Here is a 288358-nt window from a genome sequence, read left to right on the forward strand (position 1 = left end):
TGTGGGTGTGTGGGTGTGTGTGGGTGTGTGTGTGTATGTGTGTGTGTGTGTGGGTGTGGGTGGGTGTGGGTGTGTTAATACGTTTGGCCTAGTTTTAAGTGTAGCCAAAAAAAAAATATCAAGAGGGGCATATTTTTAACAAATTTATGGACAACAATCTCACAGAAGTGCCTTTTATAAGTATAGGCAAATCAATCTGAGGGGGGTTATACTTTCACGGGAAATTCCCGAGGGCATTTTTACAAAAATCTTGGATTAGACGGGGTGCCACACTTGAGCAAAAAACTCATATGGGCATGTTGAGCAAGTTTTAAGTGTAGGCAAATCTGCCTGAGGGGGGTTCATACTTTCTCGTCCTGGTTGTAGCACAAATCATACTACTATAGCACAATAAATCATTACCAGAATATTAAGTTTATTCCTGCATAAATTAGTCAATTTTTGCTTCTCAAATATTTACAGCTGAATAAATCAATTTTCCATGAATTGCATAACTCACAGGATACTTCAGACTTCAGAAAGTGTTGCGTAGGTATATAGACGGTAAATTTCATCTTTAAGAGTCTATTTCGCATTTTGCAGTTTGTTTCGCATAATTTTGTGACAAAATAGGGTAGGAAAATGCACCTCACACCTTTCAGAAACATGAAAAATTAACATTAGAATGTGTTATTTCACATTTCATGTTTTCGTCAAAAACGAAATATGCATGCCTCTACGAATGAGGTATGTACATTTCTTAGATAGTGAATTTACAGTGATTTATCGACATAACAAAGGGGAGTATGAACTGCTTTTGTCCATAGACTTACATTTGTTTTTGAGGGTCGAAAAGCATGAGTGGCTGAGTCACTTGTTTAATTTCTGCAAGTACAAGTTGATACTTCCATATTCAACACAGGGAATGAACAGTTGTGGATGCTTCTCCCCCCCATCGACAATTGTGTTTTTATCACGTTGAAGTTAGATTGTCCTTGCGAACATTGGATTGCATTCATGAACGACTGAAGGTAAAAATGGTTGCCGTTGTTAAAAATTGCAACTAGCATAAACATCAATCTCACCCCCATAGACAAACCACTAAAGGAGAAATGTTAACTCAATGTTAAATTCTGTGGCTTTCGTCACTCCATGACGTCACTGGTGACACTAGTGACATCTAGCAAAGATTTTAAGGAACTACTTGTTTCTCAATGCTTACGCTAGATGGCAGGCCTCAGGTCTGACAAAGGGGGGTGACGTGGAGGGGTAGGCTAGAAAGAAACTTTGTTTATTTGAAATTCAAATGTTTGTGTACTTCTGCTATACAGCTTTTAAATAACCTACTGTGACTATGATCTTCCCTTCAATGCAAACATAGGAATAAACTTCTTTGCAGGTGTAGATTACAATAACAAGTGTGGACTAAACACGAAACAGCACACACTCATTGCAATTGTTTACGGGTACCAAAACAAAGCAGACTCTGTGCAACACGAGTCACCATCCTTGTCGAACTGACTGAGCGAGCCTGTCTGGGATGGTCATTTCAAATTCAAACCCGTGTGTTGACCCAGTGTTGCAATCTTTCCCCACAGAAAATGAGCTAAGCACTGGATGGTAAATCCGTTATATAATAAATATCCATGTCAAGTGCTACGTAATGTAAGTTTTACATTATGTCCCATAAGCAAATATAAATGATTGGAATGATGCCCCTCCCTGATGGCATAGTGGTGATGTAATGTAATGAACGTGTGTCGGGTTCGATACCTGTTGGCAGCACGAAGTGTACATTTCTAGATGTACCGAGCTAGCGAGCCTGTCCGGGATGGTCATTTCAAATTCAAACCCATATGTTGACCCACTGTTGCAATCTCTCCCCACAGGAAATGAGCTAAGTAGTGGATGGTAAATCTGTTATATAATAAATGAAGTTCTACGTAATAAAAGTTTTACATTATATCCAATAAGGAGTCTGGTGAAACCTGCATTTTTCGCCAACTCCAAGGCTTGACCAAACATCCCCTAGCTAACATTTTCTACTTTTGCTATGGGTGTCTGACCGAGATATCTGTGGAATGTACATATGTATTAAAATAGTGACAGGTGATGGATACTTTGCATAAATATTCCTAGCCAGGGTTATCTCCACCTCCACACCCGCCCCGACACCCACACACATATCGCTCTCAACTTCGAGCACATACTGATTCAGATCCTACTTTAGCCTACAGGGCCAGTCCCGATTAGCCTATCTGTGCATGTGGGTTTAAACCCAAAACTCGTGAAACATTTTGTTGCACTGGAACGAAAACACATGTTGTTAATTGTGAAAATTTCTGGAGACCTTCCTAAAAACATTCCATTTAACTAGAATCAGGAATTGTATGTTGTGGTTGGAGTCACTGCCTGTTGCCTAGGAGTGCCATCTAGTTTAGAAAATTGAAACAGAAGGCAAATAGTTCCTCAAAATCTTCCATAGATGTCACTAGCATTGAAAAGCATATGAAGGGAACAAAATACGTCATGAAGTTTCACCCACATCCTCTCCCCCTTATTCTTTCCATAGAAGAGCACGAGTTATATCAATAATTAAAGTTTGCCAAAATATCTGAATGTCAAGAAACTATTAAAATGAGATCAATCAAGTAAATTTTGGCAAGGTTTGTTAACTGTATTTTGAAGTTGTAATAATTGACACTGGGTCGTCTGACTAATTTAATATTGTTCTTGTTTCTTGTACTGTTGATAATAGCCATTACTTCGTTGCGTCAGCTATTATAATAAAACTATTATCTAGTTAAACTAAAAATCCGTTGTTGTTCGTTATCCTACAATAACATTTTGTTTCTTTACGCTAACAAGATTCTATGATTATTGAATGGGTTCATTTCAGGCGCTAATTATGAGGCATTTTTAAGTCAAGTCACTAGAAGGGGTGATTTTGTGTTTCTCTTTCACTTAGTGTTTATGCAGAGGATTGTGCATGATTGGTGAATGGATGATTTCTACATGATTGATAATTGACAAGCTGCATTAGAGATTTTGTTCTTGCGGGTACAGCAGTGGCGTACAGGTTCAATTGCCCCTATAGATTGTTTCCGGATCTTGGTTCTCGTTAGAGACTGAAGCATTGTGCGAAAATGCGTCATTAGCTTCCTACTTAGTGGCTTTTGTGATTACTACGATCAGGTACCTTTTGTCTATGGCCTTAAGCATGTCTTCCCATTATAAATTTATGTTGGCCACCTAGCACATTACAATTTGCTTTTTTCAGTCATAAAGATATTGTGTGTACCCTGTAGTATCACATAATAATTTACTACACACAATATTTATGATCTGCTACAAATGGCCATGATTGGCTGCTGCTACATGTTCATATGATGTATGATTTATTTCATTCCGTTGACCATTGTACAGTGGTTGTTTTCCACACATGGTATGGAACATGTCAGTACATAATTACAGTTAATAATTATGTTCAAATAGGTACAAGCACATATGTGTGTGAAGATATTATACTACATTACTATATAATTGTTTGGTAGGTAGATCAGTGTCACCCATTGCTTGATTACTTACTTAATCCACCCACTACCCTAGATAAACCTGCACTGTGGCCACTGAAATCCTACTGGGCCCCATTCCAGTCAGAAACATCAAACTAGAGATGAAAGATCAACATTACAACACCTAAAAAAACAGACTAAAATGAGCATGACGGTAAAAAATTAGGTTTGCTTTTATATTCAAGAGAGCTCTTCTAGCGTGCATGGAGTGTTACGAAAATCTCACTAAATGCTGTCTTCCTGGTTTGTTTATGATGAAAGGATAATACCAAATGCTTCTCAGTAATTATAACTGAGCCAGGCTTGGCAAAATTTGTTGAGGTTAAACAAGAATGCCAGCAAGGAGAGGAGAGGAAGGGGGGTTGAGTTTTGATGCACAATCCATGCAGGTCACTCATAAAAATAATATCACTGAGGCAATTATTGAAAAAAAATGTTTAAACATTTCCCGGGCATGTCCTACATTTAAGCCTTATGTTCTGCATCTGGGAGGAATTTGAAAAATATCGTAAATGTCGTACTAACTAACTCTCTAGCCTTCTTAAACCTGAAGGCTCATGGCTGCAGCAACACAGGCCTTCCATCTGTCCCTATCTTGAGCAAGATCTATATACCTTTTTCCATCCCTACCGATTTCCTTTAGGTCCATCTCAACGTTGACCCTCCATCTTCGTCTTGGCCTTCCTACAGGTCTCTTACCATCAGGTTTTGAGCATCACACAATATTATTTAGGGAAATAGGTGTTTGAGTTAAACAAAGAAAAATCATGCAAGTTGCAAGTCTATGGACTGCACCAAAGAGCGCATATAACAAGAGGCCTCAATTGAGTTAGAGAAGCATCGTATGTAAATGCCTAGTAGTTTGGCCATGTAAATTTATTTATTTCAAACTAAGAAACATGTAAATTTGTGTGTTCGTGTGTAATACTAATCTCAATTACATGTTAGTGTTTGTGTTTCATCAGCGCGAAGTACGAGACTTTGCAAACTCAGCTGATTTGTAATGTTGCTTATGTGGATGGTATATATTTTAACCTGCAAAAAATTGTTAATTGTGTAAGAATTTCAAACTCAAATCTACCTAATGATCTTCAAGAAATCTTAACTTGCAATAATCATCTGTCTCTCAGATTCCTCTACAAAGGAACAAAGCAAACAGATCGAGAGAATTCTGTTTTATTTTTCACACAACATTATTTTCCTTCCTCGATAAAAATGAAAACTCAATTGTGAAAATCTCGCCTCAGGGCATTTATCAATATCTATAAATTCAATAAGATTTGGATTAATAAAAGTTGCAATTTTTCACGTCTATAGAGAAAAATTCAAGCAGAATTCACGCAGAATTCCCGGAGCAAATAATTCATGCAGAATTCCTGGAATTCAAGGAATTCCCAGTGAGTATCCACCCTGAACTAATATTACCCAAACCCTCCTTGAGTTGAAAACAACGCTTACTTCGTGGCAGTTGGTAGTGCTTTATTGTTAACATATTATAATTGGGAATGCAAGGTCAAGAGAAAGATGAAAAGACAAGACAAACAGCTTTTTATTCAAGAAAATAATGAATGGGTAAATATACCAACAAGCTATAAAGAATTTTTAGTAAATGTTTCACATGAGAAATACGGCAATAATTTTTACTTATTTCTGGCTCCGTTATACTTTGAAACCTCCTGCCTGTATGTCATGCCCAGTGGCGGCAATTGGGTTCCAAAACGTGAAGGGGGGGCATGGTGCGGGACCAAAAATGGCAAAAAAAGGGGTGCCCCCTTAATCAACATCACTAGTTACTCCTATATTGACGTATTCATTCAAATTATAATGTTTAACTAGAATTTAAAGCCAGACAAAAACAAAATGTTTTAATATTATTGCACTCAGTTTTATTTCGTTTTCCATCTTTTTTTCCCACTTCCATTTATTAAATTTTTCACATAAGCTTCATGGGATGCGAGGCCCCTTCAGGCACGAGGGCCTGGGCGGTCACCCACTTCGCCAACCCCTTGCTATGCCACTGGCTGTGAATGGCTCTAAAGTCAGTTGCAAAAAATCCGGATTTTTTGAATGTATGGTTTTCTTTTCTTCCCCCTACAGTATTTCACATCCAGCTTTAGTTGTGAGTTTAGAGCTATGTAATGACAAATTTTGCAAAAGAAGTCTAAAGAAAACCAACAAACAGCCATGGAAAAAACAGTTTCCCCCCATTTCCCAAAAAGCCTTTTTTCCAGATAATTTTCAACTGTACCTAGAGGAACGATATTCCTGTGACATTTACACATTAAAATCCGTAGCGGTGATTGGGTGCCAAACTGAGGGAAGGGGGAGGGGGAAGCAAAAGGAGTTTAATTTTTCCTTGTAAACAAGGCTTAGCATTAAGAGGTCATAATGCAGATCAAAAAGTGCTCCCCTAGTTGCCCCCTCCCTACTGATCAGTAGTTCTGAAGTATTCCACCTCTCTGCATTTTCTTCAATTTGAACACTGCATTTCAATGAAAAACCACAAATCCTGTATTTTGCACCAAAATTGGGAATCCTGAGTGGATCGAATGCAACCCTTGCTACACTACTGGACCAGTAACACATGACTACATTTAGCACACCATATTTTCAAAACTGTTAATGATACTTCTAGATCTGTTTCTATTTCATTAATATACTATTGATTTTATGACATGCTCGAATAATGAAATACATTGTAAAAATGATTTTTCTGAAAGGTTTGTCTTATAGAAGTCAGGCTCTGGCATCGGCTTTGTGAATGCAAATAGTTTGAAATTTGCAGGTAATCATGACAAAATACCACTTTTGAACATGTCACCATCATCATCAAAAAGTGCCTGCCTGGAATGCCCAGTTCTCAAAATGTTCATTGGAAAAGCACGTGTGCATTCTTAGAGCATTTTCTGTACTACTTGTCCTTAAACTTGTATGCAAGATTTCGTTTGAGTTTTTTTGTTTTAAATCCACTTTATGCATATTTGGGCTAATTGAGATTGGACCTACACAACCCGGGTGCCAAATGGAAAAGCTTGACTTGAGGTATGAATAAAATGTTTTGACTGATTTTGAAAGCTTATGTTATGTACATCGGTGGCCGCGGTGGCTCAGTCGGTAACGTGTCTGACTACCATACTAAAGGTCCCAGGTTCAATCCCCGGCCGGTTCAAATCCGGGAACTTTTCTAACGATGGAAGGGCCCCCGGCGCCCACCCAGTGTCGAATAACATGGGTACCTGGGGGAAACCCTGGGGGGTAAAGGAGGTCAGGGGCATGATGCTGATCACATCACCCCCACTCACGACCGGATCAAGAAAGTGTGGGGCGTTACCCCCACACCCCCTATACGCCTTCATGGCGTGGTGCTATGCACAGGGGAGCACTTTCATGTTATGTACATCTCAGATCCGATTGATGCCACACTTTCAACCTTGAGCGATTTGAGTAATTCAAGATGGCATCCAATATCTCAGTAACCAATGGTCGTAAACAGAAAATCTCTTTGTAGTTTTGATCCTCATTAGATGCACTAAAAAAAGATTGTGTGTAGTTTCTCACTAATGTTAGTCCTTCTACCGTAATTTAAAAACTAATCCTTAAAATATGTAATTTTTCTAGCACCTTTTGAAGTTTTAGCCTTGTAACTTTTGTATAAATTAAATTACAGGAAATTGTTTTGAATATATGTGTTAGCCCAATTCATAACATTTACAACAATACAAGACTTAATGCATTTGAATGAAATATGTGCTATAAAATATGTCCCAAAATGGAGGATAGTGCCAAAAATGTGCTTCACTGTTATATTCAAATCCACCTATGATAAAGATGCACTTTTTTGGCACTATCCTCCATTTTTGGACATATTTTAAAATGTATATTTCAATCAAGTGCATTAAGTCTTATATTGTTTTAAAAGTTATGAATTGGGCTACCACTTTTATTAAAAAAAAATTCCTGTCATTTAATTTATTCAAAAGTCACAAGGCAAAAACTTCAAAAGGTGCGAGAAAAATTATATATTTTAAGGATTATTTTTTAAATTACAGTAAAACTACTGACATTAGCGAAAAACTACACAGAATCTTTTTCGTAGTCCATCTAATGAGGATCAAGAATAAAAAAAAAAATTCTCTTTACAACCATTGGTTACTGAGATATAGGTCATTAACTGTATAGTCTGCCATATTGGATGCCATCTTGAATTACTCAAATTGCTAAAGGTTGACAGACTGGCATCAATCGGATCTGAAATGTACGTAACAAAAGCTTTCAAAAACAGTCAAAACATTTTATTTATACCTCAAAACAAGGTTATGCCACTTTTTGGCATTTGGCACCCAGACTAACAGTTTGGAGTGGAATCCAAAATGCTGTGTGCCTCCACAAGGTATTGAACCTAGGACCCCTTTATTACAAGGTGACATGTAACCACTGGGCAGGTCCTTGCATGCAAGTGTGTTCCAAGAATACGTACAACTGTACAAATTTATTCACTTAATCATAGCGTCATAGATCAAATACTTAATTGGCACATTTAATGGCCAAAATGTACGTTTTTAAAAAAGGAAGTCATAGAGATAAAAATGAATATCAGTTTGGAATTTTGAAACAAGCTACGTCATCTGGCATGTAGCGATAGCAATGCCACATGAATTGAATTTTACACTGGAAGTGAAATTTTGGTGGGAAATTATAATTTATGATTTTCCTTGTAAATATATGGTCCCTCACCATGGCTGTGCAGTCTAAGGTACCATGTTTTGTGCTCAGGCTACGAGATGTGCACAGGTTTGAGTCTCCTAGGGAAAACCCAACAAGAGATTTCGGCCTATGTGTGGGACCGGTGGCCATGCACCATTGTGAAAAAATTGGGGAGTTACAAATGAGTAGCGTAACCTGAACCTACAGCTAAGACTGGTGGTTTGTCATGCTGACCACAGATACCCTGTAACTGGTTGGATGATCTTTCACCTCGGAAGCAGGTACTCAGTAGGATCAGGTGGAAGTGAGGCCAACAGTTGGTGGTAGACCTGGGCCTTCAATGGGCTGTTGCGCCATGTTTTATATAAATATATGGTCAATATTAGGCACATGATGTTTGTGTATGTTGACAAAACTTCGGCTAAGTAGTGTTGTCTATAAGCTCTAATACTGAGTCTTGATTCCCCAATTGGTCAAAGAAACATTTTTCCTCCCTGCCGACTTGGTGTATTGTCAATTATTTCACAGTCATCTCAATACTCTGGCCTTATGCATTGTTTGTGTTCATTATCAATGTAAATACACATTCATTGCTTGTAACAGTTACTCAATTTACAATTTTGAGTCTCGACAGTATGTTTCTTTATTGTGTTACTGCTAAAATTCAGTGGTTACAACAATCAGTGCTATAAGAACATGGCAATAAAATGTACTGGAAGATTAAATATTAATATTATTAAAAATAGCCACTGAAGTGTGAAAACGAAAATTGTGGATGATATTGGTCAGTGTGCTCTGTCATTCATGCAGTACTTCCCTTGTTTAACACACACACATATGTAAATGACTGGATCCATACCTGCTTCAGTAATTTTTGGATGGAGGGGAAAATACTGGTCAAAATTGTAAAGTCAAGTTATATGCTTCAGTCTGGTTGCAGAAGTTACTACTAAAAACAAGTTTCATATTTCATTTGCACAAATGCAAAATTTCAGTTTGTATAAATAAATCAAAATGAAGTGCACAAATTGTGAGTCCTATAGTTAAGGTAGTTTGAGTTATCTGATGAGATTTTGGTTGTAACCATCACATGAAGAGAGAAGAAAACAGGTTAGTTTCATGAGGTGAAATTATAATCTAGAAAGTACAGTGGGATCCATGAGTATTACCGAGCAAATTGTCCATGACTTATTTTCACTAATATTTCTCTTTCAGCCTGTGTGATTTTAAGCGATGGATTTTTATGTATGCTGGTGCAGAAGTTGTCAGCAGCTTGTTTTGAGTTTTCATTTAATTCTTGAAGCTATTGGGTCAAATAGAATGCACGAACATGGTAAAACGCTCTGTGCGTGCTGTGAACTCCAAAATAAATCCACAACTCCAGGGGAAGCCCTGTATATGATAGGAATCCCTAAAGACTAAGCGTTTTGCCTCGTAAGATGGGTATATTAAATTGGAGCAAGTACATTCACGAATAATACCAATTTAATTTAAACGCTGAAACCGCATCCAATTATTCGCTGAGTTTCAGAGCCACCCACCTGATTGGTAGCGCTGGTTGCGATGACGTTAGAACTACAGTGACCAAATAAGACAAGACAGATCAAACTAAAGTAAAAATAATCCTGCAACAATGACTTCCCAATTATTTATGAGTTAATTGACACTTATCATCCCAGAGCGACTAGTGCGAATGGTACCCCCCCCCCCCCTTTTCTGAAAAGGAACACTGTCATTAATACATACATAACAATACATTTAACACTGGGATTTCTTTGTGGTGAAATGTTAAAGCTACGAAGTACAATTAATATATATTTATTTTGTTAAACACAGACAAAGATTAATCCAACTGATCAAGCGTTTTTTGTTTTCTATACACAATTATTAACGAGAAAGTTACATGCCATAATATCCAAGTAGCATTTTGTGTCCGTTGACTCCGATAAACAAACAGTGCAGTTATTTATAGAACTCAGCTGTTCAAGCTAACATGACGTGACGTCATCCCCAGCTAGAATCTATTCGACGAATTACTGGTGTTCACTCGTGAAATTACAATGTAAACACCCCTAAAACAAGCAGTTTGTAGGTGACTTGTATTATCAAGAGTTTATCTTTCAATAAAAATTTGAACGATTACGGTAACAACTTGGCAACGTAAAAGTCAATCATTCACTCTATGAGAGGCAGTTACGTATTACCATACGTCACCTACCCGATGCTTAAACATAAAACATTACTCACACCACATGTTCAAGGGAAGTTCCGAGTACACAGAATAAGAGCATCAAAGAATATTTACAATAATTGATATATACATTACAGTTTTTTGACCGATTGTTTATACTCGCCAAGATGGCTACCTGACGCTCTCCTTTCTCGCCTAAATTAACGATGCGACGCGTCGACGAAAATGGCCAAATTCGATGCACATGAAAGCTAGCTTTTATAATTTGAGGCACGTAGATTCCGCCGTACCACGAAATATCCTGCAGACTTCCGATGACACTTAGATAAGTAAAGATACTGTACTTACGACCATCCAGCTACCTCATAACGAAGCTCACCATAGCCAAATAAAATTTCAATTATCTGTCCACACTATATATTGCACGCATGGGTTTTTGGCAAAACATGTTACACAGTCCTTTGTGTTTCATTGGATCCAATCAAATTCCATCGCAATCCTTTGTGCGTGGGATGATCACCGATATCTTTGATCGGCGAAAACTCAATCGACCTTTCTGTTTTCTTCCTCTCGAACCAGATCCTGAATCGCTCCTTTGACCTGCTCATCAGAAAACGAATCCGTTCTTCGGTTCCTTGATGAAGTTCAATCTTCCGTGCACAGCTGCATCCATAACCAATTTAAGTTGTGTCTTCTTCACAAAACAAATTATTAGACCATGGCATTGCTTTCATGATAAATCATTTACATAAATTAAAGAGAAAACAGTCATTGTTCTGTATGCAAACACCAGTTCGGCTGAGAACACGTATTGTTTACGAACTGTTCAAATGATCAGCTGATTCATCTGTCCTGTACACTGCTGTCACCAGGTGTACAAACATTGATCTGAATCGCCCACAAATATCTATAACGAGTGTGGCGTGGCATTTAACATAAAATTTACTCATTGTATACATGAATTAACATGTTGGACCGAATGATTACATTAAAAAAAAACTCCTATGACCACATACGTCATAATGGTGATGAACAATTTGCACGGTAATACTCATGGATCCTACTCTACATATAGGCATAATGTCCACAAAATGAAACTTGCTAGAATGCACAAGACTACACCAGCAATGCCGTTTCTGCATTCAAAACTAAGCATGTAATGTCACAATGTGGTATCTCATCTCGAGTGTGCACAGTTTTGCTTAAAACATTGATAAAAACATTTATGTTGTTTGGCATGGTGTTATGCATGCTGTGTCAAACTTAATTTTTAACAAATTTAAATAATATAAGGGGAAATGCCACATCACATCTCATCTTGCAAGTGTATAATTCCACTGTCAGGCAACCAAAATATGGTAAAGGTTCCAACTGTTTCATGATTTTTTTCAAAATTCTCCAAGCAGAAAGACTAATTATCGTAGAATTTTGGAAATCATTGTCACACAAAATTTGAAACTTTCTTAAAGAAGCATGCTTTGATTCTAAAAAAAAAAGTTACTTATGCTGATTGATTGAATTGTTGTTTTAAATTCACTTTATGCACAGTAAGCTAATCGGAACTGAACCTACAGTTTAAAGTGGGATCTGGACCACTATGTGTCTCCACCGGGTATTGAACCCAGGACACCTTGATTACAAGTTGATGATTTTACCACTACGCCACAGGGGAGGTGCTTTATTTATGTTGAAAAATAAAAACATAAAAATTACCTTATGGAAGCATGCATGCTTCCCATGGAGAAGGTATTCTTCGACAAGCGACAGTTACTATGGTAGACTAGTGGGAATGAATGTAGAACAGCCATTCCAGGTAAAGAGGGAATTATACCAAAAAAAAAATAATAATCAAAAATATGTTCTATTTGCATGCACTGAATAGATAAAACTTGTCATTTAAGCATTCTGCTGAGATATTTTGAAAAATAATATAATTGATATGTTTTATTGTTACAAGAAATAGCTGCTGTTAGTTGGCAATACATGGCCAGTTTCATTCACTAAAGTTGGCAGCTCCCTTGACATTCAGTTCAACTGTTAACTCCATTCTCAGGAAGTTTACTGCTGAGTTTATGTTTTGAGAGTCTACACACTGAATTTCAGAGACCAAGGTGAGTAAATTTATGAATTAATTGTAAAACAGTAATCAGATGTACATGGTGTAACATCCGTGACAAAAAAGAAGATACTTTTTAAAAATACAGAATTGAACTAAATTTGTTTTTGTCAAAAGTAGATAATGTTGACATTCTAGTAAAATACTTGCAAGTATACAGCTTTCAATATGTGCCACTTGCCTGATGATCTCAGTGTGGAAACTGTAGAGTGGAACTATTTTGCAGCTGGCCATGGTAAAGGAGCAGTTGATGCCATTGGCGGGCAAGTTAAACGAATGGTCTGGACAGCAGTAAAATCACGACATTGTACTGTTCAAAATGCTGAAGAATTCTTCAAAGTTGCTGAAGCTCAATGTAAGTCAACTGAGGTTCTTTTTGTAACCAAGAAAGAGACAGAAGAAACTTCAGTATTTTTGAACAAACGATGGGAGTACGTGCGAACGGCACCAGGAATACGAGAAATACATCACATCAAGAAAATTGATGATGTACATGTAGTTGTTGGATTGACTTCAAAATCTGTCAAACAGAAAGTACAAGTTGCCTTTCCAGAAATAGTGCCACACAGTATGAACAGTAAATTGCGGTGGTGTGATGTGTATTCATCTGATTCTGGCAGTGAATCTGAATCATATTCTGATGACGATTGAAAACAACATAAATGAACTTGGACATACCTCGAAAACAGAAGAATTAGACCTATCTGAACTCAATGTGAATATTGTACCTGGAGTATACGTTGAAGTCTGCATCACTGGTCATGGAAAGACTCAGGTTAGCCATAACTATGTTGCAGTGTGTCAGACAAGTGTTTTGCAAAACAGTGGTGATTTACGTGTGATCTTCTTGAAGCAGTATGGAAAAACTGGCAATTTATTCGTACCTAATGAAGAGGATGAAAAAGAAATAAACATTAAGCAGGTGGTCCGCATTCTACCTAATCCAACTATAACGAAAATTGGAAGTAGAGTTATCTATGACTTCAAAAACAAAATCTGCTTGTAGGAGTTTTATTTTTAAGAAAAGTCTTTAAAATCCTATTTATGTTATAATAATTACAAATTGGATAATGACCACACAGACTTTTCTTCAATCCATGGTTTCTTCCAAATAAAATTATTTGCTCTGATTTCTAATTAAGAGACCTAATTATGAATCACTGCATAATTGTGTTAATTATACCATGTAATCTTATTAATTTAAGAAAGGTAGAACAGTACAAATCTACTGTTTGTCATACATCATGTCAGATGTAACATCCGTGACAAATTCCATGTAACATCTGTGACATGAATAAAGCAATTATAAAATAAATTCCTTTTTGTTTTTGTGAATTAATATATCAGAACTAGAACCTGTAAAGCTTGCAGATCAACACAATGAGTATAAAATGAATTTTGTCTCAGGCACTAACCTGAATTTTTAAATTTTAGTTCACAAATTGTGTGACATCCGTGACTGAACATTTTTTTTCAGTTTCCGGAATAGTAATACATTTTACTCAACATAGTTTCTTCTGTAGGGAGGTCATCACCATTTACTCTTTTTCATGTTAAAAAAGTTTACAAAATACATTTAAATTTTAATGTTAAGAGTTTTAAATTAGTAAAACTGTAACGTCCGTGACAACTGGAATGGCTGAGAAGCAAATCAGAACCTTAGTAGAATGCATTTGGGGACTTTATTTTAATGCTAAAACTTCCCAGTATGTGTTAACAAACATAAATCGAAAACGAACAAGTAAATATTGCATTCGTAGCATGATGAAATCACAATAAAAGAAAAGGAACTTGGGCTCAAAATATGCTCATGCTGTGTAACCTCAAGGGGATGGCGAAAGGCAGGGGACATTACTCCCGTTTGGCCCTTTATTCCTAAAAAAAAATAAAGGCAGGAAAGGATGACAAAATGAGGGCTGACTATCAAAAAAGTATATCCAAAAATTCTGGATATACAACTCTACACATGGTTTGATCCCATAAAAAAAAGAGGGCATGAAATGGCAGGAAATTTCAGAGGACTGTAAATTCCAAACTAGAATTGATATTAAAAAAGCAAAAATAAATCCTATGGGTTCTTATATATGTCTAAGGATATAATGTAACAAATTTTATCACAATCTGACATGGTGGGGTGGACACTTCTGGAGAATCTTGTATTGAATGACCAGTAACCCTGCAGCACTGGTGGCACAATAGAGAAATTACATGAATCATAATCTACAAGAAAAAAGGTCCCATTTTGAACCTTAGTACTGCCATGCTCATTTTCAATCCTTGTACTAAAATTTTCTTCACCTACCTTTCTGCCATTTCGCCTTCCACCTCATCAGGATTCTCTACAGAATACTTCATGTCTTTATCTTCACTTAAAATTAATTCACCATTGTCACTGTCCTCAGATGGCATTTTTGTAACAAGTTGTCCATGATAACATGGATAAAATCCTTCACTTTTATGTACATTTTGCCCACTAGGAACTTCCCGATTTCTGCCTTCAAATTGAATCCAACTATCACCACTTACACTTTCCACTTTACAATCTGAAGTTTCTTTCATGTACTTACTTAATAGTTTGATGTCAACACAAGCATCCTGTATGCACTGATTAGATGGTTTGATATCAACAGAAACATCCTGTATGCACTGATTAGATGGTTTGATATCAACGGAAGCATCCTGTATGCACTGATTAGATGCTTTGATGTCAACAGAAGCATCCTGTATGCATTGCTTAGATTGTTTGATATCGATAGAAACATCCTGTATGCACTTATCAGATGGTTTGATGTCAACAGACAAATCAACATTAGGAGGCTCCTTGAATGATTCAGTTTCAGTCTTGACACATGACTCATCCGGAAGCCACACATTCTCCAGAGATGTTTGTTCACAATTTAATGGATCGGCACTTTCTGATTCAGACTTTATGAGCACTTCCACAGGAGAGAAACCTGTGTCAGCCACTTGAACAGCCAAATTTTCTTTACAATCATCAGACCAGGATGCAGAAGCCTTCTGAAAGACAATCACAAACAGTGTGGATTAAAAATTATGATCTTTAATTTAAATGTCTTTTTTACTTCTTATAAAAAAAAATAATCAGATTCTTTTATTTATGAGGCTCAGTCCATAAATAACGAGGCAGAGGATATTTCACAGTACTTATGTAACGTCCCTCAGAAGTATTGTCTGCCACTGTTAGGCATTTATCCCATTGTGACACAAATCGCAAAATGGCATGCTCGTAGAACTCCTTTGGCTGCTGTTGGAAACAACTGGACATGTACTCCTTGACGTCGTCGTCCAATTTAAACTGTTGTCTCCGCAGTGTTTTTTTGAGCTCACTGAAGATGTGGAAGTCACACGGGGACAGATCTGGACTATAGAGAGAGGACTTCCCACTTGAATGTTTTCACATTCCTTTGTTGTGTTGGCTGTGTGTGGTTTAGCATTGTCGTGCAATAGGCAGGGTTGGCAACCCAGGTAGGTTTCTTTTTCAGATAAAACCTGATAAAACCTGGGTTTTATTGGGATTTTCAAGGTTATATTTAAAAATATATATATCTTAAGAATGAAATACATTATTCCTCTAGTAGTAATGTCTCATAACATTTAATTTGTATTGCTTTATAACCTGTCCCAACTCTCTCTGGAGCAAGCAAACAACAACAAGTCTCTGCACAAGTAGTAAAGTTAGATGGCTCCATCAATGAACATGGGAGAGAGAGAAATGGATTGCCTGGAAAGGAGTAAGCGACTGCATTTACCAACCTTCACAGCAGCATGTACTGCTTTGCTCTGCCCACTCTATTTCCTTCCCTTTTCTGATGCTAATCACACCCTTGCTCCAGAGATATTTGCCACAGGGAATAGTTATTTAATATTTCTGATCTAAAATATCTGTCCAACAACTTGATTCAACTCTTCCTGGATGGTGTAATAGTTAATGCTGTTGCTTTGTGTGATCAGTTTCCAGGGTTGCATTCCCTGAGGAGGCACATGCTTTGGTGTATCCAATAATCAAATTAATGGGGGGAGTACAGAATATGTCAATACCAGTAGTTTTTTCTTTCTGGTAGTCAACAACGGTACTCTACACTGCCACCTGATTATAGGGGAGGACTAATAACATTTTATTCTAACAAGAGAAATGCCTATAATGCCAGAGGTAATGGGTTTGAATCCCAGCCTGGGCATGGATGTTTGTGAGTGTCCATTCATCAATTTCATCACATCATCACTCATCCCCATCTTCACAAATTAGCCAAAAGTGGCACAAAAAGAAAAGTAAAATAAAGTAAATCAATCAATCAAATCAATTCTGAACTTCAGTTTATGAAACAAATTATTTTGTGAATGCAGTGCTGTACATATGTTGGAATGAATTATGCTACAAACACATTTTTTTCTAATTTATTCATATGAATAGACCATTCAATAATCCAAAAATACTATGTAACACAATGTTTAAATCTGCTTCAATGGTTTGTTCACAGTTGTTTTTTCCCATTATTTTTCTGGACTTTTCAAGCATAAATACCTCCCCCATGTATTAACCATGCCAAATTATAAGTTTGTCAATTTTAATTGTCTGGCTGATTTCATCCAAATGGAATACCTTATACATCTTCCAAAATATCTGGCTAGCATTAACCTTATGCTGCCCAAGGCCTTTTTCACATGTAAGCCTCTCTGGCCCAAGCCGATTTTGAGCAAAATGCAGAGTTTCAATTAAATGAGTGTAGATCGGAGGCTAATTGCCCTAGTGAGATGAGTGATATACCGTTGTACGCGGAATGAACCAGAGATTCAGACTATTTGAAATTTAAGCAAATTCGGCGTATATGTGGCGGGGGGGAAGGGGCTAACTCCCAAAATTCCAAAATTTCGGAAAAAAACATTTGGTTCCCCCACCCTCCCCCCAAGAAAAAGTACATGACAGTGTCAACATGCACATGGAAATGATCGCTGACATGCAAGGAACACAAAAATATTTGCATTATTATCATATGACCAATGTAACTTGAGTTGTACCCCCAAAAGGAATGGTCAGCACGCCACTGATTCAAGCTTCAAAATGCAGCGGTAACTTGAAATGACTATAGCTCAGAAACTAAATGCCCTAGAGATATAAAAGATATACCGTTGTACGCAGAATGAATCACAGATTTAGACGATATATAATTTATGCACATTCTGCGTATATATGGAGGGGGAAAGGGGGAATCCCCTGAAAATACTTTTTTTAAAAAAAATGGGGTTTCGCCCCCCCCGAAAAAAGTATATGAAAAGTTCAAAATGCACATAGAAATTATCGCTGGCATGTAAGAAACAGAAAAATATTTGCATCATTGTTGTATGACCAATGTAACTTGAGTTTTACCCCCAAAAGGAATGGCCACTGATTCAAGCTTCAAAATGCAGCGGTACCTTGAAATGACTATAGCTCAGAAACTAAATGCCCTAGAGATATGAAAGATATACCGTTGTACGCAGAATGAATCACAGATTCAAACGATATATAACGTATGCACATTCAGCGTACATATAGAGGGGGAAAGGGGGGAAATCTCCTCAAAAACACTTTTCTTAAAAAAAAATAGTGTCCCCCCCGAAAAAAATGTCAAAATGCACATAATGCAAAATTTATGCAAATTTGGTGTATATGTGGAGGGGGAAGGGAGAAAAACCCCAAAAATTATTTTAAAAAATTGTCACTTCACCCAAAAAATGTCCTCGCACTTGGGCACAAAACAACACCTATGCACAACATTCACGGACGAAAAGCTAGAACATAGTGAAAAATCAGCGCCAATTCTTGCAGCTGCTTGAAATTCTATTTTTTGACAATGCTGGGTAACCCCTGTTGCCACTTGTGGACACTTGTGCTAAAAAAAACAAAGGTTTCCTTCAGCGCGCTTCGAAATTCTATTCTCACAATGGAGATTCAACAACCAGTCTTCCCCCTCCCCCTCCCCCTGCTTGCGCCTTCACGGAAAACTTTCATTTTGACATCGGATACTGATAAACAAGCTTCCTTCGAATGCACTTAGCAGGAGGGAGTGAAAAGCATTGCTTTAGAACAACAAAGCCTGTCTTCCTTTGTCCGCAAAAATTTGACCTTTCAAAGAGACGCAAAAGAGAAGTCCATTTTCCCACCTTTCACCCTCCATTTTCATGAAGACAAAAAAAAATGCAAAAAACCATTTCTGTTAAATACATGTGTTAGGAACAATATAAAAAAATAAAATCGAAATTCTAGCCAAAAATAGAAAAGTTATAATGTAAAAACTACGACCTTGACACAGAATCTCGATCGAGACGCTTGGGCCCGTGACGGTTACATTTGGGTATCTCGTTCGAGACGCTTGGGCAGCAAAAGGTTAATGCTGAATCAGAAACGGAATGAGTAATTACTCCTGCTTGATCAAGAAAACTTGCAAATGCAATCATACCAAAAGGCGAACACCTTCCACAAGTTGGCATTATTCTAACTACTCCACAATAACTTTCAAATGCTATGAGAATGGCAATTCTCATGGTCAAAACATTGGTGACCTCCAATTTGGTCACAACAATCCCAAAACATGCATTATATTTCAAAACATTTATTGTCAAGTTATAGCTTAATAAAAGCCCTAAAATTCTTAAGACTTTTCTTAATCTCCAAAAATGTAGTTTAGGCTGAGATTTGAAAGTGTCATCAGAATTTGGAATCTACCTCACCATAAGAAAAATCCATTTTTTTCTACACTCTTGAAATACTTTGAACAAATGCAAATGCAAAACAGAGTCATTCCCTAGGTGTATGTAGTTGGACTAATTTAAACTAAGAACCTCTAAATTTGCTGCAGTTATTGTGGTCTCAAAATTGGTGACTTAACCCTACCTTCCTAAAACACACACACTACATGACACAGTTTTTATTAAAAACTTAAAACTCAAGTGATGCTGTAAACAAGGCTCGAAATATCCCAGTCGCCAGGCCGACTAAAAATTTCAGGATGGCGACTGTGATCTTTGCTGTAATATTGCCATTCTTTTAAGTTTGCAAGTAGTGGTATTGGTGGTACGGACAGCTCAACTTTTAAGTGTAGAAAAGGCGAGGCTATTTGATTGAACAATCTGATTTGCTTACACTTAAAACAAAGCCAAAAGGGGCCTATACCCCAATTTTTCAGGTGTGATATGCTCTGATTTTTAAGAAATTCTGAATTTCTAGTGTAGAAAAGGCGAGGGCTCAACAGATAGATTTACCCATACTTAAAACAATGGCAAGAGGGGCTTAAACCCCAATTCTTCAGGTGTGGAGGTTCGGGTTTAAGTCCTCATAAAATGTGAAGCCTCCCCTGATGGCAAAATGATAATATTGCTGTCTTGTAAACAAGGGGTTCTGGGTTCGAGTCCTGATAAAATATTTAAGATTGAAAACGTGTGGCAAAATAATATGTCCACAAGTGAGATTTTGAGAATAATTACTGCTAGTTGATAGCCCCCAGATCTTAAACCTGGTAAAAAGTGTTTTACAACAATATACTGCTAGCTGATAATACAGTTGAGGTTTCAAAGCTGGTAGAGTGTCTGGGACCTCTCTGACAGCAAAGTGTTGGTATTATTGCTTTGTAATCAAGGGGTTTCTGTGTTTGAATCGGGTCTCTAGAACTGCTCTGTGACCCTTTCATTTCTTACATCATAAACATATGATTTTTCCCCTATGAGAATGACACTACAAATGGTGTCATCGGGTAATGCCTCGTGGAATTCACAGATAATTTTAATGTTTGTCCTGTCATTAACCACAACCTGTTTCCTTTTTGAAGCGTTGATGACAAACATGGGTCTCCGTGCTTTGAATTCATCTGGTGTGTAATACATGTCAGTACTGCCAGTAGTGACCCTCTTGAAAGCCGAAAAAGCTTCATATAATTTGAGGAAATCATCCTTGGACATGTCTAAATTGTAATTTTCTCTAGGGAATACCTCATTTCTGCCATTTTTAAGATATATGTTCTTGATGTTGCAGCTATCAAATTTACTCGAATTTTTTTCCTGATTATTGTGTCTTCCAGTCTGAAACAATACCACCACAAAATCGGGCATGTCGTATTGAATACTGGAGAATGAATTTGTAGCATCAAACTCATAATAGGTACCAGATGCGGGCTTCTGTACGCATTGATATGTGTAAAATTGCAGAGGAATCTGTGGATTTTTTAGGATATCAGCTTTGTATTTAAGAGCGTAACTGGCCTCATACTCAACAACAGGGATTCTTAACTCCATTGTCTGAATAATGCATTTGCCCTCATCAGGTAGGGTATTGGGCAAAGCTTCTCCTGTAGGGTTTAATGTGCTGTACCTCATCAATGCATTGTTATCATTTGCAGCTCTCCTAAATGTAATTCTTAAACCACCCTTCCACATAATATCTTTGTAATCTGAGAAGAATCCTGGCAACAGGCGCATGGGGAACAGTACTGTGTGATTTTTAGATAATATCTTATCACCAGCCTCAAATCCCCCTATTTTGTAGTATGATGCCTCGGTTTTGGATAATTTTAGAGTGGCCAAAGCTGTGGAGGTAATGCCGGGATAATCTATTCTGTTTATAACAACGCCATGCTTTCTGATCTCAATTTCAGAGAACAGATGCGGCACAAAATTGTCCACCAGTCTTATATTTGAATTTGCAGGGTAATCTGTACCATCGAGCTTTACAACATCAAATTTGATGTATAGATCTGCTCTGTGGGGGTGTATAAAGCCGTCCCCTACATCAAGATCAACCTCTATTTCTGTGTTGGGTTGATTTAAATTTGCAAATGTCCTCCTGTTTGGAGGGAATGATTGTAGCTCATAACTCTCGATATTTTCCATTGTATGTATTTTTATTTAAATATTAATCTCTATGATTGCAGTTGTTGTGGCTCCAGCAAAATCAACTAATTCTTCTTTTTCATTAGTGACCATCAACTCGATGTAATCTATTCTATTGTGGCACACAGGAAAATATAATGTTGGGGATGGATTGTAGATGATTGGCTCCATGAATTCAGAATTAGGTTTGAATGTTGCAATGATGCCAGTTTGTTTGTGAGTGCCTATGCCATTTGATTTGGTGATCATACCCTCGGCCACATTACAGTGAATATTCAGAGTCTCTATGGCTAAGAATTTAGGTATATTCATAGCAGTGTGTTTGATGCCTGCTTCAAGTTTTGTGTTGTTCTCAAAGCCTAACAGCTCTCCTATAGTACCCAGATCCACTGTCTCTGTGGCAGATACAATCTCTACTCTGTGAGTGACAGAATTTTGACTTAACACTACACCTCTGGGTAATTGAGCATTTAGAGTGGATAGATTATACTGCCCTGGAGTGATGACAATTTTTTGATCCCCTACTGCAATTTTGTTGTTGTGGTGTGTAATATTAGGGATTAGGTACATGCCGTAAAATGCTCTGAGAGCTATTGTTTTGGGATACACTATGTCATCATGCAATTTGAGTTTCAATATTGAATTTTGGCTGGTGAGATGGAATACCCCCATGATGTTTCAAATACCACAAGGCCTTTTGAAAATTTTCAATTGATGGTTTATTTATTTGAGACATATATCTGAGAACAGATAAACACAAATGTCCGCAATTAACATCTTTGAAGTTTTGAACACGGGCATTATTGTAATAAAGATTAGCTGATTTTAGATATTTTACTAAATTTTCAGGTGGAACACCTCCAAATGAATCAAACACAAATGCCTCATCTTTTAAATATTTAAGATAACAGATCCAGTGAGTACCCTGATTTTTGTACTCATCCAAATTAACAATGCCACACTCTTTGTTGAGTGGTTGTTCCGGTAAAGAATCAGACATGTACACACCCCTAAAATTTTTGATGCCCAGTGGCTTGATCAAAGCTTCAATATCTTGGTTTGTAAGCGGCTCTTGTTTTTTTTAAACTTATTCATGGCTCTCTTAACACCTTTGCCTTTTTTCTCCATTGCCAGGTTATGGCGCCTCTGCTCATCTAATTCTGCCCTATTCTTCTTGGCATCTATTACTGTTTTTGCTATGGCGGCTGATCCCCCAGCCAAGCTCCCAACAGCCCCGAGAGCAGCTAAGATGGCAGGGATGGTAAATATGAATCCCCCCACATGTGATTTTTTTCTTGATTGCTGTAATTTTTTTAATTGGGGGGTACTAAGCAACAATTTCATACCATGTCCCTTTGCAATACAAGAGCTTTTTTTCTTGCGCTGCTTTTTGGTCAAGAGACTGTCAATAGTTTTAAGAGATTTGAGACCTGCATAAGGTATTTGATACATAACACCCTTGGCATTCATTGTAGGTTTATTATATACATATTCACAACCCCCACCCCAGTTTTTGTTTGGTGCTCATAGCTATGGTCGTTCCCAATGCTGCTATTTTTTCACTTAAAGAAGCATCTTTGCTTACAAATCTACCAAATGCAGCCTCTTCTAATTTTTTGTCTGCAACATGTCTCTTGTCAAGATCAGAATGTGTGTTGTATGCTATGTCATGGTCTCTACAAGCAGCATCTAAAGGATTAACACCAGGATCACCTCTGTTTAATCTATGATCCAATTTTGTGCCTGGACCACAATACTGATAGCCTGGAATGTGTAGTTCAAATGGCAGCTTGTTTATAATGTCATTAACCAGGCCCCGACCCTCAGAAATATTCCAAAATTTGGGTGGTAGAGTATTAATAATTTTTATGAGATATCCAATCCCCTTAGGGTCATTCACTATAAAATTAGACAATTTTGTGCTTATCATGTCCATAATTCCAACCTTTTCATTGTAAAAATTGTGGTTGCCAGCATTTTCCTCCCCAGCTATCACCAGCAACCTATCTACAAGTTTCCTGACATCATCAACCCACACAAATTCTTTAGGCAGGGTGTTGTATTGTTTGATTCCACTGCCAGTCTTGATCTGTGACCATATGGGCTTGATTAAATTATTGTATTTTGCCCCACTGCTAGACTTGACTCTTTTTTGTGTGGGATCATTGTTCTGGTATAGAGCATCTGATTTTATTAATATTTCTTTGTAATATTCATAATCTTGATCTGTATAGCTGCCAGGCCTTTTCCTAGTCATCAGTTCCCACAACCCAGGTGTTCCGGGGTACTTAACAAAAGCACCTTTTTCTCCGAGACGAGATTCTGAATAAACAATCAGATCATCCCCCATAAATGTTACTCTGAAATTGCCAATTCTATGTATGATGCTGCCATCAAGCTCTGTGTCAGCATATAAGCCAAACACCTCATCTTTGTTGTCTTTAGGTGTGGTTAAATATTTTTGAGCAAGAAGACCCAATTCAATAGGATCCTGAGTAGCTTCAATTCTTCTAGGAGCAACAGGACTAGGTGTATGAATACTGGAAAGTGGGGTGAATGGATAATCTAATATGTTTCTTGCAGCTACAGGTACAAGCTCTGTGATCAAATCTTGATTTTGCTCTGTAACAGTTTTGATATTCTTGCCTAAATTATTAATAGCATCAATTACAGGCTGTTCTGTTTGCTTGTGTTTTTCATAAATTCCTCGGTTCTCTGATTTCCATCTCTTAAATCTTTTTACAAGATAATCTCTTAACTTAAGATCGTCAATGACTGGTCGTTTCATGGTTATTTATATATGTTTCAACGTCTAGAAAATCGTTGATTTTATTTCTGTATTTGCCACTATTGGGTGTTCTTGTCATATCAATTGTGACAAACCCATAACTGTCCTGGTTCCAGCACCTGCTGCAAAACTTGGAAAAATCATTGTAGCTCAAGTCCCCACCTACATATTCATCATGTATGTGTTTGAGGTTGGTATGATCTTGATGAAACACACATATAAAATTGCTGTTGTCTCGGATCAGCTGCTTCGGAATTTTAGAAAAAGTCTGTGCCAGGTAGAAGCAATCAATGTTTTTGTGCCGCCCCTGTGTAAAGAAATTTCTAACCTTGTTTTGATTATCCAGTATAACGTCATCAAACACAACAACAGAATTATCGAGACATTCATCAAGTGGCTTAACATCTGGTTCAAAAGTAGCAATATCCAATCCATCATATAGCTTCATCAGCTGCTGATATTTTAATTGTTCCAAGCTCTTAGAGAAGACATACAAGTGCCTGTTTTTCCAGTCTAACCAGTTGGGGGCCAATAAAAAATTATCAACTACTAGTGTAGTTTTACCACAAGCAGATGGCCCAACAATAAGACACCTAATATTATCAGGCAGCAAGTTGCCATTTCTCTTAATCTGCTGTTCAGGTTCTGGCAGCCTTTTTATAACATCCCAGGTGCTCATATTATTATTTTGTTTGCATCGATCCAGCTGTTTTCCGGATGACCCAGCCATTTGACAAGTAACTTGTTGCCTTTTCTGCGGATGATTTTTTCTATGAGATATGTGTCAGGCTGTTTAGTTTTGCTGAGCTCTTGTTCATAGAATCTGCCTTTGAGAATTTCTCCTCGGTGGTCTTTTATTATATATGTGTTAAGGGTCCCGGGTTTAACTTGAACCACTGTAAATAATTCGGTACTCCAGTTTCTGGTAAAGCCTCTCTTGAATAAGTGCTTATATTTGCTGATTCTTACTTGATCACCCACCCTGTATTTGGCCTTTCTTGTTGTTGCCTGGTATCTAGGATAATAAACAGTCCTGATCAATTTTTGCTCATCAGATGAAGTTACTTCAGAGGGTTTCATGTTGATTGTGGAATGGACCGAGTTGTTATATTTATGTAGAAGTTCTGGAAGAATATTAAGCCATTTATAATTACCTTGAAGTGTAAATTGTTTATACATAAGATTTTTTAAGGTTCTGTTGAATCTCTCTACAATTGAGGCTTTGAGATCACTGTAACTCGAGTAATGTTTTATTGCCTGGCTTTTAATAAATTGTTGAAACACTGAATTATAAAATTCTTTGCCATTATCTGTTTGCAAATAGCGCGGTGATCTTCCACTCTGATTGATGATTGTCCTGATGGCTTCTGTAACACATTTTCCAGTCTTGGATTTGAGTGGCAGAGCCCAGGCAAATTTTGAAAATGTGTCTATCACAGTGAGTAGATACTTGTAGCCCTTGTTGATTTTGTCTAAGTTTTTCAACTGCCCACTTGCCATTTCAATCAAGTCGCTTTGCCATAAATCATCTATGCCCTTTGTGACTACTGGCAGTCTCTTAAAATTATGTCGGGCCTGTCTGTGTAATTCATCAACAATAATTTCTCTAGACATAATATGTAAACAAGAATATTGCAACTATGGGGTGTTCAGCAGCTGAGACTGCAGGATTTTCTAAATATAATTTGTCCCCTATTTGTATTTTAAATTCCAGAGAGCAATCATCTTCAGTATAGGCTGTTTCTAATGTATTGGGGTCTGTAAAATCCTCTAACTCTACACTGGTGATTTTCACTTTGTTCTCAGCATTTGTTATTGATAAGGTGGGGTAGTGGTGTGCCTGTGGCTGATGCCAATATCTGATCTTGATTGGTCTCAATGTGCCCCCAACAAAAAACTGGTAATAAAATTGTGCAGGGGACAGCATATATATTTTGCCACCTGGTGTAAATGGTGAATCATATTCTTTGTTGGGGATGCTGTACAATTCAAGAATTACTGAATGTTTTGGATTCTCGATTATGCCTGTTATTTCCTTTTCTGCTGTAAGCAATCTGCTTGTTACAGATTCAAGGTGCTCATTGATGGTCCTAACAACATCATCATGGCCTGGCTTAATTTTTATGTCCACAATGAGTTTCTTGTATTGTTGCACAATCTCTTGTAGCTGGGTGGCAAAAACAGACAGAGCATTTGCTTGATTGGATTCCATGGTTCCTAGCTGTTGCTTGATATTAGCTACAATTTGTTGCAAATTTTCAACAACTGCCAATTTTGAATTTTGAGCAGTAAGATCATGGACCTGTCTTCTGATGTCCTCAAACAGGGCATGCAGTTCATTAATATGTTGATTGGTTGGTAGAGTGGCCACTGTCTGAGTGAGATGTTTGATCTCTGTCTGGATATTCTTGATATCTTCTGATTTCAATATTCTATTCACAGCTCTCTTAATATTTTTAAGTTCCTGTGATGTGGGAAGATTTGATACTGTATTTTGCAAAGATTCAAGTGCCAATTTCACATTGTTTAATTCAGAAGCATCAGCCACATTTTGCATAGCATTTTGGAGCAGGGCTATATCTGCCTGAGTGGGTGTGGATTGTTGTAAAATTTCAAGCTTTGTTTGGATATCATCTATCAAGTGATGAAAATGAGATAGCTCAGATTCAGTGTTGAGGTTTTCAAGTTTTGTGATTTGTTGCTGGACACTAACAAGAGTATCTACAATACCGGGCAGGCGAGTTTCTTGTACATTTGCCAAATCACTTTGCACTGCTGCTATTGTACCTTCAAGATGGGTTATGGTACTTTGAATTTTTCCAAAATCTTCATATGTTTCAAGTTGCAGCTTAATGTTGGCAACACTCCGAGTTATTGCATTCAAAGCATCAGAAGATGGCAAGTTGTTCATAAAATTTTCAAGTGTCTCAATTTTTTCTTTAACCTCGGCTATGGCATTGTGCAGAGGATCCAGATTAGGTATCTCCAGTGACTGAATCTGTTCTTTTAGAGTGGAAATGACTAGATCAAAATCTTCTTGTGATTTTATGCTTTTGACAATTGTTTGGAGTTGTGCCTGGACATTATTTATCTGCTCTTCCAATTGCTGTTTCAATTGCTCGGAGTTGTTAGCCTGGGTCTTAAATTTGGCTTGAAGAGCTGCTACAGCTTCTTCTAAACTTTGAAAATTATCCAATGTCGCCAAGTCAGTATATTTCTGAAGCAGCACTTTGAGTTCGGAATCAATTTTAAGAAGAGGGTCCATGCATTGTGATTGCAAATTTGTAATTTCTAGTTGAAGACTGGCATTGAGTGTGGTTTGTAAAGCTTGTAAATCACTTCTTAATTTCTTGACTCTGACATCAAGCATCAGAATCTCATCACTGTGATCTTCATGTCTTGTATGGCCAAATATATCATTAGGCATTTTCTTTTACTGGTTATTTATTATAGAGTATCTGATTCTTAATTCTATAAAAAAGGGTATAAGCTTGTCATATGATCCAGGGACCTCAATATATAAGCAGTCACCAGCAGAAACAGTATATACGGTGCCAGAAATCATGTTTGAGTGCTTAATTCTGTAAATATTTCTCCCTACTGAAATCTTGACATCACCCTCAGGGGTTGTAATAAATTGCAATTGACCACCTACAGGTAATTGGTAATGATTTAAATTATTGTTAAATATGTACAATATTTTCCCTGTTTCATCATCATTATCTGTAAGTATGCTGTTCAGATGAATAATTAACAAGCCACTCAGTTTAGACAGCATATCAGGAGAGGGTTGTGGTGTAGGCAGGTCCATAATAGCTTGTTTCTTGAACCCAAATAAGTTCATAGGCATGTTTATTTATTTCAAATCATGCTCTGTAATTGGGCATTGAATCCCATTTTTCAAATCACAATGCCCCCAAGGTAAAGTATGTATGCCACATGATAAAATGCATCTCTTGTCATCATGTGGGTCCAGGGCCACTTTTCTTACAATATTGCTAGTCAGCAAGTGATTCTCACTCTGAATTCTATTTTCTGATGTTCTGATTGAACTCTGGGATTTGATGCAATTTTTATAATCTTCAAATTGAAGATCTTTTTCAACAGTCACTCTGCCAATGCCCTTGGCTTTTTTGACAACAGCACTACATGTTTTAAAACTATACATCTTGGCACTTAACCCAGCAAATTCCACAATAACATCACCAAGTGTCTCATCTTTTAACTTGCCAGGCACCTTTTTGTTGTGGGGTTGAACTAATGTATGTTCACTGGTATCAAAGTATTGAAACAATTCAGACTGTGACATATCTTGATAAACATCTTCTGTTTGAATATCAAGAATAAAACTATCCGTATCCATGTACAATAATTTTACACGATCACCATAAAAAGGTTTCAGCACATCATAATACAATGTTAACATATGTAATTTGGATAATTCCAATATCGCAGCCCCTTCATAAATAGGTTTATCAAATTTGATCTTTGTTTTCATCATGTTGAAAAGTGCCATGTGCTCATCATAAATTCTTCTATAATTGAAGTTGGGCTTTGCAACCAATTTTTTGCTCCGGCTGGGGTCAGTAATTATTTTAACATCGGTATGTTTCCTGACATTTTCAATTGTTTTGCCATACACTGAATTCACCATCAATTTAAACAAGCCCTTATCAAATTGACTCTTTGCAGATGTTCGAAGCTCTGTATTTGTATCAATGTATGGTTTCAACCATTCTGAGTGCCTGAACCTCAAAACTTTTCTAACTTTGGTCACTTGAACACCATGTTTCATCAGGAACTGGAGGTTTTTGTAATATGTAACATAACCCTGTTTCGGCTCCAGAGTCATCATGAGCTTCTTCTGTTTAGAACCAGGTGAACACTGAACCTCGGGAATTGGGGGCAGATCAGAAAATTTCTTGTGCAAATCATCAGGAATTATCAGATCAACCTCTAAGAAGAGGCCATAGTCACTGTCATCAAAGTCCTGAAGATCCTCAATATTGTAATTTTCAACCCACTCAAGCCCTGCATATGGCAGTTTTTGCATCATGGCGTGACCATAGAGGTTGTATGCATCCACATAAAGTATATAATTTGATGGCCGTGCTGGATCATAATCAGGCATATGCTTGTTATTTGCTCTGGCATATCTCTGGGAACATTGCACCATCCCTCCTCTTATACATTTCTCCATAAACAGATACATATCTTGATCGTGGATTAGATCCAATTGCATTTTGGTGTTCAAAAACGTTGCGGCCCATGCTAGACCCGGAGCACTGTAAAAATACACTGGGTCCAGTCCATAATTTTGCATGGAAGATTTTCTGAATGCCTGCAGTATATCAGCTAAGAGGGTGACATCAAGTTTCAAATATGCCATGTGATAATCACCAAATGTCTTGCATTTTAAATTGTTCCACATCAACTGAGCATGGTGATAATCTTCATCAGTGATTCCAGATCCTCTGATTCTGCTGTAAAACTCTTGTTGTGGTGGCAGAGAACACTCATCAAATTTAGAAAAATCTGTAACATAGTCATATGGATATACACCCTTCCGCCTAATTAATTTCAGGTCCTGATTCGGAAACAATGCACGTGTGATTTTCAAGTCATCATCAGATAATTGAGTGGTCAGTGTGGCCAGGCTAGCAGATAAAAATCTGTAAGAATCAAGAAATCTTAATTGAATAGGAACACCATCAACTTTAATTATCTTGCTAATAGATATATATTTTTCATCATTTTCAGCTAAAATATTTAAATTCTGCTTCTCAAACCCCTCGTATCTGATCAGATGATGGAAATCATAATTGGATGCTCCATGGCAAAATATGGGGATAAATCTTGGTCTCTTGATCTTAATATTACAGCTATTACACAGGGCCTGTTTATATCGACCATCTGTATGAGAATGGTGATGAACCTTGATATTTGTATCTGAAAATTCAGAATCACATACCGGGCATTTTTCTGCATTGTTGAAATCCTCAATCTGTTCCTCTGTTAAAGGCAACATAGGCTTTGATTTTAATAAGATGTTAGATGCTATGTCACGGCACACATTTTCTATTCTATGTGCAAATATTTTGATGGCATTTGGTCCCTTGTATGAATATTCTTTAATAACAATACCATCCCGTACAACTACATAACAAAAGCTGGAAGGTTCATGTTGCTGGTACGGTGTAATTGATGATTCTTCTGGATCTGGATTGCAGAATGCAAGAGATTTGAGATTCGATTCAGAATCCCAGACAATATATACAGGGTGTTCCAACAAGGCTTCATACTTTTTGAATTTGCAATTTTCACTTGGATTGGGCATCACCATATGAACAGGTTTATGGTTGCCACAGTATTTCAGATGCTCAATTAACTTGTTTTTAGCAATTTCTGCACTCTCTTCCCGAACCCCCTTCACCATTTTTCTACCATCAAATACAGTTAAGCATCTTCTGCACAACTTGAATATTGTATGAGTTTTGTCTAGTTGTGTTCTCACTAAAGCTTCAAGATTATGTATCAGAGTATAATGATAAGTGCCATCCCCTTCAATTAAGAGCAGATCAATCGGAATTGCAGCTTCATCATCAAGTGTACTGATTCTGAGAGGTGCTATCGGGCAATTGCCAGTGGAACAAATAAATACATTAATAGATAATTGTTTGCCATTGATGTGCCTGGCCTTTTTTTCAAATTTATCAATATTCTGAACTGACATTGGATATTCCAAACCCTCCATTACTTCGTCAAAATCGTGCTCATGTTGCTTGTAATAAGTTATTCTCTCAGGATTTCTTGAAACTGGATACAAAGCAGCTAATATACACCACAAAAAGCATTTCTGGTCGGTGTTTTTTATATTGACCACGGCTCTTTTGTTTTTGATATTGGCAGGTAATGGCAGATATGTAGATCCTTGCAATGGGCTGAATTCAGAAATATTAACATATAACTTGTGTGATGAACCGCATAGGCTTCATCCTGACTCTTTTGCTGCAAATTCAGAGTGTTTGATATTCAGTTGATTTATCAAGCTGCTTATTATTGTGTCTGAATTTGCATTTGAATATACCGGCACAGTTTCTGTTAAGTGGGGATGTGTAAATTTTGTGCCATTTGGCTTCTTATATTGTACAAACAATTTGAGGGAGAGCTTATAAGAGCCATTTTGTGCATTGAGAATTGCCTGCAGATTAGAATTTATACTGTTCAAGAAATTCTCAATGCCACATCTTGGCTCTGATACAAACCGGTGATCCCTTAATTGGCCGTTAAAACTGCTACGGATAGGTGCATGGCGTAGCTGTTTTGCTGCTCTGGCATTAAGAGGTGCTTCGTGCTTTCTTTTCAGACCAGATGTAGATGGTTGTGAGGGCAATGTTGATGACTGTACATAAGAATTACACTTGTGCCATTTGTAATATGCCTTGCTTAATATTTTGTGGCATCTTGGACACATTTTCATGGCCTTTCTGCATTTCCTAGGCTTACAAATATGCCGGTGCCTAGCCCAATGAGAACTAGATATATTTTTATTACACTGATTGCAATATTTTTGTTTTGGCATTTTTTTCTTGTTGTTTATTATATAAGATTTTCTGGGCTTCAATTCAAAACTTTATACTTAATAAAAATATCAGTTGGGTTCAGCAGTTAATGGCTGAGCTGGTGCTTTTATACCCAAACAACAGCAGTAACTAGGTTTTGGTGATAGTTTTGCTGATGTACAACACACTTCACCAGGTTTAAAACCTCATCTCTATATCAACTAAATACAATTCAAAATTGGATTTTGAACTGTGCAATAAATATTCTGTAAGTCTCACTTGTGTTTATATTAACAGAACAAGACAAAACCAGAATTGTATTCAGGATTGCATGTTTTCATACAAAAAAGCCATATTTTTGACAAGTTTATAAACAACAATCATACAGATATAACTTTTACACACATGGCCGAATCTGTCTGAGCAGAGGAGAAAGAAGTGTCATTCTCATAGGTGAAAAATCATATGTTTATGATGTAAGAAATGAAAGGGTCACAGAGCAGTTCTAGAGACCCGATTCAAACACAGAAACCCCTTGATTACAAAGCAATAATACCAACACTTTGCTGTCAGAGAGGTCCCAGACACTCTACCAGCTTTGAAACCTCAACTGTATTATCAGCTAGCAGTGAATATCTCATGTGTGGACAGTTGTACATATTTCAATCTTTTATCAGGACTTAAACCCAAAGCCCCTTACAATGCAACAATATTAACACTTCTCAATATGGAATATGCCCACATTTTACTGGGTTCTGAGACCTTAATGCAGACAAAATTGGATTTTGAACTGCCGTAATATTTTCTAAGTCTTTGCATAGGCTCATATTATCAGAATAGAATTGCTTTCAGCACGAGGGGGGTGCAGTTCATTGCCACTGTGTGAAAATATGTATCTTTATCTCAATAATCTTTGTTACACTTTTACATGTTGTCTTGCATGACTAGGAATTTGTTACACTTTTTCCCCTGTCGCACAGAAAGATTAATGGCCCCTTCAGTGAATCGTACAGAAAAATCATTAATGTTCCCTTCTAGCATGTAGATTTTATCTCTTGCCGGCACGCAAGACATGAAGGCAATTAATTATGCTTACCCGCTCTTCTCATATTGTATTGAGCAAGTGGTTATAAAACATGAGAAAATAAGAAAACTGAGAAATTCAGTATATTGTTGTAAAACACTTTTTACCAGGTTTAAGATCTGGGGGCTATCAACTAGCAGTAATTATTCTCAAAATCTCACTTGTGGACATATTATTTTGCCACACGTTTTCAATCTTAAATATTTTATCAGGACTCGAACCCAGAACCCCTTGTTTACAAGACAGCAATATTATCATTTTGCCATCAGGGGAGGCTTCACATTTTATGAGGACTTAAACCCGAACCTCCACACCTGAAGAATTGGGGTTTAAGCCCCTCTTGCCATTGTTTTAAGTATGGGTAAATCTATCTGTTGAGCCCTCGCCTTTTCTACACTAGAAATTCAGAATTTCTTAAAAATCAGAGCATATCACACCTGAAAAATTGGGGTATAGGCCCCTTTTGGCTTTGTTTTAAGTGTAAGCAAATCAGATTGTTCAATCAAATAGCCTCGCCTTTTCTACACTTAAAAGTTGAGCTGTCCGTACCACCAATACCACTACTTTTGCATGTACGAAATTTTGAAGATTCTAAGTTCAAATTGCAGTACAGTGTCAGTTAACAAATGAGTTTTGTTAAAAAACTCAATATGCTGACCAAGGCAGAAATTTATTTTATTTTAAAACATAAACTAAACTTAACGTTTCAACCTTCTAGCAAGGTCTTCTTCAGACCCTGTACTCTTGCTAGAAGGTTGAAACGTTAAGTTTAGTCTTTTTTTTAAATAAAATAAATTTCTGCCTTGGTCAGCATATTGAGTTTTTCACATATCATGGAAACAAGGCTTAATGGTGTTGTGATTTTTTTATCAATGTTGTGAACATTTCATAGAATCAGTAACTATTATTTACTCTTTGTCCCCCAACCCCTCATTTTCTGCTTTCTCACATGATTTAGCAATGTTTTCCATACAGTGATGCTCAACTTCTTATAGTATGCACAATTGCCAGCAGGTGGTTTCCTGGCGCCTGAATTTCAGAGCTGGCACCTAGCTCTGATGAAGATGTTTCGAGCACTGGCTGTAACATTGATGAGACTTGTGTTTCTTAATGTACGAAAATATAAAATAGTCAAATATGAGCATTATTTAAAGTTCTCGCAAGACATGTTAAACCAGTCTGTCGTCTACTATCTTTAAACATGGTGACCAATTTTTCTCAGATACAATGTGAGACCAATCCTTTAAGTTATATTGCAACTATAAACAGTTCAACTCAAAAGCTTTGCATTTATGGCGGTCATCAAAAATAGCATGTGTGTGATCTTACATTTTACCGCCATTCCTCTCATAAGCTAAGAAATATTATTTTAAAAGTTTTACTGCAAAATTGCAGACCAATGAAATCTCTAAAATTACTCAGTTAAATTCCTTACACTCTGAAAATGTATTCTAGAAAGCTTTGAAAAAAAAATTAAAAAAATAAAAAACATTGTAGAGCATAGCATAGCAACATGCAGAAAATAAGTTTTTCATCCACCATCTTGAAACAAATTGTTGAATTTGGTTCACAAGTTTCCTAGCTGCAGAAATAACTTCACCTAAATTATTCTAAATTTACAGCAGCTATCATGGTCATTAAATAGATGACTTATCCCTTTCTGCCCATCCACCCTAACTCATGCTCCTCCTAAATCATGCACCATATTTTGGTAATTTTATTGTTAAATAATTGTGCAAGTGCATAATATTCCTTAAGTTTCATGCACAAAGCTGATATTGTGGTAATTATGAAGATGCATGACTTACATGGGTACAGAGCTTCTAATCAGACATAAATAACATTTTACTGCATAGGCAAGCAACCCATTAGGATGAGAAATGACAAAAATCATTTAAGGTGTGTTCCAATTTAATTATGCCACAATTAACGACATTTCAATAAAATGTACTCAATTCTCCCTTGAAATGTTTAAACATGCAAAAATTTATTGTATCAATTGAAACTATGATCTGCCACTATCGTTTCCCCTCACATAAGGAAGTAACAGATAACCAAAGTGCTCCCACATTTCAAAATTATAAGCTTTGTTAAACTATGCTGCATCAATAAATGCAAAGGTTTTATCTAAAAATTTCTGGCACTTTTACTATTTTGTTTCTTAGATGTATAATATTTTTATTTGTGTTAAAAGTCCATTTCAAGCATGATTTGAGGATAAAAGCCTGAAAAAAACAACTGTGACTTGTACTACAGTACTACATTAATTATTTTTAGTATTTAAAGCACTGCTAAGCTTTTTCTTTACAAGTTTTCCAAAAAAAATTCACAATCGTAGAATATCACAAATATTTAAAGCAATAATTTACATTTTCTGAAAAAACAAACAAAAATAAAACACTTTTTGTCTGGTTTTTGGTGCGTTTTTTCAAGGTGTTTTTTTTTCTAAAAACAAACGCATGGGGAAAACTGGGATGGGCCCACCCAGGCCAACCCTGGCAATAGGACGACATTGCAGGACTCATTGAGCACACACTTTATGGAACATCAACGTGTCCTTGATGATTGTGTGGGCCCTACCATGACTAAGCCCCACTGATGCTGAAATGTCATCCACTGATATATGACAGTCTGTCTGCATGAGCTCATCCACCTGCATAACATGCTGGTCTGTGACACACTTTGGTGCCCCACTCTTCGTGTCCTTTGCGAAAGTGTTTGTTTCACTCCTGCACCCTTGACTGGGACGTACAGTGCACCCCATATATCCTTTCCATTTGTCAATGGATTTTACCACCGCCTACACTTTCCGCTGTCAAGAAGCGCACAACTCCCCGCTGCTCCTCTTTGGATGTCTCCATTATGCGTGGCAGTCAAACACGGAATGACTGGACATGGCCACTACTCATTTAGCAGCATACCTTGGCAGACACATAACGCCATCTAGTGGGAAAACATGCGTGAATCAGTTTTGCCACACCTGCACCCCCATTTCGGGCCCATCGACCCATTTCTAACTACCATAGTTTTGGTGTAATGTCCTCTGCCTCATTATTTATTGACTGAGCCTAATAAATCACAGGTCGTTAAAGAAAAACACCACACAAACTTCTGCACACTGCATGCCTTAGACTTTCTAAAAGAAAGGGGATGTGAGGTTTGATACACCCTAGTGGATTGGCTATAACCACATGTAGCACCTCTTTTGAATGTCAATTGTGGCGTGCACTATAGTAAAGTCCCCCATGCATATTGCATGCAATTAAGGCACATTTAGGGGAAGAAGATGTGGGGGATAGAGCTACACATTCTCGATCTTGGTTCATTATGGAGGTGATGTGATCAGTACCATTCTCCAGCTGCCTTTACCCCCAGGTACCTATCCAGGGTGGCTACAAACAAGCAGAAATTAAATTCCCTGACTCTTCCAGGTTTTCCAGGACAAAATTTACATTTTTCCCTGACAATTATAAACCAAATCCATGTTTTTGCAAATGGAAATTAGAAATTCATACAGATCCAGGTATGTATTGTATTAAGTACCCATATTAGCTTTCAAGAAATTGACTTCATTTCTCTATAATTTGCATTCAAACTGCAAAATAGTGAGTTTGGAAAATTATTACAATTCACAAGCTAGGGAGGGATTATGTGATTTTTTTTTATATGCAGAGAGTTTTCAATAAAATATTTGATTATTTTTAAAGTTACGGCTAAATGAGATTAGAGTGAATAGCAATGGATGAAACAAGAAATTTTGTAATGTTGATATCTCCACTGAGATTTGGAAATCTCTGATTGACTTATTCTTTGATGCATACACCTACTTCTCTTTTATTTATAAAGTAAACAACTTAACTCTTGCACATAAGATAAACAACTGAATCGCACAAAATGAAGTGTCATATTTCCTTCATTATCAATGGGATGTCTCCTTCAGTACAAAAATTCACAGTATATCCAAGTGAAATACTGTGAAACTGGCTACACGCAGTTATCCCATTATTGCCGGCGAAAATAGTATATAGGAACGTATTAAAAATTTAACACAAGCAATTTATAGAAGGGGAATCTACTGCACTGTACAGGTGCCTGATTTAGCTAATCAAATATTAAAACAGGAACATGCTATTGATAACAACTTCCAAAAGTTTATACATCAGGGCATCCAGGAAAAGTTCCAATGGCGTTTTTAAGTGACGCTAGTGGTTGGAGTGCGACCTGCATATGTAGGCAGGAAAAGTGGTTGTAATCTGGTGGAGTCGCAGCACAGCATTTTAGGACAGTTCTAGGTTAAAGCTGACAACTCTCATACAATCTCCCACCGACTGCGAGGTACATGTGGCAATCAGATTGTTGCATGCTCAGAATCCGTCATATAGCCACCAGCAATTGTGTGAGGTGTACAGGCCGGTCATCGTGAGCGAAGTATGGTCAGACGATGGTGCAGACAATTCACGTAAGGCCAATCCAATGTGCACAACCCCATACAGCTGAGTACAGAGTACATTTGGGGTCTTTTGCATCACATCATGAGAGATCTTGGACCACAGTTCCAGCTTTGAATGTACCGACTTTCATCTTTTTGTTCAGCTGAAGAGGCTTCTGGCAGGACAAGGTTTTGACAGTTACACTACTGTAGTACAAATAGTCTTTGCTGTGAGAGACACATATAAAATTTAGTGCCATGCTACAACAAATGCCAGAACAAGGGTAGTGATTATGCCGAAATTAGGTTAGGAGTCACTAAATAATACAATAAATTACTACTGATATTCTTCCTTATTTATGCCTAAACAGTATGGACCTTGATTTTTTGTTATCTTTGGTGTTATTATTATTATTATTTGTTTACTATTTGATGTTATTTTTCCCAAATTCACATTTTCATTTTATCGCATTTTCTGGAAATATACCTAAAATTATACCTTCATGGTGTTTTAACCTATTGTTTTCAATTGTAAGTCACATGGCCTATGCCTGTTTGTGAGAGTTTGATTCCTTGGAAGTTATTTTCCATACCTCCCTCTTTCATTTTAAGGTAAAGGGATTTTTTTCCTCGTATATACTAAAGAGTGCAAAATGGCCACATACGGCGACGCACCCAAAAATTTTAAATCAATCTCATGTGACAGATACCAATATATTATGGCACCAAAAATTGGCATTATCTTCTTTTGACTTTCTTAGTGTTAAGTTTCCAAAATTTGCGTTTTTATAATAGAACATTTTTCTGCCAAATATACCAAAACTTATAAAGGTTTTTCCAATAATGATTGATTTTGATTGATTTGGTGTTTTAAGTACACTTTATGCAGAGTAAGGCTAATCGGGACTGGACCTACAGTTTATAGTGGGATCCGGAACATGGACCACTATGTGCCTCCACCGGGTATCAAACCTGGGACCTCTGTGTTACAAGGCAACAACGCTAACACTGCGCCACCAGGGAGGCTGGTTTTCCAATACGAATGATATGATTTTGAAATAAACTGGCAACTATGCTTCAAATATTATAACTGTCACTAGTTGTCATTTGTGTTTAGTATACTGTGACAATTCATCATTGCTAAATACACGCTTCAAGAATGTTTGGTTATTATCCAAAAAGGACCATCTTAAGTGCTGTGACTTTGCTGCTTGGGCTTTAGAGCAACTTGAAACGGATCATAATTTTGGACAAAAAATTATATTAGATGAAGCTCATTTATGGTTAAGTGGATACATTAACAAACAAAATTGTCATTTTTGGTGTGAAAACAATCCACAAGAGATTCACGAGTCACCCCTGCATCCGCAAAAGGTCACATTATGGTGTGTTTTATGGCATGCTGTTTTCATCGGACCATATTTTCTTCCAGAACGAGGTAGGATATGTAGTTACAGTGACTAGTGAGAAGTACCGATTGATGTTAACAGATTTTTTGTGGCCTAATTTATATGAAATTGATTTGGAGGACATGTGGTTTCAACAAGACAGTGCCACATGTCAAACTGCTAATGCCACTATCAATGTATTGCAAGAACAGTTTGGTGAAAGGATAATTTCAAGGAATGCAATTGTTAGTTGGCCTCCAAGAAGTTGTGATTTAACTCCTTTAGATTGCTTTTTGTGGGGATATTTGAAATCTATAGTCTATGCAAACAGACCACGGACCCTTGATGCATTAAGATTGATAACACTGTTAAGCCTTGTTTCCATGTTAATAAAACATTAAAATGCTGACCAAGGCAAACTTTTATAGTATAAAAATATACATAAAAATGTAACGTTGTTCACAACAAACTGTTGTGAAGTTTCGTCTGAAGAAGACCATGTTAGAGGGTGGAAACGTTAAGCTTTTATGTATATTTTTATACTATAAAAGTTTGCCTTCGTCAGCATTTTAATGTTTTTTAAGATTGAACATCGAACATTGCATTCGTGACATTAGGCTGGAGTTATTGCACAAAGTCATCGAAAACTGGGTTCATCGAATTCACTCATGTGCACGAAGTCGAGGTGCACACTCAAAAGATGTGTTTTTCAAAACATAATGTAATAAACTATGCTTCAAAATAATATAAAAGATTTGGTTGTATCTGAAATAGTTTTTATTTTATTTCATTGTAAAATCATATCGTTCTTATTAAAGAACCCTATACTTCCATTCTGCTTTTAAACTATCACTTTAAATTGTAGGTCACATGGTCTGCATATTTTTGTGATAGTTTGATATGTTGTAACCGATTTTTGAGGAAGTTCTTTCCATTATTTCTCGCTCAACAAATACCGATGTTATGACTCCCCTGTGGCTGTAGGTGAGCACTCTATCTCTGCCAAAATCACACCACTTATCGCGACAAATACTGATGATGCGGCTCCCATGTTCCGGTAGATACAAATATCGTGGGAAATATGTGATTTAATGTGGCTGTCGAAATTATTCCATGTATAACATGCATTACAGTTTTCTCTTGGCTAAAATGTTGGAAAACTTGTGTGTTCTATATACACACATGGCAAATTTTGTTTCTTTAAGCCTAAAAAAGTAAAAATGTTGGCTTTCACTGTATTTTTCGTCATTGAAGCACATTTTTTAAAATTCGTGAGAAATGCCAACAATTCACATTTTATGGCAAATTTGCACTATTTCGCAAATTTGAACAGGTGAAAAATGTGTCCAGACATCACTGCACATTCATAAACACTACTTTGCAGCAAATAATATTTTTCACTGTTATCATGTTTGCGAAAAATCAAGGTCATTACTAAGTGGAACTTACTTTCTGGATGCCCCTCGTATAAATCAGTAGATGAAAAGTGAAAGTTCAGCAGGGCTGGCAGAGAAAAATCGGTTACTAAAGATAGTGATACGCTTTTAGGATTTAATGATTAGAGTAATTATGATATTAAAATATTTACGAATTTATTATTAGTATTTTATTTCATAACATTGGACATAAACATCATTCAGTGACAGATTAATAACCATCTCTCACAACAGGACAAAGTGGGTCATGATAGCACTTGTCAATTTTTCGTAACATTTACCAATGCATATTTCTGTTTCACTTTTTCGTGATATTGTTCAACATATATGTCCCGATTTGCTGGTTTCTTTTTGACATCAAAGAATAGTGCAATGCCATTGTAAACGTACTTGTGTAAACCCAGTATTACACCTGGATGATGAAACAAAGCCTTCGTATGCATTGTTACACTAAATAAGGTTAAATGAGCCAGAAGAGTAATAAAATTCCAGCAGCATATTTGCAGTGGTGAAGCAGACGAAGGCTTCCATTTATACATGAAAATTTTGTTGGATGCCCTGATACTAACATATCCCTTTCACAGTGGTTCTTCAAGAAAGTATACATGATTCCATTATTAGTAACAGCAGGTGTAAAAATAATACTTTTAATTTCTTAGAAATACATATATTACCACCCCACAAGCAAATAAGGGTTGGCTGTATTTTTTAGTACATCACAACTCCTTCAAGAAAAAAATAGCTTTACCTCAAAGCCCATCTCTCTTCTCTGCTTCTCTTCTGCAGATGATGGGTTTTCCAATTCAGAAGACATGTTATGGAAGTCCTGCAAGATTATCTGGTTTGTCTATGCATGGATAGCACACAAACTTTGGAAAAACTGTCATCCTCTGAAACCTAGAACGAAGAAAACTGAAGTCATAAGCAGGGTAGGGTTGGGACATGGGTGTTTAAACACTGGGTAGCTAAATAAAATTTGGGTAAATACAGGGTATTTATGAAAATTATAGTCATCTACCAAGAACAGCCATAGCTCAGTTCGAAGAGCATCTGACTATCACTCGGAAGACCTAAGCTCATCCTGGGGCAGGTGATCTGCACAAGGGAAAATTTTCCCTGTTTCTGCATGGCTCTGAGATTCACCCAGACTCATATAAATCAGTACCTAAAGGGTAAAGGGAGGATGATAATCAACATCACAACTATGGCTATGATCAAGAATATGTGGAGCTCTATACCTCCACAGCATGTGCACAACAAAGAGAAAGGGGGATACATTTGCCTTTCTTTTTTTTTAGTTATCTACCTCAAAAGTAGATATTCATTACAAATTAAATGTTCCCTTTATATTTTGTCTTGAGACAAAAATATAAACATTCCTCTTTGCAATTGCTACAGTTGAACATCTGGATTCCCTACCAAACTTGTAAAATTTATTGTAAACTGCATTTTTAAATTATACAAAGCTTTCTATATTTCTATTCCTATTATATTTTGGTCATTCCAGTTGAATGGCTTATTGCAGAAAGGGACCTGAGTCACATTTTTCAGGTATCGGAGTTAATGGTATTTTTGATTTACCTAGTTACAGACACATCTTTTAGTGCAAAAAGGACATCAGTCACACGAGGCTATAGCCAAGAAAATGCACAGTGAAAAGTGTACTTTAATGCAGAAAGGTACCTGAGTCACTGACTCGGGTCCTTTTCTGCAATAAACTTAGCCGTATTTATACGTTGTGCAAACTGTGTACGCTAATCTGTAATGCAGCTCGGGGCGGTAAAAATACTGTCAAACTTATCGACACCAGTAACATTAATGGTTTCACAACATGGTGGCCTCATGTCTACAAAAAAAAATGTAGCATCTGTGAAAACTACCATGTGTTCCTACAAGAATAGGCAGTATTTTCAGATTTCCAAGTACCATTACTTTGAATTCTGTGTTGAACATAAGGGTACTGTCAAAGTTTCCGAATTCATCAAAGGTTTGACGTCTTACACCTTCTATCTGTCCAAAGGTGCAAGAATTGTAATTCCTACCCCACGTATGTTCCCAGTTGCACTAAATTGAAGGACATACGAACTGCCTTGTTGTATGTAGCAGACGACATCAAAGGATTTTAGGAAGATATTCTTCAGTGGCCCAGTACACGCGGCAATGAAACAGACTCAGATGTAGAATAACACATGCGTGTATGAGCTTGTACATTATTGTACTAAAACCACCGACAAAAAGTCCAGAAAGTGCAGTGCACTGTCATGTATTGATGAATCTATAATTTTCTGTGGCATATATAACACAACCTAACCTAACCTAGCTTATGTGGCAATGACAAACGGGCGTTTGTAGGATATTTCTCATCTTTAGGCAGCGGTACATTTCTTTCTTACACTATCAATATTATATCGTATCAATCCATAAGATTGTATGTTTATTTTATTAAGTCTCTCTGAACGCTTCATGTTGACCAGGGCATTCACTTGTTTTTCTCAGCTGTCTCAAGCCTCTTAGGCATGTTTACAATGCATTGTGTTGTGCCATGCAAACCTCCTGAGCATTCAGGAACAGGTAACACTTCTGGTTTTAGAGTCAGCGGTTTGCATGGTAGCAATTATGATAATCACACGATTCGGCGATTCGGCATCGAGGAAGAGCTCGATGGCCAGGGAATATAGAGGTGAGACAAGCTGGGAGGTGACTGGACTTTTGGGCATTGAGTTGGTAGAGAAAGGTGGTCAGCAAGGCAGGAGGTCGATAGTGGAAGCACGCTTTGGTCAGCATAAGAGAGAAGCTTACAGAGGACTTCGCTATTTTCATTCAGCTAAAGACTTCAGATAGACAGGTAATTATCCTACACCCAGCCATGATGCAGGTTCAACGGTTCGCAAAACCCAACGAGTAACCATTGTCTTTTCAGCAGTTTAATTCCTTTGTGTAATTTGTACCTTTCGCATGCCAAGCGATAACTCGTCATGTCAATGACGAATGGTCTCATCAAGAGGATGAATGATGAGTAGTTTACATCACCCCATCAATTAACTGGTTAACCTGCTAGATACTCTTAAGATCCCGCGAACTTTAAGGTTCGTTACGTGGTGGATTTGCTGGGGTTTCTCATGCATTTTTTCGGAAATGCAATGAGAAAAGAGTTTGTTAGCCAGTTTAAAAATTCAACCCCACCCCAACTTTCGTTACGTGGTGGAGATTAGCGGGTCTTTTCATTTTTTCAGAAATGAAAAGAAATTTTTAACCAGTTTAAATTCAACCCCACGCCAAATATTGACACATGGTCAAATCCCACCCCAAAATTTTGCTCATTTATTTAGTTTCTTTAGTATGTCCTTGCCAAAATTAATTTTGAAAATACATAGGGCTTAAAGGTTTTAAAATTAATGGGGGGAGAAGAATTTATATATGCCATGATAGATGTTTAGTCTAACATGAGGATGAATTCGATTAAATTTATCAACTTCAAGTTTGGGTCGATAATCAGCAAAATGTAAGAATGCGGAGGAACTGCGCCCTAGCTTCGTCGCGGTTACCCGCATCGGGCTGGCGCTATGGTATCAGGAGCGTCCGGCAGTCCGCGTGGCGGAAGGTTCGATGTCGGATTTTAGGGAGGCCCATTTCATCAAAAATGTGGCCGGCCCAGGGACATCCGTGGACGATTCCCTATCAATCTGCTCCTGGTATCTCTGTGGTTTACTCATGAACCCGGTACCATGGCTACGACAAATTCCCACCTGGGAAATTTTTACCATCCAGAATTTTAAATAAGGAAGAAGGGAAAGGCATTTAGATTTGATGATTTCTTGCATTGACAGTGATTTTAGAACGTAAAAGGTAGGAACATTTTTTTATATGAACTTGAATACGAAAATTATTACAACGTTGGTTATGAGGATGCAGTAAGCTACAGTAAACAGTAAACGAATTTTTATCCTTAACATTTTAATTAATTAATAACGTGGATTACAAGTGGATTTTAAAGTTATATTATGAATGAGGAAAATAAATTAGTGCCACCGAGTCAGAGTCAATCGGCACTATGGTGCATTTTAACAAGTCATGGCACAGAGTATGCTTGTTTGAGTCAATATTTTGTTATTGTTATTATTATTAATTGAGATTTCTTAAAAGTTTAATTTAAATTTTGTTTAAAACTGACCGTAACTTGTAAAGGATTTAGAATGCTTGAACTATAACTGCTAAGACTATTGCAAAGAGGATATTACATTTTATACATATATAGTTTTGGGAACGAATAAGACCCCGAGGACCACTCATTTATATTCTTAATGACTGAAGTCTCCTAGCACCTCTTGAAGGGAGCTTGGATTAAGGAGATAGTCAAGTTTATACGAGATAGTCACTTGCCTTATGTTACCTTAACTTCCGCATACATTGCCTGAAAATTTTAATCCATGTTAATATGTAAAGATACGAAACGCTAATTATATTCCTCGACACGCTGTACAATTATGTCCGCTATTACGCCAGGCGTATATAGTTAGAGTGGCGTACCGTGATTTAGGGTATAAACCGCCCGATTAATTAAAAGTTCTAGTTGAGAAGTAATAGATGTGACGAGAGATGTCCGTACACAGGTAAGCAGTTGTGACGAGAATGAATCCGTACACAGATATACATATACTTATATGCTTTAAGCAAAGTTAGGCACAGCCAACTTATTTTGAATAACTAGAAGAGAATTAGGAGAGCATCACACGGCGTGGACGTTTCTCACATATTAACGAGATATTTTTTGTTAGTATATATTTATATTTTTTTTCCTGTCCGAAACATTGTTTCGTTTGACAGTTGAATATTTATCCTTAGCACGTTGTAGCTTCGAATGTTAAAAACTTTAAAATGCAGATTGTTTTAAAATCTTAAATATAAATATTGCAAGTTTGCTCCAAGTTACGGCATTTATTAAAGTGAAACAGGTCTAATATTTTAAATCCACTCGCGTGACATAATAATAATTTATAATAAAATAGCACTAATAATATTAACAATTAAAAGCAGACTTATTATTTAATAATGTGCTTTAGGCACAAAAGTTTTTTTGCAGTATGTAATAATACTCGCTCAGCGAATACATCACTAGAATTTTATAGTTACTCTTCAGAAGAAGGTATATGATTATATTAGCAAAGTTTATTTTTAAGCGCCAGTTATGAGAATATTTATATTATATGAATATGTAGACGTCGACGTCAAGATTTTATTGCGCTCCACTAACAAGTGTTTTCCTTCGGATATTGGATAGCTACCGATAATCCTGGAAATCCATTCTGCCATCGCAGAATGATAATGATTAAACCACAACGGTTTTAGTTTAAAGCTTTGCCACAATAATATGCTAAGCATATTTTAGAATGAGTAGAGAGAATTAAAGATTCTTCAAGTTTTAGTGATGTTAGTATTTTAATGCATTTAAAGATCGCATAAATAATAATTATTATTTTATTTCAGGTAGTCAGGAGTAAATCAGTCTCAATTTTTTTTTCTTACCTTGTACCTTAGTACGGTTCGATTGATTTCAAAGAATTTAAACGTAAAGTTAACACCTGAAATTAAATAAGATAAGTTTGCAGTAAAATTCAAAATAAGATAAGTTAAACAGTGCTAATAAATTTAGAGAATAAATAAATTATATTAAATAAATAAATTACGCAGATAAATTGAGCCTAGAGTCAGAAATAATTAAAAGTTGAGTTAAAATATTTACTACTTAGACTAGGCAGGCTTAAAGTACGTATTAGCTTTGAAGAACTGTTTGTTTTGATTGCCTAAGCAACATGAAAATCATTGCGATTTTTGTTATTTTAAACGGATTTCTTCCATACGTAAAAGCTTCTAATTTTATTTATCTGTTGAACAAGTCCTTTGACTATCCTTATAAAATAATTACAATTTTAATATTAACAACATTTATTATTAGTATTTTTATAATTTTCGTAATCTGTTATTTTCAATGTCAACGCAAGAATTCTATTACTTATGACCATGAGTGTACCAACGAGTTACAGTTAAGCAAACTTAATAATGATTCACCGCCCATTGACCAGATTTACGACGATGTTGCACCGATTGTTGAAGTGGTACCATTTAAAACGAGTCACCCGCCAATTCCCCCACCCCTGCCTCAGTCCATTATTATTCAACCTAGGGTACAACAAGAAGTTCAAGATGTATCCAGAAATAGTTTAGTCACTAAAGACGACAGTATAGATTTGCCGAAGAATATTTTATCCGTTAAAGATAGAGTTCAGAAATTTGCCGTAAGCAAGGGTCCTAATTTTGTTCAAAACAGTTGCCAAATGGAAAGTGAATTGCCTATTTCACACTGTGTTCAGCCAGTTGTAAAAGTTAGAGTCATTTGCGAATCAGTCACCAGTAAAAGTCGAGGAAGTTTCAAGTGTTACTTTAAAAGCAGAAAGTAAGCCAAATTCTCAGGTTTCCGAACCTGTTGTATCGTTCACAGACCATATTTTTTACGACTTCACGTTCGCCTAGAATTTCTATATTCATTACGATTCAAATTTTAAGTATAATTCATTTTTTACGTTTGATTGTACCTTATGCAAGGTTTATTAGTCATTTAGTTTGCTAGCAGCTTTCCAAGTTTTGTTATTGTACGAGCACGGAAGTGTTCAAGTAAACACACTGTCGCAAGCGCGACGATATTTTTTCCTTTCCATCCTGCCTATGATGTAATTTTCAAAAGTCCTTGACTTTATTTCGATTCTCGCAGCGCTTACTAGACTTTGTTTGTAGTAATTTAAAGTTTTGTAAACTTTAACGCCTCATGCTGGTGGTCAGCGAATCATCGCGTTGCATTTTCTTCCTCCGTTCCTTTGCCCGCTGCCCGAAGCAGCGATTTTCCCCCTCCACCTATCCCGAACGGAACCCGAACTTCCCCGAAATCGCCGATCACGCTTGTCGCTGTAGAGAACTCGGCTCAGTTAAGTACAAGCAACGACGGAATGCAACGATAAGCAGAAATACATTGCAGCTGAATTTACAAATTCCTTTCTCCGCACTGTAGCTCTCTCCCGAGTACTTTGAACACGCTGGAAGCTCAGAAAACACATAGCATAGATTTTCTCGAATCAGTGGCGTTCGTTCATTAAAATTTTATGGGAACAGTTTAGTTACGCATATAGCCATCAGAATTTGATTTTCACGATAGAACTTCATGTCAACAATGTTAGGGATAATTTTTGATATATAGATAAATTTTGCCATAAAACGTCGCATTTATGCACTTCAGACTAATCACGACCAATAATTTTACAAAGGAACAACAAGACGATTTTTTTTTGCGTTTTTCTCGCAAAATTTTCCCGTTTTTCATAGAGATATTTATAGTACGTAAATTTTTTGGGAAATCGACGTACATTTGGTTTAAATCAGGATAAAGTCAAACGAAATTTCGATAAAATCAGGGAAATTTTACAAAAGGGCAATTTTAGCACTTTATGCACTTAGAGTAATCGAAATTGTTAGCAACATGCCAAGGCTAAGCCTCGGTGATTGGCACAGGCATGTGCAGCAAAAGTCGCCACGGCATCGTTAGCCTTTCCAAATTTAAACAGAGTGGTTTACCACAAATGTTATAATTTGAGAATAATTATTATTATTAATATTTATTATTAGGAAGTTTAGTTTATCTACCCAATTTGCACCTTATTTGACACTGCAGCAATAAATTCATTACTTCTTACTGATTAACTTAGTGTTAATTTTAGTACAGTAGGTAATAATTAGTAATTTGTATTTGTATTTTAATATAGTGCATAACTATTCTCTATCTATTTTGTTTGGACATACCTAAGGAATTCACACACCATTCTTATATGAGTCAAGTATACCTTTCCGCGGCGGGTCTGTTTACACGACCAAGTGATTTGAGGTATACGGCGGACTCAAGAAGTCTTGAGTGGTTAAATTTCTTTTGTTTAAAGGAAATTTGAAATTGAGAAAGTTTTTCATTATTTTTATTGTGTTTCAAATTTGAATTTCACTTTTTAATTCCCTGATGCTATATTTTGTTACCACCTGGAGTTTCAACGAAACTCAGAAGTAGCATTTACTAAATTTTGTCTTACATTGTATATTTATGAACCACGGCAAATTGCACCGGCCTATTGTTTATTAGGAGGCCATTAGAGGCTTGTCAAAGCAACCTCTTAGAACACTAATAGCTTGCTTTGCGCAACTCAAATTTTATATATTTATTTTAAGGGTTCACAACATAATATATTTTATAATTTTCAACAGAATTCAGAACATGCTTGCAACACTTATTTTTGTTTATTAATTCTACATTTTATAATTTTGAAGTGAAGTCTATTACTGACAATAAATTATTTCAGTTTATTAGAACACGTAATGGTATTTTAATATCAGGCTTAGGTCAATTTATTGTTATTCAGAATTTGAATAATAATATTGAACATGCACAGATCAATTCAGCTTAACGAAGGGCAATCTATATTTTTTAATTATCAGGATTTTTCGCAGATTATTGTGGATCAACAAATTTTACATACAAGAATTTTAGCTTTCGAACAGGTAAAAATGAAGGAAATTGAGTTACTACCTAATATTCCCAAGAATTTATCTGATTTCACTATTCCCCAATGGACTCCGCTTGAACTTGCTTTAAAGCAACTTAATCAATCAATTAGTAAGGGCATCTCATTTCAGGAATTAGTTTTAAACCCTTTGCCCATGTCTATATTAGTTTTTGTTATTTGGAATGTGTTATTAACCACAACCCATCAGCATCAGCAATATCATGCGAAACAGATTCATTTAGAGCAGCGCAGTAATAATTAATAGGTTAAGGCAACACATTAATCATGGACATTAATATTTTAATTACGGTTGGATATTTTATTTAAATTTTCCTTATTTATTTTCAAAGAGTTATGGCAATTGTTTTATTTATTTATTTAATTTATTTTATTTTGATGAGACAATTTAATTTGATTTTAAAGAAAAGGCAATGGAAATAAGTTGGTATTGGGTACTTGCATGAACATGAATTATACATTTCCTATCCTTCATTATTCCCTTTCTTTGTCATAATTTTCCCTTTATTCAACCTAACCTGTCTATACGGAACGCCATGGACAAGCAATGCCTACACCATCCATGGGCATTTTTCATGACGGACATCCGCAGGCAGTCTACTATTACCAGGCAGAAAGACTTATTACCATTCTACGAGGGAGACATGCAGACATTTTTAAGTACTATTTCAAGGAGAGACTCGTCACCACCAATTTGAGGGAGACATGCAGACATTTCTAATTATTACTACACGGAGACTACCTTTTACAGGAAGGATGTAGTCAACCATACATTTCCCAGTATAGCGGACTATACACTATCAACGACACCTAGTGATGGAGCTAGATAAAATTTCCCTCCACACTGTTTGCAGTTCAAACAACAACTTTTCCCCATCTCCCAAGTTCTACGGGTAATTTACCACATTTTTTACATTGCCCCAATGCAGTCAAGACGACAAGCAATCCAGAAAGAAGAAGCATAGAAAACATACATTTTACAAACAGCAGTTCCGGTCAGGTAAAAATTTACTATCCTTCGGACACCTCTATTTTTTTGGTTTCGTCAATTTTTGACATTGATACTTACGTATCTGCTTCGCGGAACATTCCTGAAGGTGTATTAACGTTGTTTTGATGAAATTAATTGCAATTTTTCACATTACCAGAACGTCTCTCTGGTAGGTGTTTTCCCTTGCCTGAGACACAATATCGCGAGTACACCTTCCTACATAATTGCGCGTCCAGCTTCTCTTTTGCCAAATTTTTGACATTCAAACTTACGTATCTGCTTCGCGGAACACTCCTGAACGTGTATTGACGTTGGTTTGATGAAAGTAAGAGTAATTTTTCACCTTACGACTACTTCTTCCTCCTACCGTTCCGTTTGCCTCACACACAACATGGCGCGCACACCTTCGTAAATAATAACGCGTAGGAATGACGCATCGGCCTTGTTTTTTCTCGATTTTCAATTGTTATGCAGTGTTTCAACCTTCGGAACCCAAGAAAAGCCCGTCGACAAACTTAATCAAATCTATTTCTTTTTAACTTTATTTTTCGCGTTCTCACACCAAATTTTAACTATGTATCCCAACCTAATCAACTAACCTATCCACGCACCAATGGTTCGTGGGGCTAGCGCCAATGGTTTGTGGGGCTAGCGCCAATGGTTCGTGGGGCTATCTTTTTCACTATTGAAACCTTTGCGTGGCCTACTAACCTATCCACGCGCCAATGGTTCGTGGGGCTAGCGCCAATGGTTCGTAGGGCTATCTTTTTCACTATTGAAACCTTTGCATGGCCTACTAACCTATCCACGCGCCAATGGTTTGTGGGGCTAGCGCCAATGGTTCGTGGGGCTAGCGCCAATGGTTCGTGGGGCTAGCGCCAATGGTTCGTGGGGCTATCTTTTTCACTATTGAAACCTTTGCGTGGCCTACTAACCTATCCACGCGCCAATGGTTTGTGGGGCTAGCGCCAATGGTTCGTGGGGCTAGCGCCAATGGTTCGTGGGGCTATCTTTTTCACTATTGAAACCTTTGCGTGGCCTACTAACCTATCCACGCGCCAATGGTTTGTGGGGCTAGCGCCAATGGTCCGTGGGGCTATCTTTTTCACTATTGAAACCTTTGCGTGGCCTACTAACCTATCCACGCGCCAATGGTTGGTGGAGCTAGCGCCAATGGTTCGTGGGGCTAGCGCCAATGGTTCGTGGGGCTATCTTTTTCACTATTGAAACCTTTGCGTGGCCTACTAACCTATCCACGCGCCAATGGTTCGTGGGGCTAGCGCCAATGGTTAGTGGGGCTATCTTTTACACTATTGAAACCTTTGCGTGGCCTACTAACCTATCCACGCGCCAATGGTTTGTGGGGCTAGCGCCAATGGTTCGTGGGGCTATCTTTTTCACTATTGAAACCTTTGCGTGGCCTACTAACCTATCCACGCGCCAATGGTTTGTGGGGCTAGCGCCAATGGTTCGTGGGGCTATCTTTTTAACTATTGAAACCTTTGCGTGGCCCTACTAACCTATCCACGCGCCAATGGTTCGTGCGGCTAGCGCCAATGGTTTGTCCACACCCGGCACAAACTTTACAACACACCCACCACACGTCATTCTCCAAACCCTCGATCCACAGTTCTAACTCTCGTCGCAAACGCAGGGAGTTCGAAACACTGGATACCAACAAAACACAATCACGACACGTCATGATAGTCACGACGGTGTATGAAGGTGATGGTGTATGAAGGTGTACGAACTTCATGGTATACGCAGATGTACGCGCCAAGCGCTATCTCCGTCGGAGAATTAATTTTCAACGAACAACATGAATTTCAGCTCTGAAACATTCCCAAATCACACAAAACACCTTCCTGATGTTCGACAATGCTACAGGAACTAATTACGGTAAGTAGTTTCTTCTGTAAAAATAAATAAATGTGTCCGAAGGATAGTAAATTAGTACCCATATTTTTTTTTTAAGAAGAAGCTTTTACAATGGATATCCAATTGCACATGCAAGCTATAACAAACATAACTACAGCACTTTCAAACATTGCAGACAGCATGCTTTAGTTTTATGCAAATGTTTTTCCCAAACAGTTAATTGTGTTTCACCAATATGGTACATAGTTAAAAATACAATTGCACATTGGACATTTTCTGATATTTTCAATCAGAGTAGACAGTTGATAAGATACTGCAAGATTATTTTTTTTTGTGTGCAGTCATACAAAGGTATTCACCAAGCCATATATATGTATACAGTGTACAGATTAACGTAGAAAAGAAAATTGAACGCTATAGTTATGTTTTACCAGCGACAGTTATCAGTGTAAACAATTATATGCATTGAATATTGTATTATGATACATTGGAATGTGCACCATAGCCGTGCAAGTTCATATATTCAACGAGGTTAGGAGTGAACTGGCTACGTAATTAGCAAAATGTATTACACAGGCTTTAACACAAGACAAAACATTGGGATATATATATATTGTGTCAATATTTTACATGCCTATTTAGGACGAATGTGACTATTCACATTTTATAGACTTACGTGTGTACCCTTGTCAGGGTTTGGAGCGTATTTACGGGCTCCAATCTTAAGAAACAGTGGGAGCTATGTTTTGTTTTGCGAAGACGCTCCAGCCATTTGCCTCGCTGACGACACAGAGTAGTTACCGCTTGGCGAGGCATCACAGACTATTGACTAAGCGCTGGCGGATGAGCAATTCTACATAATAAACATTACGTACGCACAAATGTGGTACATTAAGAGTTTTATCGCTTAACGACACGAACTTTTGTGATTTCTAGTCTTATAATAGTACATATTATTGTTTTTTACATCGCACGAACATACGAATTTGTTAGTATTAAAGCTATTATTCGTTATAATGTTTAGGGAATAAAAATTTTCTTTCCTTCAGGATGCGGCAAACAAGAGAAAGTTATGGTTTGGTGGATTTCTTTGGTATATTTGGTTTTTTAAGAAAATATATGGAATTGGCGAACCTGAGTCATGTCAAGCTTTGCGATTTGACTTTTAAATTTTCAAAGGAGAACATTTTTCTCCGTCGGGGCGAACGTATCAATCCATAAGATTGTATGTTTATTTTATTAAGTCTCTCTGAACGCTTCATGTTGACCAGGGCATTCACTTGTTTTTCTCAGCTGTCTCAAGCCTCTTAGGCATGTTTACAATGCATTGTATTGATTCGCGTACGAGCGCTTGTGGCGATAGGTTCACTAGCAAAAAGCGGTACATATCCGAAGGAGCAGCAATTCGCGAGTGATTGGATCAATTTCGTCGACTTTATTGTCAACGTTAATTGCTTATAGTGTGTAATGCATCGATTCAGTGTATTTTTTCCTTTGATGTTCAAACTAGACAGCGCCCCATTAGATCACCGTGGCTTCCGGCGGGCAGCCGGTTCCCACCCAGGATGCCGAAATGTTGGACTCGAGGGAGAAGACGGCAGCGGAAGGATTAGTCAACCTGGCCACAACGGAGTTTACATTAATCCAACCTGATGATGACGTTTCCATGACCGACTCTGTACAACGGTCAGGTAAAAGGACGCTGGACGAGGTGAGTGAAGCCGATCGCAATCAAGAGAAAATGTTTCGCCCCACTCAACTGGACCACCGACCCCCCACTCTTTGGTATTCGGCCGACACCACCGGCTCATTTGTGGTCCTCTTAGAAGGACAGAACCAAAACATCGGCAAACTTTCTAGTGGCAGCCTAGGTAATAAATTCCGGAAGGCCAACATTCCAGTGTGCCTAGTGGAACAATGTAGCAAAAACAGGGTACGGGCCACTTTCAAAACAGCAGAACAAGCAAACGCTTTCGTCAGGAACGGGACCTTTTTGGACTCCCTGGGGGTCCGAGCCAAAATACCACATAGCTTGATTCAACGGGAAGGGCTAGTGTATGGGATAGAATTTGACGTGACAGAACAGGACATCCTCGATGGCATCGATTCTCCCTTTCCGGTTACTTGCGCTAAACGCCTAAAGAAAAAAATCTGGCGAGAGGATGGCACTTTCCAACTCGTGGACACAAAGTTGATTTGCCTCACCTTCCACGGCAAACACCTGCCCGAAAAAGTGCTGATAAATAAGGAAATCTTCACAGTCAAACCGCGAGTTCGATCGGTTTTACAATGCTCTGGCTGTTTTCGGTATAATCACTCCCAGGTTCAATGCCGGTCTCAACCACAATGTGCTAACTGTGGCCAAGAAAGACACGGGGAAGGATGCTCCAACCCCCCTCACTGTAGCAATTGCAAGGGCCCCCATGGGGCACGTGACCGCCAATGCGATTTCTGGCAAAGAGAACAAACCATTCAAACTCGTATGGCGGAAGAAAATATTTCCTATTATGAAGCAAAGGCCAAACTTCCACCCACCCCTAACTCGGGAAGATATTTTGAATCCCATGCTAAACAAGCGTGACTTTCCCAAATTGTCTCCCACACCCACCTCGACCTTCTCGACCGGAACACGTAAACTCGGTGCTTGGGATAACCCCTTTCATACATTACAGAAGCATTTTGTTTCTGACCCTTCCGCCCCAAGTGGTCGACAGACCGCCACGCCGCAGGCAGTGGAGACAGTTCGTTCAAAAAACAAAATTCCTCCCCGCCGCTGGACTGGCAAGCATAATACTCCCGTGCCCCATTCCTCCTCGAAGGAACAACATGCAGATCTACAAGTCAAGGCATCCAGCACCAACGTTGAAAAAACAAGAACCATTTCTAGTTCATCGACATCGGAAGATGAATTTACCCCCTCTCCCCCCATCGGGCGTAACGTTCATCCGACCCGGAGGGCCCCCCCCGGACCCGGTATCATCGCCGCCTTCGGAACCACTGCAAGTTCACCATTCCGAACAACAAACGATCTACAAATCACTCTTGGACCTCATAACGACCTTATGGGCATCAGTGCTCCAAATATCAAATATACGCGAACAAAAGATTCTCATCCAGCAAATACAAGCACTCACGACCCAACTGTTATCAATCATAGCAGGCTGATTACCTATCCTTCGCCACCCAGGTGTTCCTAACAACTATAGCCTTACAACAAACTTTTACCTCCAACCCTTTTTCGATTTTCTTCTTTTTTTTTCCTTTTTTTGTTTTCTTATCCTCTCGACAAAATGAATATATTACAACGGACGCTCGCCTATTCCGGCATAGACCGCCTCCATGAGTCTTTCTCTCTTGTTTATTTATCTTTTTTCCCTCCCCCTCCATGTCATTTCCTGTTCTTATTCAATGGAACGTCCGCAGCTTTTCGGCCAGAAAATGCGAATTACAGAAACTTGTGGCGGATTATAAACTGCATCTCCTCAGTTTACAAGAGGTGAAAGGAACTCGATATGAGAACTACAGATTACCACATTTCATCTCTTATGGTCCCCCTTTCCCCGCAACACAACGAGGTGTTGCTATTTACGTACATGAAAATCTTCCACATTCCCCCCTCTCTCTCCCCTCCTCTCATCCTTTAATTCACCAGTATAAAGTCGAAATTGTTGCTGTCCGCATTCATTTTCATCAACACCTATTCACACTCCTCTCCCTTTATATTCCTCCCCATCACTTTTCGCAGAACATCCCTTTATCCACCCTCACTGACCTTCTCGCCTTACTCCCAGGACCCTATCTCATAACCGGAGATTTCAATAGCCATCACCAGCTGTGGGGCAATGTCATGACCGATAGATTAGGTTACACCATTGAAAATTGGATCCTTGAGAACGACTTTATTATAATGAATGACGGTACCCCCACCCACTATCCACACAATGGTTCCCGTCCGACTACAATCGATTTAACATTAGTGTCTCCAAACCTTTTTTCTCATATCAAACTGGACCAATGATTTTGACTTACGAGGGAGTGATCACACGCCGATATTTATTTGTTTACCCAATACCTTTTCGAAAACAGGCGTGACTGACATTCCTGTCCATCGATGGACACGTGAGTCTATTAATTGGAATACCTTTCGCTCTTATTTTCTTAAATTATACTATACGGATGATATACCCTCCCACCGGACTATGACATATACCAAATTCCTCCACATGATTACGTTAGCTCTTGATCGGAGCGGTACGCGCCAAAAATTCTTTTCCAACGACCGATTTCCTAAGATTCATTGGTGGAACAATCAGTGTGCCGCCATCAAAAAAAAAACAGCACTCACAAAACTTTATGCCAAACACCCCACGCCCGAAACATGGCTGGAGCTCCACAAGCTTCAGACGCTCGCAAAAAATACATATACCAAAGCCAAACGACTGGCATGGAAACTTTTCTGTCAGTCCCTTGATGTGACTCTCCCCATCGGAGTCATTTGGCGCAAATTCAACTCTTTACGACACCCCCATGTTCCTCGCCCCCGACCGATTAATAATGCCTGGGAAGTTGAATTTATGGATCTCCTCACACCTCCTACGGTTACCCTACCTCAATGGTTTGTGATGACAATAATGAACACGAAAGTAGGTATTTTTCAGTTAAGAAGGTTGGGTAATTATGCTATATCGCCCGAACACCTCTAGCTCGTTTATTTCGTAAATTTCAGCATCGATATTTACCTATTCTGCATTGCGGAAGATTCTTTAAGATGGTCAGTATATGCTAAATTGAACGAAAGGAGGGTAAGACTGCAGAATATGGGCTGCTTAGGAGGAACGTGGTTCATAATTTTTTGGTAACGTTTTGTAGTTAGTAATCGGGGAAAAGTAAGTTTTAAGGTGCGGAATATTTTCTTTCTTTAAAAAAACAGAAAAACGTGTCCAAGTTAGGCAGTATTGAAATCGTAGCAACGAAGGAAAAGACATATTCCTGCACAAATCTAGTGAAAGCAAAAAATGCCTATATTGTTAGGTAGCTAGGTTTAGTTCACTTAGCCTAAATAATAATTAGTCATTGTATTTATGCTAATGAAACCTAACCTAACAGGCCTAACGTAACCTTGCAGACATTCCTCGAAGAAATAATGAAAGAAACTGTGCGTAAACAATATGGACACGAACGAATGGAGAAATGCATTGCTTTTATTAGCAGGAAAAACATTTCCATTGTATTTATGCTATTGGAACCCAACCTATCAGGCCTAACCTAGCCTTGTAAGCATTCCTCGTCTGAAATAATGAAAGAAACTGTGCGTCTGTGGGTGGAATCCGGAGCGACAAATAAACTCGAATGCCGTGAAACGAAGGGTCTCACTTATCGCACAACACTTGAGCACGTAAACAATATGGACGCTAACAAATGGAGAAATGCATTGCTTCTAGCAGCAGGAAAAACATTTTTTACATGCAATAATATAATAGTAATAGTAAAAGGAACACCAGAAAATGGAAGTAGAAGGGCAGTCCATGTTCTGCAGTGAGACCGAAAGGAGTGCCAATGGAACCTAACCTGACCTAGTAGGCATACCTCGTCCCCGTGATGGTTCGTGGGGTTATCGTGAATTTTTGGGCTAACGTCAATGGTTTTGGGGGTTGCCCGTGGATGGTTTGTGGGAAATAAGGAACAACAGTAAGTACTCGTTAATGTAACAAATATACATTATTTTCGTTAGAAATTCATTATTTCACCTAAAGAAATGTTCCGCAATGCAGAATAGTATGTTAGCAATGTAAAAAATTGCGAAATAAATCATTGATAGGTGTCTCCGGTATAGTAGAGTAGTACCAAATTATGAACCGCGTTCCTCCTAAGCAGCCCATATTCTGCAGTCTTACCGAATTATATTACACCCAAAGTATATACCACTGAAGATGCTAATTTTCTTAAACGGGATCAAAATAAACAACCATACACAACTCCATGTGTTGGAGGTAAACATAAACAAGAGAGATGAAGAAACAAAACAGTAACCAAAGCACAAAATTGCTGCAGAAAAAGTTGCCAGATCAAAATTAGAAAAGTCCTTCCTTCTGGATATGACGTCCGGTCGAAAGTAGAATGGCTAAGGGCCGTATTCATAGTTAAATCTCAAGACACTGTGTAAGAGATTCTTAGCCAAGACGATCTTGGGAAGGTAATCTCGTCTTGAGACAGTGTCGTTTCATAGTCGTATCCTGAGAAACTCTTGGCTAAGAGCCTCTCTTCCCAAGGAAAGAAACTTTCTCTTCGCCAAGACGACGATCCTGAGATACGATTGCTTGAAGTGATACCAGCTTAAAAGAACTGCAAGAGAAATTGTCAAAAGAAACAACAAAACACATTTTGAAATACATTAATAAATTACGTGAAGTTATGAACAGAGTCGTAAAAGTACATTTATTTCGATAAGTGATGATTTTGTTACAGAAGATGAATTACTTTCCTGGCTTTGTACGTTTTTCTTGGGTTAGCGATAGGGTTGTATGTTGGTAGTAAAACAAAATAAAATCACGCAGCGGTGTGCAGTCAAGACGTAAATTCACAGCAGGCGCTGTGCTGTAGCTTCATGTTTTGTTGTTCATATACGTTGATGAAAGAGAAACAAGAACAACAAAATAATTATCTGCTCACGGATTAAAACTTATAGATACTCGAGTTTGGATTCAAATTAAGAATTAACCAGTAATTAGTCTACATAGAAACGAGTTACGTCAAAACTCAGTGTACTCAATTCTGCGTTAATCTATGCTACACAATTTTTTTTTGTCTTGTGTCCCCCCCTTTTTTTTTTGCATACGATCGCTCTCTTTGAAATTCTATAAAAAAGAAATGGGTGGTCCGATTCTAATGAAATTTTATTACGGTGCAACCAGGAAGGTTTTAAACAATTCTTAATTTTCAGATTTTTTAAATTTGTCAAAAAACTATTCTTATCAATTTTTGCGAAACTACATCTCTTATAGTATTGTAGTCCTACAAATACAATTTTGGTCTTGCTTTGAAGGTCTTTGCATCTGTTTTTCAAATCCATTATCATTGTCAATTCACATTGCAAAACAGATTTTTAATCAACGGAGTACAGGGTGTCTACCAAAATTCTTGATCTTTCTTCCCTTTTTCTTAACCTTATTTAATTGCTCACTACTTAGGCATAGTTGCAAATTTAGATATTTTTATTCAGTGAAAACCCCTTACCAGAAGGCCGGTGAAGATGTGCTTGACTTGCTTTAATTATGCATGTAAAAATTAATGCTCCAGATATCATCTTAGATGGGGAATGGCCACATTACGTTATGTAATATTTTTACAAAACTTTATGCATACAAAAATGTAATTCTTAAGAACCAAAGTAAACAAATTTTAAACACAACTCAATATAATTTAAATTTCCAAATATTCAATATTATTAAATCCCAGGACAGGTATATAACAATTTAACTCGCTACACTGTAAAAAAAAAATAGCAAACATTCTTCACCACAAGCATGATTGCTTGACTATCTTGACTGGTAGACAGCCTGGAGTAAATATGTACATGGAACGTGTCCAACACTGTTAGCACTAAGAGCCTGCAGTTTCTATGGTTCAACGGACATCGCTGCATTGATATGTGCGAGAACCATTTCAATTCAACTTTTTTGGGACACAAATTTGATACATTATATATTAGAAAAATCAATTCATTTGTGAATATATATCCATAAGCATAAGATAAAAAAAAAAGTTTTAGTTGAGCAAAATGGGCGTTTACAGCTGCAGGCATGCATTTGAGGAATCTTATGAACTTGAAGGTTACCAACCTTACCACTCTTTCACTGTAGCATCAATCTGTTTGAACATAATTTCCTTACATCAGTCATATCCACAAGCATAAGATAAAAAAAGTTTTAGTTGAGCAAAATGGGCATTTACAGCTGCAGGCATGCATTTGAGGAATCTTATGAACTTGAAGGTTACCAACCTTACCACTCTTTCACTGTAGCGTCAATCTGTTTGAACATAATTTCCTTACATCAGTCTAATACTGGGATGCTTCTCCATTTTCTACCCAAGTATCAATTTGCAACAAATGAGAAAGGGCCATCTAGTCCAAACTTACCTGCACATTGTCATGTTCTTTTCAGAAAACCATAGAACAGATGTTGTTCACTTTGTTAATATTTACAATTTTTTCCCTGAAATCTACTTGATGTCCTCTTTCCACATACATAAAATAGAAGAAATCATGAAAGAAACTAAAAACTTCAGTAAATATCTGATATTCCCCGGACACCTATAACTTCTTCGTTTTGTCAATTTTTGACATTTGTATTTACCTATCTGCTTCGCGGAACATTCTTTAATTCATTCACGTTTTTTTGATCAAAGTAATTGTAATTTTTTTTAATAAAAGTGTTTTTGTAACTGAAGAACGTACGTTTCCGCAAATGGTTTGTGGGGCTATGCGAGAATGGTGTGTGGGGCTACGCATATTTCTTTCGAAACCAATTTTTAACTATTGTAACTTAAACGTGACCCTACCTAACCTAACCTAACCTTACCGGGAATCGTTCATTGGGCTATGTGTCAATGGTTGAATTTCCGCTATGAAACATTCCCACATCACGTTAAACAATGCTACAGGAACTTATTACCGTTAAGTAGTTTCTTCTGTAAAAATGAAAAAATCTGTCCGGAAAATATCAGATTAGTACCAAAACTACAGGTAATGGACAAAATAATATGAACACCAATGCAATTGCAGAAAACTTGTATTAGTAGGGGGTTGGGCCCTCCCTTGCCTGAATGACAGCTTGTATCCTACGTGGGATAGACAAATAAAGGTCCTGTACAGTGTGAACTGGAATACGTAGCCACTCCTCGCACAAAACAGTTTCAAGTTCCGAAAGTGTCATTGGAGGTGGAAACCGATTACGCACTTTGGCCTCCAAAATACCCCACAAAGGCTCAATGATGTTAAGATCGGGGGACTGTGGACACCAGATGAGATGTTCTACCTCATCACTGTGCTCATCAAACCATGCATCAACGCACCTAGCAGTGTGAATAGGGCGTTATCATCTTGGAAGATGGGGAATGCATCGGGAAACAAAGTCTGAACCATGGGATGGAGGTGGTCACCCAGGATGGTACAGTACTTCTCTGCGTTGATTCTCCCACGCAGGACGACAAGTGGGCCAACACCATTCCAAGATATAGCCCCCCAAACCATCACAGACCCCCACCATGTTTCACGGTAGGCACTAAGCAGTCAATGTCAAATGCTTCAGCAGGAGTTCTCCACACATAAACATGTCCTGTGGTCTGAAATAATGTGAAAGACGATTCGTCTGACCATATCACATGTTCCCATTGCTGCTATGTCCAATTCTTGTGCTCTTGGCACCACCTTCTTCGTGTCACTGCATTACTTGGAGTCACCAACGGTTTGGGGATGGCAACTCTGCCATGAATGTTCACAGAATGCAGCTCCCTTTGAATGGTTTTCGTTGATACAGGGTCCTGGAGGTGATTGTTCATCTCTGCGGTTATCTGGGACAGTGTTGTCTTGTGCTTTCGAGTCACTATTCGCTTCAACACACGTCGATCCCTGTTGGATAACTTTGTATTTCGCCCACTATTCTCCTTTGCAGACGTTGTATTTCCATGTTGTCTGTAGGCTGTCAGAACAGTTGACACTGTGCTCCGTGCTACACCAACAAGTGTAGCTGTTTTTGTCACAGATGCTCCAGCCAGGCGGGCTCCTATGATCATGCCTCTTTTGAAGTCTGAAAGGTCGGACATACCTGCATTTGACGGATAGCTGACTGCTCGCATGCAACTCTCACACCAGCTTCTGATAGACTGATATGTTTGCTTTCATCGCCACTAGATGGTTGAAATCTCTGCTGAGTGTTGTTCCTTTTCCACGACGGCGTATATAGACCTTTGCTAACCAAGGTGTTCATATTATTTCGTCCATTACCTGTACTTCTATGGATTCGAAATCCCAAGCGGAATACTCATAATGAATTTCCACAATGTGCATATAAATTGTTCACTCCTATTCTCAAGAGTATAAGCGAAATGCAGTGACATAATTCGACACAAGTACAAGTAAAATTCATCAACGAAGAAAGCGTAACATCTAGAAGTTGGAATTTCAAATGGGTGGTTACAATACACGTGAACAAGATATGCGGAGCGATTATAGCCTGGCATTTATGCACAAAATGAGTGTATAGCAAAGGACATCAAATATTCAGAATATGTTAAGAGCTAAAGTTTTGACAGAAGACAAAATAAATCTACTGTCATTTAATGAATATCTGAGATGTATCAAAGTTTAATGCAAAAGTGTATAACAATACACTGGTTGTGTTTTTTATTCCATCATAAAACAGAAGGTACAAGATTATGGGATTCTCACATATGAGGAGATGCACAAACATTACCAAACTAATTTATCCCACTCCCTAATCACAGCCTCTCTGCCTTTGCTCATTTACGCTGTACCATAGGCTATAGAAACAAAGTGAGAGTCCATGGTCACAATAAAATGTTCCAGCGAGCCATGATCAATTGAAGGGCTTGGGTGGAAAACATGGTAAGTGACATTTTGGTATTTTTGAGTTACAAAGTAAAATGTGCCATCCTTCAATTTTAGAGTGAAATTGCCATGTCATACAATTTGCATTGGACTCGGTGAAGCCTTCTGAAATTGGTAAACACAACACAAAAACAATTTAGCTACAGTATAGCTTCTAATAATATTTTTTCATAATGAACTCGGAAATGACCAAAGTGTCACTTAGCATGTTTTACACACAGAGACCTTCAATTGCTTCCTATGAACATTTCTCTTGCATAAGTTACTCATTATTTTTCAAATCGTATAAGGAGTATATATTTTTTTACCCAGTCAATTAGAGTAACATTAGCTTGATGGTACACTATAATCAGGCCTTTTCCCATTAATGAATGATATCAAGAGAATTTGATGCACTTACTTACCTGAGTAACTCTCAACTGTACCAGGCTATACTGAATAGTTGAAAGCATATAATTCCTGTTGTAAATAATTTTTGGTGTGATACCACAGATTTTTATGTTACTTTTTTATCGATTGTCTGTGCATGTGTGTACATGGTGCATTCATACTCCCTCCCATGGCTTCCAAGAATATCCACATGATACAAATTCATAAAATTGATTGATTGATTTAGTTTACTTTACTTCGCGTTTTGTGCCTCTTGGCTAATTTGCGAAGATGGGGATGAGTGATGAAATTGATGAATGGACATTCACAAACAACCGAGCCCGAGCGGGATTCGAACCCAGGACCCTTGGCGTCGCAGCGCAATGTGCTAACCACTCAGCCACAGGGTCCGGCACAAATTCATAAAAGAAACTAAGGAATTAAGATAGTTAATTTTCCTAGACACATGGACATCACTGAGAAGTTAATTTTACTAGACACATGGACATCACTGAGAAACATTAAACTGTGTAATAAATAAAAATCAAAACTAATTTACAGGTAAAGCACTAATTTATTTTGAGAATAATCTTGTTCACTGGTCATACATAAAGGAAGGTCACATTTCATTATTTTCTTTGACTCTAAAAAAAAGGGGAAAGAACATAAGTTAAATGAAATTATGTTGTCCACGTATACAAAATACACATGTTTTTGGTGACATTAAAACCATGTAGTAAAATGCATGGTTTTAAGGAAAATACAGTTTTGCAGGATAACTTTTTGATATTCTTAGTATCAATCAATAGTATCAATGCACACAGCACTTGGATGAATACGAATTTAACGTCATGGAAAATGCTAAAACAGCGTTCACAATAAAAATCAAACGAAGAGATACCCAGGTGGCATCTCATAAAACTAGGATTCCTACCACTATAATTCACTGTCACACACACATGCTGACGCAGAAAATTGTGTGCGAGAGAAAAAGAGAAACATTGAAAACTGAGTGAATAGTCTTTGACAAAGTATAAGCTGACCACATTGTTATATTCATATGAACAGTCTATTCACAAGAAGCTCCTTTGCAAGTGGTTCGGATCCCACTTTAAACTGTAGGTCCAGTCCCGATTAGCCTTACTGTGAATAAAGTGGACTTAAAACACCAAATCAATCAATAAATAAATACGTGTAGTAATCAAATGGTCTCAGGTAAGATTCCTGCTAGGTACAGGGCCTCCCTGATGGTGCAGTGGTAGCGTCGCCACCTAAAGGGGTCCCGATTTCGATACCCGGTGCAGGCACATAGTGGTTCGGATTCCACTTTAAACTGTTGGTCCAGTCCCGATCCGATTAGCCTTACTGTGCATAAAGTGGACTTAAAACAACAATTCAATGTACTAGATACATTGCACACTAGTACTTAAAGATCCAAAAAGGAACGGCAATTTCAGTGCCAATTAGCCTGTCTGAGCATAAAATCAACGTTTGAAAAGGACACTCGAGAGCTCTTAGGGCTACTGCAAGTTTTTAATTAATACAAAGTAGTGAAAAAACACCGGTAACACTTTACTATACCGGAGATTGATTTCTTCAAATTTACAGGAGAAAGTACTTACGCAAATCATTTTCTGTAGCGTTGTTGATGTTCGGGAATGTAGTTTTGATACATTTTAATGCGAATGCATGTGGTTTTCTACGAAAATCTATTTCCGACGTGCTATTGCTGCTGCCACCATTTGCTCTCTGCACGAGAGCACAATACGCTCTCGTATTGTCCGTATATGCTAAATTGAACGAAAGTGGTGCTAATGGAACCTAACCTAACCTAGTAGGCATACATCGTCCCCGTGATGGTTCGTGGGGCTATCGTGAATTTTTGGACAACAATGTAAGAAATATACATTATTTACATTAGAAATTCATTATTTCACCTAAAGAAATGTTCCGCAATGCAGAATAGTACGTTAGCAATGTAAAAAATTGTGAAATAAATCATTGATAGGTGTCTCCGGTATAGTAAAGTAGTACCTTCAGGTCATATGTCTAAGAAGCTGATCTTTCACATATATTACCAAGAAAAGATTTTAAATTAACTAGCATCTTTGACATGCTCATTTTTTTATTCATTTTGAATTTGTTGTTTTACATATATCACTTTCAAGGAGAAATATAAGTAGTCAGATGCATGTGTAAGATTTCTCCTACAAATGAAACATACAACTTATGAGTTTATGCTCACATTTGCATTTGATAGTTTTTATCCATTGTATACAAATTCTGAATAAGAATTCACTAAATAAACTTCACTAAATTTTAGGAACATTTTTATACAAGGTTTCTATAAATATTTTGAAGCCGCTGATTTTTAAAAATGTACAAATAATTATGTACCATCTCACGATTTACATTGAAACTTGTAATCAGTTGATTTCATTTAGGTGTCTTGGAATGGGAATTGTAAAATATTCAAATTTGCCAGAAGCAGGCATTATTCCAGTAATTTACCGTACTACTCATTGATAAAATATTCCAAGTATATTTTTGTTGCTTTCTCGCAGATAGAAAAATGAAACGCAAATCAAAAGGACGTACAAGAATTATTTTGCTTACAAAGCTTCACTAAGTTGGAATATTTAAATATTCATTTTACGATTTAAATGAATGGATTTTATTTTCTACTAGCTACAGTTACCTTCCGAGGAACGTACCATCAGAATAAAAATACGCATTTTCATTAAATTTTTAGAAAATAGTGTACATTTTACAATTCTCATTAGGATACATTTTAGGAACATTGGAATATTTAAATATTCATTTTACGATTTAAATGAATGGATTTTATTTTCTACTAGCTACAGTTACCTTCCGAGGAACGTACCATCAGAATAAAAATACGCATTTTCATTAAATTTTTAGAAAATAGTGTACATTTTACAATTCTCATTAGGATACATTTTAGGAACATTGGAATATTTAAATATTCATTTTACGATTTAAATGAATGGATTTTATTTTCTACTAGCTACAGTTACCTTCCGAGGAACGTACCATCAGAATAAAAATACGCATTTTCATTAAATTTTTAGAAAATAGTGTACATTTTACAATTCTCATTAGGATACATTTTAGGAACATTGGAATATTTAAATATTCATTTTACGATTTAAATGAATGGATTTTATTTTCTACTAGCTACAGTTACCTTCCGAGGAACGTACCATCAGAATAAAAATACGCATTTTCATTAAATTTTTAGAAAATAGTGTACATTTTACAATTCTCATTAGGATACATTTTCAACAAATACATCGTGTGGCTGCAGAATACGTGTCTTGCTTTCAAAATACCAGCAGAAGACAAGTGTTAGGTCACTTCCGCCAAGTCGACCAATCAGAAGCAAGAATTGTTCCTCCTATGCTGAACTGAGTGGGATCCGCGAATATGCTTCCAGTCCACGACTTCAAGACCGCACTCCAAGACCATACTATACTTGGAGGATGCTCGCTTCAAGTACGGTCTTGCACCTTTGGGACACAGCCCCAGTACATGTCTTGAAGAGCGCTTTCCAAGACCATACTCGGAGGATGCTCGCTTCAAGTACGGTCTTGCACCTTTCGGACACGGCCAGATTTTTTTGGGCCGGGTCTGCTGCCACGCACGTGTCAGCAGCAAGAATAAGCGTCAAATTTGCTCCTGCCACGTAATTCGTCTGCTAAGAGGATGTTATAAATCTTAAGAACAGATTAAGACGAGAGAAACGCAAGTTTATGATTAGTGGGAGTGAATGTACAGGTAATTTAGAACCTTTTTCTTTAGGAAACATTTGGCGATATTATTTTAATGCTAACAGAACCTAACCTAACCACGAGAGCCCTTAGGTTTATTATTAGAAGAATGCTGAGGGACCTAATCTTAAAACATTTTTGTGAAAGTAATCGCTACAACTTCACAGTATGTGTTACAGACGTAATTGCATACATAGCATGATGAAATCACGATAAAACAAAGAACGAGTCTACTGCCACGCGCATCTTTTTTCAAGGTTCCAGCAGAAAAACAACGTGGCAGCCGACACTACCTTTTTTTTTGGTCAGAACGTGATCGCCACGAGAATTTTTTAAGGCAATGTCTGCTGCCACGTTCTTTTTCTGCTGGAATCTCAAAAGAAGAAGAAGAGGCCAGGCCAATCATATGATGCGTAACAAAATGTGGGCGTGTACAACTCAACGAGAACACGTGATTCAAGATGGCGAAACTAGGGTCGACGACGTAATGAGCTCCTGCTCTCTCTCTCTCTCTCTCTCTCTCTCTCTCTCTCTCTCTCTCTCTCTCTCTCTCTTTGTCATGCGTAAGAAAGTGATCCGTCTTTCCTAGGAAGCTAAAGTTTAGGGTGACATGATTTCCGTTCTGTAATATTGATTGATTTAGTTTATTTTACTTCCCTCTTCTGCCACTTTTGGCTAATCGCGAAGATGAGGGTGAGTGATATGATGAAATTGAAGAAGGGACACTCAAAAACACTCATGAGTCGACCGGTATTCGAACTCGGGATCCCTGTAGCGCGAGTGCTAACAACTCCGCCACGGAAGCTAGCTTTAACAAAAAATAAGTAAACAATGAACTTTCTTCCATTCCGCTCCTAAAATGCATGTACCATGTGAGTTGAGTTCAGTTGGGAGTTTTAAGTCCACTTTATGCACAGTAATGCTAATCGGGACTACGACTTACAGTTTAAAGTGGGATCCGAACCACTTGTGCCTCTACTGGGTATCGAACCCGGGATGTACCATTTGATTTTAACTAAATCTGGGACTAATTATTAGGAAAGAACGTATCTCATTGAGTTTTGAGTTGTTGTTTTTTTAATTTATGCACAGATAGGCTAATTGGGACTGGATTTACAGTTTAATGTAACTTCGTTCTACCAACCTGCCCAGCGGCTCTGCAAACTACTATTTTGCTACTTGATATTGACTAACGCCACGTCAAACCCAGAGACTCTTGTGTTTGCTAATATTTGTTATCAGTGAGACTCATTTCAATGGCCAATAACCCCCTTCCCCCTCCGCTCTCCTCCAAGTAACTTTCCCTGCATTCATGATGTGTGATTTGATTTATTTTCATCATATTTGTGTAATGCATTTGTAATATCGGACATGTCAATGAATAGAGCAACGTGGGGCATATTATTGAGCAAAGAACTAGGTACATGACCTTCAATGACCCCTGAGAGAAAATAGACCTATTAGAAGTTCCAGAATGAATCTGACTGGCTTCCCAGCGATCTCCGAAGAGTGTCTCTTTAGTCGAGCTGCGAACCATCATATTATCTTGAAACAGGTATGTAGAAAGCACAGTAGACCTACTACAGCACATTGTAAAAAGAGTGGAGAGGGATGAATACACGAGACAAGACTGGTTCTGCAATTGTTATTTTACGTTGCTTTTCTTCCTGTTTAGGTTAATCGCGACAACGAGGACGAGTGAGTGTTGATATGATGAAATTGATGAACATTTACAAAGAACAATCATGCCCAGGCTGGGATTCGAACCCGGGATCCCTGGCCTCATAGCGCGATGTGCTAACCACTAAATCGCGGAGGGTCGGCACGAGACAAGAATTGGATGGTAAAATGGAAAATGTAACCAAATCAAAAATATGTTTGTAAAAAGGTTTCATTTAGGTAGAACTTAGAGGAAAAAAATTAAAACTAAGCTGCTCGTCAAGTCAACCTTGCAGCAGGTTTTCGCATATGTAGTTCCAAACGTGCGCGCAAGAACATAGTTCCACTGAGACGGGTTCTATTCCGACACAACTGCATACTTGCAAGAAAACAGTTATTTAATTTGTAATATACAGACAAAATAGTACATCCATTAGCAGGTATGGACTTAATTGGTTGCAATCACTGTGCAGACGAACTTGGAACCGTAGATTCGCCAACTGCAATGTGTAGTGCGTTGAAGAGACACTGAAACTTTAGAGCGAGTCGAGCGAGACTGAATGCGTTGCAGAACGCGTGAAATCGGCGATACCAGTGTTGCACATCCCACTATTTTAACCCTATGTTTATTGTAGAGCGGCGAGAATGGCTGAATCTACTGTTCAGCGCGCGGTTTTACCCGAATGTTATTTTGGACTTCGTCCGAAGGGAAATTTTCTTCAAAGACAAGCAAGTTGTTTTGAATGCATAATCCTCCTTGCGGCAACAAGATCAAAGTAAAACAGGGCGTGAGGTGATTTGCCGTCAATGTGCGCACGAATTGTATCACGGGTGTTGAATGATTTGCTGTTTGAGTTTAGCAAGAGGAAACGATTGTTTGTTTTTTGACGACAAAAGAATCTCCGCGGTATTAAAAGATATCGCAGTGAGAAGAAACATGTTTATTATTTGGACGAGACGTCCTTCAACTCGGTGGGTGGGGGAAGGGGGAATAAAACATGGAAGGATACCAGCATGCAAAACCACGCCAGGGCTGAAGAAACCAACGATGAGGGGAAGGGGGAGGCTTATTGTTTCACCCACTGGCGGCAATGAAAGCTTTGTTGAAGGTGCATATTTACTGTTCCGCGCAAAGAAAGGGAAGGGTGATTATCCGCAAGAAATGGACAGACCAAGATTTGAATCCTGGTTTAGTGAAGTGATTCATAAATTGAAACCAGAGTAATAGCGACAGACAATGCACCTGATTGTATATATCACCAATAACAAATGATGCTTTTTTGGTGGTATAACTTGAATTGCGTGTGTCTTACAGGAACGGATGTATTGCGGACGAAGCAACCACGTTTTTCATAAATGTATTTCTTTCTAAACAAAAAAAAAAAAAAAAATTGTCATTAAATTCAAGAGGGCCTATCGTTGTTTACTTTTATCTTTGTTCATTTTTATTTTTGCGTGCTCGAAATATACACACACGCTCTCATGTTTCGAAGATATTTCGCATTTATATTAAGTAATGACACATTTATTAAATAATCTATGCGCAGAAAGTACTTTTAAAATTTTATGTTTCAGGAGACAAAGAGAAGCAAAAATACATTCCACTTGACATGCATGCGGGTTTTGATGTGTTGTGCGGTTGGCAATACTGTGGATTTTCTCAGTGTCTGCGATGTAAGCAGTTCGGCGGTTGAGGAAAGACTGGCACGGAAGATTCTGAGCTCAGTTCTCGCGCGGATTGATACATAAAACCTGCTGCAAGGTTGACTTGACGAGCAGCTTAGTAATCAAGCAAGCTAAGCAGCATCGGAAAACAGAGGTGCCGACTTCTAGCGATAGGTATTAGGGGGGCATAGTTAAGCGAAGTATGAATACCAATTTCTTTCCGCGTGCGGGTAGGTACACTGGAAACATAAAAAAACATGTATCAGCAGGGCCGGATTAACCTATGGGCAACTGGGTCAATTACCCCGGGACCCCCACCAAGAGGAAACTGTGAAGGGCCTCCACCAAAAAAAAATATATATATTTTATCCACATTGCTATGGTTGTGAAAAATTACGTAAGTTATTTCAAAAATAAAAATAAAACTTTAATATTGTCGTATGTCTACACTCTTCTGGATCCAATTGTAGCACAGCTCTCAGTCGATCTGTTTGTAGATATCTGAAGTTCAGTATACTTTATACCATGGATTGATTTGGCTGTGGTGTGGAAATAAGGCACACTTATTCAAACAACCAATTCTCAGATATGATTAAGATAATAAATAATCCTACGAAGTACATAACTTTCTTTCGTTAATAACATCGTATTAGTACTGTGAGTTTTTCAATGGGAAAAAAAAGTGGAGATACTAGCGCTTTCTCAAAAATGAAATTAGTGAAAAACAGGCTTCGTGCTGCCATGAGACAGGATCGCTTATCCAATCTTTGTTTATTAAGCACTGAACATGAACTTCTTTGTGAATTGGAGTTCGATGATATAGTAGATGAATTTTCGGCGAAAAAGGCAAGAATAGTGTGTCTACTATAAGTGTTAAGCCTTTGGGAATTTTCGTGAAGAAAATGCAGTTACTACAATTTCCACAATGAACCTGTCGGTAGTTGTCCAGTGGATGGACCGTGCATATGTAGTGACATATTTACTCTTAATTTTAAATAATATCATTTATAATAAATTATGTACGTAAGTACAGCCTACTGCTCAGTTCTCTGTTTCCGTCTGAACCCCCTTAGTATTTACTATATATTGTAGTTACGGTGTTCACTCTTCATAATATACTATAGACATTTAGACACAGAATTTTACTGGGCCTCCCCGATGGCGCAGTGGTAGCGTCGTCGCCTTGTAATCAAGGGGTCCCGGGTTCGATACCCGGTGGAGGCACAAGTGGTACGGATCCCACTTTAAACTATAGGTCCAGGGAGCTTATTATTGAAAGTCAACATCTAGCTCACGAGTGAGTCTTCTCGTTCGGTAGCCAACTCGGTTGCCAGCCGAAAGTCGAATTATTGAAACTGAACAAGTTGAGCAGCTAACGAGTTGGGGGTCTCGAGTTGCATACGAGTGAAATGTTGGCTGGCAAGAGAGGCTACTGTACCATTAGCCAATGGCATTGCGCCTTTTTTCATGTCGGTCATGCACAGCTGATCGCGGACAATTTTGTTTCGTCTGCAATGAAATACAGAATGAAATGTTTCGATACTCTTTTTCACATACGATCTTAATGCACGGATGTGTTAAGTGTAAAATGTGGGTGACATCGCATACAATTAATGACCATGCTGTGCCATCTGGAAATAGCAGCAAAACTCTTTTAGGGTTGACAAAGATATGAAGAATAAGTGAAGTTCTGTTGCTGTGTAAAGGCAAGTATCCATTCTATTCTTAATATAAAAATAATTATTGTATTTGTTGAATGAAAATCACAGTTATGAGTTTATTAAAACCGTATGCACCATTCATAAGCAAGGATGTCTTCGATCTAATCTAATTTAAATTGTTGCGAACATGCGAAATTGTGCGAAGACGCACAATCTAATAAAACGGTGCCTAGTGGTGAAAAAGTTTAGTTTGGTACACAAAAGTTAATCAGGTCTGGATGTTGTGTTACTCACAGACCTCATTTCTATTATTGCTTGACACAAAAATACTCCAAGCAGAAAGTAACCACAAAAAAATACAACTTGTGCTTGTGTGTCTGTATTTTGCTTCTTTTCTATTTTAAGCTACTTTTCTGCATTTTTAGCCTAATTTTGTTATTCCACTGTGAAAGCTTGTATTACGTACTTTGAATCTCCACCTGTATTTAAGGATGATTTTCATTATTGTTACTGAGTTTTTTCCAATTCCATTGTTATAATGATACACATTATTTTCTACTTGAATCGAATTCCGTACATCACTATAAGCACATGTTGAACAGGTTTCATTATTATTTAACTCGTTTTTATGTGCAGATCGATTTTTCAACATGTTTCTGTAGGCTTACGTCAGTAGGTTAGGGTTGGTGCCCTTAGCGTTATAATTATACTCCTATGTGCATACACATACAGTATTACTAATTTTACATTTTAAGTAGGTTTGGATACTTTAACATTTCCACATGTTCCTTGATGTGCTACACAAATATACTAGAACATTTTTCATACATCAGTGATTTGTGGCAGAGTAGCCTGCACAAGCTAATTTTCACAACAATTCCTCATGAATTAATGCATTCTTCATATTTAAAATGTACAAATTAGTTTCTCGGTAAGAGTTTAGTATATCGGAGACACATTTAAATCGAATATTTTGTTTCGAATGGTTCGTACTTACCAATTGTGTATTGCGGAACATAGTTCAAGGTGCCATTATGCTTTTTACATGAAAGGAAAAAAAATATTTTCACATACAGAGTACTTCTTCTGATTCATTTCTTCGCTTTCGTAACACACAATATGGCGGGCTGAGGTTGACTACCATAGTGGGTATACAGTGTTTCCAACCTTCTTCACCGAAAAATACCCACTGTCATGTTTGTCACTTGTGCAAATTGTACATTATGCATGGGTAGCTGACGGATAGCCCCACGAACCATTTCCTATAATGTTAGGTTTGGTTAGGTTTGGCAAGCATAGTTAAAAAAAAGGGATTGGAAACACTGACAGGGGGCTTACGTTATCAAACGTACGCAGCATCCGGTTGTCGTAGGGCAAGCAAATGAAAGCAATGGCAATTGTGCGTCGGTGAGATATTTCTCTTGAAAAATACATGATTTCTTGCTCAAATATATTCCACGATGAAAGGAAACACCTTGACGAACGTTGTAAACCTTGGAAAAACTCATTTCCGTGAGTAGTTTCTTCTGTAAAATTGAAGAAATGTGTCTCCGATATACTAAACTGTTACCAGTTTCTCTAAATTTACTTTCAGTATTCTAAATGTATTTCTTATCTTTCTGTACAACTTGCAAATTTCATTACACAATCTGAACCATTACCATGTTGGCTAGTGTATTACTTCAGATAGTTATGTATATATTTTTCATTCTAATTCGTTTCATTTTTCTTTCAGCGTTTCAGATTAAGCATTCTCAGAACTCCAATTGGAAGAGGATGGGGAAGGAACATATGGTTTGTGTTTGTGTATGGCTGGTATTGGAGAGGTCTCATCTTGCTGCAATCATCTTCATGCTTGAACCTGGTGTACAATAAAGGGATAATTGATCATGCATTGAAAAAGAAAATGCATGGCTGCTTCCTCATATGTAAACACTACTAACCATTCCAATAAGTATCATCGACTTCATTGCTTCCGTGCAGAAGAAAAGAAGGCTGGACATGACAAGTGATACCGAAATCACCGATGAAATATCAGTGTCTTGTAAACATTCCGAAACCTACAAAAGACTAGTGAGATGTATTTCTTCAAAATTACGTTATTCAAGTTAGGCACCTGGCCAAAATTTAATGATCAAAAGTGCATTAATATGCCAGGTTGCACTCAAACTACCTGTATTTGTGCTAAGAGTTGGAAAATAAATGTACAGTTATATTTTATGGTCAAGCAGGAAGTTCAAAGTGATTTCAGTACAAATTAGGGATGAACACTGTATCAAACAACTGGTAGTTTCACCATCTGTTTCACTATTTTTTTAAGTTACTTAGACCAATTTCTTCCTTTCTCCTGAAGTTTGTAACTAAGGTATAACCCATGAGAGAGTAATGAGAAAATTATATGAACACAGTCAAAGGTCTTACTACTATGTCTACATGTCTGTTATTCCTAAACAAAAATTGTCCTTGCATGGGCGCAATACTAGATGGAATGGTTAATAGTATTTGCTGATGCTGTGGGAAGGGAGTATGCGGAATAAAGTGCCCATAGTTTGAGAAACTTTACTGTGAATGAAATTTGCTCTGTGAAATCATCTTGCTGAACTAAAGACAATGATCTCATGAAGTTGAAACTAGACTATCCCTATTACTTTCAGGTACAAACATATATTTACAGAGAAGGAAATGTTCATATGTAGGATTCTGGGGGACGTTGAAATGTGTACTGCACTAAAAGACCAGACATTCTTCAAGAATTTCTTGTTGTCTGAATTATGGGCTTGTTGGTTTATCAGATATTCCAAATCAAACATGCATAGGTTGTCAGCAAGGGTGCTGTGACACTACCATTAATAAGCATGATTTATACAGTACGTGAACTGATGATAAAGATTTTAAAGGAAATTTTGACACTATGTTTTAAGTTGTATTAATGCAGGTCGAGTGTACTAAATTACGTACTCCCTCAAATTTCCAGGAAAAATTCCCCATGGAAAGATTAACTGTTGTTAAGACTATATCAGAAGCTTGGGGGCATAGAAACGTATATTTACAGAGTTACGGACATTAGAATTTATCCCAAACCTATTTTTTTTATCAGGACGGGAATGTAAAATTATCTTTTTTTATTGTAATCACAAAATCTAACCTAAACGCCTAAGCACCAGTAAAAGTGAAAGTACTCCATTTGGTTGCCCAGACACTGGTGAGAGAAAACCTTTTTTTGTGACAAAAATGTCATTAGTAATGTATATATGTGTGTGTGTGTGTGTGTGTGTGTGTGTGTGTGTGTGTGTGCATGGGAGGGGGTACTTGGTATACTGTATTCATAACCATCAATTGAAAAGGGGAAAATATTTTTTTTCTATATGAAACCATCAACAGAATGCACTCAGTTTAACTACCTTATGTCATGTGTTGATAGTGGGTAGCATGAATTTATTTTAAGCATGAAAAACTTTGAGTCAGTGGGAACTGTTTGATAGAAGTTTCCTTGTAAGAGAATTTATATTTATTTTTTCTGAAATAATTTTATAGGTGCTAGAAGCTCTCATTTTCACAACATGGAGGTACCAGCCAGATGGTTATAGGTCATCAGCCAGTGTATAGAGCAAGTGTGCAGTGCTATGGTGGTTATTGCTCCTCACAATGGATGAAGTTCCCAATGATACAAGCAGATCAGCTGGATGTTAAAAGGAGGTAAGATAGTGTACGTTATTTTTGTTTCATTATAATAACACCTATTGACATCCATCATGTGGTGGGTTTTAGACAGCTTCTACAATAAAATGTAATAAAACATAAATACTGAAATGAGTGGTTGACTGGCCATGCAGGTAGGTATATTGTGCAAGTGAACATGCTAGTTTATTTTCAATACTATCCATATAGTTCTGGATTAGCAAACAAATTTGTATCACTTTTTATCTCGTATTCCTATTTGCATGGACAAAACAATACAATTATAATTGTTAAGACAAACCAAATCAAAGGTGCTCATGGCAATAACAGTTCCAGAGTGATATTCTTTTAATATTTTATTATTTTTTATTGGAACACAGTAAAAGGTGAATTTGTGGGGTTTTCAATACAGTTGCTATTTTCAAATAAATCAGAAGTAAACAACTGAGTAATGTGTAACATCAGATGGATGGTATTTCTCATTCAGAATAACATGTGTGTGTGTGTGTATATATATATATATATATATATATATATATATATATATATATATATATTTAAAAAAAAATCATTAACTTTGTGCAGTATCTTATTATGATCAATACCTCAACTTGTTAACCCAATTATTTGTGCAAAAGTTACAGTACTTTTCCTCTTTTGCAGATAGCCGATTAAAATGAAAATATTGTGACTACTCTCGGTATCCAGGGTGGACACATGAGGAATTCCAACATCAGATACTTTTGTCAATATAAGAACAAGGAACACTTGGCTGTTAGGTATGTAGATGTTCTAAGTCTGGAATAATTATTGTTAATAATTTTTCCATGAAGTATTTAAATTGCACTCATCTCATATATGAACTGCATTATTAAAGATGTGAAGTACTATGTTTATTACCATTACTGTATTATGAATACATGTGCAGTGTTGTTTCATAATTATCTATATTCTACAATAACTCTAGTATTCTCTTCTCTCACCTTTTTATTATTACAAAATGTGCATTATCCGTAAATTTTAAACTTAAACATTTCTGAGTTCTTCAAATGTTATCAAAACGTTTTATTCTTAGATACAAGTAGTAATAATAATAATAAGAAGAAACCCTACCAGTATACAACAAGACCATGCTAGGGACAATTTTATGTGGAAGCATTTTTATTAATAGAAATGTTACGTGAATGTTTCATAAAATCATATAACTATTTTTATTCCAGACAATACTTTACATGGAAGCCTTCACATAACATTCACAGTTAGCATAATCTATAATGTTTGCCACACAATGAGCATGTGATTAAATATGATACATGTTTAATTTGGATATGAATAACAAGATTATTGAAACGTAATAGAATTTGTAGAATATAAATTGAGGATGATAAATTTATCTAACCTCGCTTGTTGTAGGCAAGTTTATAAAACACCTAGGAGTCATAACACAATAGCCCCGTCTAGTTGACTGCACTTTTTGACTCTCTTTGCACTGAAGCGTCTAGTTGGTTGCACGGTGCAATACTGAGTTGTCTAGTTTGTTGATTTGGAGTCAAGTAGTGTATTTGGTGTCTGCACCATCTGCACTACCTTTAGGTCTTGTGTATGGTCACGTGGTGTGTGCTAACTAATCAAATGACCGTTCAAAGCAGCAGACAGGCATTTGTTGAATCTTCTTAACTGGAACACTGCTTTCCGTCTTGTTGGTTGAACATGATTTCCTTGCACTACTCTTGACACTGGATACACCTGCACTGCACAGAGTGTAAAAAAGTGCAGCAACTAGATGGGGCTATTACATGTTCATTTGTTCAACATTCCATTTGCTATGGAAATAGAGCTTCTGTGGAACCCTTGCGTATTTTTAGAAGTCAAACATTGACATTACGATTTGAACGAAAGTACTCAAAATTTCTATAACTGTGGCACTTTAGAGGATTGCCAAATTTAACATACAGTTTCTTCATAAGAGACTGGGGGAACCATCACCGGATATGTGCACTTTAGATGTCTTGAAGTAAAGGAATAGATTATAGAAGTGCTCATAAGTTAATACTTGAATTCCTGCTGATCCTTTAAAATCTTTTAAGTGAAGTTACTTTCAATTGTTATTGGGATATTTATTATCTACAGTGGAAACTCAGGACAGGCCTTTCTTTATCTTTGCAGGTAACAGTGGGTATCCAGAGGACCATGGGTCATGACACCAATAGATGGTGCTCCTGAGGTGCATAGCTGTCTAATATAATGGACCATTGGCATCCTAAAACAAAAATGGAGGTGTCTTTTAAGGAACATAGTGCTTCACTATCTCCCTCCTATGGCAACAAAAATCAAAGATGGAGGGATGGATGAAAATTCAGTTTTCCCATCCACTGTCAACTCTGCATATGAATGTGTGTGTGAATCTTCAGATGTGCTTTAATGTTGTTAAGTTTGTGTGAAATAGGTTTTCTGTGACATTCTTTTTGAAATATAACATTGTAACGGTACACCAGAACTTTATTTCAATATTGTTAGCAGTGCCAATTCGTCACTTCTTTCATTTAATTATTGACTACTTTAAATGGTTCACTTATTTATTTTTACTACCTGCTGGAAAGTTTTTTGAAGATTGGGACCCAACCAATAGATAATAAATATCTGCTTGAGCCAGAATTTTCAGATAATTTTTCAGTAAAATGCACATCAGCCATTTCATATGGCTTGGATGGCTGTTACCTTAAAATATATTTCTTTAAAGAAAGGAGATTTATATTTTCATATGCAAGATGAAACATGAAAAGGTTTATTTTATTCTGTTTAAAGCTTCCCCTTTGCAACAGTTTTTTAGCCTTGTTTGTCGTTATGAAATATCAATGTACTTCATTGCCTTAGTTACTTTTGCCATAAAGTAGTGTGTTGTTGTAGAAGATTGTTATTGCAAGAGCTGTAACAGAACACACAAAAGGGCTTTCTTAAAGTTTTAAAAAGCTGATATTACATGCAAAGTTCCCATGTAGTCAGTTTTTTTTTTTTAACTATGCCTTTTCTGTGCACAAAAGGTCTGCATCAGTGTGTATCTGATTTCATGAATACATGTTTCATAATGTACACAATCACCTCCCACTTGATTTAGAAAAGTTTCATTGCAAATATATTTTTCAGTGCTGTTCTATCTGAAATTGGTTTACTTTACTCATTTACTCACTGACAGTTCAAGCCTGTTCATTGGTGTATTGGAAATGTTGCATGTTGCCATCTTGTAATCAAGGGATTCCATGTTCAATACTCAGCAGAGGCACTTAATGGTTCAGATACCACTGTAAACTGTAGCTTCTTTGTGCATAAAGACAACCTCATGTCATATGTTGCCATGTGAGAACCAGAGGAACGTAACTCTAAAAAAGCCATGTTTGGAGTCAAGATTCACCCGTGTCCAGCTTTTCTCATTAGTGGTAAAGAGGATTTAAGTATCTTCAAATTACTGACTTTTTTATATTCAGACATAATCACTCGTGAAAATTACATAAATTTAAGTTAGGTCCATCTGGTTCTCATACAACAATATTGCAATAGTCATTAATGGGAGGACTTCTTTGAACAGTCTCCCCATTAATAGATTAGTCAAATCTTAATTACCTCAACATCAAGGGGACTCCAGATTTCATTTTCAATCTCTTGAGATACTTTTTTTTATTATTATTTTTACCTTTTGATGCTATATTTCCATTTGCATACGGCATCCACAATAATTTCTGTTACATCATCTACTTCAAATGGTAGGGGTGCTTCCCCGATGGCATAGTTGTAACATATTTGCTTTGCAATCAAGGGGTTCCAAGTTTGAGAACCGGTGAGGCGTAGTGGTTCGGATCCTACTTTAAACTGTAGGTCCAGTCCCAATTAGCCTATCTGTGCACAAAAGTGGACTTAAAACTCCACTCCACTCAAAGAGTAAGGGAAATCCTACACTAAGATTGTCATTTTAATTCATAAATCTTTTCACATCACTGTCTTGTTACTATAACGACTGAAAATTACACTTCACTGAATAAATAGTTTTGAGGAATTATAGTTGTTGTACCAATCATTAAATAGCATCTAGGAATGAAAAATTTACATGTTAGAGACATTATAATTGACTGAAAATTTATGAAATGGAAAAACATGTCTTTGGTATTATGTGCCAATGCTCATAGAGTTTCCAAAAAAAAAAAAACCTCTGTATTTCACTCCCATAATTTCCACCACTTGGATCTCTGTGTAAATTTACAATTCCAGTTCTGTAACTTCTTGGTTCTGTTAGGCATTAATAAGTTACAGCATACAATTTGTCATGCAATTACTGTGTTCTTCCAGCAATGGAGGTGCTATCTAGTTAAGCATATTCACAACTTGCCATAAGCTATTGCATATAACTAGCTAAGGATATTCACACCTCCAGAAATGTTAACTTGAATGGTAAGTAGATAGGTTGAGGTACACAATGACGATTGTGTGGCTGTCATAAACTTCCAGAAGTAACAATTTTCATTTTTGACAAAGCACCTTTATGAAATCAGTAAGTATATTTCCAGATTTTTTTCCCCTTACAGGCCTCAGATTTTTGTCATGCTTTTATCCTAGCTTATTTCTCCACACCAAATTAAAGTTCCTATCTTCTGTGAATGCTATGATGATGCTGTCATTTGTCATGTAAATGCATAAAAAACCCAAGGCATATTTTTTAGCAAATTCATTGTATGACAGCATATTTTTGTCATTTTTGAGGTATGTTTTCTGTACATTTCACTGAGGAAAATCACACTTGTATTGGTAATGCAAAGAAATTCTGTATACTTCCATCTCCATTCAATAAATTATGAATTAGTGAGGGGAGGAACCTGGATTTACCAGGAAAGTGCCATAAAAGAATTACATCAAAAGGTTGCTTTTGCACTTTAATGTTATGTCAACAATGGATAACTCCTGTATTTCCCGATGTTTGATGTGTTCGTTCGATTTTTCAATATTTTTTTTTTGTAAATAAAATTTGGAAAATTTAGGATAAAATGCATACATATTCCTACAATGCTCATAGAAAATCAGCCCTCATTCACAAACTCCCACAATTACCTACCGAAAATCAATATTCTGCCATCAATAGAGAAGTTGGCAACGGTTCCGAATGTTGAATGATATTCTCTTCTTTTTTCTTTCTTTTTCATTTTTGCATATTTTATAGATGTATAGTTTGGAATACTGGAAACAATATGAATGGCTTATTGCAGAAAGGGACCTGAGTCACATTTTTGAGGTACCGGAGTTAATTTTTTCATCTCCACTGTGTCTAGCAGCATACTGCAGGGGGGTGCATTGAGGGTTGCAAAATTAACTATTCATTATGTTGAACATTTGAGCCAACAACGGCACATTTCTTTCTTACACTATTAATATTATACGATTTTTCATTGTTTTTCTCAGAATTGTGCAAAAGTGACTCAGGTCCCTTTCTGCAATAAGTCATTCATATGTGAAGATAAGTTTGAAGCTTGGAGAAATGAATTAGCACTGTTAAATTCTACACAAAGTATTATTTACCCGAGATACTTCGATTTTTAAAGAAGCTTACACGAGTAGCTGTGATTTGCAGCAAACAATCGTTCTTGGTTTCCGGTTATGTAAGACATGGAGTTTTAGGAGATTTTCATCAAGGTTCGAAGGGAGTTTTGTGCTTGAGACTGGATGTTTTGTTCACTTAGAGATATTGTTATAATGCTAAGAACCCTAAACCTGACTAACCCAACCTTACAACGAAAGCATTTAGGAATGTTTTATTAATTCTAAGAGCCTTAAATCTAACCTGCTTAACCTAAAACGTAAGATACCAATCAGCTATTTGTATCAAAGGCAAGCAAAACATTCATTTTAGGAATATGTGTGTATTTTTGCCCTTAAAATTTCGTAAAATATTATTTACCAAGAAAAACCTAAAATTCAATATGTTGCAATATACGTATATATACTTCCAAACAATCATGTAGGTATGTGTGGAAGGGAAAAATCGTTCTTCACACGAGATGCAGCAAGAAATCACTAAAACTATAAAGAATGTGTGGTAACGATGTGTTAATACAGATAAAAAATCGAGCCGTGTACAAAATACCATTGCACCATTAATTTTGAATTAAACGATCGGAACTTGGACCGAGAAGTTACCACATATTTGAAACACCGGTTTTCATAATAAATTTGAAACAAACAACCCTCCCTCTCCCTGCCTTCTATGCAGTTAAGAAAACTACTATTACATCTTTAAAAAATATTGGGCTGGACATTCATAACATTGTACAACATTTTTCTTCCTTTTTTAATTCTTGACGTTAGTAGCTAATTTGGTAAGTGCATAGATTTGTATTATTTTTTCTTCCGAAAAATCCTCATGCACTCACATACATGAATATTATCTATTCGAATAAACTCACTATTTATTTTTCCGTGCAGTTTTACATTTAAGATCAATTTCGACATTTGGGCAACTTCATAAGACAGTAAACAAACTCAATCGACTTTTAGGAAGATCGATCGATTCTTCACGACTCTCGATTTTAATTCTCGCCATCTGATTGGTTCTTTGGGTGTAGCCTCTGCGACAAACTTGTTTTGAGTGCATCACAGACTATATTCTCAGTTGTTAGCGAGAACTCGTAAGCCATCGAAGTCGGCACTCGTTAACGACCAGTCAGGACTACGATTTTCTCTCCGAACACGAGTTGGGGTGATAACGAAAAGGTCGTTTCCGTGCTCACGTATTGAGAGTCGGGACTAAGCACCCAGGAGACCCCATGCATGTTCCACGCAGTACATGTCTGGAGAATACGCTGGCCACACCATGCGTCGAATGCCGTGCATATCAAGGAACTCTTGAACCACTCTGGCTCGATGTGGTCGAGCGTTATCATCCACCAGCGTGAAGCCATCCCCCACAGTTGTAGAGAAACCTGCTACCACGGGTTCGGAAATAGCGTTTCTGTACATCAGACCAGTCACGTGACCCTGGAGAGGAATTAGGGGCGTACGTCGACCAAACATGATTCCACCCCAAAACATGATGGAGCCCCCCTGCTGCTGGTGACGTTCCTGGATGAAGGGCTCGTTCAATCTCTCATCTGATCGTATACAAACCCTTATGCTTTTGCTTAACGGGTGCAAACTGATGGTGACCTCGTCTGTAAAGAGCATGTGCTCCCACTGTTCCTGACTCCATTTGCTGTGCATTGTTGTCCACTTTACACGGTCTCTCTTATGGTGTGGATTAAGAGGAGCCTTGGGTATGGGTCTTCTTGACGTCAATCCTTCCTCATGAAGTCGATTCCGCACTGTCTGATTGGAAACATTCGCTCCTGAGGCCTTCCGCAGATCTTGACACAAACTGGTAGCAGTTGCAGTGACTCTACGACGTGCCGAAATCACCACGTACCGATCTTCCCTGTGTGTTGTATTGCGTGGTCGCCCTGTCCTTGGTCGATCAGCAACTGATTGTGTCTCCCTGAACTTTTTCCACACTCGAGAGACATCACTTTCGTTCACCCCAACACGGGCAATGACCTCCACTTGGCGATGTCCCTCTTGCAGCAGCGTTACAATTCGAATGTGGTCCGTAGCAGAAATGGTTGCTCGAGGCATGTTGCCCTTCGTTTTCCACCCGCTGTCTGTGCAGTTTCCAACTCACAAGTGCGGATAAGACACGGACAATGCCTCCCATTGGGCTGCTTTCAAATCTGCTCAGGGATCATGTGGCAACTACTGCCCTCTATCTGCTGAATATCGAACTCACTTGGGGCATTATGTCGGTTTCTGTCTCGGGCATTGCTCACATAATGAACATTGTATACCTTTTGGGGATATTGTGACTCAAACCGCATGCAATCATAATATGCAAAACTTTTTTTGAGCACTGTATTTCTATAATTGTAATGAACAATGACCAATTGTCATATCAACTAAGTATAAGTTTCAATTTGTCTTTTCCGGACTATTACCTTTGCCTTGCCTTTAATCGTATATTTATCATGATCCGTAATTTTAAACAAATTCTAGATAACTCGGTAAAAAAATAGGACACCGAAACTATGGAAATGAAATATACTGTGATAGAGAAACAAACACAAAGGAAACACCAATGACATTAACGCGGGTCAAAACAACACCATTTGTCGTTGAGAGCTGAACTCACATCCACGAACTCGCAAAAATATTCCCATGGAATTCGTTATTCATCTGATATTAAATACCCAATGATGCTTCCTGTTATATAATAGACACTTATGAAGTGAATACATTATTAGGACTTTGCCAGATTTCAGGAAATACACACACACATACGTAAAAGATATGAATAAGAGGTTGTTCATTTGGAATTTCCAAGTTGTATTTTTATGTTCTTGTAAATAGATGTAAAGGAAAGTGAAGTCTCTTATTGTTAAACAGAATTACAAATGTATATTTGCTTAAGGATTAATTTATCACAATATACATTGCAATTATACATTCAACATACGTTGAAACAATGCCTTTTGTTATGGACTTTTGGTGGATTTAAGACTCAACAATACGCTATCAAGAATAGACCTACAGTTTAAATCTTACCTTAAGTGGGATTCGAGCCACTATGCCCTCCACCGGGTATCGATCCCAGTGCCCCTTCAATACAAGGCGACGTTGTTACCACTATGTTATCGGGGTACAGCGCGCTACTTTTTTTTAGTACACATTTATCAATTCTCTCATTATCATCGTCGCGATTAGCCAAAAATTCAAAGCTAAGTAACAAAAATCAAATCAAATGCCATCAGTGAGGAAGGCACGTATTGCTCGCAGCCCTGTTTTCCAAAATGAAACCATAAAATTCAGTACATGCCTATCCAAGTAGATAATATTACATTTTGTGGTTATCACGGTTATTAAGGTTTATACATCTTGTTTCGACTTATTTGCTGACTACACATTGTTTATTACTGAAAACTTGCTTTCAGTTTGCTGTGTACAACGTACTTAATACAAAAAATATTAATTTTATACGTATACGTTCTCTGGCTTTCTAGACTCAGAAAGTTTAATATAGCAACATTCCATTCATCGTTTTTCCAAAATTTTTGCAATTTTCTTGTAACCATCATGCCTATTTCCAGGTTACTGCTTACAAACTTGAAATGTTAGATATGGCAACCAGACATTTTATAATTTTTGCAGTAGTATACGTATGTAACCATTAAATACCTATTTCAACTTCCTGCCTTAAAAATTGAGAAAGAATCAATATGACAACCCTGTATTTCATACTATTTAAATTCCCCTGTTCCGCTGTATACAAACAGCATTCCGATTTTCGACTTTATATCTTCATAAAATTAAACCAAATGTGGCAACTTACATTTTAGGTTAAGCTGGTTTTCAACTTTCTAGTGTCGGGATTTTTAAAAAGTTAGATATGAAAACTCTATTTCAAATTAAAAAGTTTCCTAATTGGCCGTGTTTAATTGTAACATTAATAAGCATGATTCCGATTTTCAACTTCATACATTCAAAAATCGAAAAGTTAAAATTAGCAACTTGAATTTACAATTACTTTAAACTTTTCCCTTTCGTTACATTCAAAGTATCATACATAACCAGCGTAAAAGAAAGTTAGATATGGCAATCGTGCACCAGCGAGTGTCTTGCATGAACACCTGTCTGCGTTTTATCTTCCTCCGTACAAGTTGCTTCGCCGTGGACTGTAACGTCGGGCCGATATGCCGAAGTGCTTAGCCCGAACCAGAAGTTGAACCGAAATGAGTTTCAGTCGCGATCCCTGGTGGCAGGAAATGAGAGAGTGGTTCCATTCTCTCAACTTATAAAACCACAGGTGGCACACCTGCTATTGAAATATATTGTCCCCAGAAGTAGTAGTAGAGTAGTAAAAGTGATAATGAAAATGTAATAATAATAATGATAATAATAAAATAATAATATCGCTCTCTTCACGAAAACAGTCCAGTGAAGATCGAAGCTTCCCCTTGCCTCCTTCACACCCCTGGCCCTCCAGGTTTGCCACACTTCTTCTACGCTTCACAGTTGACACATTGCGCGTTGTACGTATGCGGTTCATTGTGCCTTCCCTGGTGTGTTGTGTAAGGATTATTCCTTGCTTATTGGCAACACTGTAGGTGAGTGACGTAATCTTGTCTGGACTGTTTCCGTGGGGTTAGCTTTAGTAATAATCAGTTTTATAACAACAATAACGGGCGATTTTCAAATGGCGTACAAATTCCACAAACAAAATTACTAATGTACTCGGAACCTTTGATCGTTAGCTTTCGGTATACACTCGTATTATCCAACCTCGGCAAGTGGGCAAGTTCTTTGAATATCGCTCCTCGCTCCGGACCGGAGCGAGAAACTTTACACCTTCCTCTGCTCCGATACGGAGCGGAGCGTGTAAAGGCAGCGCTCTGCTCCGGAGCGGAGTGAACCATTTTCTAAAATTTCGCTCCTCGCTCCGGAGCGGAGCGAGAAATTTTCCGATTCCCGCTGCTCCGCTCCGGAGCGGAGCGAACCATTTCTTAGAATGTCGCTCCGGAGCGTGGGCAACAACCGGAGCGTTGATCCGCTCCGCTCCGAAATCCTGTGTGAAATCAGTTCGTTATGAAATATTTTAATCCGATCAAATTGCTAGAGCCTTAAATTATACAAGTGTGAAATGTCACACAAGAACACTGTAATGCCCCTGTAAAATAAAATTGATGACGGGACACTCATAAACAACACACATGCCCAGGCCAAGATTCGAATCCAGAACCCAAGACCGAATATTGTCAGTTTTCTAGTCAAGAGGGTTAAAGTGTCAATTATGACAACATTATAATAACGTAACCACTTAAATTACATTTTATGGGCACTTAAATACAAGGATGTAGCTACTTTTACTTGAAAAATAAGCACAAAAAAAAAGGAACCAAACTGTGTAACGCCTGCTATGGGCTGCTTTCGATTTACCCAGTTAATATTAGATGACGTAAAGGAAGCGCGTGCAAAAGGGTACCCATATCGACAACTAAACCCACGCAAGCGATACAAAACCAAAGTAATGTGACGTCCTTGCTTCGCGCGAGTTCCAGGAACTACTCCGCTAACACGGAGGTCGCATTAGGTTCTAATTATACCCGAAGAACGGGGCTAATCCTCCGGATTCCGTTCTACATATATTTTACCCTATAAAGGAACAATATTAGTTATTTACGATAATATCAAATTATGTTAATGCTTTGAGGGATTATCTTCCCATACCTAAAAAAGGCAATCATGTACATATATATATATATATATATATATATATATATATATATATATATATATATATGTGTGTGTGTGTGTGTGTGTGTGTGTGTGTATATATATATATATATATATATATTTATTTATTTATTTATTTAATTGTAGTTGTCTCCAACAGAGAAAGCTTCTCCAATTATGGGAGACTTGCATACAGTTTAAATATACATACATAATTAATAATATATAAAAACACACATACACACAAATAAAGAGATACTTCACACAAATAGATATTTACAAGACAAAACAATACAAAGCCATACCTACACTCATAGTAAATGGTAACAATATACCTATCACCCATGATATATATACATGTTTAGAAATCCCTAAATGTCTGCACTTACAAGACAATAATTTCTATAATTTCTTGCGCAAACCATAATGATTGAAATTTTGTCTTGCAAACATTCAGGGAATACAAAACAATACAAAGCCCTACATACACTCATAGTAAATGATAACAAATAAATATCTCACCTATAACATATATTTATATTCAGAAGTCCTAAATATTTGCACTTATAAGACAATAATTTCTATAATTTCTTGTGTAAAACATAATGATTGTAACTTTGTTCTATAAATATTCAGGGAATACGAAAAATCTAACTCATTATCTACCATTGATAACTTATTGTAGAAATCTAACATTTGCTGTAACGGAGAGTTTTGATACTTCTTAGTTTTAGCCATTTGACAATTCAGCAAGTTTCTATTTCGAAGATGACAACATGTAGTATTAAAAGATATTTTGCTTAAAATTTGAGCATTATCAATAAGGCCATTAATTATTTTATACAAAAATAGCTGTTGCATAAAAATTCTCCTTGACCTTAATGATGGCATGTCGATTTCTTTTTGAAGTGTATTGGTAGATAACATTTTAACATTACAATTCTTACCATGTTTTTTGGAATACAAATAACGTTGAAAGCGTTTTTGTATTTGTTCTATTTTTTCTATATATTTTTTAGCTATTGGTGACCAGATTATAGATGCATATTCCAAGGTACTCCTAACCATTGCATTGTATAATAACGTGATTGCATCCAAATCCTTTAAATATTTTGACATTCTAATTACAAAACCTAATTTTTTGTATGCAATATTTACCATTTGTATTATATGAGTGGAGTACGAGAGATCCTTGTCAATTATTATACCAAGATCCTTCATAGTATTGACTCTTTCCAATTTTTGGTTGTTTATGAAGTATTCACATTGCACGTTCGATTTATTTGCAGATAATACCATGTAATAACATTTTTTTATATTGAGATCAAGTTTATTTTGAATACTCCATTGATAAACACGCTTTAAATCTTCCTGCAATTGACAAGTATCTTGCAACTTTGTAATTTCTTTATATATTTTGATGTCATCTGCATACATTAGACAACTAGATTTATTAATACTTAATGGTAGGTCATTCACATACAGTACAAAAAAAAAGAGGCCCTAAGTTTGATCCTTGCGGTACTCCAGAGTTTACATCATATTTAAAAGATTTTGTCAACCTAAAATCTACATATTGTCTTCTATCATTCAAATATGATTCAATCAGTGATATCCAGTCATCTGATAATCCATACCATGTTAGTTTATGAAGAAGCACTTTATGATTAATTTTATCAAATGCTTTAGTAAAATCTAAATAAATAGTATGTACTGTGGATCTATTATGTAACATTAAATGAACTTCTTGTGTATAATTTAATAGATTCGTGATCGTCGATCTTTTTGCTGTAAAACCATGTTGACAATCTGTTATCCAACATTTGACATGATTATATATTCTAGTGTAAAGAATTTGCTCAAGTACCTTCACAGGGGAGCATAAAATTGAGATTGGTCTATAATTTTCTATTTCGGATATTTTATTCGTTTTTGGTATAGGACACACCTTGGTTAGTTTCCAAATACTAGGAAATGTTTGCGTCTTCAATATTAAATTGTAAATTGTGCACAAAGGATATTCTAATATTTGCGAACACGCCTTAACGATATACGGCGGAATCCCATCTGGTCCACATGACTTCTTTGCTTTAAGATTCTTTACTGCATTATAATATTCGTCTTTATGAATTTTCTTCAATGATAATGTTAGAAGTGTATTAGCTTTTGTATTTACAACTACACTAGAATTATCTTCATTTTGTTCATTTTGTCTATATACAGTGCTAAAAAAATTCGCAAATTCATCTGCGATACTTTTATTTGAATCTAATATATTCTTACCTGATTTCATTTTCTGATTATTAATTTTTTTAGTGTTCCTCTTACTTTTTGCAAATCGCCAAAAACCTTTCATATCAATCTTAATATCTTCCTCTAATTTTTTAATATAATTATTATAAGCATTTGTAATTAAAGTTTTCGATCGCTTCCGTAATTCTTTATACCTATGTTCACTATTGCTATCATGTTTCTTGCGTTTCCTATAGTATTCTTTCTCCTTTATAATATTAATAATTTCTGCATTAAACCAGTAAGGATATTTACTATTGAAGGTGCGTTCTTTTCTTGGTATGGTACTATTCAATACTACATTAAACTTATCGTAAAACCATTTTACTGCATCATCTACATTATTGTAATTCTTTAATTCTGTCCAATCTATTAAGTTGAGCATTTGATATAGTTTTAAAAAGTCAGCTTTTTGAAAATTATAAACATTCACTTTCTCCTTTGAAACTCTATCATGAATAGAACCCAGATGAAGTGTGATGTTTAAAGCTGGGTGATGTAAATCTTCCTTTACAAAGGGATATTCTTCTCTATGTATTAATATGTTATTATTGCTATTAGTAAGTACCAAGTCAAGGGTTTTATTATTCTGATTTTTAATATTATTAATGGAACATAAGTCATAGAGATTTATAAAGTTAGCTAGATTGATGCATGTGTTATCCCCATTTAATAGGTTATATGACGCATCACTTATTAAAGATAAATTGAAATCTCCTATAATGAGAATATTACTATTTTGAATATATGTATATTGTTCGAATATATTGTAAAAAGACCGATATGTTTCCAAATTTGCTTGGGGAGTAAAATATACTGAAAAAATATAATATATATTGATACCCAGTGTCACCTTTACACATATAAACTCTACCTGGCTACATATGTCTATAATACAGGAATCTATGTTGTGATGAACAGCTATTATTACTCCTCCCCCTCTTTTATTATTATCCCTATCTTTTCTATATACCACATAATGTCATTAAACAATTCTTGATTATACACTCCATTTTGTAGCCAAGTTTCTGTCAATACCACTATATCATATTCGCATTGAATACTATTAGTATAGAATTCATGAGTTTTAGTATTCAAACCACGTACATTTTGGTAATAAATAGATAGTGTTTTTAATCTCTCCATGAAAAATCATAACCAACAAGAATTTCCAGTTTTACTGGATAGCTATTACATCATCCATGGATTTTAAATGTATTACTGTACTATCCTTACTTTTCCTCAGTAGAATTCTACCCGAATTGTCTATCCACAAAAACGCATATCTTTTTTCAGTTTTTATCTTACGTGCTTCATTAAATATCTTTCTCCTACTGTATGTTATACTATGATTTACATAAATTGTACCATTATGAGTAAAACCTATTTGATTTATATTTAGATTTCTTTTAACTTTCCTTTTCTCTACAAATTTATCCTTTACACTTCTCCTAACAAATTTCACAATGATGCCACTATCATGTTGATGAGGAGATTTTTTTAGTCTATGACATATATCAATATCTTCATTCTTAATTTCAACATCCAAGGCTCTACCAATATCTTTTACAATATCATACACATTTTCATTCTGTGTTTCAGGAATACCATATATTTCTACCATATTCCTCCTACCGTACTGTTCTAGTTCTTCAATTTGAGTTTGCGTTTCTTTAAGCTGCTTCTTTAATCGCAAATTATCATCATTAAGTTTTTCGATTTGCACTTTACATTCTCTTATTACTTCATTTTGTTTTTTTAACATGTCATTATTTTCATCTAACTTTTCATGTACAAGATCTAAAGATTTACCAAGTTCTTTTTCAATATTTCGATTACTTCTTTTCAAATCCTCGAAGTCTTTCTGTAAGTTTATCAACATCTTATAAACATCTTGCATAGAAATACTTCCCTCACTGCTACCAGCTGGTAAATTGTCTTCATAAAGACTGTTTCTTCTTTCCCTTTCACAAGTATTACAACGCCATTTCTTGTTTTGTTTATTCATATATTCAATATCAGGTTCTGTCAGATTTACACATTGTATTTTTGATTCTACGTCTTGTCTGGCAACCGAATTCTTACACACCGGGCAGCGAAATTTCTTTTTCCACATATCCCAGGACCCGCACCGGAAGTGATAATGAAATCCAGATTCCGGGGCCTCACAAAATCAGAGATGCCAACCCAGAAAAAGAAATAGCTTTAGAAAGAAGCTACGGACATATGCGAATATGCCGTTTTCTTTAAACAAAAATGAGAGTTGTTAGTTAGCAACATTGCGACTGAAAGGCACAAGCAGATTAGGGCGGATTAGGGGCAAACACAAATACAAACTTCGTGGCAAAGATGTCGCATTTGCTTCTGGAAATTTTTCTCTGCGACATTTGTGCAAAAACCCTACAAATAAATATAAAGAGTCATTGAATGCACATGCCAAATGAGCTCATAAATGTACAACAAATTAAGGTAATATTACAAGTCAGTGGATTGCTGCAGCCTGAAATGACACCAGTATAAAGTGCTTGGAAATTTGGAGGAAGTTATTCACGTAAGAAAGATTTGGTGAATTCGATTCTTTGGAAGGGAAATTGTTTCATGAAACTCACGATCTTGTTGCCGAAAGTCTGGGCTTCGAACCCTAGCCAAGGCAAGGGCAGTTTTACCGTTCTATGCTTAGAGAAACTCATTTCCGTAAGTAGTTTCTTCTGTAAAAATGAAGAAATGTGTCTCCGATGTATGAAACTGTGTTTCGGTAAATGTATGTTATATCGGAGACACATTAAAATCGGATATTTTGTGTTTCGGATGGTTCGTACTTACCAATTATGTATTGGGGAACATAGTTAAAGGTGCCATTATGCTTTTTACACAAAAATAACATAGATTTTTCACATTACGAGTAATTCTTTTGGTTCCTTTCTTCCGTTGCGGAACATACAATGTGCCACGCACAGCTGTGGATCATTGCGCGTCGTGCTTGTGTTTTGTCAATTTGGAGTGGGTATGCAGTGTTTCAACCTTCTTAACCGAAAAATGCCTACTTTCGTGTTCATTATGTCATCCAAACCATTGACGGATAGCCCCACAAACCATTGCCGGATAGCCCCAAAAATCGTTCATGACAGCCCCACGAACCATTGACGGATAGCCCCAAAAACCATTCACGATAGCCCCACAGACCATTTCCGGCAAGGTTAGGTTAGCATAGTTAAAAAAAATTCTCATAAAAAAAGGCACCTTTGGAAACACTGGCAAGACCGCGTGACTTTCGACGCTTGCGCCATCTGCAGGTACATAATGGAAACAACAGCATAATGTTGTCGCTTTGCACAAAATGCAAGTTTATTATATCAAAAGTGCTTGTTTCTTGTTGTGCAGCATTCTACGGTGAGAAAATACCTCCATGAACTTTCCAAATGGTACAGAAACTCATTTCCGTAAGTAGTTTCTTCTGTAAAAATGAAGAAATGTGTCTCCGATATAACAGACATTTACCAAATTTTCTTTGAAAGAAACGAGAAATTCGTATCCAGGTTGGGGGAAAAAGTGACATGGTGGCACACATTTCTGCACAAATCTAGTTAAAGCAAAAAGTGCCTACGTTGATAGGTAGTTAGGGTTAGTTCTCTTAGCCCAAAGAATAATTTTTCATTGTATTTATGCTAATGGAACCTAACCTTGCAAGCATTCCTCGTCTGACATTGGAAGACAAGGTAGCAAAACTCTTGTGCGGAGAGGAAGACCCCAAAACAAATGACAGCAACTGTGTGTAAACAATATGGACATGGAGAAATGCATTGCTTTTAGTAGTAGGAAAAACTTTTTTTATGCGTAGTAATATAATAGTAATCGGAAAAGTACCACCGGAAAATGGATGTAGAAGGTACGTACTTTCAGGGGATATAAATTTTGTTCATCTATTTAGAGGAAAAAAGCAGCCCATGTACTGCAGTGAGACCGTTCTATTTCATCTCATCGTTTCAATATCCTCTACAGCAAGGAAAAAAATATAAAAAAGATGAAAATCATTCAAAATTTAAATGTATTTAAAATTAACAAAATTTAACAGTATTGGTACTACTTTACTATACCTGAGACACCTGGAAATCATTTCTTTCGCACTTTTTTACATTGCTAACGTACTATTCTGCATTCCGGAACACTTATTTAGGTGAAATAATTGAATTTGTTAGGAAAGTAATGTATATTTCTTACATTTACGAGTACTTACTGTTCTTGTTTATTTCCACACACAACATGGCGATAGCTTACCGTTGATCGTTCCTTGAGCCAGAAAAAACATTGACGTTAGCCCAAAAATTCACGATAGCCCCACAAACCATCACGGGGACGAGGTATGCCTACTAGGTTAGGTTAGGCCTGTTAGGTTTGGTTCCATTAGCACTCCTTTCGTTCAATTTAGCATATACGGACAATACGAGAGCGTATTTTGCTCTCATGCAGGAAGCAAATGGTGGCAGCAGCAATAGCGCGTCGTTAATAGATTTTCGTACAAAACCACATGCATTCGCATTAAAATGAATCAAAATTACATTCCCGAACATCTACAACGCTACAGAAAATGATTTTCGTAAGTACTTTCTCCTGTAAATTTGAATAAATCTGTCTCAGGTATAGTAAAGTGTTACCACAGTATTAAATGTGTGTGTTGTAAAACTAGTTTTTCTATGTATCTTCTAAAACATTTCTTGAGGTGTTAATTGACTGCTACTGACATCATCTTCTACTACACACTTGACTACTAAAACAATTTTGATGATACAGATATATACATTATACAAAATGAATGCACAATATTCAATCATAGTGCCTACCATGTATTCCAGCCCTTCCTTCCCAAAACCTGTGAGCTGTTGACCTTTGACGCAGATGTGGAAGGAATGTGGATTACGACATCAAGGTCAAATTCACAGATTTCTGTCTAAACGGGAGGCTGCAACAGGGGCAGTGAAGGCACAGATAAAGTAGCTCCCCTATGAAAGAAATTTCTAAAATCTAGAGATGGAGAAAGTGATGCCCATAACTAGATACAGAGTGGCCGAAAGTGGGAAAACATGTCATCAAAAATTTAAAATGTTTTCATCTTTTGGGAATTATGTATAGAATAAATTTGACCATATGACAAGATTCACAAAACTTCAAACTATACATTTCATATCTTCCAAAATCAATATCAATTTTTTTATGATACAAAATTACATCTACAGTACAAAAATGTCTTGAGGTGACCATAACCGTTGCCGGAAAGAGTTTACAATACCGGACCACTCTCCAATTTCTATGAAATGTTGCCTACTCACTAATTGTGAACTCCTAAACACGAATCTGCATGTAATAATTGGCGGTCAAGTATGGAAATCGAGGAAAAAACTAAATAAACTATGTTTTCTTAACGTAACGTAACCCTACCATAAGAACAATAGCTCCACGGAAGATGCCATTTTCCCAACATGAAGAACTCAACAGGCAAGACAAGGTATAGTTCTCGTAGTTAAAATATTAATTTTTCTTTGTATTTATGCTAATGGAACCTAACTTAACCTCATAGGCATTCCTCGTTACGTCAGCAAGATTGTTGTGCATAAAGGAACACCATGAATGAAATGCGAAAGAAAGATAGTTCCGAATTGCTGTGTAGGGACAATCACCGTGGTAAATCGCAATGTTATTTTACAATTTCTAGACATAAATGTACAATATTAACAAGTGACTGCCAGATATGAACTACAGTTACGTCATCAGGACACTGAAATTAGTAAGTAGGCGAAATTTTATAGAAATTGGAGAGTGGTCCAGTATTGTAAACTCATGCCCCGGTGCCTCCATCCTAATCACTTTCTTATAAATGAACACACAACATTTCAAATGACCATGCTTATTATTAGTTAATATTGTTTCATGCATACATGTGTGTATGTGATCAGGGGGTCTGGAACTCCATACCCCCCAAATTTGGAAAATACTATGGTTGATTCATAATACTTCCCGATGAGACACGATGTAGCAGGTATAGAAGAATTCTTTCTGTGTGCATGGTTTGTGGATTCTGAGAATAATATCCAGTAAAAGTTTACAAGTTTCACACTGGGTGGTGATATGTCAGCTGAAAATCTGACATCAGTTCTTTTTTAACAATGTCACAAACTTGGTCTTGACATGGAAAAAAATCACAGGTCAAGGTTATGATGTGAGTGGCAGGTGTGTTCAATCGTGAATAAATCAACAATACCCAAAAGGCATGTGTGCCCACTGTGCCAGTCATACTGTAAATGTATCCCTATCTTCAGCCATGTCGAACTCCACCGTGAGTAACTGTTCTGGTACAGTAAGTAAAGTTGTTTTTTTTCCGTCAGAATAATACATGCAGTGGTGAATTCCTAAAAACAATATATTGCATTACTACCAGGCAGTAAGAAACACTATTTAAATACAGAGAAACTAATACTCACTTTATCCGCAAAACGGTTTTTTCTTCTTCGTTCTATTAAACACTATTTGTTAGTGTGTGAAACATGATTTTAAGCAAAACATGATTCACTTCGTATGTAGTAAATTTTATTATTAATAATAATAATAGATACGCTGTCATCATTAAATACTTGATGTAGGGTGGGGGGGGGGCATGCCATTGGGAATGGGCACCCCTGGCTGGATCCCCCCTAAGATTCTATTTCTGGATATGCCCCTGTATATGATTATAGACATTCACGTACACTTGAAAAATTACAAAGCCTTCAATAACAGAAGGTAAATATCCACAAGTAGAGATGAAGCAAACACTGTCTGGTACTGTGGGGAATAGTTGTTGTGCAAGATAAATTAATCAGATTGGGTGTACTGTGATTAAGTCCATTAAGATGAGACTGAGGGAGATTTCCAAGCCATAGCACCATTGCAGGCTACATTTCATTGGTGAAATCATCAAGTTACAAGTGTCTCCCATCACTTGTCAGTTTGGTGTCACTTCGAAATGATGAAATGGTGTGAATTCTCCCTAAGATCTCTCAAAAATGTGGATTATTATTCAGAACAAACTCAAGGGAACCTATGTTTACATTTGAACACAATAACTTTATGTGGATACACTGTCTGAGAAACGAATAAGAGTCTTGAAGGATGCAAATCTCTCGCACAATGTATTAGTTTTATTGCTACATGAATTTAAACCATGTGTATGGACCCACTAAGTTAAAATGCATATTAATAAAAACAATTAAAACAAATATTCGTGATGAGGCCATGTTCGATTTGATGGTAAACAGTATTACAGAATAATACAAGGTCTCCAAATTTTTGTTTTCAGGTCTCTTTGGATCTGAACCACTGAGTAATGTATCTCCATTGCAAATTGAATGTGGGATCCTTTAACATGTTGACTGTCAAGCTCCTGAGCTAATGATATTGCTTGGGGCCAAACTACTTCCTGATATTTGCTTATATGATCAAAAGGCTTGTATCTAACATCGACAATACCCACTAAGAGTTTGAGTTTAAGCCCACTTTATTCACAGTAAGGCTAATCGCGACTGAATCTACTGTTTAATGTGAAATTTGAACCAGTATGTACCTCCACTGGGTATCAAACCTGGGACACCTTGATTACAAGATGGTTACCACTACACCATCAGGGAGGCCCTGCCAATATGATAAATATGCATGTAGTGAAGGCCAGAAAAAATTGTTGGCAATGAAGCCTGCAGGTGTAACTTGCAGTTTGATGTAATATTTGCATTAAACTAGCACCTGAAGTTGAAAATTGTATCTGGGGCAGGGTGTCTATCAGTTAGGAATGTGAAGGAAGTCAAGCAAGTAGGCCAAGAAAGTCAAGAAAAAGTCACAAAATTATGCTTGTGGTCAAGAATTGTTGCTAATTTTTTTTTACAGTATAGTGAATGTACATTGTACTGGGATTTGATAAATTGTATTGAGTTGTGGTAACGATTTGTTCACTCTGTTTCTCAAGAATTACATTCTTCTATGTGTGAAGTTTTGTAAAACTATTAAAGTAATGTGGCCATTCCCCATCCAGGATGAAGTCTGAAGCATTAAGTTTTACATGTATTAATAATTAAAGCAAGTCTAAATCTCTTTTTAAAGTAGAGCTTCAATTTTCATCTTAACTGGCCTTGCGGTAGGGGTTTTTCATTGAATAAAAATATATATTTTCTTTACTACACCTAATTAGAGGACAATTAAATAAATGTTAAGAAAAAAATGAGGGTCAAGAAAATGTAAAGTCATGGAAAAGTCAAGAATTTTGGATGTTATTGTGGTAAACACCCTGTGGGAGATGCTCTTATGGTTTGACATGGTGACAATGGGACTGTTGAAGGATGCTTTGGGAAAATTTTGCTAGCTGGGGGATACCATGTTTACTACTGAAGTCAATAATGATTGGCACTGTGCCTAACAAGAAAAGATACACATTGTTTTCCAAACCTAGTGGATTCACAAACAATGGAGGAAGCTCAAAACAAAGAAATCAAGGACACAAACTGAATAATCAATCACATCATTTGTTCATTCCACAAAACTTCCGGTCAAGCAATAGAGGCTCGGTCAAGAATGATGGTGTCGATACTTGTAATTAAATAAATTCTTCCAATCAGCTAGTTTACTTCTGCATAGCAAATAGAAACCTGTCTAAATAGAAACCAGACATCACCCATCAGTACTCATCCCATTCCTGCTGCAGCCTCCAGCGAGGTATGGTTCGGTTTGTTTTGGATTAGTGTTCTGTTTTTTCTGTCAGATTATGAACTCGCTACACTCATCCTTTTGCCAGATACAGCATTTAAAGAAATCAATATATATTTTATTTGCATTTACTAATGAAAAGTTTGAGATAGACACTGTCTCCCATCTCTATTGACACTCCACTATTGCAAGTATTTATTATCTGATGTGATGGTTCTTCTATTACCATGAGATTTTAATGCACTGATTACATTTCTTACAACTGCAAGCATGTACAATTCTTGTAGAATTTTTGAAGTGGAAACAGGAACTGAATAGAACCAACTATTTCAACAGATCAGGACAAAAAACATTTCAGGATGGATGCATAAAACAGTGGTATGTTCGTCAACTAGCAATCGAACGTGTAAACTGTCCAGCAAGAATTGAAGCCACAGTAAATGAAGAAACTGGGCACATAACTGTATTTTATCATCATACTCATGTTGTTCATGCAAAGAACCACAAACCCTTCGTAAGCATGGCTATTTCAACTGAATTTCAACAAAATTTTAGTGTTCCCCCTTCCTTATATGGAAAATAGGAATTATGGTTGTGCATAAATAAGTCTAAGAATTGGGTTTAGAAAGTTGAGAAGATATTGTGACAGAAGTCTACTTACAGTGCATGAGTCATCTAAAGAAAGATGGTAGTTGTCGTCCTCAGAAGAATGTCTTGACACAAAATTTTAGATCGAGTATACCAAAAAAATACTCGTACCAGGTGTTGTTAAACAGCTTCTTTGCACAGAATTTTAGTATAATACCTTTGAAACATTAAAATAGCAAAAAATATTTTGCCTCCTGTAACGTTCTTTAATGAGATTCGACTATTTCTTTGCAGGGTCAAGCTGAAGAGAGTGAGTGTGTGGCATCTGGTTAATTATGGGATCGAGTCATGCCGGGACGTAGCTCAATTAAATAAACATAAGATTTTAGTTTGGGTCACCCTTATAATAATAATAATAATAATATATCTTTATTGAGCGGGCGAGGTTCAGCGTACGCTGTTCTCCCACCTAACCCTTGTCAGAATACAGTCTACAGTTACAAACGGTATATATATCCAATAAGAAAAAAAGAAAGAAAAACAATAATAATAATAATAATAATACAAATAATAGTAAATAAGTAAGAAAGATGAAAAAGAAAAAAAAATGCAAATCAAATAAGAACTGTAAAGATACAATTAATGAGTATATGTATACACAAAAAGAAAAAAATACATAAAACTAAATTCTAAATACAATTTTAAGTATATATATATATATATAGGCACACACACATGTACACATAAATGCATATTTGGTAATGTTTGATGGTGCAAGAATAGAAATATTTGATATGAAGTAATATCAAATTCTTACATTGACATTAATACATTGTGGGATGTATTTTTATTCGTGTGTGCTTCTAGATTCAAACTGTTTACATAGTAGATAGTCCTTTGCTGTGGATTTAAGAGCATGCAGTGTTGATTGGTTAGTTATTGTTATGGGCAATTTATTCCAGGTTGAAACTGCATTTACCGAGAATGATGATTTGAAGGAGGCGGTACTGTGATGATATGTAAAAAGTTTGTTATGCCCTCGCGTGAAGTGTGAGTGTATTTGAGTGCCTACTTTAACTTTTCTAAATAGATAATCTGGTTTACTTACTTTCAAAATTTTGTTTATGAAGGTGATATAGTGCAGATGCCTTCTTCTGTCCATTGTTAATATTTTCTTTGTGTTCAAATGAGGCAGGATATGTTCATATTTCCTTATGTTCAATGCAAATCGTATACAAGAATTTTGCATCACCTGAATTTTCCTTTTATCTCTGACTGAGACCCCAGGACCATAAACTACATCACAGTAATCAAAGAGTGACCACAATAAGAGCTCAACTAGCTTCAGTTTAACTTTTTCCGTTAGATAATTTTGAGACCTATATAAATTTCTGAGAATGTAGAATGATTTTCTACACAGTCCATTGATGTGTTCTGTCCAAGTGAGAGAACTATCAATCACCAAACCCAGGTTTTTAGATGTTGTTTTATGCGGTATGCACGTCCCACGTATCTTCAAGACTATGTCGTTATACTTGTCGTTTGTAATTGTTTGTCTGTTCCCCAGTAACATGTATGTGGATTTTTTGGGATTTAATATCAGTGCATTGGAGTCACACCAGGTGGAAATTCTTTTTAATTCATTGTTGAGGACCATAACATCACGTCTAACTGTAATTGGCGTGGTAGGTAGGTATATCTGTGTGTCATCAGCATAGAAATGGTATGTACATGTTTGTATTGCTCTCGATAGGTCTGCTGTGTATAAAGTAAACAGTAGTGGCCCCAATATTGATCCCTGAGGCACCCCAGTTTTTATTGGCACAGATTTTGAGAATGATAGTGGAGTGCCAGGCATTTGTACTTTCTGGTGTCTGTCTGTAAGATAAGAGTTGAACCACTTGATTGCTAATGGGCTGAAGTTATAATATCTGAGTTTAGCTAAAAGTAGATCATGCCGTACACTATCGAAGGCTTTGCTGAGGTCTAAGAGGACTAGTATAACTGCACACCGTTCATCCATGAAATGAAGGAAGTCATCTACTACTTTTGTGAGTGCAGTGGCTGTACTATGTTTACTGCGAAAACCTGACTGTAATTTTGGTAAAATATTGTTCGCATCAACAAATTTGGTGAGTTGCTGACACACTACTTTTTCAATAATTTTGGAGACAACAGGCAACAAGCTTATTGGTCTGAGGTCATCAAGACTTTGAATATTCTTCTTCTTTGCTAGTGGGATTACATGAGCTTCCTTCCATATGGAGGGAAATTCTCCAGTGCAAATAGAGAAATTGATGATTTGTGTTAGTGCAGGTAGTACAAAGGGAAGCGATAACTTTAACATTTTAACTGTGATATTATCAGCTCCAGCTGCATTTGAGTGTATACTATGTATTGCCTTATATATGTCAAGTTCTGTTATTGTTTTAATTGCGAAACATAAATCTGTGGTATTCTCATTCCTGTTTGTCATGAAGTAATTGTACTGTTCTTGGATAAGTGTTTCAGAAAAATTCAGATTCTGTGTTACACTAACAAAATGGTTGTTTATAACATCTGCATCCCTAAGATTAGATGGAAGGGCATCAATATTATTTGTAGTTTTATCAACAATACCTAAATCTTTTAATTTTTGCCAGGTACCACGTGTGTTCATATTTCTGCTGTTTATATGGGATGTGAAATATGCTTTCTTTTCCTGCCTTGCAATTGACGTTGTGAAGTTACGCAGGTCCTTGTATTGTAGCCAGTCGTGTGGGTTATTTGTTCGTTTAAATTTACGTAAGGCATTATCCCTGAGTTTCATTACTAGTTTTACATTATCTGTGATCCATGGAGTATATTTTTTACCTACCCTTGCCGTTTTAGTAGGTGCATGAATTTCAAAGACGCTGATGATTTTTGAATTAAAATAGTTTATTTTGTCTTCAATATCACGGATAGGTTTCAGCAATTCCCAATCTACGGCTTTCATATCATTTTCGAATTTATGACCACCTCTACCCTGAATGGTGTGGACTAAGGATGTTGGGAGCCTTAGTCGGTTGAATGATACCACTTGCGTGATGATTTGGCCCTCGGCTATTGGCGTCGGCGACAGTTGGGCAGAGATGGGTGCACTGGAGATGGCGGGAGATGCTGGAGACTGCTGGCTTAGATGTTGACAGCGATAGGAGGCGGCAGGAGTTTTGGTGGCTTATCGCTGGACCGCTACTTCTCCGGACTTGGGCTGGCTTCTTGGCTTCTGGCTCTCTGTAGTCCAGACTGCTGCAATCGTACCGCACGCTTGTTGCGACCTCGTGATGATGTGATCTTGTCAATCAGCGTCGATGGTGTCTATTTACCATCTCCAGGTTTATTTTTATACTTCAGAATTCCTTTGAGATGTGGTGGACTTTGCACCTGAAGATATTCACCAGGGGTATCCCTTGATGCTGGTGGAAAGTTATAGTGGAGGTGCAATCACTGCTGGTAAGGGCCATTGCCTTGCTGACTGTGCAGAGCCGAGTGGAAATTTCTTATTACTAGACTCTGCATCCGGTAGAAATTGGGGTGAATGAGCTTTCAACCAATGAGTTTCAGAGCTATGCTTTAACAAATGGAGATTTCAATTTTTATGCTCCCAATTCCTTCATCTCTCTCTCTCTCACCACACACACACAGAGAGAGAGAGAGAGATGTATACACGTATGTATAAATGAAACAAGATGAAGAACTCCAAATAAAAAAGATGTGATATTATACCCAATTCATAACATGAAGAACTGTTCAAAAGAGAAAATATTATTGGCATGTGTTACTTTCTTCTCATTACACATTGAGTGTCTGGGAAGGTGTTGAAAACAGAATGTTATAATACGGTGGCGCTTAATTGAACCTAATGACATGGAGAAAAATCTGACATGATGGGAAGAAATTTGTCATATCCTCCATCAGCATTCAAAATACTTCCAGAATAGCCTATTGGTTTGTAAACAACCGAAATTTCCCATGTTTAAATTTAGTTTATTGCAGTCTGTAATAAGTGTAATGGAATGGTGAATGTGAGAATTTTAATTGTGAAATTTTGAAAAATCCTGACATGATGGGGAAAAAAATGGATGCCATTTCTGTGATCTGCACTCAAAATACTATTATACTTTCAGAATCTCCTACTGATTTGAAACCATCCAAATTTTTCCCCCAAAATGGAGGGCTGTGTGATTATATAATTGCAGCAGTTTAAAATAAGAAAGTCTAGTTACTGAGTTATGACAACTCATCACATCACATTAAATAACTCGTAAATTGTTCTCATGTAGCATTATAGCACTTTAAAATGTCTTGTGACATTTTATGTGAACTTCTTTCTAGACACACAGGATGCAAAAAGAAGAAGTTTTTGAAAGTTTGCAAGCCTTTTTAAAGTGTTGCAGTGGATTATTATGAGCGTCCCTACTTCAATTTGATGTAATCAAGATTCTTGTTGTTTGGGTTAACCTGGAGAGGGAGGAAAATGGCATAGAAATATATACAAATATGGAAAAATAATAATGCTAATTTGACCAGCTCTGTTTATGCCCCTGCTGCCCATTCTTTTCTGTCATATGCAACAAAAACAAGTCGCTGCAGTCAGTCAGCAGTCCCACAAAAGACTTACACAGAAGGGTAGGAATCCACAACCCTCCCTCCACACAGTGACATTCATTCCTTTCCCAAGAACTCTGGAATCGGCCCAGCATGATGATAATGGTGGTTTTGAAAATGTCCACGTTCTTACCCAAGAGTTTGCAAGCAAGAATTGGCAATGGATGATTTGTTTCATTTTTTCACATAGCATTGACCACTAGGCAGTTACATGCCTTGGATGTCACATTTGGGTGCAGCACATCAGTTCTGCCTTGGTTCTTGTCATCTGCTTTCCAAAAGGGTACAGCATTTCTCGAAAATCTATGTGGAACTTCTTGTGTTGGACCCCCAAGTCACAAAGGTGAATGAACCTTTGAAAATGACATATCTTGACTAAAGAGTTGTTTCTCTTGGCTGCTCGTCTAGTCACTCAAGATCATTGACAACAGTGGAGAAAATTCAAGAGATACTTATCGATACCAACATGGCTCCGTCCTACTGTTTTTATGAATTCTTGTTCAGATTTCTGGCCTTCCCGTTGGCATTGTCACCTTGTAATCAAGAGGTCCCAGGTTCGATACCCGGTGGAGGCACATAGTGGTTCGGATCCCACTTTAAACTGCAGGTCCAGTCCCAATTAGCCTTAATATGCATAAAGTGGACTTAAAACACCAACTCAATCAAATTGTTCAGATTTCTGTACAGCAATCGCAACAATTTGTTCACAAGAATAGAGTGGTTTAAGGAGTAAAAAACTCTGGAGATACATTTATTTGAATTTGAACTTAAAATTTTGGGTGCGTTAGCACCTAGGCTATTTTGCACCTGTCACGTTATACAGGATCCAGCCCTTACCATAACTAAAATAGCATAATTGCAATGTTGTTTTACTAAACTATTAAAATATTCTGACTTGTTAAAAGCTAAGATATGAGAAAATACCATGTAATTCAAGTGGTGACATTTTATGATAAATACTACTCCCTCTGTCCCATAATTATAGTCCGGTATACCAAAATGGTAGTACAGGAATGACAGCCGAAGAGGCAGATGAAAAGTACAATTTGTACTGATCCTTGAGTAGTAAAGTTGTATGACTCATTCCCTTGTTTCATGTTCTTCTGCCTACATCAATGTCACAGTTTGAATATCGGGCAATTATTACGAGACAACAAACAAAGTTGTACCAGACAATAATTATGGGACAGAGGGAGTAATATTTTTTTGTGACTTGCAAACTGTAAGTTATAGCAATTACTGCCATGTCGAACAAAGTAAGGAAAGAACATTTTTCTGCCATAACTAGGGGTGTCCAAGGATAAAAATTTGTGATGAGAACATGTGTAAAATTCAAGATTTTCAACATGTTCACAAATTTTGCAAGTTCCCCATCCCGAAACTGGTCCAGAAATGGCAAATTTTATCAGTTCCGTATGATAGGATTTCCCTCCCCAATCATGTTTTGGGAAACTTACAAAATTTGTGAACTGTAGGAGCTGGAGTCATTGGCTGTGAGTATGCGACTATTTTCGCTACAATTGGCACACATGTCTATTTGATTAACGATAAAGAGAAAAATCCTCCCCCATCTTGACGAAGAGATCTCATGGTGAAAATCTTGAATTCTACACACTATCCCCCTCCCTCTTAAGTGATTGTTTTTGCATTTCTGGAATAAAAAAACATTAATTTCAAAAAATTTAGACACTTTTAGCAGAAAAAATACCAAGAAATAACCATTTCCCAACACAATCCTTTGGAATTTCTTGATTTGTCAGGATCTCGAAAAGTCGAAAATCATTTCCCCAAGTTGGCAATTCACATGCTGTCACTTTGAATTACTTTTCTTTTATACAGTAACCTTTGATGCATAAAAACATTGATCATTGGTGCTACGATGGAGAGCAGATTAAGTGCTCTCTGCTTGATATCAATGCATCATGAAAAATTTCAAAATGATAAAGAATTGTTCATCATCAAAGTGATAGATATTTATGGAAAGGAAGCAAGGCGAATCCAAATTCTTTTTAAATAGTGGACTCAAGTTGGAATTTGTCAACAGAGCCAAGGTATTTTCACTCAATTTCAATTTTATAATTTGTAAAAAAATAATAACAAGAAAAGGTAACAACTTCTGTAACTGAGGGTCAAGATATGAAATCTTACTTTGAGTCTCCCTGAGAAAAAATCCTGCGGACATCTTTGTACCACATTACAATTGTTAAGTTTGGATTGAACTCCATCCCTTATCACAAACCTCTATTTTACTTCTTTTGTATTGACCTGTGTTATCTCCCATGGCTCAATACTGTTGTCTTCATTACATTTAGCCATTGCATCATTCACCATAACATGTTTTTCCTTGTTCTTTGTTGTCTGACAAAAAATGTTTGCAAAGAACCACTATTGAATTTTCTGGCTGCCTTTGGATAATTCTATTCCTGTGTTGTTCCTAAATAGTATTCATTATTTGTTTAGTTGACCTCTGTGACAGCGGGTGACCACAGTGTGCTAAGATGGCGGGTGTCCCAGGTTTCGAATCCCAGTCTGGATATGGGTGTTCTTTATGACTGTCTCTTCACCATATCATCACTCATTCTCTTCATCATGAATAGACAAAAGTGACAGAAAAGTGATACTAAACAAAAATACATTTGTTTTTTTGTTTAAGTGATCTTGCAGGATGGCAACTTTAGGACCATGGTAATATTCAAGTATAATTCCCAGTTTTAAAGGCGAATTTTCCAAAAATTCAAGGGTACATGCTGATAGATGTTCTCTCTCTTTCAATCCTAGATATTAGTACCGTCTCTCTCCACCCACACACAGATATAGTAACAATATAAAGGGTCTGAGTCATTCCAATGGATCCAAAAATTCTAATTCAATTAAATGGTGTACATACTTAAAAAAATATTTAATTTATGGTGCAGAGTTTACGTTTGCCATTTAACATACTAAGACTCGAAATGCATCTACAAACATAAATCGCAAATGTTACGGCATATACTAATTTATGAAAGATTGCTAATTGTATAAAAATTTCAAACTCAATTTAACATCAACTTCGAAATATTTTATCTTGCAATAATCTTCCATCTGTCAGATAGATTGTTCTGCAAAGGATACTAACAAAGTAAACAGATTGAGAGAATTCTGTTCTATTTTCCACGCAGCTTTCTTTTCCTTCTTTGATAAAAATAAAGCTGAACTGCGAAAAACGTGCCTCAGTGAATTTATAGACATGTATAAATTCAATGGAATTTTGATTCACAAAAGTTGCTATTTTCACGTGCACAGAGAAAAATCCATGCAGAATTAGAATTGGAAATGGTCGGGGAAAAAATGGCTTTCTGCAGCTTTTTTCACAAAAGTGTGTCAAATCAATGAAAATACAGGAGTTGGCAGTATTTTTCCTGTTTCATTGTTTTCGTTTAGCTCCCTACTGTAAAGTGGACATGCATTTCATAATATAAAATACAATTTACAATATGAAATTCGTAGATAGACATAAACATTGTTGAAACGGTTCCTACCGAGTGTTATCTTCATATTTTGGTTGGCTTATTAAATAAATCTATGTAGTATAAACATATTCATGTAATTAGAGTAGTTTTGTATGTTTTTTTTTTTAATATAACCTAATAGTATGATCAGTAAGATACTATTTACAATGTTTGAATTTGTTATACGAACACGTACATGAAGCAAAAAAGAAAATACTGCTCTACCTTTAGAAAGTCTAGTATCAAATCTCTTTACATTAAATTTTGTGTTCAGTAAAATATGTATATTTGTATTCTGGCTTTCCAGTACATCATGCATAATTTGGATAAATGGCTGCTAAACCTGGTCACAGAGCAACTAGTGGTGTATTTTCGCTGCTTGTTGCAAAATTCTCAATATTTGTGAGACCTCAGCCCAGTAAATTTATTTGTTACAAGTCGATGCCCTGATCCCAACAATTTCACTGATAAATACATTTCTGATCTTTAAAGTTTATATGGAAATTAATATGCACCCTTAATTAATATTTATATATCAACTCTGGCATAATCATGGTTCAATTATGTATAGACTTGCTGTAAAATATAAAATTAGATTTAAATTTGTTGTCAATCCCTGGGTGCAATGGATTTTTGCGGCCCAGCAGTTGAAAAACACTGGCACTAAAACTGAAGCAGAAGCAAATAAGACTGGTCGCAAATGTCAAGCAAAAAAATCCTATTTTACAACTCTGGACTGGACCTACAGATTGAAATGAGATCCGAGGCACTCTGACCACTGAGGTTCGATCTTCTTGTTACAAGGCAACATTAATAATTTATTCCACTCGTGATTATAAAAGGAAACTTCTATCAAAAAGCCGGCCTTTTTACAACAATAGTACTAGCAATTTGTTCTCTGTGATTTACAGGCTAAATTAAATCTTAATGTCTGATGATGTAGCTAACAATCTTGTTAAGTTTAGAGAATATTCAGACCAAAGCAACACATGACAGTGGGGGGCCATGACAACTGACATGGGCCCCTTCAGTCTGTAAGCAAACATCCACCATGCATGCACAAGCAAGACCGAGGTGAAATGATGTGCGCCATTGAAGGAGATTTCAGACTGAAGTCACAGATGACGAGCGACACAGTCTCATTCAGTATAAAGCAAAACATTCACCGTGCATACCATTGAGAAAACAGTGTAGTCCGAGCAACATGCAAGTGACATGTTTAGGTTGTTGTCACACTTTGTTTTAAAAGGTTGAATGGTTTACTGAGAGTCTGCTTCCAAGTGACTGACACATGTCACTTGTTGCTTTGGTCTGAAAGTTCCCTGAGAAAATAGTACAGGCCATGTAACAAGTGACACTTGCTTCGGGGTCATTGGATGTCAATTCATCCAGGTCATGTCACCCACCATCCCCAATTTTGACTAAATTCAGTATACTTATACAATTTTTAATGCTGATTACAAAAACAATATTTTTTAGATTGTTGTAGGGGTTCAGAAGTTAACGCACTTTCTAAAATCTCCGTGTACGCCACTTGCAGATCCACTTTGAATGACACGCATTAGGTTATAAATGATGGTATCTTCCCTCAGGTTTGTCGTAGAAACTTCAAGTTTCTTTTCTTTTGTTAAAAATGGTGTAAGCTTTCATTCAAATAAGGTTTCAGATGAATGTATTAATAACCATGTATTTTTATGTATAGTTCCATGTAATTTCAATAGCGAATTTCGTGCAATACCCCCCCCCCCCTTTCAATTTCCCACCAATTTTATATGTGGGTAGCTCGGAGTGTGTACTAATGCCTGATGGAAGAATTGGAATGGGCGGTTCAGAGACAGGGTGATAAAAACCTGAGGGAAAATACCATCATTTATAACCTATTGTGTGTTATTCAAGGTGGAGCCGCAAGTGGCGTACACAGAGATTTTAAAGAGCACGAGTTACAGGCTTGGTCACATGACAAGTGGAGTTGTTGTTCACTTGTTAGAAATTGCAGAGGTAGAAAGCCAGCAAGTTGTTTGTTGCAGTTCTTCAAATGTGTGGAAATGTATGTATAAGAACATTTGCTATGTGATTTCTGTGGTGAAACACAAGTGTTTAAAATGTGGAAAAGCAGCGTGTTCTCGGTTATATCTACTGATCGTATTTGGCACTGCAGTCGAAGTGCAGTTTGAAAGATTTACACTTCCAGTCAACACCTTCAAGACCACACTGCAAGATTATTCTCGAAGTATACTCGCTTCAAGTATGGTCTTGCATCTTTTGGACACGGCCTGATACTCTCTTTGAATATTCCATAATTCATGTATTAATGTTAAATTTCAAGGGTACATATTAATTAATGTTTAAAGTTGAAAAAATAGGATGATATCTGCGAGAAAAATTGATGGGATCGGAGCATCAACTTTGAAAATACGACAGTTTCCAGTGATTCTTCCATTTCTAGTACATTCAGCCACATGTGATAGATATTGAAATAATCTAATGTGTGTCTATTCAGCCGACCTCAGTGTTACTATTAATACCATGTTCCTGGATGGATCACAGTTGTAACTTTATGCACACAAAATATGCCTGTTATGGCATGCAAGACCTTTTAACACATATTTTGACTTTGTATTTGCTAAACAAGCTGTGATTGATCAATAGTTCCAAAGTTATTGAACCTTGCAGTTAGCTACAATACTTATTGGTCAAATATGGGTCACAATTTTTGTTGTGCACCACCTTCTTCCACAGGCTATAGCTTTAGAACTATTTCTCAGAGAAACCTAATATTTGTATAGAACCTTTCCATACATAACTGGACCATCATCCAAATCCAAGACTTTCTGAAATTGGTCTGACAAGGAATGACCCATATAATTTCTTTACTGATATTTAAAAGTAGTTGCGGTAGCTCAGTCATTAAGGCGTCTGACTTCCATGTGAGAGACCTGGGTTCGATCACCGGCGGGGGAGAACCAGGAATTTTTCCATGTGTTCAAGCAGCTCCGGTACCCACCCAGCATCGTATAAAGTTGGTACCATGAGAAAACTCAGGGGGGGGGGGTAAAGGCAGCCAGGGGGATGGTGCTGATCACATCACCTCCACCTTCGGCTGTGATCAAGAAATTGTGGGGACCTAACCTCACACCCCCTATACGCCATCATGGCATGGTGCATAACACAGGGGAGCATCTGGTACACTAGATCAAATTTTCAGAAACCTGTGCGTTACTGTATAAAAAGCAGGGTACCAGTTAGATATAGTGAAAACACATTTAACTCCGAATAATTTACATTTGTACTTACCTTATATGCATAGCGGAACATTTTTCAACTTGGGATTATGTTTTTTTTCACTGAAAAAAGTGTAATTTTTCAGATTACAAGTATTTATTGGTCGTTGCTAATTCGCTTTCGTTACACACAATATGGCGGGCAAATCTTGACTCACGTTGTCTATCGTCAGCTGATATGCAGTGTTTTTAACTTATGAACCGAAAAATGCCACACAAACTATTCACAAAAGGTTTTTAAGTGAAAATTGATCCACAAACCATTCATGGAAGGTTAAGTTAGGTTCAGTTAGGTTAGGCAAAAATAGAAAATTAAATTGGGGGAAAAAACCGCTCACACGTCATCTTGTAAAACTACAGTGTGGTTGCTACACTAACACTTATTAACCGAAAAAAGATAGTTTTTAGGCTAACACTGATCCACAAACCATTCACAGAAGGTTAGGTAAGGTTCAGTTCGGTTAGGCAAAAATAGAAAATTAAATTGGAAAAAAAAACTCGCTCATACGTCATCTTGTAAAACGACTGCGTGGTTGCTACACTGACAGGGGGTTACATATTGAAATGCACGGAACATTTGATTCACGTAGTCGACGGTAATGGTGGCACGAGCTATCGTGCAACGGAGATACATTAATGTCGAAAATGACATTATTTACCGGCCGAATAAGTTGCACGAATTGAAAGAACACTATTCCCAGCTTCCAAAAGTCCACAGGAACTCAATTCCGCAAGTACTTTCCCATCATTTCTCCTGTAAATTTGAAGAATTCTGTTTTCACTATATCTAACTGTTACCAAAAGCAGAATTTATACTAGCATTAACATGAACTCATTTCCTAAAGTATATATTTTGGTCCTTTTCATCATGGACGTAATGGCATTTTAACTTTGTGTTCTGTAATTTATCATCAAATTCTAAACAGGGTCATTCCATGTGAAAATGCTTAAAGAACTAAACCTGACCCACCTAACTACGAAAGTATGAGTGCAAAATGTGCAATTTTTTCAACACCTTTAAATTGCAGTATTTTGGCAATCATGGCACCTATAGAAGCTTATTGAACAAAATCTTCAAACATTTTGATACACGAATGACTGGTGTCAAGCACATGGGGCCGTTTACCCACCATACCCCTCCTGAATTACATTGACATTTATATTAATCGACAGATTTTGATGTTTTGCATAATATAAAATTAGTTGCAGCGTGCGGAAAACACAAATAACTGAGATATTCGATCATAAAGTATGACCAGCAAAAGCACAAACCTGCCATTTTGGAGTGCTTCCGCCGCTTATTATTAAAACCCTTTGTATGCACACTCAAATAGCAAAAGAACAAGTCGATAATAACTATTGGTACCAAACCTAACCTAACTATGTAAAATTATACTTGCTGTTGTAGAATGTCGTTTTGGGTGCTAGATTCAATTGCGCAAAACTTTCAGGCTCTTATTGGTAAAGAAACACTTTATTTCACAGTGGCACATTTTCGCGAGCTAAAATCAACTGAAAACGTTCACAAACAACAAAATATTCATATACCATGCAAAACCTTTCACATTCTATAGAGGGTGTACACAGGGTCAAGGGTGCCAAACTCCACAGTATGCGTTAACAGACGTAAATCGAAATCGAACCATGTAAAAATTACGTACGTAGCATGATGAAATCGCAATAAAACAAAAGGAACTTGGGCCCCAAAATCACTTTAAATTGGGTATTTATGAAAAAATGTGGGGGTTATACGGATATATCACTGCCTCACATAACACACTCATATCAACATGTTTCAAGAAGCTTGCACTAAAATATCATTAACTATTTAATGTAAAAAAAACAGTGCATTAATTACAACCCCTCACAGAAGAGGTTTATTGAGAAATATTACTCTGGCTAGGTCTAACATTGCATTTAGAGGGGTGTAGGGGTAAATTTACAGCCAAAGTAACTGTAAATTGGCCATTTGTGAAAAAATGTGGGGTTTGTGCTGATAAATCACTGCCTCGCAGTACATACCCATATTAACATGTTGCATATTGCTGGAATCTTGCACTAAACGATCATTACGCCAATGCTAAGGTTTCTCTTACAGACATTTCTTTCGTCACAGCTCCTCTTCCATCTTTCAGTATCATAATTTTATACTCTAGTTATTGCATTATTGATTCAACTGTCTTGTCTACTCACTTTCGGCGAGTTTGTATCTTGCAGTTTTCAATATAATTTTATACTCCAGTTATTGCATTATTATCATTATTGATTCAACTGTCTACTAACTTTCGGGAGTTTGTAAAAGGATTTCACCTGAAAATGATATCAATCCGACAAATTATTCACACACTTCTTTATAATTAACATATATTCAATTGATATACAAAATAAGACAACAACAAACAACACGCTTCGGTATCTGATCTTCATTTGTTTACATGACGATTGCGCGAGGCTCCTTAATTAGGATTTCATCATCACTTCCGGTGCTAGTCCTGTCCTATGTGGAAAAAGAAATTTCGCCACCGGGCACTGACTCATTATTGCTCATTAAGAGTAAACCACTCACTTTAGACACTCACTTTAAACACTTCGATTTATCGTTGAATCGTCCCGGCGCTCCGCAGATTGATCTGGCAATACTGGTGCTTCAACTGTTGACAATTGATGGTTTGTTTATGTTCTTGAAAGCCGATTTACCATTAATATATTTCATTATTTATAATGTTCATACAATTTTAGAGTTCACATTATATACTATTCTAAGCACTAGGTATTTACGTTCTATTTCACCATCACACTTTGCATATCCACTTAAAAACACCAATAAAAAACCTTAATTCTGCGGAGCACCTCGTTGATCAGTTCTCACCCGTCGGCCATCTTCGCATATATATATATATACAGGGTGTTTCTAAAGGTCGTTTACAACGCTTGGGAGGTGATTCCTCACACGAAAACAAGCAAAAAGTCTAAGTTCCATTTTTACGACTGAGGCTTAGTTTCCGAGATAGGAGCCTCGCAAAAGGTGACAAAGTAAACGTCACACCTGACTGGGACGAATACTGTAACAGATAGAGAGGCGGTTCCAAGGGAATCATAAAGGAATCGTATGTGCTCAGTCCGGAAGTCACTATGAAAAGTTCACTGCACGCATGCGCAATGGAGTCCTCAAAGGAATTGGGGATTTCCAGCAAGAACAATGCATGGAAAAGGTATGTAACGCAGCAAGAAGGACCGTGACAATGAGAAATGCGTTAAAGACAACACATCCCGACCTCAAACATCAAAACATGAGCACCGAACACAAAATCCGAAAACTTGAGCACGGTTGCATACCCCAGTTACACGCGAGGAATGAACGAATCATGTCATGTGGCATACGAGAGACACATTACTCCACCAGGAGGAGGGAAAGAAAAACACAATATCAGATGATTGCGACAACGTGTATTTTTACACGCGACAACTACGTAATATCCCCCCCCACACACACACACAACAAACAACAAATGCTACAATGTCTTATGCACAGACAGTGTGTGTCACTGTACACCAACTGAAGATGTCACTTTCACCACACAAAGGGGGTGGGAGCAATACCAAAAGTGTTCGCACGCGATCATTGTGACGTAAAAGAGACCAGTTTTGGAAGCGCTGCACAGGCAAGTCTGGCTCTCGTAGTCTACGTTTGACTTTCATGACTGCTGTTCCCGCGAGTGGAGCTCGAAGGGTTGGTTCTCTCCGGCAGTCGTTCCAGTCGTGTTACATGTGCTGGGATATGATCAGCAGTTCGCTCTAGGTTGTCATACGCATTGAAGAGTACTAGTATGTTGTATTGAAAGAAGTTGACGTGGTGGAGTGGGCAAGTCAAGTATCGCTGCAATTGGTCTGTGGTGTTCGTACGGTGATACGACCAATTTGTGCAGTGTGCCAGTGTTAAACAAAAACGATACTTTGCAGTTCCAGCTCCCTATTACACAGATGGCTGCGTATACGACCCAGCAGCTAGCAGACATGCATCTCATGTATGGGGAGGCACGTGGTAATAGCCGTGAGGCAAGGCGTCTTTATGGAGAACGCTTTCCACATAGACGTTTACCGTCTCACACCTTCTTTCAGGTAGTGGGCAGTCGACTGCGTGAAACAGGGTCAGTGTTACCACCGCGGCAAGAAGTTAGAAGACCCCGAAGTGTACATACACATCAGTTTGCAGAAGATGTGTTAACAGCGGTCGCAGAACATCCTGGCACCAGTACGCGAGTGCTTGCTCGGGCACGAAACACGTCTCATGTGTATGTTTGGCGAGTGTTGTCAGAGGAAGGAATGCACCCTTTTAAACTGCAGAAAGTACAAGAACTGTTACCTCGTGACTTTCGCCCTCGTATGGAGTTTTGCCAATGGTTGTTGCATCAGCTGGACACAAACCCTCACTTCGGGGCAAACGTATTGTGGACAGATGAAGCCATTTTCACCAGGATGGATGTCTTCAATAGTAGAAACAGTCATGTATGGGACTTTGACAACCCACATGCACTTTTTGTGGCCCATCACCAGCACAGGTTTTCAGTGAATGTGTGGTGCGGGATAGTACATGATCATTTAATTGGACCATACATTCTCCCTGTTCGCCTGAATGGTCTCACGTATCATGCATTTCTTAGTGAGGTTCTGCCTGAACTGTTGGAGACCGTACCTTTGGCACTGCGGCAAGAAATGTGGTACCAACACGATGGTGCACCAGCTCATTTCGATTGTAATGTACGACATTTCCTGCATGACGTGTTTCGCAATAGGTTCATTGGTAGGGATGAGCCTGTGCCTTGGCCACCGAGGTCGCCAGATCTCAACCCTCTCGATTTTTTCTTCTGGGGAGAAATGAAAACCCTCGTATACGACACACCTGTCACATCAGCTGAGGACCTCGTTGCTCGCATCAACGTCGCCGCCGCGACGGTAGCAGATACACCTGGCTTGCTTGCTCGTACTCGACAATCCTTGATTCGTCGCTGTCATATCTGCGTAGAAGTAAACGGCAGACATTTTGAAAACCGTCTGTGATTATTGCCCTCGGCAAATACCAGTGAGAACACTATTGGTATTGCTCCCCACCCCCTTTGTGTGGTGAAAGTGACATCTTCAGTTGGTGTACAGTGACACACACTGTCTGTGCATAAGACATTGTAGCATTTGTTGTTTGTTGTGTGTGTGTGGGGGGGGGGGATATTACGTAGTTGTCGCGTGTAAAAATACACGTTGTCGCAATCATCTGATATTGTGTTTTTCTTTCCCTCCTCCTGGTGGAGTAATGTGTCTCTCGTATGCCACATGACATGATTCGTTCATTCCTCGCGTGTAACTGGGGTATGCAACCGTGCTCAAGTTTTCGGATTTTGTGTTCGGTGCTCATGTTTTGATGTTTGAGGTCGGGATGTGTTGTCTTTAACGCATTTCTCATTGTCACGGTCCTTCTTGCTGCGTTACATACCTTTTCCATGCATTGTTCTTGCTGGAAATCCCCAATTCCTTTGAGGACTCCATTGCGCATGCGTGCAGTGAACTTTTCATAGTGACTTCCGGACTGAGCACATACGATTCCTTTATGATTCCCTTGGAACCGCATCTCTATCTGTTACAGTATTCGTCCCAGTCAGGTGTGACGTTTACTTTGTCACCTTTTGCGAGGCTCCTATCTCGGAAACTAAGCCTCAGTCGTAAAAATGGAACTTAGACTTTTTGCTTGTTTTCGTGTGAGGAATCACCTCCCAAGCGTTGTAAACGACCTTTAGAAACACCCTGTATATATATACAGCGTGTTTGAAAAAGAACTCCCTAGTTTTAATGTGTCCTAGAATCTGTACAAAGTGACATACAGTATTCTAGTTTGTGGTGTTTGATTCATCAACTCTCCAAGTTTGGCACCCTTGCAGTTGGTATGTCTGCTTGAACTTGAGACGACACCAGTGCTGTTTTTTTTTCCTTTGTTCCCTCAGTTCAGTTCCGACGTTCGTGTAGTGCAGAGCAACTCAGCAACAATGTGTACTCCGCAACAGAAAGCGCAGTGTGTTATTTGGTTTGTGAAAACTGAGTCAGTTATAACAGTGCAACGTAATTTTAGACGTCAGTATGGTGGTGAACCACCTACAGCAAAAACTATCCGTCATTGGCTAAAGTCTTTCAAGGAAACCGGTAGTGTTTTAAAAGGTAAATCACCAGTTATACCGAGAACTTCCGAAGATGTTGTTGAACAGATCCTGGTTTCGTGTGTTCGGAGCCCGAAGAAGTCATTGGCCAGACGTAGTCTACAATTAGGAGTGCCTAAAGGTACAGTGTATGATGTTGTTCGTAAAAGACTAAAGTTGCGCGCCTACAAATTGCAACCGTTACATGAAGTGAAACCTACTGATAAAATCCAAAGGTATGAGTTTGCTGTTGACTTTCTACACAGAATTGATGATGATGACAATTTTTTACCAAACATTCTCTTTTCTCACGAGGCTACATTTCATGTCAGTGGAGCAGTTAATCGTCATAATTGTAGAATTTGGGGGCAGAGCATCCACATGAAGTTATTCAGCATCAACGTGACTCAATGTCTGGTGCGGTTTGATGGAAGATCGTGTGGTTGGTTCTTTCATTCTTGTAGAAAAATAATAAACGGGGACGTTTACCATGACATGTTGACAGAGTACGTCTTTCCCCAAATGGACGATATTTAGGCGGGAAAGGGCTTTTGTTTTTACAACAAGATGGCGCCCCACCTCATTACAGTAAACAGGTGCGTGCGGTTCTTAACACTCGCTTTCCAGGAAGGTGGATAGGCAGGGCTGGCCCAATACCTTGGCCACCACGAAGCCCAGACTTAACCCCACTGGACTTTTTCTTTTGGGGCCACATAAAAAATGTTGTGTACAGTGCTAGGATCAGAGACATCAATCATTTACGGGAAAGAATCGTCGCTGCGGTTGGGACAGTTACACCTGAAATGTTGGTGAATACGTGGCGAGAAGTGGAATATCGTCTCGACGTGGCAGGGCAACAAACAGATCCCACGTTGAGGTGTACTAACATTGAACAAAACTTGAAGGAATCCTCTTTCATGATATGTACTCATTCATGTAAATTTTCATTACTTTCCCTATTAAATTTATACTTAAAACTAGGGAGTTCTTTTTCAAACACCACGTATATATCTTATACCAACTATTGACTACTAGACCCTTGTAACGTCGCGAAGGTGTACAAACGCCTATCGCGATGGCCTTACTGTTCACGTTAACTATGCGGTACAATCTCTTTTCCTTTAAACAGATTCATAAAGTAAAATTACTGTTCTTGCTTTTGGTTTACCGATATTCACTAGAGGGATCTACAAAGGTTCGATTAATTAGTCATAGTCCAATTTTCATAACTTTAACAACTTTTCCTTTTTTATTACGGTGTTTGACACCTAACCAATTGAACACTACATTAACAACTACGCCACAAAGGCATCCCTTCAAACATATGTACAACTGTACATTCAGTAATTACATTGTGCTAACATTGCACCATTCATATTCATATATATGATAGTGTTGCCCACGAGAAAAGACTTTGGCCTGTCTCGTCTCGTGGAAATGCTGTGAAATGTTGTCTCGTCTCGAAAATATTCGTTTGTCAAAGGGACACATGATCAATCTCGTCTCGTCTCGAATTTTTAAAAGCCTGTCCCGTCTCGTCCCGTGGGCAACACTAATCATGCATAAAATAAATTCTCTTAAAGAGGACGCTGTTTTCCAAACAGCAGGGCCATTCCTTAATTTTGGTCCAACATTTTAACATTAATGACAACTTTACAACGGACCCATATAAGAATCAATTATCAGTCAAAAGTTTCATCAATAGCATAAATTATTTAAATTCTTTCAATGGCTGTGTTACTTGATTATCTTCGTTTTTATTCAATACACTTCGTGGACGCTTAAACCTTTGTGCACGGATTTGATGCTACTACCTAGGTCTAGGAATGCTAAGGTCGTTTTTCCTATTTATCGTATTGTGCAAGGTGGAGGAAGGATTTTCTCTCTTTTTACGAAACGCTCAAATCGCGAAGGACGATAACCTGGGATAAGTGGACAAACTCCTTATTCGTCGTTCTTGAACAAGCAAGTCAAAAAGGGGCAATTCACCATGGATTGAATTATGCAGCACGTTATTATTGTGTTTAATTCTTATTTTCGCACGTATGAATCATTTATGTTCTACGATTATTCGCCGTGTTGGCTTAGTGTCAAATTCACTGACACAAATGTTCGAATAACGACTAGTCGAACAAACATATAAGTCTCGCGAATTTTAACGTTAAGATCGACTTCGTAGACAATAGGTCCTATCGTAGAGCAAATAACGGGTATATCTATGAAGTCTCTGATTTACCTTGTACTCCTTGACGCCTGCTTGAATATTCCTCTTATAACCGCAAGGATACCCATTTATACGGTTAGCTGATTCCAAACGGATGCAAAGCACTCGGCGACAAGGAAAAGGCTCCCGTTTCCGCTGGCTGACAAGGCGTGCGATGGAACTGCTGTCCTGGTAGCGACTTCTGAACTGCCTCTTGCTTCCGATCGTAGTAAGGGGGAAAGGGGGGGGTGGGGAGGAGGAAGTTAGTTTCAATTAGATCCGCTTGACGGCGACAAAAGTCCTGGCACAGTGCCGCTGCCGTCTACATGCGGATGTGAGAACTTAATTGAAACAAATAAGTTCTGTTTCCGTACGTTCTTTTTTTTTTTTTTTTTTTTTACGTGTAACTATCACGAAAGTCAATAAAGGCTTTTTGATGTTACAACTGAACTTTGAGATCAAAAAACAATAAACAATCCCAAGCTTGCAATGTAATTGTCAGCTTTGATTTAGAACTTAATAAAGTAAAAGGATTTCACCAGCAATAATTTTGGCCCAAGTTCCTTTTGTTTTGTTGCGATTTCATCATGCAATTTTTACATGGTTCGATTTCGATGTATGTCTGTTAACACATACTGCGGAGTTTTAGCGATTACTTAGGATTTTGTTTAATACATGCTTTTGTGGTTAGGTTTGCTTCCCTTAGCATTAACATAAAGCCCCTAAATGCATTATACTAAGGTTCCGATTTACTTCTTCATTCATTCCCATGCTTCTACGTTATTTACTGTCGCTTGTCGACGGAGAATATCTTGTCCATGAGAAGTGCGTAAGGTAATTTTCAAGTTGTTTTTTTTCAACATAAATAACTTTTTCGAGTCCAAACAGTGATCATTACTTTAAGGAAGGTTAAAATTTCGTGTGACAATGATTTCCAAAATTCTACAATAATTAGTATTTGTGCTAGGAGAAATCATAAAACAATCGGAACCGTTACCACGTTTGTTACCTTCCTGTGACGCAGAACAGTCTGAAGGCTTCCGAAAGGGAACATAGCATCAAACATGATATTCTACAACAGCAACTATAATTTTACGTCATTAAGTTTGGAGTTGCTAGTATTTGTCGACGTGTTCTTTCACTACTTTATTGTGCATACAGACGGTTTTTACAAACCAATTTCTTTTTGTTTTATCGCGATTTCATCATGCTATGTATGGAATTACGTCTGTAACACATACTGTAAAGTTTTAGCGATTACTTAGACAAAAATGTTTTAAGATTTTGTTCAAAATATAGTAGTTCTGTTATGCGAGTCAAGTTTAGGTCCCTAGTTCGATCCCTGGTGGAGGCACAAGTGGTTCGGATCCCACTTTAAACTGTAGGTCCAGTCCCGATTAGCCATACTGTGCATAAAGTGGACTTAAAACACCAACTCAACACAACACAAGTTTAGGTCCCTAGTAGGTTACGATCTGTTATAGCTCTTTTCAGTTCTTACGTCGTCCGCTCTAGAAGCAGGCAGGGGAAGTGGGGAGCGGGGAACGTGCCTCTGACCAACCAGAGAACAGACCACCTAGCGGTGGAACCGAGAGTTACGCAGTTGCGGGAGGAAGCTGCAGCGCTAACTTCGTTCTGCACGTTGCTGTGTTGCCAATTCATATCGTTGCTGATGGTGTTTTGCCCGTGTTGATTCCTGTTTGTTATGAGCGGGATGTAGGAATAACATACGTGGGAGTAATTGTTGTCGCGTCGTGTATTACCTAACTGCATTGTTTCTTCGATAAACGTATATGTGGCATGTGATGTGACGTTTATTTGTACTCTCGTTGTTCCATAGGGAGCTATGTGCTTATTAACGCAGTAAGCATAGGCGCCGACTCCATGGGGCTTGGGGGGGGGGCTCGAGCCCCCCAAATGTTAACGATGGGGGGCAGAGCCTCCCCCCCCAAATAATTTTGCTTAAGAGTTCTAATGTATTATTTTGCTTCCCTTGTCAAGTTTACTCTGAATTGTGCCACATGAACTTAACTTTAAATACACATTTGGAATGTTCTAGACTAGACCATCACCTTTGGGGGGCTGAGACCGCTAAACCATCAACTTAGGGCGGGCTGTGACCAGAGAAAACGAAACACATGGCTTATTACCATATACTAAGAATATAATTATGAGTATTGTTAAAATTTTTACTAAAAAAAGAGTTTCAAAAGACGATGTGCATGAACTAGGGTAGTGGATGGGACGTTCGGGCTACAATGGCTCTCACATGACATTCAGAACGAGATCATTGATATATTAGGAAGATCTGTTTTGCGCTCCGTGGTAGCAGATATTAAAAGTCGAGAATATTTTGCTATTATGGTTGACGAATCTTGTGACATATCCATCCGCTGACAATCAATATTCTGCATTCGAACTGTGAATAAAAATTTTGATATTTTTGAGGAATTCATGGGCTTTGGTGAGATTCCGAACACTGAGGCCAAAACTTAAAAAAGGGAGAGAATGAGTCATTGATTAATTTATTTCAGTGATCAGAGCTCCCCCCCCCCCAATAATTTTGACAAGTCGACTCCCCTGGCAGTAAGTATCGTACGATGGCGAACAGGAAAAAGGGTATTTGTAGCCAAGGCAGGAAAATAATCAGTAGGGTTCATGGATATTATCAAAAGGAAGCAGAAAATAGTGGTCCCTTGGTAAGTGTGCACAAAGTGCAACAGAGAGTGTTGGAACCTTTTGGAGTGAGTACGCAAACTGTGCAGCGTATTGTTAGGGAAGGCAAAGACAGTCTTGAGGCGTCGGGTTCCACGTCATTTGAATCACCGCGCAAACGAATCAAAAGGAACAGTATCACAAAGGCAATCGACGGTTGCGATGAAGATATAATAAGAAGAATTTTCCTCGGGTATTATGTAAAGGGTGAATATCCAACACTGAACAAGTTTTCGTTGATTTGCATACACAAATAAGCTTTCAGTGGGGAGTTTAGTCGTTGTGGAGGATACTGAAATATATGGGGTTCAAGTACAAAAAGAGCAATGACGGTAGACGATTTCTGATGGAGAGAGCCGATATAGTTACAGCCAGAGTAACGTTTTTGCGAAAAATGGATCTTCTAAAAAATGAGGAACCTTTGCCTTATATAGTGTTGTAGTCCCGTTTTACCTGGGATCTGAGGTCACAGGGAAGTTTCAATTATACATTTTAGGTAGAGCTTAATAGTATCTGTTAGCTGAACCTGCTCCGGTTCAGAGGGTAGAGATATGGAATGTGAATGTAAAGGTTATTTACGCTTGTTCATACCTGGTAGGTGTGTGTTGTTTTGTCCAGATGCTTCTTGCAGACCGAATCGTGACTGGTGCCAAGTTTCTATCCTGCGACCCTTGGCTCACAACTCCGAGCAATCCCTCGCGCCTCGTTGCATGCTTAGGCAGCCGTAACTCCGTGTTCCGTCGTCGTAGTTTAGTAGTGTTAATGTGTTGTAGAGTAAAATGTAACCAGAAACTAATTATCCATGTGAGCGTCGATTAGAGTCAAAATCCAAAGAGAGCGAGCTCCGGGAGTGAGCTTGCTTTTATAATCTCAGGCTTCGAAAGGTTGTTAAACCTTTCGAACACGATGGATCTTGTTTAGATCCACGCGTTTGTCTTTCTGTTCCTTGTTTTACGGAAGTTACAAAGTTGGCGCATTCTTGGGATCGCTCGCTGGTCGGACAATTTCAGGAAATAAACAAGTGTGAATATTACCATGACGAGGTTTTCTCGGTTTAATAATATCCATATCTCTACAATAGGTATTTCATTTAGATGAAACGTACATACATCAGAATTACGCTCCAACGAAAAATTGGCAAAATAAAGAGGGTACATGGGGTTTAAAAGTACCCGTGGGTAAAGGTGGGCGCATTATTGTTTGTCACGTAGGTTCCAGTCACACTGGTTTTCTACAGTAATGTAAATTAGTTTTCAGTGGTTTTTGCAGTTTTTAGATCCGCTTGACGAAAGGAACATCAAAGACGCAGTGATTGTAATGGACAATGCTATAGCTACCATTCGGTACAGTTGGAAAGAATTCCTACAACGTATACACTTGATATCGTACACTTATCGGTATTTTACTGACCACAAGATGGGGATAATATGCATTCTCAGGCCATACGCGAACAATGGGACGTCTGTATTTCATGGTTCTTTCGATTTCAACTCACCTTTCCCGCTACTCTGACATGGCAACGCTGCAGTCTCTCTCTCTAACCGGCCTGTCTTGTTGCGCTGGATAGGTCGTTTCCCCGCTCTCCACTTCCCCTGCCAGCTTCTAGAGCGCACGCCGTAACAACTGAAAAGAGCTATAGCATTACCTAAAGTAATATCGCTAAATGTTTTCTAAAAAACGTTCTAAATTACCTGTACATTCATTCCAACTAGTCTACGATACTCCGTGTTCTAAATACATAATAAACTTGCATTTTTTGGGGAAAAATTTTCACTTCAATTAATGTAAGAAAACAAAAATATTGGTACACGCATTATTGTTACACGTGTTAACTGAAACTCATTTTGGGCACAGCCGCACAGGCTTGCTTGCTTACTTGCTTGCTGTTTCTTGGCTCACACCGCCTATCCTTTGCGATTTCGAGCCAGCGGGACTGATTGATGTGTTCTTACTTCATCGTGTCTTCTTCCTCGGTAACCCTTATGGCACTTGCACAATTCACTTTCACTCGTGATTTTCACTAAGGGGGGTATCCTGTGGGGTATGTTACACTGTAGATTTCCTTGTTTTTTGTTTTTATTTTGTTTACATGGAGATGTTGTGTTTCCGTGCGAAGCTATATAGCGCCCACATAGTGGGAGCTCGAGGCTGACTTATTAAGGTTGAGATTGACACCGGAAATGGAACATCTAATCGAAGTAGGGTTTTATAGAACATTTCCCGATGAACTTGTCGTAAAGGGCATTGGAAAATCAGATGCGTTATTGTTTGGCTGGGTTCTCCGCATTGACAGGAAGTTGAAGGTACCGCGTGTATTCTTGCCAAACGTTGATTCACGAGCACGTGACCCGTGACCCTTGCGCATTCTCAAGGTGAATACAATGACTGCCCGAGGTAGATTCAGAGATTGATACCAAGGTTGTTTTGTACCGATATTCGTATTCCACTTGTAGGTCGTTGTGTTTTGGATTTCATGGGTACACCATTCATCCCATTCATGTTGGATTTTCATTTTTACTCGGGGCAGCAAGTCTGTATAGGGTAATCGTAAGGGAGTTGCGTGTACAAGTGACCGAGCTTGTTTTGCGTAGTTATCTACTAAATCGTGGGATTTGTTTTGATTGGTATGGGCCTTAATGTAGGTGAAGGTCACTTTCTGTCCCCGTTTTCGAAGTCGTAACGCTGCACTGTGAATAAGATAAGGAAAAATCGTAAGTTTGTGGGCTGCGTTGCCAGCTCTGGACAACGTTTGGAGCACGCTCAGGGCGTCTGTCAGGATAAGAGACTGTGGAATGCCTGATGTTAGGATATGAAGTAATGCTCTATAAATTGCGTAACATTCCGCCGAAAAAATTGACGCGTCGGAAGGTAGTTTAAATTGTCTAATTATATTCGTGGACGGGATATAAAATGCAGAACCGACATCGGTATCGTCTTTTGATCCGTCCGTATATATTAATGTAGCCTCCGGCCATCTTTCTTGATAATTTCCATGTGCCCCACGGTCGACGTAATGGAGATCTAGGTTTGGCTCTATGGGGATAATTAGTTGATATATAAGTGGGTGATCGTGAGTAAAGGACAGCTGGTATGCCTCGGTATCTATAAAATAACAGTATAAGAAAAAATATCGGGGGTTTGAGTGATCGATGCTCTTTGCGATCTCCCATTGTCGTTGGATGGCGAATTCTCTATTGAAAGGGTGTGGGTGAGTATCCCATATTTTAAGTAAAAATTTTACTGGGAGTTTTTTTCGTCTTTGTGTGAGTGATTGTTCATTGCTCTCGAGATATACACTCACATTAGGACTGGAAGGCATTAGTCCGAGACAAGTACGTAATGTCTGTCTTTGCAATATATCTAATATATCAATATATATTCGCCCCGCCATATACTGGGGCTGCGTAATCGTATAGTGAACGAAAGCAATTTTTATAAAATAGTAACATGTGGTATGGATGACTCCCCTACTTAGTGGTGGCTATACTTCGTAATATGTTAATAATTTTTTCCCCTTTGCTTTGAGGTATGCTATGTGAGGTCTCCACGTTAATTTTCTGTCAAAAACAACTCCGAGATATTTATAGGATTCTACAAGAGGTATGTTTTGTATACGTGAGATATTGTTGGGATAGGTAAGGGATTGTCGAGAATTGAAAATTATTATGTTAGATTTGGGGGGTGAAAAAGTTAGTCCTATACTCCAGAGATTATCCCGAAGTACTGTGATAACTCGGTTTAGAGCCAGGATGCCTTGAGTGGCGTCCGATGTTTGTTTATAACAGCATAAATCATCTGCGTATTGTAATATTTTAAAATCCGCGAGATCTAAGTGGTGGATGTGTTGAGTATATATGTTGAAAAGTAAGGGACTGTGGGATTCCGGTTCGAACTTTGCGGGTCCCGTCTACTCGATCGTCGAACCAAAAGACAAGATTTCGTTCATTATATAAGTTCCATATGATATTAACCACCGAAGGGTGGATCTGTAATTTTTCTAAGACATTGCAGAGTATTGGTATATGAACAGAATCGTATGCTTTCTCTATATCTGTGAACAGGCTAAAACAATAATCTTTAGGTATCTGACTATTTTGAATTGCTACAGTTAGTGTGGATACGGCATATTGACTGCCATAATTGATCCGGAATCCCATTAGTGTTGGGGGGAAAAACTGTTGTTTTTCTAGGGCCCAGTTTATTCGATATTGTAAGATTTTTTCAAGAACTTTAGTTATTACCGGAATTAAGACAATGGGGCGATACGAGTGTGCGTTGTTACGGAGTTTGGATGGTTTGAGGATAGGAATTACGATATGGTTGTTCCAAGTTGATGGGATAATACCTGTATGGTATATTTCATTGTATATTCTGACATGGCGGCCGTGATCGTGTCGATGAGATTATCGTAAGCTACATGGATATTTCGGAATGATAAGATTGGTATATATATCCGTGAAAACGTGTCTTTGAACGCCTCCCACTTAATGGAAACCTTAGTCCATCTCCTCACTGGGGGAGTCTGCCTGTTTGCCAAACTTGGGTGTCGGGACGGAGAATGACGTCTGATTAATAAAATGGGTGCGTGATCGCTGCCCCGTAAGTCTTCTTCTTTATCCCACGAGAACTGGGTGAATATTTCCGGAGACGTTATCGTCAGATCGATGCAAGAGGAGTACTTCCCGTTTAGAGGGAAGTGGGTGGGGGTTCCATCATTACTGATGATGAGATTGTTCTCGGTAATCCATGTATCTAATACTTTACCGAGTCTTTCATCATGTGGGTTTCCCCACGTTGAATGATGCCCGTTAAAGTCACCTAGGAAGGCAATAGGTCCCGGAACGTGTTGTCTCAGTTCTTGGAGGTCCCTTGAGCTTATGCGTTGGGATTTGGGATAGGAAGGGATGTATATCGATATTACCGTGAAAGTTCAGAGGAATATGGAAGCGCGAATGGCTACAATTGCTGCTTGAAATTCTTGTACTAGTCTTATGCCATTCGGAATCGGTACCTCGGTATGTTGTATTTGTTCATGTACAAATATGGTGGTTGGGGTACCGTATAAATTATAATGCGCGAGGCGATATTTTTCATGTTTGGTACCTTTAACTTCCTGTAAACAGAGAATTTGGGGTTGATATTCGGCAATTAAGTCTATCAGTTCCAATTTTCTTGCAGAAAATCTATTGACATTCCATTGAACGATTATTTCCATTTCCGGTATCTATTGGAAACCTGGTTCTGTCAAGGTGTGGCTTCTAGGATCGCCAGAAGGTTGGATGTTAAGGCTTGGATTTGATGTATTAGTTGAATTCGACGGTGTTTGTTTGTTGTGTCCCGCACTGCGTCCCACAGATTGGGAATTATTGCTAATATCGAGTTATAAATTTGAGTTTGTTCCCTTGTTATTTGTGCTGAGGTTGAGGTTTGGGAGGACACTTTTGTGGTTAACCGAACTGGAGTGGATCGATGATGTATCGGCAATTGTGGGGGCATTGGGAAACGCCCATTTCCCCACAAGCAAGGATGCACAAATATCTTCCTCTGTGGCTGAGCTACTAGATGAATAGTTGCTGGTTTGGTTGCGCATAGGATTATGCGGTTTCTTGTTCCGTGGTTTGTGGTGCGGGTCATATTCTGATTGTACGATGTTAGTTAGGGGTTCAGGCGTATGGGCTGGAGGGGCGAGGATAGCTTGTCGGATAGCTTGGGTAAGGCAGGTTTCGCAGGGGTGTTAGGGGTCGGGGTTTTTAAGAACGGGTATGCCGGGGGGTCGTGTAACGAGTGCAGCACTTCTGCTTTAGTTAATGGCGCAATGTATGTTCCTTGAATTCTGTGCTTAGCCTCAAAAAATGAGATGTTGTCGATCGCCATACGGTTTTGAATGTCAGTTGCTTCTTGCCATTTCGTACAGGTTTTATATTTGGCGGAATGGGTCTGTTTGCAGTTAATGCATCTGGGACCTGTGAGACATGATCCTTCATGCCGGTCCGACCCACAATGTCCACAAATTGCTCGAGATCTGCATTGGGCCGCTGTGTGGTTATAACACAGGTAATTTTTGCATTGTAAAACAGGGCGAATTCGGGGTTTCACCTCTGATTTCGCGATTCAAGATGACAAATTCTGGGAGTCGAGTGCCGCTGACGGTGACACAGATAACTCTGGCATCTTCGAGATGGAAGGATCCATCGTCCTTCCAGATCTTCTTTTTTTGTCGTGTCACACTCAGTATCCGAATTGGACCCGAGTCCAAGCCGTCGATGATGTCGTCTTCTGTGATATTCAATGCCACACCAAAAATCAGCCCTTCCCTTTGGATAAGTGAGAGGGGTACGCGAGCAGTAACCGCCAGCTTCACGAGAGTGGTTGTATTCTCAACAAAGTGATTGGCATCCTGGCCCGAGTGAAAAGTGACACGTACGCGGTATTTCCCGCACTCTTCGACAAGTTCCACCGGGATGTCGTTTTTCCTAAAAAAAATTCCTAGACTTCCTCCATTCAAATGGGTAATGTGCTGGGCATGTGGAGTGCCTTCTAGGAGGACCACGTACGGTCCTGGGTGGTCAGTGGGGTAAGTATGTTGTGACGCAATTATATCCGCAGTTTTGCGGGATTTGACGTTAGTTACACTCTCGCGTTCAACAGAACTTGAGTCGCAAAGCCTTTTCCCAGTACCCTTTTCGTGACAGTCTGGAATATGGATATCATCGCAAAAAGAAGCACCAGGGTTATCCCCGAGCTGAGCATTGGGCTCTAAATCCATGAAATGGTTTGATTCGGTCATGTTAGATGGGGTATTAATACACTGTTTAGAAAGTCTGCGATGGTGGGAGAGAGTAGTTTTCGCCCTCGAGGGGCGTTGTCTATTTCTCCGAATCTGCGGTATGGTGTAGCTGTCCTTATAAAGTCTACTCAGGAATGATAACACTTACAAGAAAGTCCGGGTCCACTTATTCGGCAGATCGTACTCACTATTCATGAGGTATGGGAATAGACTTCCAGCACCTATCGTGGTTCGCGAGCGACTTCCAGCCTCACAGGTTTGTATTGTATCGTCAATTTGTGACAGTTCGGTCACTCGTCTTCATTTGTTCTTAAGATTTGTAACACGCTCTGTCATTGGTTAGCAGACGAATTACGTGGCAGTAGCAAATCTGAAGCTCATTCTTGCTGCTGCCACGCGCGTGGCAGCAGACTTGGCCAACAAAAAAGTTAGGTAGTGTCTGCTGCCACGTTCCTTTTCTGCTGGAGCCTCAAAAGAGACGTGGCAGCAAACTCGGTCTTGTTTTATCGTGATTTCATCATTCTATGTATGCAATTACGTCTGTAACACGTACTGTGAAGTTGTAGCGATTACTTTCACATAAATGTTTTAAGATTAGGTCCCTTAGCATTCTTCTAATAATAAACCTAAATGCTCTCGTAGTTAGGTTCCGATCCGTTAGCATTAAAATACGTAATATCGCTAAATGCTTTCTAAAGAAAAAGGTTCTAAATTACCTGTACATTTATTCCCAATAATCATAAACTTGCATTTTTCTCGTCTTCATCTGTTCTTAAAATTTGTAACATCCTTTTATCAGACAAATTACGTGGCAGGAGCAAATTTGACGCTTATTCTTACTGCTGACACGTGCACGGCAGCAGACTCGTCCAAAAAGTTATCACAGATTATAAAATATCAAACACCAAAATGTGTTTTAAACACTTCTAAAAAAACATGTTTAAAACACATTGTTTAAAACTTTTAAAATATTTGTAAAAAAACAGCGTGTTTTAAACGTTTAAAACAAAGTAACCAATAAGTTGCTGACCAAGGCAGTTTATTAAGGTAAAAACACTTAACACGTAACGTTTCGACCCTGTATCAGGGTCTTCCTCAGACGAAGAACTAAATTAGTTCTTCGTCTGAGGAAGACCCTGATACAGGGTCGAAACGTTACGTGTTAAGTGTTTTTACCTTAATAAACTGCCTTGGTCAGCAACTTATTGGTTTCAATATGAAAACAAGGCTTAATTATATTACAATAAAACAAAGTGTTTTAAACATGCCAACCCTGGATACAAAGCATGCAGTGAAAATAACTATTCTATGGTCAAATGTACAATATCAACATATTAATGGTATTTATATCAACAAACAGGTATTTCTACTTTCGAGTTTTTCTACAAGAAAGTATCTGCGCTTGCACCTCATAACAGCATTTCCCCAACATGGAATTTACTAACATCGTAACTCCAAACAAAAATGATGATACGGTAAAAGGTGAAGAAAAAATTAGTGTCAGTGTCACGGACAGGCCTCTGAAAAGGAATATAAAAAAAACAATCAAACTAAGGGACTCTTTTTTATGGTAAGTGAGAGTCGGGTAGTGGACAATCCAATTCATAATTATGATGCGAGATTAATCCACGAAAATATTCAAACACGATTATTACGGCAAGCCAAGTTAGGGATACCACCTTGTAATGGAAATGATATCTTACTACTGCATCTGAACATTAGATCCATTAGAAATAAATTAGATGAACTAGAAATATTAATGGGGTGAATAAATAACTGTATTTTAAGCATAAACGAACACTGGCTACGGGATGAAGAATTGCAAATATATGTACCTCCAGGTTTCAGGTTAATTACTGGCTATTGCAGATCAAATATGAATCATGGTGGTGTATCACTATATATCAGCGACAACCTAGATACAAGCTTTAAAATCTTAGATGTTAGTCAGTTTTGCATAGAATGGTGTTTTGAAGTGGCTGCTATGTCACTGCCAAATTTAAGAACAATTGTTATCTCAGTATACAGAGCACCTGAAAGTAATGTAGAATTTTTTTATCGAGTGTGTGTTAAAATATTATTTCGTACCTAGACAAAAACTTTAACAAACATAAAATAATTATTCTTGGAGACATCAATTTTGACATTCGAAACAGTACCCCTAAGCAAATACATCTTCTAAATATTTTAAAATCTTTCAACTATTACTGCGCAAACAATAGGCCAACAAGACTAGACTCTTGTCTAGATAACATTTTAACAAACCTAGATAAATACTGCTATGAGATAGGGATATTCAATACATTTGATTTAACGGACCACAAAGGCTAATGGTTAAAATTGAACAATAATATACCTCTGAATACTATACATAAACAAATTAAATCTGTTAGACTAATTAATGATAACAGGCTGAATATACTAAGAAACAAATTAAAAGACGTTGATTGGATTCATTTAATTTTCTCAAATGCAAATGTCGATGCATTATTTGAGAAATTTATGAGCACCATCTCTGATATATGTAACGACTGCTGTCCTAGAGTCCAAAAAAAGGAGAAACCAATTAAAGCTAAACGCGAACAAGACACTTAGGTCAATGGTATAATCCACACTTGAGTAAATTAAAAATCTTGCTTATGATGTATTATAATGGATTTAAAAATGGTAACGCAGATAAGAACAGATATATCAAATTAAGAAATATTTACAGATCAGAAATTAGAAAAGCTAAATGCACAGCAAATGATAAATTTATTAATAACTCCAATAATAAATGCAAAGCAGCTTGGAATGTCATTAAGGCAGAATTAGGCAGAGGGAAACCCAGAAGAAAAGAAAATGTTCCGATTACTCCAAGCGAATTTAATGATTTCTTTGTCAGGGTAGGTAACAAATTGGATACAAACCACAATTCTATGAATCAATTTGATTATGAATATAATAATCTCATGTCACAAAACATCGCTAACATTTTGACTGACTTCCGGTGGCATGAGACCCAACCTGCTGATATTTCAAAAGCAGCACAAAAACTAAATAATTCAAAATCGGAAGACTTTTATGGAATGTCGAACTTTATTTTAAAAAGAATCATTGATATTCTACAGTACCCACTTTGCATTCTCATAAACTGGATGATGTATTGTGGGCACTTTCCTTCCTGCCTCAAGCTCTTGGTTGTCATACCCGTGTATAAAAAGGGTGATAAATCGAGCTCCGACAATTACCGTCCTATATCACTTGTTCCCATTGTCTCAAAAATTATAGAACACTGTTTATATAATCAACTCGATAGCTATTTCACAAATAATAATTTATATACAAGTGCACAATATGGTTTCAGAGCCCATTTATCCACTGTGAAAGCGAATGAAACCATTGTTTCCACAGTGTTAGATGCATTTGAATCCAAACTTTCTGTAAGTGCAACACTTATCGACCTGAGTAAAGCCTTTGACTCTGTTTCCCATCAAATATTAATAAAAAAATTACACTTCTATGGCATCAAAGAAACTGAACTTGCTCTAATAAAATCCTACTTATCAAATAGACAACAAATGGTCACTGTAGACAACATAAAATCAGAATTCTTAAATATAAAAAATGGAGTTCCACAAGGTTCTGTCCTCGGCCCATTGTTGTTCAATATTTATATAAATGACTTACCTAATATTATTCCTCATAAGACTGTTTCATATGCAGATGATACCACATTCCTTACGGTGGGCAGTGACAAATTTACAGTTGAGAAGCTTGATAAGGAAATAGAGGAAAGGTCCACTTTTTGGTTTGAAACAAATCAACTTACAATTAATGAAAATAAAACAGAGAAAATATTTTTTACATTAGAAAATGGCCATGAATGGACTTCTGTAAAACTTCTTGGTTTACACTTAGACTCCAAATTATCTTGGGAGTCGCAAACAAATCACCTATGTTCCAAACTTGCCAGGGTGGTATTTCTACTTAAAAAGCTTAGAACATGCATTAGCAAGGACTTGTTGCTGCAATCATATTATGCATATTTTCATAGCCTTCTGACTTATGGAATTCTCTTGTGGGGAAACTCATCTGGTGCTGGGGATGTATTTATCTGGCAGAAAAAAGCTTTACGAAGCATGGCAGGAGTCTTTGATCAGTCTGTTTCCTGTAAAAATCTCTTTAAAGAACTAAAGATAATGACTGTGCCAAGCTCATATATATTTACCTGTCTAGTGTATACAAAAGAAAATGTACATAATTATAACGCAAGACACACTGTGCACAGACACAATACAAGATTCTGTTACAAGCTCGACACACCATCAATCAGATTAAGTAAAACACAAAATAGTTACAAGTATTTAGGAATTAAGTTATACAACATGTTACCAGAAGCTGCTCACAGTGTCTCTCTTTTAAAAAAATTTAAAAGTGCACTTCAACCCTGGTTAAAAGAAAAGGTCTTCTACAATCTAGAAGAATTCGAAATCCATCCCAAGAATGATTTAATATTCTAGAATGTATTGTATTGTTTATTTCCTGTTTTATGAATTATTGTTATGTATATTGCCACTGCCATATTTATATTATTTCATCGTCACTAATATTATAATTGTCTTATGTCTATGTACTCTTACTTTATATATGCATATACTCTCATATTAGTATCTATAACATATTGGAGTTCCATGTAATCCCTCTCTCTATATATAATTATATATTTACATATATACAATAACAAATATGTAACCAATAACTGACGACATCTATTGCATTGTACAATGTCTAACGATGAATAAATATATTGTATTGTATTGAATTGACCATTTTTAGAAGAAAGCCAAATCTGTAGTGATTGCTTTCCTTAATTTATTTCGTAAGCATACAGAATGGATACGCAGCCATTTTCCGGATCGTAGGTCAAATCTAATCTTAAAACATTTACGTGAAAATAATCGCTACAACTTCACAGTATGTGTTACAGACGTAATTGCATACATAGCATGATGAAATCACGATAAAACAAAGACTGAGTTTGCTGCCACACGTATCTCTCAGAAAAAGAACGTGGCAACAGTCACTACCTAAAAAAAAAAATCCCGTCCCAACCAAAAATATTCTGTCCCGCACACCTCTCTCAAGCTGGCAGTTAGTTAACAGAAAGAATAACTGGACATTCAACAACCGGCCCTTAAGAATTTGAAATCCGGATTGACTCCTAAATCCGGATTCTCCGCTTTTTTTTACTATCCGGATTCCGGATTTGACCATTCTACTTTCGACCCGACGTCATATCCAGATGGGAAGATTTTTCTAAGGTAGTGTCTGCTGCCACGTTCTTTTTCTGCTGAAATCTCAAAAAAGATGCGCGTGGCAGCAGACTCGGTTTGTCTTATCGTGATTTCATCATGCTATGTATGCAATTACGTCTGTAACATATACTGTGAAGTTGTAGCGATTACTTTCACAAAAATGTTTTAAGATTATGTTCCTTAGCATTCTTCTAATAATAAACCTAAATGCTCTCGTAGTTAGGCTAGGTTCTGTTAGCATTAAAATAATATCGCTAAATGCTTTCTAAAGAAAAAGGTTCTAAATTACCTGTACATTAATTCCCACTAATCATAAACTTGCATTTCTCTCGTTTCAATCTGTTCTTAAGATTTGTAACATCCTCTTAGCAGACGAATTACGTGGCAGGAGCAAATTTGAAGCTTATTCTTACTCCTGACACATGCGTGGCAGCAGACTCGGCCTTTTTCTAATGTTGATCTGGCAACTCTCCAGTCATTTTAGCTACTGTTTTGTTTCTTCATCTCTCTTGTTTATGTTTACCTCGAACACATGGCGTTGTGTAAGGCTGGTTATTTTGTTCCCTGAAGAAAATTAGTTCCTTCAGTGGTATATATTTTGGGTGTAATGCAATTCCATGCGTATCAGTGCCAGGGGTATATGCAGAATTTTTCATCTATTTGTATTTTTGGTAACACTTTACTATACCGGAAACGGATTTCTTCAAATTTACAGGACAAAGTACTTACGCAAATCATTTTCTGTAGCGTTGTTGATATTCGGGAATGTAGTTTTGATCCATTTTAATGCGAAAGCATGTGGTTTTCTACGAAAATCTATTTCCAACACGCTATTGCTGCTGCCGCCATTTGGTCTCTGCACGAGAGCACAATTCGCTCTCGTATTGTCGGTATGTGCTAAATTGAACGTAAGGAGTGCTAATGGAACCTAACCTCGTAGGCATACCTCGTCCCCGTGATGGTTCGTGGGGCTATCGTGAATTTTTGGGCTAACGTCAATGGTTTTTGGGGCTGCCCGTGGAAGGTTTGTGGGAAATAAGGAACAACAGTAAGTACTCGTTATTGTAAGAAATAGACATTATTTTCGTTAGAAATTCATTATTACACCTGAAGAAATATTCCGCAATGCAGAATAGTACATTAGCAATGTAAAAAAATTGCGAAATAAATCATTGATAGGTGTCTCCGGTATATTAAAGTAGTACTGTGTTTTTTACAGGGGTGAAATTAGAAATGAATTCAAGCTGGAAGAGAGCGAAACCTAAAACCAAACGGGCACAAGTTCCTCTTGTTTTATTGCGATTTCATCGTGCTACGAATGCAATTTTTACATGGTTCGATTCAATTGCGATTTACGTCTGTTAACATCAGTGTCGTGCGCTGACCTTGACACTTGGTGTAGCAATCCGAGGGGTGGTTGGTGTGGGTCATAACCCTCCCAAACACACACACACACACACACACACACAGACAGACTTTAGCGCCAAGTATTTCTAAAAAAAAATGACACGTAACTCCCACCCCATTTCGAAAGTAAAAAACGATTTCATTTGACTACTAAGCTAGAGATCCCGGCTTTTACATGGGTGTCCTTTTTTGTTTGTGTGTGTGTGTATGTGTGTGTGTGTCCCTTCATCAGTTTATCATCTTCGCTATTAGCCAAAATTGGCAGTAAAGCGATGTAAAATAAACTAAATCTAACAATCAATCAATGATATGCTTTGATATTTGTTACTTAGCGTCAGTTTTTGTCACATTTGATTAATTGCGAAGATGATATAATATAATTAAGGAAGGGACAAACACAAAGAACACCCAGTAACACTTTCATATAGGTGAGACGGATTTCTTACTTTTTACTGGAGAAACTACTTACACAAATCATTTTCTGTAGCATTGTGGAAGTTTGTGAATGTAGTTTTGATCAATTTTAATGCGAATGCATGTTGTTTTCTGCAAAAATCTCTGTCCAACATGCTGTTGCTGCTGCTGCCATTTGCTTTCTGCACAAGAGCACAATGTTCCATGTGTTAGATGATGTAAGCCCCATAGTCAGTGTTTCAAACCTTGCTGTGTTTTCACTATAACATGATGTGTCGAGTACTTTTAATTTTCTTTAAATTTTTTAAACTATGCTTGCCTAACCTAACCTTACGGGAAATGGTTTATGGGGCTAACGTCAATGATTTGTGAGGCTAATGTCAATGGTTTGTGAAGCTAATGTCAATGGTTTGCGAGGTATTATCATAATTTCAAATCTGGGCACGAAAGTAGGTATTTTTCAGTGAACAAGGTTGCAATACTGCATAAATCGACAAAACACTCTCAGATCGCATGATGAACCAGTATGCTATAGCGATAATGTGTGTTACAGAATCAAAATAACGAATAACAATAAGTACTCATAAATGTAAGAAATAGATATTATTTTCATTAGAAATTAATTATTTTACCTAAAGAAATGTTCCGCAATGCAGAATAGTATATTAGCAATATAAAAACGTGTGAAATAAATAATTTATAGTCTAAAGTAGGAACTGAACCACTATGTGCTCCACTGGGTTCTGCCGGCCCTCATAGCAGAGTGGTTAGCACATCGCGCTTCGACATCAAGTGCCCCGGATTCAAATCCTGGCATAGGCATGGATATTTGTGAGTGTCCATTCATCAATTTCATCATGTCATCACTCATCCCCATCTTCGCAAGTTAGTCAAAAGTGGCACAAGAAGCAAAGTAAAAAAAAAGCAAAATAAAAAATCCACTGGTTACAGATCCAGGACCACTTGCATTCCCCTATGGAGGTCGGCCATCAACAAATATTAGAGGAAAGGGCTAACCATTCGGATACGTGGGTGTCGGCAAACTGCATTTTCCCCCAGTAATGATTTTCAATTGGTTTTTGAAACACCATCTTTGTGTATGATTAACTTTTTTTCAAAAATTTTGCATTGCTTGATTTCCCTTATTTCTCCATATCATGATCTCGTTACTGAAGGTTCCGAGTTCAAGCCCTGGCCTCTGCATGAGTGTCTCTTTGCATCCACCCTTCACCCATTTAATTTAATCAACATTCATTGTCATGACAGAAATGAGGTAAAGTGATGGCAGAGCAATGCTAACAATAAGAAAATACAAATACAAATAATTTTCTCCAAGTGCATCTGCAGGCCACTGTGAAATCTGGAGTCCAGAGTCCTCTGTTTATGATTGCCCTCATGACTAAAGTTCATTAGCTACTTATTGTGATTAAATCTATACAATTAGAAAAAGTGATGGTAGGTGGCAAAAAATCAATATATTTAAGGGGATAAACAGGTAACAATACACACATTTTTTGTAGTTTCTTCAATCTTATTCATTTGGCTTTTTGAGTTTTGGAATAAATTTTTCACTTCATTATTCACTGCAGAGTACAACACACAGGAACAAGAATACACGCTCGTCAGGTGTTCGAATCCCGGCCTTCACCATTTCCATCATATATCACTCTGATCCTCATTTTCTCGATAACAAAGTGTGGCAGAAATTATAAGTAAAGTAAAGTGCTCCCCTGTGCTTAGCACAACGCCATCAAGGCGTATAGGGGGTGTGGGGGTAATGCCACACACTTTCTTGATCCGGTCATGAGTGGGGGTGATGTGATCAGCATCACGCCCCTAACCGCCTTTACCCCCCAGGGTTTCCCCCAGGTACCCATGTTATTCGACGCTGGGTGGGTGCCGGGGCCGCTTCCATCGTTAGAAAAGTTCCCAGATTTGAACCGGCTGGGATCGAACCCGGAACCTTTAGCATGGTAGTCAGATGCGTTACTGACTGAGCCACCGGGGCCACTCAAAATATAAGTAATTACATAAACCTAATCAACAACAACAATAAGAACATTAGTTCTCTTGCCCAAATAAATACATGCTTACTCAAGTGTTTTCCTTGGAAGCCAAGATTACTATATGTAAATAAAACGCTACTAAAACTAGAGCGAGAGATATAGAGCATGAGCAAATATTTGTTATTTAATCATTATATATTTTATATTTGGAAAAAAAAAAAGAAAGCATAACATTTTTTTCTGCACATAATATGTTCCCATTTCATAAATAATGAAACTACATCCCATATTATACATACACAATATGTAAAAATGTTGAAAAAATCATTCAACTTTCAAAACCGTTACCCATGTAGGGCTGGTAACCAAATGTACTGATCTAAATTTATGTTGAAATTTTTTTTGCAATTAATATATGTTCATGTTGTACATAACATAAAATTTGTTCACAATGCAGAATCTTGAATATCTGATGTATTTAGTCCTGACATGTGGCCCACGTATTTCTATCATGAAATACTACCACAATTTTTATGTGTCTGAACCAGTTGCATGCACATACAAAATGTGTAGAACCATGTGTAAATACTAAGAAATGCAAAAATATACAAGTTTCAAGAATGTGTTTGCAATTGTGCATTGTGTCAAATGCACATGGATCAAATATGAACTACAGACACAACCATGTAGGGGCCTATATGGTATATGGCAACAATATGCTGAATGATATTCCTGAATATATCAGCATCCTCATGACAAGCATGTTTCCATGTGTCAATTTTGCTGGCTCTGTGGCCAAGCATATCAATTGTTTGGCTTTTAATCCCATGAACAAAATTTTCAGGTTTGAAACTTTGTCTGTACCTTTATCAATTACATCAGATCATCACTCATCCTCATCATAATGATCAGTAAAGAGAAGCAGAAAATCAAGAGTGATACAACCAAGAAAATGTAGAAATTCTAACACAATTAAACCTGCATGTGTAACTTGACAAAAAAAAAAAGTAGAATTATTTTCAGCACCAGCAACTGAATTTCAGTTGCAGCAAGATCTTCATCATTATCAGCATTTGCCTGTCCAAGTGCCTATTGTTTAACTCCAAATCTTTCATGGCCACTGCATTTTATACGTAGTAAGGTAAACCATGCCATGAAGGCACATTTAGGAGATGTGGGGGTAGGACCCCACACATTTTCAGTCTCTGCTCTTTTGGAGGTGATGTGACCAGCACTATGCTCCATCTGCCTTTATCCCCCCAAGGTTGCCCCCAGGTATCCAGGCAAACCCCAGAACCACTCTTTGCAGGGACAAGGACAGAAAAATTCCGACCTTAGATCACCCACCCTGGAAACTGAACCCAGGTCTCCCACGTGACAGTCAAATGCCCTACCAACTAGAGTGTGAGTAATTTCCTTTTTTTACTTTGCTTTTTGTGCCATTTTTGGCTAATTTTCGTAGATGGGGATGAGTGATTATGTGATGAAATTGATGAATGAACACTCACAAACATTCATGCCCAGACCTGGATTGTGGCACGATGTGCTAATCACTCCATCACGTGGGCTGGTCCTTACCTACTAGATCGCTGTGGTATTTTACATGGTTTGATTTCTAATTATGTCTGTCAACACATACTTCAGAGGTTTCGTGACTACTTACTACACTTTTTGTGGAGAACAATTTTTCCCTCCCATGCACTTCTATCTGATTGTTTGCAAGCAGTCATTCATTTACTGTTGTCTTAGATAGAGACTGCTGCTACCATCTTATTTCAAATGCATGTGATGTGAAGGAGTCTTATTTCACTCCTAAATGTTTTTGTTATTATGTTAGTCAGGTTAGGTTTAGGGCTCTTGGTAGTAATAAAATATTCTGAAATCCTTTCATTGTTAGATTAGGTGGGTCACCTTTAGATCTCCTAGCAGTAGGAAAATGCCCCTAAATTCTTGAAACACCTGATCACATCTTGATCTGGCCTTGAGCACAAAACTTCCTTCGAGCCTCACATGATAATCTGCAAATAATTGACGAAAGTTCAGCAGATTGAAAGAGAAACTACATTCCGTACTACTTCACAAATTCTGTATTACATCCAAAACAGTGGTGTTGCTAGTATGACTCCCAAAAATACCATTCCTGTCTACATTTAGTGCAATTTTGCTTGTAATTATATAGTGTACATTTCATACTTCTGATGCAGAAATGTAACCCGTATTAACCATGTAAACAAAACCAAACTAAAAGTTTCACTACTCACATGGTTGCAAATTGACTACACATATATGTACAAAAAAATCCTTTCCAAAATATTCTATCAAAGTGGCTTACAGAGGTGTCGCAAAATGTTCCAATATTTTCACTGAAATGACACTTCCAAATATGTGCTTATTTAGTACTTTTTACATGTTAAATGTTTCTGAATTTGAATTATGTGTTTATTTTTTTAACTTAAGGCAAGCAACCAAACTACACTAACTGAGCCTTGCAAGTGCTAGATAGGCTTACATTCTGACTTGGGTGCTGCAGAAGTATCTTGAAACACTAATGGTGTCATGAAACGAAACAGTTTGGGAACCCTGTTCTATCATACAGTGTTTATTCCATATACTAGGTCACTGATACATTTGATCACATAAGAAGAATTCTCCCTCATTGCTTGAAAATGCTTCGTCTTTTCTTTTTCAAGAGTATAGAACCCGTTCCGAAAGTCGCATGAGTTTAACACGTTAAGCGAGTTATGGTAACTGGCTGTCTCACAAGTGATTTCATGCATTTCGAGAAATCCATTATGCTGTCCCAAAAGTTGCGTTCCGTACGTTTCGTGCAAGAACAAGATTCACCAAACACACGGGCCACGAGGCTAATTTGTTCGGTGGGCCCGACCCTGTGGCCGAGCGGTTAGCACATCGCGCTGCGATGCCAAGGGTCCCGGGTTCGAATCCCGGTCGGGCTTGGTTGTTTGTGAATGTCCATTCATCAATTTCATCCTTTCATCACTCATCCTCATCTTCCCAAATTAGCCAAGAGGCACAAAACGCGAAGTAAAATAAACTAAATCAATCAATCAATCATAATTTGTTCGGTGAGAATCGTCTGCTGCTTGCAGACAACGCGGTTGCTTGATGAATTCAAACTGAACTATTTCGAAAATGTATTATAATTTTAACAGATAGCAACATGCACAAGATGAGTATGCCTCAACTGTCCTTAGAATGTGATTAGAATGAGTAACAATGTCCGCAGTAGTGTTTATTTTTGCCATTAAGAACATTCCTTCTGCTGGACACCATGTGGAAACATTCTCTAAAAAAAAGCTATGCCTGCACTTTCACCTAGAGTGTCCCATAAGTCTGTAAAATAACTGGTTTCACCAGATTCATGAGCCCAGTTATTTTCATTGAATGTGTTTGTTTCGTTAAGACTTTCGGAACGCAACCATAATATTGTGCTTATATTAACCTGCGATCGGTCATGGGTGAATGCCACACTCACAATTTAATAAAGTGTCATTTTAATAATATTTAAAATATTGGCCTGCAGCACACACTACCAACTTTCAGAGTACCACTGGAAATACAACAAATTAATTTCAAAAAAATAAAATTTGAATTTTAAATTCTTATACAATTAACAATTTTTTTTTGTTGATTAATGTATTCCTTAACATTTTTGACTTGTGTTTGTAGATGTATCTATTCCGACCATGAACAAGTGAAATGACAAATGTAAACTACTCCACACCTGAAATTAAATATTATATATGTATAAATATATATATATGTGAGTGTGTACATATGTCATTTAATTGAATTAATATTTTGTGGATACATTGTATTGGCCGACACATATATCTCTGCCGCAATCGGTGCAGCGCAATGTGAGAAACAGTGTTGCTAACCTGTTCGATAGAGAAATTGCTACAGTGCCCTGAGGCAGGCACTGTTCATAGAATAAGGAAATGAGAGAAATCTGCTCTATCTAAACATTGAGTTTTAAACACCATGCATTATAACAAGAGCTGGGATTAATAAGTGCTAACAAGTGGCTTTATATGTACATACATATGGACTAAAACTTTGCTAAATTTGGACTAACACATGCGTACCCAAAATGATGCAAAAAAGACTTCTTCATAGTGATTCATTATTTGTGTGATTTCAAATAAAGTAAACAATGTCTTATTTTTCCATTGCATTAATTGGCCTCGTGGCATTTTAACTGTTCGCTCCCAAAAAGCCCATCCACACTGGTACTGGAACTGCAACGACATGTGATACATGACTGACACTACTACTGGTTTGAGAACTTATTATCTGCGCTTTGAACATGTTAAACGTCGACAATTGGATCACAAACACTGCTCCTTAAGCAGTATTATTGCCTCTCTATGATGGGCGACAGTCAGCTGTCTTTGTTGTACATTTACAAACTATACTGGCTTCTTCAACAATAACAAGAATAAGAAGAAAGTAATAACAAGTACATATATTGCCACCAGACGATAAGCTGCGTGGATTTCCCTTTTGTTATGAATTTTAACATGAGAGATGTGAATGTAGCTAGGAAAGTGAGGACATGCAATATATAACTGGAATGACCAAAATATAATAGGAATAGAAATATACAAAGCTTTGTATAATTTAAAAATGCCGTTTACAATAAATTTTACAAGTTTGGTAGGGAATCCAGATGTTCAACTGTAGCAATTGCAAGGAGGAATGTTTATATTTTTGTCTCAAGACAAAATATAAAGGGAACATTTAATTTATAATAAATATCTACTTTTGAGGTAGATAACACATGCTGTGTAGGCACAGGGGGTGAGTGAAGGTATAGAGCTCCACATATTCTTGATCATAGCCATAGTTGTGATGGTGATTAGCATCCTGCCTTTACCCTCCAGGGATGTCCTGATTTATATGAGTCTGGGTGAACCTCAGAGCCATGCAGAAACAGGGAAAATTTTCCCTTGTGCAGATCACCTGACCCGGGATGAGCCTAGGTCTTCCGAGTGATAGCCAGATGCTCTACGAACTGAGCTATGGTGGTTCTTGGTAGATGACTATAATTTTCATAAATACCCTGTATTTACCCAAATTTTATTTAGCTACCCAGTGTTTAAATACCCATGTCGCAACCCTACCCTACTTATGACTTCAGTTTTCTTCATTCTAGGTTTCAGAGGATGACAGTTTTTCCAAAGTTTGTGTGCTATCCATGCATAGACAAGCCAGACAATGTTGCAGGACTTCCATAACATGTCTTCTGAGTCGGAAAACCTTCTGAATGAGAACCCATCATCTGCAGAAGAGAAGCAGAGAGGGGAGATGGGCTTTGAGGTAAAGTTACTATTTTTCGCTTGAAGGAGTTGTGATGTACTAAAAAATACAGTCAACAATTATTTGCTCTTGGGGTGGTAATAGATGTATTTCTAAGAAATGAAGAGTATTATTTTACACCTGCTGTTACTAATAATATAATCATGTATACTTCCTTGAATAACCACTGTGAAAGGGATATGTTAGTATCAGGGTTCTTGTGAATAAAATTGTGTTTCATATTACACTATTCTCTCCTGTTTTGCACAGCAAATAAATTTTGTGTGTGGCATGGACCTCATTGTAAAACTATTTTAAAATAAATGAGGAATGGAATACATCTACAGAAGAAGATATTGCCATGTTTAAAAATATATTTAAAATTCAATTTAATTATGTAATGTGCAAGAGTTGCATGTGTTCATTATATTTTACCATACATTCTTGAAAAATGTATATGTTAATGCACTCATCATAATAAAATACTAGTAATGAAAGCTGTACCTAGAGTGGGTAATAATAAACACCACATTCATATTTTCGATCTTATAAAATGAGTGTTTATCAGAAACTTTGTAAAATGAGGAGGTTGAAAGGCTAATTGTAGGACAAATGTAGGTTTTTTTTTTATATATAACAACATTCATGATGGAAACCTTTGTTTAGAAAATCAAAACACTGCATTTTATCTTTTAATAACCACTCCTAGAAGGTATTTCATAGTTAATGTATATTTTACATAACAAAATCAGATCACACATACACTGGAACTCAAATTTTAAGTTTCTCTTTTTTATTTTTTCCCCCAACTTTAGTTTACCTCTTTAGCTACTACCCCCTGAGGAATATTTATTCTCAGTTACACTGTAAGTGTATGTAATGCTTGTTATGCATTTTCTTACTTGGAGCAGCATTCAGATACAGCATGGACAAAATGGACCAAAGAATTATTTACCTTTGTTATATTAGATTGCTCCATTGGAACATGCTGACTCTCTTCTGTATTATTTCAAGTATTCTGCCTGTCTATTCAAGTCTCTGCCCATCTGTCTTTTTACAGAAACCATAGAGCATGTTTCATGCTAAAATGGGTGATCTGAGGTCAGAATTTTTCTACCCTTGTCCATGTGTATAGAGCACCTCTGAGGTTCATCCAGCCTCAAATAAATAGGTACCTGGGGGTAAAGGGCAACTGGAGAATGGTGCTGATCACATCACCTCCATAGTGAACCAAGATCGAGAATGTGTGTAGCTCTATCCTCTACATCCCCTTCCCCTAAATGTGCCTCAATGGCACGGTGCAATATGCATGGGGGACTTTACTATAGTGCACGCCACAATTGACATTCAAAAGAGGGGGCTACATCTGGTTGTAGCCAATTTTCTTTGCCCTTGTATCCACTAGGGTGTATCAAAACTCACATCCCCTTTGTTTTAGAAAGTCTTAAGGCATGAAGTGTGCAGAAGTTTCTGTGGTGTTTTTTTTTAACAACCTGTGATTTTTGAGGCTCAGTCAATAAATAATGAGGCAGAGGATATTACACCAAATCTATGGTAGTTAGAAGTGGGTCGATGGGCCTGAAATCGAGTTGCAGGTGTGATAAAACTGATTCGCACATGTTTTCTAGCTAGATGGTGTTACGAGTCTGGCAAGGTATGCACAAAGGCTGCTAACTGAGCAGCGGCCGTGTCCAGTCATTCCATGTTTGACTGCGACGCGTAATGGATGCGTCCAAAGAGGAGCAGTGGGGTGCTGTGCGCTTCTTGGCAGTGGAGGATGTAGGGGGTCGTGAAATCCATCGACGAATGGAAATGATATATGGGTATATGGGGTGCACTGTATGTCCCGGACAAGAGTGCAGGAGTGGAACAAACTCTTTTGCGAAGGACACGCAGAGTGGGGCACCAAAGTGTGTCACAGACCAGCATGTTATGCAGGTGGATGAGCTCATCAAGACAGACCGTCATGTATGAGTGGATGACATTTCGGCATCAGTGGGGCTTAGTCATGGTGCTGCCCACACAGTCATCAAGGACACGTTGATGTTCCGTAAAGTTTGTGCTTAACCTTCGAGCGGGCGCGCCTGCGCAAAATTTACGCCAAAAGTAATTTTTTCGTCCGGTCATTGTTGAAAATGAGTCGACAAAATGTAGACGCGAGCGAAATTCAGCGTATCCTTCAAGTTTCTTCTGATGAAGAGGGATCACATTAATTGGACAGTGATAGTGACTTAAGTGACGAATATATAGAAGTCAATCAATATGACAGTGAATCATTTAGTATCATTCATTATGAGCAAGGATTTTTATAATATAAACGTAAATTTTTTTGGGTCTACATTTATTTATATCATATCTGAGGTTAATATAAATGAAACATGTTGAAATACAAGTTAGAATGCTGAAAAAAAATACTTGTAACATTTAGATTTTCAGCAGGAATATCTGTCGTAAAAAGTACGACGCACCTGCTGATGAAAAGCGTGGTGTGCTATAAATATGTAATAAGTTACGTGCTGTCTTTTTTAATTTCTTTCAGCATTCTAACTTGTATTTAAATATGTTTCATTTATATTAACCTCAGATATGATATAAATAAATGTAGACCCAAAAAAATTTACGTTTATATTATAAAAATCCTTGCTCATAATGAATGATACTAAATGACGTAAAAAATGCGTCACGCGCCCGCTGGTGACACGATTATGAACGTGCCCGCTAGAAGGTTAATGGGTCTTGCAATGTCATCCTATTGCCAGGGTTGGTCCGGGTGGCCTATCCCAGTTTTCCCCATTATTTTTTTTTAGAAAAAACCAAACAAAAGTTGTTTTTTTTTCAGAAAATGTTGTAAATTATTGCTTTAAATACTTGTGAGGTTCTGCGATTGTCAAAATTTTTTGTAAAACTTTTAAAGAAAAGGCTTTAAATACTAAAAATAAGGAATGTAGTACTGTAGTACATGTCACAGTGTTTTTTTTTCAAGCTATTATCCTCAAGTCATGCTAGCAAATAAAAATATTATATATCTAAGAAAGAAAATAGAAAATGTATCAGAAATTTTTAGATAAATCCTTTGCATTTATTCATGCAGCATAGTTGAAAGGAGCTTATAATTTTGAAATGTGGGAGCACTTTGGTTATCAGTTACTTCCTTATTGTGGCATAATTAAATTGGAACACACTTTAAGTGATTTTTGTCATTTCTCATCCTAATGGGTTGCTTGCTTATGCAGTAAAATGTTATTTATGTCTGGTTAGGAGCTCTGTACCCATGTAAGTTGTGTTTCTTCATAATTACCATAATATCAGCTTTGTGCACGAAACTTAAAGCATATTATGTACCTGCACCATAATTTGACAATAAAATTATCAAAATATGATGCATGATTTAGGAGGAGCATGGGTTAGGGTGGATGGGCAGAGAGGGATAAGTCATGTATTTAATGACCATGATAACTTCTGTAATTTTAGAATAATTTAAATAAAATTATTTCTGCAGCTAGAAAACTTGTGAACCAAATTGAACAATTTGTTTCAATGTGGTGGATGAAAAACTTATTTTCTGCATGTTGCTATGCTATGCTTTACAATGTTTTTTTTTCTTTTTCAAAATGGTCTAGAATACATTTTCAGAGTATAAGGAATTAAACTGAGTAATTTTAGAGATTTCATTGGTCTGCAATTTTGCAGCAAAACTTTTAAAATTATATTTCTTAGCTTAGGAGAGGAATGATGGTAATAGGTAAGATCACACACATTCTATTTTTGATGACTGCCATAAATGCAAAGCTTTTGAGTTGCAATTTTTATAGCTGCAATATAACTTAAAGGTTGGTCTAACATTGTATCTGAGAAAAATTGGTCACCATGTTTAAAGATAGTAGACAACATACTGGTTTAACATGTCTTGCGAGAACTTTAAATTATGCTCATATTTGACTAGATTATATTTTCGTACATTAAGAAACACAAGTCTCAGCAATGTTACGGCATCACTTGAGTTTTAAGTTTTTAAAAACTGTGTAATGTAGTGTGTGTGTTTTAGGAAGGTTGGGGGTAAGTCACCAATTTTGAGACCACAATAACTGCAGCAAATTTAGAGGTTTTTAGTTGAAATTAGTCCAACTAGATACACCTACGGAATGGCTCTGTTTTGCATTTGCATTTGCATTTGTTCAAAGCATTTGAAGAGTGTAGATAAAAAATTGATTTTTCTTATGCTGAAGTAGATTTCAAATTCTGATGAGACTTTCAAATCTCTGCCTAAACTACTTTTTTGGAGATTAAGAAAAGAGTCTTAAGAATTTTAGGGCTTTTTTTAAGGTATAATTTGACAATGAATGTTTTGAAATGTAGTGCATGTTTTGGGATCGTTGTGACCAAATTGGAGGTCACCAATGTTTTGACCATGAGAATTGCCATTCTCATAGCATTTGAAAGCTTATTGTGGAGTAGTTGGAATAAAGCCAGCTTACGGAAGGTGTTCACATTTTAGTATGATTGCATTTGCAAGTTTTCTCGATCAAGCAGGAGTAATTACTCGTTCCGTTTCTGATTCAGCATTAATGCTAGCCAGGTATTTTGGAAGATGTGTAAGGTATTCCATTTGGATGAAATCAGCCAGAGAATTAAAAATGACAAACTTATAATTTGTCATGGTTAATACATGGGGGAGGTATTTATGCTTGAAAAATCCCGAAAAATAATGGGAAAACATATCTGTGATAAACTGTGAACAAACTGTATTGAAGCAGATTTAAAACATTGTGTTACATAGTATTTTTGTATTATTGAATGGTCTATGCATATGAAATAAAATAGGAAGAAATGTGTTTGTAGCATAATTCATTCCAACATATGTACAACACTGCATTCACAAAATAATTTGTTTCATAAACTGAAGTTCAGAATGGATTTGATTGATAGACTTGCTTTATTTTAATTTGCTTTTGTGTAACTTTTGGCTAATTTGCGAAGATGGGGATGAGTGATGATGTGATGAAATTGATGAATGGACACTCACAAACATCCATGCCCAGACTGAGATCCGAACCCAGGACCCTTGGCATCGTAGCATGATGTGCTAACTACTCTGCCACAGGGACCGGCGAAGTTCAGAATAAAATATTTACTAATAGTATTAACTGGAAATGTGCATAATCTTGAAAAACATGTGCTTTAACGTCTAAATTTGAGTATCATTATGGAGGAAGAAGGTAGCAAACCTAATTAAGAAAATTAAAAGTCTGTAAAAAGTTAGTTACTGCTTTTTTTTGTGGGAAGAAATGTTTCGGCACTATTCAAGTTGATATGTTACCGCGTTGTTTGTTAATGTGTTCATCATAAGAACTACTCAAATTTGTGTTATGTTCATAATCGATAATGCATCCAAGTACTCACACACACACACACACACACACACACATACATATGGATTTCTCTTGTTTGTTTCAGTGTTTGATCAATTGATTTGCTTTATTTTACTCCTCTTTTCTGCCCCATTTGGCTAATTGCAAAGATGAAAACGAGTGATACCATTAAATTGATGAAGGAACATACAAATAATACCCATGCCCAGGCTGGAATTCAAACCTAGGACCTCTGGCATCGTAGGCATTTCTCATTAGAATAAAATGTTATTAGTCCTCACTTATAATCAGTTGGCAGTGTGGAGTACCCTTGTTGACTACCAGAGAGAAAAAAAAATACTGGTAATGACATATTCTGTACTCCCCCCATTAATTTGATTCTTGGATACACCAAAGTATGTGCCTCCTCACGGAATGCAACCCTGAAAACTGATCACAAAGCAACAGCGTTAACTATTACACCATCCAGGAGGAGTTAAATCAAGTTGTTGGACAAATATTGTAGAACAGAAATATTAAATAACGATTCCCTGTGGCAATTATCTCTGGAGCAAGGGTGTGCATAGCATCAGAAAAGCTGCTGTGAAGGTTGGTAACTGCAGTCGCTTACTCCTCTCCAGGCAATCCATTTCTCTCTCCCATGTTCATTGGTGGAGCCATCTCACGTTACTACTTGCGCAGAGACTTGTTCTTGTTCGCTTGCTCCAGAGAGAGTTGGGACAAGGTATAAAGCAATATAAATACATTACTACTATGGGAAAAATGTATTTCATTTTTTATATATTTTTAAATATAACCTGAGAAAACCAATAAAACCCAGTTTTGCCTGGATTTTATCTGAAAAAATAAATAAATGAAAAACCTACCCTGAAAAAACCTGGGCAAAATACCAACCTTGCGTATTGCATGACAATGCTAAACCACACACAGCCAACACAACAAAGGAATGTCTGAAAACATTCAAGTGGGAAGTCCTGAGCCCCTTCCCTCCTCTCTATAGTCAGATCTGTCCCTGTGTGACTTCCACATCTTCGGTGAGCTAAAAAAAAACACTGAGGAGACAACAGTTTCAATTGGATGATGACGTCAAGGAGTACGTGTCCAGTTATTTCCAACAGCAGCAAAATAAGTTCTACGAGCATGCCATTTTGTGACTGGTGTCACAATGGGATAAATGCCTAACAGTGGCAGACAATACTTCTGAGGGACGTTACATAAGTACTGTGAAATATCCTCTGCCTTGTTATTTATTGACTGAGCCTCATAAATAAAAAAATCTGATAATTTTTTTTTATAAAAAGTAAAGAAGACATTTAAATTAAACATCATCATTTTTAATCCACACTGCTTGTGATTGTCTTTCAGAAGGCTTCTCCATCCTGGTCTGATGGTTGTGAACAAAATGTGGCTCTTCAAGTGTCTGGCACAGGTTTCTCTCCTATGAAAGTGCTCATAAAGTCTGAATCAGAAAATGCCGATCCATTAGTTTGTGAACAAACATCTCTGGAGAATGTGTGGCTTCCGGATGAGTCATGTGTCAAGACTGAAACAGAATTCTTCAAGAAGCCTCCGTATGTTGATATCTCTGTTGACATCAAACCATCTAATCAGTGCATACAGGATGCTTCTGTTGACAGCAAACTATCGAGTGAGTACATGAAAGAAACTTCAGTTTGTAAAGTGGAAAATGTGAGTGGTGATAGTTGGATTCAATTTGAAGGCAGAAATCAGGAAGTTCCTAGTGGGCAAAATGTTCATAAACAAAATGTTCATAAAAGTGAAGGATTTTATCCATGTTATCATGGACAACTTGTTAAAAAAATGCCAGCTGAGGACAGTGACAATGGTGAATTAATTTTAAGTGAAGATAAAGACATGAAATATAGTGTAGAGAATCCTGATGAGGTGGAAGGCGAAATGGCAGATCCTGCAGATAGGTAGGTGAAGAAAATTTTAGTGCAAGGATTGAAAATGAGCATGGCCGTACTAAGGTTCAAAATTGGACCTTATAGCTTGTAGATTATGATTCATGTAATTTCTGTATTGTGCCACCAGTGCTGCAGGTTTACTGGTCATTCAAAACAAGATTCTCCAGAAGTGTCCACCCCACCATGTCAGATTGGGATAAAATTTGTTACATGATATCCTTAGACATATATAGCATGGTGGCTACTCACCGGAAATTCCTATGCGTGAATTCTGCTTGAAATTTTCTCCATCGATGTAAAAAATTACAATTTTTATTACCGCCCACAACTTCACCTTTTATGCAAATAAAAATACTTTCGTAAAATTTCCTTGTTGGCTTCTCTCGCCATTCCTTTTTTTCTTAGTCTTCCGAACTGCTGTCCCATGTGCCTTCACTGGGTATCGAACCTGGGACCCTTTGATCACAAGGCGACGATGTTACCACTACACCATCGGGGGCACAAAAGTTGTTAGAGAGAGAATGCATTGACGTCCCGTGAAATTAGTTGCGCCCTATTAAATCAATATTGATTTCAGCCTGCAAAAAATTGGATCATTGGAAATTGGTCAAAAGTGGCACAAGAAACGAAGTGAAATAAAGCAAATCAATAATAATAATAATGTTATAATAATATTATTATTAAAACTATTATTATTATTGTTAGTTTATTCTGGAACTTGCCCCCTGAAAAAATTCGTGGTTGCGCCTCTGATAGTAAATATAAACTCAACACCTTAAATTAAATGTTTTAATTATATTACGTATACCGTTTAATTGAATCAGAAATTTTGGATGTTGGAATCACATAGACCCTTTATATTATTAAGATATTTGTGTGTGGATGTTGAGAGACAGTAATATACGTAAGGTTAAAATAGAAAAAAAAATCTGCTTGAATTTTTGGAAAGTTCGCCTTGAAATCCGGGAATTATACTTGAATTCTATCATGGTCCTAGAGTAGCCACCCTGTATAAAAACCCATATATTTATTTTTGCTTCTGGAATATCAATTCTAGTTTGGAATTTATAGTCCTCTAAAATTTCCTGCCATTTGATGTCTTTTTTTATGAGATCAAGCTATGTGTAGAGTGCTGTATCCAGGATTTTTGGAAGGAGGAGGGGGGGTTGTATATACTTTTTTGATAGTCAGCCCTCATTTTGTTGTCTTTTCCTGGCTTTAATTTTTTTTAGGAATAGAGGGCCAAAGGGGAGATATGTCCCCTACATTTTCCAATCCCATCCCCTTAAGGTTACACAGCATGTAAATATTTTGGGCCCAGGTTCCTTTTGTTTTATTGTGATTTCATCATGGTACGAATGCAATATTTACATGGTTCATTTTCGATTTATGTTCGTTAACACATACTGGGGAGTTTTAGCGATTACTTAAGATTTTGTTAAATATATGCTTTCGTGGTTAGATTAGGCAGGTTAGGTTTGGTTTTCTTAGCATTAAAATAAAGTTACCAAATGCATTCTACTAAGGTTCTGATTTGCTTCTACATTCATTCCCACTAGTCTACCATACTAACTGTAACTTGTCAATGAAGAATACCTTGTCCATGGGAAGCATGCATGCTTGTGTAAGGTAATTTTTAAGTTTTATTTTTCAACATAAATAAAGGGCCTCCCCTATGGTATATTGGTAACGTTGCCACCTTGTAATCAAGGTGTCCCTTTTCGATACCCAGTGGAGGCACATAGTGTTTCAGATCCCACTTTAAATTGTAGGTTCAGTCCTGATTAGCTTACTGTGCATAAAGTGGACTTAAAACAACAATTCAATCAATCAATCAACATAAATAACTTTTTTTTAGAATCCAAGCAGTGCTTCTTTAAGAATGTTTCAAATTTCGTGTGACAATGATTTCCAAAATTCTACGATATTAGTCTTTCTGCTAGGAGAACTTTAAAAAAAATCATAAAACAGTCCGAACTCTTACCTTTAAAATAGTTAAAAAATTAAGTTTGATGCAGCATGCATATCACCATGCCAAGCAACATCAATGTTATCAATGTTTTAAGCAAAAATGTGCACACTTGAGATGAGATACCAGATTGTGGCATCACGTGTGTTCACAAAAAAAATATTGTCAGGTGGTATTTCACATAGTGGCTTATTTTGTTGCTTTCACATTAGAGGATATACTTACCAGAATTCAAGAAGATCGGTTTGTGTTTAGAGGTTGCTCAGCGACATCGAAATAATACTACTAAATTGATGTACAGAAAATGTATTTTTTCTATATGTCAACTGCATTTAGACACTAAGAAATTAATCTAAAATATTGAAGTAAGAGTGTGTAGATGTGTTGTTCATGAAAGAAATTAATCATCCATCAGCTATTCATTAATTTCAAAAAAGCATATGATTCGGTCAAAAGAGATAAATTATATAATATATTAGTCGAGTTTGGAATACCCAAGAAGCTTGTTAGTATGATAAAAGTATGCACCAGTGAAACAGAAAGTAAAATTCGTGTGGGTATTAATATGCCTGACAAATTTACAATTCATTATGGGTTAAAACAAGGAGATGCATTATCTCCATTGCTCTTTAATTTTGCGTTAGAATATGCTGTTAGAAAGATAAGAGAAACTAAAGAAGGAGTAAAATTAAATGGTGTGAAATCAGTTGTTAGCATATGCAGATGATGTAGACTTATTAGGGGATGATATAAATACAATTAAGAATAATGCTAAAATATTTTTCAAAACTGCTAAAGAGATAGGTTTGGAAGTTAACAAAGAGAAAACTAAATATATGCTTACAGGCCGAAACCAAGTGTTAGGTAATAATCAAAATCTAATTATTGATAACAATTCGTTTGAACCAGTTTCTAAATTCAATTACTTAGGAGTAATACTAACAAATGAAAATGATATTAAAGAGGAAAGAAAAAGTAGGCTTAATTCAGGAAATACATGTTACTTCTCTCTTCATAAACTTTTGTCTTCTCATTTAATATCTAAGAAACTAAATGTTAAAATATACAAAAGAGTAATGTAGTATTATATGGGTGTGAAACTTGGTCCCTTACATTGAAAGAGGAACATGAATTGAGAGTATTTGAAAACAAGATCCTTAGGAAAATATTTAGACCTAAAAGGGATGAGGAGACAGGTGAGTGGAGAAGGTTACACCTTTTCTTAGTCCTGTGTTTGATGCAGCAGTGTCGAAACTCATCCCTACAATGTCATCACACACTTCCCTCAATTGAAGCAGCTCATAAGTAGCTTTGCTTGTGCTTCTCCTGTTCCAGATGGTATTTTGGCAATTCCGAGTATTTTTTCCAAGTTATGGCCAGTGACAACGACAGCCAGTCTATCTAAACTAGTTGTTCTGGTAGCAGTTTCATCAGCTGTACTTTTTTTCATAATTCTTGCATTCCAGTGAACAGTAAGGGGTGGTTTCGCTGCTTGTGTGAAATAGGCTTTATTTTGTCTGTGGTTTTGGCGCGATGAGCTGACCTTCTATGTTGCACAGTTGAACATGAGAGTGGAGCGTCTGCAAGATCCTGACAATCTGCTTTTGCTATAGCTGCAGCTAAAATTGTAAATTTGATGTCAGACAAATTAATACAATCTAATGTTGAAGAAACTTCTGGGAAACTCAGCATGTTTTGTAAAATTCGGGACTACTTGGATGTACTTTGGCCAGGATCATCAGATTCAGCCCGAGATGTGTCACGTTTTTTTTATATAATACAGTGGTATCTGAATATCATAAGAGTCATCATCACTATTTGCATCACCACCATTGTCTTCCTCACTGCTACTGGAAATGCCAACTGCTGCAATGGGCGTCATTTCCTCTTTTCTTCGTTTCTCACATTCCATTCACTTTTCTTCTGCTTCTTTCCGTAATTTTGCCCTTTCTTCCTGTTTTGCCAAATGCACATCTACACCAGCCATTCACATCTTTCTGTCTCCACGCTGATCCTTCAGGAACTGTCTGTCTTCTTCAATCTTGATCAAAGTCATTGCTTCTTTATGAGCAATGTCAAAATGTTTTAACATTCTCTTTGAAAATACTTCCTCCCTGTCTCTCTGTGCTTGTGACACTTGTGATTTGTTTTTCTTGATCAAATTATATTCATCTACAACACCCTTCATCTTCGAGATAATGTTTGGCTCAAAAGCAGTAGGGATACGGGCTTTTTCCAATATGGTCACCAGCTCCTCACAAGTGCACTTCAAACTGACAGGAACTGTCTCTTTCAGTGAAATATGGTAATGGAAGAAGGTTCGAAGAACATCTAATGTTGTAGGTAACACATAATCCGGTAGATGAGGCTCTTGATGTCCAATAAGCCATACAGCGGTCTTGTTTCTAGTGGTGAGGTGTTTAGACTCCATTGCTCAGAACAGCTCAGTAACCTGGAAAAGTAATATTATTTCAGTAACACTGTCAACATTTTCAACAGTACAACTCCACACACAAATATTCATTTCTTCTCAGTACAGAGACTTTCATAGTGTAAGAAAACTATACAAAGTATACAATACCACAGTCAAAATATATGTGCCTTGAGCAACCTCTGAATGTTATCCAATCTGGAAAAAATTTCACACATTAGTTTATTGGACAAAGTGGAACAAAATGAGCAACTATGCAAAAAGATCAGAAAATATTTTTTAACCCATATCTGTATGAGCAGCCCTAGTGCATAGTTTTGAATGCAGAAAGGACGTTGCTGGTGTAGTCTTGTGCATTCTAGCAAGTTTCATTTTGTGGACATTATGCCTATATGTACAGTGGGATCCATGAGTATTACCATGCAAATTGTCATCACCATGTTCATGCCCTCTATTTGACCCAATAAGAGCTTCAAGAATGAAGAGAAAACTCAAAACAAGCTGTTGACAACTACTGCACAAGCATACATAAAAATCCATTGCTTAAAATCACACAGGTTGAAAGAGAAATATTAATGAAAATAGTCGTGGACAATTTGCACCTTAATAATCATGGATCCCACTGTACTGTCTAGATTATAATTTTACCTCATGAAACTAACCTGTTTTCTTCTCTCTTCATGTGATGGTTATAACCAAAATCTCATCAGATAACTCAAATCACCTTAACTATTCACGATTAAAATTAACCGATATGCCATCTGGTGGGATTTCCAGGAAGTACTCTAAGTAGGATACGTTGTGTTGAAGTCGTTTAAAGCATGGGGAATATGCGAGAGAGTAAGGTCTACTGTTCAGGTTTTTTTTTTTTTTTTTTTGCTCTAAATCGTTTTATGGGTCAGAACAAATTAAAAGTTGTCAAGTGTTTCCACCCCGTGGAATCAACAAAATGAAATTTGTTAATAAATCAGAGAAAACGTAATTGACAGAAGATTGGTGTGGGGGATATAACACTGTAATTCGGCAAGGAAATTACGAAGAATGCATGAGTCTGCTTACTTTATTTTTCGAGAGATAAATATATATTACCATGAAAGTAAAGTTTTAAAGTGTACTTTATAAATAAAGCTTCTTTTTTTTTTTTCGAAAAATCATGAAGCGTCTTACCCAATGCATCCATGTATTACCGGTATTACGTATGTGTGAAATTTGGAACAGGTGCTAGTCGATTAAGAGAGAAGATGAAAATAGGTTGAGAATGAATTAATGTCAAATGTAACCAGAAAAAAAGGTGGACATGCTAATGTTACTGTTTCATTCAGTACGATGTCCTTTTTCAGTGAGTATAGCCTGGTCATGAAATCGTGAATATTATTATCAAACCAGCCTTTCTCTTTCAAGAAAGAACTGCAACGATATGTTTGCAATTTTCTCCTGTCCCAGCTTTTCAAGTACAGGCCAATTTCAATTCCTTTATTTTCAAATAATTTCCGAGAACCCCAGTTATAACATGACGTGCAGGTGATACAGCCACTGCTTTGGACAACCAGTGCGTATACATAGTTTCGTCTGCATTTTCCGTTTTATTTTTGCCTATCATAATTAAATGCTTCGTTTTCAGTACAGCTTCACGTTTGTTAGAGTACCTGGAATTCACATCGCATTCGCAATATTTAAAAATAATGCGTAATTTAAACGTTTTCTACCATACCAGTCATGACAACACGCTGCTATTTTGTACTACTGCTGAATGTAAACAAAGATTTATCCTACTTAGAACGGCCATATTGGAAGCGACACTAACGCTTAGGTGGTAATTTTAATCGCGAATAGGACTCACAATTTTTGCACTTCATTTTGATTTATTTATCCAATTCTCAAACAAGCTTGAGGGCCTCCCTGATGGCGCAGCGGTAGCGTCTTTGCCTTGTAATCAAGGGGTCCCAGGTTCGATACCCGGTGGAGGCACATAGTGGTTCGGATCCCACTTTAAACTGTAGGTCCAGTCCCAATTAGCCTTACTGTTCATAAAGTGGACTTAAAACGCCAAATCAATCCAATCCAATCAAACAAGCTTGAGATTTTGCATATTTATTGTGCAAATGAAATATGAAACTTGTTTTTAGTAATAACTCCTGTAACCAGACTGAAGCATATAACTTGACTTTACAATTTTGACCAGTATTTCTCCCTCCCATCCAAAAATTACTGAAGCAAGTTTGGACCCAGTCACTAAAGCCCGCATCACACGGAACTGGATTTCCAGTAGGTATGCCCTAGTTGGCACTGGACTGACTACCAATTTACTAGTTTTCGCCTCACACAATAATTATCAGCGTACTTGTCGATAGACTTTTGTTCCCATACGAGGGAAGTTGTAATGGCAGCTGCGTGAGATGTCAACAATGTATCACTTCACATTTGTAAAAGCTGATAACTATTCAACCGAACGTTATTAGGTACAAAACAATGGCGCTGCTTAAATACATACTTTACAACTTTTACTGTACATGTATGGAAGAATATTTTACTTGTTTCAAATGTAAACACCGTGCACTCAGCATAGATGGTGTAACTCAATGCGCCTTTCATGCTGTATATGTTATACATTGTTGGAGTAACACTCTGAAACCACAGACAAAAGTGCTCCTTTGGACACTCACAGATTATCTTAACTTTGCTCTGATTGGCTGTTCCACAGAATCCAGTCGAGGAAAGCAAGTAGCAATTAGAACATGTCCTATTCCTCCAAACCAGTGAAGCAGTAAACCAGGCGGCCATGATTGCTACCTAGAAAGTTAGTTCAGCACCAACTAGGGCATTCCTACTAGAAATCCAGTCCCGTGTGATTGTGGCTTTACATATGTGTGTGTGTGTTAAACAAGGGAAGTACTGCATGAATGACAGAGGACACTGACCAATATCATCCACAGTTTTCGTTTTCGCACTTCAGTGGCCTTTTTTTTTAAAATAATATTAATGTTTTTATCTTCCAGTACATTTTATTGCCATGTTCTTATAGCACTGATTGTTGTAATCACTGAATTTTAGCAGTAACACAATAAAGAAACATACAGTCCAGACTGAAAATTGTAAATTGAGTAACTGTTACAAACAAAGCATAAGGCCACAGTATTGAGAATGCAGTGAAATATTTTACAAAGCACCCAGTTGGCAGGGAGGAAAAATGTTTCTTTGACCAAGTGGGGAATCAAGACTTAGTATTAGAGCTTATAGACAACACTACGGAGCCAAAGTTTTGTCAGCATACACAAGCATCATGTGCCTAATATTGGCCACATATTTATATAACCCATGATGCAACAACCCAATGAGGGCCCAAGTCTACCACCAACTGTCGGCCTCTCTCCCACCTGATCCTACTTACTCACTCGCCCGAGGTGGCAGATCATCCAACCAGTTACAGGGTTTCGTGTGGTCAGCACGACGAACCTCCAGTCTTTGCTGTAGGTTTCCATGGCTGGGTTATGCTACTCAATTGCAGCTCACCAATTTCTTCACGATGGTGGGTGGCCACCGGTCCCACACACAGGCCGAAATCTGTTACTGCGCTTTCCCTAGGAGACTCAAACCTGTGCAGGTCTCATTGTCTGAGTGCAAAGCATGGCACCTTAGACTGCACAGCCATGGTGAGGGAACATATATTTACAAGGAAAATCATAAATTATAATTTCCCACTGAAATTTCACACCTAGGTGTAAAATTCTATACACCTGGCATTGCTATCAGTAAATGCCAGATGATGTAACTTGTTTTGAAATTGCAAACTGGTATTCATTTTAATCTCTATGACTTCCTTTTAAAAAAAGTACACTTTGGCCATTAAATGTGCCAACTAAGTCTTCAATCTAATGATGTACTCTATCATTGAGTCAATAAGTTTATACAGTTCCACATACATGTTTTCTTGGAACACACTTGCATGCAAGGACCTCCCCAGTGATGTTGTGGTTACATGTCACACAGCTGAGGCACACAGCATTTTGGATTCCACTCCAAACTGTTAGTCTGGGTGCCAAATGCCAAAAAGTGGCATAACCTTGTTTTGAGGTATGAATAAAATGTTTTGACTGTTTTTGAAAGCTTTTGTTACGTATATTTCAGATCCGATTGATGCCAGTCTGTCAACCTTGAGCAATTTGAGTAATTCAAGATGGCATCCAAATATGGCGGACTATGCAGTTAATGACCTACATCTCAGTAACCAATGTTTGTAAAAAGATTGTTTTATTATTATTATTATTTATCCTCATTAGAAGGACTACAAAAAAGATTTGGTGTAGTTTTTCACTAATGTCAGTAGTTTTACCGTAATTTAAAAAATAATCCTTAAGATATGTAATTTTTCTAGCACCTTTTGAAGTTTTTGCCTTGTGACTTTTGAACAAATTAAATGACAGAAAATTGTTTTTTTAATAAAAGTGGTAGCCCAATTCATAACCTTTACAACAATATAAGACTTCATGCATTTGATTAAAAAAATCACTATAAAATGTGTCCCAAAATGGAGGATAGTGCCAAAAATGTGCATCTTTATCACAAGCCGGCAGGTAAGTCTCGAATCATTGACTTTTTTGATAAAAGCAAGAGACTTGGTAGGATTAATTGTTAATTCTATCATTAAAGATATTTTCAGTCGAGTAGCCAATCGATATCTGCACTTTGACGGCTGCCATCTTCAAAATTAAATGTCATATTATCAGATATATTTTTGGTTTGACATATCTCGGGAATGGTGTCCCCTACCAAAGTCCGGTTTTCTCAGAAATGTTCCAAATAATGTAAACTTTCATAATAAATCAATAAATCAATTTTTTGAAAAATAAGAAGTAGAAGTTTGCAGAGAAACTATTTTATTTAGATTTATTTTTTCAAGTGCAAGCCATAAGCTGTATGCACTACATAACATTTGGATATTTTTCTACAATGCATACATACATATATATATTTTCTGCAACTAGTTTATATGCTGTCTCTTATTTTCTCCCCTATGTACACCTTCTTTCCCCTCCCCTAACAGCTCATTCATTCCACTCATTCTTCCTCCAGTCTTTCTTCCTTCTTCCTCGCCTCACTTCTCTTTTCCTTCACTTTCACCAAAAACACTCCCACTTTCTCCAACTTTTCCACACTTGCTGCACTCTGTTCCACAACTAATTTCAGTGCTTCTTCTTTTCCCGATTAGCGAACCAAACGATGGTATTTTCTATTTTGTAAGATTACGAAGTGTTTGTTAGAAGTCTTTAGATGAACTGAACCCCTATTTTCTTTAGATTTATAAAATTACCTTAAATAACATTTTAAGAGAAATAAATTTACAAACAAGTCAACATCATTTCTGAAAAAGAAAAGAGTCATTGAAATTTATACAATATGAAATTGTTGCATTATTTGAAAGAAAAAACACATCTTTTTTGTAATTTATGATAAAAAACTAGTGAAAATTGTCTAGATTTAACAATTAATCCTACCAAGTCTCTTGCTTTTATCAAGAAGTCAATGATTCGAGACTTAGCTGCCGGCCTGTTATAATGAAGCACTTTTTTGGCACTATCCTCCATTTTGGGACATATTTTATGTAAAGGTTATGAATTGGGCTAACACATTTATTCAAAACAATTTCCAGTCTTTTAATTTATTCAAAAGTTACAAGGCAAAAACTTCAAAAGGTGCTAGAAAAATTACGTATTTTAAGTATTAGTTTTTTAATTATGGTAATTTAGCAAAAAACTACACAGAATCTTTTTCGTAGTGCATCTAATGACGATCAAAACTAGAAAAAATATTTTCTGTTTATGGCCATTGGTTACTGAGATATTGGACACCATCTTGAATTACTCAAATCACTCAAGGTTTACAGTGTGGCATCTATCGGATCTCAAATGTACATAACATAAGCATTCAAAATCAGTCAAAATATTTTATTCATATCCCAAGTCAAGCTTTTCCATTTGGCACCCGGACTCTGTAGGTCCAGTCTCAATTAGCCCAAATATGCATAAAGTGGATTTAAAACAAGGAACTCAAACAAACTCTTGCATACAAGTTTAAGGACAAGTAGTACAGAAAATGCTCTAAGAATGCACACGTGCTTTTCCAATGAACCTTTTGAGAACTGGGCATTCCAGGCAGGCACTTTTTAAATATGATGGTGACATGTTCAAAAGTGTTATTTTGTCATGATTACCTGCAAATTTCAAACTATTTGCATTCACAGGGCCGATGCAAGAGCCTGACTTCTATAACACAAATCCTTCAGAAAAATCATTTTTACAATGTATTTCATTATTCGAGCATGTCATAAAATCAATAGTATATTAATGAAATACAAACAGATCTAGAAGTATCATTAATAGTTTTGGAAATATGTTGTTTTAAATGCAGTCATGTGTTACTGATCCAGTAGTGTAGCAAGGGTTGCATTCGATCCACTTGGGATTCCCAGTTTTGGTGCAAAATACAGGATTTGTGGTGTTTCATTTAAATGCAGTGTTCAAATTGAAGAAAATGCAGAGAGGGGAAATACTTCAGAACTACTGATCAGTAGGGGGAAGGACTAAGGGAGCATGGTGGGGCACTTGCCCCCTCCTCCCAGCCAGTTTTTGATCTACATTATGACCTCTTAATGCTAAGCCTTGTTTACACGGAAAAATTAAACTCCTTTGCTTCCCCCTCCCCCCCTCAGTTTTGGCACCCAATCGCCGCTACTGATTTTAATGTGTAAATGATGTGTTGCAGTATGGTCTCCTTCCTGTAGCCTCATTTCAGAAAATTTTGTCACAGGAAGGTAGAGTTGAAAATTACCTGGAAAAAAGGCTTTTTGGGAGGTGGGGGAATCTGTTTTTCCTGTGGGTTTTTGTTAGCTTTCTTTCTACCTCTTTTGCAAAATTTGTCATTACATACCTCAAAACTCACAACTAAAGCTGGAAGTGAAATACTGTAGTCTGAAGAAAAAAATTCATACATTCAAAAAATCTGGATTTTTTGCAACTGACTTTAGAGTTGTTCACAGCCAGTAGTGTAGCAAGGGGTGGGCAAAGTGGGTGACTGCCCGGCCCTTGTGCCTGAAGGGGCCTCGCATCCCATGGAGCTTATACAAAAAATTTAATAAATAGAAGTGAAAAAAAAGATGGAAAAGGAAATAAAACTGAATGCAATAATATTAAAACATTTTGTTTTTATCTGGCTTTAAATTGTAGTTGAACGTTATAATTTGAATGAATACATCAATACAGGAGTAACTAGTGATGTTGATTAAGGTTAAGGGGGAACCCCTTTTTGCTACTTTCGCTCCCGCACTATGCTAAACCTAATGAATCTAGGGAAAGTAAACTGTTATTGCCCCCAAGCTTTGGAACCCAATTGCCGCCACTGGGCATAACATACAGGCAGGAGGTCCCAAAGTGTAAGGAAGCCAGAAATAAGTAAAAATTATTGCCGTATTTCTCATGCGAAACATTTACTAAAAATTCACGATAGCTTGCTTGGATATTTACCCATTCATTATTTTCTTGACTAAGAAACTGTGTGTCTTGTCTTTTCATCTTTCTCTTGACCTTGCATTCCCAATTATAATATGATAACAATAAAGCACTACCAACTGCCACGAAGTAAGCGTGAGGCATTTAAATGCTTGCATTGTTTTCAACTCAAGGAGGGTTTGAATAATATTAGTTTCTTCCTTCCTTCCTACAGCTTCAGATTTCTGCTTGCGGAAAACAGAGAAAGACATTTTTAAAGTGAGTAAAATTATTATATATAATTTTCGTCAGTAATTTTTTATTATTATTTAAATATGAAAATTTCCTGATATATCCCTGAAGATTTTGTATCAATTCACATTGAGATGTCAAATTTAAAGAACGGATGGGGGCCTCACATACTAATCTCACCCAGGGCCTCACGATATGTTCCTACACCATGTTCACAGCGATAAGTAACAATGCTCATAGTGTTCCATCCTTCGTTCGATTTCGTTGTTTGGTAAGAACCACATACATTTACTGAAACCTCTTCCACAATTAGTTCTTGATATTGGAATGGTCTGTAGTTTACAAAATGTTCACTCAGCAAAGCACCTATTGAGCTTGTCTTTGTTTTTGCATTCATTGACAACTAACCAGTCTCTTTCTATTTTAACCCTACCACACATCAAAGTGATTTCTTTGTCACCGTAAAACATATGTTTTGTTTCATTCTCTGGCTGCTTTTCATGGTTCAAAACTAGTTCCTTCGAATATTCCATGATCTTCAAATCTGGAATTAATGTTTATCAGCAAGTCCCTAAAGGAAATGATGATCTGAAAATATGATATTTTTTTTCAACATATTCAGATGTTTCAGTTAGCGGTACACTCATAAATGCTTTGTTTTGAGAAAACTAAAATTCTGCATCTTTACACTTTCTCCAAGGTGCTCCTTCATTGAAGTTAGTGATTTCATTTCCACAACCAGTTTCTGCTGTGCAGTAAATACACTAGCACCGTGTAGAAGGAAGCAATGAAAACTGTTTGAGGAAATCTATTCTTTCTTTTCAACTGATAGCTGCACTGAGCTCAGGACTCTACTGCCGACACAAATTGATAAGATGCCACCCAACAAATGTTCAACATTTTGTTAATTTCCATTATTGTTGTTGCCACTGCTTGACAACTCTTGAAGAGATCCCTCTGATTTTGCTGTTTTGACTGAGTATACAAAAATAAAGTACACCCATAAAAGATTTTAAGTGCAATGGCTGTATCTTTTCTTCACAACAGCAAGCTTGAATTTATGACTCAAGCAGTGAATAACTGTCATGACATCCAAACTAATAATAGAATACACATTCAGAGGAGGGAATTTTCTTTCTCTGGTTGGGAATAAAAATATAAATGTAGAGCCGGGGATGGAAAAAGTAGAAGGGGGAATTTCCCTGGGGAAATTCAATTCAAACACTGTGTATGGCCAATACTTGAGTACATTTGATCTGTGTCTGTTGACAAAATTTCCACCGACCACAATGCGAGGAATATGAATACAGCAGTCCTTTTTAGGTTATACCCATGACAGACTGTTCACTTGACAAAATGATCAGTCAAGCTATTGATGATTGCGAAAGTGTTTGTTTATGGACAACATTCAACAACTCTTAATTAAATAAACTTCCTCGAAGATATCAAACTCTGGAACAAGTGGTCATGCTGGTGAACTATCAGAATTTCTAATGCTTCACATCCCTTGTAGAAGTATGCACACATTATGCACTAACTTTGGTTCGTTTGATGTGGTCATGCAGGTCAGGTTAGAAATTGATCTGATAGTTTCTAATACTTTGAATGCCTGATAGGAGTGTGTGCAAATTCCAGGGTAGCATGCTCAAAGTAGCAAAATTGTGGACTGAATTTTGGCACTGGTTTAGGTCCATTTTGAGCCAATGGTCAAGCAAGTGTGAAGTTGGCACAACCATTTTGAATTACAAATTCCTGCCAAACCATGTATACAGAAAATGTGGAATAGTGTGCATACATTATGCACTAATTTGTTACATTTTTTTGCAGAATTGTTGGATCATATGATAGAGCAAACTTCAGATGACTAAAATATTTGTACAACACAGAATAGTGTGTGCAAGTTGTGAAAAATTGTTTATGTGCCATCCTGATACACCTCATCAAATTTTGCTTGCATGCAATACCATTGCAGTTTAGTAAATTTTCTTAGTTACTTAAAAAATTATCTAAATGATTATAAACTTATGGTAGTAAATCCCTTTTGCCCTCCACCCATGCTCACTATGGTGTGCAGCCAAAGTTCCCACATGAGGAAGTGACCGGTAACTAAAGTGCTATCACGGATTACCTATTACAGGATGGGACACTGAGCATATTCTCTATTGACTTGTGCGAACACTTTTCTAAGGCCTTATAAACCACAGACTATACATATCCATTACAAGCAGAACCATGTGGGGGGTGAAGACAACATACTCGAAAAGTGAGGAACTATCAATTGATACACATATCGATGTTTGAGCTCAATACTTGGAAAGCAAATCTACTTTTTTCATTGGAATTTAATAAATTAAAAAAAGGATTAATTAAAATTGTTGCGTCTTGTCTTGTGCAAAGGAAATACCTGGAAAATTTATAATTTGTTATATATTTACTAAATATATATGATATTGGATCATTTTATGGTTTTCATAAAATTCAAGACAAGAAACATTTCAATTGTAACACTAAAAATCTTATTTAATACTTCATTATTGTAATTGAGTCTAGATTTGTTATTTACATTAGAGTTTATTAAATCAATCCCTGTGATATGCAATGAGATTAACAATAATAGGACCAAATTATCTTCCCCTTGCACTAAAATAACAAACTGCCCGTAATGCAGTAAATTAACCACAGAAGAAATATTGTACTGTGGAGCTACAATGAAAGTTCATCATATGCAAATGCAGAGGAAGATCATATCCATATAATATTAAACAGAATTTTTAACTTTGACCATACACATGTTTTTATTTGATTCATTAAAAGTTTGTCTTGTACATTATCTTCTGTCTATCTGACATTAAAAATAATTTACTGTTCCAAAATTGTTATCCTTAAATATCATTTGTAGAATACAAGAAAGATTTATTTTCCAACTAAACTTTTCCAACTTAAATTTCAATCTACACGAATTTAAATTATACACACACACAAAATGTACATTTTCTATCTTTGCTGAGAGTGATGAAACCCAACTTGTATGTTTTGAGACTTCTTAGAGGATGGTAATTAATCAATATAGATGGTAAAATAGTATCTTACACGATGCACACAAAAGCATACAATTTACTACAAGGTGAAAAAATGATTGTGGATATTTGCATCCCTCCACGGCCAGTTCTATTTAGGCCAGAATTATTAAATTTGGCAATGCTGTCTCGCCAGCTTAAAAATCAAGCTTCAAGGTATGGCCGCGAATAGCAAAATTGCTGTTGACTTTTAAAGAAACATGGGGATCTGTGTAAAATGTTTTTCCCTTTCCAAACCTGGACAGAAGATTGACATTACGATGTAAGTGGAAAACATACATTAACAATAGAAATGGAAAATTATTGTTAAATAACTGGAAATATACAGAAAATGCAAGGCACACTTTACATATCGTATGCAGCATGGAACTTTCCAATAATGTGTACAGTAGTTTGAACCTATTTTATTTGCTAGAAAGTCGGAATGACATTAGAAACTCTTTAGAAACTAAATATTTAGGTGATGGAAGGTCTAATACACTGGTTTTACAGTTTTAAAAGTAAGACATAAGAGTAGTTCTGGGTGCGATAAACCACCATGGGAGAGTATTACAGAGTGTAAAATGTATCTTGAACATAATATTTCCGTACAGCGTCTCCATATTTTATGACATAATATAATGATAAAACGTGATTTTGTCATTATTATTATTAGTATTAGTATTAGACTTAGCTACAGTTTGGTTGACGTAAACTGATTTCAAATATTATTATAGATTTTAATGTTTGAAGGGAAAAATAACCAATTACCTTTACTTTCTTTTATTACAGAAGAAAACTAAGAAATAACTTCACAAAAATTAAAGGTTCACACTGATTCGCTGGTGGTTCTTGGTTTACATGAGTAAACCCAATACAAGAGTTCACACCAGTACTTTAGATTATCTTGGTAAAAGAAATATAAGAAAAATTACTCTCACGTATATTTATAAAAAAAACAAATTTAACCTTTTTACTCACGATTACATGGCCGGCCCTTAGAAAGAATTAGCGCTTTTCAAACTTTAGTGGGATTTTTTCATCAGAAGATCAAGCTTGTCGGGGTTAAAACATGAGAGCTCTTGTCACTGGGGACCACTTCACTAAAATCCTCGTTGTTCCGTCCTCTTTTTCCAACAATCCTCGGTGTCTTGTCGCTGGAGAAAATCCTTCTCTGCAATCTCGGCTTCACTGAATGAAAATCTGCTAAACTGCTACAGACAAAGTTCATTCCCGGACGATCTCTTTTCCGGAGAGCCTTAATACCGATTTAACGTTTCTTGTGCCTCTGCATACAACGGCGGACTAGCGTGGTCTTCCGACTGAAGATACTACTTTACCACTTCCCTAGAAGAAAATGTCACCGGAGGTATGCAAAACTCAACAGACAGAGCACTAAATTGCGCGACCACCTTCCAGTGAAAATCTCCGCGCCAACTGCTTCAACTACTCCGCGTGCAAATCCACGAGCGCTTACTTCCCTTTGTGTACCGGACTCCGTCTATTATCTCAAAAAGGGGTGTTTCGATTCCTTTTGCTTCTTTCTTCCCGGAACGTTCTGTTAACAATCTGTTACAATAATTTGCCAATATTTTATTCAACAGACAATACATTGTAATTACAATGTACATATGAGCATATATTTGTTTTGTATGCATACTAGGGTGATGACTTTTTTACAACCTCATTTCCCTGTATCATAATTTGATGAGCTTTCATTAAAGATTAGATAAAATCTTACTTTCAAGGTGATTAGATTAAAAAAAAACCTCATGCACAACATGATTTAAAAAAAATTATTTATGAGTTTTTTTGCCCATTTTTTGAAGTCACTGTAAGCAGATATAAAATTGAACACAAGCTTTAGAGCCACATATATACAGCATTATATAGGGTCATCAAACACACAAGGAAGTCAATTATTCACGATAATGTCATTGGACAAGATGAATCTCAGTGGGAGGTTGTCCTTGTTGTGGCAGGAGTCGTGCAAATCTTGCATAACTTTGATCGCACGCTCACAGCACTGGTTGCTTCAGGCAATGTTGATTGGAGATTCATCTGTTTTCCATCGGGTTTTCAACCATTTTAGACCTGTAGACCTGTTGGGTAGTCATTCAGAACTGCAGATAGTTCTTCAAAATCTTCAGCGCAGAACAATTGACTGCTGATCCAATGGTCAGCCCATGAGCAGGAAATGAATGAACAAATTTTACGCACCCTGTTCCGGGTTTCAGGCATCAGAATAAACGCAAGAAGGGCTAGAGTGGCACGAGAGTTTCATCGTGCATTGCTGATGTTTGGGATCTGTTGAAACTTCACGAAGGGGATCTCATTCCTGTCAGTGAAGTGACGGAAGACACGAGTGAGGTGGTAGAGAAACTTCATGTCGTCTCTCCAGCCGCCTGTTTCCTTAATCTCAGTTTTGCCGTTGCTGAAGGCTGCTGTCATTGCTCATCAAATCCTGCACGAAGAAGTACTCGATGTTTGGTGATTTAGTCGAACCATGGAGTTCAACGTCCATGACAACGTGAAGAACACGATCCAGCACATGGTGCTGGCAACTGATGAACTTGGGTTTGGGGTGACCTTTCTCTTCGAACATTTGCTGCAGCCGAACAACAATGCCTGTCTTCTTGCCGGTATTCATGCTTCTGGTGTCAGCAACAATCGTCAGAACTGATCCCCACAGGTTGAACTCCTCTAACAAAGCCTGGAGTCCTTCTGTGATTGTTTGAGCTTTCCCATCTTTCAATTTGAGTACAGACAACTTAATTTGTTTTGCTTCATTCTTGAGGACCACAGCCTGATATTCAAAGCCATCAATGTATTTGCCGTCAAAGTGTATGCTCCACTTCTCCAGACGAAGCGTGCTCACCAAGTGCTTCTTCATCTGAGCAGCTCTCGTGTAGATAGACTTGTGGGTTTCTGACATATGGGTTGGGATTTCAATGCCCTCACCAGAAAGCTGGCGGCACACCTTTGCTGCTCCGTGGGACAACAGCTTTGAGCTTGTAACAAGGTGTCTTGCAATGCCTGTTGGGTTATGCTTCCTTCTGCTTGTTGATGCTTCATTCTCATCCTCCCAAGGACTGTCTTTGCTGTTGTCAGATGAGTCTGTGTAACTGCCGGAACAATTAGGTGGCTCCGAGCTGGTAAGTGTTGACACAGTCGCTTCCATTGCCTTCTTTCGCTTGGATGGGTGGATGGTCTTTGCACTAGCACGTTTGCAACTGAAATAGCCAACTTGGCCCTTGCTCTCAATTTGCAGTTTGTAGAGGTTCTCATCCTCTTTGCACATCTATTCGCCTTTCACCTTGGTCACATCAAACAGTTCATTCAATGAATCAAAGTTTTGTTTCTTTCTGCATTGCTCATACAGAAAGTTGTTCGGGATCTCTGGTGACGATTTTGAAAGCCGCTGGCGGCCCTGTTATCAACGTCAGTCTGTCCAAATGGTGCATGCTGAGTCACGTCAGTACCGAGAAAGCGTGTGCAGAGTGTTATGCCATTTACCTACAACGATGCCGAAGAAAATTGAACCATACTGGGAGGGCTACATAACAGCCCTTTCCGATGCTAAATATAGCTATTCGGCAATCAAAGGAATGTGCAAGAAGCGTGGTTTTGTGATATCGAAGAACAGGATCGGTGCGGTATTGAACAAAAAAGGCAAAGGCCGACTGGGCCTAATTCCACAAGGGAAGAAACAGGTAAATCCACGAGCAGCTACGAGTCGTACACCGGACATAGTGAGAAAAGTTAAGGCCCTTGTGTCAGGTGGTAACCCTGCCCCCCAAAGGAGTATCGCACGTAAGTTGGGAATGTCTGTGTCAACAGTGAACACCATAATCAAGAAGGACCTGCAACTAGAAATGCAGCATAAGCGGCGAGTTCACAAGCTGTTGCCTCGTCACATTGCGGAACGTCGCACGAACGCTAGAAAGCTCTATGAGACCTATCTTGCAGGGGAGAGATGGAAAAATGTGGTGACATTAGACGAAGCATATGTCTACCTTAGTGACTGTCACAAATCCCGTGCGATTTACTACCGCCCTCGCGACAAAAACAATTATCAAACATTGTATCGAGAATGCCAGGAAAGTTTTCCACGGGGTTTCATGATCATAGCTGGATACTGCTATAATGGCAAGCTAGCAATTCACCGTGTAGCTAATAATGTGAAGGTGAACTCCACGTACTATCAGGATGAGGTTTTAACACCCATTTATAACATAGATATCCCGGCACTGTATGGGGGGGGCCAAAAACCAGGTCTGGGTGCACCAAGATAAAGCATCCAGCCATACCTCCCGTTCGACTCGTCTGTTCTTACAGCGAATGGAGGTGGAAACTGGCATCTGTGCAATTCCTTACAGTGACATTCCGGTCAAGGTGCCAGATGGGTCACCCATGGATTTCTGTGCATTTGGACTCCTAAAATGGGCCTTATGAAAGAGACATCCACGTGCTCTCAATGGCCTCTGGAAAGCCTGTCAGGAGGAGTGGGAAAAGTTGGACATGATAACTCTTCGGAAAAGTCTGTTGCAATGGAAATTACATTGTCGAGCTATAGCGCGGAATGCTGGTTTTCCAATTGAGCATGATCGTTGGTGGATACATGGGTTTTCATGAACTTATCACCCTTCCAACATTGTCCTCAGAGATCCCGAACGACCTTCTGTAGTCTTTCAGAAGGTTTGCTAGTTTTGCACAAAGTTCAATGTTTGCTCCATAGGGCTTTAACCACATCAATTAGACCAATCCTCTCTCTCCGTTTTTGGCAGTGGATTCAAGAAATTTGAAGCGTCCAATGATGTGGCTTTTCAGGGGCATGCGACTCCGTTCACTCAAGGGTGCTTCATAAATTGCCACGTTGCCTCTTCTTGATGGCGCTTGAAACTGGACTAAGTTCTTTGTCCAGGTTTCCTTGTTCTTCTCCGTGTTAGAAGAGCTCTTCTTGAACGACATGTTGTCTTCTACTCAGCAACTGAAATAGAAAAGGCCTTAATGTAAATATTAAATACTTAACAAATTAAAGAAACTGTTATTGAGTTTCCATATATTTTATTTAAAAACAAGCAAAAAAGAATTATAGAAAATAAAAAAGACAGACACTAATAATATATTAGATGCTCAATTATAATTAGCAAGAGAGTTCAATGTAGCTCACCAAATAATACAAGGATTTCTTTATAATATACTCTGGATATTGTGCAATAGTTATAATAAGGCAATAATAATATTGACACCAAATTAATCTAATTAAAACTCAACTATCCGCTTTCAACACCTCGCTTATATAGCAGTTTATACCACACTGCGAAACAGCTGAAGAAAATTTTAGTACTGTACAGAAGCTTCCCGAGTAATTACGTCACCTTGACGTCTCAGTCCGGCCGGATGGTGCACAGCATTCTATGATTTTCTGGAATATTCGATACAATTCTCTGGTGCATCAATTATTGCACAACTCCGTTTGCTGAATTATATATAAATATTGTTAATACAAATTTATGAAATGGTAAACTGGCATACGTAAAATTTAAAAATGGTTTTTGCTTGACCTTTTTCGATATTTCAATGGAATATACCTCATTTTAGTCATTAATAGGCAAAAGTTCATCCATTTGTGCTACAGGAAATAATTTTTGAGAAAAAAATGAAAAAGTCATCACCCTAATGCATACATGTGTACAGGCTAAAATAATGCCTTCCACGAAATTAATTAGCTTAAAATAAATATTTCCAAACAAGTGGCATTTTTGATGTTGGTGGCTAAATACTCTCAGAGAGAAAGTGGATAATTTTGCATGGTTTAGGAATTAGTTTTTGTCTTGTGGAGATATGTTACAGTGAAGGAATGAGTGTTGTGTTATACTGTTTTCGATAGGTTAGGCTTGTTAAATTTTATGCTCTTAGAGGTTATATGAATTGTTGTTTCATGGGTGTTCTAGTTTCGGCCTTGTACTTAATACAAGTAACATTAAAGCTTAGCGTGTGGTGCCTCATGCACACAACTTTTCTCAGCGTGGAATTTGCTTTTTGCATAAACATGTTTTAAATTATTCTCTATGTCACGGTTATAGCTTTTTGACATAGCTGATTTATTTTGCACATAATTAAAAATCATAATGACATAATGATTGGATATTTATTATATTTGATGATTCACCACATATGAAAAGTACGGAATGCTCCGTGAAATGCTGGAATGCATCTCAAAAACTTTAATGCATTTTTTAACAACTTAATAACATACTGCATTACTTATGCAAAATAACGAATAAACTAGCGAATACAATTTGAGCGAATGAAGTGATTACGGAGGAAATTTTACGTTTTTTACGTTTTGACGTTCATTCTCTAATTTTTCTTGAGAGTAACATTAGCTGGCTGATGTCATGGTTTACAGGGTTGCCAAATTGAAGGCTCCGGCCTCCCTTGGATTATAGATGACCATGATCCCTCCCTGCATTACAAAAATAATATGTCAAATGATGTCTAAACATTTTTTTTTTCAACATTTGCCTCAGGTTGATATTATGTTTATGAGTGACCTGCATGGATTGTGCATCAAAACTCAACCCCCCTTCCTCCTCTCCCCTCAATGCTGGCTTTCTTTGTTTAATCTCAGCAAATTTTGCCAAGCCCGACTGAGTTATAATTACTGAGAAGCATTTGGTATCATCCTTTCATCATAAACAAACCAGGAAGACAGCATTTAGTGAGATTTTACACTGTAACAGTCCATGCACGCTAAAAGAGCTCTCTTGAATATAAAAGCAAACCTAATTTCTTACTGTCATGCTCATTTTTAGTCTACTCTTTGAGGTGTTGTAATGTTGATCTTTTGTCTCTCGTTTGTTGTGTGTGACTGGAATGGGGCCAGTAGGATTTCAGTGGCCACAGTGCAGGTATATGTAGGGTAGTGGGTGGAGTAAGTAAGTCATCAAGCAATCGGTGACACTGATCTACCTACCAAACAATTATATAGTAATGTAGTATAATATCTTTACACACACATATATACTTGTACGTATTTGAACATGATTATTAACTGTAATTATGTACTGACATGTTCCATACCATGTGTGGAAAACAACCACTGTACAATGGTCAACAGAATGAAATAAATCATACATCATATGAATGTGTAGCAGCAGCCAATCATGGCCATTTGTACCATAAATATTGTTTGTAGTAAATTATTATGGGATTCTACAGGGTACACACAATATCTTTATGACTGAAAAAAGCAAATTGTAATGTGCTAGGTGGGCAATATAAATTTATAATGGAATTGAACATGTGGTTCTGAGCGATGAAGTTTCCGGAAGGACCACCCACAGGTCGGAATGCAGGCGGACACACAGTCATATAAAGACAACTGGCAAAATCAGAACTACACTTGGCAACGTCACCTTCAGTTTTTCTTCGCAACTGAGCTTGTGAACACCCATTGGATCACACTCCCCCGAAAATGATTGGGGGACAGAAAGGGCCAGAAATAGCCTTCAAGGTCAGCCACCAGTTGGAGTTGTTTTCAGTATAGTAATCACAAAAGTCACTAAGTAGGAAGCTAATGATGCACTTTTGCATGTTGCTTCAGTCTCTAATGAGAACCAAGACCCAGAAACAATCTCTAGGGGCAATTAAACCAGTACGCCACTGCTGTACCCTCAAGAACAAATTCTCTAATGCAACTTGTCAATTTTCAATCACGCAGAAATCATCCATTCACCAATCATGCACAATCCTCGGCATAAACACTAAATGAAAGAGAAACACAAAATCACCCCTTCTAGTAACTTGACTTAAAAATGCCTCGTAATTAACACATGAAATGAACCCATTCAATAATCATAGAATCTTGTTAGCGTAAAGAAACAAAATGTTATTTTAGGATAACAAACAACAAGGGATTTTTAGTTTAACTAAGTTAATAGTTATAAAAAAGACATTAAAAATTAACGTTAAAAAGTAACTATCCCCTTCTTCAGGTTCGTATAAAAAACTAGGTACTTAACATGGTACCACGTCGAAATGTAATAAAAGGATAGTGGACAAGAGTTGGTGTGGATACATTTATGATATATACCCCCTCTAGACGTATTTGAAAAACTCGTAGTTCTCTAAAAACTTGCACAATTACCCTATTCCCATGTTAAGAATGTTAAAAGACTAAAAACCAGTATGTATCACTATGTACAACTTGCAGGTTCGGCTTTTCCTGCTGAACTGTGTTTCCTAATCTATGTGAAGGTCACTCTTCCACGAACGCTTTCCTCTCCCCTTCATTTTCTTATTTCCCCCTCACTATCACGTCACAAATCCAACGTGAATTCTCGTTCTTCTCGAGCAGCTTGGATAACTTCTGGAGTGACATGGAAACCGATGTTGGGTTCAATCTTCCGGGTTTTATCCCATTTTTTGAGGAAATTGTATAGACAGACAGCATGCTCCCGGCCATGAACTGGCTTATAACATTTGTAATTCCTCAGGAGTATATTTTGTTCTGTTCATGCCTAATACGTGCTTTCGGACAATTAATTTATAACTGACATTAATCCACACTTCGTTCGGTGAGGACAAGGCACGTATTGTTTGAGAGGAGGGTCACATCTCGTTCATACAGGCTACCAAATACAATCATGGCCTATACTTGAATTGATTGATTATTACTTCGCTTCTTGTGCCACTTCTATCTGATTTGCTAAGAATGATGATATGATGAAATTGATGAATGGACACTCACAAACATTCATGCCCAGGTCAGGGTGGAGGTTGGTCATCAATATGAATTTCCCAGGCTTGCTCCAGACCTGTGTTGAGTTTCCACCCAAACATAAGAGTATGAAGGTCCAAAAAGCGCATTCATTTCGTAATCAGCACCATGATACCATATGGTATCATCGGGGGAGTAAAGGCCAAGCCTCTAAATATTACGTGGAAAATGCATTGAAGTATCATTTTTTCTTGTCCGTATGGGAGTAGTAAGGGGACTTGTCAACAGATGGAGGGGATAAGAGCGGTTGGTGCCGTCCGATAATTGTCGGACGTCGTAGTAAGGAATTTTGTTGGTCAAACTGAAGGAACATGGAAACAAATAGGTTCCATTGATACATACGATTTTTGTCGAATATCGCCACCCGACAAAGTATCTCACTACAACATGCGACAGAAATTGCATGGACTGCAACATCCAACAAAAATCGCATGCATAAACAAGAAGAGCTTTAGACTGCAAATATGCTGCTGGAATTTTATTACTCTTCTGGTTCACTTCACCTTACTTAATGTAGCAGTGCTTACGAAGGTTTTCTTTCATCATCCTGACATATTACTGGTTTCGCACAAGTTAACATACGTTTACAATGACATTGCCCTATTCTTAGATATCAAGAAGAATCCAACCAAACGGGATATATACTGCTGGACAAAAAAAAAACGTACACCTTAATATTTAACATCTATTTTGCAATTACTTATGAATTACGCTCTCAGTTAAGTATTGAACAATTGAACATTCATTATTGAACATTTTCCATAGTTTTTCCGTTTATTATTTATTTATTTATTTATTTACTTGTATTTACTTATTTGGAATACCTAGTAGGCTCAAAATCAATTTCATGAAATTTTGTTTTAAGTTATTGATTTTCAATTCCTGTTGATGTTATTTTGTTTAATGTCTAGAGAGCCATGAATTTTGGTTCATAGTAACCATAGTAACAGATATTATTGACATTGTCATTGCTGGTATTTTTCTTGCAAGTGTATTGTAAGTTTGCTAGCTTGAAAATGAGATGTGAAGAGGTAGTAAAAGCAGTAATTCTTCACGATGATGATCGTAGTGTACACTATATTGCTAGGGTGCTAAATATGGCACAAAGTACTATCCATGAAGCTCTCAGATGGTATGATTCAACTGGTTCCTATGGTAGAAGACCGGGTTCTGGTCAGAAATGATGCACAACAGCACAGAAAGATCTTTTAATGCGTATCATAGTCTTAAGAGACCGTCGTACGACTTCAAATATTGTGGTAGAGCGTTTGAGAAATGTTCATAGACCTGTGGTTTCTTCACGAACAGTTCGTAGAAGACTGAATGAAAGTGGTTTATCATCTCGGAGGCCGGCTACAGGTCCCAGGTTGTTAGCACGTCACCGGAAGCGAAGATTGGAATTTGCTACAAAACACTTACATTGGAATGTGGAGCAGTGGGAAAAGGTTTTATTTTCCGATGAGTCAAAATTCAATCTACGTTCATCAGACGGGCGTGAACACGTGTATAGAAGACCTAATGAGCGTTATGCGCAATGTTGTTTCTTTGAAATATCACCCTTTGGAGGCGGTGGTGTCATGGTCTGGGAAGGTATCTCTTTACAAGGACGTACAGAGTTGGTTCTTGTAGAGAATGGGGCAATGGCAGCTTGCAGATATATTGCAGAATGTGTGGAAGATCATGTAGTACCATATGCACCATTCGTAGGACCGGACTTTGTTTTTATGCATGACAATGCGCATCCTCACATTGCGAATATTGTCACGGAGTACTTGGACAAAGTTGCGATTACGCGATTAGAATGGCCACCACAAAGTCCAGACCTAAATCCGATAGAGCACGTCTGGGATCAACTGAAACGACATATCAGAAACCGCGCAATAGTTCCAGAAACAATTGAACAGCTAAGACTTGCTATTCAAGAAGAATCGGAGCAATTGGACCAAGTAATGATTACCAACCTTATTCGAAGTATGCCACGGCGGTTACAAGCTGTAATTGATGCCAGGGGAGGTAACACCCACTACTAGACAGCTTATATACCCCACCAGTACCAGTTAACAATATTAAAAAATATATTGTTAAGATTTCCTTTTCTCTTTTTTTTTTGGTAGTTTTCTGTAACTTTCATTTTTGTTCTAATTTATCTTATTAACAATAAATTTTAATTTGCCTTCTGTTGAATATATTCAGGTTTTTTTATTTCCAATAATTTCTGCAACCTTTAGTTAGCCTTCGAATCAGAATTTATGCGTTATCACAAAAAATGCAAGTGTCCGTTTTTTTTTGTCCAGCAGTGTATATTGAATACTATCACGAAAAAGTGAAACATAAATCTGCATTGGTGAATGTTATACAAATTGGCAAGTGCATGCTCCCAACCTCAAATTTACTGCAACACTAGTATTGCAATCAAATTAACACCACACTCTGTCCTGTCTGTTTAAACTCGTGAGAGATGGTCATTAATCTCTCACTGAGTAAGGTTAATGTCCAATATTATGAAATAAAATACTAATAATAAATATGTAAATATTTTAATATCATATTTACTCGAATCATTCATTCATAAAAGCAAATCACTTTCTTCAAGAATTGACTTTTCTCTGCCAGCCCTGCTAAATTTTCACTTTCCATCTACTGATTTATACGAGGGGTTGTCAGAAAGTAATTTCCGATTAGTAGGGACATTGATTTTTCGCAAACGCCAAAACCGTGAAAAAAAGCAATTGCTGTGAAGTTATGTTTAGGAATGTCCAGTGATGTCTGGACATATTTTTAGCGTTCAAAATATTGAAGTAATGCAAATTTGGCATAAAATGCGAATTGTTGGCGTTTTTAGCGATTTCTTTAAAAAAAGAAATGCCCTATAACAACGAAGAATTCCATGAAATCCAACATTCTTGTCTTTTCTAGGCCATGTTTGTGTACATAGAGCATGCAAGTTTTCCAACATTTTACTATAGAGTTATACGTACATGGAATAATTCCGAAAGCCACATTAAATCCTGTATTTCCCACGATTTTTTCAACTTCTATCAAAACCATTTCCATCACACATCAAAGTGGCAGGGTTCTACAGGAGATCGAGAGATATCTACCATCACACGGGAGCCACATCTTCGTATTTGTCACACGAGATATGTTTTGAATTACCAAGCTAAGTGCGCACCATCGGCATTTGTTGAGCGAGTAAAAATGGAGCTCAGTCGTTAGGGCATCTGACTACTATGCGAGAGACCCGGGGTCGATCCCCTGCGGGGGAGAACCGGGATGTTTTCCACCTATTCAAACTGCTCCAGCACCTACCCAGTATCATATGAAGCTGGTACCTTGAGGAAACTTTTAGGGATAAAGGTAGCCAGGAGCATGGTGCTGATCACATCACCCCCACCTTCAGCCGTGATCAAGAAAGTGTGGGGCCCTAACTCCACACCCCTATACCCCTTCATGGAAAAGTGCAGGGGAGTACTTTACTTTAACTTCCTCAAGAATCTGTTCCAAGATATCAAACTGTCACGAAAATACATAGACCATGTGACCTGCAATTTAAAATAATAGTTTAGAAGCACAATGGAGTATTAAGTTTTGGTATATTTGGCAGATAAATGTTCTAAAACCAAAACGCGAATTTTCGGAAACATAACACTAACAAGTCAAAAAAAGATAATGCCAATTTTTGGTGCCATAATATATCGATAACTGTCACGTGAGATTGATTGATTGTAATTTTTTTGGTGCGTCGCCACTTATGGTCATTCTGCACACTTCAGTATATAAGGGGAAAATTCCATTATCTAAAACCCGTCCTTAAAATTTAAAAGGGGGTATGGAAAATAACTTTCCCAAAATAACTTTCAAGATATGAAACTCTCACGAAGAGGCGTAGGCCATGCGACTTACAATTTGAAACAGTAGTTTTAAAACACCATGAAGGTATAATTTCAGATATTTGCCAGAAAATGCGCTAAAATGAAAATGTGAATTTTGGGAAAAATAACACCGTATATTAAAAAATAAAAAAATAAGAAAATACACCAATTTCAAAAAGAAAGTCAAAATATCAAGGTCCCTACCGATTAGGCATAAATAAAACAAGAATATCAGTTGTAGTTTATTGCATTCGTAACAGTGAGTCCTAACCTAATTTTTGGCATAATCACCACCGTTGTTCTGGCATTTGTCGTAGCATGGCACTAAATTTTATATGCCCATGGTATATGTGTCTGACAGCAAAGACTGCAACTATATCTACCGCAGCGTAGCTGTCAAATCCTTGCCCTGCCAGAAACCTCTTCAGTTAAACAAAGAGATGAAAGTCGGTACATTCAAGGCCAGGGCTGTACAGGGAGTGGTCCAAGATCTCTCACATGAAGTGATGCAAAGGACCCGTGTGTACACAGCTGTATGGGGTTGTGCACATTCGATTGGCCTTCCGTGAATTGTCTGCACCATCGTCTGACCATACTATCACTCACGACATCTGGTCTGCACACCACACGATTGCTGGTGGCTCTGTGGCAAATTCTGAGCATGCAATGTAGGCTACATCGCAGTCGGTGGGAGACTGTATGAGAGCTGCAATTTTTAACCTAGAACTGTCCTAAAACGGCTGCATTGCAACTGTACCAGATTACAGCTACATGCCACTTCTTCCTGCCTGCATGTGTGTGTCTCGCTCTCCGACCATTATTATTATAGTGTTCCTGTTTTAATGTGTGGTTAGATAAATCAGGTACCTATACAATGCAATTCTATAAATTCCTTGTGTTAAATTTCTAATACCTATATACCCTTTTCATCAGCATTAATGGTATAACTGCTTGTTGCCAGTTTCACAGTACTTCATTTGGATATACTGTACTGAAGCAGAAATCCCATTGATAATGTAAGGAAATATGACACTTTATTTTGTTCGATTCAGTTGTTTCACTCATATGCAAGAGTTAAGTTGTTTGCTTTACAGAGAAGAGAGAAGTAGCTTTATGCATTGAAAAATGAGTCCGCACTCACGGTTCTTGCAAGCAGAGGGTTCCAAATCTCAGTGGACACTGGAAATATCAACATATTATACCGAGAATGTATAAGGAGACTGATAACATACAAATTGTATATCTTAAACAATCACTCTTATCTAATTTAGTCGTAACTTTAAAAATAATCAAGTATTTTATTTTAAACTTACTGTGTATGACAAAATTCCGTAATCTTTCCCTAGCTTGTGAATTGTAATAATTTTCCAAATTCACTATTTTGCAGTTTGAATTTAAATCATAGAGAATAAAGAAATTAAGTCAATTTCATAGAAGATAATATTGGTACTTAACAAAACCATATGTGGATCTCTATGAGTTCATTATTTCCATTTGCAAAAACATCAATTTAGTTTAGCTTGTAATTGTCATGGAAAAATGTAAATTTTGTCCTGGAAAACCTGGAAAAGTCAGGGAATTTCATTTCTGCTTGTTTGTAGCCACCCTGAAGTTGCATTTTCTCTACTTACATTCATTACGTCCAAATTTTATCCTAATGGATAATCTCGGAACGCAAAATGTTTTAATTGACTCGAATTCAGAATGACTAATATATACTTGACCTACATTTTTTAAATGCAAAGTCTGGCTGACGAAAATGTGCCTCAACACGAAATGAAAATGCAATTTTCATTAGATACACTAAAAATGCTGACCAAAGCAGACTTTATTATATATTATAGTAGTTGTATTTGTGGTACTATGAGCACAAAATCATACAAATGAAGAGCTCATATGATTAAACAGCCCGATTTGGCTATACTTAAAACAGCCCGATTTGGCTATACTTAAAACAATGTCAAGATGCCCTACATAGATGTAGCTGTAACAAAGCTACATTTTTGGAAGATTAGCTGTAGCTGTAGAGAAGCTACTTTTAAAGTGTAGCCTTCTGATTACTGCTAATATATTTGCTCAATACTGGTGCAGTACAAAGCACAAATAGTGACAGGAAAAAATGAAATGCTGTCTACTCTAACTTTTATATTATTGAGATACAAATAAATTATGTATATAAAAGCTCATACAAATGAAAAGTGTGCTGCATTTGATGAAAGGATGAACCGAGATTTATAGACCAGTGCAGGTGCGAGAGAAAATGAGAGCTTTAGCTTAGACAGTCAAAATTGGAGAGGCCAGACTCCAGACTTATTACTGAACGTAAATACTGAAACCAAAAAACCTTGGAATCTTGCCACCTTTTGGTATGGTGATACTCAACTTTAGGCTAGGAAGAAGTAAATGAGTTGCTTGGTGGGGTTTACTGCCTCTGTGTTCTCTAAAAATTGTTCTTAATATGCTGAACAGTGACATATGTTGAATTATGTATGAACAGTACATATGTTGAATTATGTAATCTGCTGCAATATGATCATGTGTACAAACAACGGCAAAGGTAATAATAGACCTCACGGCGAAGTGGGTTAGAAACCCTGTATGCTTCAGGACAGCTTTGATAAGGCACCTGAATTGTCTCGAGCTGAACCAGGAAGATGGCGATCTTTAATCCTCAAGGCCATTCTGCAAAACGAATGCCAGAAGAGGTTAGTGTGTCGATTTGCTGGGTGATGATAAGTAGATATGTTCCTGTTTTCTGTTTTCGTTATTTTACGTTGCTTTGTTACTTCTGGAATTTGAATGACGAATAGAGTGATTCGATGAACTGAAAACCAACCCCATGACAAATTGGTTAGCGTAATGCGCTTCAAAGTCGAATAGCTGGGTTTTGAACCTGGTCTTCATCCTGCCTCCACCTATCACATCTTTAATCTTTATCATCGCAATTAACGGAAACTGGTAGAACAATGGCGTGAAATAACAAAAATCTAAGTTTCGGTGTCCGCTTTTGAGCTTGAAGCATTGTTGTTTCGTCAATCAACAAACAGCAACGATAGATCGTGAGAGTGAAATGAAATAATTCTTATTTTCTAATGAATAGTAACAAGAGAAGAACGATAGGTATTCCTCGTATTTTTCGCAAGAAAACTAATTTCCAATCTGTGGTGATAATGAACTTTATTTAGTGTCCAAAATAATTTACGTTAATCCATGCACATGTCACCCATTGCGGAGGGTCTTCAGGATGGCGTAGTAATAACGTCAAGCCGTGTAATCAAGGGGCCCTGAGTTCCATACCCGGTGGAGACATATAAAGGTTTGGATCCCACTTTATACCGATTAGCCTATCTGTGCATAAAATGGACTTTAAACAAAAACCGAAACTAATGAAGAACTTATTGTAAAATGAAGAATATTTTAAGAGTATATCAAGAATGGTAACAACGAAAATGATTTTGAAAAGCAACAATACGCAAAGCACCTGAAATCCCCACTGGCTTACAACATGATACTATTCGTCATATAAGAATTATTATTTCAGAGTTCAAACTCTGATATTTGCAGAAATTTGCAGCCTTGAAATTCATTGCTACTCTCAATGATTAAGTGCTTTCTTAGCTTTGCATTGCTCTGGTTCGCTCAGTCGCTATCATTGTGTGAGCTTAGATTAAATGTGATAGAAGCTTATAGTCAATCCTTCACACAACTTTGCTGTATGCTTGCTACAGGTTTGACATATTAACATAACATTAGCGTCACTTTTCTGCCAGTTTTTTAAAATTGCGACGATGAAGATGAGTGAACATATGATAAATAGAAGATTAAAAAATAACACCAATGAGCAGGCCGGTATTCGAACCTGGGACCCCTGACGTAAAAGCATCTAGTGCTACTACTCAATCAATTTTCACATAGAAACTTACACTTACACATCTCTTCCTTACATATGTATTTTGTTTTACCTGCTGCACTTCTCTTATGGTGAATACTAACCCCTCTTTTCAGGTTTATCTCATGTTTATAGCTATTGCTTTGTAGTGAATGATACTTAGTTCTATTAAGCCCTCGCGAATCTTATTCCGAAGAAAACCCTGTTAGAGGATTACATGTGCAGTGTTATTCATAATAAGTAGTTGTATTTGTGGTACTATGAGCACAAAATCATACAAATGAAGAGCTCATATGATTAAACAGCCCGATTTGGCTATACTTAAAACAGCCCGATTTGGCTATACTTAAAACAATGTCAAGATGCCCATATGCCCCAATCGGCCATGTGTGCACACAGTTAAATCTAAAGAATCTTGAGCCCTAGTGTACAAATGAAGAATCATACAGTGTACAAATGAAGAGCTCATATGATTAAACCGTCCGATTCGGCTATACTTAAAACAATGTCAAGATGTCTATATGAATCAATCGGCTATGTGTGCACACAGTTAAATCTAAAGAATCTTGAGCCCTAGTGTACAAATGAAGAAGCCTCAACAGACAGATTTGGCCATGTGTGCAAAGGCTGAATCTGTGAGATTGTTGTTTGTAATCCTGCTAAAAATATAGTCTTCTTGATATTGTTATGGCTATGCTCAATATTTTAATTGGACACCAGCCTCAATTCATATATCTAATATTAAGACAATGTAATATGCAGAGGCTTTCTAGAATTGCTCTGTGACTCTCTCATTTCTTACATCATAAAGATATGATTTTTTACCTATAAGAATAACACTACATATAGTGTCATCAGGGAGTGTATCATGGAATTCACAGATAATTTTAATGTTTGTCCTGTCATTAACCACAACTTGTTTCCTTTTTGAAGTGTTGATGACAAACATGGTTCTCTGTGCTTTAAATTCATCTGGTGTGTAATACATGTCAGTATTGCCAGTAGTGACCCTTTTCTATGCTGTAAATGCTTCATATAATTTAAGAAAATCATCCTTTGACATGTCTAAATTATAATTTTCTCTGGGGAACACCTCATTTCTGCCATTTTTAAGATATATGTTTTTGATGTTGCAGTTATCAAATTTACTTGAATTTTTTCCTGATAATTGTGTCTTCCAGTCTGAAACAGTACCACCACAAAATCTGGCATGTCATATTGTATACTGGAGAATGAGTTTGTAGCATCAAATTCATAATAGGTACCAGTGGCAGGCTTCTGCACACATTGATATGTATAAAATTGTAAAGGCACCTGTGGATTTTTTAGAATATCTCCTTTGTATTTAAGAGCATAACTGGCTTCATATTCAACAACCGGGATTCTTAGCTCCATAGTCTGAATAATGCACTTGCCTTCATCAGGTAGGGTATTAGGCAGAGAAGCACCAGTAGATTTTAATGTACTGTACCTCATCAAAGCATTATTATCATTGGCAGCTCTTCTAAATGTGATTCTTAAACCACCCTTCCACATAATATCTTTGTAATCTGAGAAGAATCCTGGCAACAGGCGCATGGGAAACAGTACAGTGTGGCTCTTAGATATTATTTTATCACCAGCCTCAAATCCACCTATTTTGTAGTAAGAAGCCTCGGTTTTGGATAATTTTAGTGTGGCCAAAGCTGTAGAGGTAATGCCAGGGTAATCTACTCTGTTTATAACAACACCATGTTTTCTGATCTCAATTTCAGAGAACAGATGTGGCACAAAATTGTCTACCAATCTTATATTTGAATTTGCCGGATAATCTGTACCATCGAGCTTTACAACATCAAATTTGATGTATAGATCTGCTCTGTGAGGGTGTATAAAGCCATCCCCCACATCAAGATCAACCTCAATCTCTGTGTTGGGTTGATTTAAATTTGCAAAGGTCCTCCTGTTTGGGGGGAATGATTGTAGCTCATAACTCTCAATATTTTCCATTTTTTTTGTATGTATTTTTATTTAAATATTAATTTCTATGATAGCAGTTGTTGTGACTCCAGCAAAATCAACTAATTCTTCTTTTTCATTAGTGACCATCAACTCAATGTAATCTATTCTATTATGGCATACAGGAAAATATAATGTTGGTGATGGAGTGTAGATGATTGGCTCCATAAATTCAGAGTTAGGTTTGAATGTTGCAATGATGCCAGTTTGTTTGTGAGTGCCTATGCCATTTGATTTGGTGATCATACCCTCGGCCACATTACAGTGAATATTTAGAGTCTCTATGGCTAAGAATTTAGGTATATTAATAGCAGTGTGTTTGATGGCTGGTTCAAGTTTTGTGTTGTTCTCAAAGCCTAACAGCTCTCCTATAGTACCCAGATCCACTGTTTCTGTAGCAGATACAATCTCTACTCTGTGAGTGACAGAATTTTGAGTTAACACTATACCTCTAGGTAACTGAGCATTTAGAGTAGATAGATTATATTGCCCTGGAGTGATAACAATTTTTTGATCACCAACTGCAATTGTGTTGTTGTGGTGTGTAATATTAGGGATCATGTACATGCCATAAAATGCTTTGAGAGCTATTGTTTTGGGATATACTATATCATCATGTAATCTAAGTTTCAATATTGAATTTTGGCTGGTGAGATGGAATACTCCCATTATGTTTCAGATACCACAGGGCCTTTTGAAAATCTTCAATTGATGGTTTATTTATTTGAGACAGATATCTAAGAACAGATAAACACAGATGTCCACAATTAACATCTTTGAAATTTTGAACACGGGCATTATTGTAATAAAGATTAGTTGATTTTAGATATTTTACTAAAATTTCAGGTGGAACACCTTCAAATGAATCAAACACAAATGCCTCATCTTTTAAATATTTAAGATAACAGATCCAGTGAGTGCCCTGATTTTTATATTTATCCAAATTAACTATGCCACACTCTTTGTTGAGTAGTTGTTCTGGTAAAGAATCAGACATGTATACACCTCTAAAATTTTTGATGCCCAGTGGCTTGATTAAAGCTTCAATATCTTGGTTTGTAAGCGGCTCTTGTTTTTTTTAAACTTATTCATGGCTCTCTTAACACCTTTGCCTTGTTTCTCCATGGCCAGATTATGGCGCTTCATTTCATCTAATTCTGCCTTATTCTTCTTGGCATCTATTACTGTTTTTGCTATAGCAGCTGATCCCCCAGCCAAGCTCCCAACAGCCCCCAAAGCTGCTAAGATGGCCGGGATAGTAAATATGAAGCCACCCACATGTGATTTTTCCTGGATTGCTGTATTTTTTTTAATTGGGGGGTACTAAGTAATAATTTCATACCATGGCCCTTGGCAAGACAAGATTTTTTTTCTTGCACTGCTTTTTGGTTAAAAGACTATCAATAGTTTTAAGAGATTTAAGACCTGCATAAGGTATCTGATACATAACACCCTTGGCCTTCATCCTAGGTTTATTATATACATATATTCTGGGACTACATAGCTTAATTAAGAAGCTTAAATTTATTTAATTTATCACAACCCCCACCCCAGTTTTTGTTTGGTGTTCATAGCTATGGTGGTCCCCAATGCTGCTATTCTCTCACTTAAAGAAGCATCTTTGCTTACAAATTACCAAATGCAGCCTCTTCTAATTTTTTTTCTGCAACATGTCTCTTGTCAAGATCAGAATGTGTGTTGTATGCTATGTCATGGTCTCTACAAGCAGCATCTAGAGGATTAACACCAGTATCACCTCTGTTTAGTCTCTGGTCCAATTTTGTGCCAGGACCACAATACTGATAGCCTGGAATGTGTAGTTCAAATGGCAGCTTGTTTATAATGTCATTAACCAGCCCCCGACCCTCAGAGATATTCCAAAATTTAGGTGGTAGAGTATTAATAATTTTTATAAGATATCCAATCCCCTTAGTGTCATTCACTATAAAATTAGACAATTTGGTGCTTATCATGTCCATAATTCCAACTTTTTCATTGTAAAAATTGTGGTTGCCAGCATTTTCCTCCCCAGCTATCACCAGCAACCTATCTACAAGTTTCCTGACATCATCAACCCACACAAATTCTTTAGGCAGGATGTTGTATTGTTTGATCCCACTACCTGTCTTGATCTGTGACCATATGGGCTTGATTAATTTTTTGTATTTTGCTCCACTGCTAGACTTGACTCTTTTTTGTGTGGGATCATTATTCTGGTATAGAGCATCTGATTTTATTAATATTTCTTTGTAATGCTCATAATCTTGATCTGTATAGCTGCCAGGCCTGTTCCTAGTCATCAGTTCCCACAATCCAGGTGTGCCAGGATATTTAACAAAACCACCTCTTTCTCCAAGATGAGATTCTGAATATACAATCAGATCATCTCCCATAAATGTTACTCTGAAATTGCCAATTCTATGTATGATGCTACCATCACGCTCTGTGTCAGCATGTAAGCCAAAAACCTCATTTTTTTTTGGTTTTTAGGTGTGCTTAAATATTTTTGAGCAAGAAGACCCAATTCAATAGGATCCTGACTAGCTTCAATTCTTCGAGGAGGAACAGGACTAGGTGTATGAATACTAGAAAGTGGGGTGATTGGATAATCTAATATGTTCCTTGCAGCTACAGGTACAAGCTCTGTGATCAAATTTTGATTTTGTTCTGTAACAGTTTTGATATTTTTACCTAATTCACTAATAGCATCAATAATAGGCTGTTCTGTTTGCTTGTGTTGTTCATAGATTCCTCGGTTCTCTGATTTCCATCCCTTAAATCTTTTTACAAGATAATCTCTTAATTTAAGATCATCAATGATTGGCCTTTTCATGGTTATTTATATATGTTTCAATGTCTAGAAAATTGTTAATTTTATTTCTGTATTTGCCACTATTGGGTTTCCTTGTCATATCAATTGTGACAAACCCATAGCTGTCCTGGTTCCAGCACCTACTGCAAAACTTGGAAAAATCATTGTAGCTCAAGTCCCCACCTACGTATTCATCATGTATGTGTTTGAGGTTGGTATGATCTTGATGAAACACACATATAAAATTGCTGTTGTCTCGGATCAGCTGCTTCGGTATTTTAGAAAAAGTCTGTGCCAGGTAGAAGCAATCAATGTTTTTGTGCCACCCCTGTGTAAAAAAATTTCTAACCTTGTTTTGATTATCCAGTATAATATCATCAAACACAACAACAGAATTATCGAGACATTCATGGAGTGGCTTAACATCTGATTCAAAAGTGACTATATCCAGTCCATCATATAGCTCCATCAGCTGCTGATATTTTAATTGTTCCAAGCTCTTAGAGAAGACATACAAGTGCCTGTTTTTCCAATCTTACCAGTTGGGTGCCAATAAAAAATTATCAATCATTAGTGTAGTTTTACCACAAGCCGATGACCCAACAATAAGACATCTAATATTATCAGGCAACAGCTTGCCATTTCTCTTAATCTGTTGTTCAGGCTCTGGCAGCCTCTTTATAACATCCCAGGTGTTCATAGTATCACTTTGTCTGCCTCGATCCAGCTGTGTTCTGGGAGTCCTAGCCATTTGACAAGTATCTTGTTGCCTTTTCTGCGGATGATTTTTTCTATGAGATATGTGTCAGGCTGCTTAGTTTTGCTGAGTTCTTCTTCATAAAACCTGCTTTTGAGAATTTCTCCTCGGTGATCTTTTATTATATATGTGTATCGGGTCCCAGGTTTAACTTGAACCACTGTAAATACAGAAGGTTGTTTCACGTTGATGGTAACGATTTCGATCACCAAGGAGCAGCACGTAGGCATAGCAGAGAGCAGCCAGAGCCAGTAGGACGAAAGTACTGTGTGTTGACTTGCAAAAACGATAGTTGGTGTGTGAGTGAGTGTTTATATGGCACCAAAAATTCCAGTATTTTGGGAGGAGTACATCTGTGCCCTTTCCGACGTTGGTTAGAGTTATAGCCAGATAATTAAACAGTGCCACATGAAAGCATTCCATGTGTCAAAGAAGGGCATCAATGCAGTATTGAATCGCCATAAAGCTTGCACTGTACCTGTTGCTGGAACCAGTCAAAGTGGGCCTCGGACATATCATAAGCCCAAGCGTTCCTCCGATGTTGTGCGGAAAGTGAGATCCTTGGTGCGATGTGAAAACCCTGCAATGCAAAGAGTGATTGCACAGGCAACTGTAAATCGCATCATAGCCCAAGATTTACAACTTGTGCGGAAGCTCAAGTCCATAAGTTGCGTGCCACACATGTCCAGGAGAGGAAAACCAACAGTCGGAAGCACTGCGAACGACATCTGGCAGGGGACCGCTGGAAGTATGTGGTGTCCCTGGATGAAGCATGGGTGTATCTGTCGGGATGTGGTAAAAAAAGGGCCATCTACTATCGTCCACGTGATGCAAGAGGTCTATCTGAGTGGGTACGTGAATGTGCTGAAAGTTTTCCACGCGGGTTCATGGTTGTTGGTGGTTACTGCCATAACGGCAAAGTTCCACCATGCAGAGTGGTAAAAAAGGGCTGAAATAAATGCAGCCTATTACCAGACGAATATTTTGGAGCCACTTTACAGACATGAAATTACTTCTCTCTACGGCAGCGACACATCTCGTGTTGTCATCCACCAGGACAAGGCTTCCAGTCATACGGCAAAGTCCACGCAGGCATACATGGATCGAATGGCACGTGAAACGGGCATTCATGCAATCCCCTTTACAGACATTCCTGTGAAATCCCCCGATGCCTCTTCCATGGATTTTTGTGGGTTTCCGTTGTTGAAACGAGCCTTGGGAAGCAGACGGCCCCGCACAATTGAGGGTCTTTGGAAAGCTTGTCAGGAGGAATATGATCTTTTGGACCAATGTGTTCTTCGATGCAGTCTCCTCCAATGGAAACTCCGCTGCAGGGCCATTGCTGCAAGACAGGGGTATCACGTGGAGCACCACCGCTCGTGGCGTCATGGTTTTTCTTAAGGTCAGGTGGGTTCTAACTTTGTTACCATGGACATGAAACGAACTTCTGTAATTCAGTGCTCCAGTTTCTGGTAAAGCCTCTTTTGAATAAGTGCTTATATTTGCTGATTCTTACTTGATCACCAACCTTGTATTTGGCTTTTCTTGTTGTTGGCTGGTATCTAGGATAATAAACAGTACTGAACAATTTTTGCTCATCAGATGAAGTTACCTCAGAGGGCTTCATGTTGATTGTGGAATGGACCGAGTTGTTATATTTATGTAGAAGTTCTGGAAGAATATTAAGCCATTTATAATTACCTTGAAGGGTAAATTGTTTATACATATGATTTTTTAGGGTTTTGTTGAATCTTTCTACAATTGAGGCCTTGAGATCACTGTAACTCGAGTAATGTTGTATTGACTGGCTTTTAATAAATTGTTGGAACACAGAATTATAGAATTCTTTGCCATTATCTGTTTGCAAATAGCGCGGTGATCTTCCACTCTGATTGATGATTGTCCTAAAGGCTTCTGTAACACATTTTCCAGTCTTGGATTTGAGTGGCACAGCCCAGGCAAATTTTGAAAATGTGTCTATGACAGTGAGTAGATACTTGTAGCCCTTGTTGATCTTGTCTAAGTTTTTCAACTGTCCACTTGCCATCTCAACCAAGTCACACTGCCATAAATCATCTATGCCTTTTGTAACCACTGGCAGTCTCTTATAATTATGTCTGGCTTGTCTGTGTAATTCATCAACAATAATGTGTCTAGACATAGTATGTAAACAAGAAAATTGCAACTATGGGGTGTTCAGCAGCTGATACTACAGGATTTTCTAAATACAGTTTGTCTCCTATTTGTATATTAAATTCCAGAGAGCCATCATCTTCAGCATAAGATGTTTCTAATGTATTGGGGTCTGAAAAATCCTCTAACTCTACACTGGTGACCTTTGGTTTGTTGTCAGCATTTGTTATTGATAAGGTAGGGTAGTGGTGTGCCTGTGGTTGAAGCCAATATTTGATCTAGATTGGTCTAAGTGTGCCCCCAACAAAAAATTGGTAATAAAATTGTGCAGGGGACAGCATATATATTTTCCCGCCTGGTGTAAATGGTGAATCATATTCTTTGTTGGGGATACTGTACAATTCAAGAATTACTATATGTTTAGGATTCTCGATTATGCCAGTTATTTCTTTTTCTGCTGTAAGCAATCTACTTGTTACAGATTCAAGATGCTCATTGATAGTCCTAACAACATCATCATGGCCTGGCTTGATCTTTATGTCCACAACAAGTTTTTTGTATTGTTGCACAATCTCTTGTAGCTGGGTGGCAAAAACAGAAAGCATTTTCTTGGTTGGAATCCATGCTCCCTAGCTGTTGCTTGATGTTGGCTACAATTTGCTGTAAATTTTCAACAACTGCCAATTTTGAATTTTGAGCTGTAAGATCATGGACTTGTCTTCTGATATCCTCAAACAGGGCATGCAGTTCATTAATATGTTGATTAGTTGGTAGAGTGGCCACTGTCTGAGTAAGTTGTTTGATCTCTGTCTGGATATTCTTGATATCTTCTGATTTTAATATGCGATTCACAGCTCTCTTAATATTTTTAAGTTCCTGTGATGTATGCAGATTTGATACAGTATTCTGCAAAGATTCAAGTGCCAATTTCACATCATTTAATTCAGAAGCATCAACCACACCACGCATAGCATCTTGAAGCAGGGTTATGTCTGCCTGAGTAGGTGTTGATTGTTGTAAAATTTCAAGCTTTGTTTGGATATCATCGATCAAGTGATGAAAATGAGATATCTCAGATTCAGTGTTGAGGTTTTCAAGTTTTGTGATCTGTTGCTGGACACTGACAAGGGTATCTACAATACCAGGCAGGCGAGATTCTAGAGATTCTTGTACATTTGTTAGATCACTTTGCACTGCTGCTATTGTACCTTCAAGATGAGTTATGGTACTCTGAATTTTTCCAAAATCTTCATATGTTTCAAGTTGCAGCTTAATGTTGGCAACACTCCGAGTTATAGCACTCAAAGCATCAGAAGATGGCAAGTTGTTCATAAAATTTTCAAGTGTCTCAATTTTTTCTTTAACCTCAGCTATGGTATTATTCAAGGGGTCCAGATTAGGTATCTGTAGTAATTGAATCTGTTCCTTTAGAGTGGAAATCACTAGATCAAAATCTTCTTGTGATTTTATGCTTTTGACAATTGTTTGGAGCTGTGTCTGGACATTATTAATCTGTTCTTCCAATTGTTGTTTCAATTGCTCAGAGTTGGTGGCCTGGGTCTTAAATTTGGCTTGAAGAGCTGCTACAGCTTCCTCTAAATTTTGAAAATTATCCAATGTAGCCAAATCAGTATATTTTTGAAGCAGCAATTTGAGTTCAGAATCAATTTTAAGAAGAGGGTCCATGCATTGTGATTGTAAATTTGTAATTTCTAGTTGAAGACTGGCATTGAGTGTGGTTTGTAAAGCATGTAAATCACTTCTTAATTTTTTGACTCTGACATCAAGCATCAGAATCTCTTCACTGTGATCTTCATGCCTTGTATGGCCAAATATATCATTAGGCATTTTTGTTTTAGTGTTTATTTATTATAGAATATCTAATTCTTAATTCTATAAAAAAAGGTATAAGCTTGTCATAGGATCCCGGGACCTCAATATATAAACAATCACCGGCAGAAACAGTATATACAGTGCCAGAAATCATGTTTGAGTGCTTTATCCTGTAAATATTTTTGCCTATTGAAACCTTTACATTACCCTCGGGGGTTGTAATAAATTGTAATTGACCACCTACAGGTAATTGGTAATGATTTAAATTATTGTTAAATATGTACAATGTTTTACCTGTTTCATCATCAACATCTGTAAGTATGCTGTTCAGATGAATAATTAACAAACCACTTAGTTTAGATATTATATCAGAAGAGGGTGCTGGTGTTGGCAGGTCCATAATAGCCTGTTTTTTGAACCCAAATAAGTTCATAGGCATGTTTATTTATTTCAAATCATGCTCTGTAATTGGGCATTGATTGCCATTTTTCAAATCACAATGACCCCATGGTAGAGTATGTATGCCACATGACAAAATGCATCTCTTATCATCATGTGGATCCAGAGCTATTTTTCTTACAATATTCCTAGTCAACAAGTGATTTTTACTCTGAATTCTATTTTCTGATGTTCTGATTAAACTCTGGGTTTTGAGACAATTTTTGTAATCTTTAAATTGGAGCTCTTTGTCAACAGTTACTCTGCCAATGCCCTTGGCCTTTTTGACAACAGCACCACTACATGTTTCAAAACTGTACATCTTGGCCCTTAACCCAGCAAATACCACAATAACATCACCAAGTGTCTCATCTTTTAACTTGCCAGGCACCTTTTTGTTGTGGGGTTGAATCTTTGTATGTTCACTGGTATCAAAATATTCAAGCAATGCAGGCTGTGACATATCTTGATAAACATCTTCTGTCTGAATATTAAGAATAAAACTATCTGTGTCCATGTACATCAGGTTTACACGATCCTTATAAAAAGGATTCAACACATCATAATAGAGCTCCAGCATGTGTAATTTGGCCAATTCCAATATCACAGCCCCTACATAAATAGGTTTATCAAACTTAATTTTTGTTTTTTTTTCATATTAAAAAGTGCCATATTCTCATCATAAATTCTTCTATAATTGAAATTAGGCTTTGCTATCATTTTTTTGCTCTGGCTGGGGTCAGTAATTAATTTAACATCAGTATGTTTTCTCACATTTTCTATGGTTTTGGCATACACTGAATTGACCATCAATTTAAACAAAGTCTTATCAAATTGGCTCATTGCAGATGTTCGAAGCTCTGTGTTTGTATCAATATATGGCTTCAACCATCTTGAGTGCCTGAACCTCAAAACTTTGCCAACTTTGGTCACTTGAACACCATGATCCATTAGGAACTCGAGGTTTTTGTAATATATGACATAATCCTGTTTTGGCTCTAGAGTCATCATGAGCTTCTTCTGTTTAGAGCCAGGTGAACACTTAACCTCAGGAATTGGGGGCAGATCAGAAAATGTGTTGTGTAAATCATCAGGAATTGTCAGATCAACTTCTAAGAACAGGCCATAGTCACTGTCATCAAAATCCTTAAGATCTTTCAATACTAAAATTTTCAACCCACTCAAGCCCTGCATATGGCAATTTATCCATCAAAGCATAACCATACAGGCTGTTGGCATCTACATACAGTATATAATTTGATGGCAGTGCTGGATCATAATCAGGAATATATTTGTTGTTAGCTCTGGCATATCTCTGAGAACATTGCACCATGCCTCCTCGTATACATTGCTCCATAAACAGATACATGTCTTGATCTTGGATCAGATCCAATTGCATTTTAGTGTTTAAAAACATTGCAGACCATGCTAGGCCTGGTGCACTGTAAAAATACATTGGATCCAGCTTATAATTTTCCATGGAAGATTTTCTAAATGCCTGAAGTATATCAGCTAAGAGAGTGACATCAAGTTTTAAATATGCCTTGTGATAATCACCAAATGTCTGGCATTTTAAATTGTTCCACATCAACTTGGCATGGTGATAATCTTCATCAGTGATTCCAGATGCTCTGAGTTTGCTGTAGAACTCTTGTTGTGGTGGCAGAGAACAATCATCAAATTTAGAAAAACCTGTAATATAATCATATGGGTATACACCCTTCCGCCTAATTAATTTCAGGTCCTGATTTGGAAACATAGCACATGTGATTTTGAATTGATCATCAGATAATTGACTGGCCAGTGTAGCCAGGCTAGCAGACAGAATTCTGTAGGAATCAAGAAATCTTAAGTGAATGGGAACACCATTAACTTTAATTATCTTGCTAATGGCTATATATTTCTCATCATTTTCTGCTAAAATATTTAAATTCTGCTTGCCAAACCCCTCGTACCTGATCAAATGATGAAAATCATAATTGGATGCACCATGGCAAAATATAGGGACAAATTTTGGTCTCTGGATCTTAATATTACAGCTATTACACAGGGCCATTTTGAATTTACCATCTGTATGAGAATGGTGTTTCACCTTGATATTTGTATCTGAAAATTCAGAATCACATACCGGGCATTTTTCTGCATTGTTGAAATCTTCAATCTGTTTCTCTGTTAAAGGCAACATAGGTTTTGATTTTAATAAGATATTAGATGCTATGTCATGGCATTTATTTTCTATTCTATGTGCAAATTTTTTGATGGCATCTGGTCCCATGTATAAATATTCTTCACTAACAACACCATCCTGTACAACAACATAATAAAAACTAGAAGGCTCATGTAACTGGTATGATGTAATTGAAGATTCATCAGGATCTGGGCTGCAGAATGCAAGGGGTTTGAGGTTTGATTCAAAATCACACACTATATATGCTGGGTGTTCCAACAAGGCTTCAAATTTTTTGAATTTGGCATTTTTACTTGGGTTAGGCATAAGCATATGAACAGGTTTATGGTTGCCACAGTATTTTAAATGTTCAATTAACTTGTTTTTAGCCATTTCTGCATTCTCTTCAGAAACACTATTCACCATTTTTCTACCATCAAATACAGTCAAACATCTTCTACACAACTTGAATATTGTCTTAGATTTGTCTAGTTGTTTTCTGACTAAAGCTTCAAGACTGTGTATCAGAGTGTAATGGTGTGTGTCATCCCCTTCAATTAAGAGCAGATCAATCGGGACAGCAGAATCATCATCAAGTGTACTGATTCTGAGAGGTGCTATCAAGCAATTGCCACGGCCAGTAGAACAAATAAAAACATTAATAGATAATTGTTTACCATTGATATCCCTGGCCTTTTTTTTCAAATTTATCAATATTCTGAACAGACATTGGATATTCTAAGCCCTCCATAGCATCATCAAAATTGTGTTCATATTGTTTATAATAAGTTATTCTCTGAGGATTCCTTAAAACTGGATACAAAGCAGCTAAAATACACCATAGAAAGCATTTCTCATCATTATTTTCTATGTTAACCACAGCTTTTTTGTTTTTAATATTGGCAGGTAATGGCAGATATGTAGAACCTTGTAATGGGCTGAATTCAGAAATATTAATATATAACTTGTGTGGAGATCCGCATAGGCTCCATCCTGACTCTTTTGCTGCAAATTCAGAGTGTTTAATATTCAATTGCTCTATCAAACTGCTTATTATTTTGTCTAAATTTGCATTTGAATATATAGGTACAGTTTCTGTTATGTGGGGCTGTGTAAATTTTGTGCCATTTGGCTTCTTATATTGTGTAAACAATTTGAGGGACAGCTTATAAGAGCCATTTTGTGCATTTAGAATTGCCTACATATCAGGATTTATACTGTTCAAAAAATTCTTAATGTCACATCTTGGCTCTGATACAAAACTGTAATCCCTAAGTTGGCCAGCAAAACTGCTATGGATAGGTGGTGCATAGCGTGGCTGCTTTGCTGGTCTAGCATTAACAGGTGTTTCATGCTTTCTTTTCAGACCAGATGTAGATGGCTGTGAGGCCAATGTTGATGACTGTACATAACAAGTACACTTATGCCTTTTGTAATATGCCTTGCTTAATATTTTATGGCATCTTGGGCATATTTTTGTAGGCTTTCTGCATTTCTTAGGATCACAATTATGCCGGTGCCTAGCCCAATTAGAACTAGATATATATTTTTATTGCACTGATTGCAATATTTGAAGTTTGGCATTTTTATTGTTTATTTATATAAAATTTCTTGGTCCAAAAAAAACAGAACTATGGATAATATGCCAAAACAATTATAACAGCAGTTAGTGGCTGAGCTGGTGCTTTTATACCCAGACAACAGCAGTAACTAGGCTCTGGTGATCCCCAATATAAAATAGTTTTGCTCTATTATGCTGTTGTATAACACAGTTTACCAGGTATCAAACCTCAGCTGTATATCAGCTAGCAGTGAATATTCTTAAAGTCTTACTTGTGTATATATTATTGCCGAGCAAAGCTTTTTAGAATTGGATTCAGGCTTGCATGCTGTTATGCAAGGGGGTAATGTTCTTTTACTAAGAATTCCTCCTATTACACAGAAATATTAATGGAAGTTTTATGCTCTTTCAGTGAATTGGAGTCAATGCCATGTGTCAGGCCTAGAATTATACAGAAATATCACTTTTAGCCTATTTTTCTGTATAGATTCTCCCCCCATGCGTGACAGCAATAATGGAATATGAAAGCCCCTAAGCGTGCATAATTTATTGCCCCGGGGCAAGCAATGCATCAATTTTCCCGATCGAAATTGTCTGATAGACTAATGCATTTCCGAGCTAAGTAATTGCTTGCCCCAGGCATAAAATTGATCAAAGATTAGGAAGAAAACAGGTAACAGTTTTATTTGCAGCTTGCCTTTGTCCAAGGTAATTTTGTATTGTATTAGATATCTTTAGCAGGATTACAGACAACAATCTCACAGATTCAGCCTTTGCACACATGGCCAAATCTGTCTGTTGAGGCTTCTTCATTTGTACACTAGGGCTCAAGATTCTTTAGATTTAACTGTGTGCACACATGGCCGATTGATTCATATAGACATCTTGACATTGTTTTAAGTATAGCCGAATCGGTCGGTTTAATCATATGAGCTCTTCATTTGTACACTGTATGATTCTTCATTTGTACACTAGGGCTCAAGATTCTTTAGATTTAACTGTGTGCACACATGGCCGATTGGGGCATATGGGCATCTTGACATTGTTTTAAGTATAGCCAAATCGGGCTGTTTTAAGTATAGCCAAATCGGGCTGTTTAATCATATGAGCTCTTCATTTGTATGATTTTGTGCTCATAGTACCACAAATACAACTACTTATTATGAATAACACTGCACATGTAATCCTCTAACAGGGTTTTCTTCGGAATAAGATTCGCGAGGGCTTAATAGAACTAAGTATCATTCACTACAAAGCAATAGCTATAAACATGAGATAAACCTGAAAAGAGGGGTTAGTATTCACCATAAGAGAAGTGCAGCAGGTAAAACAAAATACATATGTAAGGAAGAGATGTGTAAGTGTAAGTTTCTATGTGAAAATTGATTGAGTAGTAGCACTAGATGCTTTTACGTCAGGGGTCCCAGGTTCGAATACCGGCCTGCTCATTGGTGTTATTTTTTAATCTTCTATTTATCATATGTTCACTCATCTTCATCGTCGCAATTTTAAAAAACTGGCAGAAAAGTGACGCTAATGTTATGTTAATATGTCAAACCTGTAGCAAGCATACAGCAAAGTTGTGTGAAGGATTGACTATAAGCTTCTATCACATTTAATCTAAGCTCACACAATGATAGCGACTGAGCGAACCAGAGCAATGCAAAGCTAAGAAAGCACTTAATCATTGAGAGTAGCAATGAATTTCAAGGCTGCAAATTTCTGCAAATATCAGAGTTTGAACTCTGAAATAATAATTCTTATATGACGAATAGTATCATGTTGTAAGCCAGTGGGGATTTCAGGTGCTTTGCGTATTGTTGCTTTTCAAAATCATTTTTGTTGTTACCATTCTTGATATACTCTTAAAATATTCTTCATTTTACAATAAGTTCTTAATTAGTTTCGGTTTTTGTTTAAAGTCCATTTTATGCACAGATAGGCTAATCGGTATAAAGTGGGATCCAAACCTTTATATGTCTCCACCGGGTATGGAACTCAGGGCCCCTTGATTACACGGCTTGACGTTATTACTACGCCATCCTGAAGACCCTCCGCAATGGGTGACATGTGCATGGATTAACGTAAATTATTTTGGACACTAAATAAAGTTCATTATCACCACAGATTGGAAATTAGTTTTCTTGCGAAAAATACGAGGAATACCTATCGTTCTTCTCTTGTTACTATTCATTAGAAAATAAGAATTATTTCATTTCACTCTCACGATCTATCGTTGCTGTTTGTTGATTGACGAAACAACAATGCTTCAAGCTCAAAAGCGGACACCGAAACTTAGATTTTTGTTATTTCACGCCATTGTTCTACCAGTTTCCGTTAATTGCGATGATAAAGATTAAAGATGTGATAGGTGGAGGCAGGATGAAGACCAGGTTCAAAACCCAGCTATTCGACTTTGAAGCGCATTACGCTAACCAATTTGTCATGGGGTTGGTTTTCAGTTCATCGAATCACTCTATTCGTCATTCAAATTCCAGAAGTAACAAAGCAACGTAAAATAACGAAAACAGAAAACAGGAACATATCTACTTATCATCACCCAGCAAATCGACACACTAACCTCTTCTGGCATTCGTTTTGCAGAATGGCCTTGAGGATTAAAGATCGCCATCTTCCTGGTTCAGCTCGAGACAATTCAGGTGCCTTATCAAAGCTGTCCTGAAGCATACAGGGTTTCTAACCCACTTCGCCGTGAGGTCTACTATTACCTTTGCCGTTGTTTGTACACATGATCATATCGCAGCAGATTACATAATTCAACATATGTCACTGTTCAGCATATTAAGAACAATTTTTACAGAACACAGAGGCAGTAAACCCCACCAAGCAACTCATTTACTTCTTCCTAGCCTAAAGTTGAGTATCACCATACCAAAAGGTGGCAAGATTCCAAGGTTTTTTGGTTTCAGTATTTACGTTCAGTAATAAGTCTTGAGTCTGGCCTCTCCAATTTTGACTGTCTAAGCTAAAGCTCTCATTTTCTCTCGCACCTGCACTGGTCTATAAATCTCGGTTCATCCTTTCATCAAATGCAGCACACTTTTCAGTTTTATGAGCTTTTATATACATAATTTATTTGTATCTCAATAATATAAAAGTTAGAGTAGACAGCATTTCATTTTTTCTTGTCACTATTTGTGCTTTGTACTGCACCAGTATTGAGCAAATATATTAGCAGTAATCAGAAGGCTACACTTTAAAAGTAGCTTCTCTACAGCTACAGCTAATCTTCCAAAAATGTAGCTTTGTTACAGCTACATCTATGTTTACCAAAAATACACTTCCTTCTATGTGATAATGGCCGCTTTACTACTTCTGCATAAGAAATAAACCAACCATATGGATATTCAAAATAATTGCTTAGCACTTGTACTTACTAGAAAGTAGGTTCTGTTATTATTAACATGAGACTCTCAGTGGCAATAGATACCAAATCGAAATATTAATGTACATTGATAATATCTTCCAAAATGATTTAATTTGGACTTTTTTATCCAATAAAAATTGCGTTGAATGCAGTTGTTTTTTCCCCCTCAACCTGTGGTGCAACAGCCCGTAAGGTTCAGGGTCTACCTAATGACTGCCTGTCTCACTCCCATATGCCTCAGCAGAGGTGGTCAGCACAACAAACCCCCAGTCGTTGTTGTAGGTATCCATGACTGGTTTATGCTACTTATTCTTAGCTCCCCAATTTTCCCACGATGGTGAGTGGCCATGGTCCCATGCACTGGTCGAAATCCCATGAGAAAAGTTGTTACAGTTACCCAGGATACTTGTACCTGTAAATATGTAGAGAATATTTTTAGAAGCAATTGGTAATTTCTGTGGCATTCACCTTTACAAGCATTGTAGGCCTCCCCAATGGCACATTGGTAGCGTCGTTGCCTTGTAATCAAGGGGTCCGGTGGAGGCACATAGTGGTTCATATCCCACTTTAAACTGTAGGTTTAGTCCCAGTGAGCCTTACTGTGCATAAAGTGGACTTAAAACACCATATCAAAAAAAAAAATTGGAAGCATTGTAAAAAAGAGAAAGTTGAAAGGTAACATGTATTTGTGCCTAATAAATTTTATTGGAGTGGACATAGTGTGGCTGAAAATTTCAGCTGAATACAACACCTAAATCATTTTCTGAATTACTTGAGCCATCACCCAATTACGACTACTGTGAATGTTTTACTTTTGCAAATATACAGCTTCCAGAGATTGGTCTGCAGCCTGCAAGAGACTTACAAGTGAGTTCATTTTAGACCAGGGGTCTACCTTGAGCACTGAGAGAGGGATGAGACCTAGATGGAGTTCAGAGGCTGAGGGCATGTGAGGATGGACGTTGACCTTGAGCTTTGACACTGTTCAGTGGCAGCCCTAAGTCAAATTAACATATCTGGTCACAAGTAGATATGGTTGAAGTAACTCTTTTTTACCCTGCAACAGAAAGAAGAAAAGGAAGATTGAATGAATGTAACTATGCGAGACAATGACAACATATTGTCACACTGTTGATATGTACCAAGCTTTATGGCCAACCTAATGAAAATTAAAGCAAAGATATGAATATTTTTTGACTAAGTAGTAGAAAAAATATTATGTATTTATTCTTGCCTTCTTCAACACAACATGTACAATACGAGAAAATATAAAAACCTTGACTTCATACTGTCCTCGTTTCAAACCTGTGACGTCACGCCCTCTTTGAATCTGCTTCAGTTGGACCACGAGTCGCTGTGCGCTACCTTCTGCACCCCCAGGCATAAGATTCTGCTGTGGAAGAAAACGCCGTGGGACGCCGTCCGTCGAGCCATCGACCTTTTCAACTGGAACCTGCTTTCCGAAGGGTCCGTGACCGAGGCTGTCGAACTGTTTACGGACGTTATTCATGCCCTAATTCAGGACTATGTGCCACATAAAACAATGAAAAGTAAAAAGTTTCCCCCGTGGTTCGATAAAGAGTTGCAGCATCTGTTGCACAACAAAAAGAGAGCATGGCAGCTGTGGAAAAGTTTCCCCAATCCCCACACACACAACACTTTCAAAGCACTTCGTAAGCATAGTAAAGACCTTACGAAACAGAAATACACAGAATATGTAAACACAGTCACAAATGAACTCCTTACTAATCCGAAGAGATTCTGGACATTGATAAATTCACGGAGACAAACCAAACGCATCCCTTTGGAAGCAACACACAATGGCATTTCAGCTGTTGGTAATGATAGAGCTGAACTATTCAATCAAACATTTCAAAATAATTTTGTTTCAAATGATGTTTTAGATCACCCGCCTATCAAATCTATCTGTTCTCACTCTCTTTCTACCGTCTTTACAGAACCAGGTGAAGTCTTGCACTTCCTTACCTCCTTTTCTTCTCACCGAGCATCTGGACCAGACAATATTCCTACTATTTTCCTTCAAAAAACAGCTCACTCGCTAGCTACTCCTCTTGCAACGTTATACAATAGGTGCTTCTCTGAAGGCTGCTTTCCCACTCAATGGAAGAAAGCAAATATCATTCCTATTTTTAAATCTGGCAATGCAAACGACACTACATGTTACAGGCCCATTTCTCTCCTTTCCACACTTGCTATTGTCTGTGAAAAGGTTCTAAAAAATAGACTTCTGAAATTCACATCCCCTTACATTAACCCAGCACAACACGGATTTCTTCCAAATTCTTCATGCCTTACAAATCTGTCTTCTATGCAATCCTATGCCATAAACGCAATTACTAATCGTAATCAGTTGGATGTTGTGTACTTCGATCTGTCCAAAGCTTTCGATTCAGTGGATCATCATTATTTACTGCATAAATTAGCTAACAGATTTAACATAACTGGAAACACGTTAAAAATTGTGAAAGGCTATCTAAGAAATAAACAACAACGTGTTATACTTCCTGGAACTAATTCTAACTGGCTTCCTGTTATATCTGGTGTGCCGCAAGGAAGCGTTCTTGGCCCTCTGTTATTTGTATTATATCTGAATGATCTCACAGACCTCTTTAATTCCCCCATCTCAAGCACAATTCTAATGTTCGCCGATGATTGCAAGATTATGAGAGAAATAAAACAGCCATCAGACATGCAACTTCTCCAAAATGATATAGATTCTCTGAATGGTGTAAGCGATGGAAACTGACCACCAACCCTTCGAAATGCTCTTACATAACAATTTCATTGAAGCGAAACATTCTTGAAGGTAATTATACACTCACCGACATCACTCTAACAAAAGAAACACAACACCGAGATCTAGGTATCCTCATAGATTCTAAACTAACTTCAATTTACTTCAAAACTTTTGTGTCCCCCATTCTAGAATACTGTTCACCCATCTGGAACATGGCTGCCCCTTCTCATACCTCCAAGATCGACAATGTTCTCAGTTTTTTCCTCTCCATCGTTCGATATAGAGTGCCGGCCCTGAGACACCTACCTAAGAGAGATCTGCTTATAAACTTAAACATAAATACTCCAGAATCACGCAGATACGTTGCAGATATGAAATTACTACATAAGATAATTAATGGAAACCTAAGATGCAGCATCCCACTCCACAAACTCTCCCTCAGAGTCCCCAGACACAAAACACGGAGCAAGGAAACTTTCCACACTGCAACTCCAAGACTCTCACTCATTCAACGTTCACTATTTCATAGGCTACCAAATCAGTTCAATGTCCTCTCAAACCAAACCGATATATTCAGTTCATATCCATCTTTTATCACCAACATAGAAAGAATTGTATATAAGTAATGCTTTTGTGAAACACATCTGTTTATCTTGGAACTGTCTCGACTTGTTTATGTTTATATTTATATTTCTTTATTTTATTTTATCTTGTTTCGTGTGTTCATTTTAACACTAGTGTACTGTTTTACTGTTGTTTCTTTCCGGTTTAAAATGGCTTCTGCTGTACTGGAAATTTCAATAAATAAATAAATAAATTAGGCACACATAGATTTACTACATAGAACTTTAAGTGAAAACTCATTCAAAGTCAAGCCGGCTCAGTAGCTCAGTGGTAGAGCAATGGCATCGAATGCCAGAGACCTGGGTTCGAATCCTGGTCCAGCCTGCATTTTTTTGCTGAAAGTTCTACATAATAATATGTACGTCACCTTCAACAGTCTATTCTACTCTCCTTTCTTTCCATTGATTTATACATGTTAGTCTTTCTTATTATTTACTCAGAAAGTGAAACTACATTTGTATCATATTTTTTTCAGCTACGTCATCAAGAACAAGGTGGAAGAACAAATACAAGATGTCCCAAGGTCAGCTCCACATTTGCCAGTGTCTGCAGGAAACTTAAGAGAACAAGAGCAGCCAAAAGAAATTGCAGAATGTATTAGTACAAATGAAAAATTAGAGGCTGAACCTGCAACAAAAACCCTTGCAAGCAAGGCACATGTTGAAGGTTCCAAACCTAATAACAGGAGAAAGCAACGTATAGCCCCCATTTCCAACAACACTTTCCCTGACAAAGGTGATTTTATAACCCATGAACCACAGATGTTTTTTAAGGATTCAGTTTCCAAGAAAACCTTTGTCCATGAAGCTGAGCATAATACATTTATGAGTGTTCCCACACAAGAGAGACATTTTAGTTGTTCAATTTGCAACAAGTATTTTGCCCGTAAGTTTCATCTTAATGAGCATCTGAGAGTTCACACAAAAGAGAAGCCTTTCAATTGTTCAATTTGCAATAAATATTTTGGCCGTAAAGGAGATCTTAGTTTACATATGACTGTTCACACTAAAGAGAAGCCTTTCAATTGTTCAATTTGCAATAATAATTTTGCCCGTAGAGGAGATCTTAGTATACATATGAATGTTCACACTAAAGAGAAGCTTTTCAATTGTTCAATTTGCAATAAATATTTTGCCCGGAAAGGAGATCTTAGTATACATATGAATGTTCACACTAAAGAGAAGCTTTTCAATTGTTCAATTTGCAATAAAAATTTTGGCCGTAAAGGAGATCTTAGTGTACATATGAATGTTCACACTAAAGAGAAGCCTTTCAGTTGTTCAATTTGCAATAAAAATTTTGCCCGTAAAGGACAACTTAGTGTACATATGACTGTTCACACGAAAGAGAAGCCTTTCAATTGTTCAATTTGCAACAAAGATTTTGCCCTTAAAGGTCATCTTAATAAGCATGTGAGACGTCATACTGGAGAGAAGCCTTTCAATTGTTCAATATGCAACAAAAGTTTTGCCCTTAAAGGTTATCTTAATAAGCATGTGAGACGTCATACTGGACAGAAGCCTTTCAATTGTTCAATTTACAACAAAGATTTTGCTCGTAAAGAACATCTTAGGGACCATGTGAAGGTTCACAATAAAGAGAGGCCCTTCAAATTGTTCAATTTCCAATAAATATTTTGCCCCTAAAAGAGATCTTAGTGTACATATGAATGTTCACTCAAAAGCCTTTAACTGTTCAATTTACAACAAAGGTTTTTCTCCTAAAAGCCGACTTAATGTGCATGTGAGCATTCACTGTACGAAGAAGCTTTTCCTATTTTCAATTTGCTAAGATGTTTTGTCTGGAGGTGTACACTTAATGTACACATGAAGCTTGACAATCAAGAGTAATATTTCAAATGTTCAATTTGCAACAAATGTTTTGGGAATAAAAGACGTCTTAATTCGCATATGTGCATTCATGCTAGAGAGAAGCTTTTCAATTGTTCAATTTGTAACAATTGTTTTGGCTGGAATGATAAGTTTAATAGAGACATACAAGGATGTTTCATCTCAAAGAGAAACTGTATTTATGACAAGATTTTTCCTGTAAAGATAACTTCAGGGTACATATGGGGACACACTTGAAACAAAATCTATTAATTGTTTAATTTGAATCAAATATTTTGTCTGCAAACATAAAGTTATTATGCATGTGAGGAGATTACACACCAAACAGAATTCATTAAGGAAGTTTTGCAAACATTGGTATTTCTAAATGGATTTTTAAATAGAAATCTCTTGACTCTGTGCACATCTCACATGCTTCAGGATTTTGACATCTGCATTTCAGAATCAATTGTCTGCACATCAGGAGGAACGTCTCTATATCCAGCAGGGATCTCATCCATGCTTTCAAACATGCCACCAGTAGTTGAAAGATAATACCGATATTTGATTTTTAACTGACAAACCAATTTTTATGCTTATTCCTTATCCAAGGTACAAAACAGAGATGGAAGCTGTCATAACAGGCTCTTTAACCTGTACAGTGGGAATCATTTGTATTCCCAGACAGCGGTGAAGTTTTTCCTTGCAGACAGGTAGGACGCTGTCGCTGGGTACGAGCCAAGTGGTGTCGGCAATGAACAGCCTCTCCCCACCCCCACCTGGTGCACTTCTAATCACAAGCAAGCTGCAAAACCAGTTTTTGCATGCTCACAACACTCCTCTAAGAGCATTCTCCAAAGGAAATATATAGGGAGTAATTCATTCGTAAGTGTTTCGAGACAAGTGAAGTATTTATTACTTTTAAAGCACATGTGATTATTTTTTTTTTAAAAAATATATATACACAATAATAAATCATCACCACAGTGCGCAATGTCAGGTCAAGATGATAACTCATCTGCCAGTAGACCAAACAGGTGTTCGTTCTTGAGTTTGAATCTTCTGAAAATGATCCTTTATATTCAATATCATCAATTTGTTTTTATGTTTAGAAAGCAAGGTTACAGATTGCACAACACAGTAATTTACACAATTACCTTCCATGTAGGAGGAGGGAAGGGGCGGCAACTTGAGAAGCGCTTGTTAATTTCCATTATTGTCCCAAGTATTTTATTATCAATAGTATAAACACAAAGCTAAGAAAGTATACATTATGCATATGCACGTAATATAACTCATCAACTTTGTTAAATGCAAAATTTTGAGCTATTAACTCATCAACATGATTCGTTAAAAGTTCGATTCTCACTGGACGACTATTTTTACGTATAAATTTTAATGCAGTTAACTATTTTCCAAGCGTGTGACATAAATGAAAATGAATTATTGAAAACTGATCTGAAAATGGCCTCTCCCACGTATAGACAGATTACAGACAGATCAAGTGCTTGTTGCATTCAGACTTTGTAAAATTACTTCGTAAAAGAAAGCCAGTTGTAGTATTTTGCCCAAAATGTGACTAAGACAGTTACTTTTTATGGAGTGTAACTGATTTGCATAGTTTATTACTTTAAAGAGTAACGATGTTATTTGCATATAAGCTAAACCTCGTAGAACATGTAACATGCTTGAACTGAAGGCAGCCTTTCCTCGTCTTTATCCTCAAAAGTGAACATTCATTTTCAAATATTATAATAAACTCACATGAAAATAGACACGAAATTGAAAGTGAGCCTGAAAATCCACATCATCCAAAATAACCCACATTCCAAATGTATACACATAACTATTAACTTAAAAAAAAACAACTTTGAGTAAATCAATTGAACTCCTTACCATGGGCGTAGCCAGAATTTTGTTGTGACGGAGAGGGAAGGGGGGGAGGGCTGAGGCCATCTATAGTCGAAATAATATAGAATTGAATTGTTTTATTGAATTGTTTTAAGTCCACAGACCCCTCCCGACGCCCATGTTCCTTACCCGAAAACGTAACCCGAGGCACAGTTTATCGTTTCACAAAGTAACTACTTGCAGTTACTCGTTACTTTAAAATCCTGACTGAATTTGCTTTTCTGGGAGCAAATTTCTGCCAACAAACCTTCACACACATAGCTATAAATTTTTGTCAGTTTGGACATTTTCAAAAACTGCCTAGGTTAGATTCCTGGGGAGCTTAGAGAAGGAGACTCACAAGAGTGTTAGAATATGGAATAAATATAGTGCATAATTTAGATGGGGCGCGTGACGCTAAGATGACGTCACCAATTGTGTGTCCATGATCACTGCAACAAATGTAGATCCTTTTAGCTGGAATTGTTATAGAAGTTGGAAACTCCGAAGGATGGTTAGCTATTGGCACACTTTAAAGTCTAACTAACAGAATTTTGGAAAATACACTTCACACGTTTGTTGCACAGAATATATATATTATGTGTTATGAAGAAGCAAGCAGTTTGATTATGACCGAGAAATATTCATTGACATACCTTTCTACGCTGTTGGTATCCAAGTGCCCGTGAAACACTGTAATGAGTACATTAGTTTAGAGCAGGATTACATGATAAATAAAAGTATTTTCTATCCATCCTAATGTGTTCCCTTATTCTGAAAAACCAAAACTTCCGGTTTAACTTGAATGCCTCTCCTAGCTCATAATATAATTTATTTAAAGAAATGTAGAGAAGATAGAGTGCAACATGTTCTTGTCATTTACGTATTATTATTCTAATAAATAAATTTTATGACACAAACTTTTTATGCTTTCTACACTAATAAGCTAACCAGATTTCGGTTTGCAATAATCAATCATGTTTCTACCATCAATCACAATCTAAAACGTCATTAAGGACATATTGAACTAGTCTCTGGTTCAAACTATGGGTGGGTTTGAATCAGATATATTTTGAGCCTTGGCAACACTGATTGAAGTTAGGCGCGATTTGACGTTTGCACAGAATCATCTGGCATTATTGACCGTAATGTACTTAAAATGTTTTGTCAATAGCTTCATTTGTGTTGTTTATGTTGCCTTGGAGTTTGCCCGACAACAATAAAATGGAATTAACTCGTGAACATTTACATGCGATGATTTTTTACGATTTTCGACGTGGATTATCAAAACAAGAGTGCATCAAGTGCAAACTTACTTCCACATTTGGCGATGAAGCCCCATCCTTTGCCACTGTGAAACGCTGGTATAACGAATTTAATCGTGGCCACCATTCGCTCACCGACGAGATTTGCGAAGGTCGTCCAAAATCAGTTGTTGTTCAAGAAAACATTGATGCTGTGCAAAACCTAATACTGAAAGATCATCATGTGACATACTGTGAGATTGAGGCAACCATAGGCATTAGTTCCACCAGCATATATAAAATATTACATGATCATTTAGCTGTGATAAAGGTATGTTCTCGTTGGATCCCACACAATTTGACAAAACTCAAAAAGACGCTCGCGTCAATTGGTGCAAACAAATGCTCAATAAATACAATCGTGGTGCTTCAAATGACGTATATAAGATTGTAACAGGTGACGAATCATGGATATATGCATATGAGCCGGAACGTAAACAGCAGTTGACTGTATGGGTGTTTCAAGATGAACCCAATCCAACAAAAGTTGTTCGCGCTCGAAGCACATCGAAACAAATGGTCGCCTGTTTTTTCGGGAAAACTGGTCATGTGGCAACTGTGCCTTTAGAGGAACGTAGAATGGTCAACTCTGAATGGTACACAACAATTTGTTTGCCAGATGTCTTCGGTCAAATATGGAAAACAATCAAACGCCGTCAGATCATTCTTCATCAAGACAATGCCAGCTGTCACACATCTCGTCTAACAACCGACTTTATGAACAGTCAAAAAATCGAATTGATGGGTCATCCACCGTACAGTCCTGATTTGGCACCCAATGACTTCTTCTTGTTCCCGAATGTCAAGAATAAATTGCTTGGACAACGATTTTCGTCGGCGGAAGACGCCGTTGATGCGTTCAAAAACCATATTATGGAGGTGTCGCAAGAAGATTGGAAAAACTGCTATGAAAAATGGTTCGAACGAATGCAAAAGTGTATTGACCATAAAGGAGAATCTTCGAAGAACAATAAAACAGTTTTCAATGCCAAATTCCTGTTTTTTCATTGTTAGGCTCAAAATATAAATAGTGACCCTCGTATAATTGTGACCAAGCGAAGAGTGTCTTTGTTATCATCTCCCATTTTTGCCATATCAATGCTTTATTCCTGTCATCATATCAAAGTATAAATTTCCATTGTTAGTGGAAAATCAAAAGTAAGGAATGCCAGGGAAAGAGCCTACCCTGTTGATTGATTGATTGAGTTGGTGTTTAAAGTAAACTTTATGCACAGTAGGGCTAATCGGGACTGAACCTACAGTTTAAAGTGGGATCCAAACTACTATGTTCCTCCACAGGGAATTGAACCCAGGACCCCTTGATTACAAGCCAACAATGCTACAACTGCAACATCGGGGAGGCCTAAAAGGCAATAAAAGTAAAGTTCGCAGTCCATCAATTCAGAACAAAGAATTAATGAAAATCGTGTAATATTAAGTGGCATTTAGAAGAGTGATAACATGTTTGTGGAGGGGTCGGTGCTTCCCCGAGACATAATCCATTTCTCTCTCAAAACATTGAAATAAATTATCATGACTTCTGTAAAGTTAATATGAATACGTGCATATAATTTTACTCTAATCGTGGATTGGAATTACAGATTAAATTGGGATCTGAACCACTACGTGTCTCCACCAGGTATCGAACCTGAGATGACGATGTTACCGCTATGCCATCGGGGAGGCCCTGCACATTTATTGATTAGGAATTACAATGAAAAAGTATCAAGCGATTTTAAACTGACAACATGCCATCCCTCGTGGCTGAGAGGTTAGCACATTGCGCTATGATGGCAGGGGTCCATGTTCGAATCCTGGCCTGGGCATGGATGTTTGTGAGTGTTCATTCATCAATTTCATGTAATCATCACTCACCCCATCTTTGAAAAACAGCGAAAAGTGGCACAAAAAGCGAAATAAATTATAGAAAATCAATAAATAATTAACTTACAACATAACTGGTTTAAAATTACATCTTTACAAATTAGGCACGACGGCACATATAAACAAGTTTATATTGAGGTTTGTATGTGCAGAAACATATGCAATTATCATCATTTGATGTACAGAGTAAACATCTTTAAAATATAGTTACTGGAAACAAATTGTGTCCCCTCCCTCCCCCGAACAGTCAAATCCTCATGTGTAGCTTTGGGCCTATAGCAATAGCAGTCTACATATTAAAACGTCAATAAACCCCACCCTTTGCTCCTTAGGAAAGACACTGATTATAGAAAGCAATGAATGTATAATATTATGTTACAGATCATGCCAAAAAATCTGTTTAGCCTTCATGTATACAAATTATTTGCATTTATCTAGCTATGTGCACAAGCAATTAGAATGAGTGATAAAAATTCAAGTCCAACCAGTGACTTGTTTCATTGCTTTAGGGAGTCAGTCATTTTTCGTTTTCTACAATGTGTATTTCAGAGTAGGTAAAAGGTAAAGGTAAAGGTAAAGTGCTCCCCTGTGCATAGCACCACGCCATGAAGGCGTATAGGGGGTGTGGGGGTAACGCCCCACACTTCCTTGATATGCAAACAAAACTTGATGTGTGTTTGTGCTTGTGGGAACATTATTACCTCAGTGTAAATGTGGAAGATTTTGACAGTAGCCATAAGTTGAACATATTTTAAGAATTTGAATAATATTTTTATCCTTCTATTCAACACACTGCACAGATTGCAATAAAAAAAGAACAAGAAGTAATATTTGCAAGTTTTCATATATCTTTCTTTACTCCTAGGTCAATAATCTGTGCTAATAAAAATCGCACTTCTGAAAATTGAATTAAATAGGGAGAAAGGGAGAATTCAAACTGAGAAATTATATCACCACTATTCACATGAAAGCGTATATAGAGTGAGATGGGTGAAAATGTTAATAAAGCCACTAACCTTGCAATTCCCTTGCTTTTTTCAAACCCTTTGCCAGGTTCTTTGTTTGTTTTTGTTATCACTTTAGTCAAAACACGTTGATGTTTTTAAAAATGCATCTATAGTTTGGAACTCGGGAAGACTGGCCCTCTATTTAATTGATATAATTGTATTAATTGATAATGCTAATTTAGCCTCAATCAGAAACGAACTGTAAATGCAGTGTGCATCGGCACGATATTTCATATGATAGTTACTATACACATATCCCCCTTGCAGACATAACATGCAATACATCTGAAACACCTTTCCATTTCCTTCCCACAACCTTTGCAGTTGGGGTTTGTGACCTCCATGCAGGGCGATTCCTGGTGTAACGTAACAGGCAGGTAGAACCACCTGACGTGGCTCGTCGCCAGCGACAGCCTTGCAACGACAGCTGCTGGAAGGAGAAGCTTCCCTCCCCATCATCCGGGAATTAGAATGGTTCCCACTGTACATTGTGGATAGGGATTTTATTGGCCTGAGCTGTGCATATTGTCACCTGTGTACACAGGATCACTTTTTAGCAGATTACATAATACAACATGTTAAAATGATATTTAGAAACCACTGATGTAGCTCGTAAGAGGATCTCTCTCTCACCCACAGCTGATGCACTGAGAAAAATTAATATTGTAACATTTAATGTGAACTTAAAATTGATGAATTTAATTTTCGTTATTTGACTTTTCTCCTAGATGTGCTTCTCAATATCAACAATATGAGCATTCCTATAGAATTTTTTTCTCAAGCATTGCTAAAACCATGCTTGCTGCTTCTTAGTGACCACAAACACTTTCCTTTTGCATCAATTTCTGAATGAGTTTGACTACTGCGCTATGAACAATTGGCCAGCCACCTCTCAGTATGTCTGCAATTGAAGAGATCTGCAACTTTCCTTGAACTGTCCACCACAATGTAAGGTAGCATCAATGTGCTCTTTGATCAATGGCATATTGGTTCACTGCGTAACTAGAAACAAACATTAATGAATAGCATGCACATAACAATGGCTGTCTTTATCCTTAACATTGAGTAAATTTAAAATGATTAAAGACATTGTTAAATGCATTTCATCATTCTCTTTGCCAGAAAATTTCACTTCATTTTGGTGTTTCATTTCCCCTATTCTCATTTGAAGAAGTTAAGTTGAATTCAAGATATTAGATTTGGATGATGGAAGTGGTTTTCCAGTTACTTCATATGGTTCCATTCATGTACAGTGATAGCTGATGAAATGATATGGGTGGTTCCACACTTTTGGATCACACTGAATTTGTAATCAAGTTTGGGTTTATTTTAGAGTTACTCTGAGTGAATCAGAATGAATATATTGTTTTATGCATGTTGAAGAATTCTGTAATGCTGTAATGCAGTTTGGCACAGAAATTTCCGACAATGCCTTGACCTCGTCCTGAAATTGAATTTGCCACAGGGATCATCTCACAAGGGAAGTTTCGTAGGAACGGGGAAAATTTCAGGGAGAAACACCTGTTGTGTGAGGAGGGGCATAGGGATGTGGTTGTATGTGTGTACACAAAACTGTATTTTGAGGTCAGATGGATTTTTTGACATTCATAGGGAAATTTCAGTCAGTCAGAATCACTGCAGCTGCACGATTTGTGCAGTATCTTATTTCCGTTTCCTTCTGTGGTGTACTCCGCAGCATCCCAAGTTCAGCAGTGAATGCATAGTTTGCTTCTGAAAGACTTTATGCTTAAGATAGAACTTGTATTATTTTGTAATCACTGAATTGCAAAATAACATGAGAGCGGAAGGATTCCTTGATTAAGCACAATGGAAGTGAGAGGCTGTTTCATGTACACTTTATGCACATAAAGGCTAATCGGGACTGGACCTAAAGTTTGTTGAATCCGGACCACTGTGGTGCCTCCACCAGGTATCAATCCCGGGACCGCTTAATTACAAGGTGGCGACATTACCACTACGCCGTCGGAGAGGCCCGAGAACAAGAACAAAGTGAGTGTTAGAAACCGGCAACTTTCTGTCGTCGAAGGCTTCGTGAAGCTTAAGAGAAGGAAAGAAGACAATGTGCAAATCACACTTCAAACTGTGGAAGCCTTTGCTAAAGCAATCATTCCATTAGAGTGAATGGGGGGGGGGGGACTGCTGTCTTTCTATTTAGAAGGTGTTTTTTTTTTATAAATATGGGAAGTGTGGTGAGTGAATACTGTGAACTTTTACTATGCACCATCTGTGCGTGGAAAATCATCAATGTTATTGTAAACTGAAAAGTGAATTTAAGTAAACAATTTTTGAAAATTTTATTTTGTGAGAGTGAAAAGGTTTGAAATATGATTGTGTTCAAAGATTTGGGTGATATCCATCAATAAGCATTTCATATTTAGTGAAATAGTTTTCCAAATGCAAGAAATTTAGTCAGTTCTCACAAAGGTAAGCCTTCGATTGATTGATTTTTGTCATTAAAACTATTTGCCTTAATTTTCCATAACTAAGGCAATGTGAAAATCTTATGCATAGAAGAAACCCTAAAAATGCATGTAATTTTCAATTAATATCACCGAATTTTGCTTTAAATAACACTGAATTGTAGTAATAAATAACCTCAAAATTTAGGAAAAAATAAAAAGAAAAATTCGCGTCCCTAGTTATAACATGTAATATATTTAAAAAATTTCCATTCTTGAGAAATCAGCATATAATTTCACTGGTCATGTGAACTGCCAGAACCTTAAAATTATGTTTTCTTTTCTATTTTGCACTGTGTATGTAATATCCTGTCTTTTTATAATAAAACACTACGTATGATTGTATTTTTTATTTTATTGTGAGTACTTCAAAAGATTGGTGTTGAAACACAGTTCTAGTGTTGAAACACAGTTCTAGTGTTGAAACACAGTTCTAAGTATTCATCACAATGAAGAACCTTATAAATCCCAACATTAAAGTTCCATATATTATTTGCATATTATGTTTCACATCAAGGAGAATACTTTTAATTGCTTAATTATAAACATAGATTTTAACCATGAAGATACTTAATATACATGTGAGACTTCATAGCAGAAGACAATGCAAATGGAAAAAATGTGACTTGCACACAAGAAGAAAGTGCAGCATGATACAAAGAACTTCCAGTTTTATCTTCCTATAGCATTCATGTGTAGTTTCTGAATATATATTTCAACGACATTAATGAATACTTTACTTTAGCCTCAGATTTATTGAATATAATTAGGACAGAGTGTAAGAGACTACTTCCAATAATCTTATATTACCCCCCCCCTTTTTTGATCATGATGGTACAACACTGTAACAATTATACATGTTCAGAACATTTATACATACTGAAATATATGTTTTCCGCATCAACTATAATAAATCAGGGTGGCTAATTATGCGTGAATTCTATGTAAAAAATTGCAACTTCTGTAAATCCGAAATAATTCATACATTTACAAATACCACGAGGTAAGTTTTTCACAGTTTAACTTTTATTTTTATCGAGGAAGGATCGAAATGAAAGCTGCATCGAAGATATAATAGAAATCTCTCTCAGTACGTTTATTTGTTAGTGCCCTTTGCAGAACAATCTATCTGACAGACAGATTATTGCAAGATATGAAGTTCATTGTGTAATTTTGAGTTTGAAATACTTACACAATTAACAACTTTCCATAGAATAGTATATTTCTGTTTGTACATGTATTTGAAGCCTGAGTATGTGAAATGGCAAATGTAAACTCTACATCTTAAATTGAATATATTAAATAATATATATACCATACCTTTCCTTTGAATTAAATTAGAATTTATGGATTCAATGGAATCACACAGAACCATTATTTTGTTAATATATGTGTGTGTGTTTGTGTGGTGCTGATGAAAGGCGGTAATGCAAAATGTTGAAATAGGCATAGCATCTGTTTGTACCTTTGAATTTTTGGAAAGTTTGCCTTGAAAACTAGTAATTATGATTTAATTTTATCATATCTTAGAGTGGTCACTCTGTATATCGATCTAGTAGAGTTCCTCTTTATCAGTTTTTATCCAAGATCTGCACCAGTAGGTTTTCTTTTTTTTGCCAATACTGTATCTTTCGGAATTTTCATTTACTCAGATATTGTTCCGAGATAAATGTTATTTCTGCTACATGAGCTTTGAAGTGTATGATTAGTATTAATCAATAGTAATTTCATTCTGCCTATATTGTGAAAGGGGGAGTCCCATATTAGATGCATACATTTTACATAAACTATTTTCTGAATATCACTCCTGTTCTTCAATTCTGTACCCTAAACATTTGTTTTCAAAGGCAAAACGATCTGTTCCTGAAATCAGACAAATGCAGTGCATTTCCTATTCAAAGAACAAGATTGCTAATGGAATGGGGTGGAGGAGTGAGTCATTTTTCAGTCAGTGTATGACGATTTTTGGACTATGCACTCAGAAATATAGTCCATTATTCGTCCTAAGTCTCCATCGAACACAAAAGGTGTGATTGTTTGAGGTATACGTGTCTGCAGTGAATTCACGAAGTGTATCGTTCACATAGTGTTGCAAAAATTTGGCAAATGGCAGATCTGCATAGGCAGCATTAACCTCTGATTCTTGTGATTCTTGCAAGATGGTGTTTAACATTTGGGACATTTGTTCTTTTATTTTTTAAAAAAAAAATATTTTGAGTTGTCATGATAGGCAAGCATGTAACGTTTTTTCTACAATGATATGTCATTGTTAAATCTTTAGGCAATCTTTAGGCGACAATTGTTTGAAAACAAATTTGCAATTATCGCGCCCCCAACGTTGGCCAAGTTGGCTCACAGCAACGCGCGCCATGGGACGTTTGAAACAACGCTAGGGTTGGGCTGCAAGAGGTCGGTGTAAAAAGATGGATATGCGAGAATGCGCATCTGTTTGAGCGGCGTGTAATGTGCAAAATTCTGCACGAAACCAGCTGAATATTGTTGATTTGGAAGTGTTCAGCCTGACAGGTACCATTTGCAAGACATCCAGGAGATGTTAGACCTGCGAGGTAGGTGGGTGTCACCTTAGGATGATGAAAGATTCAGTGCTGCTTCAAACAAACTACGTGTTGCTTGGAGTTTTACTTATATGCTGCAAGGAAGCATTGTGAATTTTCATCGGCGTTGATAATACATGAAGTATCACGTAAACATAGTGTTGTACGTAATCATGTCTAGCTCAAACAAAAGGAATTAATAGAGACTTGTCATGATCGTCGTATTGATTTTTTCAGGTTAATAGTCACGAAATTTCATTCAATTGTGTAAAATTATTGCTTATCTGAGAATACACATGTGGTGGCTTCTCAAGCCAGCATGCACAGGGTATAGTAGTCATTTTGTCATGGCCATGTCAAGCCCAACAGGGCTTGGGTATGGTAATCTTATGGAGCTCATACCGTGTAAGTCAAGTGCACTCGAATTTCTCTAGTATCGGAGTATCATGATAAATACTTCCCGTGAAAATAAGAGTTTGATGCTTATGTGTGCATATTATGCTTAAATCCATCCTTTGATATTAAATTGGATCTGTAGTAATTCGGTAGCTCTGATTTAGGATTGCAGGAAGTAAATTTTAATTGCACAGTATTTAATGTCAACAGTAAATTTTCAAGTTTTCCGTGAGGTGTTAAGTACAGGGTATTCCATGTTTATGTTACCTTGAACATATTTTGCATACTGTATATACGGGTACAAATATTCTTTTGTTATAGCAAGGAATTCAAAACATATTATTCCAATCTTTTATTGTAGATAGTTTCTCAATAATACAACTGTCATATACTTAATAAAGAGTTTATAATCAACATATATTATTTTTGTGCATACATGTTTGTGATTTTCCATATATAAAATAATCTATTCAAAGTGTTTATGTGTATTGCATGAACTAATCGTGTATTTCCTTACATATACAAGGGGGGGGGGTCTCTCATTAGTACACTGAGTTTTGTCGCCATTTATTCTAGCCTAGCTGAAAGTTGAATCTGCTGCATAACTTGCAAGGGGAACTGCATATCAGATCAATATTGTCAAAATTATAAATATACATATTTACCCTGTTTGAAGACCACATTTTAGTTTTCATAATGGTAACAATTAAGGGTGGGATTGCTGTTGTACAGTGGGATCCATGACTAATACTGTGCAAATTGTCCATCACCATGTTCGTGCACTTTATTTGACCCAATAAGAGCTTCAAGAATTAAAAGAACACTCAAAACAAGCTGTTGACAACTTCTGCACCAGCATACATAAAAAATCCATCGCTTAAAAACACACAGAATGCAAGAGAAAAATGAATGAAAATAGTCATGGACAATTTGCACGGTAATACTCATGGATCCCACTGTACCATATCATTAGTATCAGTGCGGCTCTGATTGCATACTTAACTAGGGGTAATTAATAATAATTACTGTAACTAATTATCACTTATTTAATTTGGCGTTAGTGTGTTCAGTTAAAACAACATCAGTCCTAAAGTGTTGTAATATAGTCACGTTTGTCTTTTATTTTTTAAGGGAAAATTTGGTTGTGGTAATCCTTTGAGTTTTGTCATATACTGTAGTACCTGTCAGCATTCCTAGCTACCGAGACCCATGCTTTGAAGCATGGTAAGTGCAATAGTGTTCAAGAGTTCGGCATGTTTTCACTGTCACTGACTGACAGCCTGTCAACCAAGGAGTGTGAGTACATGGACACTTTAGTTCTTTGTTTGATGCCAAGAACCAAAAGGGTTCTTGGAACTCTTCATCCAACTGAGTTCCTTCTAGAAGCAGCAGAACACTCGAGAACTGGTATTCTGTGATTACATATTCATATCCTAATTGTGATCCGTACTTGTCTGTTTGAAGCATACTAAAGATTTTGTAGTTTTCTGAATCTTTTGTTCCTTGACTTAAGCAATAAAGACTTATACATTTGTTGAAGATTAGGCACACACAGGAGATGTACTACGTAGAGTACCAATGCAATGGCATACCATGCCAATGCTCTAACCACTGAGCTACCGAGCCAGACTGGCTTTCCCTGATTCCTCGCTATTGCAATTTTACCTGTGTGGAATCAGGCGAGGCCAGGCCAGGTCGGTAGCTCAGTGGTTATAGCAATGGCATGGTATGCCAGAGTCCCAGGTTCAAGTCCTGGTCGAGCCTGCATTTTTCACTGAAAATTTCTACGTTATACAATTGCGTTTGATGAATGGTTCCCAGTTTATACGTCATCATTTCTTCCTCTGCTTTTACTGGGGAATTTACCATATGTCACTGTTCAGCATGTTAAGAACAATTTTTACAGAAAACAAAGGCATTAAACCCCATCAATTGACTCCTTTACTTCAAAGTTGTGAATCCCCACACCAAAAAGGGGCAAGATTCAATGGATTCTTAGTTTCAGCATTCACGTTCAGTAATAAGTCTGGAGTTGCACCTGTCCAATTTTGACTTTCAGAGCTAAAGCTCCATGTTCTTGCACCTACACTGAGCTATAAATCTAGGTTCATCTCTTCATAAAATACAGCACACCTTTCTTTTATACGAATTTTTATAACATTTATATGCATCAGAAAGCTACACATTAAAAGTAGCTTCTCTACAGCTACAGCTAATCTTCCTAAAATGTAGCTTTGTTGCAGATACATCTACGTTTACCAAAAAATACACTTTGTTCTATGTGATAATGGCCGCTTTACTACTTTTGCATAAGAAATAAACCAACCATGTGGATAATCAAAATAAACGCTTAGCACTTGTACTTACTACCGTGCGTCCATTTCGATCTGCAGCCGAGAGATCGGGAGAAGCGTGGCGGGCGGCGCTGACGGAGATGCCGACATTTGCGGCCTGAAATGCCCGCTTATTTTTATGGACATATGCAGACATTTATATAAATATTGCAAAACGAGCACTAACCTGTGTTATAAGAGTATGGTTTTAATTTTAGTAGCTTAGTGACTGTATGTGCCGATGATTTTGACACGCCCACCTCTTGTGAAACACGGTGTAGAGGTTTGTTTGGAGAACGTTCTAACGCTGCACCAATATCATCGAGTTTTGCTTCGGTTAGAATCCGTCGTTTTTGCTTAGGTGTTTTAAAATTTAACGATACAGTTTCTCGTAATTTAAGGACAAGATGTCTAACCGTATCTCTGTGTGGAGTTGAAACGCATGGGAATTTCTGTACAAATTACCTACACACGTCTTGACACGAGTTTGTTTTCACGTACGTGTCATACATAAAAATTCTTTGTTCTAACGTGAATCTTGCGGCTGACATTCCAATCGTCTCACTAACACGTCACACATACACACTACAATAACACAAACAAGTAACTGCAAGTAACCAAGAATAACACTCTTGCGCACAGTACGAAATTAACACGCTCTTGGTTTACATTGCTCGCCACTATATTTACAACTCTGTCTTCATCTAGTCGCGAAGGAACAAAAAACTCGAGCTCGGATATTTCGGATTGCAAGGAAGCTCACGAAAACCATTCACTTTTATCGGTTTCGTCTGCAGTGTAATCCTGATACAGTGTTGCACATTCGAAACCTCCAAACGATTCCCATGGCCACAAAACTCTTTCAAGGATATAAACTTAAACAGGACGTTACTGGTCAAAACTATGATTAAAATGCTTTATTATCTGTGGCTCTTAACATCGTTTCTATAGCGTATTTATTTGTGTATATAAGAGCAGAACTTAAATGAATTACAGAATAACTTTTGCGTGTTATAACACAGGTTAGTGCTCGTTTTGCAATATTTATATAAATGTCTGCATATGTCTATAAAAATAAGCGGGCATTACAGGCCGCAAATGTCGGCATCTCCGTCAGCGCCGCCCGCCACGCTTCTCCCGATCTCTCGGCTGCAGATCGAAATGGACGCACGGTAGAATGTAGGTTCCTTTATTATTAACATGAGACCTTCAATGGCAACATACATCAAATCAAAATATTAATGTACGTTGATAATATCTTCAAAATGATTTTCTTTTCACTTATTTATACAAAGAATTGCATTGAATACAGTTGCATTTTTTTTCTCAACCTGTGGTGCAACAGCCCGTAAGGTCCAGGGTCTACCTGATGACTGCCTGCCTCACTACCATATCCCTCAGCAGAGGTGTTCAATCATCCAACCAGTTATGCAATGTTGTGTGGTTAGCACTACAAACCCCCCGTTGCTGTTGTAGGTCTCCATGACTGGATTATGCTACTCATTCATAGCTCCCCAATTTTCCCACAATGGTAGGTGGCCATGGTCCCATGCACTGGCCAAAATCTCATGAGAAAAGTTGTTACACTTATCCAGGAAACTTGAACCAGCGTTCTTTCCCTACCCTGAGCTCAAAGCCTGATATCTTAGAACACACGTACACAGTGCGGGACAATTGTATTTGGTAGTAGCTAATAACAAAAGAGTTTCCTGAAGCTTATGCAGATGGCTATTTTTAAGATTGCCCAGAAAAACATGTGATACTTATGGATTTATAATCATTGCACTAAACTGAGACATTTTTTGTTAAAAAAAAATATGTCACACTAATATTTTAAATATTAGAATACTTTATCCAGAATGTTGAACTCAGGCAGGTGGGTACCAAAATAAGGAGCATGTACAGGCATGTTGAGAACTCAGATAACCTGAAATATGTGATGCTTCATTTTCCAATTGTCGAATTTTTTTTAAAAAAAAAATTCCCTTTACAATGACTTTTTCTAATTTTACCAGTAAATATGTAGAGAATATTTATAGAAGCAATTTGTAGTTTCTATGGCATTCATGTTTACAAGGAATTACTATCTTGAAAGCATTGTAAGCAAAGAGAAGAGTGAATGGAAACGTGTATTTATGCCTAATAAATTTTATTGGAGTGGACATTGTGTGGCTGAAAATGTCAGGGAAATACAACACCTAAAACACTTTCTGAATTATTTGAGGCATCCCCCAATTCTGACTACTGTGAATGAATTACTCTTACAAATGTTCAACCCCAAGACTGGTTCCCAGCCTGCAAGAGACTAATGATGTGTGGTCATGTAAGACCAGGAGTCGACTTTGAGCACTGAGAGTGAAGGTGAGGCCTAAATGGAGTTCAGAGGATGAGGCTATGTGAGGCTGCAGGTTGACCTTGAGCTTTGACACTGTGCAGTGGCAGCCCTTAGTCAAATTGGCATCTCTGGTCACATCACAAGTAGATATGGATGTGGTAACTCTTGTTTACCCTGCAAAAGAAAAAAAAAGAATTAGTGAATGTAAATGTGAGAGTGAATGACAACATAATGTCACACTATTGATATGCACAAAGCTTTATTGCCAACCTAATGAAAATTACATAAAAAATATGAATATTTATTGACTAAATGGTAAAATATATTATGTATTCATTCTTGAAGGAATAATATACATTAAATTTGGCACACACAGGAGATGTACTACATAGAACTTTAAGCAAGAAATGGAGGAATGACTTGATTCCACACAGGTGAAACAGTGGAAGCGAAAAATCAGGCGAACCCAGGCCGACTCTATAGCTTCATGTTAAAGCAATGGCAGAGAACGTTAGAGACCTGGGCTGGAGTTCTGGTTGAGTATGCATTTTTTGCTGAAAGTTCTACATATTAATATAAATGTATTTACCTTTTCATGAGTACATCACAATCAACAGTTTATTCTACTCTCCTTTCTTTTCATTGATTTCAACATGTCAATCATTCTCATTATTTACTCTGAAAGCTAAACTACATTTGTATCATTTTTTTTCAGTTACCTGATCAAGAACTATGTGGAAGAATAGGTACAAGATTTCCCAAGGTCAATTCCACATTTGCCAGTGTCTGCAAGAAACTTAAGAGAACAAGAGCAGACCAAAGTACAGAATGCATCAGGAGAGAAGAGAAATTTGAGGTTGAACCTGCATCAAAAACACTTGCAAGCAAGACACATGTTGTTGGTTCCAAGCCTAAAAACAGAAGAAAGCGATGTATAGGTCCCATTTGCAACAACACTTTCTCTGACAAAAAAGACTTAATATCACATAAACATCATATGCTTTTTAATGATTCAGATTCCATGAAAACTCTTGTCCATGAAGCTGAGCATAATAGAGTGTTCCCAGAAAACAGAAACCTCTCAGTTGTTCAATTTGAAACAAGGATTTTGCCCGCAAAGGAGATCTTAGTGTACAAATGAATGTACACTCAAAACAGATGCCTTTCAATTGTTTAATTTGCAACAATGAGTTTTCCCGTCAAGTTTATCTTAATGCCCATTCGAAGGGTCACACTGGAGAGAAGCCTTACAATTGTTCTATTTGTAACAAAGGTTTTGCCTGTAAAGATCATCTTAATCAGCATGTGCGGGTCCATAAATATGTAACCAAAAGCCATAAAATTCCTTTTCATAAACAATTAGGAGAGAAACCTTTCAATTGTTCAATTTTCAACAAAGATTTTGCAAATAAGTACCATCTTATTGACCATGTGAGAGTTCACACTCGATGCCCTTTAATTGTTCAATTTCCAATACATATTTTGCCCGTAAGGGAGATCTTAGTATACATATGAATGTTCACTCAAATGAGAAGCCTTGGAATTGTTCAATTTGCAACAAAGATTTTGCCTTTAAATATCATCGTTATAGGCATGTGAGGGTTCACACTGGAGAGAAGTCTTTCAATTGTTCAATTTGCAATAAAAATTTTGTCTCTAAATTGGTTCTTAGTGTACATACTACTTTCCACTCAAGAGAGAAGCTTTTCCATTGTTCAATTTGCAACAAAAGTTTTACCCATAGAGAGCATCTTAATGTGCATGTGAGGGGTCACACTGGAGAGAAGCCTTTCAATTGTTCAATTTGCAATAAATATTTTGCACATAAATATAATCTTACTGAGCATGTGAGGGGTTACACTGAAGAGTAGTCTTTCAATTGTTCAATTTGCAACAAAGGTTTTGCCTGTAAACTTAATCTTAATGCACATGTGAGGGATCACACTGGAGAGAAGCATTTCAATTGTTCAATTTGCAACAAAGATTTTGCATATAAATATCATCTTACTGAGCATATGAGGGGTCACACTGGACCTAAGCCCTTCATTTGTTCAATTTGCAATAAAAGTTCTGTCCGTAAAGGAGTTCTTATTGTACATGTGACTCTTTACTCAACAGAGAAGCCTTTTAATTGTCAATTTGCAACAATGGCTTTGCCTGTAAAAATCATCTTAGTGTACATATGACTGTTCATACTAAAGAGAAGCTTTTCAATTGTACAATTTGCAAGATAGATTTTGCCCGTAAAGTTGATCTTAATGCGCATGTGAGGGTTCACAATGAAGAGAATCCTTTCAATTGTTCAATTTGCAACAAAGGTTTTGCCATAAAGATCATGTTATTCAGCATGTGAGGGTTCACACTAAAGAGAAGCCTTTCAATTGTTAAACTTGCAATAAATATTTTGCCCAAAAAGGAGATCTTAGTGTACATATGAAGAATGTTCACTCAAATGAGAAGCCTTTCAATTGTTCAATTTACAACAAAGATTTTGCCCACAAGGTTCACCATATTTATCATGTGTAGGTTCACACTAAAGAGAATCTTTTTGAATTTTTTAATTAGCAATAAATATTTTGCACGTGGAAGAGACATATGAATGTTCACGAAAAGAGTAGCGTTTTAATTGTTCAATTTGCAACAATGGTTTTGCTCCTAAGGCCAACTTTATGTGCACGTGAGCATTCACAGTACAGAAAAGCTTTTCCATTCTTGAATTTGCTAAGATGTTTTGTCTGGAGGTGTACACTTAATGTACACATGAAGCTTGACAGTGTAGAGTAATATTTAAAGTGTTCAATTTGCAACAAAGGTTTGGGGATTGAAAGACTTCTTAATTTGAATATGTGCATTCATGCTAAAGAGAAGAGTTTAAATTGTTCAATTTGTAACAGTTATTTTGGCTGGTAAGATAAGTTTAATATAATAAACATATGAGGATGTTTCGTCTCTAGAAACTGAATTTGTGTCAAGATTTTCCTGTAAAAATAACTTCTGAGTACATATGGGGACACACACACATGAAACAGTAATCGTTTAAATTGAATGAAATATTTTCTCTGCAAACATAAAGTTATTATGCATATGAGGAGATTACACACCAAACAGAAGTCATGTAGGAAGTATTGCACGCTGGAAGTATTGATTTGTGTTGAATTTTTATAAATCATACCATCAGTGTTTGTAAATGGATTTCCAAATAGCAATCTCTTGACTCTGTGCACATCTTACATGCTTTAGGATCTTGACATCTGCATTATCAGAATCAATTGTCTGCACATCAGGAGGAATGTCTCTATATCCAGCAGGGATTTCAACCATGCTTTCAAACATGCCACCAGTAGTTGAAAGATAATACCGATATTTCCTTTTTAACAGAGCAAACCGTTTCTTATGCCTATTCCATATCAGCAGGCACTTTCTCCTGAACATTGTGACCATTGTGGATAGAGATTTTATTGGCCTGAGCTTTGTACATTGTCTCCTATGTACACATAATCATATTTCAGCAGATTACATAATACAACATGTTAAAATTATATTTAAAATCCACTGATATAGCTCGTAAAAAGATGTTTCTCTCACTGAGAAAAAATAATCTTGTAACATTTAGTGTGAACTTAAAATTGATGAATTTATTTTTCATCTTTTGACTTTGTCCCAGATGTTTTTCTAAATATCAACAATGTCAGCATTTCTACAGAACTTTTTCACAAGCAATGCCAGAACCATGCTTGCTGCTTCATAGTGACCACCACACACACTTTCGCTTCACATCAATTTGTGGACGAGCAGTGGCGTGCCCAGGATTTTCGAAAAAGAGGTTATGTATACTTTCTTTTGGTAGCCCTCATTTTGTCATATTTACCTACCTTTAACATTCTTATTTTTTTTATGAATAATGGTCCAAAGCGGGTGTTGTACCCCCCACCCCCCTTGGGCATGCCACTTTGAATGAGTTTCACCACTGCTACGCTACGAACAATTGGCCAGTCACCTCTCAGTGTGTCTGCAGATGAAGAGATCTGCAACTTTCCTTGCACTCTGTGCACCGCAATGTAAGCTGGTGTCAATGTGATCTTTGATCAATGGCATCTTGGTTCACTGCAAAACAAGGACCAAACATCTGTGATTAACATGCACAAAACAATGGCAGGCTTTATCCTTAACAATGAATAAATTGAAAATGATTAAAGACATTGTTAAATGGATTTCACCACTTGCCAGAAATTCCACATGATTTTCATGTCACTTTTGCCCTATTCCCATCTGAAGAAGTTAAGTTGAATTCAAGATATTGGATTGGGTTTGTAACATAGCTCTGGGATGAAGCATTTGGTCTTCCAATTACTTCATATAGTTCCATTCATGTACAGTGATATCTGAATAAATTATATTGGTGGTTCAAAACTTTTGAATCACTCTGAATTTGTGATCACGTTTGAGTTTGTTTTAGATTTATTCTGAGTGAATCAGAATGAATATATTGTTTTATGCATGTTGAAGAATTCTGTAAGTTATAACTTGTAATATATTTATAAAATTTCCATTCTTGAGAAATCACTATATAATTTCACTGGTTCATATGAACTGGCAGAACGTTAAAATTATATGTTTTGTTTTCTATTTTTGTACTCTATATGTAATATCCTGTCATTTTTTATAATAAAAACTATATATGACTGTGTTTTTCATATTATTGCGAAAACTTCAAAAGACTGGTGTTGAAATTGTGAGGTGTGTCATGGGTTCAATTTGTTGAACATTCCGATAATAGGTGTTGGGAAGCGTGCAATCAGAAATAAGATCTCATTCGTCAACAAGTTATGAAAACCAGGACAAACACTCACAATCATTATTAATTTGCTTCGTCCCTGCTATGCACAAATCTCATTCAGTATGCAAGAAAAAGGTTATGCAAGCAGGAAGGAAGCAAGCCCTTTTTTATATTAGGGACCGAATGGGATATGCTCAAAAGCGTCCATTAATTAACACTACAATTTTGATAATCCCAGCCAAAATCTGTTTTCACTTTGATACTCGTGATTCAAGTCAAACTCAGTCTTTGTTCACTTGTGCATGCGTCTAGTACTGAATTTTACATGCAAGGAAAATATGCATACCATAATGCTAAACATTCTCATCTACCATGCACTACTTATGCAACCTTAAGAACTAAAGCACTTCTAATTTTCAGATTGGGTCTGGTATGTTATTGGTCATATCATTAATCAACAGACTTATTTAATAATCAGGTGCAAGTTAATTAACAAAGTGACCCTTTTATTCATTTAGATATTTGTTTGTACAACATGCAACATAAATTGAACAAGTCGTTGCTTGTCTTTAAGAAATGTGCACTTTCACCAAATGAATTTACAATTACGGAATAAATGCACTCGCTTCATAACAACAATAATTTCATATGCTTTAATGCATGCATTCATTCAAACACAACAAAAACTCGCCCAGAGAGGTAATGCATAATTAGGTTACTATTTCAACAAACAATCACATTCATTGCATAATGCGAGAGATTCAAAAAGCTTAAATACAATTACACTAAAACGTGCTCATTGCAAACACTATTACTCAAACATACTTTGTACGACTTTCTTATGTAGTAACTATAGTACCATAGCAATTCGTTAATTTTTAAATAATTGAAGCTACTATTAGGAAGCATAATAATCTAAGGGGTTTTAGGTTAATCAATGGGGGAACTGATTTACGTGATGGCAACTTCAGTTTTGCCTTTTTTTTTTTGTTCTATCACAATTTTAGTTCACGTTCAATTGCGAGAATGAGGCACATTCAATCTTAATTTATGCACTTTCGTTATGTCGTTAGTTAACTTTCCCGTGACTAAATAAATATCAAAGTTCAGAATTTGTGCACTTGATTATCAATAATTTCAACAAAAAATAGTTCGCAGAAATAATCTCAAGCAAAGTGCAATTATTCTCGTGTTTGTATATGTTAATAGTTTTCTCAAACAGCGATACCTGGGTCACAAAGTATGTCGACAATTTGAAGTGAAGAAAATTGCACCGTTATTAAAACTTATTTTTCATGTCGTTCTTGTATCACTGTTTAAGCCTACATACCTTGAAATGTTGTACCTACGTAGTAATTAGTAATCATTGTTGCATTTACCACTTGTAACAAAATCGAAAGTTCCCCAACCACATGGTGATATTCGCCATACACAATGGCGTCTTATCCTCGCTTCCGAAACATCTAGAACAAGGCAAAAGGTACGAGACTGCACCAGGACAAGGCGATGCAGCTGTAGGAAGGTAACGATGTTTTCCCCCGGATATCTGAACACGAACTGACGCTGATAATTTATGACTATTTCCTCTACAGAGTTAATCCAGGAGCCACTACCAGATGGCAGGACGACTTGAAGCTGTCAGGCGGGATCTCCACCTGATGGTGGGAATGAGAACTAGGTTTTGCTAAGCAGTAGTTCATGATATATGCTTTGAGGTTGCATATTTTACATTGCAACATCACAAATTCCTCCCTCATGACAAAAGAGGAAACAGTGAACATACATTAAAAAAACTTTTCAATTATACCCTAAAGAACCAACAGCACCAAAATAACAATACCTGAACCATTCAATAATAAAGAGCAGACATATACACTGGCTGACAAAAAAAGTGAAGCACCCAGAAGGAGTGGTAGAAGATTACCCCATTTCGGTATACCTGCATACCATTGATGTATGAGTAAATGATTAGATGTACAAGGATCTGTAATGTGTAGAACTCCCACCAGAGGGCATTTGTGACGTCACCTCCTGTTGCTGATAAGGTGGGACCAGTCACCTGCTGTGAGTCAGACAGTGCAGCACGAAGTTCAGAGAGGAAAACGAAGCACCGGCGATGCCTCGCAGACGCGTTAGACAGCCGATCCGGCAATTGACAGCATTTGACAGAGGCTGCATTGTGGGACTGCATGAGGCGGGTTGGTCGTATCGGGAAATTGCCAGGCATGTGGGCCATTCAGATGTCACAGTGGCCCGATGTTGGAATCAATGGGTACATGAGGGCACCCATACACGTCGTGCAGGTTCAGGTCGACCAAGAAACACCACCCTGAGGGAGGACCGTCATATGGCGCTCCAAGCAGTGCGGGATCCCACAACTTCAGCACCCGTCATCCGAGAACATGTACTGGACACTCTACAACATCCTGTGAGTTCCTGCACAGTGTCTCGACGACTCGCATCCGCCGGATTCGGGTCCTACCGCCCCATGCGCCGGTTGCCGTTGACACCACAACACCGACACCTGCGGTTGGTGTGGTGCCATGCTCGGGAGGCATGGACAGAGGACGAATGGCATCGCATCATGTTCAGTGATGAGTCCCGCTTCTCCATGACCTCAGATGACCATCGTGTGCGGGTGTGGCGGCATCGAGGGCAGAGGGCACATCCTGCCTACATTGTGGAGAGACACACAGGTGTGACCCCTGGCATCATGGTGTGGGGAGCCATTGGATATGCGTTCAGGTCACCTCTAATAGTGCTTCGGCAGACTTTGACGGCACAGCGATACGTCACAGACATTCTGCGTCCACACGTCCTACCCCTTATGGCACAGCACTCTGGGACAGTGTTCCAACAAGATAATGCACGCCCACACACAGCCCATGTGTCTATGGACTGCCTAGAGCATGTTGAGGTCCTCCCGTGGCCAGCACGATCCCCGGACCTCTCCATCATTGAACATGTGTGGGATGACATTGACATCCGTCCTAGTGCCAACCTGCGGGATCTGGAGGGACAGCTGCAACACCTGTGGACGAACGTGCCTCAGGAGAGAATCCAAAGGCTGTTTGACACTATTCCGAACTGCATAAGGGCATGCATTGCGGCCAGAGGGGGTGCGACACCCTACTGACCTGGCCCCACCATTCCACCTGTAACTGCCAACGGGCTTGACTCTTGCATCCTATATTGTAATCAGTTCAATAAAGGTACATGGACTTTCAGCATATGTAGTTTCATTCATGTCCAACCACTCCTTCTGGGTGCTTAACTTTTTTTGTCAGGCAGTATATATATATATATATATATATATATATATATATATATATATATATATATATATATATATATATGGTCCAATGGGCCAGTATCCCTTGCACAAACACACTAAGATAATAGTCTTAAAACAAGAACTGTCTTCATCACTACCACACACAATAACACATTCCTAATCAAAGTGAAGTGAGAATGTACGCATAAGAAAGATGGCTATGAGTGAAAAATGCACATGAAAATACAATACACAATCACTAGCTATTCCTTATACAGGAAAGCATAATTCAGCCCACCATTTGCATACACAAAATATAAGTAACATGCATAAACATACATGCAAAAAAAATATTTATGCAACTTTCAACCTTCATCCTTGATACATTACAAAAAGGTAATCCAATTACAAGCATATCATGCAAAATTTCATTATAGTGCACTAAATAGCACTCAGACAAAGAAGCAAGTTCAACATGAATAAACACACCATAACACATTGCATTCAAATCATGCAATCAGTAATTTCACATATGTAAGGCAGTATATGCCCACAATATACATCAATATTAGTAAAAAGAGCCTGTTTCTTGTTGGAAAAGAAAACGTGAAGACCACATATATTGTGAAAAAAAATTGACCATGTGTAATAAATTAGAGTTTATGTAATGTTAGAAAAAAATGCAATATATGTCTATCCCTGCACCATGAAGTAGCATGTGCAATAACCGTCGATACTAAATTATGTACATTTCCCAATTGAAAGGGAAATTATTCCAAACAAAGACGTCCTTGATCTCCTCGTTTCATATTTGCCATCCCGGTCAAATTTGAGAAGAACATGGTAGAAATGCCCTATATTGAAACTAAAGGTAGCACAACATCACTTAGCACTTATCTGGAAAAACACCGATTTGATCTGCTCGAAGAAGATTCGAAGTATAAGAGATGTAATGAAGGCAGGCGTTATAATTTCACTTCCGAATCGTCCATTCCATTTTAGTATTTGTAGATGACATACTCCCGAAGAAAATATGAAAAATAAAATAACCGTAAATCAATAAAGGTAGTATGAAAAGAGGGAAGTATAAGAAATAGGAAAGATAAGGAAGAAAACTACATAGGGAAGGAAAAAGGAAGTAGCATCATTACATCTCAATTCATACAAGATCACTGGCATAGAACCATAGTGTGTATACACCTTTAGATCACAATAATAGTAGCAATAAAAATATTGACATTTAATGTTATGTTGTACCAAAAATTGATAATACAAATGAGATTCTGATCATACAAACTCAAGAAAATAATTACAGCCATGATTAAATCTTTTGCCGTTAAGAATTTTGAGGTTAATACACCAAAAGAACATGGGCAAAAGAGAAAAAAAATAATGTAAATTGTAAGATATGGTATAAAAGAAAATACAGTGATATTCTTTACCATTTTTTTTACACTATTCTCTCCTGTTTGTCACAGCAAATCAATTTTGTGTGTGGCATGGATCTCATTGTAAAACTATTTTAAAATACATGAGGAATGGAATATATTGATGAAGGAATTTTCATAGCTCTCCTGCTTCCTTGTATCTGCATTACATACACGTACTTACGTCTAAAACGTCACACTTCTTGCTGTTCTTGTTGTCACCGGCAAACCCCATCTCCTCCTAAGACATGTTCCGTCCCTATTATTAGTCCTCCTATTTCCTTAGCTGCTATATCTCAACGGAAATTAGTCCAACTAGATACATCGAGGGAATGGCTCTGTTTTGCATTTGCATTTGTTCAAAGCATTTGAAGAGTGTAGATAAAAAATGGATTTTTCTTATGCTGAGGTAGATTCCAAATTCTGAAGACACTTTCAAGTCTTTGCCTAAACTACGTTTTTGGAGATTAAGAATCTTAGAATTTTAGGGCTTTTCTTAAGCTATGATTTGACAATAAATGTTTTGAAATATAGTGCATGTTTTGGGATCATTGTGGACCAGATTGGAGGTCACCAATGTTTTGACCATGAGAATTGCCATTCTCATAGCTTTTGAAAGCTTATTGTGGAGTAGTTGGAATAAAGCCAAATTACGGAAGGTGTTCGCGTTTTGGTATGATTGCATTTGCAAGTTTTCTTGATCAAGCAGGAGTAATTACTCATTCCGTTTCTGATTCAGCACTAATGCTAGCCAGATATTTTGGAAGATGTATAAGATATCCCATTTGAATGAAATCAGCCAGTCAATTAAAAATGACAAACTTATAATTTGGCCTGGAGGAGGTACTTATGCTTGAAAAGTCCAGAAAAATAATGGGAAAACACAACTGTGATAAGCTGTGAACAAACTGTATTGAAGCAGATTTAAAACATTGTGTTACATAGTATTTTTGGATGATTTAATGGTCTATGCATATGAAATAAATTAGAAAAAAATGTGTTTGTAGCATAATTCATTCCAACATATGTACAACACTGCATTCGCAAAATAATTTGTTTCATAAACTGAAGTTCAGAATGGATTTGATTGATTGATTTGCTTTATTTTACTTTGCTTTTTGTGCCACTTTTGGCTAATTTTCGAAGATGGGGATGAGTGATGATGTGAAGAAATTGATGAATGGACACTCACAAACATCCATGTCTACACTGGGATTCGAACCCAGGACCCTTGGCATCGTAGCACGATGTGCTAACTACTCCGCCACAGTGACCGGTGAAGTTCAGAATGAAATATTTACTAATAGCATTAACTGAAAATGTGCATAATCTTGAAAAACATGTGATTTAACGTCTAAATTTGAGTATCATTATGGAGGAAGAAGGTAGCAAACCTAATTAAGAAAATTAAAATAAAAAGTTATTTACTGCTTTTTTTGTGGGAAGAAATGTTCCGGCGCTATTCAAGTTGATATGTTATGTTACCGTGTTGTTTATTAATGTGTTCATCATAACAACTACTCAAAATTGTGTTATATTCATAAACGATGATGCATCCAAGTACACACACACACACTATTAATATTAAAAATATATTAAAAACTTACGTTTTGCGAGTATCTATACTGCTTCTGCTACGTTTCGGGATGCAACTGCTCCCTTCCTCAGGCTGTTCACTTTTAGGTTATACTCAATTCATAACCGCGTCGACCTTATATTAGGTATAGGATATGGGATTGGTTAAGTGTGTGTGGTTAAACAGTACATACTTAACACCCATAATAGGTATAATCCATAATCCAAATGCATAATCCAAATAGGAATGATAAATCAATGTATCAGGGAAACATATGGCACGATCAATAAGTTGAACAAAGAGTGCTTAGAACTCCATCTAGAGCTTGGCGTCTTGCTAGAAGGGCCGGTATGGGGTAGGATTGAAGAAAGACACCAAAAATACGTTGAAGCCGCAAAAAAAAAAAAAAAAAAAAAAAAAAAAAACATAGAACGAAGATTCAGAATAAATTAAAGAAGCTTAAAGGGAAATTAGGAGGTTATAGGGAAATAGGGATGAAAGATCGGGAGAAAAGAGAAGGTGGAGAAAAAACCGACGGTTGCATAATGAATTTAACGGAGAAGGAACTTCCCAAGGAAATGAGGATAATCATGGGAAAAGGGCGAAAATACGCTATAGGGAAAAGTAGGATTGAAAAGGAAGAATTTATTATAGCAGCAGAAGGGATAATATCTGTAATTGACGACAAGGAAGATAAGAAAGAGGTAAGACGCAAAATTCATGACGTCATAGAAAACCAGATTAGAAAAGAGAATAACAAGCGGGAAAAGAACGGGAAGGGGAGCGTTAACAAGGAAAGAATGCATAAGGAAGACATAAAAAAGTTGAATAAGGTTAAAAAATGGGCAAAAGACAGTAATGTGCACATTATACGATCTGACAAGGAAAATAAGATTGTTGTTATAGATAAAGGAGAATATAGGAGGAAATTGGATGAATGTTTTGACAACAACGATTTCAAAATTGTAGATTCGAACCCGATAAAAAGAGTAAGACGAGAAATTAATAAAGGCATAGAAACCAGTATAACAATAGCAAGAGTAGAAAAGAAAAAGTTAAAAGAGGGGTGTAAAAAGGGGGAAATCCCAACCGCTTTCGGAATTCCAAAAACACATAAAGAAGGGATCCCTCTTAGACCTATCATTCCTATGTATAGCCACCCGGGTTACGGGCTTGCTAAAACCCTAGTTAAAAGGATTAAAAGAGTGGGGGGAAAAACAGAATTTAGTATTAAGAACTCCATGGACGTCAAAGAAGAGATTGAAAAACTAGAAATTAGTAACTCTGATCGCGTGGTGAGCTTTGACGTCGTAAATTTATACCCCAGTGTTCCTAGAGAAAAAGCTGCCGACGCATTGCAAAGATGGTTGATGAGTAGGGGTATAGATGTCGTCGAGGCATGGGAATATGTTAGATGGTTTAACCTGTGTACGGGGTTTAACTATTTTTGGGGAAACGGGAAAATGTACATTCAAAAAGAAGGGCTAGCAATGAGAAACCCAGTCTCAGGAATCGTCTCCAGTATATTTATGCATTTTATCGAAAAGATAGCACTTAGCCTAATAAATAGGGGAATTAAGTTTTACGGCAGATACGTAGACGACATCCTTGTCATTGGAGGGGAGGAGGAAGTAGATAAACTATTCGTAAAATTAGAGGAGCAAGAGGAAAGAATAAAATTTACTAAAGAGGAGATGGGTGACCGTAAGATTAATTTCTTAGACCTGGCAATTGGTTTAGAAGGAAAGAAAATTTACACAGGGGTTCATCATAAGGCATTATCGGGAGATCTATACATCAACAAAGAATCGGCCCACGCCAACAGAACAAAGAATAACGTATTTCAAAACTTCTTCTTACGAGCTCACAGATTATGTAACAACCAAGCAGATTTGTGTAAAGAGATAGAATGGGTAATGAAAATAGGAAAGAGGAATGGGTACAAAGAAGAAGAGTTAAAGGGGAATTTAGGTAAATCTAAAGTCACATACGGGAAAGAATTAGAAAGGAATAAAAAGAAGAAAGACAATAAAGGAAAAGAAGAAGAAGTTAGGGACGAAGAGGGGGAATATAAATATGTAGGCATTCCATACTTTCCCGGAATATCAGAAAAAATTGAAAGAATTGTAAGAGGGTATGGTGTAAGATGTGGGATGCGAGCTCCAAAAACTTTGGAAAAGCATTTCACCGGGTATAAGAAAGATGGAAAAGAGGAACAAATAAATGAGGGAGGGATGAAGGGGGTGTACGGAATAATTTGCCAATGCAGGAAGGAATATGTGGGTCAAACAGGAAGAAGCATGAATGTACGGTGGGGAGAGCATGACAAAGATATAAGGGAGGGGGTTCCCAAAACGGGACTCTCCGAACATATCCTTGACGAAGGCCACATTATCGCCAAACGGAAAGTGCTTAGGGAAGAAGAAAAACCTATTAGAAGGAATGTATATGAAGGGTCATATATTTGTAAGGGAAGAGAGAATAAATTAAACAGAGACGATGGGAATATCGACGAGATGTGGGGGAAAATGTTCAAAAAGTGGGATGGGAAGGAATACGTAAAAATAGGTTTTAACGTAACCCCGGAAGTAGCACGCCAAGCTCAAATGGAAGAGGAATTCTCACTTGACTTTGTGTGAACTGGAAAGGAGGGGGAGAGGGGGGAAAGACTGGAGGGGAAGGAGAGGGGAGGCGCCCGGCCTCACGCTCTACGAGGAAAACTTGAAGTATTGCAATTGCAGCACACGTGGGCCGTGGCTATTTAGTTTTAAAGTTTTAACGTTCCAAGGAGCAGTTTTAATCAGGAAAACAGCATGGTAAAATGGACGCACACCTGTTATGGGTGTTAAGTATGTACTGTTTAACCACACACACTTAACCAATCCCATATCCTATACCTAATATAAGGTCGACGCGGTTATGAATTGAGTATAACCTAAAAGTGAACAGCCTGAGGAAGGGAGCAGTTGCGTCCCGAAATGTAGCAGAAGCAGTATAGATACTCGCAAAACGTAAGTTTTTAATATATTTTTAATATTATAATTGTGAGTAATTTGCACAACTTTCATCATGAACACACACATACATATGGATATCTCTTGTTTGTTTCACTGGTTGATCGACTGATGTGCTTTATTTTACTCCTCTTTTCTGCCACATTTGGCTAATCACAAAGATGAAAACGACTGATGATATGATGAAATTGATGAAGGGACATACAAAGAATACCCATGCCCAGGCTGGATTCGAACCCAGGACCTCTGGAATCGTAGGCATTTCTCTTCTTAGAATAAAATGTTATTAGTAAAAGTAAAAAAAAGTAAAGTATTCCCCTGTGCATAGCACCACGCCATGAAGGCGTATAGGGGGTGTGGGGGTAACGCCCCACACTTTCTTGATCCGGTCGTGAGTGGGGGTGATGTGATCAGCATCACGCCCCTGACCGCCTTTACCCCCCAGGGTTTCCCCCAGGTACCCATGTTATTCGACGCTGGGTGTGCGCCGGGGCCGCTTCCACCGTTAGAAAAGTTCCCGGATTTGAACCGGCCGGGGATCGAACCCGGGACCTTTAGCATGGTAGTCAGACGCGTTAGTCCTCACCTATAATCAGGTGCCAGTGTGGAGTACCGTTGTTGACTACCAGAAAGAAAAAAAAATACTGGTATTGACATATTCTGTATTCCCTCCCCGTTAATTTGATTCTTGGATACACCAAAGTATGTGCCTCCTCAGGGAATGCAACCCTGAAAACTGATCACAAAGCAACAGCATTAACTATTACACCATCCAGGAAGAGTTGAATCAAGTTGTTGGACAAATATTTTAGAACAGAAGTATTAAATAACTATTCCCTGTGACAATTTTCTCTGGAGCAAGGGTGTGCATAGCATCAGAAAAGGGAAGGAAATAGAGTGGTCTGAGCAAAGCAGTACATGCTGCCGTGAAGGCTGGTAACTGCAGTCGCTTACTCCTCTCCAGGCAATCCATTTCTCTCTCCCATGTTCATTGGTGGAGCCATCTCACGTTACTACTCTCGCAGAGATTTGTTTTTGTTCGCTTGCTGCAGAGAGAGTTGGGACAGGGTAAAAAGCAATACAAATACATTACTACTAGGGGAAAAATGCGTTTCATTCTTAAGATATATATTTTTAAATATAACCTTAAAAAACCAGTTTTGCCTGGGTTTTATCAGGTTTTATCTGGGAAAAAAATGAAGACATCTGGAGACAAAAGTTTCAATCGGACGATGACCTCTAGGAGTACATTTCTAGTTGTTTCCAACAGCAGCCAAAGGAGTTCTTTGACCATGCCATTTTGCGACTGGTGTCACAATGTGATAAATGCCTAACAGTGGCAGACAATACTTCTGAGGGACATAACGTAAGTACTGTGAAATATCCTCTGCCTTGTTATTTATCGACTGAGCCTCATAAATAAAATAATGTGTTTATTTTTTTTTTATAAAAAGCAAAGAAGACATTTAAATTAAAGATCATAATTTTTAATCCACACTGCTTGTGATTGTCTTTCAGAAGACTTCTGCATTCTGGCCTGATGATTGTGAAGAAAATTTGGCTCTTCAAGTGTCTGACGCAGGTTTCTCTCCTGTGGAAGTGCTCATAAAATCTGAATCAGAAAGTACCGATCCATTAGTTTGTGAACAAACATCTCTGAAGATTGTGTGCCTTCCGGATGAGTCATGTGTCAAAACTGAAACAGAATCATTAAAGGAGCCTCCTGATGTTGATATCTCTGTTGACATCAAACCATCTAATCAGTGCATACAGGATGCTTCTGTTGATATCAAACCATCTGATCAGTGCATACAGGATGCTTTTGTTGAAATCAAACCATCTAATCAGTGCATACAGGATGCATCTGTTGAAATCAAACCATCTAATGAGTGCATAGAGGATGCTTCTGTTGACAGCAAACTATCGAGTGAGTACATGAAAGAAACTTCAGTTTGTAAAGTGGAAAGTGTAAGTCATGATAGTTGGATTCAATTTGAAGCCAGAAATCAGGAAGTTCCTAGTGGTCAAAATGTTCATAAAAGTGAAGGGTTTTATCCATGTTATCATGGACAACTTGTTAAAAAATGCCAGCTGAGAACAATGACAATGGTGAATTAACTTTAAGTGAAGATATAGACATGAAGTATAGTGTAGAGAATCCTGATGAGGTGGAAGGCGAAGTGGCAGATCCTGCAGAAAGGTAGGTTAAGAAAATGTTAGTACATGGATTGAAAATAAGCACAGCAGTACTAAGGTTCAAAATTGGACCTTATTGCTTGTAGGTTATGATTCATGTAATTTCTGTATTGTGCTGTGCTGCAGGGTTACTGGTCATTCATTCACTTGTCCAGAAGTGTCCACCCCACCATGTCAGATTTGGATAAAATTTGTTACATTATATCCTTAGATATTTGTAATTCCCCAATTTCCTCACGATGGTAGGTGCTGCTCCCAAAAGTGCATGTTATCAATACATAACAAGCACTGGTCCCACACATAGGCCGAAATCTCTTGTTACGCTTTCCCTAGGAGACTCAAACGTGTGCACATCTTGTAGCCTGAGCGCAAAGCATGTCACCTTAGACTGCACAGCCATGATGCAGGACCATATATTTACAAGGAAAATCATAAATTGTAATTTCTCACTGAAATTTCACTTCTAGGTGTAAAATTCAATACATCTGGCATTGCTATCGCTAGATGACGTAGCTTTTTAGAAATTCCAAACTGATATTCATTTTAATCTCTATGACTTCCTTTTTTTAAAAAAAGTACATTTTGGCCATTAAATGTGACAATTAAGCCTTTAATCTAATCATGTACGCTATGATTAAGTGAATAGATTTATACAGTTCTACGCATTCTTGGAACACACTTGCATGCAAGGACCTCCCCGGTGGTTACTTGTGACCTTGTAATAAAGGGGTCCTGGGTTCAATACCTTGTGGAGCTACACAGCATTATGGATTCCACTCCAAACTGTTAGTCCGGGTGCCAAATGCCAAAAAGTAGCATAACCTTGTTTTGAGGTATGAATAAAATGTTTTGACTGGTTTTGAAAGCTTTTGTTACATACATTTCAGATCCGATTGATGACAGTCTGTCAAACTTGAGCAATTTGAGTAAGTCAAGATGACGTCCAATATGGCAGACTATGCAGTTAATGACCTATATCTCAGTAACCAATGGTTGTAAATAGAAAATCTTTTTTTTATTCTTGATCCTCGTTAGATGGACTACGAGAAAGATTCTGTGTAGTTTTTCACTAATGTCAGTAGTTTTACCGTAATTTAAAAAATAACCCTTAAAATATGTAATTTTTCTAGCATCTTTTGAAGTTTTTGCCTTGTGACTTTTGAATAAATTAAATGACAGGAAATTGTTTTTGAATAAAATAAGTAGCCCAATTTATAACATTTACAACAATATGACTTAATGCATTTGATTGAAAAATACACTATAAAATATGTCCCAAAATGGAGGATAGTGCCAAAAAAGTGCATCTTTATCACAAGCTGGCTTCATTATAACAATGAAACATTTTTTAGCACTATCCTCTATTTTGGGAATTATTTAATAGCATATTTTTCATTCAAATGCATTAAGTCTTATATTGTTGTAAAGGTTATGAATTGGGCTAACACGTTTATACAAAACGATTCCCTATCATTTAATTTTTTCAAAAGTTACAAGGCAAAAACTTGAAAATGTGCTAGAAAAATTACATATTTTAAGGATTAGTTTTTAAATTACGGTAAAAGTACTAACATTAGTGAGAAACTACACAGAATATTTTTCGTAGGATCAAAACTACAAAAAAGATTTCTGTTGACGACCATTGGTTACTGAGATATTGGACGCCATCTTGAATTACTCAAATCTCGTAAGGTTGACAGTGTTGCATCAATTAGATCTCAAATGTACATAACATAAGTTTTCAAAATCAGTCAAAACATGTTATTCATACCTCAAGTCAAGCTTTTCCATTAGGCACCCGGACTACGTTGGTCCAGTCTCAATTACCCCTAATATACATAAAGTGGATTTAAAACAAAAAAACTCAAACAAACTCTTGCATACAAGTTTAAGGACAAGTAGTGCAGAAAATGCTAAGAATGCACACGTGCTTTTCCAATCAACTTTTTGAGAACTGGGCATTCCAGGCAGGCACTTTTTAAATATGATAGTGAAATGTTCAAAAGTGGTATTTTGTCATGATTACCTGCAAATTTCAAACTATTTGTATTCACAAAGCCGATGACAGAGCCTGGCTTCTATAACACAAACCTTTCAGAAAAATCATTTTTACAATGTATTTCATTATTCGAGCATGTCATAAAATCAATAGTATATTAATGAAATAGAAACAGATCTAGAAGTATCATTAACAGTTTTGAAAATATGGTGTGCTAAATGTAGTCATGTGTTACTGGTCCAGTAGTGTAGCAAGGGTTGCATTCGATCCACTCAGGATTCCCAATTTTGGTGCAAAATACAGGATTTGTGGTTTTTCATTTAAATGCAGTGTTCAAATTGAAGAAAATGCAGAGAGGGGGAATACTTCAGAAGTACTGATCAGTAGGGAAAGGGCAACTAGGGGAGCATGGTGGGGCAGTTGCTCCCCCGCCCAGCCAGTTTTTGATCTACATTATGACCTCTTAATGCTAAGTCTGGTTTACAAGGACAAATTAAACTGTAATTTTGCTTCCCCCCCCCACCAGTTTTGGCACCCAATCGCCGCTACGGATTTTAATGTGTAAGTGATGTGTTGCAGTATGGTCTCCTTCCTGTAGCCTCATTTCAGAAATTTTTGTCAAAGGAATATCATTCCTGTAGGTAGAGTTGAAAATTACCTGGAAAAAAGGCTTTTTAAGAGGTGGGGGGAAACTGTTTTTTCCGTGGCTTTTTTGTTAATTTTCTTTAGACTTCTTTTGCAAAATTTGTCATTACATACCTCGAAACTCAACTAAAACTGGAAGTGAAATACTGTAGGGGGAAGAAAAAAAAATCATACATCAAAGAATCTGTATTTTTTCAACTGACTTTAGAGCCATTCACAGCTAGTGCCATAGCAAGGGGTGGGCAAAGTGGGTGACCACCCGGGCCCTCGTGCCTGAAGGGACCTCGCATCCCATAGAGCTTATACGAAAAAGTTAATAAATAGAAGTGAGAAAAAAATGGAAAACAAAATAAATCTGAGTGCAATAATATTAAAACATTTTGTTTTTATCTGGCTTTAAATTCTACTTAAATTTTATAATTTGAATGAATACGTCAATACAGGAGTAACAAGTGATGTCGATCAAGGCCGTACTAAAGGCGATTTTGTGGTAATTTTTTGATAACAGATGGCAGCACCGTTTGCCATGGCAACCGAGGGCCATGTTGCCAGATCTCTGCGTAATCAAGGTAGATACATACAGGTTGGTTGGTTAGGGTACTCCTTGATGGGATATGACGTCACGTTGGTTAGCAGATTTTATTAAAAAATCTAAGTAGAAGTGGAGCAACGTAATTGTTTATCATGAGATTTTAGTTGCATGTTCTTTTGTTGAAAAGGAAAAAAACAATTTATCAGCAATGGAAGATAGTAATAGTCATAATAGTAATATAAAATCCCTTGTATTGTATTATGAATTTCTTTTAATATTTCGAAAGGAGAAGAGAACATACAAAGATAACTGTAGTTAATTCAAACACGAAATGAATAAAGTAAGGAGAGTAATTGAAATAACTGAAAACATTTTGCAATTACGAATTCACTTTATATGACAGTACTTGAACGCATATCTTTTATCGGTGACGTTACCAGATTTTCTTCATAAATTTGCAGAATTTCAGTGTATATTTTGTAAATATTTATAAATATTAGCGGTCTCAAACGATCCTCAATCCTTTATCCTTGAAGTGAATAAAGATGGAATTCTGCACCCTTATTCGCTACTGAGTTTTAATATCGCGATTTTGAAAGAAAAATGTCAGAAGAATCCTGGATACACAATAGAAGATAGAAGACATATTAGTTATTTTTATAATAGTTAAATATTAAATACAGTTTTCTAGTGCATCTAATTTATTTGCATGTCTTGTCACCACACAATGTCCTGTTTCATAGTTCTTTACGGATTTGGTCTATTCTGGTTTTCAGTTCTGCAGCTGATGCAGAATCTTTGGAAGTATCAATAACATTTTCAAGTAACAGTAACTGTAAACTACTTACGTTATGAAATTCAGTTATTTTTCCACCTAACTAGTAAGTTGTACAATTACTTTAGTGCATGGAAAGAAATGATATCTTGAACCAAATGTTCTCCTCAAAGAATGGGTAAATTGATGGTCCTGGGCTCGAATCCCGGCCTAGGCATGGATGTTTGTGAGTGTTCATTCATAAATTTCATCACATCGTCACTCATCCCCATCTTCGTAAATTAGCCAAAAGTGGCACAAAAAGTGAAGTAAAATAAAGCAAATCAATCAATTGATGATTATCAAAATCTTGAGACCATGAGAACAATTTTGTATTTTTTTCGTCAAGAGCCAGGATGTATCCCAAGTTTATTTGTATTAGAACACATACCATATAAGACTACATAACATAATCTCCAACAATCCTCATGGACACAGTAATTTTATAGTTCAACAAAAATTCTAAAAAATATTTGGTTTGCTCAACAAAATAAAATGTTAATCGTCATTGCTTTGTAACAGATGTTTGCTGTGAATTTTATTGCCTCAATGTTTTTACATGAAATGTAAGAAATAAGTTCTAATTTCATGAAACTTAATGCTAAGCATTTGGTGGTCGTCGGTGGTGAAAAGGACATCACGCTTGCAACTCATGTTCCGAACAACGTCTTACGAGATGAAACAAATCTAGAGTAAAGTAACTGTAATAATAACTGTTAGATACTTTCTAAAGAACAGTAATAACAGTAATTATATGTGAATTACTTTCTCAAGTGATTAACTCGGAGTTACTTTTAAAGAGTAACTATTCAAACACTGCTGATATATCATCGAGTTCAGTAAGATATTGGTACAAATTGCGAGGAAACTTGAGGCTTCCTCTTGGCAAAGCGGCAACGTAATCGCCTTGTAATATTATTATTATTATTATTATTTATTAACCAGTCGCCTATAACAGAGCGAATGCTCCAATTACAATAGGCATTACAATTTGCAATATACAATATAATTTACATAAATATATAATACATGATATAAACACATCGTAATTATTACACAAAACCTTGGATAAATACGAATACAAGAAGTTATACAAATACAAAAGTTACACAAATACAAAAAATTACATACATATACATATTACAAATTTTGAACAGATGAGAAAACTAAAGGACAGAAGAAACAAAACATAAACAAGTAACAAACTATCAAAGCTTGAGAATAATAAAGAAATTATACGAATACCACTATTTAAATAAGAAACAGGAAAAATCAATACAAAGCAAAAGTTCAAATTTGAATTCGTTTATATGTATACAAAATTTAAAAAGCTATAAATTGTATTTGAGACTATAAATATATATATATATATAAGAATTTGATCAGTTTTATTTGTATATTATATCTAATATGTTGTTTAAACTATATAGATAGTTTTTAATATTAAAAGCAAAGTCCAAATCAATTCCATTCGGGGCAATATTATTATGTTTACTTAATAATCGAATGATTGGAGAATTTTGATGGAATTTTGTCCCAGGTTCGATAGACGATGGGTGTACAGTGATCCTCAATAAAAATGGGACAACTAGATCCTGAAAGTCTCCCTTCTCTGCAATGCGTCTTGTGTTGTCTAATTCTACGGCAATGAGTGAATTTTAATAGCAAATTTTCAATGGCAAGTTCTGTCACTGCCGTTGAGTTACGCAACACACATAACACATTGCAGGGATGTGGATATTTCAGGATATAGTGTCCCATTTTCATTGCGGCTGACTCTACATACACTCTACATACACAGTCCCAATTAGCCTTTCTGTGTATAAAGTAGATTTAAGAAACGTATTTCGAGGGAAGATACAATACAATAATAAATACCATTAGCATAGATGTCCAATAGCTTACAAATCATTGTTTACAGGGACTACTAAAACTAGATTTTCGGGATATAAAAATTCAAATTTACATTGTTGTTTCAATGCATATTTATTATTTTTCTTTATCATACCCTGCAAAACATTATTGCGTTCTCTGAGAGCAGTGTTGGCGATTGGGTTCCAAAACTGGGAAGGGACAAGGACGCTTTAATTTCCCTTGGTAGATAAGGTTTTGTATAGTATTGGGGCAAAAGTGGGGGCCATCTTCCCCTCCCCCTAATTGCCGCCACTGTCTGAGGGATATGCTTTTTGCAAATCATCATCGCATTCAGGAAGCAATGAATGTTTTTGGGAAAATACCTCTCAAAATTTCAACTTGCAAGAATATCAATGAATGCGTGCCAATGCTTGACAGACAAGACAAGTAAGTCACATCCATTGCATTTTTTTTCCCCTCCTGTTCCCTTTAATATACAATTTACAATTGATGACCACATGCTATCAGATATTATTAAGGCTTGAAACATCATTTCTTGAGCATATTTTGGACTCTCCATTTCTATTAAATAATCATCATTCCATAAAGTATCTACGCTAACAAGCAAAAATGTATGTACTCTTCCATGTAAAGTTCAAACAGTCCACTTTGTTGATTTTTATTCAGCAGAAGCTTATACACCAACTTCCATTGTAGGTCAAACCTATTGTCATTTTGTACAAATTTAAAGTGTGTTCTTTACTATTGGTAGAAGATACATCGATTAGATTTTCAAATGCTCATAGGAAAAGGAACAAATAAAAATAGTGTTAACATCGTATATAAGAATATGAACTTACAAAACATGTTTAAAAAATATTGATATTACAATGTTACAACCTTAGACAAGTTGAGTTAATAATGTAACTTACAGATGTTGTGTAAATGGATTTGAAAGAAATGGATCTAATCGGCACTATAATGCTTAACGATATTGTCCTGTTATTAAAGGGCTGTTTGGTTCACCATATGAGGTCACTTCAGTGATCTAACTTTATAATGGATGTTAAATATGATGAGCCTGAAACAGAAAATTGCAAAATAATTGTTAGAAATATTTTCATAGTAGAGTAATGATTGCAACGCTACATGGAGTGAGGTTCCTCCAGGTTCGAATTCTGGTTTCATGTATGTATTTATATCATTATCTTTGTTCCAATCATCCATTTTATCAAATCATTATTCATCCTCATTGTCCCAAGGAGCAGAAGTTGGAGGTAAAATAACAGAAATACATTATGAAATGGAAATTCAGTTCCTACTATATTTTTATTTGAATTATTATAGTAGACCAGCCAAGAAGCAAAAAAGCTTAAAAAAAACTTTTACCTGCATGGAATGTTAATAATAGGCATCCATGCTAAATCAATCAGTCATGGGTCTGAAAAAAAAATAGGGTGGATGCCACCAAAAATTTCGACCTTATAGGTCATTTCAAGGTCATATTCTGACCATAAAAGGTCAAATTTCAAACTCATCCAAGTATGTTCATTTAATGTATCAAATGAAAGGTATGGACGAGACAAACGGTTTGGTGATATTTTTAGGTCAGAATATCGATGTCAGAAGTAGTCTTGTGGGGTAAAGTTAATCAGGCTACATTTGTATACACGAGAGTCCTACATAGTGGACCATCCAAGATGCAAAAAAAAAATTTTTAAAACATTTAACTGTATGGAATGATAATATCAGACTTCCATGCAAAATCAATCAGTCATAGGTCTGAGAGAAAAACTAGTCAAGCTTCATACTCACTGGTATTCAAAGTAAACTATTTAGTACAAACGGCTACTGAAATTCAATATGATATTAAACCAAATATACGTAGCATAATTAGGACAAATTGTGATTTCTATGAAGCTCTGTGGCATCCACAATTAAATTATTGCCCTTGTACTTGCAAGTATGGGAACTAGTGTCTTCATTAATCTATACCAGTACTCATTTGTAAATTCTCAGTAAACATACAGACTTGTGTTCGATAGACGGTAAGACTTTAGTTTCATAACTGTTAGGGTGTACTTTTACACTTTAAATATATACAGCATCAAGTTATTGGACGAAATGCACTCTCATTATGAGCGTCCTAAATTATAAAAGGACAAGAAAACAGAATAGCTTCATACAGTTTACAGAACCGGCTTTCTGATGTATTTCTGTAAATGAAGATAACAGAACCATGTCCGAAACTTGAAAACATTCAGGGATCTCACATTACATCTTTTCGAATCAAACCTAACTTAGCCTGACCTACTTAATACATATGAATATTTGCGAGCTGCTTCAAAAATAAAAATCGAAAAACTCTTGCAGAAAACAGGTCAGAAAGAACTCGTTTCAACCATGTACAAGGACAAAGTAGAAACATTTAAACAAACTACTAATTTGTAATAAACATTCCGATGTTGTACATGTGAATAGCACGAGTTTCCTAGGTTTGGAAATTAACTTACAGGAATGAAAATAGAGCATTTTATGCAATACTGATTTAATGATATCAGATATAATCTATATTAAGCTACGTATATATTTTATGCTATAGTAATGATCTCAAAACGGTAGTTATTAGGATTATGTCTAACGTAAAATATAACGTTCTATTCTGATTTTACATTTACAAAGAATTATGAACTTCGTTTCGGAGTAAAGAAAGTCATGCAGCGTTTAAGAAATTGATAGGTTCAAGTGATATTCTCACCGATATTACATCAGAAGATATTTCTTCAACATGTAAATAAATTATACATTTTGCCTATATTTCAAACATTTTGCTTTTGATGGATAATATAAGCAACAAGCAATTAAATATTAAGACTTACATTCGAGCTTGTTCAGCTTTTTAACATCCTCCATGGAATATTTGTTCCATTGTTCTCGTATCTGTTCGGAATTTGATATCCTATGGTAGCTTAGTTGATTTTCACTCTTTCAAGAACTTGCATTGATCATATCGTTAGACAACACAGAATGAAATATTGGCAACAGTGTATGCTAAATCTGCACCATGGAGTATATTGCGACGAAACGCCACTTCAAAAATTTTAATGATAAGCACTACTCTCTGAAGGTACGAAATGTTTTTATTTTTTCACATAGTATTTCAGATGCTTGCGGGAAGAACACGTGATCTTTGTTTCACCACGAGATCTTCCATACTAGTCATAAAAGAAAGAAAATGCACCGGTATTAACAAAACTACCACTTCAGCGCCATCTGTACGCAGCAGTTTGAACATGACGGAGACCTTGTATTTTCTGTTATTTACTTAAATCCCTTCAATCGTAACAAAATTATAAGGTTCACATGTTCTAGTGAATAAAACAATCTTTTATATCGGAAAATTTCTTCCTTACCGAATCTATATTAGTTGTACGGTTATCCTTAGAAATTTGGGTCTATGCTTTAGCATGGCTTTAGAACCCCCTTAAGGGGGCACCCCTTTTTGCCATTTTTGCTCCCGCACTATGCTAAACCTTATGTATCTGGGGAAAGTAAACTGTTATTGCTCCCCAGTTTTGGCACCTTGCCCCCCCCCTAAGTTTTGTAACCCAATTTTGCCGCCACTGGGCATAACATACAGGCAGGATGTCCCAAAGCATACGGGAGCCAAAATAAGTAAAAATTATTGACATATTTCTCATGTGAAACATTTACTAAATATTCACGATATCTTGCTTGGATATTTACCCATTTATTATTTTCTTGAATAAAAAGCTGTTTGTCTTGTCTTTTCATCTTTCTCTTGACCTTGCATTCCCAATTATAATATGCCGGACCCTGTGGCCAAGTGGTTAGCACATTGCGCTGTGGTGCCAAGGGTCCTGGGTTAGAATCCTGCTTGGGCTTGGTTGTTTGTGAATGTTAGGGTTACCAGATGTCCGGATTTTCCCGGACATGTCCTACAGTTTAGCCTTATGTCCGGCGTCTGGGAGGAATTTGAAAAATATCATAAATGTCCTACATTTTGAGCGTCACATAATATTAATTAGGAAAATACGTAACAGAAAAAAGTCATGCAAATTACAAGTCTATGGACTCCGCTTCCAAACTCAATAGAGAAATTTATTTTGATTCAGTCATTGCACAAAAATAATGAAGTTTGTCCTGCTATTAAACAAACGGGAAAACGGAAGCAGTTAATGAACAAAGTCTTGGGACCACTTTCTGAGCAGAATTTCTTGCCTTAGGGTTTATACTGATGGAACAAGGTGTTGCCCATTCTTATTCAATATTCAATATAATTTGATTGTAAAGCAGGGGTATAGAGAACAAAGTTATTCAGGGTGTCTGCCAGTCAAGAAAGTCATGAAAGTCAAGAAAAAGTAAAGAAATCAACAAGTAGGTCAAGAAAGTCAATAAAAAGGCAACAAATTATTCTTGTGGTCAAGAATTTTTGCTATTGATTGGTTGATTTAGTTTATTTTACTTCACTTTTTTCTGTCCCATTGGCTAATTGCGAAGATTAGGATGAATGATGGTAATATAAGATGGATGAATGGATATTAATAAACATATAGGGACAACCGACAGAAACCCCACATAAGATTATACTGGCTTGAGTCCAGACGCCAAAGCCTCGCTTGTCTGCCAAACACAGTTCAGGATGCATTAATACGAGAAAGCAGATCTAATTCTCTTCTTAAATTCAGCTTCAGTTTTCATCTTAACTGGCCCTTTGGTAGGGATTTTCATTAAATAAATATTTATTTTCTTAATTACTAATTTCCAACTTTACCTAAGTAGGATCTAGAAAAGTCCAGAAAAAGTCAAGATTTCTGGATGTATTGTTTTGGTAGACACCCTGTTATTGAACTAAAAACTACCCAAGATGAAACAATTTTAAATTCCAGTAATTATTTTTCATAAACTCTGTAAAATGTTTGGTATTGGTCCCTATAATTTCAACGAGTTTGACTGTCCACTCTAACATCAATATATAGTTTGACTAAACCTGAAATTTTGATAAAAATTGTCTCCTCCTCCTACAAGTAGTAAGAGGTGCATTGATTAGTATGATTGCAAGTTGAAATTTTGCATTTAAACATTCGTTGGGAAATATTTTTTTTAAAAAACTGAAAAGTGTCATTTTTCAACTACTTGTTCTAAGAAATATGTATTATTTATTGAGAATGTATTGTGTCCTACATTTTGACTTAATGTCCTACATTTTGGGACAACATGTCCTACATTTCCCTTACAGCGATCTGGTAACCCTAGTGAATGTCCATTCATCAATTTCATCATTTCGTCAATCATCCCAATCTTCGCAAATTAGCCAACAGGCACAAAACGTGAAGTAAAATAAAATAAATCAATCAATCAATCAAAACCAATTATAATATGTTAACAATAAAGCACTAACAACTGCCACGAAGTAAGCATGAGGCATTTAAATGCTTGCATTCTTTTCAACTCAAGGAGGGTTTGGATAATATTAGTTCAGGGTGGCTACTCACTGGGAATTCTGCATAAATTACTGGCTCTGGGAATTATGCGTGAATTCTGCTTGAATTTTTCTCTGTAGACGTGAAAAATTGCAACTTTTATTAATCCAAATCCTATTGAATTTATACATATTGATAAATGCCCTGAGGCGAGATTGTCACAATTGAGTTTTAATTTTTATCGAGGAAGGAAAATAATGTTGTGTGAAAAATAAAACAGAATTCTCTCGATCTGTTTACTTTGTTACTCTTCTTTGTAGAGGAATCTGACAGACGGATGATTATTGCAAGTTAAGATTTCTTGAAGATCATTAGGTAGATGTGAGTTTGAAATTCTTACACAATTAACAATTTTTCGCAGGTTAAAATATATACCATAACATTCATGTGACTTGTGTTTGTAGATGTATTTCGAGTCTGAGAATGTAAATAAGTTACTAATCTGTGCAAGGGCACAAATTGTTATTCTTTAAATAGCAGATTTTCACTTCATGAACTTATTTACAGAATTTCTTTTACATTTCCACATACCTTAAATTTTGTTATGTGACACATGTAAACATTTTTTATAAGTTCATAAACTACATCACAATAACCATAAAGATCTTGCTGTTTTTGACAAATATTTCACAAGGGGAAAATATGACATCCATTGTTCACACAGAGTACAAAGGTACACATAGGTTATTAGAATTGAATGAAGTTGCAAAATTTCATTGATGGACATTATATTTATTTCATGTCATGTTTATCATAGTGCACATAATGCTTGTAAACCATAACATAATGCATTATTGAAGAAGTAACTGAATATCCTCTATGGCTTCACATTTTGAACTACACAATTTACGACAATATATGCACAATAATGCAGATATATAAATCACAATCAATATTATTATTTGTGTTAAGTAAAGGAACATTAGCAGTTACACAATCAACATCCATGTAATCAACATTACAAATCTGCTGAGTTTGCAAATTCTCGTTCTTCGCGCTGATGAAACACTAACACTAACATGTAATTGAGATTATGATATATGATATGATTTATTTGCATCCAAGGACTACAATTTTGTACAAATAGGTACATCTGAAGTATAGGACATGTCAAGTAGAAGTACATGATAATAACATTTGGTAATTTTAACATAAGATACACACATATATATTGGTGTTATAACCCTTGCATATCAAGATATTATACTATAGAATTTCAGTTTGATGTGCAACATCAAGCCCTGCATGTATGGTAACTAACGATACCTCTTAACATTTGTTCTGGTTACACATAGAATTATAGGACATGTCAATTAGAAATACATGATAATAAAGTTTAGTAAATTTAACATAAGATACATTGCATATAAAATATTATACTTGAAACATTTCATTTTGATGTGCAACAACAAGCTCTGCATACCTTTTAAAATTTATTCTGGTTACAGATACACAAGACCTTCAAAAGATGAGTGTTGCCTCTGTATATTCTTGTATGCTGTAAAATGAATGTTTAATTAGCATGGTTTTGATTTTGTTTTTAAACTTTTCCACTTTGGGTTCGTGTGTTAACTCTCTGGGCAACTTGTTATACAGGGCAACTGCTGAGTTTTTAGGTCCCTTCTTGTAGAGAGTAAGACGGCATGTCTTCATTCGAATTTTATCCTTATTTCTCGTGTTCAGGCTATGGATATCTTCATTGGTTTTGAAAGTACTAATATTTTGTTTGATGTATACCAGACATTCATAGATATACAAACAGGGTAATGTCAGTAAGCGGAAGTTACGGAAGAGATTTCTGCATGAATATTTCCCATTGACCCCTGCCACAATTCGAAGTGCTCTTTTTTGTAATTTAAACAGTATGGAGCTATGTGCCTTGTTTCCCCAGCTCATGATTCCATACCTTATTACTGATTCAAAGTTTGCTACATACAGACTTCTGACAGACCAAAAGCTGGTAATATTTACCATTACACGCAGTGCAAAGCAGACTTTACTTAATTTTTGTTGAAGCATGTCGATGTGGTTTGAAAATTTCAAGTCTTCATCTAAAACAATACCCAAAAATGTAGATTCTTTTGCGTGCATTAAGTCTGTATTTTGGGACTTAACATTAATATTTAAGTGTTTCTTTGTTTGAGAAGCAGTAAAATTTATGTAATTTGTTTTGCTTGTATTTAGAATTAAATTATTTCCTTGAAACCAGCTATCAAGCTTTAGCAATGTGTTGTTTACTTTATTTTTTAAGGCATGCTCACAGTGATCTGTTAATATAATGTTTGTGTCATCTGCATACAATATAGCCTGTGCCTCATCCAAAAGTTTTGGCATTTCATTTACGTAGAGCAGGAATAGAAAAGATCCAAGTATGCTGCCTTGGGGAACTCCACAATTTATTTTTTGAACTGGAGGTTGATTATATATTGTATTTCCATCAGTATTTAAGTGACATATTTCTACAAATTGTTTTCTTTCATGAAGATATGATCTAAACCATTTATGTGCTAGTCCTCGAATGCCATAATTTTCTAGTTTGTTTAGGAGAATTTCGTGATTGACTGAGTCAAAGGCTTTTGTCAGGTCACAGAAAATCCCAAGTGTGTGTTTGCAGTTATCAAGTGATTCACCCACTTGTTCAATGAGATCAATCAGGGCTGAATTTGTGCTTTTTTGCTTTGTAAAACCGTGTTGTGTCTTGCTTAGTACTGAATACTTTTCACAGAATTTTTCAACTTTTATTAGCATTGCACGTTCAAAAATTTTTGAGAACACAGAAAGTTGTGATATAGGTCTATAATTGGCTACATCTTTTCGATCATTTTTCTTGTATATTGGTTTTACAATTGCAATTTTTTAGTCTGTCAGGAAAGATACCTGTTTCAAAGGAATGATTTATGATGTGTAACAGAGGTTTACAAAGCTGTTTGTAGCAACCTTTAATCAGAAAATCTGGTATTTCATCAAATCCAAATGAGTGCTTGTTTTTTAATGATCTGAATATTTCCCTTAATTCTAGTTCAGAAATGGGTGATATGAAGATTGATTTTTCATTTTTCAGAGCTGTTAAAGCCTTTGCGCCTGTCTTGGTCATCTTTTTATTTTTATTTTGGCCAGCACATGGTACCGAGTTTATAAAGAAGGTGTTGAATACATTTGCTACATCATATGGACTAGTTAATTCTTTGCCTTTTACATTTAATGTTATGTTTTTTCTTGTGTTTGAGTGTGGACATGTTACACTTCGGATTATATCCCACATGGCTTTGCATTTGTTATCCGATGTTTGTATCCTTATGTCATTATGTCTGATTTTTGCCTGTTTTAATACTGATTGATATGTTTTCTTATACATTTTGTAGTAGGCTATAAAATTTGGGTCATTATTTACTTTACTCTCTGCATGAAGTAATTTTATATTTCTGCTAGATATTTTTATTCCATTTGTTATCCAGGATTTTTCTTTATTTCTTATATTTACTTGTTTTACAGGAAAGCATTCATTGTGGAGTAGGCAAATTTTATTTAGGAGGACATTGAATTTCGTATTTGTGCAGGGTAGTTGATAAATGACATCCCACCTTTCTTCCCCTAATTTCTGCATGAATATATCAATTGTCTCCTTTGTGTATAGTCTTTTTTGTATTTTCTTTGTTGCTTTTAACTCAGTTATTTTTTTGTTTCTACACTCTAGTGAAAGAAATTGTGCTTCATGATCAGAATAATGTACACTTACATTTTTACACTGGTACTTTTTTGCTTCTTTGTGGATGATCATGTGGTCTATCAACGAAACTGAGTTTGGTGTTATTCGTGTAGGTGAGTTGATAACTTGTTTGAGGCCATATGTGTTTAGTGTCGTCACAAAGTGTACCTTACGCCCTGTGTCTTTTAGGAAGTCAATGTTCAGATCCACACATATTATAATTTCTGATTCTAGTGTTTTTAGTTCATCCAAAAGCATTGTGAGTTTTTGTATAAAAGTTGCATAATCTCCATCTGGTGTTCTATAGCAACAGATAACTAAAATTTTGAGGTCAAGGAGATATATGACGCTGAATTCAAAGTGTTTTTCAATTGCTTGAACTCTTTTTGGGATAATTTATTTCACTCTTACACCTTGTTTAACAAATATGCTGGTACCTCCGCGCTTAATCATTGATCTACTGGAGAAGCTTATTAATTGATAATTATAAATTTGTGCAAATTTGATTTCATCTTTTGAGAGCCAGTGCTCCGTAATGCAAAGAACGTGTACCATTTCGGTTTCTTCTTTTATGAGAAGATCCAAATTTAGCACTTTACCTGATATACCCTGAACATTTAAGTGATATACATTTACACAGTTTCTATAATTATTGTCCTCTACATAGTAACTATCTCTTATTGGTGGATTTTTGTTCTCATTTATGCCACTTATATTATTTACCATAAAAAATCGTCACTGTACTTTTTGGGCTTACATTTCTTCCTGATTGCTACTCGGGGAGTTTTTTCCGTTGGATTTTCACTGTACACTTCACTATCTTTTCCATCAATCACCACTTCACTATTTTCCCTAACTTTCATGACTTCACTATCTTTCCCATCATTCACCACATCACTACCTTTTCCATCATTCACTACTTCACTACCGTTTTCACATGAGAGTGATGCACTTGAGTGAGTTACGTCTTTTCCTGGTTCGTTCCTTGTTACTTAGTATTACACACGAACGCACAAATTTATGTGATTCTTACTTTGAAATAAATAAATTTACATGGCCAAACTACTAGTCATTTACATACGATGCTTCTCGAGCCCGATTGAGGCCTCTTGTTATATACGCTCTTTGGTGCAGTCCATAGACTTGCAACTTGCATGATTTTTCTTTGTTTAACTCAAACACCTATTTCCCTAAGTAATATTATGTGATACTCAAATTGTAGGACATGTACCATATTTTTCAAATTCCTCCCAGATGCAGAACATAAGGCTTAAATGTAGGACATGCCCGGGAAAAACTGGATGTCTGGTAACCCTACAAATGTCTAAACATGTTTTTTTCAACAATTGCCTCAGGTTGATATTATTTTTATGAATGAACCTGCATGGATTGTGCATCAAAACTCAACCCCCCTTCCTCCCCTCTCCTTGCTGGCATTCTTGTTTAACCTCAGCAAATTTTGCCAAGCCCGGCTGAGTTATAATTACTGAGAAGCATTTTGTATCATCCTTTCATCATAAACAAACCAGGAAGACAGCATTTAGTGAGATTTTACACTGTAACACTCCATGCACGCTAGAAGAGCTCTTGAATATATAAGCAGACCTAATTTCTTACTGACATGCTAATTTTTAGTCTGTTTTTTCAGGTGTTGTAATGTTGATCTTTTGTCTCTAGTTTGATGTGTCTGACTGGAATGGGGCCCAGTAGGATTGCAGTGGCCACAGTGCAGGTTTATCTAGGGTAATGGGTGGAGTAAGTCATCAAGCAATCAGTGACACTGATCTACCTACCAAACAATTATATACTAATGTAGTATAATATCTTCACACACATACATGCTAGTACCTATTTGAACATAATTATTAACTGTAATTATGTACTGACATGTTCCATAACATGTGTGGAAAACAACCACTGTACAATGTTGAAGGGAATGAAATAAATCATAAATCATATGAATGTGTAGCAGCAGCCAATCATGGCCATTTGTAGCAGATCATAAATATTGTTTGTAGTAAATTATTATGGGATACTACAGGATACACACAATATCTTTATGACTGAAAAAAGCAAATTGCAATGTGCTAGGTGGGCAATATAAATTTATAATGGGAAGATGTGCTTAAGGCCGTGGACGAAAGGTATCCGATCCTAGTAATCACAAAAGCCGCTAAGTAGGAAGCTAATGATGTGTTTTCTTGCATTACTTCAGTCTCTAACGAGAACCAAGATCTGGAAACAATCTATAGAGGCAATTGAACCGGTATGCCACTCCTGTACCCTCCAGAACAAATTTTCTAATGCAACTTGTCAATTTTCAATCACACAGAAATCATCCATTCACCAATCATGCACAATCCTCTGCATAAACACTAAGTGAAAGAGAAACAAAAAATCACCCCTTCTAGTGCCTCGTAATTAACTCCTGATATGAACTCATTCAATAATCATAGAATCTTGTTCGCGTAAAGAAACAAAATGTTATTTTAGGATAACGAATAACAACGGATTTTTAGTTTAACTAATTAATAGTTTTATTATAATAGCCGATGCAATGAAGTAATGGCTATTATCAACAATACAAGAACAATATTAAATTAGTCATACGACCCAGCATCAATTATTACAACTTCAAAATACAGTTAACAAACCTTGCCAAAATTTACTTTATTGATCTCATTTTAATAGTTTCATGACATTCAGATATTTTGTTTTTAATGCGGCAACAAACTTTAATTATTGATATAACTGGTGCTCTTCTACGGAAAGGTGTGAGGTACAATAAGATAAAATAAGGGGGAGAGATTGACGTTTATGCTAGTTCCAATATTTAACAATGGCAAGCATTTTTACATTCAATTGTTGATGAACGCAATCCAATGTTCACATGACAATCTAACTTCAACATGACAAAAACACAATTATCGATGGGGGACAATCATCCGCCACTGTTCATTCCTTTCATTGAATATGTAACTATCAACTTGTACTTGCAGAAATTAAACAAGCGACTCATTCTTTTCAACCAGCAAAAAAAATATATATAAGTATGCACAGAAGCAGTTCATACTCCCCTTTGTTATGTCAATAAATCACTGTAAATTCACTACTTAAGAAATCGCCATTGACCACACATGGCGAGAATTCTTGAAGAGTGAAGAATCGTTCTAATGGTTTATTGGAGTTGCAAAAGCACGTTCCTCAAATTCCACTCCTTGCCGTTCCATGCTCGAGTCTTCCTGCACCTTAGGAAACAGCTGCGTTGAATGGGAAATCCAAAGAAACAAAATTTCGGTCAATCTTCTTCTCCTCCGTAACATCAATGCATTCCCACGATGTAAGAATCCGAAATCTGCGACCATTCTTCTTGGAAACCAATCGAAACTCTTCTTAGTACCTTGTTCCAAAACATGCAACTTCCATTCAACTTGAGACGCCAAGGCGACTAAACAGTTCCTGCATTCCCAATTACCTCTTCATTAAGAATCCACATGCATGCCGCTTCCAAGAAATACAACAAATCCAAAAGTCCAAGAGGATCGAAGAGGAGAACGACTGATGACGCTGCGAGTCGAAGTACGTGTGTGTTCTGCAAGGCATGTCCCGTGCGAGTTCTCAGCTGAAGCGGGGAAAGGGCAATCATGCAGTATGTCCCTCTAGCGGCCGTTTCTACAATCAACACTCTTTAACAAAACAATGACATACTGCATACCGAAATGGGAATGAGGAAAATTGTGAAATATTTTCCGCCGTACTAAAACTGATAGTTTTATACTTTGGCCTCGGAGAAATATGTCACGAAATGTGAGAACATTAATATCATGTGAATTTTTAGATATGGAAATAGGGTAGACTGAGATGGTATAGTTGCAAGGTGATCCTTTTATTTCCACATTTATTAACCATAAGTTGTGAAATTTCCAAGTATGTCTCAATATTAAGCAGAATTTGGTAGGAGCAATATTGGTATTGGCTCATGCTAGTTCAACCCTAGTACGTGTGCCATGCTATATACAGAGTACTTACGAAGGATGCAATTCAATATCATATTTTCTGTAGGCTTTTGTAAAATAAGTGAAATAAGTATTATTCTGTACAAGAGTAGCAGTTCTGCTGAATTCATTGACCCTGAACTAAAACTCATTTCATTATGAAATTTAAATATCTGAATTAGCCCTTGGACGATGGAGCGTGTTTTGCCAGTAAACTCACCAACGACGCAGGTGTTTTCTGGGTGAATATTTCCGCATGTTTTTAAATACTATATTATATATCTGTAAATAAGAACGCTAGAGTTACAAATTATACCTCGTTTTGTTCAGTACACATGGGGCTATAAGGCTATGCTATAAAAGCAAAATTTTACGTTATTGGGTAGAAGAAAAAAGAAAAACCTTTTTTTTTAAATTTTTTTTTACGAAATTTGAAATTCGTCGGACCCTTAGCAATGCCGAGACGAAAAGATACAAAATGGTACCTACATAATGTCTGATATGTTTTTCATTATTGTGAAAAAAATTGCACACATATTGCAGATACTTTCCGAGAAAAAAATATTTTCAAATGTAAAGCAAGAAAAAATCGAACCTACCAAAAATGAATTATTAAAATTATTAAGAAATAATTATTAAATGAAATTAAACCTTACTAATTTCTAATTACATACCTCAAGACTCATGCAAGCACCCTTGTGGGCTGTCTATCAGTCAATAAGTAAGGTTGTTTGATAAACTTGCTTCATTGCATTTAAGATAAGTCATGTGATGAAGGGCCAAATTTGATTTTCATGTTAGTTGATAATTTCATGACAATATCACTTTTATTTGTGTATGCACTTGACTATGAAGATGTATCTGTAAAGCTGTGTTAACTGTAGCAATGGCATTGGGTAAGAGCATGGGATTTAACCTCACAGCATTTGACTTGACATTAGACATGGAAATCTGCTTCCATAATTTTTTGGAGCACTACACGGGACATTGAAATCTGCTCCCATAGTTTTTATTTTTTATCAGGTAATTCCTTTGTAGGTTTGCAATTTTTATTTTTATCCTCCTCCTAGGGATTTTTGCACATGATTTTACAGTCACATATGTGAATTTTATAATATAACATTTGGAATATTCACCCTGTAAATTGTAACAATTATGGACTTCTGCCATAATTCATTTTAATAAATTTAGAAATTCTATCCATCACACATTTATTTGTCATTGTTTAACACTAGAAGGACGGGACCCATAATTTTGACGGATGACCCTATTCTTATTGTATTTTTGACAATGTTAATTTTGCTCCACAGCTTCCATGTTCTGTGACTTTTAACAAATATTAGTGTTCTACTCTTGTGTAAAAAGTTAAACTTTTATCTTACGTGTGAAGGCTACTACATTGGATTAATACTATAAGTATGATCCCCCGTCAATTTGATGGGTACAGTTCTTAGATAAATCTGTTAGCAATAGCGTATTCTAAGTGTGAGTGAACCTTATTTCACCTTTGCTCATTGTTGTTCATCTAAGGGACCTATTTAGAAGTTTAATGTTACTTCAGGTAGGTCAACGAATTAGCTTAGAGTAAAGAATTGGCAAACTCGATTCGCTTACTCTATTTGGCTCAGTGCAGTGTCCTATATGTCGCCCGAACGTGGCTTACGGGGTCATGATGTAGCTAGTAGCTATCTCATTATCTCAGTGATTTGTCACATGTCGAATCTGAGGGAGAGAACAATATTTATGAATATGATGAGTGCGAGTAGATAATGACAATACCGGAATAGATGTTCATCACATACTACTTACAAACTTCTCTTCATTTATTCTTCAGATGAAGATGTGCAAGATGATGGCAATACATGTGAATGTCGGCCGATTGATGTTTCCTCCTTTATTGTTTTTGTTTATTTTACTTCGCTTTTGTGCAACTTTGGGCTAATTGTGAAGATGGAGATGAGTGATCATAAATTGATGAATGGACAGTCACAAACATCCATGCCCAGGCTGGGATTCGAACCTGGAACCCTTGGTGTCATAACACGATGTGGTTAACCACTACGTCACAGGGGCCGGTGTTTCCTCCTTTCAAAATAAGTGTTCTTGTATTTCTAATTTTTGTAATAGAATAGCATAATTATATTTTTGAAAAGCTCCCACCAATGAAAAATGCATAGGTAGTCTAAATGGTAAGAAAAAATGTTTCTACAAACACAAAAACTTAAAAATAAATATAAATACACCATAAGTAATTGAATAAAATACACTCATAACTAAATAAATGAATAAATGGAATACATACAAGAAATACACATACACACCATGATGTTGACAGGTGGTTTTATTTATGTACAGAATATATTTAATTTTAATTTTGACAAAGGTAATTTAACTATAGGGATAGCCAAATCTGGATATTGGATAATTTTGTATCTGGATATGAAATATTCAGATATCGGATATTCTGATATTGAGATACATGAATTGTCTGGATTATCCAAATATCCAAAATGTCAAAATATCTTATTGTGTGCATTATCCAGGCAGTTTTACCATTTATCCATTTTACGGGCTATGCAATTCTTTTATTCATCATATTCATATGTCACTGTACAGATTTTCTACAAATCGCTCATCAGATCTGTACTATCCAAATTATCGGTTGCAACCAAAATGGACATTACATTATTTGAAATATGGATCTCCATTAACTGGTTTATGGGGCCATACCTAATCTGGAGGTGGCTCGCGATCTTTAAAAAATGTAGAACGATCAGTTAGATGAGTTCTTGTACTCACTCTGAATTAAATACATTCAACCACCTCTGTGGTTAGTTGCCTAAAGCCGGAGTGACTATCCACAACATTATGCTTTTTCTGAAACCGATTTTGACGCTGTCTACAACTCGATGGTCTGGTATTGTTTAACTTCTCATTTCCATGCCAAGAATTATATCACTTTTTGTCCAGCCCATGCGCGAGTGTACCTTGACACTTTCATCTGCAAAGCGAAGAACAGAAGCAGGGAGAAGCAACTTGCCAGCTGCCAGCACTACATTTGTTCTCGAATCATTGAATTGGATAGATATGAATGCTGACTTGTTTACTATTTCTTTATCTGAAGACTTTTTCCATGAGAGGCTCAACTTTGTCTAAATATTTCAGGTAACTTAGCTTCATTATTTATATTTTTTTAGGTGTTTTAGGTATTGCGTGAAATTTTATTACTTTGATTGTCTTTAAAAATCGAAAGTTTTGACAAAGAGCAACTTCTCAGTTTCTTCGATTCATAGTGTATCTGAAGTGACACAAGTTAAAGGAAGTAAATGTCTGTCTTGTAATCTCTCTTCTTGGTCCCCTGCTTGTGTTCAGGTCGTACTTACTATGGTCTAGCATTGACTGAAGGGTAACTTCAATATGTGATTTAGTTTTCATGAACTCCTTCAAAATAGCACCTCTTAATGGCTTCAAGAACCTGGTTATATGAAGAGTGCATGTTTTGCTGAAAGATTGAAATATGAACAAGCAGTTTTCTTGGAAAAATATCGTGTACTCAATAACATTTTACATTTTATTAAAAAGGGGCAAGAATTAATGAATCTTGAAAAACCGATTATGAAAACATCACTTTAAAATTAGAGCTTAGAAGTACAAAAATTAAGTTTCAAACCAGAATTGGCATCCAATAGGTTTATAAAGACTAGTGATATGATGAAGCTGAAAGTTTGCTGATGCCGATGTACTCACTGATAATGTTTTGAACGATTCCGATACATAAGACTATTTAATGGAAATGGAATGTTATTTTGAGCATGACAAAAATTAATTTGCTTTAAACACTTATATATATGCACATTACACACATGCATATATAATTTCAGAGATTTAACGTTAGTACACAATGATCTTAATATTTAAAGTGTAATACTGGCAGATTTAACTTCAGAATCACGGGTTCTTGAAGCATTTCTGGAAGTAACCTATTTCTTCTCTTATCACAAATCTGTCCAGCAACACTGAACACTCGTTCACTGAACACTGATGCAGCAGGTATGCTCAGGTATTTTCTTACCACTTGCTTCAGGTTTGGGTGCTTGTTTTTCAATTTCCAAAACAATAGCGGATCCTGGTCACGTGGAATAGTTGGTTCAGCAATGTACTGGTTATTTTCTGACTTTGTGGTAGGTTGATCCTCTGAATGAGAGCTTGCAATAATTTTGTCACAAAAACTCCACAGTGATGAATATCCAGTTGGTACACTTGTATTGATGGTTTCTGCTTGTATGCTAGGCTGCATTTCAGATGAAGCTTCCAATTTCATTCATCAGGCAATACACTGCCTTATTGGTGACTACTGAAGATGAAAACAGCCTGAAATATTAAAAGAGGATTTTGTCAGAGTGATATGGATTACTCTTCTGACGATTAAAAAAATTCAAAGGTTATTGGCATTAAACTGATTTTGGCGTCTTTCATTCTACTGAATGTAAGTCATATTCAGATTTTTTATTTAAAATTCACTTTGTGCACACATGGACTAATCAGGAAAGAACCAGTGACTGACTCTACACCCTCGAGAATTTAAACTTCTTTGAATTTAATCTACTGATTTCTTTGTTTTACAAAGACTGAAACTTGAATCAAGATGTGCAAGCTACACATAAGCAATATATTTAGCCCTGAAATGTGATCAGTTAGCATCCAATTCCACATATCCCAGATCACTTTCTCCACTTTTCTAAATATTTTTAAAAATTAGTTATAGATATATAAATAAATACAGGTATTGCTTACAGAATTGAATTTATTATGAAGAGAGAAAAATTATACCTACCTTGTTTTGTATTAAGGATTCAAGCATGTTGGGTCTGTTGTTTCCAAGTGGGAAAACCGAGAGTTCATTGAATGCATCATTTCACTCATCATGACCTTCATGTTTCTGCACTTTTTGAATGTCTGAAGTGCTTGGCTAATTGATGTCATAGGAATAACATCAGCAAAAAACTTTTTCAGAGCTTAAGAAAGGAGTAGCCTCATGAAAGTGGTGCATAACCGACACCACGTTTTCAGGTAGCCATTTCCATTTCTGTGAAGTCAATTCTGCAATTGAATTTGTTATTTATTTTGCCCTATAGTAATGGCCAGTCTTTTTTCAAGTATGCGTTCCCACATCAAAAATGTGGAATCCCAGCGAGTTGTCTCATCTTGAATAAGTTTATGTTTTGGAAGCCCCAGGCTCTCTTGGGCTTCTTGAAATATTTTCGAGTTCTTGACTGAGGAATGATAATGGCTTACAATTCTCCTGGCTACTTTGCACATATTTGAAACTGCAGTTTGCTTTAGACACATTTCATTTACTACCAGCCGAAGAGTGCTGTAAACAAGGGACGGACTCTGTCTCTAGTTTGTGAATAGCGCTGATCATGTTTGGTGCATTGTCTGTTGCAAGATACTCAATATCTATGTCCTGTGCATGAAATGCATCATTCAGATTGCTTGCAATTGCACTACCAGTATGGGAAATGCCATTGAATGGCAACACTTCGAGGCTTACATGGTTAATTTTCCAGTCATTATCAATAAAATGGCAGTTACACTTTAAAAAATACTCCCTGAGCAACTACTCCACAAGTCTACTGTAGCAGAAATATGCAATTCATCTTTGAGAAATGTTTCGACTTATTCTTTGACTCTGTCATAGAGTCTTAGAAGATGGGTGTACCGAAGTGATTGTCTTGACACCATTTGATATCTATGTTCCAAATGATTATTAATTCTCTTGAAACCAATGTCACCATCTTTTAATATGAAGTATTGTCACACATCACTTTGTCGATGCTCACTCATAGTTTTGGTGGATTTTACCTTCTTACAAACTATTCACAGGTGCAAATCCTAAAGGAAAGAAGGTGCTTCACATGCATCAGCACATCGGGAATCATCTTTAAACACGTGATATCTTCCTGTCCCTGATCTAATTGTAATTTCTTTCTCATATACCAACAAAACAAAAACTTCGACATTTAAGAAATTCCTGAGTTCTGATTTCCCAACCATTCATTAATATTAAGTGTGTGTGAGTCAAATTTTATGATCGTGATGGGAAATGTTTTTAAATCCCAACTTTCGGAAATAGAAAAACAGTAATTTCCCGACTAAAATGCATGACCATTTGGTATTACACTAAAGTTTTTTCGCAGTCCCTACTTATCAAGATCCCACACACTCCTAGCTTCTGATATATAAAATAATTTCTAGGACTGTACGGGATTCCAAAAAGTCGGTACCAGGATAGGAAAAATTAGTGCCCATTCCGATATTGTCCCGAGCTGTTAGTAAATTCCGATTTTTCATGTTTAACTCTGATTAATTCTCCACATTTTTTCCATTGTAAGTGTCTGAAACTTCACGGAAATTGATAGTTTTTTATTCCAGAAATGTAAAAATAATCACTTCAGAGGAAAATGGCATTAGAGATTTCTAGTGTTGGGTAAAAAATCCCGTCGCAATGCCTTTCCGATCAAAACATTTCTGTCCCACACATCCCTAATAATTTCAGGAAATTTCCGATTGTTAAAGTGCAGAAAAGTTTGAAAATTGGCTACTTTAAATTCAATCATTGGACAATTTCTGACTTCAGGATCCCAAAATGTTGGGAAATTATTTCCTGAATTCTGGATCAGGATGGGAATATCTTTTCCAATCCCTGAATCGATTTCTTGGAATCACACACAGTGAATGCTGATCAGGGATCACATGAAGCATGTGAGAAAAGTAGGGGTGTGCATGACAGATTTTTTTTTTGTCGGGATGGGAAGAATTTGCAATTTCATGACTAGTTGGGACATTTTCGGGACTGGAAATGTTTGAAATATCAATTAAATAAATAAATAAATAAGCAAATAAAATTTGTGTTAGCATTTGCTGATAGTCCAACTGAAACACATTAATACTATTAAAATTGGAGAAGAACTGTACACAGAAGCAGTTGGAAGCAGGTCTGTATGAGATTTTGAATACGTCCATCACCGGCATTGTACTTTTAGTTGGGGTTCTGTTATGTGAACATTATACCTGCAGTCTTGGATTGAACACAATTTAACCTAATTTTCAATAAATCTTACAAGATTGAAAAATAAAACTTATTTGAAGGTACAACTCTAGTATAGTCGGTACCGGTTTAAATATCGTACTTATGCTGATACCTATGCCAATGGGTCAATTTTGGCTTTTATTCATACATTGGTAATCGGCTTCGGAACATCCCTAATAAAGACATAAGGATAACTGGATGAAAAAGCCTGTACTATTACAAATTAAAAGAGATCATATCATCAGAAGATGACTCTCATAACCGCAGGTACTTTTCAATTCTAGGATTCTTATATTCCAGTAGCTTTCTGTTCTTGAACCACAAGTGTACTGAATCTATTTTCACAACTTCTAGTTAATGACGAATTCGCTTGGACCACTGTGCAAAACCCTGCCCAGGAGAAAATGTTACATGCTGGACGTTTGTATGTGTGTGTGTGTGTGAATGGACATTTCCACTTTGACATGAAAAACGTTTTAAATCCATTCATTTTACAGATAATGACACAAACATGAGATGTGCAAAATATCTCGGCGATATTTGTTTTGGTTCTCGAGAAACACGCCTTCAAACACCGCTGAAATTCACCTCCTACGTCACGGATTTGAAAACGTCCTCTCCACAGACACGAGGTCCCCTGACGTCATCACATAGAAATGCGTGCAGGCAGAGCTTCTGCTCGCCCCGTCAACGTAGCATGAGCCTCGGAAGCGACGGCAAACTCACTTGTTATTGTGTAAAAATAAGTATCTTGCAACTTCCAGTGCAAAAATCTGTGCTCCATTTCTTGGAGATGAATTATGCCCTAGCAGTATAGCAGTATTTACTATAATTCAGCCACTCGGTAGAGGGTTTTCCCATTAGGGTGACAAAGCAAGCCTTGTAACAGTCAATGGCTGAACACGTGAACAGCCTTGTTCATTGCGAATAGATAGATTGGTTCTGACTGGCAAGAACTTAATGTTATAGGAATGCCTTTTCTGGAATTACAATTATTTTCGTCATAATATTTTCTTCGCAAATTTTAAGATAATACTTTTAGAACACTGGTTTACACGCCAATTTATGCAATATAAGAGGTGATACGGTATAAAAAGGTACGGTGTTTTTTTTAATTTCCTGCAGTAAATGACAGTTTTCTTCAGTTAATATATATCTATTGCAAATTTTTGTATTTAACCTACTTTTACGTCGCTTTTCCGTTCACTTAGTTTAACCGCAACGATGAGAACGCATGGTTAATTTAGTATGTATCTTCTCTAACATCACATTTCTTCCCACTTTTGGCTAATCACTACAATGAAGATGAATGACTACAAGCAGTATTCGAAGTCGGGGTGCAGGAGTTCACCCCCACCACACACACACACTACCACCAACTGCACAATCTAAGTATCACCCAACCTGCCACGATACGAGCCGAACTTTTTCTTCTGTCCCATCTCATTTCGAAAACATTCACTTGTCCCATCTCCTTTTATGAGACAAGACGGAAAATGTCTCGTCTCGTGAGCGACACTAACATTAACAATAGAAGCATCCCCTTAGCTGTCCCAAAGTCTCGAGCAAACATCCTCCCATGTAACAATTTCCAGTTCAATGAAATGTCACTCACAAGGAAACAGTCATGCCCAGGTCGAGAGTCAAACCTGGAACACGGTTTGCATATAAAAGCAGGATAATAGACTATTCAGTTTTCGAGGGCTTGTACCGTCGAAACCAGGAGTAAAAAAATATATATTAAGAAAGTTTTTTTTGTATTTATAATGATAAGTCTTTGCATACGTTGTTAATTCTATATTTTTCTAGACTTGAGACGAGAACGAGAATTGCCCTCCCAAACCGAGACGGATGTTTATAAATTGAGACGAGACTGTCAATGAGACATTTACAAATAAACACAAAACAGACATTTACAACTCTAAACGAGAACGAGACCAAGGCTGCCATGTCTCGTCTCGATAGGATCCTTAGTGGTGAAGTTGTGAACCAACCAATTAATTCGTTTCGGGGTAACGAGATGAGGCGACTTTTTTCGCAGTACAAAATTCAAAATATATCGTACCATTTCAGTATGGGATATTGTTATACACATGGGCCTATATATAGTTCACGGAGTAGGGGGGATGCATCAACTTTTGGTATGATTAGGGTTGCTTTATTTCGTAAGTGAAAATCCAGGACACAGCTGGCTGGAAGCTTGTTGGGGAGCAGGGGGTGCTGGACCCGACAAAGTTGTGTGTATGTAGTCACGAAGTCACGCTAGTATTGATACTTTTCTGTTCATCTTGTGTCACTGCGTTTTTAAAAACCAAATATCTTTAAGATGACTCGAGGGGGAAAAAAATACTGATTTGACAGTCTCAATGCAGTTTCTTATCGCAGAAATTACGAAACTATCAGGAAATTGCAGACATTGGTCTGCAGTCCCATCTGGTGTGTGCATGGACGTTCGCAGGATTTTTTCCAGGGAGGGGCAAAGAAGGTATTTTTTCCAGGGGGGGCCAACATGGCATATTTTCCCCAATAATAGTGTTCATCCCTCAAAAAACATTCCTTAAATTTGAATTTATCATGTTGTGAAATAATTAACACATTATTGTGGCTGAAATTAAATTATATGTGTGAAATATGTAATTTTTTGTTGACTTTCGTTTTCCAGGGGGGGTCACGGCCCCCCCCTTCCTGACGCCCATGGGTGTGTGGAATTACGAAATTTCCTTCCCATCCGTATCCCGTCCTATTCGTCTCTAATTTAAGAGAATGAAATAAGTCCGAAGAAATTTTTATGAACAAGCGGATAGAACAGGTAACTCTGGCAATTTTATTGAACCAAAAAAAGAGGGGGGGTTGGACCCGTTGAATCTCCCTTAAATACGCCCTTGGTTATACATATTATTTCCTTGTAATAATTATACATAAACTAAGTATAGATATGTACTGTGCATCTAACGAAATCTTCTCAGTGTATTTTCTCTTATCTGCACAAAAATATTTGATCATAATTTGCGCAACAGAAATGGAACACAAACTGAAATTGCTTTATGGAAAAGAAAGTAAAATAGGCTTTATAAATAAAGTGAAGAATGTGAAAATTCCTATTTTGCACTACATAGGTCACGGTAAATTTCGATAAATATAAGTTTAAAAAATATTTTTGAGTGTCTAGTCATCAACCAATTTTATAAGCAATATTTTTCGCATAGCCTGAGAACACACACGCAGCTGAACCATTTCATTTATCTTGCACGTGAGCAGCACTGATATTTCATAGAAGAATGATCATTACAAAGCATAGCTTTCCTATCTCCTATCGCTCCTTCTTCCATTATTTAAATCGGTACAGATTTGTAAAACTGCTGCAAGTGTTCGCTCACCGTGGGCTACCCATCCGGAACTGGATGCTCGAAGCAGACGACAAACGAGCTCTCTCTAAGGCGTGACGTATTAACATGGCGGCGGCGTGTTTTCAGCGCAACGCTAGCCTCGCAACTTTGGAAGTCTCGTTTCTGCCTTAAACTGGACGCAGAGAAGCGCGAGAACTTGCAGGGGTCATTTTTCCAGGGTGTAGTTTTTAAAATTGTTGTAAAAAAAATGAGTGGAAATGTCCATTTATGTTGTCTTATAATAGCTTATTTACATGCTATATCAATTGAAGATATTAAAGAAAAGTTGAACAAATCAAAAGAATAAAAATAAATTATGCAATCGGAGCCACACATGTCATTGAGAGATTTCAAATCTGGTTTAAATTCTGTCTCCACACAGCTATCTTGGTAATTACTAAATTCAACTGTAAATATTTTTTATGTACATTCCCAGAGAATCTGCACATTCCACAATCATCTGATTATTCAGACATGAGGTACAATCCATAACAAAACTCACAATATTGTCATATAAATTATTTTATTCATAATTGGGAAATGAGAGACGCGGTAGTAGATATATACAGAGAAACTAGTACTCACTTTATCTGCAAAACTGTTTTTTTCTTTGTTCTATTAATTTCAGTGGCCACTGCCACCATCCTCGTTGGAACTTGTTGTACTGTTCTCTGGAGTACTTTTATTGTTCATAGTTCTCTGGCTGTTGCTAGGTTCCCTGTTGTTAACTGTTCATCTACATCCATGTTGTCTGCTATTTCCTAGCGCTACCTGCTGTAGCAGGGGATTCGAAGAGTGGTGTGCCTGTCTGCTATCAACAGGAATTTACATTAAATTATTTTAATGTAAAAATATTGAAAATCAAATACAGAACTTTGACTTTCTAATCTCCTATTATTCTCATCAATCTTTCTATTATTTTCCTGTAGTTTTTCTTTTAATTCTCTGTTGTTCTCTTCCACTTTCCTATTGCTTTCTTCTAACTTTTACTTTACTTCTCTGCTGTTTTCTTCCACTTTCCTATTGTTTTCTTCTAACTTTTCCTCTAATTTTTTAGGCTTCCATTTGCATTGACATTCTTTGAAACAATTCTATTATGTTCGTCTCTTCTGTTTTTCCTTCAGCTTTTCTTTCTTGCAGTTCTTACATATGCAGCCTTCTTCCCTTTCACTTATTGATATATATTTTTCCTTTCTTATTCCTTCACACATCCAGTGTCTCATTTCCTTTCATGTGGTACAGACAATAATTTCTTCCTTGTTTCCTTCCTCTCCACAACAGCTGAAAGTTTCCCGTTTCTCTCCATCTTCCTTCATTGTAGCTTCTCCATTCTCATTTCCATCTTTACCCTTTTCCTCAATTTTCAATTATTCTTTCTCTCTTTGCTGTTTGGTTCCTAATTCTCTAGCCCCAAAGGTTCGTCACCATTTATTTATACTACCTCCATTTGGTGCAAGGATCATAAATCTTAATCTTAAACCTCAGCTAGCTTATCTACAGGGTAGGGTTCTTTGTAGACAACAAAACCAGACAGGATGCCTTCCAATGGAGACGTATAAACGAATATATTATTTAAACACAGGATACATGGAATAAGAATATTTACATGATAAGTTACGTTCTTCTGTAATTCTTGTTTACAATCAAGTTTTATATTTGTTTGTCTTTTATTATTTCTTTCCTTGATTTGTATATTCTTCTATCTGGACTTCCTTCTTAATGGATGGTCTGGGTCTGGACTTCCTTCCCAGTGGAGGATCTGGATCTTGACTTCCTTAATGGATGTTCTGGATTTTGACTTCCTTCTCAATGGAGGATCTGGATCTTGACTTCCTTCTTAATGGATGTTCTGGATCTTGACTTCCTTCTCAATGGAGGATCTGGATCTTGACTTCCTTCTTAATGGATGTTCTGGATCTGCACTTCCTTCTTAATGGACATTCTGGATCTGGACTTCCTTCTTGTCTTCTTTGTGACTTTCCCTCTGGATTTCCATTTATTTATGTTTTTGATGATTTAATGAATTCCTTTATCCAGCTTTTTCCTTTAAGCTTTGGGAATAATACTAATATCCTCCCTTGTGGCTGCGATTGGAACGTGCCAACACTAACTGGGTACAACAGAGTGTATACTTAGTGCCAACGACTGACACGCGCATCCAAGTAGGTGCTACGGTTGAAAAGTGCAACCCAAAGTGTTGTAGGGCGTTGACTGGAATGCGCCGCCACTGATGTAAACAAAATTTCTATTACGCGAATAATAAATCAATCAGACAGATGCAATATCTGTTCAAAGACAAAAATTTATATCAGTGCTTTGACTTCTTTAGTTTTCTGATCAATTTACATATGATCACTAGTTCAATTTTTCGAATATATACATTAATTTATTTCTTTTATATATATTCTTTATCTTCTTATAGTAGATTTTATTGTTCTTCATCTTTCCAATTTGCTTTGTTCTTATTTATAAAGTTATTCACATATATTATGCGAATTCTTAATCTTGCATGCCTGATGCTGCTATCTCTATTCCTCTTTGGCAAACTATTTACATTACTTGGTCCTATTGGGTACGTAACATGAATTTGCTGTGCTGACAGAAATGGAGCACAATGATTATAGAGGGTTGGGAACACTAACCTACCACTACCGAAAAAGATACAAACTTCTTCCACGTCATGAGATGAAGCATATTGGCTGCAAATGAATATAATCAGTGAGAAGATAATTATACTTTTGCAGGTGAGCAGTGAAAGATGAAGCAATAACCCATGTAGCACAGAAAGGTTGGGCCAACGTTGGTAAATGGTTATAGATTTTTTGTGCCAACAGTTGGCGAACTGTTGGTGATGTCCGCCTTGCCATCAATCTCCCAACCAACTATTTGCCAGCGTTGGCCCAACTACAATGGAATAATGTTGCCAACAATCTCCCAACCAAAACTATTTCCCAACGATGGCCCAACTACAATGGAAAAATTTTCCCAACAATCCCCCAACCAAATCTATTTCCCAACGGCCCAACTATGATGGAAAAACTTTGCCAACAAACCCCCAACCAAATCTATTTCCCAGCTTTGAGCCAACTACAACGGAAAAACATTCCCAACCATTAACCCTCAATCCAAAAACCAACAAAGTAATTGCCAATGTTAATACTTCTGGCAAGTTTATGTTTATACGAGATTAATTCGGAAAAAAACCTCCCTTTGGTTATCAATGACATACATTCGTAGATGCAGAACTTGTATTATATACATTTGAAACTTACAACATGGCATTACTTTTCAACATAATCACCATTCAAATTGAGGCACTTGACATAACGTTTTACAAGGTTTGAAATTCCTTCTGCAAAAGAATCTGCCGCCTGGGAATGAAGCCACCTGCTAACAGCATCGTGAAGCACATTGTCATTGTCAAAGCGGTGTGATGCAAGCCACTGTTTCATGTGCCTGAAGAGGTGGTAGTCGCTCGGTGCCAAATCTGGGCTATAGGGAGGATGACCAAAAACATCCCAGTGGAACTGCTCCAAAAGTTCTTGAGTACGTCCAGCAATGTGCGGGCGGGCGTTATCGTGAACCAACACCACACCGGAAGTCAGCATGCCCCGACGCTTGTTCTGGATGGCTCGTCTGAGTTGTCGTAATGTTTCACAGTAGACTTCTGAAGTGATGGTCGATCCACGCTCCATAAACTTCACTAACAGTTTTGGTTTCAGAGTTCACGTACGACACCCAGGTCTCATCGCCAGTCACAATTCTGTTAAGGAATTGTTCTCCTTCTTCAGCATAACGTGACAGAAAGTCCAAAGCAGAGCCCATTCTGTTTTTTTTTGTGCTCCTCCGAAAGGAGTTTTGGAACCCAACGAGCACAGAACTTGTGGTACCCCAACTTTTCTGTCACCACCTCATACAAAACAGTCCGAGAAAGTTGGGGAAAGTGCAGAGAAAGTTCCGATATCGTGAACCGACGGGTTTCACGGACAGTTTTGTCAATTTCCTCCATGAGTTCGTTGCTGACTACAGATGGGCGCCCACTTCTTGCCGCATCGTGCACGTCGGTTCGTCCATCTTTAAACATGCGACACCATTCACGTACGACACTGTCACTCATCACGTTTGGTCCGTAAACATCACACAGTTCACGATGAATCGCAGCCGCCGAAAGATTTTTCGCACACAGAAATCGAATTACGGCACGCACTTCAAATTTGGCGGGCTTTGCTATTGGAATGTTCATTTTCAATTGTTGTAACGGCCGAGTGAACTGCAACACAACCTTCTCCTTCCACTGTTCACTGTCTACTGGACTACTGCACATACTGCCACAGGAGTGACGTCGCTCTTCCCGGACATTTCTCGCGCATGCGCAAACGGAGGTTTTTTTCCGAATTGCCCTCATAATATTAATAAATATTTTACAACAATTAATTGTATCACTTCTAGTAGCTATAAAATTTTATTATTAAAACATTTTCAAACACTGCAGGAGAAAAATACAAGAAATTATAGAAAACTTATGTATTTATCTTTTATAAAAGTAAAACCTTTCTTAGCGGAGCCAAAAAGCAAAATTAATTTCACATACACTTAAATTACCTTCATACATTACAAAAAAAGTAGCAACATGCTATTGTATTTATTGAAGGGAAAAAGGTGCATGAGGTTGACAATGCAAGTGTCAAAGAACATCATACAATGTCATTTCAATAGAATAGCTTATTATTACAAAATGGAATACATACAAATGCTGATGTGTCAGCAAAATCTGGTGTAAGAATACACTTTTTATGTAAATAAGATGAGGATACAATAACTCCGTTCTTACATTCCTTTACCTTAAACATAAACAATCTACTGCTTGGAAGAGGTGAAGTGAAAATATCCAATTTGTTTATGAAAACTTTACAATTTAAATTATACAAACCATCATTTATACAATCCTTTTCAATGGAGTTTACCATCTTTCGTTAAGAAGCAATTATCAGGTGAGGTTATTCCCACAATACAATTCTCATTTTCATTCAAAAGTATAGATTTGATGCAGTCATTCCTATAAACAGGGGAATGTTTAATACTATGGCTATTGCTGTGTTGTCCAGATTTTTCTCCTAGTCTTTTAGCTACCTGCTCCAAAGAATTTTGTGGACCACGAACCATCTTCCTAATTGTTTTCATAAAATTTTCAAATGGAAATGCAGAATATTCATCTAAAGGACCAAAATTAGAAATATCTTCAACTACATGTAATAAATTATGAAAATTGTATATCAAAAGTTCAGGAGAATAATACTCTGGAATATATTTAACGACGTCCTCCTCCGTAGTCGAGCGGGTTAAGGCGTTCACTCGTCTTGAGATCGTTCGCTGCGGGATGGTGTAGGTTCGAATCCGGCTCTGGTCGGAATTTATTCGGCCTACGTATAGGGCCGGTGGCAACCCACCATCGTGAGGAAATTGGGAAGCTCCGAGTGAGTGAGCGTAACCCGATCGAGAAGACCTGCAATGGCTGGGGGCTCGTCGGGCTGATCCTCCGACACTCCAATACTGGTCTAAGATCTCCACGCTACAACAGGTGACGGAGGAACAGTGTGGGAGGGAAACCAGCAGTCGGTAGGTAAGCCAAGGCCCTCCTCGGGCTGCAGAGCTATGGGTTATTATTATTTAATATATTTAACGAAACAATGAAGAAGTTCATGTGCAAAATTTTGCCATCTTTCCACTTGACTAAGGTCAGTGCTGGCCAAAATGTACAGAGAAACATGCAGGACAAGAAAATGATTAAATATATTATCTGGCAACACATCTTTCAAAACTATAGTCCCAAAATATAACAGAAATGCTCTAAATTGAGAAGCTTTCCAAAATTTGAACAGCTTCAACGATTGTGGTTTTCTGGAGAATTCCTTTGGAGTATACTGAGCAAGGACAATAAGTCGTTCAGAAATCTTCTGTGTATGCAAATAACTCAATTTACATTTTTTTGGTCCCTTCTCTACCCATACACTAATAAGTTTTTTAACAACACCAAGACAAACTAAATGCATCCAGTCAAGTGGAAGTTGTGAAACTAACCCTACATGCAAATCAGATAAAATGGTTCGAAACTGCTGGAGATCCTCATATTGCATGTTCTTAAAATTTGCATCTGTCCTTAGAACTAAATCATGCTCATACTGCCATGTGGTTCTCCCCAAGTATGTTCCTTCCTGAATGCATTTCTCACAGCCAAATAATGAGTTATGAGATACAATGCACTTCAAAAATGCCCTTGCTGGAGCATCTGCTACAATGCAACTTATGGAAAATCCATAAAGTTTATCCTCAATCAAAGGACCTGTTCTTTCCAATTCAGAACACTCATTACCAAATTCAAGGAAAAAATAATTTGAAGAGCTTTGTTTTGATACCCCATAATAAATTGTAATGATAAATGGAGAATTGTTAATAGCCTGAACTAAAATTCCCAGCAAAGGCCAAAAACATTTTGTGGAACTTTTATGCAATGGAAGTCCATCAAGATTAATTTTCATGGTTAAAAATTGTTTAAAATTTTCATTTCTTTTCTGCTTTTCAAAAATCTGATAATGTGGTGTAGATATTAATATGTAATATGTAATATGTAATATGTAATAATGTAATATTAGTATGTTTTCTTTGACACCAAAGTAAGCAAATGAACGTCCTGAGCATGTTCTCAAATCTATTGTTCTAGGGGTTTTAAGAAGAGTTATTGAATCTAGAGGAAGGTCTGGTATGTAAGGTTGCAAAATGTGGAGAAGATCTGTGGTTGCACTATTAGAAATATTGTATTTCTTTGCCCAAGAAATGAAATGCTCTGAAATAGGAGGTGAGTCAGTTTCCAAATCAGTTACATTACCCTCACTACTGCTACCACTACATGAACTACTTGAAAAATCACGCACACTTTCATCACAAGTATTTGAAAATGAACTTGTAGTCTGAACAACAGAACCACTTTGAATTATGTCTGTAGATCCTGAAACAGAAGGAACTTCATGAAATTCACTCATTATAATTTCTGCAGCTTTAGTAATGACTCTTCTCTCATGTCTTGCTGAAAAACTATCACCAGTCTTTACTTGTTTACTTATTTCTTGATGTTCCTGCAGTTGCCTTTTCCTTTCTACGTTGCTCCCGGCTGCCATCTCTATCTTTGACAAAGCGGAACCAGCTTTGTATCACTGAGTGTATTTCATAATCTGATGCATTTGATGTACATGAATTCCTTCGAACTGAAACTAAAATCAATTCAAACTGTTAGATCCATGGATGAACTAAAATGTAACATACCATAGGACAGTGCTCGAAAAATCTTGCAGGTTGGCTAGGGAAAAGATGGAAGATTTCTTTAGCCTCTTCAAATTCTTTCAACATTTTTCCCCTTTTGCCTTCAATAGAGAGGTTCTGGGGTACTTCAAAAGTAGTTGTTTCTTAGATAGGTCTTCCTGAGTTAGGACAGGGTTCAATTTTGTCGTCGGAGGGTAAAAAGGACCATCTTCAAAAATCAACATTGTAGTCTGTCAGAGTTGCTTCAGTTCTGCCCTAAGGCACATGCCTGCTCTTGCTAAAGCAATTCTGTCATAAAAAAGAAAACGCCAAAAGCTTCTTAGGTCATATATAACTGCCACTTCATGGTTGTCATATATAAATCACAAAACTGTCACGAATGAATCAAATATATAAGAACAAGGTAATTCCGTTTTCCTATGGTCCTTTCCCATGGTTTTTGGAGGACACTCGCCGTGGAGCACTTCTCCGATCCCTGTAGATTATAGATTGACATTGAATCAATCTTGTCCAAGGGTCCAGGGGGTCCTGAGCCCCTCCCAAAGGTTTACCAAGTAATAAAATTAAATTTTGAAAATACGGTTGTTTAGCATTTGTTGTATAATCGATGGTTATGAATTTCCTCTGAGTTTATTCGAAGGCAAGTGTTATGCTGAGATCATACTGCTTTGAAGGACAGCAACATATTTAGGGGGTCCGAACCCCGCCCACAAACGTCATCGACTTATGAAGTACTAAGATTGAATAATGAAAATATGCTCGTTTAGCATTAGTTATATATAATCGATGGTTATTAGTTTCCTCTGATCGAAAGTCAAGGATTATACAACAGCTTTGAATGACATTAAAAAGATTAATACAGACTACTACTCATAATAACGTCCAAAAAAATATTAATTGCAAACTATACTTTTCTCCAACTGCATCTAACATTGTTTTTTTTCAATAAGTATTCAATTCTTCATGTTTTTCACATTAATTTCATTCCCAGAGCATTTATTTTTACATAAAGTATTTCGATATTTACTGTAGGTACGCTACATAATGAATATGTACTGTCGTATGTTTATTTTTATACCACCTTATACCTTTTTATGTAAAAAAAGGCAATATTAATTTACATATTGCATGTAGTAATAATTTAAGTTAATTGAATTATTTAAATTTCGACATTATTATTATTATTATTATTATTATTATTATTATTATTATTATTATTGAGACACTTGATTCGGACTTCCCTCCTCGAAACATATTCCTAAAAACGTGCCTGGTCCTGTCCTATACTAAATCTGCTGGTAGTATATGTACGATACCATAGGAAAACGGAATTACCTTGTTCTTATATATTTGATTCATTCGTATTTTGTCATTTTAAACCTTCATTATCAACGAATTACACGGAGCAGACACACTTACATACATTTCAGATGATTTCAGAGACGGTCTCTTTGGCTTTCCAACACAGGTGGTTACGTGCCAGGGGACCTTGGGTTCATATCCCTCCTACTCGCGGGTGTTCTTTTAGTGTGTCCCTTAACCAATTTCATTATATCGTCATGGGTGTAAGGGGTATCCCTTTGCAACGACACCATAATGTCTACCTCCCGTCTATGTAGTGAACTCTAGGCTATATTTTACATAATAGCGAGGTTCTGTCTTATAAACGAACAGCCTATACACCTAACCCTTTGTGCGGTTCATGTTGTGTCGCCCTACATGTTTGCGATTGTGCGTTGATTATTATCATTGTGCCTTGTCATCCTACACACATCTCCGTGATTAGCTGATGGTTGCTGAGGCGTTAAGTGAAATTGACTAAAATAAAGAAATCAGCAATATTATTATCACTCATCGTCGCGAGTAGCCAAAAGTTCCACAAATGCGAACTTTAATAGAACAAATCAATCAATCAAACCACATCATCATCTTTCATCGTCACAAATCGCCAAGAGTTACAGGAAAACCACGTTAAGTAACCAAATCGAACCCATCTACTTTGAAATTATTGAATCTACCCTAAATATATTCTAGTGTTGTAACACAATCATACCTACTAATTGCAGTTATTAATTTCGTCATAACTTGTCAGTCAAAGTATGTAAAAGTTCCTTCCTGATTAGCCTTTCCGCGCATAGGACTTGAAATCTCAACCAAAACTATATTTACATTATTGTATTATTTTGTGAGTTTAGGAGTAACATCCTAATATATGGTCTATGGAAATAAATGTACAATGTGATGAAGTTTGTAATTACCGGTACATGAAATCCAATTACTAAGAGATCGTGAAATACTTAATAAAACGACAATATGTAGTTTTCCGTATGCTGAAACCGAGCCTCGTGCATTCCTTACTTTATCCATTAAGTATGTTCCAATAATTGTGGAAAGCGCTGACAAAACCTATAAAATTTGGTGTTGAGAGATTTTTTACAATTTGTTGGGTTTGAAAGAGAGGAGTGGGCTAGGCAGGATACTTTGTTAGTCTCTCTCGAGCAATGCAAAAACATGTGGCCATCTGAAGTGTGAGTTCAAAACACGCTCGCCTTCCGCCCTCCCCTTCCATTACCTCTAAATACGCTTCGGAGTCCTCCACTTCTTTTTACTGACTTTGGGTGTAGGTGGGAAGCTCTCAATGTACGGATCGCTAGCTGATCCCCACAAGTGAACACGCTGGACGATGCGCCGTGGCTAGAACACGATGTGAAGAACCGTGGCAAACTCTCTAATTTAAGTTAACAGTTACTTTTTTTTTATCCCTTCATTACTCAGTAGCTTGTACCCGGTTGGCTCGTGTTCCCATATTTTTGGCTTCCCTCCCTTCGCCTGTTCTATGATTTCTTTATATTTTCTTCTGAGTTCTACATACAGCTGTCTTTGATTTTCACTATTTAATATCCTAAAATCTCTCAGTGCCATTTGCAAAGTCTTTTTTGTTTCCCTGCATTTTCCATTGTACCACCCTCTTCTCGTTGGTTGTTTTATTTCGTGCACTCGCATATGCCTCCCTGCTCTTGTTATAGTGTACTGCAGCACGTCTACGGCTCTTTCCACCTCCCCCATTTTCTATTTGCTCTGTCATCAACGTAAGCCCGTCTCCAATGATTTCTCTTATCCTTTCCCTTTCCGCCTCGTTACACTTAATTTTCGGAATTTTCATAGTTTGTACCTCTTTTCTCCCTTTCTGTGCTCTCTGTCCTCTCAGGCTCACCTCAAGTGGTTCTGATCTCAGTGACAATAAGATTGGGAAGCGGTGCGAATCTATTCTATGGGCCAGCCAAGGCTAATCGGGACTGGACCTACAGTTTAAAGTTGGTTCCGAACCACTATGCGCCTCCACGGGTATCGAAACCGTGACCCCTTGATTACAAGGCGACCTAGCTACCACCGCGCCATCGGGGAGCAGGGTTGGCAAAATTTGTGTTTTTTTTAAAAAGAACAAAACAAACTGTTTTTTTTTGTTTAAAACATGTTTTTTTTAAACATAGCTTTAAACATGAGTTAAAAAAACATGTTTTAAACATGTTTTAAACAAAAGAAAGTCAACCTTTCCACAGTAAATTATAGTTAAAGTCGTTAAAGAAAAAATACTCATTGTTATGAGTACAGTGGCGGCAAGGACAGTTTATTTCCCTTTGGAGATAAGGTTTACCATACTGCAGGGTAGGGGTGTGCGGGACAGAATTTTTTTGGTCGGGACGGGAAATTCTTCAAATCCCGACATTCGGGACGGGGAACATTCTCAATTTCCCGACAAAGTCGGGAAATTTTCGGGACGGGACATGTTCGAAATTTCCCAAAGCTCTTGAAATCTCGAATTCTACACGTAATTTCCATCTTAAGTGCTTGTTTTTGCACTTCTGGTACAAAAACTAACAATTTCCGATAAGTTACAAACATTTACAATGCAGAAAACGTCGAGAATTGACGACTTTTTAAAATGACCATTCGGTATTTCCCGACTGCATGGGATCCCGAAAAGTCAGGAAGTCTTTTCCGAAGTCTGGATGGGGACGGGAATTTTTTTTTTTCCGATCCCGGTCCCGACTTTTCGGGATCCCGCACACCTCTACTGCAGGGACAAAAGTTGGGGGTAATAGCTCTCCTTTTTCCGTCACTGCTGAAGTAGGTTAGGATTCATATTCATCTAAATTTCAAGAAACTAAATATTATAGAATTACTATCCTCGTCCTCGAAAAATCAGGGTGAAATATTTCCTGCTGCCTGAACAGTTTATATAGACGGTGTTATAGGCGGAGCTACTGCGGAGCATGCGCACTCGTCTGGTCCCCCTCGAACATCCGGTTATCATGCTATGAACGTTAATATGAAAGGGCAAAGTAGAGCTTCTTTTACAAGGAAATAGGGTGTCAGCTGTGTAGCATATGGTTGTACAGTTCGATCGGGAACAAATTTATTGAGTCAAGTATCACTTCGTAGGTTTCCGAAGGACGTAGAGAGACGAAACCTGTTGATACAAGCAGAACGAAGAAAGGATTGGTACCTGGAAAGGATTTGTACGACTTGCATTTTGTTACAAACATGTTGATCGTTTGTCTGCGTATTGTGTTGTGGTGAAAAGCACTCCTCTTAGTGAGGTTTCAAACCGAAGCGACACGCGACAGCAGTGGTTCGTACCGAGGTGACAAGCGACACATGCCCATTTAGTCTATAAATAAGCATTTACCGCTCATGGGAGATCAAGTCTCAGGCGGCACAATACACGCCATTGGAAATCTGAGCGACACGTGCAACTTGTCGTGTCGCTTCGGTTCGAAAAATTCATTGATCACTGAGGATTCACATTTAAGTGGCACGGAGATTACACACCGAAGCGACAAGCAACAGCCCCTTTACTCTAAAGGAAACAATTCACCTTGCATACGAATACAACAGACCGAGGCGACACGATGCATGGTACTGAGAAAACAAAAGTACAGTTCAAGCGACACGTGCATTGGTTCGAAAGGAAGCTTTCAGACTGCAGCGATGCGTGTCTCTTAGAAAACAACATTCAAAAATAAACAACATCTTCCGAATTAAAGAGAGACGACAAATTGCAGGTGTCGCTTGTCGCTCGGAATGGGCCGTTTTATCAATACCGTGCATTGTGTTGCCCAGGCCTCATATTTTCGCAAGCGTGACCCCGTGACTGGTGAATGATTTGTCTTTAGATCGAATGCTTCTGTACGAAATTCCGACATCGCTTGTCGCTTCAGTCTGAAAACTCCCTTGTTGTTTGAAGTAAATTCGTGCAAGTGAAAGTGGCATAACATATCATAGGTTTTCTCTAAATCCTTCAAGCGGAAAGGCGACGTTGAAAGCACATATATTTGCTAGCATTTGTTATGTGACATTTGATTACTTCTGCAGATTTGTTGGCAAAGATTTACTTAAGCATAATTTGTAATATAATAATATCACTAGTTTTATAAAATTATCTTTCCCTCACTTTTCCATTTACAAAATAAATGAATATATCTAAACTTTCGTACGTATTGAGTTCGTGTGCGTGTACACGAGATACTTGTATGTAGTATGCTATACAATTGGCGGCCACAAAGACACGTCATATTTTAATAATCTGCTCTGCGGATTCTAGACGTCCACCCCTTCATAGTAGAACTTTAACAAATACCTTTCTTGACTATCTTCGCACAACTGATGAAAACACACGCCCATTTCTTACTTCGTATGCCGGTGAATCTGCACTGGCAACAACGGGGACTGGCCAAAACCGAAAGTTCCGGGGGGACCGGGTAAGACCTCGCCAATGTTTATGTTTACCTCTTTAACACGGTCTATAGCAGAAAACAACCTGCAGTGTCATAATAGATTCTCCAGATTAATTTATCTTTCCAAGTACAAAATTATGTTACCAAAAGTAAGCATCTGCGCTTCATTCAGTTATACAAACCAATGAATCGTATCGCAAGAGAAAAAAAAATTAACGGCATTATCAAAATCACGCATTGTGTATTCAGATATTAGTTTCCAGCTTCCACCAGTCTCAAACTTACAGGACGGTAGAAAACAAGGAACTGAGAAGTTTCGATTTCTACAGTAAAGCACGCGTGTTTCTTGTCGCACAACAGTTTTGCTACCTTGTGCATACATATCTAGCCTACCTAACAACGTAGGCATTTAGCCTAAATTTAAAGGTAGTGTCTGCTGCCACGGTCTTTTTCTGCTGGAACCTCAAAAGAGATGCGCGTGGCAGCAAACTCGGTCTTTGTTTTATCGTGATTTCATCATGCTATGTATGCAATTACGTCTGTAACACATACTGTGAAGTTGTAGCGATTACTTTCACATAAATGTTTTAAGATTAGGTCCCTTAGCATTCTTCTAATAATAAACCTACATGCTCTCGTAGTTAGGTTAGGTTCCGTTAGCCTTAAAATAATATCGCTAAATGCTATCTAAAGAAAAAGGTTCTAAATTACCTGTATATTCATTCCCATTAATCATAAACTTGAATTTTTCTCGTCTTCATCTGTTCTTAAGATTTGTAACATCCTCTTAGCAGACGAATAACGTGGCAGGAGCAAATTTGACGCTTATTCTTACTGCTGACACGTGCGTGGCAGCAGACTCGGCCAAATTTAAAAAGCTTTTTCCCGTGATGTCAGAGCATAAGGTTGCTCAAGTGTTGTGCGATAAGTGATACCCGTGTAGCACGGAATAATTATAACACAGATTCCATGAAAAGACAGGGTTGCCAAACAAAAAAATTACCACAGACTAAAATATCAAGTACCAAAATGTGTTTTAAACACTTCTAAAAAAAACATGTTTAAAACACATTGTTTTAAACGTTTAAAACATTTGTAAAAAAAACAAAGCCGTGTGTTTTAAACGTTTAAAACAAAGTGTTTTAAACACTTTTGTTTTAAACATGCCAACCCTGTCGGGGAGGCATATATTCCTAAGAGCAAAACACTGAAGACAATACATACAACCATACATAGGTAGCCTCCCCGATGGCTTAGTGTAAAGTCAGCACTTTGTGATAAAGGGGTCCCGTGTTCGATACCTTGTGGAGGCAGAAGGAGGTTCGGATCCAACTTTAAACTTTAGGTCCACTCAGGATTTCCGTATCTGTGCATAAAGTGTACTTAAAAGAAGATCTCAAATCAAACAACACTACAAAGGCCGTAGGTTCACACGCCAGAGCCTCGTTGGTCTTCAAGACTGCAGTTGCTGAGGTGAAATACATGGATATAAGGTTAACATTTGGGAGTGTTCAGAAGAACATCATAACATACGTGTATACTAGTTGTTTGTTATTATAGCCGAAATGTCTGCTTTCAAGAAAGTAAAAATATTTAAAAACAGTTGACGGACCAGAGAAGTTATATTACATGTGGGGGAAATGCATTCACCAAGAGACATAGACAGTTCTGTACAATCATGCATCTTTATTCTCAATCAAAATTTCTGCTTAAGGAGCACTGTGGCACTCTGGCACTCAAAGGGGAAGCATTGAATGTGTTCGATATTGTATACGAAATTTCAAGGATAGAACACAAAAGAACCTCTTTGAATTGGTGTGTTTTACTGCAGGAAGGAGTGCTTTTGTTTCTAAGGGGAGATTTCCCTCCTAACTGCCGTAGTGTTTGGTTTACGGATGCCAGTCCAGCATAGCCATAAACGAGTTGAAAGGAGGGTTACTCGTTGGGAGCCTTGTATCGTTACACATGTAAAAAAAATTAGAAAGCGCTAAAAGGGTCCACACTCCATTCCCGTTATTGGTTTCTGCAACATTTCGGATTGTAAAAGGGTGTAAGGGAGAATATTGTTGGATTCTGTCACGGTGCCTCCTTTATTCAATTTGCCATGCTTACATAGCTTTCGTGAATTACGACAGTTCAGGACAATATCAGCTTTTTCGGCAAATTTATGGTGCATGGTCCGAAGCAAACGATGTGCCGAGAATTGCCTCCGTAGAGGGAAAGTTTATTGGTGAAAATATCGCTGCTGAAATGTGACACGGAGCTATTCATGACTTCATCTTTTGTCTATTTTTCCACTCGCTCCCTTCCTACTTTAGGCTTTCTATGGTGTGTTAGGAAACGGGGGAGAAGGTATTGACTCTGGTCGTTGAGGACACATTCTCTCTAGTTGTTGGCTGCACCCACAGGAAATTTTGCCCCTTTCTGAAGTTTGCTTCGAGATAAATTAACAATAATTCCCTTCACTAGAGATGTCACAAAACTACCTAGCTGATTGTCAAGGAAACGTATCGTGTTTGTGCAATCGCCACTTTTTAAGGATGCATTTTCAAGAATCGTTTTGAGACTCCTCTAGCTGTCTTCGCGAACTGAGGACGTAAAAAATGTCATAGTAGTTTCAAGTGGGAAGTCTGCCGGCAGGTGAAGACGTGGTACATAAGTGCCGTGTGATACTGTCTCGATACATACATTATTAATTACAAGTAAAGAAAACATAGCTAATATTTTTCATCTTAATGAGAAGACTTTCTTTTCCTAAAAAATAGCAATTTCATCCAAAAATGGCATTGTACATGAAAATGTACGATATCTTAGACGAAACAGCCACCTGATGTACTTATGGTTTTTTAATTGATTGATTTGGTGTTGTAAGTCCACTTTGTGCACAGTAAGGCTAATTGGGACTAGACCTACAGTTTAAAGTGGGATCCGAATCACTATGTGCCTCCACCGGGTATCGAACCCGGGATTCCTATATTATAAGGCAACGACGCTACCACTGCGCCATCGGGCAGGCCTGATTTTGATGTACTTAGGGTTTCACCGCATGTAAGGTGAAATGGTTGCGGACATCAACATTTTATCTGTTGTCGTTAAATTAGTACTTAACTTCCACGACCGCCGCCAGGTAGTCCGTTGTCATTGTGGTTATACCTAAGAGTTTATGAAGGAGAGCTTCATTCTCCTTTATGGTTCACTAACTGCTCAATACTTCTTTCCCCGAAATCGTTCCATGCCTCTATAACGACTAGTACAGGTGAAGTCAGCAGGTAAGCACAATAAAAGTACCAGGTGGTTATAATTAAAGTGACGGTGTTCAGAGTGGTACAGCACGGGCTGTAATGAGAGTAGCAGTCTGAAACTTCGTAGATATGCTAATGAAGCAATGCGCTCGCGAATTATGAAAAAAAAAGAAAAAAATAGTTCCAATTCTCGCCACCAGGGTAAACAATGGCGCTGTAAGCAGTCAAAACTTGGTATAGTTACAGGAAAAACACTATAAATCGCAGAAAATAATACTCCTTGTAATAAAATATCGCTACAATTTCACTATTCGAACATGAACATTAGTAAAGGAAAAAGCAACAAGCGTCACCAACAACAACCAGGGAGCTCACACAATGGTTAGGCAATGTCACCGACTTTGACATCAGAGTTACGGAAAATTCCACGTTTTGACTGCTTACAGCGCCTTTTTTTACCCTGATGGCGAGAATTGGAACTATTTTTTTTTCTTCATAATTCGCGAGCGCATTGCTTCATTAGCATATCTACGAAGTTTCAGACTGCTACTCTCATTACAGCCCGTAATGTACCACTCTGAACACCGTCACTTTAATTATAACCACCTGGTACAAACAAATTTCATGCTTATCCTTCAGGTCTTTTCTTTCCTTTCGTGTCTGTTCTACCCCCAACGGCGTGGGATCTGCTGCAATAGAAAATGTTTGACAGGTGACGGCAGGTCTGCTTAAGACTACTGAGAAGACTATTGCAGATAATGCAGTAGAGGTGTTTATTTTTCTTCTATATCGTGTTTCATTGTCAGGATCAATCAAACTGTAACATAAAATAAGTGTAACTTTATAATTTGGAATGTTGCTACAGGGTACAAATGATATAGAGTTCATGAAATTGTAATCCATGACATACAAATCTTTATACATGACCCATACAATGGCCGTACAATTCTTAACAAGAAAGGCCAGACGTTAAGCGATCAGCTTCTTAAAATGGAGTTGTTCCTCTGCGTCCACAGGAATATATTGTTCATGTATTGAATTTCATTTGACTTTAAAACATCACATTACGAGCGGTAATAGTGGCCAGGAAGGGAACCTGAAAGTACGTTTCACCCACAGAATTTGACGTCTACGAGAGAAACAGCAGATTTACTACAATTATTTATTTCATCCCTTGCCAAAGAATTCAATGAATGCAGAATTTGTGAAATTCAAATAGACGAATCTCGTGTTAGGAAATGTATTTAAATATCACGAAACACCGGGCGAAAGTCAAGAAAAACATCAAACATGATAAAAAAAAGAAACAAGAAAATGGCCAAACAAACCTAAAAAAGACCTGAAACAAAGAGGGAAAGAGAGATAGAGACACCGGAAAATGCAAGAGAAGATAATACAAATTATTTCTGGTCCAGACGAAAAGGAAACTGCCTACTATCATATTTATTATTGCATTCAAGGCCCAGAAAAAAATGATTGTCGATCATCGTCCTTGGCCCTGGTTATAAAGTAAATGAGAACGACATCCGGGGCAACTTTCTCCTTCATACAGGGTCGGCGCTAGTCATTTTGCCGCCCTGGGCGGTGGCACAGATGCCACCCTTTCGAACGCCCCCTCCCCCCTTTCCAGTCATTATGCAGCAACGGGAAATTGAAAATCAATATATTCGTAAGTAAAACATCAAACTATAACATAAATTATGAGACTTTTTACGCTATGTGAATAGGCCTACTATTAAACACAAAAGGATATCTCGCTCGACCTCAGTTAAACTTTAAAAATTGAGACAGTAATTTAATATTATTATTATTAAAATATTATTTTAGGAAAACTATCTCTCTATCTCTCTCTCTCTCTCTCTCTCTCTCTCTCTCTCTCTCTCTCTCTCTCTCTCTCTGAGTTAAACGTAACTCAATTGAAACAAGTATTTTGAAAGAAATAAAGGCTTGACTTCATACGTTTAACGTCGTAGGTCTGTGATATATGATTGGATTTTTAAAATGTAATATTCCCGGAGCTCCCGCGTGGGTGACCTAAGGTCTAAATTCTTTCCTACGTTGTTCCCGCATAAAGTGGCTCTGGGGTTCACCAAGTCTCAAATTAATAGGTACCTGGGGGCAACCCTGGGAGGTAAAGGCGGCCGAAGAGTGATGCTGATCACATCACCTCCAAAATGGCCGAGTTAGAGAATGTGTGTGGCCCTAGCCCGCACATCTTCTAAATGTGCCTGTATGACATGCTGCTATATGCATAGGGAACGTTATCTTGACGCAACTTCACTAACAAATATTAATTTCTTTTAGTATACGTGATACGTGTGTGGGACTTTCGTTCACGATTCGAGCACCGACCTGGGCATAGGTATTTTCTCATTAATTTATGTCCTGTAATAGTCGCGATTAACCTAAGTTTTTAGCAGTTTTAAGAACTGGGCAAAAAAGTTGAAGTGGGTTCAATAAAATTCAATGGTCTTTATTCTTGGCCGAGGTTCAGGAATTCTGATCTACCAACTAACTCGACAAAGAAAGATGTAGCAGAGTACCTAGGTACATTATTACCCTATACATGAAAATTATAAGACACTACATAAATGAAATAACATAAAATAAACTATATTAAAGGAAACTACTTCTACACAAAGAAAATCAAAAAGGAAAACAGATGACGAAATATATACATTGCGTGTGTGCAAATAAATGAAAAAATAATAATGTACATGTATTATTAGGTACTTAGTTTTAATTTCAATAATTCACAGGAAATAGTTTGTGATCATATGTGGTGTTACTTTGCTTCTGATCATCAATCACTAAATCGTATACTGCCCTACGAAAGTGTTTGTAGTTCAGTAGTTTCATTTCGTTCGGGACTTTCTTTACCAATCGTGGGTTTAAATGTTTCTTCTTCACCAATCTGTGCATGACAGTCACCTAAGAAAATTTTCATATCATACTGAGAACATTTATCAAAGACCTGTTCTAACTCTGCATAAAAATCATCTTTAGTATTATCATCTTGATCTTCCTTTGGTGCATGTAAGTTTATTAAAATAATTTTACCCCACCTACCCTGTAAAACTGCATATGATATCCTATCATCAATAAATTCTACTGTTTTAAGAGTCGAGAAAATTCTAGTATTTATGAAGAAGCCTGTTCCAAAATTATGATTTTCAGTACCACCATTGGAGAAAGTATAATTTTTAGTTTCACAATTCCTTCTCCTGGCCACCTAACTTCCTGGACAGCTACTACATCTAATTTATACTCAAATATCTTATTAACTGTACACTGAAATGTCCCAGGCCGCTAAAGACTCAGAACATTCCAAGTGCCTAATTTAATATCCTTATTCCTAATGTTGATCTTATTCTTAGTCCAGGGATCTCCCAAAGTAGTCCCCGCCCGGAGATCAGAATAGGGGACTATTTTATCTCGGGAATATTTTACCTTGATAACATCCATGGCTTCATAATGCTGATTCTTGACATGTCTTTTTACAGTGCAGAGTTGTCAACTCTACACCTAACTCCCAATATGAATGGAGGACCGCATCTGTCGTTGTCAGCGGATCCCTCGGATGTAGCTAGGAGGATCACATTGTAGTCTACCAACCATTCCCCACTTCTGCCGATTGTGGGACGCTCAAAGAACCATGACAGGACAGCTCTAAACATTGAATAACGATAAAGTACCATTATAAAATTTACTGATATCGAGAATCGATATACTACCGATCCGATATAAAATCTCATATGATATATGGAGAATCTGAAGGGTTCATTGACTTCCATTACGTCCATTTTATACAGAGATATCATATACTTCATAACGATCTAAATGTTTAATTGTCGTCGAGAACGTTCTAGCAGACAGTTACTTTACTGTTAGCTCGAGTGTCTGGTTGCATTGTTTTGTGTGTTCCGTCATTGGTAGAGCAGTGAATTAGTATGGTCAAGAAGATTACACGTAGTTTCAATACAGACACCTAAAAATGATGCAAAGTCCTGCGTCTTGACACGAACTGAAGAGACAAATTTCGCGCTGCTTTTAAGATATGCAGGGATGTACGTAGACCCTACATATGTTTTTCGGGGAGTTTTATGAACGGTTGGTCAAGAATGCTGTTCTCAAGAAGAATGGTTGTTCTGACAACTACTTCAGTGTAGGACGAGCATCAAAATTTAATCGTAGCGCGATGAGTTAATCACTCCGCCAGGGGGGGCGGCTTTTCATAAAGTTACTTCATTTCACTGTTCAAATAGAAATATCAGTAATTAATTAATCATTGCCCCGCATCATGGCCTTGCATCCAAAGGCGTCATAGTTTTGGCTCCGACTACGGGACGCACGCAGGATCGAGTCTCCTGCGAGGAGGCGTAACAATTGCTCTTACTTGTTTCCTGAGAGTTTCGCCTTTGTATGGACCCGGTGACCACCCACCATCGTGAGGAAATTGGAGAGCTACATTTGAGTAACCTGCAAGACCGAGTGGGATTGTCGTTTTGTAACCAGGAAACACAAATCCAAAATTGAACGTAATTGGTTGCATTTGCTTCGCTTTCAATTGGTTTATAAAATTTCGCTTCTCCTGGCACTTTCGGCCATTCACGAAGATGAGGTTTGCCACTCATCTGTATTCATTTTCCCCCGGTTCAAACGCTGGGTATCGCATTGATGAAACTGTAAAGCAATTACATCATTCCATTTCAAAGCAACGTAATTTATCGTAGCCGCTTTTGATCGTCATTTTGCAGTGAGACTATACTTGCACGTTACGCCTTGGGAGGATACTATAGTCCCACTTCAGTAGTTATCTGCTTTTCCTCCATTGAGACACACACTTTCCTGTCGCCACAAATCATTATGGTGATTAATGCAGCGGTATGTTAAACAATCAACAAACGATCCAAAGTTTACCAAAAATGCATCCAAATACAGTGTAAGTATGAATAGAAATTCTAGTCACTTGACTACCTGCGCGAAGGACGACGACAACAATAGAATGCATTTATGTGCTTCCCGGGGTGTGTGCTGAAGTAGATTGATGAAATTGTTTCTTTAATTCCACTTTGTGCACACAAAGGCTATTCAGGACAAGACAAGCAGTTTAAACAGGAATCCGAACCACTGAGCAATGTACCTACACCAGGTATCGAACAAGGACCAGCAGTAGTGTAAAATACAATATAACCAGCGCAGGAAAGGATGAGCCCCTCTCAGGCCGATTTGGCTACACTTAAAACAGGCTCAACATGCCCATATGAGCTTTTTGCTCAAGTGTGGAACCCCGTCTAATCCAAGATTTTTGTAAAAATGCCCTCGGGAAGTTCCCGAGAAATGATGAGCCCCCTCAGATTGATTTGCCTACACTTATAAATGGCACTTCTGTGAGATTGTTGTCCATAATCCTGTCAAAAATATGCCCCTCTTCATATTTTTTTTGACCACACCTGAAACTACGCCAAACGTATTAACACACACACACACACACTTACACACACACACTTACACATACACTTACACACACACCTACACACACACTTACACACACACACTTACACACACACTTACACACACACCTACACACACACTTACACACACACACACACACCCACACCCACCCACACCCACCCACACCCACACACACACATACACACACCCACACACACACATACACACACCTACACATACACCTACACATACACCTACACACACCCACACACACACACACCCACACCCACCCACACCCACCCACACCCACACACACACACACATACACCTACACATACACACACACACACACATACACACCCACACACATACACACCTACACACACCTACACACACACACACACACACACACACACACACACCCACATACACACCCACACCCACCCACATACACACCCACACCCACACCCACCCACATACACACCCACACCCACCCACACCCACCCACACCCCCCCCCCACACACACACCCACACCCACCCACACCCACACCTACACACACACCTACACATACACACACACACACACACACACACACCCACACCCACCCACACCCACACACACACATACACACACACACACACACACATACACCTACACACACCTACACACACACCTACACACACACACACACACACACACACCCACACACACACACACACACACCCACACCCACCCACACACACACACCCACACCCACCCACACACACACACATATATTTACTTCCGGTCCACTTGTGGCCTATTTCTGCTTTATTTCTGTTGCATTATGTTTTGCAACAAATTATTACCCAATATTATGCATTAGACACGTGTTGTTTTCTGATTGGTTGCTTATGACATAATGTGATGACGTGTTAAATTCTGATTGGCTTATTGTTTCAGATGTTTTCAATGCGGTCCGTGCTTAGGGTATATAAAGAGATTTTGCATTGCATATCAGCCAGTATTGAAAAAGTTGTTGAAGAGTACAGATGTGTTGTTGCAGTGCTGCTCATATTTTTTAAACACAAAAATATTGCAGATTTGTATAAATTGAATTACAAATCTATTTGATTTAATATACAGAATTTTTGACAACCTGTCATAGGTTTATTAAGTATAAAGTTTTGATTTGGACCCCAAGAAATTTTATATAAATACCAAAGCCAAAAATATTAACACACATACACACACAAAATATACAAATCACACTGCTGAACCCAACTGATATTTTTTATTAAGCATAGAATTTTGATTTGGACCCCAGGAAATTGTATATAATAAACAACAACAAAAATGCCAAATCAAAAATATTGTAATCAATGCAATAAGAATATATCCAGTCCCAATTTGGCCAGGCATCAAAGGAATTGTAATCCAGACAAATGCAGAACTCCCACAAAAATATGCCCTAAATGCCATAGAAAATATAACATGAAATATTTCTCTTATACTTGTTCTGAACAGTCATCAACATTTCCAAACAAAATTGATTGGAAATATTTGTGTGATTGCTCTCTATAATTTAGATTGCAAGGCCATATTTTGTAATTTTCTAGACCAGGAGCTAGACCCT

The 288358-nt window shown here is 37.2% G+C and overlaps 1 protein-coding gene, 1 long non-coding RNA gene and 1 pseudogene across 5 annotated transcripts; 2 read left to right on the forward strand and 1 right to left on the reverse strand.

The window, feature by feature from the left end:
• Positions 1 to 51318: 51318 nt before the first annotated feature.
• LOC145999494 (uncharacterized) lies at positions 51319 to 220175 on the forward strand. Of its 4 annotated transcripts, none has more exons than XM_083136458.1 (4): positions 51319 to 51634; positions 141542 to 141705; positions 148419 to 148990; positions 219917 to 220175. In XM_083136458.1, exons 2-4 carry the CDS (start codon positions 141604 to 141606, stop codon positions 219945 to 219947), a joined length of 705 nt encoding a protein of 234 aa, XP_082992584.1. In that variant the 5' UTR covers positions 51319 to 51634; positions 141542 to 141603; the 3' UTR covers positions 219948 to 220175. The 4 variants fall into 4 exon arrangements, with proteins under 4 accessions (XP_082992584.1, XP_082992581.1, XP_082992582.1 ...); XM_083136455.1 differs by lacking the exon at positions 219917 to 220175 and adding an exon at positions 201664 to 202822; XM_083136456.1 differs by lacking the exons at positions 51319 to 51634; positions 219917 to 220175 and adding exons at positions 133053 to 133077; positions 201664 to 202822.
• LOC145999493 (uncharacterized) lies at positions 74858 to 77368 on the forward strand. Its single transcript, XR_014443400.1, has 3 exons — positions 74858 to 75081; positions 75727 to 75842; positions 77230 to 77368. It is a non-coding gene; the product is annotated as an uncharacterized LOC145999493 (long non-coding RNA).
• A 48099-nt stretch (positions 220176 to 268274) lies between the features above and the next one.
• LOC145999268 (histone-lysine N-methyltransferase SETMAR pseudogene) lies at positions 268275 to 268688 on the reverse strand (annotated as a pseudogene).
• Between the last annotated feature and the right edge of the window lie 19670 nt (positions 268689 to 288358).

Source organism: Lepisma saccharinum, chromosome 15 (genome assembly GCF_977018435.1).
Source record: "Lepisma saccharinum chromosome 15, izLepSacc3.1, whole genome shotgun sequence".
Lineage (NCBI taxonomy): Eukaryota > Metazoa > Arthropoda > Insecta > Zygentoma > Lepismatidae > Lepisma > Lepisma saccharinum.

Bases quoted from the DNA above. Each gene is read 5' to 3' on its own strand.
- LOC145999494 (XM_083136455.1), top strand. From the start codon at position 141,604: ATGTTGCAGGACTTCCATAACATGTCTTCTGAGTCGGAAAACCTTCTG. The intron at 141,706-148,418 runs GTAAAGTTACTA...ATTGTCTTTCAG, and splicing joins GAGGGGAGATGGGCTTTGAG to AAGGCTTCTCCATCCTGGTC. The intron at 148,991-201,663 runs GTAGGTGAAGAA...TATTTTTTTCAG, and splicing joins ATGGCAGATCCTGCAGATAG to CTACGTCATCAAGAACAAGG.